The sequence below is a fragment of the Nyctereutes procyonoides genome, unplaced genomic scaffold (genome assembly GCF_905146905.1).
Source record: "Nyctereutes procyonoides isolate TBG_1078 unplaced genomic scaffold, NYPRO_anot_genome, whole genome shotgun sequence".
NCBI classification, from domain to species: Eukaryota; Metazoa; Chordata; class Mammalia; order Carnivora; family Canidae; genus Nyctereutes; species Nyctereutes procyonoides.
This window is the reverse complement of record NW_026575142.1, coordinates 39496457-39784814: the sequence shown is the minus strand read 5'-3', so window position 1 is coordinate 39784814 and position 288358 is coordinate 39496457. Positions and strand designations below refer to the sequence as shown.

Here is a 288358-nt window from a genome sequence, read left to right as displayed (position 1 = left end):
TGCTTTTGCTTATGAGATTTTAGTTACTAATTCAAATTCATTGCTATAGGGCTATTCAAATTGTCTATTTCCTCTTATGTCAGTTTTGTTGATTTGCATCTTTCAATAAATGTGTGCACTTAATCTGAGTTAACCGGTTGGCATAGAGATGTTCAGAGTATTCCCTTATATTCCTTTTTATTAATGCCTCCTCCTTATCTTTGATTTTGATTTCTCTTGGTAATTTTATCTGAAGGTTTATCAATTTTCTTGGTCTATTCCAAGAACTATTTTTTCCCTTTCCATTGTTGTCTATGCTCCAGTTCATTAATAGCTTGTATTCTTTTTCCAGTTCCTCAAGGTGGAAGGTAAATTGACTGATTTGAGAGCTTTCTTCTTTTTTAATAGAGGTGTTTACATATACATTTCTAGCAAGTGCTTTACTGTGTCCTGTAAACTGGTGTGATGCTCTCTTCATTTTTATTCACCTCAAGGTACTCTTTATTTTCCCTTCTGATTTCTTCTTTGGATCATTGGTTATTTAGAGTGAGTAGTTTATTTTCTTTTTATCTTAAGATCTTATTTATTTATTCATGAGAGACACAGAGAGAGAGAGAGGCAGGGACACAGGCAGAGGGAGAAGCAGGCTCCATGCAGGGAGCCTGATGTGGGACTCCCTAGTTTAATTTCAACATGATTGTGAATATCTGAAATCACTTCCAGTTATTGATTTTGAATTGTATTCCATGTGGCCAGAGTAAATACTTTGTATAATTTCAATCTTCTTAAATGTATTGAGGTCTGTCTTATGGCCTGGCATTTGATCTCTCCTGGAGGATGTTCCCTGTGTGCATGAGGAGAGTGTGTGCTTTGCTCTGTTTGGGTGGAGTATGTAGAGATGTGAGTTGGTCCAACTAGGTTATGGTCGCATTCAAGTCTCCTAAGGTCATGTTGCTCCTCCAACAAGTCGTGGCAGCCATTACCGAGGGGGTTATGACGTCTTCAGCCATGAGTGTTAAATTGCCTATTTCTCCTTCCATTCTGTAAGGTTCTACCTCATTTACTTTTCTAATTTGCTGAGTATGCTTGTGGGTTTGCAGCTGTCATGTTGTTATACCTTCCAAATAGCTTGACTCTTTTATCATTCCAAATATCTTGGAATAATAATTTTGTCTTAGAGTATTTTGTCCAGCATTAATACAGGCTATGCTTGCATGATATGTATGTTTCATCTTTTTCCTTTCTACCTATTTGTGTCTTTGGATCTAAAATATGTCTCTAAAGAGAGCATATATTTCTATCTTTTTTTTTCAGCCATTCTGCCAATCTCTGACTTTTGATGCTCTTTATCACATGAGTCTACTCAGATCTTTTGTTTTATTTGATTTCTGACTTTGTAGTGTTGATTTATATGTATTCTGGATACAAGTGCATGTCAGATACGCATATCCCAAAAATTTCTTCTCAAACTGTGGCTTGCATAAACTTCTCACACACTCTTAGTGGTGTCTTTCAAGGGTAGAATTTTTAATTTTAACAGAATCCAATTAATCCATTATATTTTACTTATGCTTAGTGCTTTTTCCTCATCTCTTCAAGAGATTTTCGTCTACCCTAAAATTGGGATTATATTCTCCTATGTTTTGTAGCTAGAGTATTATATTTAGAGTTTTTAATGTTTGAGTGAATGATTCATTTCAAGTCAAAATTTTATGTGGTGTGAGCTAAGGATCAAGGTTCATTTTTTTTCCATATGGATATTCAGTTGTTCCAGCACTATTTGTTAAAAAGACTTTCCTGCCTCTATTGAGGTAACTTGGCACCTTTTTAAAAAATTCTGTGATCGTGTATATATGGGTCTATTGGAGGATGGTTTTCCTCTTTCCTTTCAGCATTTTAAAAGTGCTGATTCATTACTTTCGGTACTTAGCTGCTTCCTATGAGAAGTCTCAGGTACCATTTATAGTATTGTTACCCTCTGTGTAATGGGTCCCTTTCCTTTAAATGCTTACAAGATTTATGTTTATATTTCCGTTTCAACAATTTTACTCGAATATTCATACACACAGTTATTTTATTTTTTCTTTTTTTAAATTTCTTTATTTTACATTTACCTATTTTAGAGAGAGAGAGAGAGAGAGAGAGAGAGAGAGAGAGAGAAAGCTCAAGAAGAGGGGAGAGGCAGAGAGAGAGACAGAGAAAATCCCAAGAAGATTTGATACTGAGCACAGAGTCTGACATGGGGCTCAATCCAAGGACCCTGAGATCATGACCTGAGCTGAAACCAAGAGTCAGCCTCTTACCTGACTTAGACACCCAGGAACCCCAGTTGTTTTCTTTTTAAATAGAATCTGCATGAGATTTTCTGGCTTCTTCTATCTTTTAGTTGATATTTTTCAACAAGTTTTATGGGATTTTTACCATTATTTTTCAAAAATATTGTTCTGGCCTGTTCTACATCTACCTTTATTTTTGAGACTCAAGCTAAACCTCTGTTAGTCCTCTTGATATTGTTTTCACAGGTCAGTGAGGCTCTGGTCAGTTTGTAATTCTTTTTCTCTCTCTGTTCTTCAGACTGGTTAACTTCCTTTGAGCTGTTCTTAGGTTCACTGGTTCTTTCTGCTGCCATTTCTCATCTACAGTTAAGCCCATTCAACAATTTTGTTTGTTTCAGATATTGTTATTTTCAGTTCTACAACTTCCATTTAATAGTTTATCATAAGTTTCCTGTCATTATGGAGATTCTCCATCAGTCTACTCATTATAATCATCTTTTCCTTAAGGTTCTTGGATGTATTTCTAATGCTACTTCCAAATTCTTCTCTGATACTTAAAAAAAAAAAAATGGGATGCCTGGGTGGCTTAGCAGTTGAGCATCTGCCTTTGGCTCAGGGCATGATCCTGGGTTTTAGGATCAAGTCCTGCATTAGGCTCCTTGAGGGGAGCCTGCTTCTCCCTCTGTCTGTCTGTCTGTCTGTCTCTCTCTCTCTCCCTGAGAGATTATTCATTCTCATGAATAAATAAATAAAATATTTTTAAAAATTCTTTTCTGATAATTCTGGTATCTAGCTATCTTGCTATCTTTTTTTATATAAATTTATTGGTGTTCAATTTGCCAACATATAGAATAACACCCAATTATCTTGAAATCTCTTTCTCTTGATTGCTTTTTTCCTCCTGGTACTGGATCATATTTTCCTGCTTCTTTACCTATCTAATAAATTTGTATTGTATGCCAAACATCATGAGTGATAAAAAGTATTCTGTTGCCTCCTTCATAAGGATAAAAATTTTTATTATGTGGGAAAGCCAGATTCCTGGTGGACCCCATCAGGCTATTTCCTCCTAAGAAGCTTCTTTCACTTTTAAATTATTCCCAGTATATCACCTTTCCTATAAAACGTGATCTTTATTCATAAGACATGCAGTTTTCTGGAATCTCGAGTAGATATCCTAGGCATTCGTGAGATTTCTCTACTGTGGTTAAACCCAAACTCTGCCATCATCTCCCACATCTATTCCTCCCCATAGTCTGGATGGCTCTACCATTCCTGTCTTCAGATCTTCATTCAAGCCTCATCTTCTTTCTGAGACTTCTCTACAAACTTTTCCCAAAACTGAAATCTCCCACCAAAATACATGACATAGTCTACCTACTACTGTATTGCTTTTCCCCACCTACCAGTAACTGAAATATGCAATGACTTTTGCATATTTGCATTGCTTATTGTGTATTTCTCCCACTTTAAAGTTAGCTTCATGTAAGTACGGATATTTTGTATTTTGTTCCTTTTTATAACCCTTTCACCTAAAAGAGTACTTAGCTCTTACTGAATTCTTGGTACTTGTGGAAAGAATAAAAGCTAAATCTACGTAATTTATTTTATACCAGAAGAAGTATTTTAAACATTTGTGTATGTTCATTTATTTCTTCAGCTAGTCTTTAAATTTATCAAGTATATTTGTGTTGTATTAATTATAACTATCATGGCATTTAAATTATGTTCTCAAAATATTATCATGACACTTAGAATAAATCACAGAACACAACTTTTCCAGATATCCATTGTCAAAGAAAAAATGTGTTCATGACACTTGTTAAAACAGTAAGGCAGACTATTCAGGATGGCTGCAGGGATCACTGCAATGGGGTTTTGGAGTAGGGGAGAGACACTGGCCTCAACTCTAAGTATAGTCAGGAAAAGTGGGAATTTTTAGTTTAAAGGACAGGGTGAGGGGGTTGGTGGGCCAAACGTTATTAAGAGAAAGCTTTAGTGTGAGGGAGACTCTGGCTGAACCGACCCAGCAGGATTCTTGCTGAGGCCAGGCCAGGGAGATCAGAAGTCACCCGGGGGATGGATGGTGGGAGATGAGGAATTTGGGCAGATACTGAAGGTGAGGGAGTCTGGCTGAACTGGCTTAGTGGGATTCCTGCTGAAACTGGGCTCTTGAGGACACATCGAAGGACAGAACCCAGTTGAAAGAGCTCAGAGTAGCCTGGCCAGAGTTTGATCAAGTTGGTCAAGGAGAGCATTGTCTTGGTCCGCTTGGGCACCATAAATTGGGTGGCTTATGAAAAACAGAACTGAATCTCCCCCAGGGCTGGGGTTTGGACAGTCCAAGGTCAGGGTGCCAGCATGGTCTAATCTGGTGAAGGCGTCCTTCTGGTCCAGACTTCTCACTGGGTCCTCCCACGGTGTGGAGTAGGGAGAGGGAGCAAGCTCTTTCTGGACTCTATGAGAACACTAATAATCCGTCTCCTGAGGGCTCCACCCTGATGACCTCACCCAGCCCCAGTCACTTCCCCAAGTCCCCATCTCTGGACACAGACATCGTCACACTGGGGGACCAGGTTTCAACATAGGGATTTGGAGCTGGGGGTGGAGGGATGAGGGACACAAATATTTAGTCCATAACAAGAATCTTCGTCACCCTTTAAATACTTTAAATGTTGAGAAGCTTGTAAAAAATTATACTTTGTAGTTTTTTCCACTCCAAAAGAATATACAGCATCCATATGCTTTTATTTCATGTCCAGTGAAATTGAGTGAATACATTACTGCATTTCACTGTGATAGAATGACACTCTCAAAATCTCTGGGGTTTTACACAGTTTACACTGGTCTGCAAGTTTAATTCAAACCACTCTGCTTCTTATATTTGTATCTGTTTTCCAAGTTATTGAAACTTTCCACTTTAGATCCATTAAGTAAAATAACTGCAATTATAGAAATCTTTCTAAAAGTGTTACAGGTTTCCCTGATCTAAAGTAGGATAAAAAATTGTTCTTCTTGCTTATGACTTCTGGGCATCTTGGCCCTCCTGTCTATTCCTCTCTCTCTGCTCTGCTTTGAGCTTCAAAACCGTTGACTCTAAACTGATGTCCCCAGTTATTGGCTGGGTGTGGCCCCACCAAGCACTGGGATGGGGGAACTGGAAGGTGGATGGATGGGATAAGCAAGCTGGCTCTTCCTTCTGTCTCCAATGGCAGTGGCTGTATGGTAACCCCAGCATCCCCAGGGTGGCCCACTGGGGCGAGGTTCAGCTAAGTTACACCCGCACACTCTGTACCTCTGTACCCTCTGGTCTAGGTGTGGTGGCTCTCTGCTGCTGCTAATCTCTGGGTCCTAACCATTCTCTCTTTGGCTCTTCAGCTCCTCTCACCTGTGCACTGGCTTCCCTGCATTCAGTTATGTCTTGAGATAGATGTATATATATTTATATAACTGATGTGATTTCTCTCTTCCAGGTTAAACTCTGAGCAATGGCTCAAAGTCATGCTTGTAAGCAAAAGTTCCTGTGTGTGGGCAGCCCGGGTGGCTCAGTGGTTTGGCATCACCTTCAGCCCGGGATGTGGTCCTGGAGACCTGGGATGGAGTCCCACATCAGGCTCCCTGCATGGAGCCTGCTTCTCCCTCTGCCTGTGTCTCTGCCTTTCTGTGTGTGTGTGTCTCTCATGAATAAGTAAATAAAATCTTTAAAAAAAAGTTCCTGTGTTTTTTTTTAAGATTTTATTTATTTGCAAGAGAGAGAGAAAGTGAGCATGAGCAGGTGGAGATGGAGAGAGAGGGAGGAGCAGACTCTGCTGAACAGGGAGCCCGACGTGGGGCTCCATCCCAGGATCCCAGAGTCATGACCTGAGCTGAAGGCAGGAAGGCCGGTGTTCCACCAACTGAGCCACCCAGGCGCCCCCAATTTCTGTGTTCTGAATTATATCTAAGTAGGATATTGATTCTTCTCCTGCCTCGGGGTTGTGCTTTCATTAATATTCCGACTGCTACTAGTGTGTCTCCCCCTTAAAGCATCCCAGGAGACCCCTTCTTAGCTTTTAGGAAGAGGTTTCATTATGATGGTTTGGGGACTGGAGAAATTGGGTCATTTTTATGACGTGAATGTTGGCTTAGCAGAATAAATTGGACATATAAGGAAATGATGTCAAATTTAATAGAAAAATATGCATTATCTCTTCATGCGAGGCTCTTGTTTTAGATTAATTTGTACTTCTGGCCTCCCTTTCTGCCCACTCACTCCTTCCAAATAGAGATGGCACAAACGATCTGATTGGCAAACTGAGGAGAAGAAAGAGAGCCTATCCAGTTTGCTCTTTGGCTCTGCTCTGGTTGGAAATCTGCCTGAAATAAGCATCCATCCCCTAACTCCCTGTCCCAGTTGTCAAGGGCAGGGGAGGCTGAAGTTTTCAATCAATAACTGGCAGGGTTTAATTCAGGGCTGCTGAACAGGAACCCCACTTTGCCAGAGAAGGAAGTGGTCTTGTGCAAACAGCCTTATTAATAGAAAAGGCAACTATTTTACTCTCCATTTCTCTGACTTCTGGCTCCACCTCTTAATCACTGCCAAATGTGGAAAGACATTATTAACTCTTTCAAAACCCCATCGACGGTCCACAGAGTAAACATTTCATGTGACATTGCGGCTGGCACATGTTTTTCTGTCCAGGACAATCCTTGCATCCATTACTGGGGATATAATTCCCAAGGCAGAAGTGATTGACTCTTTCAGTTGTGTACCTTTAAAACATTTCTCAGTAATGTGAATTTAGAAAGAAACACCCATATAAAAAAGGTGTATTGTGTATTAATTGCTTGTTTGGTATTTATACATAACTGGATATGTGCTGCGCCCACAGGGAAGGGCAATCCTTACTGTTTAAGCTTTCAGAGGAAAGGTAGCATGATCTGAATCCTCTTTCTGTTCCTAAGCAATCTGATACTTGTCATGATAGAGTCAAAGCAGTCCAAAAAATTGCCAGCAGTTTGAACTTTTTTTTTCCAGATTTTTCTTTCTTTTTTTTTCTGTCTTCGAGAGGGAACAGCTGGACGGGCACTGCCCCAACTATCACAGCATCCTCATGAATTGGTGAGTACTCACTGGGGAGGAAGAAGCAGGCTCTGGAAGGCCAAATGGTTGGCCTGTGGTTCCTGGAGAAGGCCAATCCAGAGCCTTGAATCTTACTCTAACTTTTCAGCTACCTAACCCAAAGACTTCACAGTTGGAGGAAAAAAATATATAGTAAAATGCATAATGAGTTACAGGACATTGTGAACTCCTGCTGCAAAAGAAAAATTGATGCTGTTAAACTGGAGACTCTTCTGTTGGCGCCCGGCAGCTGTATCTAGACACTAGCAACTAGATGCTGACATTATAGATGAGATCAGAAATTCCTGTGCAAATTTCAAAGATAAATCTGATACTAATGATTATGCCTTAGGTTCTGAAAAGGAATATTCCCATTCTTTGATTTGCTAAAAGGCAAACCACTCACCTATGGTAGGCACAGACAGCCACCTCCGAATCCTCGGAACCTGCACATGTTAGCTTCAATGGCAGAAAGGGGATCTTTGCAGAGGTTGCTAAATTAAGATTCTTTCAATAGGGAAATTACCCTGGATTATCTGGCTGGGTGCTAAGTGCAATCACATACACCTTTAGGGAGAGGTATTCCACATACTGAGAAGGAAAGGAGACAGGACCACAGAGGCAGAGATAGGAGTGCTGTGGCCATAAGCTGGGGACACAGCAGCCACTAGAACCTGAGAGGGGCGGAAGCAAAATCCTCCCATACCTGCAGAGGGAGTGTGCCCCTGCCCTTCAACAGCAACACCTTGATTTTGGCCCAGTTGAAACAGATTTCAGACTTGTTCTGGGCCTCCAGAGTGGAGAGAGAACAAGCCTCGGGTTCCTTTAAGCTACCAGGTTTATGACAATTTATTACAGCAGCAAAGGGAGGTAATACAAAACTACTGACTTCCAATCAGTTGCTGGGGGTAAAATCATTCCTTGTACTCTGGGCTTGCAGGGCTCGCCGGGGTGGCCGTGGGCTGACAAAGAAAAGCACAACCCATTCCAGCTACGTAAGGTGCACCGGCTAAACCCATGCCCTCAACTGGTCCTAAACAAGGGCTAAAAACAAAACAAATTTAGTTTTGATTGGCTCTGAAATGCATTGAATCAGTTAAAGCCATGATAGTAAAAAGTATGTGATTTTTAAAGAACTACTTGTTTCAAAAAGCCCAATACTTGGGGGTCATGATATATTTTTCATGTGCTTTTGTGGGTACATATACATACATATACTCATACATGAGCTTTCCAACAAAATGTTTTTTTTAAAAAAAACCAAAATATTAAGAACACTGAATATTAAGAACAACAAAATGTTTTTTTTTAAAAAACCAAAATATTAAGAACACTGAAGTTAAAAGTGCTATGACTTCTCTTTTACTGGAAACTTGTAATTTATTGCTTCTATTTCCTCTCTGTCACTATCCTTATTTGAACCATCCTGCTCCATGTAGACACAGCGAATGCTAGAGGTGGAGAGCTTTGTCTGTTCACATGGTGCCAGTTTAGCAAATGGTGCTACTCCTTATATTTCTATCTTCCAAAATACGTCTTTCAGTATTAAATCTTGGGTACAGCTTCTTTCATGAATTGTTAAAGTGACTACTGCTCTGGTTTTATTTATTTATTACACTTGTGACAATTTACAGCTAAATAACAAAGCATCAAACTATATAAAGAAAAACTGCTAGAAAAATAAGAACAGCAACAGCCACAAAGCACAGAAACCAAAATTGATCAGAAATCACAGTTGCTGATGAAGTCACTGTGTGTTTGGAAAGAAACCAAGGAAATCAGCTGAATCAAAGACAACACTCAGTGAAGTGGATCCAGCAACATCAACTTTTTAAAAATCAGTATGTCTTTCGTGTGTCGATTACAACCAATGAGGTGATGAAATAAAAAATCATAAATCATAAAATCCACCAAAATGTAACTTGCATTGAATTAGTTTGGCGATACACGTATAAGACGTCGCCCGTGCACTAGGAAAAGTGAGAATGTGAATTCGCTCAGAAATTTTTGCAGCAGTAACGTTTTTAAGCTATAATCTGCTCTAATCCATGTAATTGTCAAATAGAAAACAGACAAATGTTTGCTTTCTCAAATAGCCTCAAAACATTCACTGAAACAGAATGTCACTAATTCGAGCAAATCACTGGCTGCTGTGCTAAATCCTCCCCGTAACCGAGGACGTGTGTTTCATCAGAAGGGTTTCTAACCTTCAAAATGGAAACGAATGGTTTCTCCTCATATGCTTTCCTTCTTGGAAAATGTGCTGTACGGGATATTTCCATCTCTGTGCTAATCGCGACCTGAATCCCTCTCTGTCCCTCCAGCACTCAGCCCACCCCTGTCACTGAGATGCTGGAAGCTTCCAGGGGAACCCGCCTACTCCTTGTGCTGCGTGTAATTTGGTCTCTTGGTTCCCATAAATGCCATGGCCATGTTCTATGGGATTTTGAAAAGGTTTAGGGAAGCATCCTGGGTGGAGGTCAGCCTACCAAATGAGAACAAAGAGGCTGAGGCCAAGAGAAAGTCCAGAAATGATGCGTGGTGTGTTCACACTGTGTGGGGCTGGCACGTCGGGGAGACAGCTCTCTGAGAGCAGACTGGAACTAACTTCTTAGACATTCCTAGGCTGCCAGAAAATGCCATCATGGAGTTTCCCAGAGGAGCCATGAATTGGATGCCAGTGTCTTTGGGCTGAAAGTAGTTTTTGTCAGACCCCGGGAGGTCTCTTTCAATCCATTTTTCTAGTTTGCTCTTTTCTCCTTCCCTAACAAAGAAAAGCAGCAATGCCGGAGTGTCCTGGGCGAGCCCTGCGGGGCAAGCAGGATTCCAGGTGGGCAGTCCCCGCGCTCACATGCAGACTTGCTCTGGCTGCCAGTTGGGACCTCTGTGCCATGTTCTCAAGGAGGTGCCACCCTTGCTCTCGTCCTCACTGTCCGACTCTGCTCCTCTGATGTGAACCCAAACTCTTGTTGCTGTGGAGCCACAGTCCCTGCTCCCCACCATAGCCATGATCACGGTGGCCAGGGATGCCACCGTCCCCATGCCCTGGGTCTTCCTTGTCCTACAAGCTTTTATTTTCAAGCTACACATCCACTGCTTTGTAACACACGCTTCAGAATCCCCTTTGGCCTGAACAGAGGTGGTTGAGGATTTAATACCTTGATCCCACCACATTAATATCAGATTTGTCTATGCCAAAAAGAAGGGAAAAAATAAGTCGTGTCATAGAAATAGTATTCAAATCTAATGGGACTCAACTTCAATACTACCTTCAAAACTGAGGGAACCTGGATAAGGTTAGCCTGAAATCGTGGGTAATTCCAGAACTTGCTCCACTCGTCACATGCAAAATTTCCAGGTTTTTAAATTTCTGTTTCATCTTTTTGACTTTCAATAGCAGAACAACAAATCCAGAACCATCCTAACATGATTTCTTCGGGGTAATTTTAAATATAATTGATTATCTCTGAATATGCATCAGCTGAGAAGTGGAAGAAAGCCTAGAATTTTTTCAAAGAAATTGTAAGAGTTCTTTGGTAACCAAAATTTTTTGAGCATTTCTGACACATGAACAAAAAAACAGGCTGTAAGAACTCAGTTTGAATGTGCTTTTGATTTGAAGACCATCACCCCTGTGACAAGGGGTTTACGAGGCAGTCAGGATCCACATGTCCTGTTTCCCTCGATCTCCCGGCGTGGGCTCTGTGCTCAGTGGGGAGTTGGTTGGGATTCCCTCTCTCTCCCTCTCTCTGAAATAAATGAACAACTCTTAAAAAAAAAAAAAAACAGAAAAGCAGGGACAGTAGGGTGACTTGGGTGGGGGTTGGGGTCAGGGGTGGCTTCACCTGTGTGAGGTGACTTGTGAACACTGAAGAATTAGATCCTGCCCATATGGATCAAAACACCCACTTCCAGGGATCCCTGGGTGGCGCAGCGGTTTGGTGCCTGCCTTTGGCCCAGGGCGCGATCCTGGTGGCTCGGGATCGAATCCCACATCGGGCTCCTGGTGCATGGAGCCTGCTTCTCCATCTGCCTGTGTCTCTGCCTCTCTCCCTCTCTGTGTGACTATCATAAATAAATAAAAAATTAAAAAAAAAACACCCACTTCCTATGGGAAGTGACCCAAAGGGAAGATCAGGAGGGCGGGAAACAGGATGATGATGGAAGGGTTGCCCCCATGCAGGCAGTGAGGGGGCTGGGCTGGACTGGGAAGGTGACATGCAAGGTGAAAGCTGGGGGCTGAGGAGGGAGGTGCTCTTCACTAGAGCCAACACCAAGTGCACAGCTCTCAGGAGGGAAGAGCTTGATGTGTCAAGAGCCTGAAAGAAGCCAGTGTGATCGGTGACTAGGGAATGGATGGAAGGTGGCCTGGGATGGAGGTGAAGGGCTGGGTTCGAGCTCATCCTGCAGTCCTGGGGCCAGGGTAGATGCTCAGGTTGATCCTAACACCAATGGGCAGTGAAGGGAATGGTTTAGTCTGGGATGGCATGATCTCATTTGCATTTGACGACAGTTTCCTGCTGCCTGAAGCCTAGGCTGGAGGCAGGGAGGAGGATGGGGCAGAACAATGGTTAGGACCCTGCCACTGTTTGCAGAGTGTCATGATGGTGGCCTGGACCACTGGGCCAGGAGAGGAAAGGAATGCACTGTGTCTGTGTGGTTACTCAGAGGTGGAGTAGATAGGACTGGCTTGAATGTGGATGCAGGACACTTGAGAAACAGCATGGGACTTCGGAATTTTCTTGATGGTTCCACTGTGACTTCTCCATCTTTGGACAGCCCTGGCTGCTCTCACACTGGGGCATCCTTTCACAGAGCATGAACTCCATGGATCCCTGGGCTGCTTCCCTAGTGAGCCCTCCAAAAGTGTGAGAGCAGCACCCCTCCCTTGTTCTCAGTTTCTCTGAACAGCTGAGTGCTGTCACAGTTTCCACCTCGCCTCTTCCAGGCCTTCCTCTGGCCACTCACCCTGGCCATGGTTTTCAGACTACGCATTGTTTGCCTGATACCATCCATAGGAGGCATCCAGAACTAATGTGGGACCTGTAGGAAGGCCAGAGGGACCATGGAGGAAACCCTGCACCCTTCACTCCGGATACTCTATTCTGCGAATGCAGCCTGGGCCCCCACGCTCTGACACCCACAGAGGGTTCACTCGGATCTTAGGCAGCCAAGCTCCCTTCCTCCACACATACCTCTGTAAGGCCGGGCTCCTCGGCTCTGCTCTGGAGCATTTGGTCTTGTGCCCCAAACCACCTCCCCCACATTTGGATGCTATCTGACAGCGGACACTGGGACTGTATTCCTGGCTCTGCTTTGTTGGTGAGGACAGGATGGAGATTCAGCTAATAGCCCGGGGCCCATGGTCCAGCCGCACTTCGAGTGGACGGGCCCGGCTGCACCAGCAGAAGTGGTGTCCATGTCCGTGAGCTTTGGGAAAGGGGTCTGGGAACAGGTGCATGAGGTATGTCAGGCAGGGAATGTGAGCTCCTTCAAGCCATGTCCTGAGTGAAGCAGGACCCATCCCACCCTCCCAGGTTGGTCCCCTTGTCTTAGACCAAATGCGGAGAGCCTTAAATGCTGGCCTTAAAAGTCAGGACTCTGTTCCTGCGAGACGTGGAAAATCATTGTAACACACGATTAAAGAAGAATTTGGAAAGATACCCTGGTGGAAAAGATGAGAAAGAACTGAAGATAATGAATTCGCTTTTGTATAAACCACAGAGAGAAGTCAGATTTGGGTACCCTTTGAGTTCTGTCTTGGGTACGGTGGGAATCCTGACTATGATGGGCTTCAGGTAGATGGTAGGCCCAGCATCCAGTCCCACCGCGCTCCCGTGTTCCTCTATGGGAAGCATCCGGTTCAAGGTCTGAGAAGAGTGTTACACAAATATCACCTCTCAAAATGGATGCACGGTGGCTACTGTCACAGGTGCAGAGTGAGGTCATGGCGGCCAGATGGGAAAATCAGGACAGTTTAGTATGTAACCACAATACATAGTGTCATTTTTGCTGTCAAGTATGTACTGTGTTCACAGGGTTCTTGCCTCTCCCTCTCACCTGGCTCCCCTGGCCAGTTCCCACCTGCCCCCATCCCAGCAGGTGCCTCTTCCCAGCATCCCTGTCTCGCAGTCTCCTTCTGCCTTGCCGGCACATTGGTTTGCCAGCCACATTGATTTGCTAAGTCTGCTGTCACAAAGTAGCGCACCCTGGGGGCTTCCACAACAGAAATTCATGTTCTCACCCTCCTGGAGAAGCTAGAAGTCTACGATTAAGGTGTAGACAGGTTCTGGTTACTTCTCTCCTGGCTGTGGGGTGGCCACGTTCTTGCTGTGACTTTGCATGGTCATTCTTCTCCATACCTGTGTCCTCGCATCATCTTCCTATAAGGGCACCAGTCATCCTGGATCGGGACCCACCCAAATGACCTGACTTTATTCTGCTCATTTCCTTAAAAGCCTGTCTCCAGTGCAGTCACCATTCTGTGGTCCTGGGTGTTAGGATATTGACACAGGGACTTTGGAGAGACATGATCCAACCTGGAACACCCACTCTTGGTTTCCCTGATTCTAGGAAGTGAACAGACTAAATAGAACACTCTAGACCCAGACTCAGACCCAGGAAAGCACTGCTGGCATCTTTGCTGGGGAATGGCTCCTCCAGGACAGCAGTGACAGCAGATGGGGATCAGCCAAGCTGACCGTAGGCCTGTAGGACTCCCGGCTTATGCTGTGTAGCTATCATTCTGTTCCCTGCTGAACAACATGGTTGTGTGTTAGCCTACGGATTAACTTTGGTTCTTCTCTGATAACCCTGTTGCACAAAGCCCCAAGAGAAAAGCATCTATATAGGGAGAACTGCAAGACACACTCAGTTTAAATATGCCAGACTTTTCTGGAAACTACCTCTTGTCTATCTTATGTGGCAAGTGAAGCAGCAACATCACAGGGACTTGGGTCAGTGGGTTTAGACATCATTCATGTTGACAGTTGGTGGTCCTACCAGGCTTATTGTCCAAGTCTGTGATCTGCTGCTATTATAAAGCAGATACCAAGATGTTAAAGTAGATTTAGGAAAGAGATAAAATTGTTAAAGTACATAGACCTGCCAACCTCAGATAAAGGAGCTATTTTTTTAAGATTTTACTTATTTATTTGAGACAGAGAGAGAGAAAGTTCACCAATGCCCAAGTGGGGGCAGAGGCAGAGGGGGAAATAGAGGGACAAACAGACTCCCCATTGAGTGTAGAGCCCAGCACAGGGCTTGGTTTCATGACCTTGAGATCATGACCTGAGTCAAAGTGAAGTCTGATGCTTAGCCAACTAAGCCTCCCAGGCACCCCCAGATAGAGGAACTATTATCCAAGGATTGTGTCTTATTTTAGACAGTTAATTAAAGAAATCATTATAGCTAAGAGTTCAATTTACACGTGAAAATACCAGACTCATAGAGCAGCAGAATCCTTGAATGGTGAAGATAATTATTACCAAACTAAAACAGGGGCAGAGCAGCCAGGCCTGTAGAAGAGAAAGTACCAGACGAAAGAGCAGAGGCCAACCCAGTCAAGGTGCCAATGACCTCCCTGGGGGTGGACGGCAGACCCTGGTGGAGAAAAGGGAGTGACAGAAGGGCCATGGTTGGGGCTCACTGCCCTGCTGGCACTGGCTCCCAAATCTACGGGCTTCCTAGGCCCTCCTCCAGGGCACACTAGGCACAGTTGAACCAAAGGACCACAGAGATGCATTTTTTTAGAATTCTGTATCACTTAATCCATCACTGACCTTCTAGGTTATTAGTGCAACTGCTTGGATTTCCTGTAGGAGAAGATAACAGAGCATAACCTTGGCCCAGTGCATGAGTAAGGACTCAGGACAAGGGGCAGGCAGTGTCCCCACAGCAGCTTGAGGCTCACAGACCAGGGCACAGGGGATCCAGGAGGTGCTAGCTGGGCTTGTCAGCCACAAGATCAAGGTGCATGTCTTCACTCTCCCCTGCACAAGAAGCCTGGGTCAGAAATTATGCAGGATACAAACGGCCAATGCATCAGACCACTGCATTCATTATTGCTGGATCCAAATGAGCTTTTTGGCTGTGATGTTTCTTTCTTTCTTTCTTTCTTTCTTTCTTTCTTTCTTTCTTTCTTTCTTTCTTTCTTTCTTTCTTCTTTCTTTCTTTCTTTTTCTTTCTTTTCTTTCTTAATTTCTTCTTTCTTGTTTTTTCTAATTCAATTATATAACATATAGTACATCATTAGTTTCAGATGTAGAGTTCAAAAATTCATTAGTTGTGTATAACACCCAGTGCTCATAACATCATGTGCACTCCTGTTTCTTTAGTTTGCATGTGTGCTACATTTATTACAGTGAACAAGAAAAAGTCAGAAATTTTATATGCCTACATTACCAAAAAAGCAAATATTCTATTACTTTTGATGCTTTTTGTTTGTTTTTCATTAAGTCACAAGGAAATAAAAAGTCACATGTCTGAAAGCCTCCCCCCTTTTTCTCAGATCACTGGATCTCTTACACTTGGGACTAGAGATATAGCCCATTATAGAAAATCACTTAGTTTGTCCAATATTGTTTTTTCCAATTCAATAGGTGGTAACGTGTTCACATCTGTATTCTGATGTATGCTGACCCCATTGATGGCACTGAAATAGAATAGACTGCATCTCTTAAGACACAGGCACAAAATGGTCATTGACTGGGCACCTGCACTCTATTTTGGAGGATGACACCATATCCTCGCAGGTATCACCTTTGAGTTGGCACCTCCGATGCACCTTCACGGACTAGCCCACCATTCCATTAGCTAGAAGCTTCTGGTGGTGTAGTAGGTGATGCAAGCAGGGCCGTGGCTATGTGCTCATGTCACCACTCCCTTTTCAAAGGCAGGACACCTGGAAGTCTGCCTACACAACAGTTCATTATTGCTCTATTAGTGTAAATCCCAAATATAAGCTGATTTTTCTTTTCAAAATATATCACATTTTCTATGTGGTTTTCATTGCCCTAATTATCTTACTAAATATTCCATTATCTCAATAAATTAAATGACTCCCTCATCAATTTCTTCTAAAATTTATAGTCTTGGGATCCCTGGGTGGCGCAGCGGTTTGGCGCCTGCCTTTGGCCCAGGGCACGATCCTGGAGACCCGGGATCGAATCCCACGTCGGGCTCCCGGTGCATGGAGCCTGCTTCTCCCTCTGCCTATGTCTCTGCCTCTCTCTCTCTCTCTCTCTCTCTCTCTCTCTGTGTGTGTGTGTGACTCTCATAAATAAATAAAAATTTAAAAAAATAAAATAAAATTTATAGTCTTATTCTCATTCAGAAATCAAAGAATGGAGCCTGTCGGCACGGCAACAGAGAATTCTCCCGAAGAGCTGGTCTAAGAAAGTCAAATTCATGAGATGTTCTAGGAGAAATACATGGTTCAGGCTGAATACATTTAGAGGCTCTACTTGCAAAATCCAGATCTAGTTAGACAATCATCCACTGTGTATCTGAGCTACAGGATTGTAAGTCTCCTGTCGCTCAGATTTAGAGTTGAGTGATGATAGGTTTTATTGATGGATGCTCCCTGGGATGAAGCTATGAGGCCTATTACTGAATGGTCAATAAAAATGTGCTGTAAAAATGTTTCAGAGAGCCTCAGCTGTTACAGTGGCTCAGGTCCTTCCTTCAGGATGGATTATAAATTCTTAAAACTGTGTGTTTTCCTACTGTCTCAACATCGTCATGAAGAGGCTGTGAGCACACCCCCGCCCCCGCCAGTGACCAGGTGCACCAGTGTAAGTCTGGCCTCTGCCACAAAGTCCCCCTTCTTGTCCTTCCAGGGGGTGAGCTGGTGACATCACACACACTGTGGCTCACCTGCCCCACCCTGACCCCCACGAAGGCATTGCCCACAGACCCTCTCTCTACACGTGGCCTCCTCAGGGCTGCCATGACTCCTGTCTAGGGCCTGTGGGGACACGAAATCTCCTTCCCATCCACACCCCTCTCCACGCTGCTATTCTGTGTCTGCTCCTGTCTGATCATCCAGAGATGCCATCTGAAGCGACATAATTATTCCTTATAACATAATGCCAAACTTCTATATGAGAAAGTTCTTTTGGAACTTAGGACTGAGATCTCTTTGTGTCACCGAGAACTTGACATTTTTTCTCCTCTCTCATAACCGGAATTCTGCACATATTTCTACTTATGATGTCAGCAGGCTCCAAAGCCCTGCCTGAAATTCATTCACGGAAATCCTGCTGCATCTTGTACATACTACATATGCCTTTTCTTTTCCGTTGTATTTTATAACTGTATACACATTTTACCATTATGAAAGATATTTTGTTATAAGCAAACTCAAATATTCAATAGAAAGACATGCGATATGAGTAATTATTATATAAATTAACCAACTCAATTAAGTATCTCTCTTTCCTTCAACATCAGTTATTTAGGATATTTAAAATTATTTGGCTTCCTTGGGAACTCTGTTGGGGAGGCTTGGTTCATCACATCTAGGGAAATAGTTCCTCTGTATAAATTCTTCAGAGATTTTTTGAACAGCTCAAAGTTTTGGGCTATCTTTAGACCTTCCCCGGATGCTGGCACACTGACTCCCAATAGTTAAGGGTTCATTACGACGCCTGCAATAAACAGCTGACCTTGCTTCATCTCATATCGGTGCCCAGATGTTCTTGTTACAACTCATACAGAACACTTCATAACTTCGTCATTTTATAAATGACATCCTGATGTTTTAATCTTACCTCCAAAATGATTTTATATACTATCAACCATATTTCTCTATCCAGACTTCACCCAGAGGTGAATGTTTCCAAGCTAATATTGCTCCTCTCATTTTATTTTACTTTAAAGTCTTTTTTTTTTCCATGAAGCTTAGAGAGCTATCATTACTCCTGACAGCTGTTCTTATCCTATTTTATTTTTTAAATGTTTTTCTAGAATATGATTTTAATTGTTAACATTTTAAATTCTTAAATTTTTTTATGTATGCGGGATCACTTTGTATAAGAGGCCATTTTTCCATACTTTCCTTAATTAGCTACCTTAATAAATTTATAATTCTAGGTTTTTAGCTGACTCACTCAGATTGCCTTGCTACTTAATCAGCAAATCTGAAAATAATTATAGCTCTAGTTTCCTCATTCCAATGTTACTAGAAATATAAAACACACTTCATATTCACTAAAAAAAAATGAGACTTGGCTTGTAGAGTCATCTTATATAATCACACAGCCACTAGTAACCTAATTAGCTAACAAGGTATTACATTTACAGATCATTAAAAATAAGAGTTTGTATCAAAAACTCTATTTAAAGAGATCACTTCTTCGACAAGTCTTAACTATTCTTTGATTGGGTCCTGCACTTCCAAGAAGTGTCAGAGATGGGAGAAAATTCTCATATAAATGAAATAAGGAAATTGGGGCTTATTCAGGAGATAGACTTGGCTGAAACCTTGAAACATTTAAATAGGCTAAGACACAGAAATAGAGTTCCAAATTGTGACAACCTAGTTTCTCTGTTTATGTGGCATCAAGCAGTCCTTCATTGTCACCATTGGAAGGACGGTGGTTGTGGCAGAGGGGCTGGTGATGGGAAGGGGTGGGGCTGGTGCTGATGCTCAGTGTATGGAGCTGTGACCATGCCGCTCTGTAGCCTTCAGAACTTACGGGAATTTTTAGCTTCATCCATGTCACCCTGATCAAATTTCAACAATTTCATGGGACTAAGAGAATAACATATTCTCAAGGTACAAAATTAGTCTTGGTGAATCTGAACAATAATATCCAACGCATATACAGAAAGACAGGACACTGATTCTTTACAAGAGCCTCGTCTGGGGATTGTAAAGTGCTTTGGCTTACATTTGAAAGTACCTGGCTGTCCTCTTAGTCGGTGTGGCTGACCTACCACACGGTCCTAGCATGTGGCCACTTTGCCTTTGCTGGTTGCTGGACCTTCCACTCAATCCTGACCTGTGTCTCCAGCACTATCTTCCAAAAATGTAACTCATCTTATGTCGGATTCCTGCTCAAGAACGATCTTCTCTCTTTTGGGATCAAGTCCTAATTCTTTAACACTTTGTTTAAAAAAGATAATTTTGTCACCATAAGGATTTTTAGCCCCTTGTCCCCTCATGTGATCCATGTCCTAGCTGGACTGACAGAGTGCATTTAGCAAACAGGAGATACGCACTGGATTACAGCATAGGGAGTGATACCTCCTAACTCAATATTATAGCTGACATTTATTTTTAGCTTAGAAAAGAAAATCACAAGCAAGAAACAGAAAAAAATGACTTCCTATAAAATTACAGATGTGGAAAGGGAAAATAACAATTTGTGGAGCTCTTCTTTAACCATGTTTTGGAAAGAACATTACTATACATGTTCCCCATGGTCATCATAAATTGTATTAACAATTTTAATGTTCCTCCCTTGAGTGAATTTATGCCCTTGTGGAAATAACGAAAGGAAAACATAGGCCAAATGCAAATAAAAAACTCTATCTGTGTTCATTAACTCTGTTCAGAAATTAATAAAACTGAATCCTGATGTTATAAATCTAGTAAAATGGAACTTTTTGGAATATAGAGCAATAACACCCATTCTACCCTCTACCCTCACTCTGACATCTTACATACTTTCCCTTGCTTTCTAGTTTCTCCAACTTTGACTCAAAGTATGTCTTCCAAGGGCTAAGAATTTACCCATTTCCTGAGGGGTCCCCTTAGTTTTTTTAAAGATTTTATTTATTTATTTATTCATGAGAGACACAGAGAGAGAGAGAGAGGCAGAGACACAGGCAGAGGGAGAAGCAGACTCCATGCAGGGAGCCTGATGTGGGACTTGATCCTTGGACTCCAGGATTACGCCCTGGGCCAAAGGCAGGGGCTAAACCACTGAGTCTCCCAGACATCCCGTGAAGGGTCCCCTTATTAGTTTTCAGCCTCACTCACTGGGGCCACTAGGAATCTGTTTTCTATTCCCACTGCCTTTGTAACTGAAGCGCACTCAAGTGGTACATGAAGACTTGATTCAACAGTTTGACAGCACACATATTCCACACCATCTAAGTGTGTACTTGTGACTCTTCCCTTTGCATCACCTGGTTCATCATCCATGCCCAAATTTAATAGAGAACAAGAGCTTCTTTCACTCCTCTGTGTACACTTTGACACATCAACACACAGCAGTGCCTCCCAAAGCAGGCATCTGATAAATCATATTTAACTAAATTGTAATCATTTTACAGAAAATTTCAGTTAACCCAAGAATATTTTTCTGCTCCATTATTTCAAATTCTGCTCTGACTTATTAACATATGTGTTAGACAGTTTTGAGACTCAAATGCATTGCTGTAGTTAACAAGCAAAGCACTTAAAGATGGAGTTGAAGATAATATGGCTTTAATATATTTGAGTTAATATTATATCAGTATAAGTAAACTCAGTTTAACATGCTAGGAAGTAGCTTATGATAATTCCCAGCAGAGAAAACCTGCCCACCATCCAAAGCATTATTGACTCTTGTCTTCTTTCTGGGTTCAGGATGTGTCTGTATGGCACTGGAAGATGTGGTGGCAATTACCACCTGTCAAGTCTGGGGCACAGACCAGTGCTGGCCCTCACTGATACTGATGATGAGCAGTGGACTGAATCTAAAAAGTCAGACACCTGCTGGAACAGTGGTCCCTTCTGTGGTCAGGCCACCAGCAGGCTCCCTAGCTGAGGGTTAGCCTTGCAATGAATCACTTCAGTAGTGTTCTTAGCTCTGAAATGAGATATGTGGGGATAAAGGCCATCCTATTCCTTATAAAGTTCAATAAGGGAGTGAGGAGGGAGTCAATGATGAAGAGCAATACTTTTTATGCTCAGATAAAGGAAAAGTTTTTTTTACTGCCTTTTGAATTCTCTGTGTCAGAAATAACATTTCATTTTAGGGTGACGACCATTGTCATTATATGGTTGTTCTAAACAGATTTGTATTGCTTTCAAAAATGTATATTTGAAAAGTCAGAAGGAAGGTTCAGAAGATTGAAGACTAGAGCAGAGGAGGGATGAGCTGATGGCCTGAGGAGTCCTGCTGTACTTGTGGGGCTGTGCCAGGTCCACGCCGTCTTCACTACATGGACACTCAGGGGTGTCTGATCAAAAAGATCTGCTCCAAGGCCCTGGGCCCCGGGTTTGCCCTCCACACGGGGAGAGTGCAGCTCAGAGACTGAAGAAGGAGAAGCTCGGTATCCTTAGGATAATCCCTTCCACCTCTGCATTCAAGTCTCACTTGCTTGTGATCTCAATTGTGATCTACTTATCCAAATAAAAATATGCAAACTGAAAATTATATTCCAGGGGACTCTAGGACATTGTGTCAGATACTCAACCTGAAGCCCCACTGGGCTGTGGTTAGTCTTGATGCTGGCAGAGTCATGTCCAATTGTCTTCGTGATAGATGAAGGGATACCTCTTGCATGCCCTCATCCTTCCTTACTACCTTCCACCCTGATCCATGTGAGTTTTCCTGATTTGAAAGAACTAGACCCATCTGTTTTCTTATTCCCTCCGTGAGCATGAGGTAGTGAAAGTAATAAATCTCCTTTTGAGCTCAGCAATGTTAATGAATTTTTACAGAATAGAATCTTGTTCAACACCAACAAAGAAAATCACATGGATGAAAGCTATAGCCTAGTCCAATATACAAAATTAAAATGTATAAGTCGTTATAAAACTTAAGATGTTAAAAGTACCTATGGCTTGCTCGATTATAAGAATACACACCATGGGAAAACCTGGGCAGCTCAGTTGGTTAAGAGTCTTACTCTTGGTTTCTGCTCAGGTCATAATCTCAGGATTATGAACTAGAGCCCCACTCAGCAGAGAGTCTGCTTAAGATTCTCTCTCTCCCTCTGCCCCTCCCCAGGCTCATGCTTTCTCTCCCTCTCCCCTTCAAATAAATAAATAAATTCTTAAAAAAATGCAACAAAAATGAAATAGCACCTGCTTTATTTTTTTAGAAGTTTTAAAATGTTTATTGAATTGAATTAAACAAGTGCAATGTAATGTAAAATGAAGCATTTGTTCCAAATGCCAAATAATTGAGAAAATATAGTCAAGACAGAGGCTGACTTCTCATTATTAAGCTTAGAATAACATTTCAAAGAATTATTTAAAATAGCATAAGCTACCCAAAATGCATCATACATCTGTTAATGTTCCCCCTCCCAACCCCTCCAGTTCTCACGTCCAACTTATGAAGTGATTATGTTAACCTGCTTGTGGCTAGTTAGCACCTGCTTTAAACCAAATGCCAAACAAATGAAAGTTTCACATGATTTAATTCCACTCCCAAAGGTTTGAGGATATCTTTGAGGAATAAATAACTTCCTCCTTTGGGCATTGAAGGGCCATTAAAGTTTTCCATGTGAGGACAAAAAGTGTGTTTGGACCTTAGATTCACAATAGCCAAATGTGGCTCTAAGATTGGAGAGGCCAGAAAATGCAGGTTCCGGCGGCTTTGAAAGGTGGAGCCTCAGTCTACCCAGCAGATCACTGATCTGAGCTTTGGTGGTTGGAATGGAAAGGAATCCTAACATGTGAAATGGTCTGGAGGAAAAATCAGCACACTCCCAGTTAATCAGCTGTCCCACTATCTAGCATTCTTCAACCTGAAGCCTTGGCCATTTTAATTTCCTGGCTGGCAGTAACTCTAACGTATAACCATGTGTCATTGTTGTGGTCAGAATAGTCATCCCAAAAGATGAGTGTATCTTAATTCCCAGAACCCATGAAGATGTCACCTTACATGCAAAAGAGACTTTGCAATGTGGTTAAAATTCAGGATGCTGAGATCCGGAGATTATCCCAGAATATCCTAGTAAACCTAATCTGATTACTTGTATCATTAAAAGCAAAACACTTTTCTCAGGTAAAGCCAGAGAAACAGGTGTGGCGAGGGAAGCAGAGTCAATGAAGTATGACTTGTCTGGCTTTTAATGTGGGGAATGGGGCCATGTACCAAGGATGTGAGCCACTTTTGGACACTAGAAAAGGCAAAGAAATGGATTTTCCACTGGAGTCTGGAGAAAAGAATCATCCCTGCTGACACCTTCATTTTAACCCAGCAAAACATGTGTCTGATTAACAGAACTATTTGCAATACACTTGAGCTGCTTTAGGTCACAGAATTTGTTGTAATTGGTTATGGCAGCAACAGAATATGAATGAATCACACGTCACTTTTTCTGGGGTTTTATATTCTTAATTTTTCATAAAATGTTACTACTAGGATCTTTTTTTCTAAGACCTGCCCCTGACCCTTGTGGCTACCCTAGCTGACAAGAATTCAAGGGAATCAGTGAAAACCTTCATAGAGATATTTCTGCAGAGGGTAGACAAAGTGGAATACAGAATGCTTCCAGCCAAAAGGTTTCCAGTGAGTTGATCATAGGGCTCTCAACATAGAGATGTTGGTATGGTTGTGGCCTTAATATCTGCCTCTCATACTGGGCTGCTATACCAGTGAGAGCAAGAGGTTTGTTAGTCACAGTCCCCTGGACACTCAGTTCTTGAGGAAGCACAAGCATTGTGCCAAAGTGCTTAAGAGCAGGCGTCTGGACATCTGACTGCATGGGTTCAGATTCCAGTGTGGTGGCTTCCTGGCTGTGGGACTTCAGTGAAGTCAAAATGCTTCTTACACCTCCATTTCCTCATCTATAAAATGGGGCCAACACCAGGACATTCACGAAGGGGAGTTGGAGGATTAAGTAAGTTAACATAATGGTAACTCATTCAACCAGCGTGTACCTAACATGTGCCAGGAGCTAACCAGCCACCAGAAACCACAGGGAACAGAAGGGAGGAACCCTTACTCCCTGTGGTTTACATTGCAGCCTGAGGGAGTAAACAATAAACAGAATAATGACGAAGGGAGAGGCAAAGGAGCACTGCCAGGGAGGATTTCCGTGGCTTCCAACCTCAGGCCCAGGTCCAGCAGGTGGTCAGCCACTGCCTGGTCTGTCACCAGCAAAATACACATGTGAAATCTGCTGTAGTGAGGACCAAAACTTTTATAGCTCTGTGGATTTCAGCCAAATTTTTAGTTAAATCCAGTTATAAAAATGTGTTATGCTTTTATTTCCAATGTATGCTGTAAAGAATTGTTATAACTCATCCAATGGTGCCTATTTTAGCAGAAAAGTTTAAGTGGCTAATAGGCTAATAGAGGCGACTGCTGAAGAACACAGGTTTGAACTGCAGGGGTCCACTTACATGTGGATTTTTTGAATAAATACAATAAAATACAATACAAAATTCAATAAATTACAGTTTAGGACTGTAAATGTATTTTCTCTCATGGTTTCCTTAATAATATTTTCTTTTCTCCCACTTGATTGTAAGAATACAGCACATAATATATATGAATATATAAAATATGTGTTAATCAATTCTTTATGTTACCTGCAAGGCTTCTGATCAACAGTAAGCTACCAGTAGTTTACTTTTTGGAAAGTCAAAAGTTAGACACAGACTTTTGACTATGTGAGGGTTGAGGGTTAGCATACCAACCCCCATGCTATTTGAGGGTTAAATGTAGTCTCAAGACAGGAACTCACGGGTCTTCCTCTGACTTGTATTATAATGAAAATGAGATACAGGAGTTTTACTCCAATAACCAAAATGGAGACAAGTATGGGATCTGCTGAAAGCCAGGCACTTGTCATCTCAAATTATTTTTGAGAATAGATGAGCTATAAAAGAATAAAAGGACAGAAATGGGTGTAATTTTTAATTGTATGTAATTGTTATAAAGAAATTTTAAACTTGAGTTAGGCAGGTTTAGAACAAAAAAAAAAAGAAGTATTACTTCACAGAGTGGGATAGAATTACACAGCTCATAGCCCTAAGATCTTACAGTAAAAAAGACAACCTGCTGAATGGAAGAAGATATTTGCAAATGACATATCTGATAAAGGGTTAGTATCCAAAATATATAAAGAACTTCTACAACTCAACACCAAAAAAAAACAATCAGTTAAAAATGGGCAGAAGACATGAATAGACATTTGTCCAAAGAAGACATATAGATGGCCTGCCAACACATGAAAGTTGTTCAACATCACTAAGCAACAGGGGAATGCAAATCAAAACTATAATGAAATATCACCTCACACCTGTCAGAATGGTGAAAACGACACAAGAAACAACACATGTTGGAAGGATGTGGAGAAAGGGAACTCTCATGCCCTATTGGTGGGAATGCAAAATGGTAAGGCTACTGTGGAAAACAGTATGGAGGGTCCTCAAAAAATTAAAAATAGAGCAACCCTATGACCCAGTAATCATATCACTAAGTATCCAAGAAGCACAAACACACTAATTCAAAAGAATACATGCGTCCCTGTATTTATTGCAGCACGATCTACAATAGCCAAGTTATGGAAGCAGCCCAAGCATCCATTGACTGATGAATGGAGATAGAAGATGTGGTATATATACAGGAGGGAATATTACTTAGCCATAAAAAGGAATTAAATCTTGTCATTTGCAACAATATGAATGGACCTGGAAGATATAATGCTAAGCAAAATAAGCCTGTCAAAAAGTTGCCATATGATTTCATGCATATGTGGAACTTAAGAAAAAAAATAAACAAAGGGGAAAATAGAGAGAGAGACAAAACAAAAGAAAACCACACTCTTAACTCTAGAGAACAAACCGATGATTGGTAGAGGGAGGATGGGGGGATGGGGGAAACAGGTGAAGGGGATGAAGAGTACACTCCTCATAATGAGCACTGGGTCATGTATAGAATTGCTGAGTCACTGTACACCTGAAACTAATATAACTGTATGTTAACCATACTGGAATTAAAATTTAAAAATAGAAGTTCAAGAAAGTAAAAGAAATGGTTTGGGTGAAATAATGAAGAACAGTTTTGTAAATGCACCTTAGTGCACCTCAGTGTCAGGTCAAACAACTGGGCCATTTCTTGGAGCGTCCCTGGGCCTTCTTGTTGGCAATAGAGCAGAGGGCTTCATGGACTCAGGTTCTCATCCAGAAAGGCATCTGCTCTTACTTTAAAGTGGACAGCCTCCTCTGGAATATAGAAGGAGTGTAGGTAAAACCTAACAATGTGTAGGGTTGGGGAGTACGGATCTCTCCTGATATTAATGATAAGTTGATGGGATCGACTTTTTTCAAAAAAATATTTGAAATTAGTCTTGTCACCTCTGAATACTTTAAACCCACTAAGTGGCTGATCTCTGAATTGTCTTCATGGGATTTATACTCAGACCTTGGTTGAACTGACAAACCGAAGCTTGGGGAATAGATTTCTAAGGAATTATTATAGAATCCCACAATGTGGATGGAAAATTGGATAATCCAGGGTTCTCAGCTTGAACTTCAAACACTCTTGAGAAAAGTGACCAGTCTATAAAAGAATGTAATTATGAATTCCCATACTTCAAGAGAAATATGCCCACTGGGAAAGTTCAGTGAGGACCAATTTGTTTCCTACAATGAATTTTAGTTTACAAATGCATTCTAAATTTGTCTATCACCCAGGGATTCTTGTAACCCAAGACAGCAAAACAGCAGGATGCATTCTGCTTCGGAGACAACCAGGATCCCTTTGCCTTATTGGGATCCTGCCAAGCAGGGTTCCAGAGCAGCATTTATGCTAAAGAAGCGTCTCTGCCTCCACCACCCCAGCTTCGCTCTGTGCCATTTCTATACATTCAAAGTGACCGTTACCTTATACACACTCATACAAGCACGTCTGATAGACACACAGCTTTAGATGTGTATGTAAGTGTGTAAATTTCAAAAGAAACATTTTAAACTTTAAATAGTCCAAATATTTAGTGAAGATTAGCTAGGAATTTAAAATATGGTGGGTAACTATTTTAGAACCTGCTAAAAATATACTTATGTTCAAACAGCAACATTTTATTTCACTGTCCCCTTATCTAGCATACCCTCTGTGGTTCATTTGTAGCTGCTTAGGTGCCCGTGTATATAAGCAACTGGAGTCCTTCACTAGAATATTTTTGATATCTTTTAATAGGGTCACTCTCCTTTCCTGAACGTGGTTCAGTGATCCTGTGCTCAGTTTCATTCTCTCCCAGAATTTAGAATTTAGAGAGATAGGTCCGCTGTGTTATTAGAGTCCTGCATCTTTGAAAGAATATAGGAAAAGGCACAGCCCACACGACGGCAATGGTACTGGCAACATTTACTTGAGCTCTCAGAGTTTCCGAGGACAGCCAAAGGTACAAGTGGAAGATTCTGTATAGACTTCATCAATCAACCCCTCATCCTCCACCTAACCAGCCAAGCCAAGGATCAAGGATGTGTGGATGTGTCTATATACACACACACATTTGTGCATGTGCTTCTGTTAATAGATACACATCTTTTGATCTTTTTCTCTCTGTTTTTCCATTCACCCATTTCTTTTGCTTAAGGATCAGGTGATAAAGTTTTCAACAATCTGCTCAAGGAGCTTGGGTGATTCACACCCACACAGGTGGTTGCTAAGCCCCAGGAAGAGGAGGGGGATCCTACAGGGTAGGACCCAGCCCCCTCTGTATGGCCGGGGAGCAGCCACACTGTGCCACATGGGGCCCTGCCGAGGTAGCGGGAGGGCAGCTGATGTCACTGAGCAACCACCCCCCTCGACTCCTCTCCTTAAACCATCACAAATCCCCAGGGACTCCTGGGTGGCTCAGGGGTTGAGCGTCTGCCTTGGACAAATCCTCCAAGTAGCAGCCGAGCCAGGGTTACCTAGGCTCTGAAGCAGCAGTAGTGAAGGCTCCCCTGCCAGGCTCAGACAGGGAGGACGATGAGGGCATGTGGAGCACCCCTTCCCAACACTGCAGTGGGCACTAGTGCTGCTTGCCATCAATCAACATTTGCACACACCCCCTGCCTGCACCTCTGCACACAGGATGTAGAGGTGCTTTTGATCCAAGCCATCAGGGTTGGAAGCAGAGTGAATCCCTGGGGAGGGTCCCGCCAAGCCCTTGGGGTGAGCTGAGCACCCCCGTGGGGGACATGGGGGGCCCACAGTCAGAGGATGAGTCTGGTGTCCGCCTGGGTGGGAGAGCCGGGAGGGGTGCACCAGGCTGACTCAGAGAGGCAGGGGCAGGTTTTCTGCCAACAGCTAGGGACACTTGATCCTCCCTCAGGCCCGCTGTCCCCCTGTCTACACCACCAGTCCTCATGTAGCTGTGGTGGGTAGGAATTCCAGGCAAGGGCACAGGGAGCAGGTGTGAGCTGGCCTCACAGCGACTGTTCTGCTGTCTGCTCAGAGGACACCATCCTCCCCTTTCCATCTCAACTCTGGCCATGAATCCGGCCTTGGATCATTTTCTTCTTTTTCCTGTCTTCCAGGAGACCTAGACTCCTGTGTTGGCAGCCCACCCTCAGCTGGAGCTCACCCGTTAGGTCATGATATAGGACACTTGAAACAAAAATTCCTGGGGCATCTGGGTGGCTCGGTTGGTTGAGCATCTGACTTGTGGTTTTAGCTCAGGTCATGATCTCAGGGTCCTGGGATAGAGCCCTGTGTGGGGCCCTGAGCTCAGCTTGGAGTCTGCTTGAGATTCTCTCTCCCTCTCCCTCTGCCCGCCCCCTCCTCGTGCATGCTCTCTCTCTCTCTCTCTCTCTCTCTCTCTCTCTCTAAAAATAAATAAATAATTTTTTAAAGAATTCCTCAGAAGTGCCTGGCAACATGCAGACAGCTTGTCTGCTCTGTCCTTGTTTCCAACATGAGGACATGAGCTTCCAGAAGCTGGAGGCCACAAGTTGATAGACACAGTAGTCTGGGCCCCATCCTACAGAAAAACCGGGTTATTCAATAGCGAAATTTCCGCTTGGTTTTATGCTTGGGGCCCCACATGCCCTCGATGATAACCCCTGGCTCCAGCTTCTATGTCTTCTGTCTGGTGGCAGCTTTATGTCTCACACGGGAACATCCAGGTGAGATTCTGCTCTGATTGACGCTTCTCAGTCAACAGGACCTTGACGATCTAATGGGTTTCTTCTAAGTCTTGGGCCCAAAGTAGAAGTTTTAGTGGAGAGCTGTCTTCTCATGCTTCAGGAACAAGGGCTTTCTCTGAAGCAGCTTTTCGGTGAGTTTGGGAAACCAAGGCAAGTCCTGCTGCACACCAGCAACTTCTGATCTTTACACAAGAATTCAGCTTCACTGGACACTTGGGCTTGGCACTTGCCACATGCTCAGCTCCGGCAATCATTGGCAGCTCCTTCTCCTGTTAAAACAAAACAAAACAAAACAAAAAACAAAAACATTGCCATGAATTTAAAAAGAACTGTCCAAATTTTAATAGGTTTTTTTCAGTCCTAAGACAGAACCAGATTATTTTCCAATTTTTTGGCATATTCCAATTTTTTCCAATTTTCACTAACACTGGAGGGTAATCTGTTTGAGTTTCAGGATGGAGAAGAGCCGAGAGCTTGAGAACCACTAACATGGGCACATGTCCTTGGTCTAATTGTATCTGGCTCTATTTCTCAGAAATCCACTTTTGTTTTGCCCTGTAAATCTATCTTTTCCATCCCTTTGTTTTGTGTCTGCAAATCTCAGGGACCTGAAAACAGAAGGGGAATTGATTCAAAGGTTTTGGAAAACTTTGCAAAGAGGCTGTCCCCTCCCCTAGCCCCGCCCTCTGCCCCCCCCCACCCCGGGCTCCTTTGTCAGGTACCCAAACCTGATCCCTGTGGAAGGGGTGAAAGGGGACTGGGCATGCCTCCCCCGGATCCTTTTCAGTCCTGCACAGAGCCAATTGTTGAAAGGACAATCCCTACCACTCTCAAATCCATAATTGCTTTGGAGGTATCTTTTCCCTAAAGGTTCTCATACGTCCTTTGTAGGTGAACCTCCCTTGTCTGCCAAGGAACTGTCCAACTTCCACAGGCAAGATGATTACAGAAATGTCTCCCAGCTTTAGTCATAGGTATCTTGCTAGAAGGATAGTTTTATGTTTATTGAGTCGAAAGGAAACTTTTTACTAAATGTCAGAAAACATTTACATTCCTCATTCTATGCTTCAATACACAATTTGGACATACTTGGTAGCTAGGAAAAAAAGCAATAAATAAATAAATAAATACACACTCACACACACACACAATCTGTTAAATCGGATTAATACATTCCAGGACTTCAACTTACCTAAATGGGAAAAAAATGTACAAAATGATATGGCAGGTTTAGAAGATAGATGGCATTTATAAAAGACAGCCTTTAAAAAAGAGATAACTGGATCCCGTTTATTAATCTGGGCAGGAAAACTCGGGCTGTGGAATCTGTGCGGCCACATACATGTCACATAAAGAGATACAGTAGCTAGAAGGATAGAGAGGGTTTCTTGAAGAGCAAAGCAGGGATGCCGTCCTGCACACCTGGGAGCAGCGGCCCAAGAGGTCGGCTTTGTGTGCAGGGGGCACGCCAACCCGGGGTGCCAAGTGCCTGAGACACTGTGTCAGATGCCTCTGCCTATCGCAGTGGAAAGTGGCCACTTCAGGGAAATCCTAGATGACCATGGGGCATAATGGGCACTCGAAGTGGTTTTAAGGAGGCATCTAGTCAGAGAGTGGGAATGACAAGAAAACCCCACGGAATCTGTTGTGGGTGTGAGTGTGTACGTAGCCTAGTTTCCCCAGACCTGGGCTGGCTGGGCCTCATGCTAGCACCGCTCACCACCTAGGACCCGGCTGGATACAAACACCCGGCTGTCTCACTTCGTGTGTCACCATCCCACGAGGTGTTGTCCCACCCAGAATGTTGATGTTGCCCCAGTCCAAAACCAGGGGGTCCGTCCTAGCAGCCGCTCCTTCAGACTCCCCATGCCTCAGTTGTCATCTAGCCTCCAGCACCACTTGGGCTCCAAGTGCTGAGTTGTACCTTGATCACTCCTGTACTGATCACCTTATCAGCATATTCTTCTCCAAAGGGCTTCCCCATTTCCTCCCAGCTCGGCCTGAGTCCATAAGCCAAATGTGGGCAAAGCCCCTAGTTGGTGCTACTCATTCTCAACTTGCTATGATGTTCAGTGTAACATCATGTTGTTCACACTGAGTATAAATCATCTGTGGTCTTTCTATCTCATTGCTCTTGCTCTCTTGAGGAGATTGGACTGGGTCTCCCCATATCTCTGCTAGATAAGTGACCCCTGGGAGACGAGCATTATTAGACTGGGGCTGTACATCACAACTCTGATCCACACCAAGGTGTATGTTCAGCCAACTGCTCAAACCTAGCTTATCAAAAAAAATCTGTGTGATGTGTATTAAAAATCCTTCCAGTCAGAAGAAGAGGATGTCATTCCAATACCGCAGCTCCTGTTCCCCAGCGGTCTGTTCTTAGGGTCTTTCAACCTCCCCTGCAAGCTCCATCCAGGTAGCTGGTCCACCTTCCTCCTGTGCTTGGTCCGAACGCCCACTGATCCAGACTTTCATCTCCTAGAACAGCACTGATCAAAATAAATGTAAAGTTAAGTGAGATATTTTACATTCTCTTTTTATACCAAATCACTGAAATCCAGTATTTATTTTTCACTTAGAGCACATCTCCATTCAGGTTAGGCCAATTTCAAGTGCTCCATAGGTATGCTCAGCCAGTGGTGGTCATACTGGCAGGTGCTAGAGAATCAGAGTGCTGCCCCCAGGCACATAGTCACTTTGCTGTCCTCACTACTTTATATTCAGATCCTGGACTCAGAATAAATATCCATCTCCTCCTTGCCCTTATGATGTGGACAATTGGCAGTGACACACAGACCTGTTTCTTTTATCCAACCTTGATAATTTTTCCCAAGCTTTATTCACTTCACCATGAACAGATAAAGTCCCTTATCCTATGCAGACAGCGAGGGTTTCTTTTAGTGACAGCAAATGCTCTTTTGTTCCTACTTCTACCATATGTGAACATTTTACTTAGTCAAGAAAAGGGAATCTTAGGCTAGAAATATTTTTTATTATTCATTTTTTTTACTGTTGAAGTTCCTCTCCCAGAGTTTTAACACCTGCCACCTTTACCAACATCCCTTTCAGACAGCAATGGCAGGATGGTGGGTGGGCTCCAGACCCCCCCGTCAAGGTGGCCTAACAAGCAAGTACACCATAAGTATTAGCAATTGGTAGGAGAAAGATGGACTGAGTGTCTGCACTTTTTTTTTTTAAGTAGGCACCATACTTAGTGCAGAACCAAATGTAGGGCTTGAACTCACCACTCAGAGATCAAGACCTGAGCTGAGATTCAGAGTCAGATGCTCAAACGACTATGCCACCCAGGTGCCTCATGAGTATTTGCTTTTTAAGAATACATCCCCAGGGATGCCTAGGTGGTTCAGGGTATGATCCTGGGGTCCTGGGATCGAGTCCTGCATCGGGATCCCCACAGGGATCCTGCTTCTCCCTTTGCCTGTGTTTCTGCCTCTCTCGGGGTCTCTCATGAATAAATAAATAAAATCTTAGAAAAGCAAACAAACAAAGAAGCAAGAATACATACCCAGATTAATACTTTTCTGAAGGAAAGAAAACCCCTGGCAGGACTCTCCTCATCCTCCCTAGTTTCTGTTTAGGGCCAATGGAATAGGACGTGGTTGGGACTCAGAGGCTGTGGATCCCGGAGGGCAGTCCCTGCCCCAAGAAGAGCATTTCCTCAAGGATTTAATGTAGGTGGTTTCTTCCACCCTCGTACACAGGAGTTTCCCTCCTGGATCAAACCTCTCTGGCAGCCTGGTCTCAGAATGAGGAAAAGGGATTCTATACAAGGAGTACCAGCTCCCATTTCACCCTAAATAAGAAACCCAATAAAATAATGTCAGCATTCTCCAACTTCAATATGGAACTGTAATAAAGTGGGTTCAGATTGTATGAAGCCCTTGGTTTCTGCTTGTTCTAAGTCATTCCATTTTCCATTGGCTGCAATGCCAAAGCCAAGTTCCACTGGATGGACGGATGGATCGACAGAGTGATAGTTAGTCATCACGACCACCTGACCACTGCAGGTTGTTTCCTGCCACCAGGATAACCTGTGGCAGGTGGAGAAGCAGTGTCGCCCTTCCTTAGGCACCGAGATTCGCTGGCACATGTGCAGCCTCAGCAGGTTTATTCTGGATCAGGTCTGTGCCTGGAGCTGGGCTGACTTTGGGCTTCCTCCACTCCCTCCCACAGGGAGCACTGGCCCTGGGTGGCCTTGTGGGCAGGCTCGCAGGGCATGTGCTCTGCCTCCGGTGGGGAGGGTGTCATCTGACCGGTGATTCCTGCACCCTGCTCCCCTGCTTCATTGGGCCCAGCAGGAAGCTGAGCAGAAGCACCTGGTGTCCAGAGCTGACCATGGCTGTGGGCAGCCAAGGCCCCAGTTTCCCAGAGAAGAAGCACTCAGCCATCACAACAGAGTGCCCAGTGCTGGAGGCGGGGGCATGCCATTATTGCAATGAACTCACCACCTCAGCAAGGCTAATACAGTCAGTCGTGTGTTAGTGGCTTGGGGGAGAAAAGGAAGGATGCTGGCAGCTGGCCATCCCCCAGCGCGCAGCAGTCAGGGCGGCCCCAGGCCTGGAGCGGGCCCCCTCACCCAGGCACCGAGCCAAGGTCTTTGAGGGCATTATCTGGTTTACTGCTCTCAGCAGCTCTGTTGAGGCAGGTGTTGCTAACCCATGTTGCAAATGGGGGACTGAGACTAATGGTTACGTGACTTATTCGATATTTGCCAATCAAAGGAAGAACTGGCTTTGAAGCTGTGTTTTTCTCCTCTCTGATGGCTGCTCATGCTCGGACGCTGCCACCACATGCTCTCTCTTATGGCCCCTCCTCCAAATGTCTTCCTTAAAGCTTCTATTCAAACCTCACCTCCCTCACCTCCTCTTCAGAGTCCCCTTGACACACCAAGAGGTCTTATAGCTTAATCTCCTCAAATATCACACCTGCCCTGATGCAATAGTGTGCCCTGCTGTGCTGAGAATCTGTCCCTGCATCTGCTGCTCTGAGGGGTCTGAAGGCCTAGAAGGCAGGCAGGCAGGCTGGAAGGAAGGAAGGGAGGAAGAGAGGGAGGGAGGGAGGGAGGGAGGGAGGGAGGGAGGGAGGGAGGGAGGATGGAAGGAAGGAAGGAAGGAAGGAAGGAAGGAAGGAAGGAAGGAAGAAATGTCAGGAGGAAGGGGAGAGTGAGGGAAGGAGAAGGGAAGGAGGGGGAGGAAAGACACAAGTAGAGTTTGGTGTGAGTTAATCACCACCACTATCAAAAGAGAATATTGATTATTTGTCATGTAAGAATTGGAGAATAAAAAGACATTTGAGTGTGGCCTGAATCTTTCCAGGCAGGATAGTTAATGGGACAAGTGTGAGCATGTAACCCACATAAGGAAAGCATCAGATTCCCACCCACAGGGAATAACATGTCAGAGAAAAAAATTCTCCTTTTCTCCTACTGGGAGCCAATTTCTGGGATTTTAACTAGTGATTTTTTTTTTTTGAGACTGATAGCCTGAGACTTACATTATTAGTAACCAGATTTTTCTTACCTTAAACTAAGCTTATAAAAATATTTAAGAAAAAAAATAGTCCACTTTATGACTTCATGAAAATGTGGAATTGTCACCCCTAACACAGAGGGTGCAGTGCTGATAGATCCTCAATAAATTCCTGTTCAAAACATGTATAAATACATGAACATGTGAATTAATGAGTGAAAGAATGTCTCTTAGCCATTGTTGGAGAGGAAATACCAAAGTTAAGGCAGTCAGACTGGAGATGGAGCAGGAAAAATAGGGTTGAGCAACCCAGATAATTGCCAAGGAGTTCAGCAAGAAGGGATTTGAGAAAAGATAAGGAAAACCACACAGCCCGGAAGAGACTCTGAGAGACTGCAAGGTGAAAGGAAAGGACAGAGGAACAGGTGTCCAAGAGGTGATGGCTTGTACAGTTTTCTACCTGGTAAGAGCCCAGCACCTTCCATAGGAAATTCCATCTGGGTCCGGGGCAAGTTGAAAAAAGACAAATCCACCTAAAAACAATGAAATTTAGAACAGCAAAACAAAGGAGCAAAAGGGGAAAGAATATTTTTTTTTAAATAGAAAGAAATACCCGCTGGAGTAACAGCAGACTTCTCCTTGGTAAAGCTGACAAAGCAGTGGGAAAGTAGTGGAAATTCTGAGGGGGAAAAAAAGACCAACCTGGAATCATGTGCTGATCCTGAACACTGAAATTCATGATGTGATAATGACATTCAGTCTCAAAATTCTAGGACAGGTTAGCAATATTCTACATTTATTTATTTTTTAAAGATTTTTTTAAATTTACTTACTCATGAGAGACAGAGACACAGGCAGAGGGAAAAGTAGGCTCCCTGAGGGGAGCCCATGCAGGACTCAATCCCAGGACCCCAGGATCACAACATGAGCCAAAGACAGATGCTCAACCGCTGAGCAACCCAAGCGTCCCAGCAACATTCTACATTTAAAGAAGAGACTGTTTATTATAAAAAAGGAGGAAGGTACACCCAGAGGCATGGAGAGGACTTAAAAAGATGAGCTCTGCAAAGACCCAGGTAACTATAACTCTGTCGCCAAATCTGATTTTTGTGTTGAGAGGGCTCAGTTGAAAATTCTGGACTACACAAGCAGGCCGAGGGGGTGTGAGTGGGTAGCTAAAGCACACCATGCTCCTTGTCCTTTTGTAGAAGGAGATGAAAGATCTTAAATAAATCCAAACAGTGTTACAAACATGTAGGGTGAATCATATTTTAAAAGCATGGATAACATTAAAGAAAGAAAACAAGAGTGAGGACACTGTTTCAAACTGGTAGAAATTAATAATTAAAAAAAATAAACAAGAGAGAAAGGAAGGAAACATATGGCTGTTAAAGTTAATCATTTAAAAACAGTCTTGCGAGCATTCCTTTCCAGGGGTTGGTGGATCCCTCATTTTGTGAGTCGGTGCCCTACCCCCACAGGGAAGAAACCAGAACTCTCTTCCCAGACTCAGCCTCAGCTACGGTATAAGCACTGTCTCCACCAATCAGCATATTAGAACAAGCATGAATAGGGCTTCTCTTCAGAAACTAGAGAATCTAAAAAGTAGATGCCTTGTGGCTTCCAATACTGTGAGGGAAGATGCCCCTGCCTAGGCCCAGCCATGGCATCGTGCGGAGCACAAGCAGGGCTGTCTGTGGTGGGCAGTGGGCCTTCCCCCTGGAACAACCATGCTGTGCATATGATCACTGCTCTTCACTGCAACATCTCAAAGGATGTTGAGAGTCTTTGCGGGTCACTCTCTGAGTGTCTCTACTCTGTTTCAACTTTTTTTTCCTGTTTAAACTATCTAGAATTGATTTACATGTGACCAACAGCCCTGATGGCATTATGCGTGGTAAAGAAAATGCAATGCCATTAATGCAGTAATAGATTCAAGCAGGATTCTTCAGTGGATGCAAAAACTGATGAGTGGAGGTTCAATAAATAATAAATATGTACATAGACTCAAAATTATTTGTTAATTACAAACAGAATAATAGTTTTACAATGGGTGACCCTAACACAACCTTAGCCAAGTACTCTAAATTAACATCTCCAATAATGGGAAAAACTGACATCATGCGCCTACAAAAATGGTGCCCTGAGAAGGAAACATTACTTCTTTAGTACAAAAGGTGTACCTGAATTCAATCACAGGGAAGTATGCAACAAACCCAAATTCTACAAAATAACAGCTGAATTTTTAATGTCAAGATGACAGAAGATAAAGGAAGATGGATTGTATTTTCTGGATTAAAGGGAGTTTAAGTATCCATCCCCACAATTCAGTGCAATGTGGGACTCTGAACTAGATCCTCCAGTATAAAAAAGAGTAGTGATGATGAACATCATTGGGAAAACTTGTACAACTTGAATATGAATTGTGAATTCAGGAATACAGTGATAGTGTTATATCCATGTTGATTTTGATTCATCTTCTATGGCCTATAGAACCCTTTATCTAGACGAGTAGATGCACTGCGTTGAGACTTCTATCTACCGGAAATGCTGGAGATGAGAATTTTACATCCCAATCCTGAAAATTCTAATGTGTCCATATTTCCTCTAAGTTCTGCTTGTAAAATGCCCAGTTCTTGCCATAACTCATTACATAGCTAATAGGAGCCAGCTGAATGTTCAGCGTTCTGCCTCAAAATATAATTGTCCAATCCAAACATTTATTCAGTACATCTGCTAGCTCAAGTCACCACGTATGATGGTTTTAAAAATTGTTCCACTGCTAAATGTCATGGGCCACCATGACTCCAGCCTCCTAAGGAACTCCATTGCATTTTTCCAATCTTCTCCACTTAGTCCCAAAGGATGGCAAGAACTTTACATTTTTGTTATCACAGTACTTGCTTCGACCCAGCAATTTCTGCAATAGTTACCCGCAGTCATGAACAAGAGGTTTTGCAAACTATCCTAACATGTGATGCCTTAAAACAATGCAGATTTACTATTGTTCATATGATAGTGGTCAGCTGGAGAGATTTACTGATTTCAGCTGGGTTTCTGGTCAGTGCCTTGGAGTCTGAGCTGTTTCATGTGTTTGAGGGTCAGCTGGCTGTTTGTCAGTCTACAATGGCTTCAGCAAGGATAGCCAACATGACTGGGATCTCAGCCATGGGTCCCTGACAACCCTATACCCCCTGCCCATGTTACCATAGTAAATTCAGAGATTGAAAAGAGAGCCTGTGTAATCGTGCAAGAGCACCCTTGGAGATTCACATGTACTTTGCAGGTCAGTACTCACACTTAGTTGGTCAAAATAAGTCACATGCCTGTGTCCAAAGCAAAATAGAACAGAAGTAAAAATTATAAGGAGTGGATACAGGGAGACCATTAGTTGGGATCTTTGTGCCATCAATCTACCATATAGAGTGACCTGGTTTGCGATGAAGAAATAACTATCAATCAGAGGCAAAGTATGACATTTGCATAGGGAGCACCTGATAAATCCAATATTTCTATAGAAAAAAAAGTGAATATTGGCCTCTACCTCACAGCAGAGACAGAAATGAACTTGAATTGGACCACAGACTTGAATGTAGAAGAGAAAACAATGAAGCTTCCAGATACATTCCATTTAATTTATGCCCAAACTTCTGGGAGTTGCCTTTGAAAACACAGATCAGTTCTTAAAAGTTCCCTCCTTGGAAATGTGAAATGTCCCTACTGTCTTCAAAATAAATTTCAATACTTTAACTTAAATCTCTTTAAAACCTGAGCTCATGCCCCATCCTGAAGCTGAGCCCTCACCACCATCTCATGGGATGTTGGCTCCAGAGGGAGCCTGTCTCCTAACACATCTGGTTGCTCTGTTCTCTGCACTGTCTTAATAGGTGGAATGTTAATTATGATGTTCAAAACATATAAGGCCCTTGAAAAATCCAGGGTCCCCCATCATGGGCAAAATTAATTCCCTGTCTTCAGTGCCCTCCTTAATTTTATTCAGAATCACGTTGTTCCCTCCTGTGCCCTCTCAGCACAAACTGTGGCTCACACAGCCTCCCAGGGTTCTGCTTGGCCTGCCTTCTGCCTGACACACAGACAGGGTCTGTGGAAGGAAGGAACCGGGGAATAACGTGAGAAGAGGGATCCTGGAATCCTGCAGGGTGTCAGGCTCAAAAAAAAATATGTAAATCAATTTTCACAGCAAAATAAAGGAGTTGTTACAATGGGTGATTACCAGGCCCAACACCAATCGATGTGAGGACAGTGTGAGCGAGTTTCATTCCTGGTCATTGCAAATTGTTGCCTCTGCTATGGCCATGCATAGTCCAAGGCTGGGTCCATTTACTTATTTCTTGTAGAAAATTAAAATATTTAATAATATAGATAATACTAATAATATATCTGCATGACAGAGAGTGTGTTTGAGCAAATGGAGAATCAAAGTATAATTTATTTGGATTTGGGAGAAATGGAAGTTCATTATAATGTCCTGTTGACATTTATTTCACAGAATTAACCACATTATCCCCCACTTTTAATTCTGTCTGTTACAAGGGACAGGGGAAAAGGAAGGATGTTAGATTCTTCACAGACCAAGCAATTAAAGCTCTGATAATTGGTTAAACGAGATTTTCCACTGAATCTCTCATTTTCATTTTTCATTGAGGGGAAACCATCTTGTAACAGTAATGGAGGGTGTCCTTCCAGACCTTACTAGACTTCATGGCTGAGCTTGGCTGGATGGCCCAGAGGGAATGCTTTGAACCAATATGAGTTTTTTCCTGGTAAGTGCTCATAGGAGCCTTCTCTGTTTGCAACTGCTTACACCCCCACCAAACCCAACCAGCTGAAGGACAGACTCAGGTTATGTTTGTTGCTTAGAATGAGCTAAGAAGTGTATTTCCCACAGTGTTATTAGTCTTGAAATTATTTTCCAGACAGTCCATGCCAAACGTTATTTATGTATTTTTAAAGAAGTCTACATAGTATTAACATTTACCTTACTAATAACAGATTTGAATACTTATTTGATTTTCCTATATATGTAATTTAAACAAGGAAATCCCAATATTTTAGGATCTGTGATAATTTATGTAGGACTTAGATTGAAGTTTACCTTGCCACACTCATTGGTTAGGATTCAAATAATACTCCTTTCGTGGTCAAAGATTCAGATTGTTTTTCTCTCTAATTACTCATTTTGATTGATGGCCAGAAATTAGCCATGGGTGAGCATATGCAGAATAGAATTCTATGCTGATGGACCCCGGAAACCAGATCCACAGACAGTGAGGACCCTGGGAGTGCGATCCACCAACTAGATTCTACAGAGATCTCTACCCTTGATACTAAACCAGGCCCTCCTTTACTTTTATTTTAGGTACACTTCAAACACAATACAAAGAAGCTTGAGGACTCCAGTGATATAGAACTTTGGCTAAGGTGTTAGTGGAAGAGGTGATACGCACCATTCACACATGGACCCAACATCAGAGGCTGAGTTCCTGAAAATCATAGAGGGATTGCCTCTGAAACCCCAGGAATTGTTGCCTAAAAACATTTTGCTGAGCTTGGAGGCTTTTTCCCCTCCTGCAAAATGACGTTTCAAGTTTTAAGACTGCTGTTGCTGAGGATCCCTGGCTTTTCTTCTTGAGGGGCTGGAGATCCACCCTGGTTTCCACATGTAGTGGTATGTGAAAGAGTGTAACCACTTAACAAGCTGTGGAGACACCATTTGTATGCACAAAGCCCAAGAGGCTACAACTGGTTGAGGGGCTGGGGGAGGTTGGGTGGAAACATTGAAAGCACAGCTGGGCGAACAGAATCTCCATTGGAGGTTCGGATGAATTGCCCAATGGCCAAGGCAAAGCAGCTGCCATCACAGCCAATGAAGACCCCACATTTTAAGAGAGAATTAACAATCCCTGCTCCATGTTCATCTCTTGTTGGTTTGATAAAGAATGATTCTGTAAAAGATGTTTGGGGTTCTTAGATGTAAACTAACCACAGATTACTACTCTGAGTTTTAAAAACCCAAAGCAAGTACAAATAGTTTTCATGTTTCATCTTACTCTATCGAGGGTCAGAGGACTTGAAGTGATGTTTCCATCACTATATGCAATCATCTTAACATTATCATATTCATGGCAATTCTTTTTTTAAAAGATTTTATTTATTTATTTGAGAGAGAGACAGAGACACAGCAAGAGACAGAGAGAGAGCACAAGCAGGAGGAGTGGCAGGGGAGAGGGAGAAGCAGGCTCCCACTCAGCAGGGAGCCCAATGTAGGGCTCCATCCCAGGACCCCAGGATCATGACATGAGCGGAAGGTAGATGCTTAGCCGACTGAGCCACCCAGGTGCACCATGCATGGCAGTTCTAAAACACCAATAGTTTCTGAACAACTTTAAGGAATAAAATACCCTAGTAGATGTATAAGGCTATGGATTCGAATCCTTGCCTCTTCCAATTTATTGCTGAAATGCCAAAAGTAATGTAACAAAGAAGATACTGTATGACTTATAAAGTATAAAGAAGTTTTAGCCACATGGATATGGGCAGAAATTGACGAGATCACAATGAATGAGATATCAATGCATTCTGCGATTGGTTTTAAAAGAAACAAATTGGGTGCCTGGGTGGCTCAGTGGTGGAGCATCTGCCTTTGGCTCAGGACATGATCCTGGAGTCCTGGAATCGAGTCTCACATTGGGCTCCCAGCATTGAGCCTGCTTCTCCCTCTGCCTGAATCTCTGCTTTTCTCTCTGTGTCTTTCAAGAATAAATAAATAAAATCTTTTTAAAAAACAAGTAAAAGAAACAAACTTACAAATCAATGAGTTTATGTGCACATAAAGAGCAACAGAATCAGTGACCCATGTCAACACCACCTGGGGAAAAAAAGGCTTAAATTCAATTCACAAAAATAATAGTGTGGAGAGATGTTGATGGCAAACAGTTCGAGTGTTGTCAGTCAATTTTCTGATAAATACTTTCTTTTTGCACTTTTTCACATGCAATTCTTGGTCAGTCTCTCAGCAAAAGAAGAAAATGCCTGTGTCACTGACATGTGTCTCATCACACTCTCCACTGCCTGCAATGTGATGAAGTCAATTTCCTATCATTTCCATAAGTTGTGCTCATATGGTTGTTCTACATTTGAAGAATTTGTTTTAAAATTGTTTATTACTGGGGTGCTTTGGTGGCTCAGTCAGCTAAGTGTCTGCCTTTGGCCCAGGTCATGATCTAGGGGTCCTGGGATTGAGCCCTATGGGACCTCCCTGCTCCACCAGGAGCCTGCTTCTCTCTCTCCATCTGCCTGCCACTCCCCCTGCTTGTGCTCTCTCTAGAGCTCTCTCATTCTCTGTTTCTGTCAAATAAGTAAATAAAGTCTTCAAAAAATTAAATAAAGCTGTTTATTACTATGAACAAGTTAGGTAAGCATGGTTAACTATAAGTAAATTGAAATATTTAATTTTAATTTATTTTAGTAAGGAATTTTGTTCTACTCAATATTGACCACACTGGATTACACTTACATAACTCAAGTCAGAAGCATATGAGCTATAAGTATTGGGTAAAATGCCTAATAAATGTCCCAGAGTATGACAAAGGCCTGAGCTACAGATCCACAGCAGTTGGCAGTCTGCCCAAAGACAAACTAAAATTATTTGATATCTAAAAACCAAGAAGTGGGGTTTTGGGAAAAGAAGATTCCAGCCTCTGGCTCCCCTGAGACCCTCTCAAGCCCTGCAGTATAATCAGACAGAAAATGCAGAGCAGTGTGCCATGGGATGTTTAAATTAAAATAAATTAAAAATAGAAGCTCTGGGGAACTACAAACTGGGAGAAAAACTATTCCCGGATAATAAATATTTCAAAAATCTTAACAGAGGAAGTAAAACTGCCCTGGAAACAATTGGTAAAATCCCCTTTCTAATTTTAATATTGATCAAGGGAATTTGCAAAATCTGAGAAAACATGCCTGGCCTAGTGTATAAGTGCTTGTGCGTGCCCACAAGCGCGCGCACACACACACACACACACACACACACACACGCACCAGAAATTGGTGCCACTGGAAGGAAGAGATATGGCTGGTGAGCAGATGCAAGCACTGGGTGCAAGCACTGGGGAGAGGCAGCTGAGCCAAATGAAATGCTGGGCCTCACTAGTTCTGGAGTGAGTTAGCTTTGGTCTGTATTTGAACTCATTTCTTAAAGGTGCATCATATACATTTTGCTATAACTGAGTAGCCAGATATTAAATAAGGCTTTTTTTGGTCTCAGCTGAGGCCCCAGTGCTGAGGCCCCAATGTCTCAGTTATGCTACACCCTGAAGATGGATGGTGAACCATGATGCACAGTATATGTGATGGCCCCAAACTGGTCTGAGACTCTGAACTCAAGGGCCTCCAGAGTATAAAGGAGAATGTTAACAATTTACAGGAAAATAAAGAGATTGAGGATTTATTGAGCAAAGTTATTGGAGTACTATGCATTCCCTTTGCACCTTAAAACAAAAGAGAGTCTTGGAGAAAAAAATGATCAGAGAGCAAAGACTACTGGCTGGAGTAGACTACTGGAGACTCACAGCTAGCTCCCCATTCTTGCCTTGTGGGGCTTTCTGAGCTGCAGAAGCTCCCTGGTTTCTGAGCTGCAGAAGCTCCATGCACAAATGCTGCCGTGGGAAGAGAACTGAGTGTGTGTCTCCTTGACACCAACACTGGCTTCTCACCCAAGCAGGTGTAAAGATGGAAGCTGGTAGGAGCACTCCTGATGGTCAAGTGAGCAGAAAAACTCTGGTACCAGGAGCTGGCCATGATGCTGACCGCTCCTCTTGCCCGAGTAGCTGCATCCTGAGATAGCCAGGCTTGGGTCAGGGTATCCATAATAACGGCCCCCTCGTGCAGAGCTGTCAGTACACATTCTAGGAAGACAAGGGCATCCCTTCCTTAAACACCTGTTCCAGCCTGTGTTTGCCACACATTTAAAAAGCATGAAATGATAAGGGAATCTACTAGACTTATGGCATAAGGACTAGAGAAAAAAAGGCAAACCACATAGAAAAAACAAGAAGAATCAACGTGTCTAAGTAAATGGTGGATATGGGGGCTGAAGAGTATGAAAAGATCTCCAAGGATTCAGGTTGGGTCTCTGAGAGTAGGAAGATCATCAAGAAAGTTAGAGAAATTGGGTCACCTGGGGGGCTCAGTAGTTGAGTGTCTGCCTTTGACTGGGGTCGTGATCCTGGGTTCCAGGGATCGAGTCTTACATCAGCTTCCCCACAGGGAGCCTGCTTCTCCCTCTGCCTGTGTCTTTGTTTCTCTCTCTCTGTCTCTCAGGAATAAATAATAAAATCTTAAAAAAAAAAAAGAAAATTAGATAAATCAAGAGGGTCTTGTTTGGAGCAGCTGTGGTAAGGCACACTAAAGTATGCAGCGGACACCCCAGCAGGTGGCTAAGGAAGTAAGGGGAAGTCTAAGAGGAAAAAACAGGAATGACCCAATGCCTAATCCATCTATAAGGCTCTGGTGAAAGGGGGAGGGAGATTTTCTGAGTTTATGTTCTGTTTGCTGTAAAAAGTGGAGCTCATCTTAATATGTCAAGCATTATAAATGCTGCAAAAGAGAATGCTAAAGGATCAACAAGGGTGTCAACATTTGTAGGTAGGAGACAAAGTTTAGCTGAGCCTGAGGGTGGCCGAGGGTAGGGTCTATGCAGCCAGTGAAGTGATGCCAGCAGAAGCAGCAGTGAGATACGAGAGGCAGAGGCAGGAAACCAGCAGAATGTCCACACTCCCAGTCGCCAGGGTCTGACCGTGGGGCAATCCGTGGGGATGAGTGTCATCCAGCCCGATGGAGGCGGGAAGGGTTGCATCTGGCACTAATGTTGGTGAATTGATGGCTGTGCTTGTTTCTGGTGTGCCTAAGGGCAGAAGGGTTTGATGAGATCTGGGAGGTTTTTCCAAGAGCAGCAGCAAAGGTGATGACAGTGAGGGAAGGCATGGAGGGCAGAGTCCCAGTTCCCTTGGGAGGAGTGGCTGTGATGGTCCCAGGAAAGCCGGGCATCCTCACAATGAGGAAGGAGAAGCACAAATTGGTGGTCAGGAAGAGTAACAAGGTAAAGCTCAGAAAACTCAGATATTGAGCCTGGATGTCCAGAATCATGCTGAGGAATACAGGAAGAGACAAAAAGGGGAGACATGGGTTTTGTACTTGACATGATTGCAAGGCACTCACTGCTGGGATGTCGAGATGGACCCCCCGCCTGGTGGAAGGAAGCCAAAGTTGGGAGGTTTAAATTGCTTCCGGAGAAGGGAGAGCTGGTGCCTCGGACAGGTGCTCTCAGGATACGGCTCATGCCAGTCTCACCTGGGAGGGATGACAGTGCAGATTACTAGGTCCACTCCCAGAGTTTCTGAGTCCACAGAGCTATGACAGGGCCCTGGAACTGGTGTTTCCTGCCTCGGTGACCTTGTTGCCACTGGTCAGAGCAGCACACTCTGAGAATCACGCCTCAGACAGTAAATCCCAAGGGCAGGGAGAAAGCATGATCACACGTGCAGTGGTCCCCAAGCTGAGCTCCCATAAGAACCCTGGTGGAGCTCACAAATACACAAACCAGGAATAGCCGCCTCCCCACCCAGGAGACAAAAGGCTCAGCTTTGCCCCCTGAGACCCTGGCTCAGTTGGCCTGGTCCCAACTGGTGTCATTGGTATTTTCCCAGCACCCCATGTGGTACTAACTTACATCCAAGGTTGAGACATGCTGTTTAAGGGGCTGAGAAGAAAAAATTAATGTACTTAAAATTTAAAGACAGGGGTAATTAGGGAGCCCAGGACAAATCTAATTCTCTTATTTCTCAAGAAAAAGACAAGAAAACCATTAGGTCATAGATTCCCCTGGTTGGAAGTTCGGCAACTAAGACGTTGCTCACTGTCGTGGGGTCTTCAAGAGATGAACAGTAGCTGATGAGCCAAGAGCACGTGTGCCCATCTCATCGCCCCAGAAGGACATTGTTCGAGTCCTGTGAAAATTGTGCAGGAGGGTCGACACATGTGGCAGCTGGGAAGGATTTGGCATTGAGGGAGATGCAATGATTTTTCTAAAGAAACACCTGGATTTAACATTGAATTGAACTGAATTCAATGAACATTGAATTTAATTGAATTTGCCATCAGAAATATGTATTTCTTTTTTTTTAAGATTGTATTTTTATTTATTCGTGAGAGACACACAGAGAGAGGCAGAGACAGGAAGAGGGAGAAGCAGGCTCCCTCCTGGGAGCCTGATGCGGGACTCCATCCCAGGACCCTGGGATCATGACCTGAGCTGCTGAACCACCCAGGTGTCCCAGAAATATGTATTTCTTGTATCCTGGGAACTCTTGTGCTACATACAGAATTGTCATTGTTTGAGATGGAGACATGTTTGCAGGGGATTTAGATTCCCACTTGCTCACTGCGGAATGACAACCAGCGGCTGCCTGAGCAGATGGAGGCTTGTCAAGGTGGTGTGGCTGAGAAGGCACAGGTGGCCCTGGCCCTCGCCTGCCGCCCCCCCACCCCCGCCTGTCCGGGTCTCACACGTCTGCTCTCCCACCCTGGCAAGAACATTCTTCTTCTTCCCATCCTCATAGATGCCCAGGAAGCTCTCACTTCCCCACATGCACTTATATTGAACCCAAGGAGACCAAGGTCAAGGCAAAAGATCAACAAACCTGTCAAGTTTTGTCCACGCTGACCTTTCTCCAGACACTTCAACCTCTGAGTAAAATGGGCTCAGATGAAGAAAAACATGTTTTGGGGAATCTAGAAGATTGTGGGTACCCAGTGCACTTGCAGTACCCAGCAGTTCTGCTGAGTGGAACTGGCCACATGCAAGCCACCCGTTTTTGTAAAAACAAGACTCCTTAAGTTCATTCAGGAAATCATTTATATCCTTTCCCACTAACCCACGGTTGTCTCCACTGCACAAGGTTCCAAGCTCCACAGTCCCCTGGTGTAGGGGACGGGGGTATAGTAAAAGGGAGCATTCCTTAGGGCTCCCGCCCTGGAAGTGGACCCTGGGACACCTGCCACGCTCAGAGTTGGGGGTGTGCACCAGCCTGATGAGTTTTGAGTTAGAATAAGGATCAGTCTGAGGAAAGCAAGTGGGCAAGGCAGGCTGCGGCTCCCCCAGACCTAGGAAGGGCTGGTGGGCCCGGCTCAGTTCCCAGCCGGACCCTCCTGGGGACTCTTTGGGTCCCAGCAGACTAAAGCGTCAGTGACTTTATCAAAATTAGAGCATCAGTATTGGCTACTCAGCCACAGCAAATACATGACACTCATGCAGGCTGTGGAAGGGAATGGGGGACCACGTGGGACAAAAGGGGGTGACAGGAAATATCTGTGCTTCCTGCATAACTTCTCCGGGAGCCTCAGACTGCGCTGAAACACAATCCAGTCATTAAAAAACAAGTCAAAGGAAATCATCCATTCTGAGCAAATATTACATAAAATTCAACCATTCATCTATTTACTCATCTACGTACGTCTTCAAACATGCTGACCTTCACTCAAGTCTCTTCCTAATTTGGAACATTTGTTCACTCCCTTAAAACTCAATCATCTAATCCTCGATGTCCATAAGGACATCCATCCAGTACTTTCCACAGGGACAAAGCTTTCGTGGAGCGGCCCAGCCAGCCAAACCCAGGCTACACAGCATAGTGTACACACATACACACACACACACACACAGGTGCACACACGGGCACACTCTGCACATACATCCATGCACACCCACATGCATATACATACATAATACCATTGACCATATCAAAGCCAATTAAATGGGAAATTTCAAAGTATGATACCAAGAGGAGTTCTCAGAGATGCACTACAAAGTCATATTGTAAGTGGTGTGAGTGATGAGTCAAAGAACCAAACACCCAACAGAGAGCGCAGAAAGGCATATGGTTGAGCCTATTTTCAGTGTATTCAATGCATGAGGAGGGATTTCAAGAGGCTACTGACACACGTCATGGAAAGCAATGTTTCTTAGAGATGAAACACAATGGAGATGTGATTTAAATGTCCAGAAGATTCCATATTCCCACTTGGTTGTAAAGTCTCTGTGGGCCCTGTTCTTTTTCCCAGGACAGACTGTCTTTGTCAGCATGTCACTGTGTTGTAACCAGTGCATGGAGAGGCTGACATCTCTGCAGCCTCCCTTACACAGTGAGTCCGCGTAGACACTAACCCCTCAGAGTCATCCTGTAGCCTCCCAGGTGACCTGCAGACTCAGGCCCAGGACCGGAGCGTGTGCTCCCCAGCCGAAAAGGCATGGACAGGAGGTTTGGAGGAGCAGATTCTGTGAGTTGACTCTACCGTGAATGGCAGACAGGAATACCCAGAACACCAGTTGGAGGAATAAACAGGAATCCTAAATAATAGAAACCACAGCAGGGCTGGAAAGGGCTGAAAAGTGAAGCAGGAAGCCAGCTATGAAAGGAAGCCAGAGGGAGAGTGCGGGAGGCCCGGTCATCTTCTGTGTTGCGATCACAGCCATGTGGCTGGCCACTCTGTGATGACCTCTGTCGTAGGCTGTCCTTGGCACCGCCCAGTCCATGGATCCAAAGATCCGGGGCCACCACGAAAGGCTGGCTCAGGCAATAAGCCAGGGAGACGGAAAGTGCAGGGCATGGGCCAGAGGCAGGGAGGCTGTGCAGGGCAGCCCAACCCCAGGGCCCACCGCGTCTTCCAGGAAAGTCGCCCCTGGACGGCTCATGCCGGGGCCCATATGACAATCCATTTGCCAACAAACTTTCCTGAAAGTGTGATCTCTGCGGGCTAGGACGTTATAAATCCAGAGGAATTTTTTTTTTTCACTTTTTCTCCGAAGGCATGTGTCTCCCAGGAGAGCAGCCTGCTTCCCTGGGAGGCGCCCACCTTCTAGTGCAGATCCTCCATGTGCAAGCGTGTGCAAGTGTGCATTCCCTTTGTTCCCTGGGAGCGTGCTGTCTCCATGTCCTCTCAGGCCCGTGGAGCAGCTTCTCTGCTTTATTCTCTCTTCTCTGGCTGTGGGGCAGCTCGGCTTCCAGGCTGCTGCTCTTCCTGGCGGGCGCAGCCTTTTCAGCTACGGCAGAGTTTAGGGACAAGGGGAGAGAAGGTGGACAAGGGGAGGTGGTGGGCTGTTCCCTGCCTGGGGCCCCTTCCTTGCTTGGGGTCTGCTGTGCCAGGGGCTCCCTCTTGACAAAACCATACACTCTTAACCTTAGAGCAAGGGCCCCAGGAAAACAAATGCCACCAGGAAGAAATAAGAGACCAGAGTCATCATTAAGCAAAAAGGGACACTCTTGGACTCAGTGACAGTAGGGGAGACACCATCACAGCCCCTTACTTCATGCGCTGAAGTGGAGCCTCGGGAGAGGTCAGTTTTCAGCTCCTAGTCTCCAGGGCAAAGGTGACCAGCTCTGTGCCATCATACAGCCTCCTGAGGGAATCCTTTCCCTGAGGCTGCTCACCACTGCCCCTCACTGCTCCCCCACCCACCACCCCCCCACCAACATGCAGGGGTAATGTTGTCTTCTTCCTGGAGCTCCTCAAAATTCAGCCAGATTCGGGCACCCGGGTGGCTCAGCAGTTGAGCTTCTGCCCTTGGCTCAGGTTGTGATCCCGGGGTTCTAGGATCGAGTCCCTCTTCGGCCTCCCCAGAGGGAGCCTGCTTCTCCCTCTGCCTGTGTCTCTGCCTCTCTCTGTGTCCTCTGAATAAATAAATGAAATATTTTTTTAAAAATTCAGCCAGATTCTCCATGAGGAAGCTCATCAATCTCCACGAATTATTCATAGCCTCATGCCTTTTACCCAGAACAACTGGCTGGAATGTGTTTGGGGTCCCTGACTACTCTGACTGAGCCCCAGTCACGTCCTGCCCGGCTGGCCAGTTTCTGAAATGGTGCACTGAGGGGGCGTCCCGAGGCACCCGTCCTGGGCGCCCCCCTCGGGGCTTCCCACCCCCCTCCCCTCTTTCTCCGTCTTCCCCGGGCCTCGAGTGGGCCACCCCCTTCCTCCTGACTCCCATGCCAGCCCGTGTTCCCCTAGCAGGTTGAAGCCTCTGGCTTGTCTGCCGCAGGGAGACCCGGCTAGCTGGATTCGATCATGCCTCTGGGAGAAGGATTGATGCCTTCCGTCAAGAACCTGTCAGCCATCCCAGGAAGATGTTCCTAAAGTAAAACTTGTCTGCTGGTCATGTGATTAAAACACCAAAATGGTTTGTTGTTGTTGTTTTATTGCAAGTTGAGCAATCCCACAAGGGCGTCTAGACCACAAGGCAGTGAGTGCACATGACAAAAGCAGAGGGGACTCAGAGCCACTTGCAAGGGCGGCCCAGGGACAGAACTCAGCATTTCTATCACGCACAGCGCTGTGACTGCTTGCGGCCTCTGAAATCACAGGGACTCACTTTCCACACCGCCCCCCAGGCATGAGCCTCCACCAGGAAGGGCAGCGACAAAAGTGGGTGTCGAGCCACAAAGAAGTGTGCGAACCTGAGACACCAGAGTGTGGACTGCTGGTATGGAGACAGTTGCATTCCTTCGTGCACAGAGAGGAAGCCAGACCATAGGTGTGGAGACTCCCCTGTCTTTTCTATTTCCCTCGCCAGAGGGTAAAAAAGGCCGAAAACACATATTTAGCTTAACAACTAATGGTTAAGGAACTACTTGACACTGAAAAGCCCGGGAGGGATTGTTTCCTAGGGGTGGTTAGGATGCTGCGCTCAGAAAGCTGTGATCCAGAGATGTAGAGGGGCTGGATCATTGCCAGGAAAAAGTTAGGTTTGCCCGTGGTGACCAAATCACTCCTGTGAAAGCCATTCTTTCTGAGCCACGGTGGTCTGAGAGCATCGGGAACGATCGTGCTCCTGCAGCCACGCCCGCAAAGCCAGGGATCTGTTGGAGCACAGCGCCCTGAGGAGACACCTGCTCCCACGGGCGGATGTGGCCAGGACGCAGATGCTGAGCCCAGGGTAGACCCCCCAGGCGGTGGCCGTCCCTTCACAGCACTGGCTCTCAGCGTCCCCATCTACGAAGCAGGAATCTTCATCTAACTTCTCCACCTCAGTGACGGGAAGGATTAAACAGGTAAATAAACCCACTGGTGCGCAGCAGATGCCATAGGATGACCAGCCTGCTGACACCCAGAAATTCATCATCAAAACGGGGCATTTGTCTGCCTGGCTTTCTCAGGAGCTGTGCGGTGGGCTACGAGGGTCTCTGGTTGACCAGCTTGTCCTTCACCTGCGTGGAGCACCCACGCAGGGAGCAGAGAAGACACAGCCACGTGAAATCCCCTACCCCAGCCACCTCGGCTGCCGTGACCACAGGCACTTGCCCCAGGCCCCATGGTGAAGACCCACCTTGCTCTGGGTGTTGCCACCAATGACTCTGCTTCAACACATCACATTCAATGGAGTATCTCCCCCAAATACATGCAAATACTCAAAGTGGAAAGCCAGAGTATCTTTAATCAGAAGCCTTAATGAGGGGCAGCCTGAGTGGCTCAGCAGTTTAGTGCCGCCTTCAGCTCAGGGTGTGATCTCAGGGCCCTGGGATTGAGTCCCACGTCGGGCTCCCTGCAGGGAGCCTGCTTCTCCCTCTGCCTGTGTCTCTGCCTCTCTCTGTACGTCTCATGAATAAATAAATAAAATCTTTAAAAAAAAAAAAGGAGGAAGCCTTAATAAAGCGAAATTTCAGACACAAAAGCCCTCCAGTGCCCAAAGGCCTCGAGGTTGCTGGTGGCAGAGTCTGTGAACAAGGCAGAGATGCTGAAGTGCTAGCAAGAGCCTGGGCCCTGCTTCTCTGCCCAGGTCACAAAGGTACACTCTACCCCAGGGGTCCCCAAACAGGGCTGCCCTGGGCAGTGGAGAGACCCCATGCATCCCACCTGTTATGTGGCAGTGTAATTGGAAAGTGGGCTTCAGACAAAATGCTTCAGTATTTTCACCTTACAAGCCCTTGTTGGGTTAGAAAATTAGGTTCACAAGCCAGAGGGCCAGTGGCATCCCCCCTGCAGGTGTGCTGTGCACTTGGGGTGCTAGGCCTGCATAGGCAGGATCATCAAGAGCCTCTATGTGAGAACTCGCGCACCATGATGAGTCAGTTTGTCTCAAGGCCTTAGCCACACTCTGCTCAGGGTTCCATGGCCCTCTGTGAGCTCGAGGGCTACTCAGATCAAACATTAATCTTTTCACTGCAGGGAACGTGAATTGCCAACATGATACACAGCCTGGAGACCCAAGCAAGACGAATTCTGAGGGGCCACGCTGAGGTGTTTTGTATGAACCCCGGTTACTCAGTGATGAGGGCAGTCACTGGAACACTTAGAAATACCTCTGGGGTCAGAAATCAGTTCTGTGAAGAGTGAGCTATTAACCGGGGTGCAGAGGCCGTCTGGCCAACACAGGCCTCTGGGTGACACCATGCTCTTTAACACGCCGTCTATTGCTAGCTCATCAGAGGGACTCCCTTACACCCTCGCTGCCCCTTCTGTGTGCCCACAAGCTCGATGGAACACATTGTATGAGAAACTACAGCGTGTGGATGGAATCAGATACTCAAGTCTGCAGGCTGCGCACACACATGCCAGGGCTTTGCACCCTATGCCTCAGAGCAAAGCCCTGCCACATCCCAATGCCAAAGAAGAACCAGCCATTCCATCAGCTGTCTGAGTACAGCATCGAATGGAAAGAACCACGTCGATTAATAAAACTGGAGTGATTCACATGTGCGTACCAACATAAACGAATGCTCACCCCTGCTGTCTCAGCTGGGATCCCAAGCTCAGAAGTAAAATGTTAATTCCTTCTCGCATCGATTTCAGAGTATCAGTGTTCCCTTTGCTTCCTAGAATATCTCCTTTTTCCTCACTCTCACCCCTTCGTAGGTAACTGCACGTCATTCTGGAGCTGAGTTAGCCTTTCAACCTGGCAGCGGCCTCTGGAAGAGCCTTCCCCTGTCCCTGGAAGATGTAGTTTTTGATTAAACAAGATCCGTGTGTCTGTGTCCCCCATGAAAGGGAGGTCCAGGCAGGTGGGAGGAGGGCAAGAGGGGGCTTGCAGGGTTTCAGAGGCTCCTCAGATGCTCACACCAGATGCGGGTGCCCGAGATTGTCACTGCAGCCCTGGCCACTGTGTCCGCTCCCAGCCACCAGAAAGGGGAGTGGAATGTAGCCCTCCTGCAAGGACACCCCTGGGAGGGGGCATGCCACTTGTTGCGAAGTCCTAGAACTGTGCTCCTCACCCCGCCAAGCCTCAGAGAAACTGGGAGATGCAGTCTTTATTTGGGCCATATGCCAGAATGAGAATAAAATTGGGGGGCTCTCTTACTGAGGAAAAAGAGAGACCCGCCACCGGGAGGTAAACGCTGGGCTCAGTCCTATCCATGCTTCCTCTGACACGAGAAGATTGTTCATGTGATCAGAGGAGACATTTATCAAGCAATACAAGTCCCCACTGTGTTTTGGGGTTACATGGGGCCTGGACAGTTACTTCCTAATTTTCTGATGCTTGAACTGTCCTGAGGATGGTGCTAGAATCTGCCCTCCCACCATTAAGGCTTCATCCAAGAGCATTTTCAAAGTCAAACCAAGACTTTCATCCTAACAGGTGTTGCTATCCCACACCTTTGTCTCAGAGTGAACGTGTCCAGACACCAGCTGGGAATCCTATTTTGGGAATAGGCTTCTCAACCAACTCACAAGGAACCCCAGAATCCAAATCCCACTCAGTCGCCCCCCAGGCTTTCCTCCTCCCCGGAGAGCCCCAGAAGCTGGTAGACTGCACGAACCACTGCATTATCCAGTGAGCAGCATGGCCCACCATCCTGCAGGCCGCCTGTGTTGGAGCCCGAAGACTCCTTCCCTGCAGCTACTGCCCCAGCCTGGCGCCACCACCAAGGAGGCATGTCAAGGACTTTGCATCTTATAAACTACGTTTTTTCATAAAACTCTAAAAATAAGTAGAATTACTGCACCACCCTCTCTTTGCAGGTGAGGAAATCAAGACTCGAAGAGGCTGAGTGACCTGAGGTGGCGAGCTGGGGCGCCACCAGGCAAGGTGAGGTCTGACCAAGCCCAAGGCACTCTGGGGAAGCCCAGGTCAGGCGGGCCAGGACTCACTCCGAGCTGTTGAAACTCCGTTAAACAAAAATGCATGTTTGCAAGAGGCAGCAGCAAGACACAGCAGCCTCAGCTCTGCCAAATTCCCTGGAAGCAGAGTCAAGCCGTTTATCGTGGCTTCAAACCAAATTCAGCTGCTACTTTTCTTTTCACTGGTATTGTTTCAAAGCCAGCGGTGGATTTGTTCCGAGGATTTTTATACGCCTAGCTTCTTGTCGGCTTTCTCCCCAGAGGTGGACTTTTACATGCCGAGTTCCAGCACACACATGCTTCTTTTATTATTAAAGGTATTACCCGATACCTGTTGACTTCCTGCCGTGGCCCCGGGGACTCTGGTCAGGGAGCTGTCCCTGAATCAGTGTGACCCTCACTGCTGTGCATTCATCATGTCTGGATCAAAACCACCCTAGCCTGCTGCTTTCTAAAAGAGCAACTGAGCCCTCAGCTGAGGACTGCTGGCAGATGGCACCCGGACATGTGGGGTGCATCCTTCCACCCACTGCCATCCTGATTCTCCGGCCACCTTTTCTTCTTTTCCCGATTACTGTAAGGACCCACCCACACTCCAGGGAAATGGTGACTTTAGGATCCACAGTAGGTCTAGAAGATCCTCATGGCCTTGGTAGGAGAGCCTGGCAAGCCTGAGAAGGGGAGCCCTTTAAGCAACTAGAAATGTTTGGGAGTGAAAGCATCCCCTTTGCACAGAATTTGATATTCTATAGTTCATTAGGCTCTGTGATGGCTGGCCTTGGACATTTTCTGTGAACTGGTAGGATTAGAAGATCACGTGACATTGGAGTTGGAGGATTTCATCTTGGAGATATTAGATGCTGGGTCCGTGGTAGGTGTAAGTAGGCAAAATTAGGCATGCAGGAAGGAACAGCCGGAGAACAAATTTAACGTGAGACATTATATGCGAGCACCCACCTTGATCCCAAAGGAAAACAAACCAATGGTGACAATGGCAACAAAGCAGAGTGTGGAGGCGTGAGAACAAAGCGGACATCACCTGCATGGGCACCGGATGTACTGTAGGCTTTCAGCCAATGAACAAGGTACATGGATGTTGTGAATCAGAATTCATGGTAGTTTCTCTCTCTCTCTCTCTCTCTCTCTCACTCACCACACACACACACACACGCACGATTCCTACTTCCAAAGAAAGTACCTCCACCACATATCTTTGACTTACCTGTGGGTAAATTTGAGTTTAAAAGTTCACACTAGGGACTGTTGAGTGGCTCAGTGGTTGAGCATCCGCCTTAGACTCAGGTTGCGATCCCAGGGTCATGGGATCAAGTCCCGCATCAGGTTCCCCAGAGGGAGCCTGCTTCTCCCTCTACCTGTGTCTCTGTGTCTCTCATAAATAAATTAAATACATAAAATCTTTAAAAAAAATAAAAAGACAACACTAAATCCTCTCTCCTATTAGAACCTCTTTTGTAAAACTGCTTGCTACTCTCCTTAAAACAAAGTAGATGTAGAAGCAAGTGGTTTTATGTTTCAGGCTCTTGGTGATGACTGTCCCCTTCTACCTGAGAAGACATGAAAGAAAAGAGTAGATCCAATAAATGTGAAGTAATAGTTTCAGAGGAGCAGAGATAAAGACAAGAAGCAATCCTTGAAGATAAAATAACTCTGAATTTTCCAGATTTTAAAAACCTGTTCAAATATCTTAATCCCAAGCAGATTAAAGAAAGACAATTCACATAAGTGCATACTGTAGTAAAATTAAGGATTATTGAATACAAAGAGAAGATCTTTAAAGGAATCATAAGAAAACAGATTATAGCAGAATGACCAGACTGACAATTAGCTTGACAGGTTCTCAGCCACAATAAAGAAAGCCAGAAGCCACTGCAACACCAGCTTTGATGGGTGAGAAAACACCCATAAGCCTAGAATCCTATCTCCAGGGGGACCATGTTCCGAGTTTGTTGATAAAATAAAAAGCATAGTCACACAAACAAAAACAGGGAATGCACTATTGCTGAATTGTCACTAAGAGAAATCATGTACTCTGGGAAATAGAAATGTTATCTCAGAAGGAAAACTTGAAATGCAAGAAAAATAGATGAGAAAAGAGTTGCCAGGGGCAAGATGGCGGAAGAGCAGGGTCCCCAAATCACCTGTCCCCACCAAGTTACCTAGATAACCTTCAAACCATCCTGAAAATCTACGAATTCAGCCTGAGATGTAAAGAGAGACCAGCTGGAACGCTACAGTGAGAAGAGTTCAGCTTCTATCCAGGTAGGAAGACTGGGAAAAAGAAATAAAGAAACAAAAGGCCTCCGAGGGGGAGGGGCCCCACGAGGAGCCGGGCTGAGGCCGGGGCGAGTGTCCCCAGGACAGGAGAGCCCCGTCCCGGAGGAGCAGGAGCTGCACCAACCTTCCCGGGCGGGCGGAAAGGGGCTCGCAGGGAGTTGGAGCAGGACCCAGGAGAGCGGGGATGCCCTCGGGCTCCCGGGGACACTAACACACACCTGAGCGCAGGAGAGTGCTCCGAGCTCCCTAAGGGCTGCAGCGCGCACGGAGGGACCAACCGGAGCAGCTCGGAGGGGCTCGGGGGCGGCTCCAGGGAGGGGGCTGCGGGGCGGGAGCGCGAATCCAACAGCGCAGGCCCCGGAGCACAGGGCGCCGGGACACAGCCCAGGATCCGGCCTCCCCCGGGACAGGCAGAGGCCGGGAGGGCCCAGGACAGCAAGGACGCTCCTGCCCCGAGCTGAGCACATCAGCGGCCCCGCCCCGGAGCCTCCAGGCCCTGCGGACGGAGAGCCGAGAGCCCCGAGCCCCGTAGTTCCTTCGGAGGCTGAATCCAGGCTTCCAGAGTTGCCATAGCAACTGCTGCTGTTCCTCCCTGGGGTAAACAACCCCCGCTGAGCCCTGCAGCAGGCAGGGGCAGAGCAGCTCCCCCAAGTGCTAACACCTGAGAATCAGCACAGCAGGCCCCTCCCCCAGAAGACCAGCTGGACGGACCAGTGATACTCCCCCGTGTTCCAATACAACTTGTTTCTGGCCACTCTGCACTGAGCAAAATGACTAGAAGGAAAACCTCACCTCAAAAGAAAGAATCAGAAACAGCCCTCTTTCCCACAGAGTTACAAAATCTGGATTACACTTCAATGTCAGAAAGCCAATTCAGAAGCACTATTCTACAGCTACTGGTGGCTCTAGAAAAAAGCATTAAGGCCTCACGAGACTTCATGACTGCAGAATTTAGATCCAATCAGGCAGAAATTAAAAATCAATTGAATGAGATGCAATCCAAACTAGAAGTCCTAACGACGAGGGTTAACGTGGTGGAAGAACGAGTGAGTGACATAGAAGACAAGTTGATGGCAAAGAGGGAAACTGAGGAAAAAAGAGACAGACAATTAAGGGACCATGAAGACAGATTAAGGCAAATAAATGACAGTCTGAGGAAGAAAAACCTACGTTTAATTGGGGTTCCCGAGGGCGCCGAAAGGGACAGAGGGCCAGAATATGTATTTGAACAAATCCTAGCTGAAAACTTTCCCAATCTGGGAAGGGAAACAGGCATTCAGATCCAGGAAATAGAGAGATCCCCCCCTAAAATCAATAAAAACCGTTCAACACCTCGACATCTAATAGTGAAGCTTGCAAATTCCAAAGATAAAGAGAAGATCCTTAAAGCAGCAAGAGACAAGAAGTTCCTGACTTTCATGGGGAGGAATATTAGGGTAACAGCAGACCTCTCCACAGAGACCTGGCAGGCCAGAAAGGGCTGGCAGGATATATTCAGGGTCCTAAATGAGAAGAACATGCAACCAAGAATACTTTATCCAGCAAGGCTCTCATTCAAAATGGAAGGAGAGATAAAGAGCTTCCAAGACAGGCAGGAACTGAAAGAATATGTGACCTCCAAACCAGCTCTGCAAGAAATTTTAAGGGGGACTCTTAAAACTCCCCTTTAAGAAGAAGTTCAAGTAACTCTGAACGTGAATGGGCTTAATGACCCCATCAAAAGGCGCAGAGTTTCAGACTGGATAAAAAAACAGGACCCATCTATTTGCTGTCTACAAGAGACTCATTTTAGACAGAAGGACACCTACAACCTGAAAATAAAAGGTTGGAGAACCATTTACCATTCAAATGGTTCTCAAAATATACCCTAAAAACTACAGAACACTTCTGAAAGAAATTGAGGAAGACACAAAGAGATGGAAAAATATTCCATGCTCATGGATTGGCAGAATTAATATTGTGAAAATGTCAATGTTACCCAGGGCAATTTACACGTATAATGCAATCCCTATCAAAATACCATGGACTTTCTTCAGAGAGTTGGAACAAATTATTTTAAGATTTGTGTGGAATCAGGAAAGATCCCAAACAGCCAGGGGAATTTTAAAAAAAGAAAACCATATCTGGGGGCATCACAATGCCAGATTTCAGGTTGTACTACAAAGCTGTGTTCATCAAGACAGTGTGGTACTGGCACAAAAACAGACATATAGATCAATGGAACAGAACAGAGAACCCAGAAGTGGACCCTGAACTTTATGCTCAACTAATATACAATAAAGGAGGAAAGACGATCCACTAGAAGAAAGACAGTCTCTTCAATAAATGGTGCTGGGAAAATTGGACATCCACATGCAGAAGAATGAAACTGGACCACTCTCATGCACCATACACAAAGATAAACTCAAAATGGATGAAAGATCTAAATGTGAGACAAGATTCCATCAAAATCCCAGAGGAGAACTCAGGCAACACCCTTTTTGAACTTGGCCACAGTAACCGGAGAAGGACAAACAGTGTATGTTCTCATTCATTTGGGGAATATGAATAATAGCGAAAGGGAATATAAGGGAAGGGAGAAGAAATGTGTGAGAAATATCAGAAAGAGAGACAGAACATAAAGACTTCTAACTCTGGGAAATGAACTAGGGGTGGTGGAGGGGGAGGAGGGTGGGGGGTGGGGGTGAATGGGTGACGGGCACTGAGGGGTACACTTGACGGGATGAGCACTGGGTGTTATTCTGTATGTTGGTAAATTGAACACCAATAAAAATTAATTTATAAAAAAAAAAAAAAAGAAAAGAGTTGCCATTCATATTTTAACTGTTTGAATCAATAACAATCCTTTGTAATGTGTGGATTGAAACATCAAGATGAAGTAAATCTCAGACAAAAACAGCAGATACGTGGAAACTGTTTAAAGAATCTGACATAGGGATCCCTGGGTGGCGCAGCGGTTTAGCGCCTGCCTTTGGCCCAGGGCGTGATCCTGGAGACCCGGGATCGAATCCCACGTCGGGCTCCCGGTGCATGGAGCCTGCTTCTCCCTCTGCCTGTGTCTCTGCCTCCCTCTCTCTCTCTCTCTCTCTCTCTCTGTGACTATAATAAATAAATAAATAAAATAAAAAAAAAAGAATCTGACATTAAAAAAAAAAAAAAAGGGCAGCCCAGGTGGTTCAGCGGTTTAACGCCGCCTTCAGTCTAGTGTGTGTTCCTGGAGACCTGGGATTGAGTCCCATGTCAGGCTCCTTGCATGGAGCCTGCTTCTCCCTCTGTCTGTGTCTCTGCCTCTCTCTCTCAGTCTGTGTCTCTCATGAATAAATAAATAAAATATTTAAAAAAAGAATCTGAAATCCTAGTCCTCAGGATGATAGGTCAGAAATGTATTAACTTTAGACTTCATTAAAATAAATATTCCTGTTATCTCTAGGGTAAGGAGTTGTAGACCACAAACAAAATTCCAAACTACTAAACTTTCCACAAAAAAGGGACAAAGAGAAAATCATTTTCAATAAACCCATAAGAAGACATGAAGAGAAAATTAATTTCTTAAAATTTCTAAAAAGTTTAAGTATTGACTTTATGTAAATGAAACTAATAGAGAAAACAAACTAGGACATGATTAGGGATGTACATTTAAGTGGGAACATGACTGAACTATTATAGCAACAAAAACAAATAAAGATTAAGAAACTTTCAACACCCTGGAACAACCACCCTTTGGAAACAGTAAAACGTTCCCTTATGGTGTAACTAAAAAATTCCCCTTGTAATATTTATCCAAGAAAAAGTAAAGCATATATATATATACATGAAAACTTACAGCAGCTTTGTGTTTAATAGTGAAAAACTGGAATCAACCCAATGACAAGGGAATCAATCAATAAATTAGAGTATATCCACTCAACAGAATACTATTCAACAATAAAAATGCATTAAGGAGGGTATGCGATGTGATGAGCACTGGGTGTTATATGCAACTGATAAATTGTTGAACACTACATCTGAGACTAATGGTGTACTGTATGTTGGCTAACTGAATTTAAATAAAAATAAAAAAGAATGATGCATTCTATATAGAAAAAAAGTGCATGGACTATTGACACATGAAGCAACATCAGTGAATCTCAAAATACTATGCAGAGTAAAGAAGCCAACGGTTGGTTGTCTGGGATGAGTGGTGGGTGAGGGGTGGTGGGAAGGGAAATAGGAAGAGAGTAAACAGACATGATGAGCCTTTGGGGCCGACATAGATGCTCATTGTCTTGATTGTGGTAATGGTTCCATGGATGTGTACATAAAGTCAAAACTCACCAAATTATACCATTCAAGATGTAATTTTATTGGATATCAATTATACCTAAATAAAGCTATTTTAAAAATTGGAATTAAGGGTGCCTTGGTGGCTCAGTCCATTAAATGTCTGACTCTTGATTTCAGCTCAGGTTATGATCTCAGGGTCATGAGATCAAGTCCCGCCTTGGGCTCTGAGCTCAGTGGGGAGTCTGCTTGGGATTCTCTCTTCTTCTACTTCTGCCCCAACCCACCCTCAAAATTAACAAATGTTAAGTAAACAAATAAATACATAAAATTGGAATGAGAAACCATAATACCCTAGTGGAAATGAGCACGTCCAGCACCCAGGTCTTGTTCCCAATATCATTCTTCCCTAGAAGAACCCAGCATTTCTTAGAAAAATAACTGAATATATCAGAATATAAGTGAATACTCAGAAAACAAAACGATGGGGTCATGACACCAGAGCTGACTTGAAAGTACTAACAATGGCTAAGGTGGAACAATTTGAGCAACATAATAAATAATATTATGATATTACAACCCAAAGTATATAATAAATATCCATGAGTCCATACTGAAACAAAGAAATTATTGAATGAATTAGTCAATGGGAAATAAAAGAAAACCTCCCAAGCAGAAGAATTCAAAGTAGCATCTGTAGACATTCCCTCATCAAGAAGGCTTTGCTCAGCTTCTCACTTGGGGCCCATGCCTGGTGGGTCTCCCATGGGTGGGGAACGCTTGCTGATGTATCACCGAACAGGACAGTATAGAAAGGGGGAAAGGTCACATTATGGTGGAGATACCAGGCAAACACAACCTTGGCCAGGTGATCAAGGTCAATATCATCACTGTAAGGTCATGTGGACAGTAGGGACCCTCTATATCATGTGATCAGAAGGGTGCTGTACACCATACTCTTCCTTCCAAACCCTATAATACCAGTCTGATCATGAGAAAAACCTCAAACAAATCCAGATCGATTGATAATCCATAAAACTACTCCTCAGTATTTTGCAAAACTACCAAGGTTATCAAAAACAAGGAAAGTCTGAGAAAATGTCACAGCCTAAAGGAGCCTAAGGAGGCAAGGTGATTAAATGTAATATGACATCCTGGACGGGGTCCCGGAACAAAAAAGGACGTTAGGTAAAACTATGGGACATGGAGACTGGTTAAAAATAATGCATCCCTGTTGCTTTATCACTTGTGACAAGTGTAGAATGTAAATTATGTACTAACAATACAGGAATCTGGATTCAGGGTATAAAGGAATTCTTTGTACTATCTTTGCAAGTGTTCTATAATTCTAGAACTAATCTGAAGTACAAAGTTTGTTTCTTTAAACAAATTCTGTCAGAGGCACCTAGGTGGCTCAGGGGTTGAGCATCTGCCTTCAGCTCAGGGCGTGATCTGTGGGATCGAGTCCGGAGCTGGGCTCCCCACAGGGAGCCTGCTTCTCCCTCTGCCTGTGTCTCTGCTTCTCTCTGTATGTCTCTCTCTGTATATCTCTCGTGAATAAATAAATAACACTTTTAAAAATAAATAAAATAAAATCTGGAATGAGGCAAGGTTATTTGCTATCATTTTTATGATTCACAATTTTTTATATGCAGTAACCATTGTTACGAGACTTGAAGAAATCTGAGAAATATGTTAATAGAAAGTTCTATAACAAACAATCGTTTATAAATACTAACTTGGTCTACTGATATACACACACAGACAAATCATGGTAGCTGATGAAAACAACAAATGAACAAGAATCTTGTATTTCTGTATTTCAGAAGTAACTATTAGAAATGTTATGGAAGACAATATTTGTAATAGGCACAGAATTTCAATGCAGCACCTTTTTGAACAAAACTATAAAACCTTCCCAAAGGACACAGAGATGTGAATAAACAGGGTGCCTGTCCACACTCTTCTGGGGGGTGAGTCGGCTGTGTGGAAGGTGACCCTGGGGAAGAGCAGGGACACAGTGATGGCAAACCCCATGCAGGGAGACACAGACACTGGCCACCTGTATGGTTAACTCATCATAGAAAAAGCTAAAAGCCACTTGTCAACTGGGGAGAAAATGTGTAGTGCAGTGTGACAGAAAGAATTTACCCTGTTTTTAACAATACTGAGAGTTCTTAGAAATTAGAAAAATAATAAAAAAAAGTCTGAATAATTGAACTTGCAATACTCGGAGGTCTAAATGGTCTGCCTCCCGTCTTTTCCTTGGCAGGCACCCCATCTTCCCCCGGGGCTGTGCTCCTTTTGATTTTCCCGACACAGGTCCCAGGGCTGGGTCCATCCCCACCCTGTCTGCCCTCGCGGCCACGTGGCCCAGTGGCCCCCGACCCACGTCCTCCAGCCAGCTCAGGGAGCGGGGGGCTGTGTAGGTTCAGATGAGGCTTCCCTCCAGCCCTGTCCCCCGCCCCGCCCTGGCCTCACCTGCAACCCCGGCCTCACCTGTAGCCCCGGCTCAGTGCCCTACGCTCCCAGGGCACCTTTGCCTGTAGGTCAGCACTGCAAACCAGCCCTGCTCCGCCTGCCCCAGCTCTTCAAAGTTTCCCAGTGGGGGGCATCTTTGCTTCCTTCCCTGTGCGCAGGTGCCTGTTGAGTGGAAGTTCTGGAGTCAGGGATGAGTCTATAAAGCAGCAAGTGTCTTAGATGTGGCAACAGAGACTTACCTAAGCAGGACAATGTGGTCAAAGGTTAAATTATACCAGAGAGAACTCAGGACTTGAAAACCTTAAATACCTCGCTAGATATGTTACATTGATCGAGTTTACTAAACCAGATAAATACATACTTTTTTTGTTTCTCTTGTGTTACGACAATAAAGTACCAACCATTCCTTATATGGCCAAGTGGTTGATTCAAGAAAAGAAAACCCTCTGTCTTATATGAAGGCCACAGAAAGTCTGTTGACTTATATAAAATCAACACCTGAGGGGAGCCCGGGCGGCTCAGTCGGGGGAGTGCCCGCCTTCAGCTCGGCTCATGGTTCTGGGGTCCTGAGGTCGCGCCCTGGGTCGGGTGTGGAGTCTGCTTCACTCTAACCCGCCCCCTGCTCATGCTCTCACCTCTCGCACTATCTCATATAAATAAATAAAATCTTTAAATAAATAAAATACAGGATCCCTGGGTGGCTCAGCAGTTGAGCGGCCGCCTTCGGCCCAGGGCGTGATCCTGGAGACCCGGGATCGAGTCCCACGTCGGGCTCCTGGTGCATGGAGCCTGCTTCTCCCTCTGCCTGTGTCTCTCTCTCTCTCTGTGTGTGTGTGTGTCTCATGAATAAGTCAATAAAATGTTTAAAAGTAAATAAATAAATAAATAAATAAATAAATAAATAAATAAATAAAATAAAGTAAAATCGACATCTAGGAATATTTGCCGAATACTTTAATCCCCCAAAGCCTTACTTTCGGCCTGCTGGGTCTCAGCACTCGATCTTTGGCTATAAAAGTTGTGCCGCTTGATACGTTAAAACTCCTCACCCGGTGTCTGCGGTTTACAGAAGCTCCCCCCCCCCCCACCCTGGATAGAGGCCCCCGCAGTGCGCGTGTTGCCCGTCAGGCGGGACACGAGGGGGACGCCAGCGCCACCACAGGAGGGCGACGGCGAGCAGGGCGCCCGAGGCCCGACGGGCTCCGACTTGGGGGCCACCCGCACGGGGCACCTCGGAGCGTGAGGACAGGCCCCGTCGGGACCGGCCGGCACCGGGCCAGGGCTGCCCGCGGGCGTCAGCTCGCAGCCGCCCGGGCATCTCCGCCCCCTCCTGCTTTCCGTGGCCACTGGGATGCGCCCTGGCGTCGCTGGGGACTGTCGCCGGGACGAGGCTCCTGCGGGCGGGCGGGCGGGCGGGCGCGTGCACGGGCTCCGAGGAACGGGGACGGCCGCCCCGCCCCGCCCCCTTGGGCCGTGAGGAAGAAGCGGGCCTCCCAGCGCGGCCGCCGGCGCGGCCCTGGAGCTCCTCACGGGGCCTCCCGATGCTGCGCGGCGCTGCCCGGCGAGCCACGGGCCCAGGGCCGGCCTGCACGCCGCTCGCCTCGCCGCCCACCTCCGCGATCGCAGGGCGCGGCACCCGGCCACCGGGGCACCCGAGGGCGGCGCCGCTCTGCCGGGCGGGCGAGCGCCCACAGCCAGGCTCCTGCGGGGCCCGGCGTCCGCGGTCAGAAGCCAGCACCGGTGCTCGGCCACGGCGGCCGGACGCCAGACCCGGGCGGAAGCGGAAGCGGAAGCGGAAGCGGCAGGGCCCGCGTGCACCGCCTGGCCGTCCAGACGGAGCGCGGCTGCTCGGGCTGCTCGGGCTCGCCGCGGAGGCGCCGGCGGCTGCGGACCTGCCTTGGGAGGGCGGCCACGTGGGGCCGGGGCCGGGGCGAGACGCCCCCGGGGCGGCTGTGGCGGGTGGCGGACAGGCCTCCCCGAGCGGCAAGGGGACCGCGCTCGGGCCGCGGCTGCCGGCAGGACGCTCCGGACCCTTTCCCGGGAGGTCAGCGCTGAGCGACGGTCACTAGGAGGGGGGAGCCACGAGCAGGGGCAGCCGGGCCGCCCGCGGGAGGATCGGCGGGAGCTGGGAGGCGCGTGGGGGGAGCGTCCGAGGGGGAGCACGCGCCCACCTGAGGGGAGCTCGCGGCCACGCGAGGGGGAAAAAAAAGCACATGGCCACGTGAGGGGGAGCTCGCGGCCACGTGAGGGGAAAAGAAAGCACATGGCCACGTGAGGGGGAGCTCGCGGCCACGTGAGGGGAAAAGAAAGCACATGGCCACGTGAGGGGGAGCTCGCGGCCACCTGAGGGGAGCTCGGGCCACGTGAGGGGGAAAAAAAAAGCACATGGCCACGTGACGGGGAGCTCGCGGCCACGTGAGGGGCGCTTGCCGAGGGGAGCTTGCCGCCACGTGAGGGGGAGCCCACGCACCCACCGGAGCTCGCGGCCACGTGAGAGGAGCTCGGGCCACGTGAGGGGGAAAAAAACACATGGCCACGTGAGGGGAGCTCGGGCCACGTGAGGGGAAAAGAAAGCACATGGCCACGTAAGGGGGAGCTCGCGGCCACGTGAGGGGGAAAAAAAAGCATATGGCCACATGAGGGGAGCACGCGCCCACCTGAGGGGAGCTCGCGGCCACGTGAGGGGAGCTCAGGCCACGTGAGGGGGAAAAAGCACATGGGGGAGCTCGCGCCACGTGAGGGGAGCTCGGGCCACGTGAGGGGGAAAAAAAAGCACATGGCCACGTGAGGGGGAGCTCGCGGCCACGTGAGGGGAGCTCGGGCCACGCGAGGGGAAAAAAAGCACATGGCCACGTGACGGGGAGCTCATGGCCACGTGAGGGGAGCTCGGGCCACGTGATGGGGAAAAAAAGCACAAGCACATGGCCACGTGAGGGGGAGCTCGCGGCCACGTGAGGGGAGCTTGCCCACATGAGGGGGGAAAAAAAGCACATGGCCACGTGAGGGGGAGCTCGCGGCCACGTGAGGGGGAGCTCGCTGGCCACGTGAGGGGAGCTCAGGCCACGTGAGGGGAAAAAAAGCACATGGCCACGTGAGGGGGAGCACGCGGCCACGTGAGGGGGAAAAAAAAGCACATGGCCACATGAGGGGAGCTCGCGGCCACGTGAGGGGGAAAAAAAAAAGCACATGGCCACGTGAGGGGAAAAAGAAGCACATGGCCACGTGAGGGGGAGCTCGCGGCCACGTGAGGGGAAAAAGCACATGGCCACGTGACGGGGAGCTCATGGCCACGTGACGGGGAGCTCGCGGCCTCGTGAGGGGGAAAAAAAAGCACATGGCCACGTGAGGGGGAGCACGCGCCCACCTGAGGGGAGCTCGGGCCACGTGAAGGGAGCTCGGGCCACGTGAGGGGGAAAAAAAAAGCACATGGCCACGTGAGGGGGAGCTCGGGCCACGTGAGGGGGAAAAAGCACATGGCCACGTGAGGGGAGCTCGCGGCCACGTGAGGGGGAGCTCGCGGCCACGGAGGGGAGCTCGCGGCCACGTGAGGGAGAAAAAAAAGCACATGGCCACGTGAGGGGAGCTCAGGCCATGTGAGGGGGAAAAAAAACACATGGCCACGTGACGGGGAGCTCACGGCCACGTGAGGGGGAAAAAAAGCACATGGCCACGTGAGGGGGACGCCCACCTGATCGGGGAGCTCGCGGCCACGTGAGGGGGAAAAAAACACATGGCCACGTGAGGGGGAGCACGCGCCCACCTGAGGGGAGCTCACGGCCACGTGAGGGGAGCTCGGGCCACGTGAGGGGGAAAAAAAGCACATGGCCACGTAAGTGGGAGCTCGCGGCCACGTGAGGGGAGCTTGTCGTGGCCACGTGAGGGGGAAAAAAAATACATGGCCACATGAGGGGGAGCACGCGCCCACCTGAGGGGAGCTCGCGGCCACGTGAGGGGAGCTCAGGCCACGTGAGGGGGAAAAAAGCACATGGGGGAGCTCGCGGCCACGTGAGGGGAGCTCGGGCCACGTGAGGGGGAAAAAAAAGCACATGGCCACGTGAGGGGGAGCTCGCGGCCACGTGAGGGGGAAAAAAAAGCACATGGCCACATGAGGGGGAGCACGCGGCCACGTGAGGGGGAAAAAAAAGCACATGGCCACATGAGGGGAGCACGCGGCCACGTGAGGGGGAAAAAAAAAGCACATGGCCACATGAGGGGAGCTCGCGGCCACGTGAGGGGGAAAAAAAAAGCCCATGGCCACGTGAGGGAGGAGCACCTGCCCGTCTGAGAGGGGAGTAGGGAGCTGTCTAAGCCGGGGAGCATAGGCCCATCTGATCCTGGGAGACTGACAGAGGAGCTGAGAGCTGATGGCAGCTGGCGCCGTCACTGGCCTGAGGAGCGTGCCCTGAGCTTCCTCTGTGCACAGCCTCTTCCAGGAAGCGCAGTGAAGCTCATCGTGCCCTCCGGTCAAGGGAGACGACCGGCCCAGCAGACGTGGGGCTGTATGAGAACTTCCCACCTGCCCTCCTCCGCCCTGCGTTCTGGACGGTTCCACGGAAAGCTTGCGCTGGACTTACTCCTGAAGTCTTGTGCCCCAAAAGGAAGGTTGAAAGCTACGTCCCTAGATTCTGTCCCAGTCAGAGCAGAGACAACCAGTCTCCAAAACCAGTTTGCGGTCCACGCCGCGTGTTAAAATCGCCGGGCAACTTTCTGCCTCACTTGTGAGCATTAATGAGGGTCTTGTGTTTGAGACACTTTGAAGCTGTTAAATGGAGACGAATCATTCGATGAACACATACTGGACAAACGTTCCACCGGCCTCCACATTCCCCGCTGAGTGGAAGAGGCATCCGCAAATCTGATCTGAAAGATTGGTTTGAAGTGAAGCTGTGGCAGGCTTCCCAGGGCCCGCGGCTTTGGCTTTCGGGTCCCTGACTCCCTGCATTTGTCTCCTGAAATCACCCGAGCCGCGTGAGCACGGCCACCCAGCCCAGCCATTCCTGGGACACCGAGGAGGAGCTCCTTTCACTCTCGCCCACCCCTGTAACCGAATGTGCATCTTACGTGCCATCTATTTAACCAGATAGTTCTCCCGGGCTATCATTGGGTTAATGTTGAGTTTTCTAGGAAGTGCTAAAAACGAGGATGTGGCAACAAATAGCAGCTGCAGCTGCTGACTGTGGCTTTGACCCCATGGGATCTGCGCGTCTACCTTTATCCATGAAATTTTTCCTAGTAGCTATTACATTTTTACTCTTCTATTTAGAGATTGCATTATTCCTCCCACTTCCTTGAGCATCACAAACCAGCAAACCGATGACAGTATTAATTATAGCACTTCTACTAATTTCCCTACTAGCCGCAAGCCTCCCTTACGAATGAACCAGAAAAGGTCTAGAATGAACCGAATATGATTACTTTAAATCAAAACAAATGATTTTGACTCTTTTTTTTTTTTATGATAGTCACACACACACAGAGAGAGAGAGAGGCAGAGACATAGGCAGAGAGAGAAGCAGGCTCCATGCACCAGGAGCCCGACGTGGGATTCGATCCCGGGTCTCCAGGATCGCGCCCTGGGCCAAAGGCAGGCGCTAAACCGCTGCGCCACCCAGGGATCCCTGATTTTGACTCTTTAAATTATGATTAAACTCAAAATTATCATATGTCCCTAGTATACACCAGCATCTTCCTGGCATTTATTCTCTCCCTAATAGGCACACTCATCCACTGATCCCATTTAATATCATCCTTACTGCGCTTAGAAGGCATGATGCTATCCCTATTCATAATAATATCAGTTACTACCCTAAATAGCAGTTATCTTTTGGCTCTTCCCAATCTCTCTGCTGCATTCTGTGAGGGTATTTTTTTACTTTACTTATTTAAGGTTTTATTTATTTATTTATTTGAAAGAAAAAGAGCACAAGCAACAGGGAAGGAGGAGGAGAAGCAGACTTCCCGCTGAGCAGGGAGCCCGAGGTGGGGCTCGATCCCAGGACCCCGGAATCAGGACCTGCACCAAAGGCAGATGTTTAACTAACTGAGCCACCCAGGTGCCCCCGTGAGGATTTTTTGTGTTGTTTGGGAGTTTCAGTACAACAGACTATTGCTAATAGTGCATTTACAGGTCAGATGGTGAGTTTTGCAGTCAAAGCATGCACGTTCTGTTCAATTTTAGTTACTGGTTCCCCTCATCTCTGGTGCCCTCTCTTCTCTCTGCCACTTTCCAAGTAAAATGCCTATTGTGCTCTCTTTCGATGAACAGATGCCCATTGACTACTTACTATAAGCGATTGACACTAGTAGATGTTGCAAAATTGTAAGCTTGAGACAAGGAAGCATCCCTCTGTTAGGAGGTCATTCGCTGAGCTGGATAAGCTAACAAATAAGAACGTATGGAAGATGAAAATTCCAAAAGAAAAGACGATTTCTGAGTCAGGCCCTTCTATTTTCTTTATTTTCAGTGCTTTGACTTTATTACGGCCTTGTCAATCTTGAAGAGACTGCCCCTTACAGGGGTGGCCAATTCCTGACAGAACGAAAGATGCCTGGAAGTGTGCCTGTCGTGTGAGCGCCAACCAATCCAGAGCCTAAGCCTGACCACTCCCTTTATCAGGGTGCTTATGACCTGGACACTATTTCCCCAAACTAGTCACCCCCAGGACTAGATAACTCAGAACAGCCCCTACACCCCAGAGCCCTCCGAAATTAGTCACATTAGCCAATTCTAAGCCTGCCTATGCAGCAGAGTCTTTTTCCTCCTGGGGAAGCCACAGTACAGGGTCCCCCTCTCCCTCTGCCTCCTGGCGACCCAGAAGGGTGCACCTCCCCATGTGCCCCCTGTCATGTGGTGTATCCCTCCTCTTGGGACCTTTAAGTAACCAACTGCATTTACCATGACAGTCATTGCCCCACCTGTTGGCCTCAGCTTACCTGAGTAATAACAAGAAAATTTGTAGTTTGAAACAGAAGAGACAAGACAATACATGGAGTGATCCAGTCAGTGAGCAGGGCTGAGCACTGAGCGACTCTATAGGATGTTGGAAGCCCTTCAAAGGTAGGGAGGAAAGGGTACCGTGTGCAAAGAAACAGCACCAGCATAGAAGCCAAAGTAAGAAATTGTACTTGATCTGCAAGACGTTCAATGGACTGGAGTGACATTAATACAGCTTCCTGTGGGTCCGTGGGACAGCAGTGCACATTCATGGCACAGGGCGGGTTGCAGGAGACAACAGAGGGGTATACTCTGAAATCAGGGAGGTGGGAAGGTACCAGCCCTGCGGCAGAGGGAGGCAGGAAGGTACCAGCCCCGGGGCACAGCTAGGTGGGAAGGTACCAGCCCTGGGGCACAAGGAGGCAGGAAGGTACCAGCCCGGGGCACAGGTAGGTGGGAAGGTACCAGCCCTGGGGCACAGGGAGGTGGGAAGGTAAAGGGACTGAGCAATCCCTAAGTGCCATGTGCCTTTACATAAACACTCTTTCTCTCCTTTTTTTCTTTTTTTACTACAGACCTATGAAATGGGTGGTTTCATGTCCCACATATGGATGGGAAATGGAAGAGTGTTAGGGTTGCAAGACTTCTAAATGTGCAAAAATGGCGAAGAGCAGATTTGTGAGCACCCAGGTCTGACTTCAAAGTTTGCTCAGCTGTGGATTTCTAGGATTTACTTCCCAATTATCTCTGTAACTATAATGACTACTTGTTTCCGAGACTCAGGCTAGCCTCACCTTAGAAACTAGAGGCCCATCCATCCATCTTACTGTTTCCAACTTGTATCCCTTTGTGACCAGACCAAGGGAGTCCCTCCATTTGATATTGTTGCAGGGTTGCAGGGTTCTCCTCTCACAGTCTCGGGGACACAGAGGATGAAGTAAAGGAAAAGTTTATAAAGGGAAAGTGAGACAAGAAAGTAAAGAAAATCCAATTCAAACTGAGAGCACCACAGGCAGACCTGCTCTGCGTGGCTCACGCTGATATACCAGCCTCAGCACCAGGACTGGTGCACAGTAGGGATATAATAAATGTTTTTGGATGAATACCTGAGCGAATGTTCCAAATGCAATCTCCAGTTCCTCATGCTTGAAGACAAAATATAATAATAGTATTTTGATTTCATGCAGTCAGCCCATGGTCACAGCATCTTTTCTATCAACTCTCCTAGTCCACATCACATTTTCAGCACCGTAACATGCATGTGGCCTGGTGCCCCACATGTTTCTGGGGGGAAATTGAGAATCATAGTGAACAAAGTCATATGGAGCAAGCAGTGGTTACCATTCAACCCCCATGGCACTCCTTCTGCCAGGGAAATGCCACCTGAACACCAGAGACTGGTTTGTCCCTGTTTTTTTAGGGGGATGTTTTCCTTTAGCTCAAAATGAATGCACTGGGGTTTATCTATGTGTAGCTTCATGGAATAAGTACATGCACACCTGCACTTAAGAAGAGCATGTTTAGCACCCAGGGCTTTAAAAGATGTAAATTAAATTAAATTAAATTTAAAATGTGCTGACCAGGTAAAACAAGTTATGGCTTTACAATTTCAAAAAATTCTGGGACACCTAGGTGGCTCAGTGGTTGAACATCTGCCTTTGGCTCTGGTTGTGAACCCTGGGCTCCAGGGATCAAGTCCCACATCAGCCTCCCCACAGGGAGCCTGGACACTTCTCCCTCTGCCTGTGTCTCTGCCTCTCTCTCTATGTCTCTCATGAATATATAAATAAAATCTTTAAAAAAAAAAGAATTTCAGAAAATTCAAAAATAATTCTGTCTTTGGCCTGTATCTGGTGTTTGATTTTTGCAGTTAGGAGAAATACATCAATTGCTACTTCAGCTCCCAGGTAGGCAGAATGAAACACAGTGAAGTTTGTTTTCTGAAGGTTCTGCTGCCCCTGGGATGCTGTGAGCCCCTGACAATACTCTTCAGTCTTACGTCCCTACTTCAGAAAGCATATATGTATTAGCTTTGCAATGCATCCAATGCATGGTACGAGCAATTGATGGGTGCTAATAGCAAAGGCTTTGAGAGATGTTGGCCACATCTCTGGCCCTGAGTTTCTGAATCCACTTGGGTCTTTCATGCTGCCCACTTCCCTGACTCATGATTGACACTTGGGCTCCTCCAAAAATACCCCTCCGGTGCCCCCGGAATGGGGATCCAGCTGGATGTCTTGCTAGGCATCTCTCAAGGATTAATTTTTCCCCTAAATCAGACCCTGCATTTTGACTCAATGAAGCCCACAAAGATTTACCAGGCTGGCAGCCTGAATTCAGGAAATGCTTAGAAGCTTCTGCCTAACTATCAGTTTCTTTAAAAAAAAAAAAAAAAGTTTACGTATGTATGTGTTTGAGCAGAGTTGACACACAGTGGTATACTAGTTTCAAGTGTATAACTTAGTGATTTGGCAAGTTTATATATTATGCTATCTATGACCACCATATAGCTCCCATCTGTCCTACTGCATTGCTATTACAGATTCAGTGACTGTATTCTTTATGCTGTGCTCTTTATTCCCGTGACTTACTCAGTCTGTAACTGGTGGTCTGTACTTCTCACTCCCCTTCAACCATTTTGCCCAACCCCCCCATCTTGCTCCCCTCTGGCAACCATTAATTTGTTCTGTTTTTAGTTCTGATTCTGCTTTTTTTGGTTTATTCATTTTAAACTCCATTTATAAGTGGAATATCATATGGTATTTGTCTTTCTCAGTACAAATTATCTCACTTAGCCTAATATCCTCCAAATCTCTTCATGTTGTCTCCAATGGTATGGTCTCATCCTTTTCTATGGTTGTATAATACTATCCAAAGCAATCTACAGATTCAGTGTAATCCCTTTCCAAAATTCTAACAGCATTTTTCATAAAACTAGAACAAATAATACTAAAATTTGTCTGGAACCTCAGATCTCAAATAGCCAAAGCAATCCTAAGAAAGAAGAACAAAGCCAGAGGTATTATAATTCCAGACTTACCACAAAGCTATAGTCATCTAAAACAGTATGGGACTGGCACCAAAATAGACATTAGATCAATGGATCAAGATAGCAACTCCAGAAATAAACCCACAGTTATATGGTAATTAATCCAAGACAAAAGAAGCAAAAATATGCAATGGAGAAAAGATGTCTTTTCAATAAATGGTGCTGGGAAAACTGAACAGCCACACACAAAAGAATGAAACTGGACTGCTTTCTTATATCATACAGAAAAGTAAGCTCCAAATAGATTCAAGACCTAATGTGAGACCTGACGTCATAAAAATACTAGAAGAAAGCACAGACAGTAATTTCTCTGACGTGAGCCATAGCAACATTTTTCTAGATACATATACCAAAGCAAGAGAAACGAAAGCAAATAGAAACTTGAGAGTACATCAAAATAAAAAGCTTTGCATGGTGAAGGAAACAACAACAACAAAAAAAAAAGACGTCACAAATAGGAGAAGATATTGGCAAACAGTACATCTAGTGAGGGGTTAATATACAATATATAGAAAGAACTCAAACAACTCAACCAAAAAAACCCCAAACAACCTATTTAAAAGATGGGCAGAGGATCTGAATAGACATTTCCCCAAAGGAAGCATACACATGGCCAACAGACACATGAAAAAATGCTCAACATCAGTAATCTTGAGGGAAATGTAAATCAGAACTACAATGAGATATCACCACACACCTGTTAGAATTGCTAGGATCAAGAAGACAAGAAAACAAATGATGAGAATGCAGATGAAAAAGAACCTTCATGCACTGCTAGTAAGAATTCAAATTGGTGCAGCCATCATGGAAAACAGTATGATGTTTCCTCAAAAAATTAAAACTAGAAATACCAAATGATCCAATATCTCCATTATTGGATATTTGCCCAGGGAAAACAAAAACACTAATTTGAAAAGACATATGCACCCTTACATTTATGGCAGCATTATCTACAATAGCCAAGGCATGGAAGTAGCCCAAGAGTCCATCGACAGATGAATGGATAAAGAAAATGTGATGTAAATACACAGTTACCTCAGCTTCACTATAATGTTAGAATCAGCCTCTGAATGTTTATCCCAAACCCCAATAAAAGGAGACTGCTTATCCCTGTTCAGGGAGACACAACTTTGGAAATCATTCCATGTAATTTCATTTGCTGCAAATAAAGGTGACCTTAGGAGGTAAGTCCAGCCCACCTGGTGTAGTCTATGACTCTCCAAAGGTCGACCCACTTTGGTTCAGTAACAAAAGCTCCTCTATCACCTGCACCCCCAACTCCAGACTCCTGGAAAATAAGCTCAGTCTAGGCCCTTCTCAAGTCTCTACTTGCCTGAGAGAGGAAACTGGATTCAAAAGACACACAGAGGAAAGGAACATAGTCATGAAGAAGAGAGATCCAGACCATTCTAGAAATTTCCTCAGTTCAAGGAGCAAAAAGTTCACCCATAAGAAGGAGTGAGCCTCTGATGCCTCTCAGGTCCACAGCTTATCATATGCAGTCATAGCTACACTCAGGAAAGAGTAAATAACCTGCAACGTGTATTTAATAGTTAGAGCCCAGCCAGTCGATGCCAGCTGGCTATTTTGTGGGCTTGACCATCTGTGTTACAGAAGCCCTTAGTCATTGCTACCCACAGATTTCTGGGTTGTTGAGGAAAATGGGCACATCGTGAGCATGGTATGCAGTGCCCTTCCACGACGTCAGCTTTATTCAGCCAGAGAGCAAGGTGAACATAATCATAAAGCAGGTTCAGGATTCCAGATTCCATGACGTTTCACCACACATTTGACTTGCCTTCTCACACAGCCCACAAAGCAAAGCACAAGACAAAGTCACACAAGAAACTAGGTAGAGTGGGGGATAGGAAATGAGGACCCAAAGTCCATCTGTAAGCACAGAGTGGAAGTAAAGCCTTAGTCTGGTCAGGGTCAGCTCAGGTGCTGCTTATGACCTTCCGACAGCAGAGGATCTCAGTTCTCTTCGGAGATGAGCCGGGCAGAGCCTTGGGCAGCACCAGCCTTTTGATGTGGTCAGAGTTGAGAAAGTCTGACATTTTGCTCCAAAACTCCACCTTTTTAAAGGGAGTTAGTTAATAGATCTCAGGCCCTTGCAGACTTCTTCTGGTTCTGCTGGTTATTGATTCTCAGTGTGTCCTCAGCTGCTACTGGCTTGGGCAGTATCTGGTCTTGGCTGCAACACTCTTAGCTGCTTGCATCACCGCTTGACATGAGCTGCTGGTTGACATGAGGGCCTCCGTCTTGCTCTGTACAGAGCATTATTCCTTCAAGCGGGAGGCATTCATAAACTTACTTTTGTCTGGCATTGCTCACATGAAAAAAATGGCACCAAACCCACAGTAATTTTAATTTGGCTCTTTAAAATGGTGTCAAAGTCTTTTGTTTTTTGTATATAGTCTCAGAGAACTCTGACATTTATTGACCTATGGCAAGTAGTTAAATGAAAGCCATTACATTAAAGCTTACAGGCTGTGGTGAATGTCAGATACTCCAATTTGGGAACCTAGTTTATGACATATATTCACTGAGCGATGTGAAATTCTTTGTACTCTAGGACCGAAAGAAAAAAAAATAAGAAGGTGAATTTGTTAGGGGAAAAAAAAAAAAGCTATTCAGAACATAGAATAGGAACAATGGAGCCTCTTCAGTAGGATGGTTTCAAACCCAGAGAAGCAGATCAGCCTGTGAGCGCCGTGGGGACAGCTGTGCAGAGGGCATGTGAGTAAAGGACAGCCACAGCCACGCTTTAGACTAAGCTTGGGGCTCACTAGCCACATGGCAGCCGCAGCAGGTTGCAGGTCGCTAGGAAAGACGTGCCCAGCTACACCCAGGGCTTCCCGGGAGGCCGCACCTCAGCAGTGGAGGGAATCATATCATTACTTGTTGACTCTGCATGTTGCTGGTGGGGAGGCTGAGCTCCCCGAGAGCCAGGCTCCTGAGAAGACAGGCGTTTGCACAAACGGAGCCTTCACGGTGTGTCTGACTGCCCTGAAGATGATGTAACGCCCGAGGAATGGTTGAGGGCACGTTTCTCTTTCAGGTAGGTCCTGCAGGAAATCTACAGAGATGGGAAATGGGGATAAGACTGAAAAGAAAAGAAAGGTCAGGGAGCAGCCAAATTGTACACATCCTCACCGCAGCTTAATAATCTGCAGACGCAGAAGAATATTCCAGAAAAAAGGACAGTTGAGGGGGTCTGCAGAGACAAGCATGGGGAGTGAACCCCACCCAGTTTCCCTGTAGAGGCCTCAGCTGGTTAAAAGAAGGGTGTCCCCTTCCCTGCCGCCCCTGGCCCCGGGGTGCTGTCCCAGGGCCCCTGGGACTGTGTGGGAGCCGCGTCTCCAGCCACACCTGCCAGCCGGACCTCTGTGACGGACGTCCCAAACTAACAAAAAATAACCGTAATGCACAGGAGAAAGGAGCCTTTCTGTGTTCCCCACATGGCAGTTCACTTTGTGCATAAGCCCTCACTTTCTTAGCTAACAGCAGGATGCCAGAAAACAAGCAAAACAAGAATGAATTCTAGACCTGTGTAAGCTTAAATCACACACCTGGCCCCTCTAGGGTGACTCATTCTCTTGGGGATGTCTGTCTCTCTCCTCCTAGGAGGGCTTTTGCCCCTGTCCCTCACTCCCAGAGATCCCCAGGGACCCAGGGGAGAGCCGCCCCTGCTCTAGAACCCTAGGGCTTCATGGGCACCCATCTTTCCCTGAGCCATGCAGCTCCACCTGCAAGGGGCCATGGGCAGCCAGCCACTACCTGAGGGAATTCCCTGCTGGCCACCAGGCCCTGCCTGTGTCCTTCTCCCTAAGATATCTCCCCAACCCAGGAAAGGTCCTTGTCTCCTTCCAAAAAATGGGAAGTCTTCTTACAATAAACCCCGAATCCTCCCTGCTATGGCTTATAACAAAATCCAGAACATATGATCGACTCAGCTGGTGTTTTTCAAATCCAATGCCTAGATGGTCCCAAACGATTAACTAAGAATTTCTGTATCTTCCCAGGGGTGCCCACCAGTCAGGTACTGACCACCAGCTGCCACCCCGAGAAGGGGTTTCCGATCACTGCAGGCAAACCCATGCCCATGGCAGGGGCCACCCCTTGCCACCAGCCAGTGACACCACAGGGCTCCCCTGGGGACAAAAGTCCAGACTTTGGGGGTGCGCCCATCTGTCCCTAGCTGACCACCTCTTTTCCCAGCCTCTCACCTCTCAGTCCCTTCCCTCACTGCACAATACCGAAGGCAACCCTGTTTTCCTGCAGCAGAAGGAATATCCACCCATGGGGTCCCCACCTGCCTCCAGAGCTTCCCATCCCCAGGATGCAGGGGGTGACCTGCCTGCTATGGTGGTGCAGGGAGCAAACTGCGGTTCTCTGAGCACCCTCTGGGGCCCCTTTTCTATAGAGAGCATGAGTCTCTGTCCCTTAGTGGGATGGACTCCGTCCTTTAGTGGGACAGGGACAGGGAAGCCCATGGTTTACAGTTTTCCAGAACAACCTATGAGGCTGGGTGTGAGTGTATGTAAGTGAGTCCTTCCAGATAAGTCTACATAAAGCTTGACTGTGCCCCTCCTTGGTGCCCACCCAGGCATCACCTATAATAAAACTAACATGATCTCTGTTTGTCTAGTGCTTTCTAAGACCTCAGCCTGGGAGGAGAAGGGAAGACCCTGTGGATGTTCCCCCTGAAATTTCAGGCTCTGTACATGGTCTGGCAACACAGATGGGGATCGGCTTTGGGGCCGCAGATCTCAGGAGCACCACGCAGCAGGCTGGTGACCACGTGGGAGCTGTGTGGGGAAGTGTCTCCCGGTGGCACTGGTTTCGCAGCTATACCCTTGGCTGGAAACCAGTGTGGGTCCCAGGTAGCCGTGTGAGGTGGCCACACAGGCAGCTGACCTTGGCCTGGGCAAGGCAGGCACAGCACCTACTGAAGCAGGTGCTGCACAGGAATTACATCACTTGAAAAATATCTGTGCCCCAGTAAACACTCTCCTGGACAAGGAAAACATTTGGGTCACTTTCCAAGATTCGAAAGACTATGTATGCATGTTTTTTTTCACCCAGTTGAACTAAAAGACAGGTAATACAAAGAACAGAAAGCACACATTTAGCACCTACTGTTTGTGGTGGGCCAAATACCGGCCCCAAAGATGTCAAATCTTGTCTCCTGGAATTTGTGCTGGGAAGTACCTTTTATGGAAAAGGAGTATCTGAGGATGTGATTAAGTGAAGGATCCTGAGACAGGAAGACTCTCCTGGATTACTCTGATGGGCCTAAATGCAAACACAAATATATTTAGAAGTGGAGCTTTGACTGAACCCAGGAGAGGGAAGGATGTGACTTCAGAGGCTGAGAAGGGACCGACCCCCATCCAGTGACACTGGCTTTGGACCCCTAGCCTCCAGAATGGTGAGACAGTGAACATGCACCATATGAAGCCCAGGGGGGGGGGGTGGTCACAGTGACAATAGGGACAGATTAGCCCGCCCTGAGCATCTGCATCATTGCAAGCTTGCAGGGCTGTCCCATTATCGTGCCCTGCAGCTTACCAATGAAGAAACTGAAGCACAGATAGGATCAGCTACTTCCAAGGAGCCCCCATCTAGGGAGTGCTGGAGTCAGGACAGTGCCCTGGCGGTCTGGTCCTAGAGCCCCAGGTGACTCAGTGTTTGCTGTGGGCACAGAAAAGGTGCTAGGCCAGGTGCCGCAGGGTGGCTGTGAAGGGCATTCCCGGCTCCAGGAGCAAGCTGCATGCTGCTAGGGTCCTGGGAGGCCGTGCCCCATCTGTGGGCTCCAGGGACATGCACACCTCTCCTCATGCCTCGAGCTCAATTTTTTGCTTCTGCATGGAGAAGGTCTGACACACGATAGGTGCTCAAGAGATGCCGGGTGAATGAATTAATTACAAATTAAGTGATATATTATAGCTTCATTTTGCAGAGCCCCAGAGTGTGGCTTCCCTAAGGTGGGGGGCCTCTGGGTCCACAGAAAGTGGGACTTCATGCAGGGGAGTCTGCAGGGGCAGAGCTGTGACCTGGACTTCATGCAGTGGCAGGGCAGAGCTGTGACCAGCCTGGGGCGACCCTCCCGTGTTGGCTCCTCTGCAGCACGTTGGTCCAAGGGTGCCGTGCAGATTCCCCTGACATCCCTGCAGCTCCTGCTCAGAGCTCCTAAGCCCTGACACCGCACTGCTCAATTCACATGGGGCCTCTTGTCTCGGGACCAGGTGCTAACAAATACAGAGGGGATTTAGGTAACAGGCTGGCCTGACAGGTGTCAGAGCCCCCACGGGGCAGCAGCATCCCTCCAACAGTGGTCTCAGCGAGATTGGAAGGAAGGCCAGTGGCCCTTCAGCAGCAGATGCAGACATAGCCCAGGTGGCCACAAACCTCAGGGGGAATCTGCTGAGGGAGAACCAAAGCTGCTCGTTTATGGAAAACAGTGATGAGCTGTTCCTCGTCTCCACCGAGGAGACTATTGCTGAAGGGGAATGTGGGCACACACCCTGCTTGTCTCTACTCCTCCCTCCTCTTGCTGGGGGGAGGGGGATCACTGTCTGCAGGTGGCCTTGGGAGGAAGAAGGTGCTGGCGGGGTGGGCCCGGCTGCTTCCAGGTTCTTCCCCAGGGAAGCTTGTTTCTCTGCTCCTCCGTGAGGTAGGCTTGCTACTGGATGCCTTTCAGGCTGGATTGTGTCCCATCTGATTCCTGAACTTGTCCTGGGGCAGCGTCCATGGCCTCTGAGCCCCTCCCGGCATCAGCCTCCCACGAGATCCTGGAGACAAAGCAGATCTCCCACTTCCTAGCTGCTGCAGCAAGGAGTGTAGGAAGGTTCAAGGCCATGCTTCTGGAGGCCGGGAGACAGATTTGGGGCTGAAGTCTGGGAAGGCTGGGCCATGTAGGGATGTAGTGCAAGGCCAGGGCTGACAGGGGGCGGGGGGGGGGGGTGGATGATATGGGTCCTGAGTAGAGATCCAGGCCTGGGACTGGGGCTGGGCCTTCCATGCTGGGGTATGTCAGAGGAGCGAGCCCTGGAGATCCTGCTGGGCCACCTGCCACCCCTCCAGGGATGATAGAAGTCCAGTCACACTTGCCCCAAGGAGGTGGCTGGGATGAAACCACTGAAAAATGGCATGTTCTCTGCGGACATTAGTGAGGTCCCTGAGGCAGCAGGTGTTGCCATGGTCCAGAATATCCATGGTGTGGCTTCCTCCCATGAGGCCTTCCCTGGGGTGCTCCCCAGGACTGGATTGACCTGTCTACTTTGTTGTGGGGCCATCCAGCTTCCTGCCCTGCTTACTCCCTGTCCTGCTCAAGTGGACAGAATTGGATCCCTGGACAGACAGCCAATGGGAGATGGCAGACCTGAACCAGGGACAGAGGAAAGGTGCCGAGAGCTCAGGGAGGCTTGCAGGTCTAGGCTCGACCACAGAGTCAGGGAGCCTTTGTTTTGGGGGGTTGAGGAGGACAATCAAGGGGTGCCGAGAGCGATGAGGGAGGCTGAGGTCAGCGCCCTCAGAGGCCAAGTTGGATGCTGTGTCTGAGGACGTGTCCCCGAGTTAGGGATTAGGGGGACAGGCTGAGGTGTGGTGAAACACCAGTGAAAGCAAGTGACTAGAAGTAAGCCCAGGGGTCCTGCCAGAGTCTGAAGCCTGGTCCTCGGGTGTTACGTGTGCAGGAATGGGAGCAGGGTGAGGTGCAGTAGAAGCATCTAGAAAGTCCAGAGCCATCCTTGGTGCTTGCGTCCTCGGACTTCCTTCTGCAGCAAGCTAGGAGCTTGAGTTCGATAGGTTTCTCCCATGAAAGACTATCTCCTCTCTTCCTACAGCCATGGCCCCCAAACTCACAGCCCACACTTTTTCTTTCACTTTAGAGCGAAGTCCAGGATGTGCAGAGGCACCTACCAGGTCTGACTTCTCATGGATTCTTAAGGAAACAGGCAGACCTGAACTGGAACCTTGTCCGTCTTCCCTCCCTTCTGGCCTGTCCCTGCCCTGAAGCATGGCAAAGGAGAAGCTCACATCATTTAAAATGTGAGGGCAGCTCTTGAATCCAAAGACTTAAACCTGATTCGTGTTCTAAAATACAAAGTTCCAGATTCTCTTCTCTGTGCTAAGTGCCGAGGGTCTGGGCAGGAGGAGGGACATGGAGATTGAACGTCAACAGTTAATTAACATCCCACCTGGGAGGACCATGCTTTGATGCCAGCCTCTCCATATCTGGACAGACAAATAATACTCTTCTAAGGATCTGCACGCTAAAAACACATGCTAAGGTCTCATGCTTTCCACCTCAGTCAGAATATTGAGTTTTTCAGAACACAATGGCAGGTATTAGCTCTTCTGTGACTGCTCAGGGGAGAGAGAAGCATGGATTTTTATTTTTATTTATTTTATTTTATTTTATTTTATTTTATTTTATTTTATTTTATTTTATTTTGAGAATCCTCAGTGGTGTAAGAAGGTTGAATGGAAGGGCTCCTGGGTGGCTCAGTGGTTGAGCGTCTGCCTTCAGCCCAGGTCATGAGCCTGGGGTCCCAGGATCAAGTTCCATGTCGGGCTCCATGCTCAGCAGAGAGGCTTCTTCTCCCTCTCCTTCCCACTCATGCTCTGTCTGTGGTCCTCTCTATCTCATAAAATAAATAAATCTTTAAAAAGAAAAGAAAAGGAAAAGAAAGTTGAATGGAGCCCTGTTCCATCATGCAGGCGGCTAATGGGTATGGAAGGCTGCTGTGTGCTGGGGCCCTAAGCCCCTTTGTGAGAGAGACACACAGTGGGCAGACACCCCAGGAGAGTGCAGACAGTGAGCAAGGCACTCCTGGAGACAGACACTATGAGGCCAGGTGAGGGAGGGAGGGAGGGAAGAAAGCTGGTCAGTGGATAGAACGTGATTAGCTGCTCTAGAAAGGGGTTTGTGATAAATCTTACAACATGAAAAGACAGGAGAAAATCATGGTGTTGCCCCAGACTATCTGATCAACTGTGCTTCTTTCTGTGAAGTGATCTGCATTGATGATGCACGGGGTGTGTCCCTGCTAAGAGGGGTCTGGCCAATGTTTGAGGCGCCTAGAGTTCGAAAGATTTAATCTGTCTTATTATATATTTAGTGTACTTTCAAATTCCACATCGTCTTGACGGATGCGATCAGGTCTGTACACTTACCAAATTGGATTTGGCTTGAAGATGTTTCAGAAACACCAGCCAAACCCATTGGTTCTTTTGAGGGAACAGGTATAGAAAGTTGGAGAGGGAGAAGCTTCTACTTGCCCTCTTCGGTAAAAACCGTGAGTTCGAATTCCCCGGAAGAAATGATGGCTCAGTTATGGGGCATCAATGGGAATGTTTGTATCCTGGTGATTTTACAGACCAACAGCTAGTTTTGCTCTTAAAAGTAACATGAAGAATGTGGTGATAAACTCTGGTCCTAGTCCGTCAAATAATTATCATGTGGTTACTGATTTGGAATTTCGTAATCCGGGAATTTAGTTTTTTTTCATCTCATGAAGATAGAATGAGACAGCTGAACGAAAATTGCTCACTAATGGAGTCATGACGTTAATTAGCTGTACATGGCAAGGTTTTCCATTTGAATCTGTCCTGGGGCATTAAGCGCAGCACACACTGTAGTGTTTGTTAAGTGTCGATGAGATTCTTTATCTCTGGAAATTATCCAGGCTTTTCCCAGATTCTTTTGCAAAGAGAAACACTGGGTTCTCTTCTCCCATGAGTTTCGTGAGCTTCATGAAGTTTTTGCAGTTATTCAAGGTATTTACATGGGAAAACTGAATCAGATTGGTCACAAAGATTTGCTGTGCAGTTCTTGGCCTTCAGTCTGCAGAAATGCTAAATTCTGTTCAAGAGATGCAATCTTTATTCTGGAAGGATCACTGGAATTATTTCCCATGTAAGTCAACTGGACTTGGAAGCAGGCATTGGAGCTAGGAAAACACTGATGGTCATGTTGGATTTGATCTTTACTGATCAGTTACTACCAACTACGCTTTTCCATTTTTTCCACTTTTCATTTAAATGCATTAAATTTCATTCATATTGAAAATTTTCTAAACTTATAGAGCAATTTCTACATTCCAGACATGATTCTAGGTCCTTTATAAATAGTAACTTATCTCATCCTCATATCCACCTTCATTGTGTGTCTATTATGAGGGCTAGAAAATGAGGTCTCCTGAGAATTAGGAAACGTGCCCACAGTCATATCCTGGCATTCTCCATCTTATGATAGTTACCTGACAAATATTTTAACTTAATTTAATATTAATTGAATAATTAATTTAACACTTCAGTTTTCCTTTGCAGTATTTGTGTACTTTTAAGAGCATGTGATTAAATTTTACTTCCATAACAGAATCTAAGATTTTAGTTTCCATTTTTCCTTTAAATATAGCTGACATACCACATTACCTTAGTTTCAAGTGTTAAGAAAATTTAATCTATTTTAGGTACTTTTATATTTTTTTAGTGTCTTCTCTTGTCATTCTCTGTCTTCTATGCTTTCTCATTTTCATTTTTCGGTTGCTAGTCTCTGGGGTTCTGTATATATATATATATATATATATATATATATATATATATATATTCAAAATCTCATTACTTTTCTCTCCTCATAAATCCTCCTTATCTTTACCACGGTATTTACAGAAGGGTTTTAGGATCATTCTCTGATATTTGAAGTTATGAATGAAGTAGTACAAGTATATGAGGCAGGTTCCCTCATCTGTAGGATAGAATTTCAGAAGAACTTCATTTGCTTTTCTGCCCCTTCTTCCCTGTGTGCTTCTTGAAAATATTATGCGGGATGTGAAAACAACTATTTTTATTAACCTCATTTAGTTATATACACATACGCATATGTGCTGGCTTTTCCAATAATCGCCTTTGTAGTTCGGTAATGTCAGCAGTTACCCCAACGCTGTTTACCATTTTAATGCTAAACAACACTCATGTAATACCATATTTCCCAAATAATAAGCACATAAGTATTTAGATCTTTCCAAAGCTGAAAAAAAAAACTACACTTATGCTATTCTAGCCAAAATTCATGGCAAAATGCACAGCCAGACACATCCTGTAAAAACACCAAGACATGTGCAGCTCCTAGGAGGACCCAGGCTGAAGAGCAAAACAGGCCATCATGAAAATGAACCCAAACTTGCTTCCAGACTTGCTCTCCTCTGCAAAAGCAAATACCAGATCACAGCGGTGATATATTTGAAAGGAAAAAAATGCTGTGGTTTGGACATTTTATTCCAAGTCAGCCTTGTCATAAGTCAGGGAACAGAAGCACGTTGCGAGGCTTGCCCTGCCATCCCTCACCAGTGACAGTGTGACTGTGTGCTCAAACTCTTCCATCCTCTCCCTTGGGGATGCTCTGCTCCACTGGGGCCTCTGTTCCTGTGGTCAGTTGCAGGGGGAGGCAGGGACGTGTAGGCGCTCTTCTGTGCTCTGCGTTCACATCCTTGCATCTAACCGTAAGGCATCGAAAGGCACTGCTGTCACTCCTGTCCTGGATAAGGAAACTGAGGCCCAAAAAGATTGGGGTAAGCTGGAAAGGCAGTGGCGGAGTGACTGGACACATCAGGAAGGACACAGGGTGACCCTGAGTCTGGAAGGAGAGGGTGGAGACAGCTCCCTGTTGGAGCTGCCGTTCAGGAATTCACTGAAGGATTCACTGTGTGGTTACATTTGAAAAATAAAAGAAAGGGAGGAAAATGAAGAAGAAGAAAACCAATTTTTATAAAAGGGAAACCAGAGGAAAGCCGTGGGGGTGGTGCTTCGGCCCTGGTGCCCCCTCCCTGCTCAGGGCCGCCCAGTGGTGGCTGCACTCCCCAGACCCCAGACCGGTCCCAGAGGGCGGATGCCGCCTGCAGGTGGAGCCCCGGTCCCTGCCCCCCTGGACTCCACCTGCTTGAGGACTTACCAGACCAGCCAGCGGTGGTGGCCCATGCTTACCACAGAGGATGGGGACATGCCCAGAGAAGCATCTGGAAGCTCTCCAGGCAATTCAACAGAGGTGCTTCATATCACCTGAATCCATTAATTAAAAAAAAAAAATGAGGATTGTGTATTGTATGTCTACTTCATTTTTTTGTTCTAGTAATTCATTTTTATCTCATTAAAAAACCTATCTGCCCCAGTGTGGGAAGAAGGGAACGGCTCCTCACCAACGTGCTGTTCGAAAAGCAAGGTTCTGGATACTTTTTCTCAGTGGGTGACTCCTCAGGACTCACACTGCTTCTGTTCTTCCTAAAATTTACTGGGAACAACCTTCCAGTTCCTGTCTGAGCGACAGCCTTGTGTGTTGCTTGCCGTCCTGCCCTGTAATGACACATGCCTTGAATGTGCTGCTATGAGGGCACGTTCCATGGATGGGCATGTTGAACAAGAAACTCCTCCAAATAGGAGCATTTTTAAACTCTTCCATACTGATATTTTTTAACAATTTTATTTATTTATTTGACACAGAGAGAGAGAGAGAGAGAGAGAGAAAGAGAGAGAGAGGGAGAGCACAAGCGGGGGGGGGGTGCAGTGGCAGGCAGAGGAAGAGGGAAAAGTAGGCTCCCTGCGGAGCACGGAGCCTGATGCAGGACTCTATCCAGGACCCTGCGATCATGACCTGAGCTGAAGGCAGATGCTTAACCCACGAGCCCCCATGTGCCCCTTTTTCCATACTGTTAGAGGGCATCCTACCTCTCCTCTTTCCTCTTGGAGGGAAGCTCTGGGAAGTAGAACCCTGGGGCTCATCTCCACTCCCTCTGCCTCTCAAGGTTCCCAGGAAAGGGGTCACTTATTCAGTTGCAGAGTTTAGAAGAAGAAACCAGGCCTCCCGACCCCTCCTATACCTCTTCCCTCTTGAGAACATGTGCCCTTAATCTGGTTGGTCTCCACTGTAGTGCATAGATGCTACCCCCTCAAATAGGGTGAACTGGAAGGCTTCAGGTTGGTGGGAGGAGAACATTTAATGTCCAGGAACATTGATGACATAATTAGGGGGAGCCATGGTACAGGTGAAGGTTTGGGGTGGGCTTTGTAATTTAGACTTTGGGGCCTTTTGGACTATGCAAATGTTTGGTTTAGCCAAACATTCCAATTTTTTTCACCTGACCTAGCTGCCATTTTACCACTAGAGCAAGAATCAGAAGTGCTAAGCTTCAGGCTCCCGGACTCTCTGACTTTGGTTGGGGGCTGCAGCTCTGGGGACCTCCTCTGCTGACACACAGAACCTGCAGGGCACAAGCTGAGTGTGGTGCCAAGGTAGGAGGCACTCAGCCAAGGTGTGGTGTGTGGCCATGACATGCACTTGCCTCAAAGGTGCGGGGACAAAGAGGCAGCTGTAATTGTTTCTACTTCCAGAATGGCAAAGGAGGAAGATTCCAGGATGTCACCCAGGGAGGTTCCTTCCGAGGAAGCGGGATCCAGGAAAGGAAGGACAAGCACTGCCTGAGTGCCTTTATCAATGATTTCTCCTCCATGTGGAATTCAGTCCACCCTCTCTCCTTGCTTGTTTTCCAGATGCTCCCTGAAGCTTGTGGCCTCTGTCTGGTCATAACGCTGTGGAGCGTCCTGAGGAGTCCTTTCTGACCATCATGAATTCGTTTTTCTAATTGTTTACAGACTCAGGGTGGCTCGTGGAGAATAAGAACAACTCAGGCCAACATAATGAGCGTTCTATTAAGTTAACGACATTCAATTTAAAAAGCATTCTTAATTTTGAGATGATGCATTTGCCATATTCTTTCTTACCTTAGAAAAATGGAAGCCTGCCAACTGGAAGTTGATGTTCTTTTAGAGTTTTCATTTGCAAATTTTACTAGGCTGTAAAATCCAGAACTCTGCTCCACATTCCCTGCTGTCTGTCCTGGCAACGAGCTGCTCACTTATAATATCTTGATTACTCTCAAATTGTTTTCATTTGTGTGATTATCTACTTTCTAATGTGCACCAGTCCTCTCTCTTAAGGAAACTTAACATCCGTTCATTTCTCCACAAACCCATTGAACACATGTGTGTACAGGCCATCATTTCTCACCTGATTTCTGATAACCTAGTCCATGCTGGTCCCGCCCTCTAGCCTAGCCACGTGGAGTCCCTTCCTCACCCTGATCCGATGATGTCCTAAGTAAACTCTTGCAATCCCGCACATGGCCCTCCCATCCATTCAGGAAAATCAGATGAGCATCCCACAGGAGGACAGGGCAAAGAAGGAGCTGGCCATGAATGGGGTGCATGTGGGGTGAGCTCCCTCGAATATGTTGGCAAAGCCAGAGGCAGAAATGGGAAAGACTCTGGAAGCAGTGGTCCTTGGCAATATCAACTTTTATGTTCTAGAGCGAATCAGAGCACTGCAGGAGAGCAGAGGGTTGCTTGGCAGAGGCCTGTTGGAGAGGAGAGTGGGATCCAGAAGAGGTAAGTGTTGCCAAAGGAAGTGGATCATGCCCTCCACCATGGCTACTTGAAGAGGACAGAGAGGATCCTGTTAGCCAGGCTGTCAGCAGCCATCAGTGTGGACAGCTCCTGCCTGAGATCAGACAGCGGTCAAGAACGTGGATGGGACAAAGTACAGAAGATCCTATACGGCAATGTCAGGGACCCAGCATTCGGGGAATTCAGAGGTCACATCTATGTGGACCTTGTTGTCCAAAACCCACCTCTGTGCTCCCACTCGGAAACATAACTGGAAGACAGAGCTGAGGATGAAGAGGAACAATAGCTTTATTGCTTTGTGAGGAGGGCAGGAGGTGAAGGCCTTCCAAACTGCAACCCTCTCCCCTCCCCACCCCAGAGGAAGGGGCTGGGGGTTTTACAGGGAAACGCAGATCTAGTGGTTTCCACAGGAATCATGCCCTGAAATGTGCATGCAGCCACCTTGATTTTTTCTGCAACTGTATGCTTTTAAGGCACCTCAACACGGCCTCCTGCAAAAGCCAGAAGGAAGTTTCTTGAAACTCTTGGTACTTCCTGTCCAGGAAAGGCTCTGCCTTCTGTGAAACAAGAACACGGAACCTTGTAATAGAGGAGACAGGTTAGAAGTGAAATATACAGAGAATGACTACTCACTCATCACATACTCAGGCCAGCAGAATCTGCAGGAACAAATTATAAACACAGCTAGTGGAGCAGGTTAGAGAGAAGGTCAGTGCTCTAAAAGCAAGCAGAAAATAACCTGTCTTACACGATATAGGAAACAAAAAAGGGAAAACATCAAATTGGCATCAGAAGATGCTCAGAAAAGCATGTGGATAGCTAGTTTCCACGTCCACTGGAACAGGATCAGGGCTGAGAGAGGCCAGGTACGTCTACTCCCGGGTACTGTTCCCCATGAGCCCAGCCAGGAGTGGCCAGGGCCTTGCTCGGGGAGGATTGAGGAGGATCGGCCAGGACAGTGGGTAGAAGCCCTATGATGTGAAATCCTCATTGACATTGTAAGAAATGTTAAGTCAGGAAACATGAACTTCACAACTGAGGAAATGCAGGTAAGACTAAAAGCTTACCAATCAAAACCAGGGGGGAAATGAGCTACCAACTTATATACCAAAGACCTATGTATTTACATTAAAAAGTATGATCATGGGTTATTAGCAGAATAATTCCAAAGAAGCCCACATTAATTTTTTTAAAGATTTTATTTATTTATTCATGAGAGAGAGAGAGAGAGAGAGAGAGGCAGAGACAGAGGCAGAGGGAAAGCAGGCTCCCTGCAGGGACCCCGATGCATGAGATCCCCTCCATCCCAGGACCCCCGGATCATGCCCTGAGCCAAAGGCAGACACTAAATTGCTGAGCCACCCAGGAGCCCCCAGAAGCCCACATTAATTAATGTGTCCTTAAAAAAATACCGCAAGTCCAAACACACACACACACACACACACACACACACACAAATAGGATGCAAGACAACTACTCCTGCAGCTCCCTGCTTTTCTTCCTAAAATACAACCATTCTCGAAAATACCTTTTCAATGTATGGCTTTCCCACTGAAAGGGCTCACTTTTTGCCCTTCATAAGCTCCATGAAAAAAGGGCCTCCCTGGTGGGCTCCAAGTAAGATGACTTACTTCAAATGACAGATAGCCTGACACAAATAACACACACATTGCATACTCCAGCCAAACTACTACTATTGCACATGCTCCCACGTGCAGGCACACTCTGTCACACACACAGATAAACCATTTCAAGGTACGATCACTTCACTGGCAACCAGCCTCGGGTACAACCCTTTCCCCAGCAGACCCCCAAGGAGTCCCCTTTTTGTCCCCTGCCAGTCCTCCCTGCCTCGGAGCTGCCTGGGAAGCTCCATCTCAGCCTTGGCTGCTCACAGAATCCTCTGAGGAACATTACAAATGCAGGTGAGCAGGCCCCACACCCATGATGTCAGTCTCTAGTGACGGGACCCAGGAATCAGAATGTTTGCAGCCTCTGGGAGGCCACTCAGGCAGAAAAGGAGGAGGACTGCTGCCCTGGGAGCCTTCTCAGGGCACACAAGGGTTTACCGGGCCCCCCAACTTAGGAGTCCTTCTAGGAGGGGGCACCTGCAGGTGCTAGGGGAGCAGCATGCTTCTTCCAGGAACCAGGACCTGGAACTGCTAACCTTCTGAGCTCTTAGGCTGGATTCACTTGTGTTCTGGTCAGTAGGCCTGGGGATGAATAGGGGGTCAGGCATGCATGTCCACGATATCATTTCTACTGGACATTCCTTCCTGGTCCATAGAAAACTTACTGTTTTGTGCAGATTGTGTCAGATTGCTAGGGTCGCTGTCACAAAGCACCACAGACGGGGTGGCCTGAACAGGTACGGATGGTCTCCTGGTGCCGGAAGTGGACAGTCCAAGCTCGAGGAGGTGCAGGGTTGGCTCCTTCCAAGGCTGCGAAGGAGAATGTGTTCAGGGCTGCTCCACTAGAGTCTCGGGGGCTCTGGCGATCTTTGGCATTCCATGGCGTGCAGAGGCATCTGCTAGTCTCTGCTTTCATGTGCTCAAGGCCTTCTCCCTGTTTCCAAAATTCATGAGAGCACTCATGAGCAAGAGCAACCAGACGAGCAGACCCGGTCCTCCCCACCTGGCAGCCAGCCAGGGCACAGGTCCCAGAGCAGAAGGAAATGCTTCTCCTTTCATGTTGCGGGGTTTTGTCTGATGCATCTACAGCTGAACGATACACCGAACTTCAAGATTTATTTTGCTCTTGTACTCACTAGAAGAAAATATGTACAGCAGGAGCCAGTGTGATCTGGGGCCAGGTGACATGAGGGAACAGTGCTGAGTCTTGTTTCCTAAGGTTTTCTAGTGACTAATCCTCAGATGCCTATTACCTTATGAAGAGCTTCAGCATTGGGAGTGGGGGAGAGAATCATGGGGGAATTTATGTCAAAGTCAAATAATAATAACAAATAATAGGGGTGCCTTGGTGGCTCAATTGGTTGAGCATCAACACTTGATTTCGGCTCAGGTCATGATTTCAGGGTGGTGAGATGGAGCTCTGTGTCTGGCTCACACTCTGGACATGGAGGCTGGTTAAGACTCTCTCCCTCTGCCCCTTCCCCTTTTAAAAATATCTATGTATTATTATAAACCTGTCATAAATAATAACACTAAATGATTGAATTTTCTATAATCTAATATTTGAGCTAAATCTAAGTGTTTAATCACAAAGGGAAAGGGACTTATAAATGCCACGTTTTGAATTTAGGAATCTAAGCTTGTCTGTCTCATTGGCTCCCAATTTCCCTTTTGCTTCTTTCCAAGAGTCAAGTCTCACAGTGAGGGAGGAGACCAGGTTCCAGAACAGACTCAGCATTGGAGTCAGACACTGAAGCTCTGAAGCTCTGGGACTTCTTGGGAAAGATCTTGGGAAGGATCCTTGAACCCAGAGACTGAAGGTGTCCTCTTAGCCCCAGCAGGCTGACTTGCTGAGGTTCCTCCGGGACTCATGAGGGTCTCTGGAGGAAATGCAGGGGCTGCGTGTTACATCTGCCACCTACTCTGCAAGAGCGGTTCCTCCAGCATCTTCTGATTCCCTAACTCTTGTACTAAGCCAGACTTCAGGGGAGCTCTCAACTTCAGATCACCCACAAGACACACACCCTGTCCTAACCTCTCACTCCACGAATGTAAAGCTTCTTACATCAAAAATATCCTTCCCTTGTTTCTGATTGTGGTATTATTTCACACTGTGCAGGTACTTTCGCCACTTGTAGGCCCATAAAGCATCTTTCAGAGAAGTGCTGTGGGGCCAGACCAGCTGACCCAGCCTCAGCTCAGGTAACAGTGACCTCCCCCACCCCCACTTCTGATGCCAATTTCAAACCTGGCTGTCCCCTGAGCTTCTGATCAGATGGCTATATATTGATCCAAGGGACCTGCTCCGTAGGTTCAATTAATTTACTAGAGTGGCTCACAGAACTTAGAGAAACATTTCACTCCCTAGATACCGGTTTGTTTTAATAGGATATAACTCAGAAACAGTGGAATGGAAGTGATGCATGGGGCAGGGTCTGGGGGCACCACAAGGAGCTTCCACACTCTCTGATGCTCCACGTTCCCTGCCTCTCCACCTGTTCACCAATGTGGAGCTCTCTGAACCCCGTCCCTTTGGGGAGGTTTATGGAGGCTTCCTTACATAGGCATGAGTGATTAAATCATCGGCCACTGGTGATTGAACAAAACCTCCAGCCAGTCTCCCCCTCCTTGGGAAGTGAGGAGGTCAGAAGTGGGATTGGAAGTTCACATTCTGATCCCCAGGTTGGCACTCCAAGCAACCAGCTCCCTTCACTGGATGCAAAGTCACCTCATTAGCATAACAAAAGGCACCTTTGTGGCTCTCTACTTAGGAAATTCCAAGGGTTTTAGGAGCTCTGCCTGAAATGGAAAGACCAACTATATGTATCTTACTAGAAATCACAAATCTCATCCTTCCACGTTGTTCCCAAGCCATTCTTTTCTTTTTTTTTAAGATTTACTTATATATTTATTCATGAGAGACACCAAGAGAGGCAGAGACACAGGCAGAGGGAGAAGCAGGCTCCCTGTGGGGACCCAGGGCCCAGGAATCAAGACCTTAGCCAAAGGCAGAAGCTCAACCACTGAGCCAACCAGGCGTCCTTCCAGGCCGTTCTTATACCCACTTCACCAGGCTCCGTCCTCAAGGCTCCCAGCCTGACCTCAGGCTGGAATTTGCTCCCCCAGTTATCCAGACACATTCCTAGTCTGGGATGAGCCCTGGATTCAGTGAGCAGTGAAAGGAACTGGAAAAGGCTCATCACTGGAAAGGACATTGTTTCTTCACAATGGAAAGAGACTCATTCAGTATTGTTGGGCTGGCTGAGAGACAGGGGCACCCAAAATGGCGGACATCTCAAATTGGGCCAAAATGGCTGATCTTCCCACCAAAGCAGCCATGACCACCACATCATCTCCAGTAAATCAAAGCCTAGATGGGAAACCTAAACTTTCCATCCAGGGACCCACCCGGGGAAGGTGGGGACCCCCCATCGTCTGTACTATCCCTACCCCCAGCCAATCACCTAGGGACACGGTGTTCCCTTGCCTAATTTGGAAAGGGACCCACGGATCCGGACAGGAACCAATAAGGCTTAAAAACCCCCACACTTCCCAACCTGGGTGGGACTTCCCTGACAGGCCACCTCTCCGAGTCACAGAACCTCGCTGGGGAGCGCTCCCCATTAAAAGCACTCTCGAACCTATTGCCTGGCTCTGCTGTTTTTTTTTTTTTTTTTTTAATTTCTCCCCGTTCATTTTGGAAAAAACCTAACAAGTATTACTCAAAAAGAAAACAAAAAATCCTTAAACAGAATCCTTTTATACCAGCCATTCTTCTTTCATTCCGTTTAAAGATATATATATATATAATATATTTTTTAATAAATTAATTTTTTATTGGTGTTCCATTTACCAACATACAGAATAACACCCAGTGCTCATCCTGTCAAGTGTCCCCCTCAGTGCCCGTCACCCATTCACCCCCACTCCCCGCCTTCCTCCCCTTCTACCACCCCTAGTTTGTTTCCCAGAGTTAGGAGTCTCTCATGTTCTGTCTCCCTTTCTGATATTTCCCACTCATTTTTCTCCTTTCCCCTTTATTCCCTTTCACTATTAATTATATTCCCCAAATGAATGAGAACATACAATGTTTGTCCTTCTCCGATTGACTTACTTCACTCAGCATAATACCCTCCAGTTCCATCCACGTCGAAGCAAATGGTGGGTATTTGTCGTTTCTAATGGCTGAGGACTATTCCATTGTATACATAAACCCCATCTTCTTTATCCATTCATCTTTCAATTGATATCTATCTATCTATCTATCTATCTATCTTAGCTGGGTGTCTTCATGTGATCTTAGCTGAACTTGGAAAATCTTATCCCCTCACTGGTTACATTCAACGTAATTAGAAATAATTAGAGATTCTTATTTCTCAAGCGTGTGATGCCCTGTACTCAGGACAGAAGGAACCGCAGCCTCCTGCAGAAACTTTGCCAGACCCGGATGCTCTGCCCAGCCAACCTCAGCCTCCAATTCTCCCCAGGGTGAGCTCCCTCGCTGCCCTGCCCAGGGACCTGAAACAGACACTCCGCAGGAGCTGGAGCAAGGGGAGGTGGCAGGTGTTTTTAAGACCACCCCCAATGCAGGCAGGCCTTTTTGAACTGTCTTCACTTTGAGGAGGGTTTTCAAATAAATACACATGAAAGAGAGAGAAAGAGAGCGCCAGCCATTGCCAGCCTGGGTGTTCTGCCATCCAAGCCTGAGGTATCTGGCACTTCAGGACTGTCAGAGGTAAGAGATGTCTGCAGGTTCAAAGCCAGCTGAGCAGAGCAGAGCAAAGCAGCGGAGCAGAGACCACAGTCGCCTTTCCTCTCTCCACTTTCCTCTCCAAACTGTGCAAAACAGGCAAATCTGGGATAAAGTGAATGTGAAGGACAATAGAACCACAGGACCTGCAGGAGGTAAGTGGCCAGGGAGTAAGGGAGCCATTGGTGGAGCAGAGTGGCCACAGGCACGTGGTGAGAACACGCACTAGCACACATGCACTCACACGCGAGTGCAAACGCATGCACACACAGGCGGGTACTGAGGCACAGACACGCGCACATTTAAATGCGCACACACGTACGTTCACACACACCATCCTAGAACACTGACTGGGCTTATTGCCAGACCAGTAGACCAGTGGTCAAGCACCTGCAGCTCCCGGGGGCCCTCGGCAGCCCAGCCCCCAGCCCCCAGCCCCCAGGCCCCAGCCGGGCCCACAGGCATGCTTCACCCCAAGGCCTCCTAACGGATTGGTTTCCCGCAGGCACCCAGCCGCCCGCGCCGGGCACACAGGCTCCCCAGGGCGGGTGGCCGCTCCCCCCACCCCGCCCCGGGGCCAGGAGCACCCCTGCCTCCCAGGACGGACCTGGAGAGAGACGTGGCTCCTTGCAGCCCCTGGCCTCGCATCACTTCCCGATCCAAGAGCCACGCACATCTGTACACTCAGAAGCGCGCGACGCCGCGAAGCTGGGCGCCGCTGTCAGGCGCTGGATCTCCCACACGCGGGGCCCCTGTGCACCCAGCGGCCGCAGGTGTCTGCACCCCAGGCCGCGCAGGTCGGCCCTGGGGATGCGGGGCAGCGGGGCTGCAGGTACGGAGGGCGCCGGGACGGTGGCTCCAGCTGCACGCGCGCGCACACACGCGCACCCAGCCTGCGGGCCGCCTCTCCAGCCGGCGCCCACGGGGACCCTCCCCGCCCTCCTCCCCGCCCTCCTCCCCGCCGCCCTCTCCTCCGGCCTCTACCCTCCGCCTCGGGCTCCCCCCTGCCCTCTCCCTCCCGCTCCCCGGCCCGCCGCCCCCGCCGGCTCCCTCCGTCCCCCTCCCCCCTGCCTCCTCCCCTCGCCCGCCCTCCTCCCGCCGCGGCTCTCCCACGGTGCGGGCCGGGGCTCCTGCACCGCCCCCGCCCCCGCCCCCGCCGCCGCCACTGCCGCCGCCGCCGCCGCCGCCACTCCGCCCCCCGCGCGCCCGGAGGAGCCGCAGAGCTAACCCCGCGCGGAGAGGCTCCTGCGCGCCCCGGCCCGGCTCCCGGCGCCCACGAGCAGCCGCCGGCCGGGGCCCTCCCGCGGCCCCGGGCACCTCGAGCGCCCCGGATGGAGCGGCGCGGTCTCCCCGCGGGGGCGCAGCGCGGGCGGCGGGCGCGGGGCGCGAGGGGCGGCCCGGCGCTGTGGGCGCTGCTGCTCGCGCAGGTGGCCGTGCAGGTGAGTCCCGGCAGGGGCGGGCGGGGGGCCCCGCGGACGGGCTGCCCCGCGGACGGGCTGCCCCGCGGACGGGCTCCGGGGCCGGTCTCACCGAGGCGTGGCGGCTGTTTTCCAGCAGGCACCTGCGTGCTCCGTGGGACCCGCCGCGGCCTCGCCGGGGAGCCCGAGCGCCTGGCGTCCTCCCGGTTCCGCCGTGCGGCCCGACTGGCTGGAAGAAGGCGGTAAGTGAGCGGGGAAGGGGGGTTCGAGTCCTCAGCGAGGAGCGGCGAGCGTTCCCAGCTCGGCCAACACAGCGCTAGGATGCTCGCCGCGGGAGCCAGCGCCCTGGACGCCCGCCGGTATTTACGCGTGTTCGTTCCCTTGTGGAACAGTAACGCGCACCGGCCTTCTTTCCGTAAGCGGACGGAAACAAGCAAGGCATGCATATGCAATAAGAACCCTGAAAAAGCAGGGAATAATCCAGAGGTCTCACGAATGTGTGCATTCAGGAAACCAAAAGGCGCTCACTACTTTCCCACCCCTTCGCCCCCTCCTGACCCACCTCAGGCTTTTTAAATTGCAGCTTCTTTGTAGATCCTTGACTACAGAGCGGGGGACGAAAGTCATTTTTGCTCAGCCCTTTATCATGCAGTATGAAGACGGATGCTCTTCAAAAGTTGGGACACAGTTGAAATATTGTGCAGAGAATGTCTCATTATCAGCCTTTTGTGACACCCTAAGCCCCGCGGGTTATCTCATACCATGATTCCGCGTACAAGTCTAAGTCTGATCCATTTGCAGTGCGTGGTTTTCCTTGTGCTGTTGGCAAGCAGCGTCTGTGAGTTTCAGGTCTCCAGGGAATGGATGGAGGTTAGGGCGGAGGGGCACCTGGGGGGTGTCAGTTGCTGAGAGCTTTTTATCTGAACCCAATCCATTGGCAGTTGTTTGATATTTGCCCTGTGCGACATTGGCAACAATCAATCGACGTATCAAGTGTCAGAATTTTAGAGGGAGAACGAGGTTTGGTTACCCCCAACGTATTTGCAGAAATTCTAGAAAAGTTAATAATTCAGAACTTTTGAATGTAGTTTCCCGTCCTTTATAAATATGGGAGTGTAACATGCACTATTTGAATTCGGTCCTACTGAATGAGTTACCTGCATAGTGTATGAATAAAGGGGTAGGTAGGCGAAGGCTGGAACAGAAGACCTTCTTTTCCACCACCAGAGGGCGCGAGAAGTAAGTGATATGAAATACTTGCAAATTCTCCTTGGGTAATTGCTAGAGAAAGGTGATTATCTATTTAAAGGTCATCTTCTAAAAAAATAAATAAATAAAGGTCACCTTCTTCGGCTAGCCCTTGTCTTCCCTCATGTTTCCCTGGGGATGCATCCTACAATATGATCATCCACGTCATATTGTGCCTCTACACACACTTCCGAAGAAAGAGATTTGGGTCAACATTCTAGTTCTTGAAAATCACGAAAATTCCTCAAGGTCTCAGGACATTTTCAGAGTACTGTATAGCAGTTTACAGAAAACAAATTTTCTTTAAGGTAAGATCATTCTAGACAGAGAACCGTTTCCAGGAGGAGAAGTTGAAGCCTGCCCACACGAGAGTGCTTCCCCTGCTCCTCGGGGAGACTCTGTGAGCTGGACGCCAGCCTGGCTGGCATGCGCCTCAAATCACCTGGCACCTCAGCTGTGTCACAAGCCTAGCATTGCCATGACAACCGCATACCTCGCCTGGTCAGAAACTGGAGGGGAAGGTGTGAGCCATCATCGGTGAAGTCCTGGCTCAGTGGACACACCCCAGGCTCATACCGCCCTCTGTGCGGTTTAGGTCTTGAATTCTGCAGGGCTAGGTTGAGGGAGCAGGTGTCAACTCGAGGGCGTTCAGGCCACCAGAGAAAAGACTCTGCCCAGCAGGTTACTTATTTCTACTTAGAGCGGTAGAACCAGGGTAGAGCGCTTTATGTGCTGCTGGGGTCAGTGTACTGTTGGATATCTAGGTATCTGTTATACAAATTGGCTTTGGAATCACTCTTTCTGGCCCTAAGTTTTGTTGAACGCATAATTGAAACCGTGATTGCCAATTTTGCTCGGTGTCTGAAGCAATTATGCAGCAGGAAAGAGAACTCCCTCTACTCTTGAGGCCACAGTGGATAACTAAACTATTTTCAGACATTAAGTATACCCATTTCATTTTGGCCGATTCTGAATTGTTTTTCCTTAATAGGGGATTTTAATGCTTTTCCTACAAATATGCCTTTGGAATAAAAATAATGGCTCCTATTAAGAGCCAAGATGTATCACAGATTTGTTAGCTTTTTAATTCTAGAATAAGTTACACTTCCAGGGCAAGGTTTGGAAGTTCTTTAGAAATGTGTTTCGTTGTTCATAATAGACCTGTTGTTTGTGTGTGTGCATTGGAAGTTATATTGATTTACATTCAAACGTTCGGGTAACATGAGACAGTGCAGTCTCTTTCAGGATCCCCCGTGCTGTGCTTGTCAGGCTTTAACAACAGACTCTCTGGAGCCTGGATTTATAACATTTTCTGGTTCCCATGGGTTAAATACTCACACCGTGGCTGCTTTCAAGCTGTGGATGTGATCTCACTGAGTACAGGGGTAGAATGCAAGGGGCGGAATCTGCTCTGTGCACCTCGTAGGAACCAGCCCTGCAGGCTCAGGTGGTCTACACCTCATGCATTCACTCTGAAACCAGAACGTGTTCGTAGACTTGATGCTGTGGTCAGAAAACCTCTTGAAGTTCTGGCCACTGCCTGGAGCAGTCATATATGAAGTTTCTCTCCTTAACCAAGTGTGTATAGGACACAGGTCTTATTTGAAAGATTTTCAAAGAGGAGTGCTGGGTGGTTCAGTCGGTTGAGCATCCGACTCTTGATTTCAGCTCAGGTCATGATCTGGGTATCATGGGATCTAGCCCCACATCAGGCTCCATGCTCAACAGAGAGTCTGCTTGAGATTATCCCTCTCTCTCTCTCTCTCCCTCTGTTTTCCCCCAGCATGCATGCTCTCTCTTTCTCTCTCTAAAATAAGTAAATAAAATCTTTTTTAAAAAGTTAAAAAAAAAAAAGATTCTCAAAGACTAGGAATCACACCGTATTTTTCTTGAAATCACAAGCCAGTAGTTGTGGGGATTATAATCTTAAAACATAAGCTCAAAGGTTAAACTTTTTCAGTCTCCTGCAGTTATATATCGATTTATTTCCAGATAGTAACATGTGTATGATGAGTTGCTATGCTTATTTTGTTCATTCATTGAATTTTTTAGCTATGAACTTATTTCACATTCATTTATACAAAACCAAGAGTACACATTTGATAGAAAGGTCTGCTGTTGGACTGACTAAATCAGGGTTTCCCCACCTTGGCAGTATTAATATCTTCTTCAGAGAGTCTGTCCTGGCCATTGAAGAATATACAGCAGCATCCCTGGATTGGGTCCTTACATTCCAGGAGCACCACCGTCACCCTCCCACTTTATGACTAATGGGGAATCACTCCAGTTGAGAACCAGTAGACTAAAGTGAAAAAACAGGTCTTTTTCCACCACGCATTTTCTTCATCATCCTTGGGAACGGATGGTCACTGATCACATAGGATGGCTTTGCTGTTTGAGGAGCTGGTGGCCTGGGGCCAGCACATACCATTCTTTAGAGCTGATTGTTACTTTCCATTAAGTAGTGTGGAGCTGGTCACTGAAAATGAAAATATATAAAGTTACTGTGAGAGAAGTCCTATTAAAAACAAAGCTAAAATAGGCAAATCTCATCCTGCATAATCATTTCTACCACCTGTATTTTACCATCATCTGTGCGCCTGATGTTATTTACATCAGTCTGTGTGCGGGAGGTGCTGCGTGTGTACTGGTGTGCTTCTGGGCATCTCTTCCCCGCCCCGTGTTGAGTGACATCATGTTGGTAATGGAGATCAGTGACCCTGGGAGTCTTACACCAGGGGAATTGGCAAACGCAGTAAAGCAGGCTGTTTATTTTTTCCCCTCAGATAGCTGGTCGTCTAGCATTTATCAGCAGGATGCCGTATGTATTTATGTAAAAGAGCCTTATCAGTCACTATTTTGAGAGTACATATTAGAAGTCCCCTCCAGATAAAGGACACATATTATATGTCCTCCAAAACAAAGGTCATAAGAATATGGCTTATATCATCTGGAAACAATTTGATTTTTTTCAGCGGTAATCATCTTTTTATGTGCAGTAAATTTGTTGCTTAGCCAGTGTTTGGAAGAGTCCACAGCCTCTGTTACAATAGAAATGGGCTTGGGGTGAGGGGGAGACGAGCTGTCCCCCGGAGCCCCAGGGGACAGGGTGAAAGGGACACCACTGCCACTTGTACCAGCCCCTCTCCTTGGTCCAAGAAGCGGGGGTGGGGTGGGGGGCTGGTGAGGATGGTGGTGGGCGGAACCCAAGGTAAAGAGGTGTACACTCCTCACCTGTGTCTCAGAGCAGCCCAAAACAGCTTGGTATCCTCACACCAGACCAGCTAACCCCTGACTTGTTTCCCCCTTTCCCCTGTCATTGCCTACAGTTTAACCAGATTTGTTCACTTTATTGGTTTCCTAAGTAAAATATGAAATAGGCCCAATATGTTTTGCCCTCTGTGACACAGATGCCTTGCTTCCACGTAGATATTGATGGTTGGTTGTCAGGTGGTTTGCCACGACCTGCTACGAGTGGCCCAGCTCACCCATTACTCTTCGGGGACCTGTGGATACCTGTATGGTGGGGCCAGGCACCTGGGCCAACAGGGGGCACAAAAGGGTCGGCCATGAAAGCTCTTGCTCAAAGGAGATGGCCTCCTTGGGGTCGCTGAGGCCAGAGCAATGGCCTCGTTTATCCTGCCACTCAGTTGGTTTGGCTGCCCGGCCCTGGACACGCACCTGGCCACAGGCTTCAGCATGGTGAGCTCCAGGCTGGGCCTAACCATCTGCAGCCTTCTCTGCCTCTCCTGACCCAGACCCAGCGTGTGCCATTTCTGATCATTGCTGGCTGCCAGTTCTATTCCATTGTGATCTTTACTAAACCCTGATGGCACAGGGACACCTGCCCTGAAAGAGATTAGTTGTGAAGAAAAGCTCACTTTGGGGGCACCTGATTGGCTCAGTGGTTGAGTATCTGCCTTGGACTCAGGCCATGATCCCAGGGTCCTGGGATCAGGCTCCCCACAGGGAACCTGCTTCTCCCTCTGCCTATGTCTCTTCCTCTCTCTATGTCTCTCATGAATAAATAAATAAAATTTAAAAAAAAAAGAAAAGAAAACTTGATTTTTTTCCAGAAAAAGCAATTATCTAAATAATGTTTCCTTCTGACCAAATGCCATTTCTGTGTTTTACCTTATGACTCCAAGAAGCATGTCCAACTCTCATTAAAGCTGAAAAGGGTCCTAAGAGCCCCTAACAGCCTCCTGATTGCACAGATTGGTAACAAAAGGAGCTACATAGCTTCCTTCTATGCTTTCCACAGAGAAGGAGAGAACTCAGGTGTACACTGGAGGTAAAACTGTCCTGGTCAGCTGCTGACACTCTGCAGGCCTGTGTGGGTGCCCTGAAATCTGACAGCCCCTTGGAGGCTTCTTGACATTTCAAAAAATGAGTTATTTGAATGTGTGTTAGGCTAGCATACTGTGAATTGGGGTGAGCAGAAGACCATGGTGTGCTTGGGGGAAGATGCTGGGTGGTAAACTCTGACAGAGTGTCAGGAATTCAGACCTATGAGCAGGTAAGTGGTGGGAGTCGGGGGAGCAGACCACACAGGAGCATTCCCACATGTTAGCATTTGGGATATGTCTGCATATGATTTTAGGATTCCTTGACTTAACAATTAAATATTAAAATAGGAAGAAGCAAAGAATGCCCATCATAGTTGTCTTTTTAACTGCTTTCTGAGAAATCCTTGACATCTTCAAGCTAAAATTTCTTGTCAGCTCAATGAAGATTTCTATAAAAAAACAAAAAGACAATTAAAAGAATAATTAGAACCATAACTGATTACATATTATCTTATCATGAGTGCAAAGTAAAATTTGTGAAATGTAATCCTAAAAGCCCATTTTCTGTTTTCTTTGATCTGTGATCACTTATTCCTTTGGAGCATCAGATTTTGTTGGATTGGGAATAGCACATCAGGGGCAGCGGACACTTCACTAAAGTCCACTTTGAAGGCTTTCCCTTCTGACTCTGATTGTGCACATCCTAGAGCATGGATTTGAAGTGGACTCCATGCTGAAATTTCCTCCTATCATTTGGCAATGGATGATATTCCGAGACTGGCATCTGAATGATGTAATTTATTATATTCTAAGACTCCCCAATTCTTTTCAGAATTCTGATCTTACTCAGCCACACCTTCTCTTTGTCTTTCAGAATATGACCTGGTATCTCCCTATGAAGTTGACCACAATGGAGACTTCTTGTCCCATGAGATCACGCACCCTCGGAGGCAGAAGAGGGCACTTGCCCAGCTTGGAGTGGAGCCTCTCCATCTCCGACTGAAGGGTTTCAGGCATGATTTCCACATGGAGCTGAGAGCTTCCAGCAACCTGGTGGCTCCTGGATTTATTGTGCAGACACTGGGGAAGGGAGGCACTAAATCTGTGCATGCCTTCTCGCCTGAGGATTTCTGTTTTTATCAAGGCTCTTTACGATCCCACAAAAATTCCACGGTGGCCCTCTCAACATGCAAAGGTTTGGTGAGTACAGCTCCTGCCACCTGTAGTGAGGTGTCAGGGTCAGTGGGGTGTGAAGGGCAGGGTCAGTGGGGTGTGAATGAGCTTTCCCTTGAGAGATTTTAGTTGATTCCTCCATTATTGCAGGACAAATTTCTTCAGTCTGTAAAAGCAGGAGAAATTTGCCAAGTAGTACTGTCTAAAATATGTTGTGCGGCCTTCTTTGGCCCATTTGGCAGTAGTGCATGTGCCCACGCTTCTGTTATTGTTGTTTTACAAGAATCTTGGAAGAGCATGCCAGCATGAAAATTAGACCTTATGACCAGATCTGAAGACAGGAACTTCGTGGGATGGTTCCACTGTAACTTTCTGGTCCATTGCTAGTGCTACAGAGATGTCTTCATTCTGAATAGAACAACAGTACTAAGCTGACTGACTGGGTGGATTATTTGATCAGATGCCTGGAAGCACTTTACCCCCGCCATTCTGTTGAGGATCATGTGCTTACAGATTAGGGCGTTCATTCCAAATGCGGTGATGAATCCAGGTCCGGGTGATGCAGTTCTTACCAGACCGATGATTCTGTGGTACCTTCTTCATTTTCTTAGTATCTGATTTAGACACCGAACATCACTTGAATGCTTCTGGTGGTCCCTTTGTCGGGACCCTTCAGGAAGGAGCAGCTGGCCCCGTTGAGAAAATGCCCCAAGCTGAAATCTTAATGCCTTGTCTTTTAATTTTCTTAAATAATTCCATATTGTTAGGGAAGGAAGAAAAACTTAATGGATGCTTAGGGTCTGGAGTACATTAATCAGTCATGCACAGATGCACAAGATAATGACTTCAGTAGCTGGGTGAAAAGGGTGCCCAAAACCTTTGAAGGTCTTGACCATATTAAAGGTTTGGCAAACAGGTTTTTGAGCATTTATTACATTTCTAGAAAATGCTTTAAGTCTCTCTTAAATTTCTTTCTCTCTTTAGAAAGAGGGAACTCAGACTCTGCATCTTATAAAGATTTTGTATATGCGTGTGCGGCTACTGGATGCTGAAGGGGCACTTACTTGTAACCAGTCCCTTCAAATTCTACATACATGCAAATGCTAAATCCTGCTAAACATTTTCAAGAACTGTGAACACCTGCTTTTCAGGGGAATCTGGAACGCGCTGATTCCATGTCTACCCTAATTTGTAAAGAGCTTTTGATTTGAGAATGGCTACAAAAGGGATTGGACAAGGATAAAGTGGTGATTTTTTTGGTATAATTTTTATGATTGAAGGCAGTGGGCTGATTTCTTCCATGTTTTCCCAAGAAAAACAGATCTTCCTTAATTAGAAGGCAAGAACTCGTCATATAATGCACTAAAGGAAGAGATCTCTTCCTTGGCTTTCTTTAACGAAGGCTGAGACCGGAAATGGCAGCCATCTGTGTGGTAGGGAGGTGTGCCATGACTTCAGAGCTCATATTTTTGGATTTATTTGTGGAGATTGGGCAAGGTGCTTCCTATTAACCCAGCGGGGGTGCAGGCTCACTGACACCTGAGTCCTGTGAGCCAAGGCTCTCCCGATGGCTGAGCCATGCTCTGGAGTCCATCCCATGAGCAGAGCTGGCTGGCAGGAGCTTGAGATTTCTGATTCTCTTTGATCTCCATAGAAGTTAACGGCACAAGTTGTAAGTGACAACTGCATGTAAGATAAAGAAGTGAAAAAAAAGCAGGAAAAAAAGGCTCCTCTGGATAATGAACCTTGGAATTTAATATCTTGGTCCCTGGAATAGAAACCTGTATGTTTCCACCATTAATCTTCCAAGTACACTAAACTTAACTTCACTGATATTTTGTAGATGATCATTACAGACGTGACCTCAACTAGACTTACGAGTGAGGTTCAAGGGCATTTGCCATATGATAGGACAAATCAAAGGCATTTTTAAAGGAGCAAAAAGGATGGTAAGAAGTCCTCTGTCATTAGCTAGATAATACAAAATTTTGAATGGGATCCTCCCTCAAGTAGCTGCCAAGTCTGTTATTTCCTTCTTGATTGATGGCTACCTCATGGCTCATCTTTCCACTCTCTTAAAGTATGAAGAAAAATGGCATATTTTCACATTAGAGGAGGACTCTTTTTTTCGTTTGTTTTTCTTATTGTTCTTGTTTTTTTAGATCTAATTAAATCCCAGGTAGATCTCAGTTAAGCTTTTTTCAGTGTTTATGATTGACCCAGCTATCCACCGACAGTCAGGTATCAGCAGAATTCTCTTTGGTTTACCCACTTGTCCCTCACATCCTTTTGTAGATCTTCGTGGATAGAACATTTTGAAAACATCTTTGGTAGGGAGGGAAGAAAATCTATATTCTCTTCTCCTGATCTCACCTACAGTATGAGACTATCACCTGTAAGTTAAAATATATTGCTTAGTGAAGAGTTTAATGTCTTCAGCTAGAGAACATGGTTGACAATTGTGAGACAATGCAGTTTCCAATCTGATTGTTAGTTTTCTCCACTGGTTCTCTGCTTTTGTGTTTGGGAGCACTTTGCTCTAACAATGGATTTGAAGAACATCAGAATAGCTGATGGTCTTATTTATAGGAAATAAATATTCCTGAGAAACTAAAATGAGTGTTTTCCTGAGGTTCTCTTGAATAATGAATGAGCTTCAGATCTGTGTTGCCTGGTGAGAGAGACAGGGAACAGGCAGTGTCACTGTAGTGATGAAGTGGGACACAACTGGGTGCCAAGAATTGCAGAGAGGGTGTGTCATCCTGCCTTGCAGGCACCCATGGCAGCACCCATGGAGGGTTTTGGAGTAGTTTTGTCCAAGCTGAATCTTCACTGTAGAATTGGGGTGTGATGCCTGCTGGAGGAGGAATAGGATGCCCCAGGAAAGACTGCTAACATCTGTCAAGGTCACAGAACTTTCTATTGCATCATCTGTTAACTCTAGAAAGACCTCTAAAGTAGTCCTGATACTGCCACCAAGTATCTTGACTCAAAATATTTCTTATTTCACTAAGTAAGGTTATTTTTTTAAAAGGCAAATAAATAAATAAATAAATAAATAAATAAATAAATAAATAAATGGCAGTGTGTGTAATTCTTATGTCTCTACCTGATTGACATCACAGGTTTGTTGTGATCACCCAGCACAGGCATGTGAAGGTGTATCGCAAAGCAGGTGCCTTTCAGGAATGACTGCTGGTGACGGTGCGGGAAACAGTGATGGCCAGGACAGTAGCAGAAGGAGTGACCCTAATTTACCGAGGATTTTGTGCCACATACTTGGCGAATAGCCTTCTGTTATGTTGCTTAGCCTAATGACCACACTAACAGATAGGTACTGTTTTTTTAAAAGACAGTTTTTTGATATGTAGTTCATACATTGTAGAGATATCCCCCCTTGGAAATGTGTAACTCGGTGGTTTGTAGTATATTTCTGGAGTTGTGCAAACCTCTCTACACCTAATCTGAGACTGTTCATCACCCCAGAAAGAAACCCCTGACAATCTCCATCCCCCCAACCTCCATGATTCCTAGACCTCATGAACCTTACCTTCTATCCCTATAGATTTGCCTAATCTGGCAATTTCTCATAAAAGGAAGCATGCAACATGTGGTCTTTTGTGACTGGCTTCTTTCCTGTAGTATAATGTCCATGTTGTAACATGTATCAAAACTTCATTATTTTATTGCTAAATAATAATCCATTGTACATATATACCACATTTTTATTTATCCTTTCAGCTGTTGGTGGATATTACTGTCTACTCTTTTTGGCTGTTGTCAATAACACTGCTATGTGTGTACAAGTTCTCGTGTAGACATACAGTTTTCTCTTGGGTTTATACCTAGAAGTGTAATTGCTGGATCCTATGGAAGTTCTATGTTTCATGTTTTGAGGGATTTCTGGACTGTTTTACACATTAGCTTTCCCATTTTGTATCCTCCCAACAACGTATGAGGATTCTTATTTCTCCACATTCTGGTCAGCTCTTGTCCATCCTTTTCTTACAGCTGTCCTGGCGAGTATGAAGCAGTGTCTCATGTGGATTTGGGTGGCTGCATAGAGATCACTGGATGAGAGTTTGTTTTTATTCTTGTCATTGTTTAGTTAGTGTTTTTTTTTCCCCCTTCCTGCACTTTGAATATGGCATCCACTGCCTCTTGACCTCTGTCGTTTCTCAGGAGAAGTCTGCTGTTTATCTTCTTGCAGTTTATTGTGCATAGGAGTTGGGATTTTTGTATGGCTGTTTCAAGATTTTCTTTTTGTCTTTGTCTTTCTGCATTTTTACCGTGATGTGTACAGGTGCGAGTATCTTAGTGTTCATCCCATGGTACTCCCATGATGAATATATTGATGTGCTTGTTACTGTACTACATTCCTCTGAGGCTCCCCTCATTTTCCTTAATTTGCTTTTTCCTCTGTTTGCTTCAAATGGCAACATCCTTCTCAGTTATCTTCAAATCCACTGATTCTTTGCTGGCAGCTCAAATCTGCTATTAAGTTTCTGTAGTGAAGTTTTTGTTTGAAATATTGTACTTTTTAACTCCATAATTTCTATTTGATTATTTCTCTTATTCTGTATTTTGGAAGACATCTTCATTAGACCTAGTTTAATTCTTTAGATGTAGTTCCCTTTGGTGCCGTGAACATATTTATAATAGTTGCTTTGAAGTATTTGCCAATAAAACCTAGCATCTGGGTCCTCTTAGAAGCAGTTTCTGTGCCTGTCTCTTTTCATGTGTAGGGGCCACACTTTTCTGTTTCTTTGCATGTCTCACAATTTTCTGCTAATGATTGAGCATCACAGAGAATATACTGTATAGCAATTCTAGATACTGGCCACACTCTGCAGCTCCAGGGCTTGTTGCTGTTCTGTTTTCACTTGCTGGTTTAGTGACTTGGCAGGACTAGTTCAGAAAAGTCTGTTCTCCATGTAGCGTGCAGCCTCTGATGTTGCTTCCTGCAGGGTGCAATCTAGAGCATATGCACAGTCTTCCAGGAACCTGTGCTGGTCTGCGGCAGTTGGTATCACACCACTGTAAATCTGTGCTAACTGCTAGCTGATTGTGCTTTTTGTCTGTTTATTTTGTACAACACCCTTGGGCATGAATTGCTCTACTAAAGTATAGCACCTTTGGAGGGTTAGGGACAAGCTCCTGCATAGCTGCTTCTCTTCAGTAAAATCAAACTGGAGCAATTTTTGATTCAGAGTAATGGTAATACAGAGAGAGAGAGAGAGAGAGAGAGAGAGAGAGAGAATATTTTTAGCAGTTAAATGATAATTTCACTGGAGAGAAGATCTGTATCACCCCTCACACTTACATTTGGGGAATCTCCACTAGGTGCTTTTATTAACACATTTTACAGATCATTGCCCAAGATCACTTTATCATCCCAATTTTACAGATGACTCCCAAGATAATTCTTAAAAGAGTGGGATTTGTGCGTAGGTAACGTGACTCGAGAGAACCCGCACTTCAAACCACAGAACACTTTTACTTCCCAGTATCACCAGGCTACTGCTGCCCTATAGGGACCTGCAGGATCATTTACATGAATTTTCATGCCATCATCTCTGAACGTTCCTGTAAGGGGTCATGATTTTCTCATTTGGTTTCTGCCTCAATGCCCCCTTCCTCCTCATGTAGTCCTCTCAGAACTTAGTCTCCCCATTTATAGTGTAGTAGGAGCTTCTCTTAAAATATAAATGGATTCATCATGTAATTATTTATTTACAGATTTGGGGTTTTTAAAAAGAGTTTATTTATTTATTTTGAGAGAGAGAGAGATAACACAAGTGAGGGAGAGACACAGAAGAAGAGAGAGAAACAGACTCCCCGCTGAGCAGGAAGCCCAATGCAGGAACTCAATCCCAGGACCTTGGGACCATGACCTGAGCCAAGGGCAGACGCTACACTAACTGAGCCACCCAGGTGCCCCTACAGATGTGCTTTTTTTATATCAGGTGGTGAGCTCTTCAAGAAACCTTCTTTTATTCATCTTTGTATCCCCAAGTTCTTGTTAACATAAGCCAACATTTTTTCTTGCAGTGAATACTTGTATTTCAAATTTACCAAAAAAATACTATATTTTCTCTATACCTCTTTGAGGTATAAATAACTATGCAGTTAATTTTATAACTCATTTTATATGATTTCTTTCTATGACTAATGCCAAACCCCCTGAATTTTCTGTTGAGGCTTTTAGTTTACTCAGAAATGTTTTTTTCTGGTAAGATTTCTGGCAAACTTTTTAAAAACTCCCATTAGTCAAAACTGTTAATGAGGTTCCTTTAGATATGTATTCTATTGCATATGACAGGATTAGATTTTCTTAAAGGATTTTATGCAAGTTCTGTACTTGGATTATCACTTTAGCTCCCTCCACCCCCAAAGAATAGCAAGTGTGTCAGTTACCCTTGGCACAAAATCTGTGTGAAATTTAGCTCCTCTTACATAAAGCATTGTGTTTATTAGAGCTTTAATGCATAGGATACATATCACTTCTCCTAAAATCGAATTATTCTTTTGCTTTCAACAATGTTGGAAAGCTTGTAAATGCCACAGTGCTCTGCTGTGTTTAAGAATTCCCTCACTTGGTTGGAGACTTACCCAGAGCCCTGGTTTGAACTGTCGTAGGTTTGATTCCCAACCTCAGACTCCAGGGATTCTCTGGAAACTCTAGTCATTGAGAGTTTTTCTGCAGCACCCAATAAATCCTAGGAAACTGTCTGAAATATTGCCAGACTTCTAACATACTTTGAGAAATATTCTGGAGCCAGTAAAATAAAGCAGGAGCAGAAGGGAAAAACCAGCACAAGAATGGTCAGAAGAGTTGAGTTTTTAAGAGCAGCATCACAACCTGAGAAGGCTGGTGATGGGATAACCAGGTTGGAAATATGTGAGTCTCGGGAGGTATGTAATAAAATAATAGAAAAACTAAGGTTTTAGAGGAAGTAGAGCCAAAGTTGGTAGTTATTAGGAAATTTAAACGTGAGTGTGGGAAACCAGAGGAAAGCACTGCATAAATACGTATGTTTTTGCTAGTTCCTTAAGAATAAATGTAGTAAAGGGTACCTGGGTGGCTCAGTAGGTTAAGCATCCAACTCTTGACTTCGGCTCAGGTCATGATCTCAGGATCCTGAGATTGAGTCCCATGTTAGGCTCCATGCCCAGCAAGAGCCTGATCAAGGTAACATTTTGGTGATCTTTTATACTTGAGGCGACCACAGATTTTTCTATTAGCTTACCATTCATTGTAAACAAAAATGAGATTATTAGAGGAATTTAATTATAAAATCTATAGTTTTGTTCCAATCCCCTTATTTTCCAGATGATGAACCTGAGCCTCAGGGGGGTGCCGTGACATGGCCGGTATCATCAAGCCAGGTAGATTTAGACAGGTGTAGGACGCACGTGTCCAGATTCTCTGCCCGGTGGTTTGCACTGATCACACTGGATGCTCATACTTGTTTGTATACTGGGGAACCAGTTGAAGGAGTGTAAATGTTAGAATATTTGGCAGAGATTTTACAAATAAGTAAATGATGTAGGCCAGATAGCAGTGGGGAGGGGACAGATGGCAGGCTTCCATTCTGCATGGTGGTCAGCACTGCAGTCCTCATCAGGACGCTTCCCCCAGCACCACCGAGGACAGCCCTCACATGGACACTCATGGTTGGTAGAATATTTGGTGAAACGATCATTAGAAGGTGCCCTTATGTCCACAACCAGCATGACTAGGATTTCTTCCATCGGCAACATCTGCCTGCGACAGCCAAACGGGTCTCCTTGAGGAAGCAGGAATGTGATTCCTGTGGTCCTTTCCTCTGGGGAATAATCCACGTCTAGGATCCTCTGAAGGACAAGGATACTTGAAGCCTGCTTTTCTAGGGAGTGACTATTCTAGAGCAAGTCCAGCCCAGTCCAGAGAATAAGAGGATCCTGCCTGCCTGAGGTTCAGCCAGAGCAAGGCAGTTATTTTCTTCTTAACTGTCACTTTCCGTGACCACACATCTCAAAATGCCTGCTTTTCCCCTCCTCCACACCTACTTCCTAGCCTCTTCCCTGCTGTGCTTTCCTGGCTCTCCACTGTTGCCTGTATCAGTCATGGTCCACTTAGGACACAGAAACCACACAACTTGAGAGAAGTAATGCAATGCACTAAACAGGTAACCACTGAAACATTAAGAAGAGAGCACTGAAGCTTTACAGGATAGCAAATGCAGGAGGAAGCGGCCACTGCCCCTGGGGCGGGGGGGCACCCAGCGAAGAAGTTGTGATTATTGCAATTCAGCTACCTGCTGAGGCTTCAGCTCCCAGGGGGGGCGGGGGGGGCAGCTGGTGCTGGACTCTGAGGGGGCTTGTGCTGGTGCTTCAGGTGACGGTAACCTGGGACAGGCCGCTGCTGCCCAGGGAAGAGGTGGACAGGAGCAGGAAGGAGATGGGAGGTGGGGCGGCAAGGCAGGAAGTGCGGTGGGGGGGGGGGGGGGACGGGGCAGGAACTCGTTCTTCCGCCTCCCTCACGTGCAGCCCATCGCTGGAAGGCCTGAGATCAGCAGCCAGAGGAGGTGGCAGAGCGGGGCGGTGTTCCCAGTGTTCCCAGTGTTCCCGGCGTGCCCACGCGTGGCTTGTGGAGCGCAGGAGGGCAGCTGGGGGCTGAGCAAACTGGAGACATTTGCTGTTCTACTGATGCTCCATTCCCCTGTTTTTCCAGGTAGGAATCATTTTTACTGATTTTGATTCCTCTAATAATAGTCATCATCCTTTGTCCTTTTTTGAACATATTCTTCACTTACTTAAGAGTTTACTTTTTAAAGGAAAAACAGCGTATGTTTTAAAGACATTAAATCAAGTAAATCCACCATTTTAAAATCGTGAAAACTGTTAATTTCAGATTATTTTTTCTATAATTTCTGTGAAATTATAGGGAAACTAAATAAAAGTATCTCATTTGCACATTCATAGTCTCAAGAAATGTAGGCAGGATTCTTCTTTTCCTTACCGTCAATTGATTATAAATGGACATATCCAATAAGGTATATGTTGTCAATATAGTTCAAAAGTTATCACTTTTAAAACAAAAATTAAACTAAGAAAGTTAAAAAAGGTCCACATGCTATTACTCACAGAGTTTATAGTGATGCTATAATGACTGGCTGCCCTTAGTTTTAAAACGGTTCTAAAATAGCAGAGAGCTTCAATAGGCAATGATGTGATATAGCCAATCATCCCGATTTTCTGTCATTGAATAATTGTATCTTCAACCCTTAAAACATTAGAAATTTGGAGCAAAAACATGTAAAATGAAATATAGTTTAAGAAAGTTGGTGATTTATTTTAGTGCACAGAGTCTGTGAAAAATATTTGCCTTGATGACCTTAAGGTCATGTCATCCCATTGACCTTACATTTCCACTTGAGTACATTGTATGTTTTCTCTCTTAACACAAAAAGCAGGATCTGTCCCTCAACTATGATAAGCCACATTTAAGTTCATGGTTCTCAGGAATCCTTTCAGGACCTCCAGCACCCAACAGTGCTCCTGGCCCATGGAAGGAATCAGATGGATGGATAGATGGATGGATGGATAAACAGATAGATGGATTGATGGTGGATGATGGATGGTACATGAATGGATGGGTGGATGGATAAATGAATGGATGGATGGGCAGATGGATAAAAAGTCCTTGCTTTAGGTATGAGTTCCATCTATGCTGGAGACAGTTCCAGTATCCAGAGAGAGGGTGGAGACACTATAAAAAGCTCTATCAAGAAACAGGTTTTTTAAGATTTTGTTTGTTTGTTTGTTTATCTACCTATCTATCTATCTATCTATCCACTCGTGAGAGACACACAGAGGCAGAGACACAGGCAGAGGGAGAAACGGGCTCTCTGTGGGAAGCCTGATGCGGGACTCAATCCCAGGACCCTGAGATCATGACCTGAGCCGAAGGCAGAGGCTCAACCACTGAGCCACCCACGTTCCCTATCTAGAAACAGTTCTGAGTTTGGAAAGCATGCACTTGCCATACAGTCACCACATGGATCCATGTCTCCTGGGTTCCTGGGAACATACTTCCACAGCAAGGAAGAGAATAATGCCAGTGCTGTTCACATTCACATAGTCTCAGGAAAGGACCCCTGCGAGTGAGCACTTTTCCAGGCCTACCCATATGAGTAACTTCTCTAATGACAGAGTCTTTAAACAAATTTTAAATAAACATTGCAGTATATTAGGTGACAGGATATGATATAATTTATATAGAGTACAGTTCAAAGAACTAAGTGGATTTGTCCACCTCTTAGCTTGTTATGTGTTGTTGAGTGAACATAAGTACACGATTGTGTCTCTGTGTGTTGGACACATGTCTTCTTTAGTTATCTAGTTTATGACAAGAGCGGGATTACCTATTGCACATGAGGATTTCCGAGGAAGGGTATTCTTTCCAACTTGAATCCTTCTCAAAAAGTGATGCAGCACATTTATTCTATATAAACTTTCAGGGATAAAAAGCTGGCATTTACCATAAAACAAGAAAAATCCATTTCTACTTTGTTATTTGTTATATTATTTGTTATATTAAATATTAAACATTTTTAAAATTGAAATCCAGAACCAAGCTAGTCAATAAGGGGAGTCTGCTTCTCTTTCTCCTTCTGCCCCTCTCCACTGCACGTTCTTTCTCTCTCTCTCTCTGTCTCTCTAGAATAAATAAAGTCTTTAAAAAAAGAAAGAAAGAAACTGCCCATGTTGCAGTGTAAGCAGGTTCAAATCAACTTGAGGAACCAGGAGATAGAGTTACACTGACCTTCAGAGAAGCCTCATGGATGAAATGGGGATAAAATGAGAAAATATTTTATTTACACTAGAGCTTTTTGGGTGATTTACTTGAAAGCACTTCAGATGATAAAAAGACATATCATTCGAGCAAACGATTTAAAACACAAGAGTGTTGTTTATGCAACATTTGGAAGCATAGATTATGCCCACGCGTTTATGATGTCTTTCCTCAACACCTGGGAGATGACTTTGTGCTTAATAAGGTATCATAAATGAGGAAGTTGCCCAGAATAGCTGACATCTTGACTCTGCATTCCCCCTGTGGCAGCCAGAGGAGCCAAAAACCTGGTTTTATTTGCAGAGATTAATCTCTAACTGAAGCTGGGGGAGTTTTGACTATTCCCATTGCAGGTCATCATTAGGTAATAAAATGAAGAATGATGGATTGCAGGATAATAAGCCAGAAGAGAAGCTAGGCTATTTTGCAACTCAGTTCCGTGACCAGCTGAAACATGCACGTATATGTGCCAGTATTAGGAGAGTAAATCGTGAATATTTAAATATGTAAGCGCCCTGCCGGGTAAGGGTGCCATATGCAGAACCATAAGTCATCGTGTGTTCCTTACGAGGGCCAATACTATAAGTTAGCCTTTCTTTCACCATCTAGTATCATTATTCTGAATTTCGAATATTGCTTTGGTACATAACATAATTATATTTACAACCTAAAAACTTTTTTGGGTCTAATATCAATCGTAATTTCCTACCTCTGCCTCCAGTAATCCAGTCTACTGTCCACTGGGGAGAAGCTTAGGAGCTTACTCATTCTAATAAAATTGAGCTTACTGATCCCTAACACTTTCAAGTTCCCTGTGGTCAGCCCTCTGAAAGAGTAATATCTGCGTCACATCTTCCTCTACCAGAGGAAGAACTAGAGCCTCTCAGTTTATGAGATTTTTAGAAGATAGCTAATGCCCACGTATTTGAAATGACCCCCAGTCTAGAGTCTTGAAATAACTGAATCCCCAGGCTGCTGAGGCTGCGGGGACTTTGTGGGGCAACTGTTTTCTCTGAATTTTGTTCTAAATACAGACTAGGTCATGTAAAAGTTTACATGTACGTAGGCTAATGAAAGGACTCCTTATATTTATTTTAAACTTATTTTTTAAGATTTTATTTATTCATGAGAGAGACAGAGAGAGAGAGAGAGAGAAGTAGAGGGAGAAGCAGAAGCAGGCTCCATGCAGGGAGCCTGATGCGGGACTTGATCCCAGGACCCCGGGATCACCCCCCAAGCTGAAGGAAGACGCTCAACCACCGAGTCACCCAGTTGTCCCTATTTAGACTTTAGAAACTTAACACCCCTGCTTCACCTCAGGGTGGAGTCCCATGGGTGCACCCATGGGTTCAGCCTCACAGGGAGGGTCGGCGTCCCTGGGACGTCTGCGCCTTTAGATGTATAGGGAACACGCAAGGTGTGAACTGATGTGGGCACTAATGTCTTCAAATGTGAACTTTAGTAAGAAGAATTTGATGGTGTCACAGATTGCCATTTAAATGAAAAAATGGGGGGGGGAGGGGCAAGATGGCGGAAGAGCAGGGTCCCCAAATCGCCTGTCCCCACCAAATTACCTAGATAACCTTCAAACCATCCTGAAAATTTACGAATTCGGCCTGAGATGTAAAGAGAGACCAGCTGGAATGCTACAGTGAGAAGAGTCCGCGCTTCTATCAAGGTAGGAAGACGGGGAAAAAGAAATAAAGGAACAAAAGGCCTCCGAGGGGGAGGGGCCCCGCGAGGAGCCGGGCTGAGGCCGGGGCGAGTGTCCCCAGGACAGGAGAGCCCCGTCCCGGAGGAGCAGGAGCTGCACCAACCTTCCCGGGCGGAAAGGGGCTCGCAGGGAGTTGGAGCAGGACCCAGGAGGGCGGGGATGCCCTCGGGCTCCCGGGGACACTGACAGACACCTGCGAGCGCAGGGGAGTGCTCCGAGATCCCTAAGGGCTGCAGCGCGCACGGCGGGACCGGAGCAGCTCGGAGGGGCTCGGGAGCGGCTCCAGGGAGGGAGCTGCGGGGCGGGAGCGCGAATCCACCAGCGCAGGCCCCGGAGCACAGGGCGCCGGGACACAGCCCAGGATCCGGCCTCCCCCGGGACAGGCAGAGGCCGGGAGGGCCCAGGACAGCGAGGACGCTCCTGCCCCGAGCTGAGCAGATCAGCGGCCCCGCCCCGGAGCCTCCAGGCCCTGCGGACGGAGAGCCTCGAGCCTCGAGCCCCGTAGTTCCTGCGGAGGCTGAATCCAGGCTTCCAGAGCTGCCATAGCCACTGGGGCTGTTCCTCCTGGGGCCCGACGGGGTAAACAACCCCCGCTGAGCCCTGCAGCAGGCAGGGGCAGAGCAGCTCCCCCAAGTGCTAACACCTGAGAATCAGCACAGCAGGCCCCTCCCCCAGAAGACCAGCTAGAGGGACCAGTGATACTCCCCCGTGTTCCAATACAGCTTGTTTTTGGCCACTCTGCACTGAGCAAAATGACTAGAAGGAAAACCTCACTTCAAAAGAAAGAATCAGAAACAGCCCTCTTTCCCACGGAGTTACAAAATCTGGATTACACTTCAATGTCAGAAAGCCAGTTCAGAAGCACCATTATACAGCTACTGGTGGCTCTAGAAAAAAGCATTAAGGCCTCACGAGACTTCATGACTGCAGAATTTAGATCCAATCAGGCAGAAATTAAAAATCAATTGAATGAGATGCAATCCAAACTAGAAGTCCTAACGACGAGGGTTAACGAGGTGGAAGAACGAGTGAGTGACATAGAAGACAAGTTAATGGCAAAGAGGGAAACTGAGGAAAAAAGAGACAATCAATTAAGGGACCATGAAGACAGATTAAGGCAAATAAATGACACTCTAAGGAAGAAAAACCTACGTTTAATTGGGGTTCCCGAGGGCGCCGAAAGGGACAGAGGGCCAGAATATGTATTTGAACAAATCCTAGCTGAAAACTTTCCCAATCTGGGAAGGGAAACAGGCATTCAGATCCAGGAAATAGAGAGATCCCCCCCTAAAATCAATAAAAACCGTTCAACACCTCGACATCTAATAGTGAAGCTTGCAAATTCCAAAGACAAAGAGAAGATCCTTAAAGCAGCAAGAGACAAGAAGTCCCTGACTTTCATGGGGAGGACTATTAGGGTAACAGCAGACCTCTCCACAGAGACCTGGCAGGCCAGAAAGGGCTGGCAGGATATATTCAGGGTCCTAAATGAGAAGAACATGCAACCAAGAATACTTTATCCAGCAAGGCTCTCATTCAAAATAGAAGGAGAGATAAAGAGCTTCCAAGACAGGCAGGAACTGAAAGAATATGTGACCTCCAAACCAGCTCTGCAAGAAATTTTAAGGGGGACTCTTAAAACTCCCCTTTAAGAAGAAGTTCAAGTAACTCTGAACGTGAATGGGCTTAATGACCCCATCAAAAGGCGCAGAGTTTCAGACTGGATAAAAAAACAGGACCCATCTATTTGCTGTCTACAAGAGACTCATTTTAGACAGAAGGACACCTACAACCTGAAAATAAAAGGTTGGAGAACCATTTACCATTCAAATGGTTCTCAAAATATACCCTAAAAACTACAGAACACTTCTGAAAGAAATTGAGGAAGACACAAAGAGATGGAAAAATATTCCATGCTCATGGATTGGCAGAATTAATATTGTGAAAATGTCAATGTTACCCAGGGCAATTTACACGTATAATGCAATCCCTATCAAAATACCATGGACTTTCTTCAGAGAGTTAGAACAAATTATTTTAAGATTTGTGTGGAATCAGAAAAGACCCCAAACAGCCAGGGGAATTTTAAAAAAAGAAAACCATATCTGGGGGCATCACAATGCCAGATTTCAGGTTGTACTACAAAGCTGTGTTCATCAAGACAGTGTGGTACTGGCACAAAAACAAACATATAGATCAATGGAACAGAACAGAGAACCCAGAAGTGGACCCTGAACTTTATGCTCAACTAATATACGATAAAGGAGGAAAGACGATCCACTAGAAGACAGACAGTCTCTTCAATAAATGGTGCTGGGAAAATTGGACATCCACATGCAGAAGAATGAAACTGGACCACTCTCTTGCACCATACACAAAGATAAACTCAAAATGGATGAAAGATCTAAATGTGAGACAAGATTCCATCAAAATCCCAGAGAAGAACTCAGGCAACACCCTTTTTGAACTTGGCCACAGTAACCGGAGAAGGACAAACAGTGTATGTTCTCATTCATTTGGGGAATATGAATAATAGCGAAAGGGAATATATGGGAAGGGAGAAGAAATGTGTGAGAAATATCAGAAAGGGAGACAGAACATAAAGACTTCTAACTCTGGGAAATGAACTAGGGGTGGTGGAGGGGGAGGAGGGTGGGGGGTGGGGGTGAATGGGTGACGGGCACTGAGGGGTACACTTGACGGGATGAGCACTGGGTGTTATTCTGTATGTTGGTAAATTGAACACCAATAAAAATTAATTTATAAAAAAATAAAAAAAAATGTAAAAATGTCTTAAGGCCTACCGAAAATTAAATTGTTGAGAGGCAGTCTTCGGTCACATACAAACCAACCAGTGAATCGGGTTGTATAAGGAGACTTTAATCAAAGTGCCATGGAGTCAGTAACATGATCAGAAGAGAATATCCGTTCTCCAACCAGGAGGGCCGAACAAGGTTAGTTACATCTTGAGATGGTATCACGTTCTGTTGTATCCTTTGCAAATTAATCCCCTCCTCTGGCAATTATTCACAGTTCAGATTTCATTGTCAGCCCATGTGCTATGAAATGGATTCAATTTAGAGATTTGCAAGGGGTCAGTTTTGTTTGATCTCGGTTTCAAAGTCAGCCCCAGCCAACTTCTGCTTTCTCTGGCTTCAGCCCTTTTATCTGCCCCTTGTCACAGGTGTAGCCCCGTGGGCTCTGTGAGGGGATGGAGAGGCTGAGCCCAGCTGCTGTGGACCCGGTGCGCATGTGGGGAACCTTGTAGCGTCCATCAGTGTAACTCACGGTTTACTCTTACATTTTGGAAAACAGACGTGGCAGTGTCAAAAAGTCTGGCTGTTGGTGCCATCATGCGATCTAGATGCTCGTGGGGGAATTCCTGTTCAGCTGAGTGCAGGAATCCAGTGTGCACAGGCTTGTAACCCACCCTCCATCCACCGTGGACATTCAGTGTGCACAGGGCCTTACCCACCCTCCATCCACCGCGGGCATCCAGTGTGCACGGGGCCTTACCCACCCTCCAGCCACCAAGAGCATCCAGTGTGCACAGGGCCGTAACCTACCCTCCATCCACACATGCTTCCTATTCTGTTGTCATGTTAATCATCTCCTTAGAGCCTGAATTTTCAGCTCGTGCCCAGACAGTAGCTTCTGGTAATATTTTCTCTCTCGTGGGAAAAGCAAACCATCCTTAGACTTTGACTTGCTTGGCGGGTCTTCTGATACGGGGTTCCTGTGCTCCTGGCAAGCAGACAGTGCAGGGCACGGGGATGCTTTCTCGCAAACGCGGTTGACCTGGCTGTTCTCTCTTCCAGCATACCCACTGCTTTTCTCCAGCTCCTAAACCAGAGGGCGGGGAAGAACCTGAACCTGCAGTTCTGCTAATCCTCCGTGTGCCCTGGTCCCCCTGTGTCATCATTTTGAAAAGGCCTACTTGCAACCTGTAGTCCGTGTTTGGTTCTTGTGGAGCAAACACATGGTGAATTCTGCTTTCCCACAGGAACATTTGTGTTAATGTATGTGTCAGTGATGCAGTTTCATGCTTTTAAGTAAAACATGAAAATGGGTCCATTATAAAGAGGGAAGATAACTGATGAGCACCTACTGTATGCCTGGAATTTTTGCATGCAGATTCATTGCATACCTCACTACTGCATTTCATTGTACTTGCATTTTGAGAAGAGCTTTTATTCCCAGTTTGTGTAAGAGAGTCTGAGAATAAGACAGATTATGTAACCTGCCTACAGCTGCCGTCTAGCAAGGGTCAGAGCCTGATTCTGAGATATGCCCGTTGGATCACAGAACACATGACGGGCCTTGTCCCCATGCACCCATGTCCCCACCCAGGGACATTGTCTGTCTGTGTCCTTGGAGTCTAATGGGTTGGACAACATTGGACCTTGTCAGCACAAGGAGAACTTAGGTGTCCAACACCTGGCTTTCAATCACTTGGGTGCCTGTGTTGGGGGTAGCTAGTGTTTCTGCACAGTCTTGCTCAGAAAGTCCTGATTCCTCCTGAGAATTCTGGAGAGCTTATGTGTCTGTCACAGCTCCAGTGGTTATCAGCTTACAGGATCATATGGGTTAGTAGTAAAAAAAAAAAAAAAAAAAAAAAAAAAACAGAAAGAGAGACAGACAGGCAGAGAGACATAGAACATACGTGGAAAGCATTTTTTAATCCAAAATTAATCAAGGAAGGCTACAGAAATTTCAGATTTTAAATAGTGGCTGGCCCCCCTAATTCAGCCTGGCTCACAGCTGGTGGGTCCCACGCATTTCTTGTGGACACCTCAGCAGTATTTCTAATGACATTACATCCTTTCACTGTGCTTGAGCCAGAGACACACGCAGAGTATTGACAGAAAGGCAGCTTCGAAGCATTGTGGTAACGGCCACCGCTGGCTGACCAACAGGTAACAGAGAGCTGGTCCCCGGGGCATTCTCTTACGTTTTCTCTTGTGAAGAAAACAATATAACTTGTCAGGGATTGTCTTTGCTAATGAAATACATCATACTCCTTTAGAAACTTTTCAACTGCTGGATTTTGGGGAGGTGGGGTTGGTAATGAGCATGAATAATTCCATAGGCCTGGGAGCTGCCCTGTGATCTCCAGGTCTGTGACCCGGGCAGGGGCATGCTCTTTCTTTCTTTCTTTCTTTCTTTCTTTCTTTCTTTCTTTCTTTCTTTCCTTCCTTCCTTCCTTCCTTCCTTCCTTCCTTCCTTTTTCTTTTTCTTTCTTTCTCTTTTGCTTTCTTCCTTTTCTTTCTTTACTGGCATCTTTATTTTTTTAATTTTTAAATTTTATTTAAATTCAATTTGCCAACATACAGTATAACACCCAGCACTCATCCCATCACGTGCTCCCCCTCAGTGCCTGTCAGCCTGTACCCTATCTCCTCACCCACCTCCTCTTCTGTAGCCCTGTGATCATTTCCTAGAGTTAAGAGTCCCTCAGGGCGTGTCTCCTTCTCTGATTTTCCCACTCAGTTTCCTTCCTTCCCTTATGGTCCTTTGCACTATTTCTTATATTCCCCGTATGAGGAAAGCGATATGATGATTGTCCTTCTCCGACTGACTGGGAGCTCAGTGTGTAGTGTCTCTAAAAGCTCCACTGAGGCCCCGTTTACACAAGAGAACATTAGGACAGCCAGCGCAGAGGACGGTGACTGGTCAGCAGGTGCACGGCGCGCCCACAACCCCATTGTGGGCTCTCCTGCTGCCCCCGGGGACACCCGTGCCACCCGTAGGTCCTATGGTGCCCACCCCAGCCTGCAGCCCGTTCTGCTTCCTGAATAACAGTTTTGTGTGTTCTGCATGTTTCTTAGGACTCGACTCACCCAGTACGAGGGTTTGGTCTGGCTGCTCCGGCTCCGCGTGATGCACTCAACCCACCCACGTGCACCAGCCTTCCCGTGGCCAGTGCGGGCTGTGCTGGCTTTATCTGGTTACTCATGGATGGACGTTTGAGGTGTTCATGTTCGATTTCTTTATTCCCCCAAATCCCACCTGACAAGTCTGTTCTGAGGGTTATTTTTTTTTAAGATTTTATTTATTTATCAAGAGAGACACAGAGAGAGAAGCAGAGACACAGGCAGAGGGAGGAGCAGGCTCCCTGCAGGGAGCCCGATGTGGGACTCCATCCCAGGTCTCCAGGATCACGTCTTGGGCCTAAGGTGGGTGCTCAACCCCTGAGCCACCCGGGTGCCCCTGTTCTGAGGTTTACTGATGATGATAAGGGCATCCAGTTCTTGGAACCAAGGCAGGGCCATGATAGGTGATCAATAATCAATACAAGCATTTTAATATGACTAACACAAACAGGGTGTGACCAGCCTGGAACCTGGAGATGAAGGGGCACCGTCTTGAGGGACTGAATGTCCATTTGGGGACAGAGATACTTCTAGTGGCGAGTCAAGCTGGGAAGACAGCAGATGTTTGGGCTCAGTGTCCACTGGATAAGTCCTTGTCAGGATTTGCCGCATGCCTACAGCGGTGCAGAGGGAAGGGTGCCACCGAGTCACACACTGGGAGGGACTGAGTGTGTGTAGAAAGCATGGCTTGTAGAACCAGTTGACAACACCCTGGGGACCCATGACCTCTAATGAGAAACACATGTGTCCACCCCATGCCGTGACTGTCATCCACTTCTCTGCCCCGCCGACCCAGGCAGTGGCTGTCTGGCTCTGCTCTGACCTCCCCACTCTGCCCTTGACCTGTTGGCTATCCTTTCCCAGCGAGCACAGGGGTTTGCACATTGCCTCCAGTCTTCTGCAGCTTTCCACAGGCTGCCCCCGTTTTTTAGAAATACATTCTGCTGTCTTGATTGACATCGCTAAAATCTCTCTTTCTCTCTGTCTCTGTCTCTTTGTCTCTCTCTTTGCCACTTTTGCACTGGGAAATAGCTGTGGGTTTATCCTCTGAAAAGATAGGACCTGGGTTCCAGGACCCCCACACAGTTGCCCTCACCATCTGAGGAGAGGCAGAGTCAGGACTTGAACAAGAACTTTGGCCTCTGGAGCCACCATTTGCCATTATTTTGTTGCTGTGGGTGCCACCAGGCTAGAGCTAATACTGCCTGGCATTAAGAGCAACAGGACAGCAGGCAAGTCCCCACTCCCCCCACCCCATCACTGCAGAAAGCCCCAGGCCAGTAGAGGGTGGATGGGGTGTGCATCAGGAAGCAGGGTGAGTGGGCATGGAGGCCCTGAGGCCAGAGCGAGCCCCGTGTCCCTGGGACAGGAGCAGTGGCTGGCACTGTGGAGCATCCTGAGTGCCCGGCAAGACCTCGGGAGCAGAGCCCAGGAATTAAGCCAACACAGGCAGGAGGGTGATGCTCCTGGAAGCCTGAACACGCCCAGCACAGATTGTGTTTGCAAGTCAGAGGACATCGCTGCACGGTTGCAAGTAAGGAGAGATGTGGTTCATGCTTCCTGTATGACCCCTGGCCCAAATTAAAGGTAGAGAAAAATCAGGAGAACCAGAATGGAATCAGCAGTTGGTGAGCACGGCTCTCTGGGAGTGGCCGTGAACACGGATCACAGGGATGGCTCGGAAGGTTGTGCAGTTTGAACAAGCTCCTGCCTGATGGTTGTTGTTACTGTAGTGATCATCAACCTCATCATCATAGGCTGGCGAATCTGTCACTTGTGGATATTTTGCAAACACACAACATCAGTGGCTGCCATGTAGGGCCATAGGGCTGTAGTCTCTGTGTGGCCCACAGCCTCCCCTCCAGTACCTTCACGGCCCACTCCTCATCCAAGACCTGAGATGCCACCTGCCCCGGGAGGCCTACCTGGCTGCCCTGTTCCAAACCAAAGCCTCCTTTCACGTCCTCCTAATGTCCTCTTCATTCTGTATTTGTTTTTGTTTTTGTTTTTAATAGACATCCTTTATCGCAGGCTTCGGTTTACAGCAAAATTGCTGAGTTTGCACTGACCCTACAGTCACCTGACATCCGTAATTCACATTTGGGCTGCCTGTTGACATCATATGCTCTGTGGGTGGACAAAAGTTAGTGACGTGACTCCAGAACAGTGGTGTCACCCAGAGTCATTTCAGTGTACTAAGGTCCTATGCTCTGCCTTCTTATGCCTCCTTCACACTGACCCCTGATGACCACTGATCTTTCTCTTTACCATCTCTGTAGTTTTGCCTTTTCTGGACTGTCCTAGAGTTGGAATCACATAGCACGTGGCCCTTTCAGGTTGGCTCCTTTCATGGAGTAATATGTATCTAAGGTTCCTTTGTGCTTTTTCTGGGCTTGATAGCTCACTTCTTACTAGGGCTGCCTGGTATTTCATTGTATGGGTGGACCCCAGTTTATTGACCCATCCACCTGCTGAAGGACATCTTGGTTGCGTATTAGTACAGCTGCTATGAATATCTGTGGGCACATTTTTTGTGTGGACATAAAGTTTTCACCTCTTTTGGGTAAATGCCAGAGAGTATGATTGCAGATCTTATAGTAAGAGTGTGTTTAGTTTCGTAAGAAACCACTAATCTGTCTCCAGAGTGGCTGCGCCGTGTTGCATCCCAGCAGTGAGCTCCACACTCAGCAGCACAGGGTGCTGTCCCTGTTCTGGGTCCTTCTCATCCTAATGGGTGTGCGGTCTTGTGTTACTGGTGTATTCACTTGCATTTCCCTTATGACGTGTACAGTGGAACATCTTTTCATAGGCTTGTTTGTCGTCATCTGCATATTTTATTTGGTGAGGTGTCTGGTAAGGTCTTTGGCCTGGTTTTTAATTGTGTTTGCTTTCTTGTTGTTGAGCTTTATCATTTTCTTACCATTGTGTCCTTGATCCATGTTGACTTTAACATATAGTTTCTCCCGGACAGTGGCATGTCTTATTTTTCCCTCGACCATGTCTTTCCCAGAGTGGAAACTAAATTTTAATGAAGTTCAGCATATCAGTTATTTCTTTCATGGATCATGTCAGTGGTGTATCTAAAAAGTCATTGCATACCCAAAGGCATCTAGATTTTCTCCTCTGTCAACTTCCAGCAGTTTTATAGTTTTGCGTTTTATAGTAATACAGTGAATTAATTTTTGTTAGAGAGGTATCGTCTGTGTCTAGATTCACTTCTTTGCCTGTGGTCATCCAGTTGTTGAAAGAATTGTCTTTGCTGCGTTGTTCTGCCCTTGCTCCTAGGCCAGGGATGAGTTAACTGTACTTATGTGGGTCTGTTTCTGGGCGCTCTGTCCTGTTCCATGGATGTATCTGTCTCTGCTCCCTCTAGGAACACACTGTCTTCATTACCGTAGCTTTATATGTTTTGAAGTCCCTCGTGTCGTGTCAGAACTATGGCTGGGAGGATCCCTGGGTGGCTCAGCGGTTTAGCGCCTGCCTTTGGGCCAGGGTGCAATCCTGGAGTCCCGGAATCGAGTCCCACGTCGGGCTCCCGGTGCATGGAGCCTGCTTCTCCCTCCTCCTGTGTCTCTGCCTCTCTCTCTCTATGCCTATCATAAATAAATAAATAAATCTTTAAAAAAAAATTAAAGAACTATGGCTGTTCTTCCACCTTCATATTGACTTGAGTGGTCTGCATCTTTTGCCACAATGTATATACCTAAGACTCATTTTGTTGATATTCACAAAATAATTCATTGAGATTTTGATTGGAATTGCATGGAATCGATAGATCGAGTTGGGAAGAACTGACACATTGCCTTTTAACTTATGATTTTTTTATGTCTACTGTATATCCTCCTCTCATTGCCCCATTCTAGACCAGAATTTAAGCTCCAAGAAGGCCATTATATTTGTCTATTTTGTTCACAGTTGTATCTAGATTGTCTGGAAGAGTGTCTGGTTCATAACAAGCAATTGACAAATATTCTTTGAATTAATGAAATGAGTGAGTAAATGAACAAACTTAACTACACACTTCTTAGATGAGAAGGACTGTGAGCTTCTTCCCCTATTGAAGTTAATTCATGTCTCAGTGTTGTACAGCTCTGTAAGGGAATCTATTCTAATGTTTAATCCATGGTATTTGGTCATAGTAAGCAGCAGCACTAAATTTAATGCCTTTACTCAATGACTTGCTTAACTATTTCTTTGTCTTGGGAGTGTATGGGAACAGGATCTGAGAATTTTAGTTTGAGCTATTCTTAGGTCAGATATTTTTGTGCCAACCAAAAGTAATCTTACTAGGCAATCAATTTGATAATATGTTTTGAATATTTCAGCTGGGGAAATTTGATAAAGATGTTAGTGGATGGATTTGTAAGATTGTTCCTAACTGTATGATACACACTATGATAGAGAAATGTTGTAGCCACCTCTCATGTATCTGGAAAACTAGTCTTAAAAAGTAAGCTCCTGAAGATTTATTACCAGTTCTTCTAGAGTCGCACTTTCCAATAAAGCTTTGTGACATGATGGAAATACCTGTGTTGTCCAATATGGTAGCCACTAGTCACATGTGGCTACTGAGTCATTGCAAAACTAAATTTTTAACTTTATTTGACTTCATTTTATTTGAATTTATATTTTATACTTACATGTGGCTGTTGAGAAATTAGAGAACTGAATTTTTATTTTATTCTTTTAATTAAAATTTAGGGGCCACCATTTTAGACAGTGTATATATAAGTTTTCTGTCTGACAGAAACTTAAATACTTGTAATAGATGAATCTGAAATACCACACAAAACTGAAAAACACAAAAAAATAGTAACAACAAATTCACTAATGAAAGCTGAGAATACATGTACAGTGACATTTAATCTCCAAAAGAAGTTTGATCTCCTATTATAAATATGTGCCATATTCCATATTATGGTCTATATTCTGAGCTTTTGCATCCTCGTTGCATTTTCATGAGTTTTGCTCATTTTGTTCTAAAAACCAGATCTTGGGCTTACTAGACTTCTTTGGTTTAATAATCACATTGTTCTACCATTTACCAATTCATACATTCTAGAATTATTCATTTATTTTTAATTAGCCTTTCTAGTTTCTAGGTAGCCATTCATTGCATTTTAAAAATTGTTTTGAGTGAATGCTTAGTTTGCTCCTCTTCTTTATTTCTTTTAAAGGTTTTATCTAATTATTTATTTGAGAGAGGGAGAGAGAATGTGCACTCCTATAAGTGAGGAGAGGGGCAGAGTGAGATAGAGAATCTCAGGCAGACTCTGTGCTGAGAGGATAGAGCCTGACTCGGGGTTCAATCCCAAGATCCTGAGATCAAGACCTGAGCCAAAATCAAGAGTTAGAAGCTTAATTAACTGAATCATCCAGGTGCCCCTCATCTTCTTTATTTTTAAAAAGGAAAGCAGGGATCCCTGGGTGGTGCAGCGGTTTAGCACCTGCCTTTGGCCCAGGGCGCGATCCTGGAGACCCGGGATCAAATCCCATGTTGGGCTCCCGGTGCATGGAGCCTGCTTCTGTCTCTGCCTATGTCTCTGTCTCTCTCTCTCTCTGTATGACTATCATAAATAATAAAAATTAAAAATAAATAAATAAAAAGGAAAGCATTCAGGACTTGATATTTCTCCAAGTGCAGCATTAGTATATCTCACCATTTCTAACAGAACCAGGTTTTAATTTGATTGACAATCTCTATTGATTTCCAGTTTTCAATTTCATTTATTTCTGCTCTGATTCTTATTATTTATTTTCTTCTGATTACTTTGTGTTTAATTTGATTTTCTTGTTTCCTAAGGTGAAAATTTAGATTATTGATTTTAGATCTTTCTTCTTTTATAATATACGCATTCAATACTAGAAATCTCCTTCTAAGCACTGCTTTCATTGCATCACACAAATTTGGATAAATTGTGTTTCAATTTAATTTAGTTCAGAATATTTTTTAACTTCTTTTGAATTTCTTCTTCGATCCATGCATTATTTAGAAGTGTGTTGTTTGATCTTCACCTAGTTTGAGATTTTCCTATTTTCTTTTTGATATAGATTTCTACTTTAATTCTCTTGTGGCCTGAGAGTGGATATTCTATGATTTCTAAACTTTTAAATATTTTAAAGTATGTTTTATGGCTCAGAATGTGGTCTGTATTGGCAAATGTTCCATGTGAGCTTGAGAAAGTATATATTCTGCTGTTGTTGGATGAAGCCATGTACAGAGATCTTACATCCAGGTGGTGAATGGTGTTGCAGAGCTTACTGATTTTCTGCCTGCTGGATCTCACCATTTCTGGAAGAGGGGTGCTGAAGTCTCCAGCCATAAGAGTAGATACATCTTTCTCTCTGCAATTCTAGAAGTTTTTGCCCCACATAGTTTGATGCCCTGTTGTTAGGTGCATGCATGTTAAGAATTGTTATGTCTTCTCAGAGACCTGACCCCTTTATCATTATGTACTGTCCCTCTTTATCTCGGACAAATAGCTTTACTTTGAAGTCTGCTCTGTCTGAAATTAATACAGCTATTCCGCTTTCTTTTGATTACTGCTAGTGTGATATATTTTTTCCATCTATTGAGTTTTAACTTGTAAATGTCTTTATATGTAAAGGGGATTTCTTACAGATGACACATAGTTGGGTCTTGTATTTTGATCCATCCTGATGATCTCTTTTAATTAGTGCATTTAGACCATTCACACTCAAAGTGATTATTGATGTAGTTGGATTAATATTGACGGTATTTGTTACTGTTTTCTATTTATTGCCCTTGTATTTTTTTCCTATTATTGTCTTCCACTTTTTTCTGCCTTTTGTGGTTTTATTTTTTTATTTTTTTTTATAAATTAATTTTTATTGGTGTTCAATTTACCAACATACAGAATAACACCCAGTGCTCATCCCGTCAAGTGTCCCCCTCCGTGCCCGTCACCCATTCACCCCCACCCCCCGCCCTCCTCCCCTTCCACCACCCCTAGTTCATTTCCCAGAGTTAGTTTTAAATGAGCATGTTATATGATTCCATATAACTTACATTATATATTTATATAACTTCAGTATATAACTTATATTTCTTTTCTTTTTTTTTTTTTTTACATTTTTACTTTTGCCCTATAGTTTACCATATACATCTACAAGTAATCCAAGGTCACACTCAGCTACCACCATCACTAGTGTTATTCTCCAGGGGCCATAGTTTGCTAATACTAACATAGGGGTAGAGAGGAAGCACTGATGTGTTGGCTTATATATTGGAGTCATTTACACTGAATATTAATCTTAGCTAGCCCACTTACTAGGTCTACAATGTTGGGCAGTTTTTTAAGATTTAATGTACCTTTTATTTATTTTTTTTAAATATTTTATTAATTTACTCATGAGAGACACACAGAGAGAGGCAGAGACACAAGCAGAAGGAGAAACAGGCTCCTCAGAGGGAGCCAGATGTGAGACTTGATCCCAGACCTGGGGATCATGCCCTGAGCCAAGGGCAGATGCTCAACCACTGAGCCATCCAGGTGCCCCTAAAGCCCCTTTTCTTTAAATGGAAATATTAATTCTCATGTTATACATTTGTTATTAGAACAGCAATAATGAATATAGCAAAACACATAGCACATTATGTAGCACATAGGTGGAGCCCAAGACAAAGTAATTAGTATATCATATCTATTTATGTTCATAATAGTACACGTAATAAGTTATCTGCTAATTAACAAGTCACCTGAGAGAAAACAAAATAATTGGGTTTTGAGGTGACCCAATAAGTAACTCCCGATTTCCTTACCTCTTACTGTCCCTTTTCCCTTTTCCATACATTCTGTATTCTGAATGAATTACAAAATATGAACAAAAAGAGTAACTCAAATGGTACACATCTGTATCCTTTTTAAAATTACTGATAAAATCAGTTTTGGAGAAAGTGGAATATTTGTGCAGGTGAGTGGATTTCCTAAAAGTGGGCCCCAATGTAGACCCACGCAGTCAGTGAGTTGCAAGAGATGCTAGACTCCTGACAGTCACCCTCCTGGGGGATTCACCCACCTGAGCTTATCCTATGATCAAGATCCACGAGTATGCCAGCTTCCGGGGGTGGGTGGAGTCCTGAGTAGAAAGAGCTGTGCCTTCCATGCCCAGTTTTGAGTCCAGACTTATAAACAAGTTATTCCTTCCCTGGAGAGAAACAAGTGAGGGGCAAGGAGTTCTGTTGCCATGCTGAAGTGGCCATAAGAAATGAGTGTGGGGCACTCACTACCAACACTCCCAGTTGATTCTTCAAGCAGGGACACTCCTGGTAGGATAAATATCATTTCTGTCTGAGCGCTAATCATAAGTCATGTCACTGATAAGATTCTATTTTATAGTAAGGCAGGAAATATTGGTAATTTAATGTTGGAGTCTCTGTATTTACAGGTCTCTCTGTGCTTTTTATGTGTTCATTTGTTTTGTTTCTTAGATCTACATGAGTGAAATCATATGATCTTTGTCTAATTTCATCCAGGATGACACCCTCATGTTGCAAATTGCAAGATTTCTTTCTTTCTTTTTTTTTTTTTTTTTTGGTAGCTGAGTAACATTCCATTTTATGGACAGCTTTTATAAAGAGATATAAACATATTGATATAAACCTACAAACTTTTTTCCTTTTTTTAAACAGAAGGTATTTACTAATATCACTATAGTTCTGCACTTTCTTTTTTCCCCTAAATAAATTAGGAAACAATTCTCTATCAGTAACTATCTAATTGTTTTCAAATGCTGATACTGATTTGCAATACATACAGTCTCATTATGATAACCTGTATCCATCAGGGGGGATTTCAAGTATTTCTTATTTGGGGGTTATCTCATTAATTTTTACTATGATAAACATCCTTTTACATATCTTGGGCATATGTTTTAGAATTTTTTTAGGGTAACTTCCTTGCTGCAGAATTATTAGGTCAAAAGTACATGTATTTACAATTTTGAGAGACACTGCCAATTCTTTCCAAAAGTGCTCCACCAGTTTACTAATTCTCTTCACATCTTGGTTGTAACAGGGTATACGCTGCCTTTTTGGTCAGCCAGTAGGATGGCGTCTCATTCTGGCTTTCATCTTCTTGCTAAAATTAGAAGTAAAATCAAATCCTTTTTTTTTATAAACCTCTCCCCACCTGTGAGTTGCCTTTTTTCCTTTTTTTTTGCCCTATTTTTTTCTTTCCATTTTTTTAAAGTTGTATTACTTCTTCATTTTTTACTAGTTTTTATGGATTTTTTTAAGGATCGTGATTTTTGTCATCTGTATTCAAGAATTTTCCCTAACTTGTCATTTGACTCGATAGTATTTCTCACCATACTCAAATGTTGAATTTACCCAATTCTATCCATCTCTTTCTTCATAGCTTCCTGATTTTGTTCCATCTGCAAGTGTCTACATCAAAATTACAAATATATGTTTTATTTAATTTATTTAGTTGTTTTAAGTTTTGTTACTCTTTGCTGCATTTGGCCATTATTTTGGTGAATGGAATGAAGAAGAAATTGAGATCTGTTTTTTACCAAAGAGCCAACCAGTTATCTCAAGATAATTTATTGAATGATTCCCTTGCTTGCTTCCTCCTGAGAAATCTCTAATGTCAACTACATTTTCATATTATGTAGACATGTATTCTGTTTAACTGATTTTTCTGTAGAAATCTAGCAAGTTTTAATTGTGAACAAAACGGTCTAACACAATTATCCTACTTCTGAGCTTCAGTGTTTCCTCCTCGTACATTGCTGAGCGAGAAACAGCATTTTCTCAGCACTAGCCTCGCACACGTTTCTTCCTTCCTTACAAATGCAATACGAGTGTGAGATCAATTTAATGTAAAATGATTTACAGAACTGGCCAGGAGAGATCCAGGCCCCAGGAGAGCTCCTTTGCAAAGTTTGAAGGACACTGGCCTTTTTTTCTGAAAGCCTGGTTAATAATCCACCCAGCTGACATCGCAGTGGTTACTGTGGGCAGGTGTGCGCTGGTCATTTGATGAGTGTCCAGGTAAATATTCTTGGTTCAATAAAGAACAGCTTTAATAAGCAGACAACATTAATCTCCGGTGATTTATCTAACCTTTTAAGTAAGCTTGCAAACTAATGATACAGCAAGATAACAGAGTTACTTTCTCTGTGTTTTTTCAATATCTGTTGATTATAAGGAAATCAGAACATCAGGCTTAATCAGTTGTTATAGTCTCTGTATTTAATTAAATTGGGGATTGACTACTTTGTTCATGAAAATTAAGAAATCCTCAAGCTGCACGAAGTCCTTCTTGCCGTAGGATCTGGTCCTCTCAGCCTCAGGCACCCACAACGGAGCCTCGACCTGCGGGGGGCAGAGCAGGAGTCACTTTTGGGACTGAACAGCTGTCAAAGGTCACAAATGTTTTAGATGCAAAATCCAGAAAGAATAAAAAGCAAGACAGCAGGCCAGAAGCAGGGAGGTGTTTGAGGTGATGATGGTGGAGTTGGGGTGAACCAGCTCTCACACATCAGGGGAAATCTCATGCTGTTACGGTGAAAATCCCAAGAATTATCAGAAAAGAATCAGAGGTCATCAGAGGTGAAGTATGATATTTTACACTCTTCGCTTCATTCACTCAGCAGATCTTTTCTGCATGTTTTCTGTGGATCATGCATTTAAACTACTTTCATTGTTAAGTCCTACAAACTCATGACAGCCAGCGAGCCTTATCTCCACTTCCTGGAGGGCAACACAGCACAGAGAGGCTGAGTAAACCACTGAAAGTCACACAGGAAGCACCGCTGGAGTTGGATGATGCGCTCTGGGGCACCGGACTCAGCCGGCCGCTCTCTGAGTCCGCTGGGGCTCCAGTGAGACATGCCGAATGACACCTCAGATGTCTTCCAAGGGGTGATAAGAAATGCATGGAGTAGTTTCCATATCAGAAAAGGGTTTTTTTTTTTAAGGTGAAAAATTAAGTCTTTTTTTTTTTTAAGTTAATACTTGAACTGGTTACCTTCAAAAGTGTGGAAAGCGTCCTTGGGTGGTGTTATTGTACGAAGGGTGAGCACAGCCATGACTGCATTACTGCAACTCCACTGCATCTAAACTACTGCATTAGTTGAAGTGCAGAAGGATGAAACTCTGCTGCCGCAGCTGCTGTGCCCTTCCACGCTTGTATCCTCCCTGATAGGACTGTGAACTTTAAGGTTCCCAAGTAGTCGCATGGGAGCTTCACTGCTAGAGTTTCTAGGGGACACACAGATTCCCAGGTTATTCATGGAGAGCACTGCTTGAGAGGTGCCTCCTCCCGCTCAGTGGGGTGGGCCAAAAATTCCAAGTGTTCTCCCTTTCTACTGCCAGGGGGTTCTCGGGCCCCAGGAGGGCCACCCCCCATGGTGCTGATGGCTTCCTTGATAACTGACCATGGTTACACCCCCACCCCGCTCTGCCTGCAGGAACTCCAGGGCCAGGGCTCAATTTCTCAGTGTCCAATAAACATTTTCTCTCCCACCCCCAACCCTGCTGTTCCTGAGCATTGTGTTTGTCCCTTTACCGAGATCTAAGAAGATCTAAGGAGTGCTTCCTCACGCCTGTCATCCCACCACGTGCAGATATCCAGGCTCACACAGGATGGCCCAGACCAACATGGAAGCTCATTTGGTGGGGAGGGTGCTCCACAGTGGAAGTCAGACTCAGCCTCCTAAATCAGAGGCCTACTATGAACAGGTGCACATGCACCTGTTCAGCCTCTGTGGGTAACTAGTGTCTCACTCAGGGTAGTAAATTATCAAGGTAACTTTGGGGAAAATCAACATGATTGTAACACTGGCAGCTTAGTACCAGAGACTTCTAAGTGACTGCTGGACAGTTGTGCAGGAGCAATTAATTATATTCACAAATTACAGCTATTATAGAGTAACATTTACAAAGAGTATTTAAAAATTGTCCATAATCCAGCAATGCCGTTGACATTATTTTTGTGAAAATATGTACGGATTCTAAACACTTGGATGGCACAGAAAGATTCGAAGTTGCAAGCAGCTCCCTCTCACGGCCTTGCCCCGAAGACCACTGCCCACCTACATCGGCGATTGCTCTTGCTCCCCCAGGAAAGTTCTCTAAGTGCAGAGCATGCTTTTTTTTAAAATGGAAAGAGTTGGGATCACACTGTCTATTATACACTTTGAAAATTAATCCCACTTGGAATCCCTTATAGTATAAATTGTCAATGTGCAGTTCCTGAGCCTGTTCTGATTTTGTGGGAATCCTTACACCCTACTGTCCAGCCAGGTTACCTTAGAAACAGAAGTGAGTCACTTTCCTTCTCTATTTCCTCACCTTTGACAGGAGGGTCATAGGATGGCCACCTCACAGAATTGCAGTCAGTGATTTCAACAAGGTTTTATATGGAAGATGTCAGCCATAGTCACAGGAACTCGAGACAAGAAATTTGATTATGATTATCAACATCACATAATTACCTAGTCTTATTTAATGTTATGTCCTCTTCAAACATATAACTATACTTTAAAAACATTACCCTGAATTAATTGGTAAACATTTTGATGATTTATTCTTGTTATTTTTTGTTTTGCTTGTACATTTATGCTGTTGTGCACAATGCTGCAGCGTACAGTCACACGCATAGATCAGTGTGGGAGAAGTGCCTACAAGAAGCACTTGGTAAGAATCCCAAAAGGCTGAATCCTTAGAACTGACAGCACACTTCCAGAGTCGGGGATGTGGCAGGAGGCCATGGCAGCCGCCTCCTAGTTCTGCCCCAGGGTGCGCTGCTCCAGAACCTCACGCTGCCCTGGCTTCTCCAACACTGGTTATAATCAGGCTTTGAATATATTGGTCACTCTAGAAGGTAAAAAGCAGTCCTTCAATTTTGCCTCCTTTAAGATTTTTTTTAGTATTCTTCTTTTAAAAAAAATTTGTTTATTCATGAGAGATACAGAGAGAGGCAAAGACACAGGCAGAGGGACAAGCAGGCTCCCTGTGGGGATCCCTGATGTGGGACTCCATCCCAGGACCCCAGGATCATGACCTGAGCCAAAGGCAGACGCTCAACCACTGAGCCACCTAAGCACCCCTCTTTTAGTATTCTTTATGCTACATTTGCTCAGCAGACGTTTTTGGTGTTTTTATGAGTTAGTTTTCCCCTATTGCATGATACCTTGCTCAGAAAGACCTTCCTGATACCCTAAGGAAATTCTCTTGTGCTTCTTTCTGGATTAATCTTAAGTTACACTTTTATGTCAAGGGTCGCATTATATTCAAGTTTGAAAGGAGTTGCGCAAATGACTCTGGTGGGATTTAGATTTTCCCTTCCCATGTGGGGCCTGCCCTGCACCCACACCGGCATCTGAGTCTGTGCCCATGAGCTCTGTACAGAGAGCCCCGTGGGAACCTGGTGGCATGTGATGGAACTCGTGGCACACCTGCACCTGGACCTTCCTGGGAGGATGCAGATGGGAAGGCTCTGCCACGGGTCTTTCTGGGCCTCATCCTTAGCCCAGGTGCTGGAGGCAAGAGGGCACCCCCAGAGTGCTGAGGAGGTGGTGCTGGGCGTGGTCGTCCTCAGGGCAAAGGGGGTAACCCTCTTTCTCTCTTCCTCTCTTTTCCAGTCGGGCATGATAAGAACCCAAGAAGCAGATTACTTCCTAAAGCCGCTTCCCCCCCACCTAGTGGGGAGCCTGCAGGACCCCACCGGGGCTGGGCCCCCCTCCCACATACTATACAAGAGATCCACAGAAGTGCAGGCTCCAGGGGCTCCCCAAGCGGTCCTGACCCGGAGGGATCGGGAGCTGGGGAATCAGCCTCTGCACAGCGGCTCGGGCCTCCAGCACCCACAAAAGCAGCATTTCTGTGGAAGACGCAAGAAATGTATGTAAGGGCGCTTCTTTTTGTACATTTAACCATTCAGACGTTTATGTAAGCCGATGAGATGTTTTAGGTTTCCTTCGGAGTAGTCGGCCCCGGCGGTGGGATTAACGGGCCGTCCTTGCTCAGCTTAAGTGATGATTCCATCATCCGTGTGTTCGCTATGTCCCCTCTCATGGTAGACGGACAGATGGTGGTAGGATTTTAGTTTAAAAGAACCGTTCCCGGGGCAGATGAAATGACATACAGCAGAATCCACTGGCTGTCTCTGTCTTCTAGAGAAGCCCGGCATGTCTACTCAGTAATTCTGTTGTTTGGGGGGGGTCGAGATTTATTAAAGTCCGCATAGTTTTCTGCCAGATAATTTATCTCCATACATATTTATATGCTCTACTCCACTACATCAAAAGGACAGGCTAGGCATGACCTCATTTATCCACAATTTATCACCGGCGCTTTGTGGAGGAAGCCCTTTGTTGTGCAGTGAACACTCAGGAGGTGATGCGACGTTCATGTGTGTGGTTCAGGAGTGGGAGTTCGGTGTTCACCGGATTCCTCTCGTTTCCCTCAGCTTTCTCTCCAGCACCACTTTATTTATTAAACTTGCCCCCCAGTGAGCCCATCTTGTCCCAACCCTTCTCTTTCTCCTGGTTTCATCGGCTGCTTACGCACAGCCTGAAATAGAGGTGGTCCTGGTGCAGGGGGAATCGAGTGATGGCCTGTGGCCCCTCGGTACTTGCAGCAGAACACCGATACACTGAACCCTCTGCACCGGTGTGTCACCTGAACTCGGCCTGTCCTGTACAGAAGAGCCCTGTGCTACGTTCACGTGAGAGACTCAAACCCACATCGATTAAGTTGGGGCTCGGTCAGTGGCAGAAAGAAAGGAGCTGGGAGCAAAAGGAGGTGAACAGGAGTCGAGAAAGTCAGGGAAGACAGAGGTGAACCAGATATGGGAACAGGGCGTACATGTCAGCATCAGCTGCCTGGGGCTGCCTGAGGCTGCCTGGACATGGAGCAACAGAGAGGAAGGGGGCTGAGGACAGGGCCAGGCAGGGTCAGGAGCGCAAGGCGGGACTCAGGCATGGTAAGGGTCACGGCCAGAGTCTGGGCTGGCAGGGCTCAGTGCAGGACAGATCCCGGGTCAGGGACAAAACGCCGCCTGAGCACCTGGCTCCTGGCAGGGCTGTCCTTACCTCTTTGCCAAGGTCCCAAACCAAAGCAGTTGTGGGCTGTGAGGAAATCCAGCAGTGCTGGCTTTGCTCAGACCGATGTGGCCCTTTCCTTCTTACCTGGAGGTGATCCAAGGCCTGCAGGCCAGCAACAGCAAAGGCACGCTGTGTGCCAGGCCGGTGGGCTCATCTCGGTCGCCTTGGCTGTCCCTGTGTGCACAAGTGCATGCGTGTGGAGGTGTAGTTTGCCTTCAGAGGCTTTTCAGAACCTCAGTAATGGGTTCTGTTTGTTTGATGTGGCACAGTTGTTTGAAAAAAAAGCTGTGCAAGAAGTTTTGTTTTTGGAAAATGGAAACAAAAAGTTGCTCTTGTTTTCTTAATCCAACTAGAGAAGGAAAGTGTCACCAAGTGCCTCTTGGAAAACATTAGGGACCCATATGGTGTGGTTTGGTTCGCCAGGTATTTCTGTCCCTTCCCTGCTGGGCACGTGACTGGCCAGAGTGGTGCACAGACTTCTAGGCTGAAGCATGTTGTTCCTGAGACCTCTGCTACCTGTGCATGGACATTTCCATGTTGTTGATGGGGCTTTTGACATCTCTAAAGAATCTCAGCCTAGTGCAGTTCACACTTACAGAGATTCTTCCTTTTGGAGTCTCTGGCTCAGAAAATGGCCATTTTTAGGTTAGACTCCTGTGGGAAGAGACACTCAAAGGCAGATTGATTTGCTTAAAATCAGTGGTGAAGCTAAACCCAAGACTCCAGGATCCTGCTGCCAGTTTGGACACCCATTTCTGACACTTTCCCCTAGGGAAGGACTGTGAGCAAGTTAATGTTCTTTCCCTGTGCCTTGATGGCCCCATCCCTACACAGAGCTGGTGTAGACACAGCTCTTAGGGAGGAGTTGTGTCTCTGCAATTGCAGCAAGGTCAGTGGTGCTCAACGAGTGCTTTAATAACTTTTCCAGAGTTGTTATTAGCCTCCACTGGGTTCATTTAGGTTAGAGAGTATTTTAGCAAACAGATAAAATGCACTGCACCTGGGTACCAGTCAAACAAAACAGCATCTTTTGGCAGCACAGTCCATGAATAGAGTCGACGTAACTCTGAATTAGTGTCACCTGAATCTATGGGTAATTTGAAGCATCCATTCACATGAAAAGATTTTCAGAGGCATCCACTAAACCTAATTGTCTTTAACATAGTGTTAACTTACTGATTATACATGCCAAAACTATTTTTAAATGACTCCAAGAGGACAGGGTATATTTTGTCTTGCAATTAAATTGAGATAAATATGGTGCTTTCTAAGAAATTCAGCTCTGCCCAGAAGCGGATCTGTGCCACATGGTCGTAACCCATTTGAAACATGAGAGACAAACCAGTTATGCATCCTGAAGTGGGAATCAGCTTTAAAAAGAATCAGGCCATCAATATTGATCAAATAAGAAAATGATTCAAGATAGCGCTGTGGTCTGTAACTTGGTTCCACCGCGTTGTCATAAAGCGTTCTGCAGAGGCCTGTTCAGGAGTCCTTACCCCAATGTCTTTGAAAATTGTGCGTCTGAGGCTGGAACATGAGAGCTAAGGGGTCCTCCTCTTTGCTTTTAAATCAAGACAAACTTACACAGAGGTAGTTACAGTGTTGGGTTCCACGACATCTAGGTTTTATGAGCTTTATTTACATTTAAAGCTCCACTTTAATACAAATGTCATATCACAAAGTTTAAGGGTTATATGAAAGTTCATTTTGAATCTCCAGTTCAAATGTCACAATCCAGCACTGGTTTTGAGTGACGACTTTTGCTTTTGTTTGTTCTCGAACATCCCCTCCGTAGACATGCCCAAGCCTCCCAAGGAGGATCTCTTTGTCCTGCCTGACGAATATGCATCTTGTCTTCGGCGTAAGCGCTCTCTTCTCAAGTCCCATAGGAATGAAGAGCTCAACGTGGAGACCTTGGTGGTGGTGGATAGAAAGATGATGCAGAACCACGGCCACGAAAATATCACCACCTACGTGCTGACCATACTCAACATGGTAGGAAAGTCCTTGCTGTTGAAGCCACGTGTGTAATTCCCCCTAATGGGGTGTGTGCATTGATGTCTCATATGCAAGAAATGTTTTATCCATGATGACTCAGTCACTCTTACTGTGTTCCAATCAAAAGAGCCGTGTTCAGAACTCCAGAGAATACCCCTTGGAGGGTGAACAGTCTGGCCCTTTCTGTGAGCTGGGGGCATGGTTTGGGTGGATCACTGTCTTCATCTACCAGAAACCTGCAAAAGGATGCTGCGACGATGTAGTGTAGTAAATCTGCTTGCCATCATTATGTGTGATTTTAGGTTGCTGTACAAAAGTACCCCTCTCTTTAGGACCATTAATGTTTAAATAATGAGTATCCATTATTTGACCCATACTGTCAGAAAAGCATACAACCCTGTAGGCTGCCATCTTGGGCAACATGTCCTGAGTCCCAGATTGGCAGCTGCTGTGATGATGAGGAGTGATGAGAAACATCTAAGCCCCACTAAGTGACATGGAGATAGGGGGAGGACAAGATCCTGGGTCACCTAAGTGTGTCTTAAAAAATAGTTGGGATGACGATATTTTGAAGACATATTTTGCGTTCCGCCCCAGGACCCCTGAACGTGGGTATTATTGATGGCATCATGTCTGGTAGCCTGCCCCACGTGAGCTCCCAGGGGGCTGACGGGCTGGTGCCATAGCGGTGCTTGCCGCTGGGCGTCCAGGGGGTGAGGACATCGGGGCTCTGGTTTGTGCCAATGTCGCTTGTATTTTGTCAAGCTCTCCCAGTATTCTGCACCAGAGGGGCCCTCTCTCATCACTCCAGGTGCCACTTCAGTTAGCCACCAACATCTGCTGCCATAGCATCGTGGGCACCTTTCCTTGGTCATCTTCTTTCCACACGTTTTTCCTTCACTTTCTTGGATAGTCTGGGTTTTTTCCTGAGCGTTTCTCTTGGGAGCTTCCCTAAAGTCCCGCTGCCAGAGTGTGTGGAGAGTGCTCGCCCGTGAAGTCATCACTATGGGTAACATTTTGTTATATTCAAATGAGAGCTCTTGTCAACTCAGAGGCTTCAGGGGTGTTTCCTAAGGGGTAGAACCCACATCCCCAAACTTCAGCTTGTAATCAGGGGCACCAACAATGAGGATGCAATACTTGGTCTCCCTGACTGCTAGGTATTTCTATACCTGTCTGTTCAGCAGTATGAGAAAGTTAGCATGGCTGTGTCACAAAGAGCATGGGCACCTGCCATCACTGGCAGGACCCAGGGGACAGAGGGAATGACACCACGTGTGGAGACTGACAGGGACTGCCTGTCTTTTTCAGGTGTCTGCTTTGTTCAAAGACGGAACGATAGGAGGAAACATCAACATTGCAATTGTAGGTCTGATTCTTCTAGAGGAAGAACAGGTAATAATCTGTCTCTGAAACCACCAGCTGCTTTTCTCCCAGAAAAATAAATAATGCAACACGAGGCTTTATTTTCCTTGATGTGATCCTTCTGTGGACTCTTGACTTTTCCCTCCCTTGGCAACTTAAAGTGTTTAGTATTTTGTGTCTGATGCACTGAGCTTTTTATCAGTTCTGTTCACGATTATTTGGATTTTGCACGTGTGCAGAGGTAGTAAGGAAGACCCTCTTAGGAGGCCTGTGAAAGCACAGAACAGAAGAGCTGCCTTCGGTGTGGGGATGGGAACCACACTGGGAAGAGAAAGTGCAAAGCATGTCTTCCACTGTCTCCCCACCAGGAGCTTTTGGGCTGCCACGTGGAACTGAGCCCTTTCTGCTTTTTGCTAGAACACTAAAACTACCCTCTGGCCAGCAGTGAAATTGTACTGTGGGGCGTTGTGTCCTCTGTCACCTGTACACCTCCTCTGTAACTCCTGAGACTGACCGCATAAGCCCCTACCACCTTCAGTCACAGGATTGTGTTTTCACAGAGACTAAAATGTCAAGCGCATTTCTCTTGTTGAATCCAAATACCTAATTATGCTGGCTCTTGGTCTCCATGGTTTGTAAAACATCTCCTTTGCCTCGTTCCAGTGTCCCTGGGTAAATGCACGGGCATGCACTGCGGTTCACAGTGAGGTCATATAGGAACGTTTGGTGGCACCTCAACCATCCAGAACTCTCTCTTCTGCTCAGCCCCAAGCTGATCACTGGCTCCTCATGGGAGGATCGAGCCCAGCGGCCAGTCCACCCTTGCTGACATCCTAGCAGGGTCCCCTGTTAGCCATGGTTCTCTGGTTTATAAAACAAAATTTTTTTTCAGATGAAACCTAAGATCATCCATAAGATCTAAGATGCCTCCAGATGGTGAGCGGCTGCCGTGTTGCTCTTTTTCTGGGCAGAGTGGGGGCCCGCGTGGGCACAAGCCCATTTTTGGCCTGACGGCCAGGAAGATACAACTTCATTGTCTTGGTGTGAGCGAGTGTCTGGGCGGGGGGTGATGAACTGGCAGGGCCTCTCAGGTGACAGGTTAATTATTCCTTGTATTAAATTGTTTTCACCTTGGAACCCTTCCAAGCTGCAGAGAATAAGCAAGGTTATCTTTTGATCATACACCTGTGTTAACTTTGATTAATGCAGTGTTCCTGGAAATCACCTGCTGAAGAATGTGAGGCATGTCCCAGTGGTGATGCACGGCCTTTTACTTACGTGCATTTGACTCTCGGGAAAGACAAAATAAGCACCAGAAGGAGAAAACACATTCAGTGAGCGAGAAGCACAAATTTCAACCCAACCTTTAGTCACGAATGCCTTGCTCAGGTTGTCCTGGATCGAGCTGGTTGGCCTGGCCCTCTCTGACCAAGCCACAGACAAAGCTAGCAGCAAAATCCACATAACTCCCTGCTGCCTAGTGGGTGTTCCTGCCACCCCCTAGCCCCCAATATCTCCATTCTGCATTCCCCATGGGGGCCTTTCACTCTGATGTTTCCCTACTGCTCTGTTAGAACTTGGTGTATATGCATACTGTGGAACGTACCCTGCATCATTTCCTTCTGGCTCAAGTCTGTTTTCTAGAAGTAGACCTTTACCGATTGACCTGCCCCTTCCCATAAGCATGTTGCTTTTGTAGGAAAGCAACTTCATTTAACACTGTCATAACAAACCCTAAGAGATATAAATCCCACTTGCCCAGCTTGGCTATGAAATCAGCAGTCTAGGTGTTTTTAAGCACCCGCAAAGTCACATATAAATGACTCTGTTGCTTTATATAAGTCTACAAATCTTTCGCAAAGATTTTGATGCAGGCTTTTCATGCACAGCTGTCATCTTGGGGCACTGAAAATGCATTCAGGGTCAGCCAAATACATCCCAGCTGTCTTTGTACAGAACTACAGAAACAGCAGAAGTGTCTACATTGAATCTGTACTGTTCTTTTTTTATAAGACACCCTCCTTTGGATTTTAATCCATGAAATGGGTATATTACCTTATAGACCAGATCCACTATGTAGTTGAAATCTGAGTTGATGACAGTAGTGGAGTAACAGCTGCCTTGTGATGTGTTTTCCCTCTGTTGTCGTGGGGGTCTTGGTCTGTCTTGGCAGCCGGGGCTCGTGATAAGCCATCATGCAGACCACACGTTAAGCAGCTTCTGCCAGTGGCAGTCGGGATTGATGGGCAAAGACGGCACGCGCCATGACCACGCCATCTTGCTGACAGGTCTGGACATATGTTCCTGGAAGAATGAGCCCTGTGACACCTTGGGTAAGACCCTCCCTCAGAGTTTTGAGGAGCACTGTGCACTCTCAGGGGCCTGGGATGTTGAGGGTTCACCCCCTGTAGCCAATCCACAGTGGTACCTGCTGCCGAATCCAGCTGTCAGAACAGATGTGCTTCCCTGTGTGTGCTTCACGCCAAGCATAAGTGTGTGCATTTATTCCCCCAAAGTGATTACTTCACAAGGAAAAGTCCCTCGTAGATTCAAGAATTCCTTTAAGAAACTGTTTCTCTCTATTCATCTCCCATTTGTGAGAACAGGGTGAAGAGAGTCAAGGGTATCCCATTCTGTGGCAGAAACATTTATGAATGTTTGTAGAGATGTTGTAGCAATATTACATCCCCCATTTCCCTTTGCTAGACAGCAGCATTTGCTGAATGCTGCAATCTTAACAATTTTTTTAACCTGTTTATGAGGCTGGGTATGTGTTGGATGTAGTACTTTGATATTTTCCCAAAGAGTGTAAAGCACAATGTGCCATTGACCAGGGTTCTCCTGGATGTTTTTTCTAACCCTACATTTCTTTCTGGGATGTTACGCAGAAAGAGCTCGGCTGAACAGAGGTTAATTGTGACTGCTTGTTCCTGGAAAGATCTGCTTACAAGGCGAGCCCTGGCCTGCCTCTGAGAACCAGGACTCTGGGGTGCTTCCCAGCACCTTGCTTGAAGAGCTGGCTCACTGTGCCTACACCACTCACTTGCACAGATAATGGAGTTTACACAGAGCGTCTGCCTTCCTTCTGGGAGTCTGGAGTTTGGGTGCAGGCCAGGCAGGGCTGCTGTGTGATCAGCCCTGGATAAAATCCTTGGGTCCTGGGTCTCTAATGAGCCTGCCTCGTGGTTCTGGGGGAATTGGGTGCATCCTGTGTGGATCCACTGGGAGACACTCTGGAAACTCTTGCATGGTTTCCTCCAGACCTTTTCCCATGCACTCCTTCCCTTTGCTAGTTTTGTTCTTCTGCATCCTTTGGTATCTGTATGAAACTATACCTGTGAGTATGACAAAGGCCGAATCCTGTGAAACCCCCTGGCGAGTCTTTGGACCTGGGCTGGTCTTGGGGACCTCCTGATGCACTCATTTTCTGTGGTACTTTCTTATTCAGACTTTTGAGAACACAGATTTTTTTTTTAAGATCTTGTGTATTTATTCACGAGAGAGAGAGAGAGAGGCAGAAACGCAGGCAGAAGGAGAAGCAGGCCCCCTGTGGGGAACTTGATACGGGACTCGATCCCAGGACTCTGGGATCACACCCTGAGCCAAAGGCAGACACTCAACCCCTGAGCCACCCTGGCATCCCCACAGATATTTATTTAAAAAGGCAGAAATTCTCCTCCATCTACAGTGAATCCCCTTCTTTTGCTTTGCTCCAATTATAACCTGTGACATGAGCACCATATAGAGCCATGATTTGTTTTCCATGTGGAGAGCAGATCCCCTTCAGTCATGTTGCAAAGAGCCCTTTATGTGCTTGTCTGATAGTTTCCATTCAGATTTCACTCGGTGAAGCTAAGAAACACACCTCTCCAAAGGATGGAGAATAAACAGGCATATATAATACACCATCTTTATTTTATTGCAACAACACTGCTGTATATTCTTTTGGTCTCTGTGCCCTGTAGGATTTGCGCCCATAAGTGGAATGTGTAGTAAATATCGCAGCTGCACGATTAATGAAGATACAGGTCTTGGACTGGCCTTCACCATTGCCCACGAGTCTGGACACAAGTGAGTGCACTCCATGGGAGGGTAGATTCTGGGGTGCTTTCCCTACTGGATGATTGCCATAGAAATACTGATTTATTAGGTCAAGTCTGTAAGAGGCATCCCATTTATCCAAGGAGAATGTCACCAACAAGTAGGACATGGATCCTTTAAGTACTTCTTATGTTTTTGTTTGTTTGTTTGGTTGGTTGATTTTTATTTTTTTTAAGCAGGCTACATGCCCATGATAGAGCCCAACATGGGGATTGAACTCACAACCATGAGATCAAGACCTGAACTGAGGTCAGGAATCAGATGCTTAACCAACTGAGCCACCCAGGGCTTCCCTTCTTATGTTTTTATTTTAGTGCCCAACCATGCATAGTCTAAAGCCATGGAGATTCCCACATCTACACTCTCTTGCCCTCTGCTCTCCCTTCACTTCCCGGCTCACACATGCGTGTACGATTGCACTCAGTTGTCTCAGCCTCTGCTCTTTTGTCCTGTTTTGCACTTTGGTCCTGTGTGCTGACCTCATTCCATGGTTAGTTCCTATGGGGGACGACAGTGACAAGGAGGCCTCCTGTTGTCGACCAGTTACCCTGGAGTTTTGCATATAATTTCTAGGCACGTATTTTTTTGACCGATGTGCCAAGCAGAGTTTGGGGAATGCAGGTTAGACGAGAGGCTGGGCCTGGTAGGAACTGGTCTGCTGCCCAAGTTTCCATATGCCCAGCATGGTCAGCTTCGAAATGGAGGAAGTCAGGGTGCACGTGGGCCTGGGTTTGGCACAGGTTGATATCAGCGCTGGACTGGCAGGGCTCAGTGACAGGTGGCCTGTCATTGGTGGCATCTTTAACATGAAAATTTTACATTCGTTTCTATAGAATTAAAACTTTCTGTCAATTACTTACAGGAACTATCATTCTTAAATGAGATTTCCTGGGCCAATCATTATTTTTTTTTTTAAGTTTTATTTGTTTATGATAGTCACAGAGAGAGAGAGAGAGAGAGAGAGGCAGAGACACAGGCAGAGGGAGAAGCAGGCTCCATGCACCGGGAGCCCGACGTGGGATTCGATCCCGGGTCTCCAGCATCGCCAAAGGCAGGCGCCAAACCGCTGTGCCACCCAGGGATCCCCTGGGCCAATCATTCTATAAGCTGCCTTGGGTCAAGGCATCTCTGTTAGAGTTTTTGCCTTCCAGAGGCCCACCTGCTATTTCCTGTACTTGTGTAATCAGTGTGAGCTCCAGCAGTGGGAGCGCAGGTGTCTTCCTGCTACACTGCAGTTCTGCTTGAAGTTTCTTTTTTTTTTAATTTTTATTTATTTATGATAGTCACAGAGAGAGAGAGAGAGAGAGGCAGAGACACAGGCAGAGGGAGAAGCAGGCTCCATGCACTGGAAGCCCGATGTGGGACTCGATCCCGGGTCTCCAGGATCGCGCCCTGGGCCAAAGGCAGGCGCCAAACCACTGCGCCACCCAGGGATCCCCTGCTTGAAGTTTCTTCCAGAAAATGCACAACCAGGCTTTTCTGCTTTGTACTTTCACCCTGATTTTACTTACAAATCACAAAATCTGCAAAAGGCAGTGTTCATGATTCAGTTTTTGCAGAACCGACCTCTCCATCCCCAGGTATAAATGGACTGAGGCTATGCCTGTTCTCTGTACCTGTTCACAACATCTGTGGGTACACGCACACATGTCTGTGTGCTTCTGTGCATATATGCGCACCTGCCTGTAGTGCAATCCCATGGAGGCCTTGACTGTGTGAACTGATGACCTGAAAATGAAGCTTATACTCTGCTTCTGATCCTTTCATCATTAGAGGTAATGATTGACTTTTTCAGTGCCTAGAAAATTTCCCCTACACTTTATGAAGCTTCCAGTTAAATCATAATTGTATTTCTAATAGGCTGCTAGAGTTAAAACTTCAAAAACTCTCATTAAGTTAACGACACGAGGCTCCTGCTGTCCTCTGAACCATACCTGAATCTAATTAAACAATCCAGGTAAGAAATGTTTAAGTCACAAAGGCTGAGCCGCTCAGTATTAAGGGAGCAGATGAAGCGCAGGACTGGCCATGCACACAGCTGCAGGTGGCAGGTCTAACCAAAGTTAAACTGAATCCATCAGCGACTGGTCTTCAGTGTCAGCAAGAATCAGTGTCTTTTTTTTATTTTTTCAAAGCAGTCAATTAATATTCCTTTTCATCACCAGGACTGGATCTAGATGGAGAAACTCTTTCTTCCAAAAAAGATAAATGTGTATTTTGTTTTTTTGGGTTTTTTAAATATTTTATTTATTTATTCATGAGAGACACACAGAGAGAAGTAGAGACACCGGCAGAGGGAGAAGCAGGTCCCCTGCGGGGAGCCCAATGCTGGACTCGATCCCAAGACCATGACCTGAGCCAAAGGCAGACACTCAACCACTGAGCCACCGAGGCACCTCAAGATGAAAGTGTTTTTATTGCAAGTGGGATGATGGGTGGGAGCAAGGAAATGGGCTGTAGGTTTGGATGAAGGGGAGTTCCCCCACCCCCGCTCCTCTAGACTTAATCTCCAGAAAATTATCAGGTCCTTCTTGAGCACACCTGACATTTAGAAGACAGGATGCAAGAGACAGGAACTGGGAACTCTGACCATTTCATTTCACCAGTGAAGTCACTTCCAATCATATTGAGGAAATAGGAAGTTCTTGTAGGAGATGTGCAAATGAGTTGCATGTGCCAAATGGCAAAATGAGTGACAATAGTACTACTAGTAATAAGGGCAGTACTAATAGTATCACCTGCTGTTCGTGGAACACTTTTTGTGAGATTTGCAGAGCGATTTCACATGCATCTCAAGCCAGGGATACCACTGGGGAAACCCCTGTCTCTGCTTCACCAGTCTGGCGGGTAGACTATGCCAAGCGTTCAGCAAATGTGAATGAATGGAACAGACAGAGTGAGTCAGGGAAGAGCAGATGGATGAACGGAGTCGTTTGCCATGACAACTATATCAAATGGGAGAAGCATGCAAGACTCAGTGATCTAACCCCATGGGTTTTTGTTGCATTGAATTGAAAATTAACACACCTATCCAGTTCATTTATTTAATAAGTATCACTTCTTGCAGAAGAGTTGTAGCTTTGGTGCTTGGATCAAGCATCATAACATCAACAGCATGTCTGTCAACGAACTCCAAGGGGAGTCTATTTTTTGAGTTCTGCACCTTAAGAATTAATAAGTAACCTTACATCTGTTAGGACTTTATAAAACATCCTGTCTTACAGGTTAATTTTACTTCTTCAGGTTTGTTTACATTCAGAGGATATTACTGAAGTTGGAGGTGTACTTTTACTCCAGGCTTTTCAGCCAGAGGTTTTCTAACCTTTGACTCAAAGAAAGATCTCTGTGGATGTCCAGCCAATTTCTTCTACTAAGTCCAGTTATTTTCATGTCAGAGCATCTTGTGGTTTCACTAAGAAATCTGACTTCCATATGGGAATCGCTAAGAACCAGTGTTTGGATTTGTGTTGGGAAAGGAAGGGAGATGGAGCCAGCAGTGAGGATGTGTGTTCTCCTTTAGGATGCGGGATTGAGTCGGGATCGTTCCTAAACCAGTGGTGTAGCATAAGCATCCTGGCATGTTCAATTACTTTGCATAGGATGTGCAGGTTGCTAGATGCAGGTGTTGAAAATCAGCATAGACACATTGAGCTCAGAGCTACAGGTTTTGGAGGACAAGTCACCTGAATGGCATGAGTCCATTTGGAAATCCCTGTGTACTAAGGAAGTCATGCAATCGAGGAGTAGGACCTTAAGCCTGGGATTCTGGATCCACATGGTTCTCCTGCAGCTCGGCAGCCACCAGTGCATGTTGCCTTTTCTTCTCTTGCCTAGGCTTCCATCTGCAAAACCAACAGAGTCTGAGATCCTCTGCATGTGTTTGCAAGAGCAATTTAAGGTGTATTGGTTGAGCTGAGCATTAGTAGCATACAACACAGGCTTAAATGCTTAACTTGCATTATCGTTTCAGACTATCAAGACAATATTAAAACGTATTTGCTGTGCTTAGGAGTATTCAGGACCCATCATTCTGCCACCTGTCTTCTCCCGCATATATTGACCCCATTCACTGGGTACAATTTCCATCCTGCCAGCAAAACATTGTGTGGGGTTCTATGAAAAGACTAGTGATTCACCCCCTCCAAGAGTCTTAACAGAAAGACAAAATAGATATGGTGTGCAAAGATCGGGTCATGCAGGCTGTAGGCATTGCAAGAGGCCACATAAGGGAGGACCAGGGAAGTCCCGAAAGAAGCAGAATTGGCTTGCTAATACAGTTAGATCAAGCAGGCTTGGCTGGTGAGGTTAGATGCCCTTTCACACATATGATGGTGAGGTGTAAACCTCCCCGAGTTGTGGCTGTGTTGTGTCATCAACCTGACTCAACCTGAGTCCCTACAGCTGGGTCAGAGAGGCACCAGTGATTCTGAAGGCTTATAGAATATCATAAAGATCTTCTGGCCAGAGATTTAAGATTGCCCTCTAGGGAGCCCGGCAGGTTGTGGGTCATTCCTTACAAATTTTATTTTTTGTACCTCCTAAGACTTTTTGTTCCTGAATCCAAAAAGTATTTGACACCTATTGACTTTTGGCTGCACATACACACACACACACACACACACATACACACCATATGTATGTATACAAGTAACATGTGGGTAGTGAGTAAAATGAGCAAGATCACATTTGAATCAGGAAATGGATAGAAGTTAAGGATTTTCCTTTGCGATATGCATAGTGCCAGGTCTTCTGTGCAATTTCAGAGCAAAGTTTTATTATATAGATAAGGAAACTGAGGCCTGGTGACTTAAGTAAATTGCCTCAAATCCAATTGCTTGTGAATGACAGAGGTAAGACCCTGATCGAGGCCCCCAGCTGCTCAGCCTCCCCTTTTCTGGTTGCTTGACCTGCCCCAGCCCCCGAGACCTGCCTGATGCTGTGTCCACATCAGCTACTTCCCTCTCAAGGGTAGGGGTTGAGGGGGTGTGCTTCTTGGAAAGTCCACATCAGAGCTCCGATACCTAGGTCCACTTATGGCAGTGTCATGGCACCAAGGGTGTGATTTAACCATCCGGATGACATGGTTACTTCAAAGAGTTTCTTGTTTCCTTAACTACTGCTGTCTGAATAGTCTGAGATAGTTGATACAACCTCTAACAAGATGTGGCCATTCATCATTTCAGGTAACTCATTAGTAATAAGGGAATATTTGCTGCTGCAATTGAATCACTCAAAACATACTGTAGAGAAATTAAAAGCATTGCACTCTGAATATAATTCTCAAGTCCAGTTTAATCTGAAATTATGTTTACACTTGGGTATTTGAGTGGGTGTTATAGCTGAAAGGTTGGTCTTATTTATGCAACAAACATCAGTGGAGAACCTGTTATGGGCTAGTGAGTGTACTGGCCTGGGGCTGAGCATGGATAAGAAGGACCTCTGTCCTCTAGAAACTTAAGAGCTAGTAGATGGGAAAGAAAACAGTATATACTGTTACAATATATGGGGTGATAAAAACTTTGAATAAAATACTATGGTTCACGGAAGCAAAGAAAATGGTATGAATAACTTGAATAGTTATTATATTTCTTGGTTGCCAAATGCCAGCCTTATCTTCAAAATATGTTCTGTTCATCCTTCCATGACTTTATTAATGTTGCTATCAAATGTGATCACTGTGTGGTACTTTTCATGCTAATGTACTGGCATCCATCACAGTACAATATATGGGCATCGTACTTCTTGGAAAGACAACTCACAAAGTTGTCTTTGTGTCAGTAGTCATGCTGAGATTTGGGTGGGCACAATCGGGATTACCTTACTGCATTAGAATACACCCAAATACCAGAGCCTAACTCCCAAGCTACTAAATAAAAAAATCTACCAGGAAGGGCTCTGAGGTGCCACACTATGAGCTGCATTTCTCAGGTATTTTGACACACAGCAGAGTTTGAGAATCAATTCTAAAAAGAATCATTGAAAATGCCTTAGATTGAAAAGTTTAAGACCCACATGTCGCCGGATCAGGGCTGCTGTGGCTCTCATTTCCTTAGAAATGTAGGCAGAGTGGTAGCAAATTTATCTCGGGTACCCCAAAACACATCTTCATAGGTCAAGGGCCACCTAGAGGAGGGTACCCTGGTCATTCGTTTTCCTAACTTCCTCCCCAAGGCAGCCACCCATATGTGATTACAGGCTGAATCCCTTTCATAGCCATGACACATTTCCTCTGCTATATGGTTACCCTGGCCTTGATTGATTGCTTTTAATAGAACTTCAGAGGATGGGTGGAGGCTGAAATGACTCCATCTGCATCACCCTTGGTACTGAGCAGGAATTTTGCAGAATTCAACAATGTTTGCACGCCAGATTTCCTTGGATACGCCCTTCAATCGTGCTCGTGTTACGCTCTTGCCCGGGTCCCGCCTGGGCTCTGTTGTCGGAGCGTCAGGTCCCAGTTCTGACTCTGAGATGGTGGGCACGGGCCCCTCCAGTCCTCATTCTTGGTGACACGATATTCTATGTACTTTATAGGCTTTTTCAGGAGGTTCAAGTTAGAAAATACAAATAATGTGGTTAATATCCGGCTTGAAAACTAGTGAGTGCTTACAAGTGTTAGCTGTTATTTTTGCTGATACTATTAAATCTCTATTAGCAAGCCATTAAGTGGGAAACTGTGTCTTTAGCCTCAGTAGCAAGTGCAGATTCCCTGGCCCACTGTTGGAGCCCGTTTCCCTGGTGCTTAGAGTCTTCAGTCCCTGCCTCCTCTTGTCATGGGATTCTTGGTGGAAGAATGTCCTCAAGCCCAGTAGCCATCTTGCCCTTCATTGCTTTGCCCCTGGCCTTCCCCTTTGCCCTGTACCCCACTCATGTGGAACCCCATTATCTAAGAATCCATACAGTGATTTGGCAAGCACTAGACATTAATGGCCAGCAATGACTCGACTCTCTAAGAATATATTTGCCCTAATGGGAAGTCTTCAGGGTCATATAGAGCTCTCAAATCCCCCAGGCTTTCTCCCTGAGGCAGTTAGTTGTGCTTTTCTAGGGTAGATGAAGATGGCAACATGAGACACCCCTACAGGCCAAAGCTCTAGGCAGTTAAGAAGAAGCTGATTTGGTGGAGAGATGTAATGACTTAGTGAATGGCATTCTCATAGGCATAGGGCTAGAGCTTTCTCAAGTGACAGTGAGGGGGTGCCAGTTGACATTGTGGAACTGGCCCATCTGTAAAGGATCCTGTTAAGGACTCTAAGAGCCAATGTAGCTTGAGTCCCAGATGGTCTGATTTTTAGGGAGGAGCAACAGGTGTACCTTTAAGCAATTCCCGCACATAAAGGTAGACAGAGCACCCCATGGAGCTACTTCTTTCAAAGGGATGCAAGGAATTCGGTGCAGCTGTGACCTCCCAGCAGTGCAGACCTGGCGTGAGGTGGAGTAGCCCCTGGCGGGATTAAGGACAAAGTGTCAGCATCGCAGGGGACCTGCAAGAGGAAGTCAGCTCTCCAGTTGTAAGAGGCATCCAAGTCACCTGGGGAACCCACATTTGTGTTTCTGACAAACACCTGGAAGTTCTGAAAATTCCTGGTGAGCAGAAAAGAGTGTAGAGAGATGAAGCACTACAGAACACTGTCAGCGTTATCAAGATCAAGTGACCTGCCCTTCACACTCCACTTGAAATTTAAAAAAAAAATAATTAGAACATCTGTCTTTAGCAGACTTCTGGACGTGTGCTCCATTTTCTGTTGGTGTGCTCTTTCAAACAACTGACCAAATGGTAGCTCTTCAGGAAAGGTCCGTGAGCACGAGGATACTGTCCACCATTTGGCTGTACAGACATTTTATTTCTGCCTGTCTGGCACACAGAAGGGAGGAGTCCACAGCATTGGCATGTGTGTTTGCTAGAATATATTAGGTCATTGACGCTGTTCTTTGTTTTGAAAGAATCATTTCTTTCTCTCGTAGCTTCGGCATGGTCCATGATGGAGAAGGGAACATGTGCAAAAAGTCTGAGGGCAACATCATGTCCCCTACATTGGCAGGACGCAACGGGGTCTTCTCCTGGTCACCCTGCAGCCGCCAGTACCTGCATAAATTTCTAAGGTATGAACTCCCGGAGCTGGTTGTATGTCCCTTAGCGCCCTTAGAGCTCCCTCCTGATTCTATCCAAGCAGCCCAGGCGTGGCTGTGACTTCCCAAGATGGTTCCCATTCGAAGGTGCCTTGAGACATTCACTTGGCCAAGGAGTTTGCCAAACATTTCCTTCGAGCGCCAAGTCCTGCAGGCTTGAGCCAACATCATTTGACCTTTAGGCTCAAAGGAAACCCAAGATACTTGCCAAATCAAAGTATTTGTCACTAATGCTGAGTTGTTTTAAATTCTCACTTCCGTAACTAAACATTTTTTATTCTTGGATTGGAAGACCTGCCATGCACAGAGTGGGAAAAAAGCACATGTAACTTTTGGGGATTTTTTTTGGGGGGGTTGCTTTTCCACAAACTGCATTTCTTATTAAAAGAAGAAACCTTAGCCTGGCTCTAAAATCTCGCAATTTTAATAATTATTTTTGGAAACTTTTATGATAGCATAAGCATAGTCAATACTTTGACCTCCTGAAAAAGATAGGAGAATTTAAACCTTTTAGAGAAAGAAGGGACTTTAAGGAGCAGCCTTAGATCTGCTAGTAAGGCTGATTGTCCCCCAATTCTCCAGGACGTTGAGTTTGGAGTTTGGTTTCAGCTGGAGGCTCGAGCCTTATTTCTGACTCGCACCATCTTCCTGCACGGGTCAACAAGTCTGCTGCGTGTGGTCACACAGAGCTGGGGTCCTCCCATCCTGCAGCTGCTGCTTCTTATAGGAGTTAGTTGTGCACAGCAGCCAGCAGTTCCCAGGGCAGGAGGGGGCCGAGGAGGGCGTGCAGGACAGGGCTGTGTTCCTGGCAGCAAGGACGCAGCTGACAGCCCACATTGCAAGGGGCTGGGTCAGGAATGTCGCCTGCCCGTGTGCTCCGGAGGGGAGAGACAGAGGCCCACGTGTGCCCATCGGTGGCCCCAGCTCCTGCCACGGGGGAAACGGAACCCAGATTTCAGTGTGGGCATCCTGGCCCTTGGCCCCTGGCCCCTGGCCCAGGCCTCTCCCCTGCTGCTCCCAGGAAGCCTGGATGCAAACAGCACAGCAACAGCACTTCTGTTGAAATCAGAGCCTCTACTTTTGTTATCTTAACACACTGACTTGTTTGAATATGAAAAAGATGGGAGACTGTCTTCTTCGTTCATGTGGAAAGTAGCTTTTAACTCTGGGAAGGTGACTTAGGCTTAGCAGCCTAGGCTTAAGCAGCTTAGGCTCCCAGCATTCCCTTCTTCTCGTCCCTTCTGAGTGGGCTCTCTGGGGCCCCAGCAGTGGCACCTGCAACCCTCTGCGGTCCCAGGATTCTGTTCCTCGTGGCAGACACACCCCTTTCCACCTTTGTCATTTCGGGAACATTACTGTTGCCCTGGCCCTGGGAAGGAGACCTGCTTTTGCTCAGCAGGGAGGACACGCATATTTGTTGTACAGAAATGTAGTTTGCCAGACACACAGAAGGCTTGTGCTCTCTCTCTGACGAACACGCCGACTCTCAATAATCCACTGATTCTTGTCAAGGAGACACAAAGCATGTGCTTCCTTATTCCCCAAATGCGTCAGTGCTGGCAGGAAAGGGGCTGCCGCGGTTAGTTCTCCATTAAATGGGTTCACATTTCTGAGATTCATCAAGGAAGGTTTGAGAGTTAGCACTCTTGTGTCGGTGATATGTGCTTGGACAAAGCTAACAAACCAAATCACCTTATTTTAAGAACTTGGAGCAGATTATGACAAGAAAACATACAAAAAAGTCTTTAGGGGCACCTGGGTGGCTCAGTCGGTTAAGCATCTGACTCTTGATTTTGGCTCAGGTCATGATCTCAGGGTCCTGGGATTGAGCCCCACATTGGGCTCTGCACTGGATGTGAAGCCTGCTTGGGCTTCTCTCTCTCCCCCTGCCCGTCTGCACTCATGCATGCTCTCTCTCTTAAAAAAAAGTGGGGGTGGGGACACCTGGGTGGCTCAGTGGTTGAGCGTCTGCTTTCGGCTCAGGTTGGGATACTGGGGTCCTGAGATTGAGTCCTACATCAGGCTCCCTGCATGGAGCCTGCTTCTCCCTTCGCCTGTGTCTCTTGCCTCTCTCTCTGTGTCTCTCATGAATAAATAAATAAAATCTTAAAATTAGAATTGACAGATGAACAGGAAGAGCAAATGAAAATAAAAAATGAAAAACAGAAAAAAACACAGAATTGTATCAATCTTAAAATACAGACTTTGGCTGTGATTTTGAAGCTTGAAATTGGGCAGAGGTCTTTCTAGGAAGCAAAGCAAGAAAGGAGATCAAATCTATTCATAGTAACACAAAATAGGGCAAATACCAATATTTCAAGGAAAGTGAGACTTTTGCCAGCACAGAATTCTTTAAAAGAAATGAAACTGTATACACACACACACACACACACACAGAACTATAGGTCTATCCAAGTGCCTGCAGTGATAGACGTCTCTATATATTTTATACACATCCTTTATATTTACAGAATACTCTTTATGCATCTGCTATATAAAATATATTTCACATATTTGTAACAAATTATATGTCATAGAGTGAGTGCTTGTAAGTACTGATAGTCACACAAAATAAAAACATTGCTAGAAAATACCTCAGTGGTTACGGTGGGCACACTAACCCACGTTGCCTGATGGCTCCCCCCTTCTACCGTCCTCTGGAGCCCACGCTAGGGGGAGTCCGTCCTGGGCCAGTCCCAGACACCAGGACATATGCCCTTACCTCTCCTGTTTTTGCCCCAACATGATGCCAGCCACTGAACAGGGAACATGGCGCGGAGGTGTGGCCGCAGGGTGCATGACCCACGCTGGCCGGACCAGAACTGGTGGAGGAGAAACAGATTGGCAGCCCCCAGGAGCCACCAGCTTAGCTGCCAGATATCTACCTTCCAAGTCTTCACAACCGGTGCACGTTCCTACAGTAAAAGCCCAGAACTAGTTCTTCCAAGCTAGGAATTAGTGGCAAAAGTATCCCACTCCTACTGTACCCTATAGACACCATTCAGGCTTCCACTGGCCTCTACTGAGCTCCTCACCTTGGGTTTTAGGTTTTCTTTATTTTTTCCCTCCCTTTTTCTCTTTCTTTATTATTTTTTCAATAAAACCTCTTCTTCCTTTTTTTTCCTGTTGCACAAATTACATCGTCTTGTCTCTAGAACACCTCAGGACGGGGTCATGTGGGTGTTTCTGTTGGTTATACGCCCGTTTGTTCATTATCACAGACCACTCCCTGCACCCACGTGGAGCCTCAAGCCCAGGGCTTGTTTCCCTTCCTCGCTGCCTGTCCCCTCAGTCCTCCAGATGACCTTGTAGCAAGTCTTCTGAACCAGCATCCTGACCACTCAACTTTAGCTTGAGGTCTTTCCTCGTGTTCTTATGATGAGACTTCACATCAGTCAAGATATTTTACCGCCTAAGGAAAAGATGGCTGCCTTCCATATTTTATTCCTCCCAAGAAGAGTGAGAGTTTTGTGGATAATATCTGTCTCTTGGTAATATAAATCTTTATTCTAGTAACATAGGCTTGATTGTTTTTCTATTACTTCTATTACCAGAAAAGAAAGTGTTAGCATCATTTTACAAGTGACATGACACATCCAGGTCCTTTCAACATTTGCTGTACCCTGTGCTGGGTTCTTATGGAGTCAAGTTGGGCATTGTTAGCGTTGTTTGTAGCTGATTCTTGCAGCTGTTCAGATTTGTTTGGTGTGTGTGTGTGTGTGTGTGTGTGTGTGCGTGCACGCACGTGAGTGAAGAATTCTGCTTTCTGTAATAAAAAAAAAAGAGCATAAATATAAGTTCCCATTGGAGTTTTCTATATCACAGATCCTTTCTATACTTTTCTAGATTATTTTTCAAAATTTTGACAGCTTTTTCATCTCTGTGGTTTTGATGAAAAGAATCACTTTAAATTTTTTTTGAAATGTACCCAGACAGCCTGGAAAGCACAGGATGCGAGGTTTGGGTGTACAGTTAGAATCAGCATCATGAAAGAATCCAGATAAGGTTTTTAAGCTGCCAAGAACTATAGGAGAACTCATGGAAAGAGAATAGTTATATGCTTAGAGAACACTTGTTTTGATGACATTAGATATGGGCTGTGATCTTCAAATCAGACTGTGGTCCCAGCAGGGGTTGCCAAGAGTGTGGTTCAAAGACATGTTTGCTCTGGGATCCCAGGACGGTTCGATGTCTGCTCAAGTGTGCTCATTTGTTTTTGTGTCAGTCCGTAAAACCCTTGTGTGGCGATTCAGTAATAAACTTTTATTTTCAAGAACTTTGCCAATTTTGCTGGGCCACATGATTATAAACAGATATGCAGGATTATACATGCTCAAATTTGTTTTCTTGAAAGAGTAAATTTTCCAAGAGAGCTTCCTGTTGTCAAATTCACTCAAGCTTTCTTTTTCTTGGGATGACCAGTCGTGAATCGGACATGTCTACACTGTGTTAGCAGTGATGTCTCATTGGTTTAATGAATCAGAGACTATCTTCTTTGACATGTTTGCTGACTTCCTGCTTTCCAAGTAATCACAATCCCATTATGTTCTCTACCAATTAGGTGGCTCTTTGGATATGATCCCAATGATGATTAAGGATAAGTGGCTAACTTTTAAAGATGAGTCCACTTTCCTTTATTAACATTTGGTACGTGGAAAAAAAATATAGAAAAAAAAAAAGGAAGTCAACTGGTCCAAAGTTGTCAGCACAACTTTCTCCACAGTTGGTAGTCAAGAAGGATAGATACATGTTTGGAGTAAATTCATCAACCTAGTCAGTGAAGTCATGTGTCATTTCCTAGGAACAGACACAGACCTCATCTCTTTACTCATGTCTGTGTCCAGGAGGCCGAGGACGAGGGAAATTTTAGCTCATTATTTTAATGCAATAACATTAACAGCAGGAACTCATCTTCAATTTACTTTTTAAAAATTTGAATCATGTACTACACATTAGTGAACATGCCTCCCCTCTGATCCCATGATCCTATTTCAGTCCATGGGGTAAAGGGCCCTCGCTGGCAACCAGGAGCTTGAGGGGTGCGTGGATCCCCTGCTGTGCCCCATACCACCTTTGTCAATGAGAAAATTTGATTTGACCCAAGAGCCCATGAAGCATGTTTTGGGGTGTAATGGAAAAAACAGATTTCACTTCATATCTTACCCTGCTATACAGTGTTCATCATGAGAAAAACCAAGCCACAGCTATCTGTGGTTTCTGCAGTGAGATCGGAGAACGGGCTCTGCCCTGTGGCAGAAAGAGCAGCCCACGAAATCAGAGCTGACATGCTGATCGTGTCTATATCATTTATGTCTGGGAAGTCCTTGACATTGGCAAGTCACATAATCTGTTCCGAGGGCCCCTGTTCCTGACTTGGGCAAAGAGGGGAGACAACTGTCAGATCTCTCAAGTTCTCTCACATGTTATGGCTGGTCAGTTAGAGCAGGAAAAGGATTTTGAAATATCACTCTGGTACCTTTGACCTTGCCTTGTTTTTTATTAACATTATTTTTGTGGTGATTAAAAAGATCTGCAGAAAAGCATAAAATTTAAGGGTGCAGCTCAGTGAATGAACTCACACAGTGCATTGTAGTGTAACTTCTTCCCAGAAGAACTAGCAGTTCTAAGATGAATGGGTTCTGGGGGCTCTCATGCACAGCATGGTGACTGATGAACAGCCCTGTATTCTATGTTTGAAAGCTGCTAGGAGAGTAGATCTTAAAAGTTCTCTTGGAGCGCCTGGGTGGTTCAGTCAGTTAAGTGTCCAACTTTTCATCTCAGCTCAGGTCTTGATCTCAGGGTCATGAGTTTGAGCCTCACATTGGGCTCCATACCAAGTGTGGAGCCTACTTAAAAAAAAAAAGTTCTCATGATATAACACTCACAAATCCAAGTATGTGAGGTGATAGATGTGTTAACCAACCTGTATAAAAAGTTACAGAGCACAGTGATCACCCTCTGTGGTGCTCACTCTCATCATCATTTCCCTCTTCCCCAGAGATGACCATTCTACTGATGCAGGACACCATAGGTTAGTTTTGCCCGTTTCTGAACTTTCTATGAATGGAATCATGAGTTACCTACTACTCTGTATCTGGAGTCTTTGGCTAAACATCATGATTATGAGATTCATCCTTGTTGCTGCATAAAAAATAGCATTATTTAATATTATTTTTTAATAATAAACAAAAATTTATTTAATAATAAAATTTAATATTATATATACATATATGTGTGTGTATGTGTGTGTGTGTGTGTATATATATATATATATATATATATATATATATGATCATATGTAGGACTGGAACTTTAGGGTTGTAAATATGCAGTCTGCAGTGTTAGGAGACAACACCCAACAACTTCCCTACAGGGTTGTGCAAAGTCACATGTCCACAGTTATGAGCATTCACATGGCCCTGAACCCTTGCCAACACTTGGTCTTGGTCTTTTCCATTTTTGCCATTTTGCTGGTATATAAGTGGCAGAGCAAAGTGGTCACTAAAGAGAATGAGTATCTTTTTACATGTTTATTTTTATTTATTTATTTTTTTAAAGATTTTATTTATTTATTCATGAGAATACACAGAGATGAGAGAAAGAGGCAGAGACACAGGCAGAGGGAGAAGCAGGCTCCATGCAGGGAGCCCGACGTGGGACTCGATCCTGGGTCTCTAGGATCAGGCCCCAGGCTGCAGACAGCGCTCAAACCACTGAGCCACCAGGGCTGCCCCTATTTTTACATGTTTAATGGTCATTTGAATAATCTTTAGTGAAGTGCCTGCTCGAATCTCTTGTGAATTTTTAAAAATTAAGTTTCTTTATTTTGTCTTGTCTCTTGATGGGAGCACATTATACATTCTGAACACTTTGTCCATTATGGAAAATATGTATTAGGTAAGTATCTTCTGTCACTCTATGACTTGGTATTTACTCATTTAATGGTGACTTCTGGTTAACAGGTTTTCTTAAAAGATTTCATTTATTTATTCATGAGAGGCAGAGACATAGGCAGAGGGAGAAGCAGGCTCCCTGCAGGGAGACCGATGTAGGACTCGATCCCAGGACCCCAGGATCACAACCTGAGCTAAAGGCAGACACTTAACCACTGTGCCACCCGGGCGTCCCAGAAGTTTTTCTTTTTTCAACAGAGTCCAAATTAATCCATACATTTCCTTTAGGGTTAGTATTTTTTGTGGGCTGCTGGAATAAAAAAGCTCTGCTTACCCAGAGTCACAAATATATTCTCCCACATGATCTACAAGCATTATGGTTTGGCTTATCACATGTAGGCCACTGACTTCTGTCTGCGGCATGCAACAGAGTCAAAACACGTTTTGTTCATGTGGATACTATGGTGGATTGTTTGCACAGTGGCTCTTCCTTTCCGCATTCCACCCACATCACGGGGTCTTCTCACACCTGCCCCATTGGCCCTGTGCTTAGCTGTGAGACCTGCTGCGACCGAGGGGAGATAGTAGACATGTTCAAGCAGGAGGCTAACCCGAAGGACAAGGGTCAGATCCACCTGGGGAGTTGCAGTCCTTCGGAGGTGAGGCTAGCTGGAGCCAACTTGCACATCCCAGCAGTGATATGTGTGTTCCTGCCCCTTCTTCCAGGCTCCAGCTCTGTACACTTCATTTTTCTTGGCCGGGCGGGAACCTTGTCCTCATGCCATGTGCTTATACATTTACATTTACACATACTATAAAAATTCCTGAACCTGTGAACCTATTTGAATTTTCAGCCTCTTGCTGGGGCCAGTTTGGCTGACTTTTCCTAGTTTCCTGTCCATGGGATAGGGATAATATTGCCACCCTGACGTTGCCTCAGGGACATAATAGGGAACATCAGAGAAAGGTTCTATGGAATTCCAAGATTGCCAAATCACTCTTGTCTTGGAGTGTTAATGATGCTTTTATTCATTTTTTCTTTATGGAAAACTATCCCTTTGCATTAGGATCATAGTAGCAGCAATAGGCAAGTCATTTATTAAATGCTCACAATGAGCTGGCCACTGCTCTCAACACTTCGCTGTTATTTGATTTAATCTATACTTCTCAGTTTGCTCTGAAAAGGCTTCTTCTTCTTTTTTTTTTTAAGATTTTATTTATTTATTCATGAGAGACACACAGAGAAAGACAGAGAAACAGGCAGAAGGAGAAGCAGGCTCCCCACAGGAGGACTCGACCCCAGGACCCTGGGATCACGACCTGAGCCAAAGGCAGAAGTTCAACCACTAAGTCACCCAGGTGCCCCTCTGAAAAGGTTTCTGACCTCCTTGTATGTAGGACTGGTGTCTCATCCACAATAGCTGGTGCCGCACAGCCCTCGTGTTTCATGTGTGAATATGAATTGAAGTCATGCACAAGTGGGCTCCAGGGCAGGGGAATCTAAGACTGGGCCATGGAGATTGAGGCCAAAAAGATCCTAGTCAAGGTGGGCAGCCTCACAAAGAAAAGTGTAGGGATCCATGGGCAGGTCTGCTATCATTTAATATATTGTGAACATAGAGGGGATTTTTTTGGCTTACTGAAATGTGCAAGTAAGATTCAGTTGCTACATGCAAACACTGTTCGCCTTCCCTCCAAATGCAAAAAAATATAACTATGCCTGTCCCTGCTAGGGAAGGGAATACCATGTTTGTGGAGGAAGGAATCATTAGTTGGTCTTTAGCCAACTGCTAGTGAACTTAAGCAGAGTTAATTTCCTTCTGGATGTGGGGATTTAGTCAGAAATTAGCCTGAGCCTAGAGCATTGCTTGTAGAGATTGTTGCTGAGTTCCATGGGGAACCTCTGGAGACTGTGAGCTGGTGTGCAGGTGGCTCTTGCCCCAGGGAAGGAGAGGAGGAGGACAGAGGAAGGGGGAAGGAAAGGGAAGGAAAGACGGAGAGAGGAAAAGAAAGAAAGGAAATTCTAGTCTTTGAGTCTTCCACAATGCCCGTTTCCATCTTTTGACCCTCTACGGCAAGAAGTATACATAAAAGGTGTCCGCAGTCAGTGCTTCTCACATTGCACATCTGGTTGTGCTATTCACATTTCCCCATGTTAAGCTTGAGGAATCTAATGGAGAACAAATTGCCTTCCTAGAAAAGGTGAAGTGCATTATGAGCAATGTCAGGACATGTGGCCCCTGTATGAAAATATAATTGAGATAAATGTCCTATTGGACCGCAGGGGAAGAATGCCTCCTCTTCTTCACATGCCATTGGACATATGGACAACATCCAGGCCTAGCCGAGGGGGCATCCCTGATAAATCTCATGAAATCACCATGTCCTCTGCGTTTCAGCACCGCCCAGGCACTGTGCCTTGCGGACCAGCCGAAGCCCATGAAGGAGTACAAGTACCCTGAGAAGCTGCCCGGAGAGCTATACGATGCAAACACTCAGTGCAAGTGGCAGTTTGGAGAGAAAGCCAAGCTCTGCATGCTGGATTTTAAAAAGGCAAGTGATTATTGGCAAATGCTCAGTGCAATATGATTCACAGAACCGTTTTATTCGGTGTAACGGACATTGATGTATTTTGCATTTATTGGGTACCTACCAAATGTCAAATCCTGTATGTTAGAGCTGGGCTTATATAACAGGAAACACATGTTCTACTGGCAAAGAAGATGATGGTAGATACTGGTGTGGGTATCGGTTTTCATTGGAGAACTGACTTGGCCTGTTAGGTCAGCTCTTGCTTTCTGATTTATCATGTGGGAGCTCAGCAATGATCCCTAGTTGGTGTAAGTTGGCAAATTAATACTCTGCATTTTTTTTCAAATGCTGTTAAGAAAATGGTACCACCCTGCTTAACGCCCTGCCTTAGCTTCCTCAGATAGAAGCAGAATTTACTCTAGAGCCACAGCCTATCTAGAGCTTCTGATGACTAAATTTCCCAAATACAGCATTTCTGGAGAAGTTTCTCATAGAAGGTGTGATCTACGGCACTGAGCCCAGGGACAGGACTGGCGTGGCTTCCTAACATAAATTCTTTGTGTGACACAGAGATGTGCGCTTGTGCTGGGCGGGCTGGTTGGGATCTGGGAACTTGCCGTACCAGACCACAAGGAAAGCTACCCATAAATTAAATGAAAGTAACAATTTTTGAGATTTCTTTTATTCTAGTTTATAATGAAATCAAATGAGAAAATAGAAAAAATACGATTCTCTAGAAACCTCTAACATTTCATAATGTACTGGGAATATTCCCAATCTAAATCAAACATGATAATCTCTCTTCTTCTAAACTCAGAGAGAGCTTCCCCTAAGGTCCATTACAACCATGTGCCAGAACCAGATCCTTATCTCCTCAGCTGGGCAATGTCAGCTTGGAACAAGAGCAATAAATCAGTTGCCATCTGCGTGTATTCCTAAGGTTGCCTTTTCGATGAGAAATCCCTAAGAATTTTTTGAGTGTTACTCTTTTGTTTGTTAAGAACAAGGAACATAACACTAATTTTTTTTCAAGAATGGGATTTTCTACAGTATACTTCTGGTTTCCACATTATTTTACTCTCTGACCATGGACTGTATCATCCATGGTACCCTGGCTCCATTTGGAAAATACAGGAAGTGAGAAGTTAAATGTGGTACGTGTAGAGAGTATTATGCTAAGTGAAGTAAGTCAGAGAGAGACGAGTATCCCGTGATTTCACTCACGTGTGGAAATTAAGAAACAAAACACACAAAGGAAAAAAGAGACAAAGCAAGAAACAGAGTCAACTACAGAGAACAAACAGGGTTACTATAGGGGAGGCAGGTGAGGGGATTGGGAGTGAAGGGTTGGGGATTTAGAGCACACTTACCGTGACTAGTGCTGAATCATGTGTAGACTTGTTGAATCAATGTATTGTGCATCTGAAACTAATAGAACACTGCCTGTTAACTATATTGCAATTAAAATTAAATTTTTTTAAAAGTAAAACATGTAATGTTAGCTGTTGGTTTTACATACTTACCCTTTATCAAACTAAAGAAGTTACCTTTATGGTCCTAGATTGTTCAAAGTATTTATCACAAAAGTTTATTGACTCTTGTGAAATGTTTTTTCTGCTTCTAGGGATGTAGTTATACTGTTTTTCTTTTTTGTTACATTGATGTGGGGAATTGTGTTGATAGATTTTAAATTTCATCTCCTGTTGGACACACTTTTTTATTTCTCTATTTCCTTTTGGATTAAACTTCTAACAATTCTATTTTTTGCCTTAATTTGCATCTTAGCTCTACTTTCTCATACTGACTTTTACTGGTTGTTCCGGAGATTATAGCTGCATCTTTAATTTACAATCAGTGTAGAATTAACATTGTGCCACTCTATGTAAAATGCAAGATCCTTACAACAAGTGAATCCATGTGACCCTCACACTGTACTGTTGCCACCATGTAATTCACCTTGTGCATGTTACAAGCCACATGACACAACATTAAAATTTTTGTTTTAACATAGGAAGTTGCTTTTAAGTAAAATAACATCATTTTTTATATTCACCCACAGATTTACTACGTAGTACTTATGCTTTCTTACAGATCAGCTTCGAATTGTATCATTTGCTTTGGCCTGAAGATCTTTCTTTAGCCTTCCCAGTAGCCTGCACCTTCTAGGCACAAAGTAGGTCAGGTTTTCTTTATCTGAAAATGCCATTAAATCCACCCTCCATTTTAAAGAATCATTTTTTCTGAATATAGAATCCTAAACAGTTTTTTCTTTATTTTATTTTTTTTTCCTGTAGTCATTTTAAAGATATAATTCCATTTTCCTCTGGACTCAGCTGTCTCTGATAAAAAGTTGATCATCAGCTGTATCTCCTGGTATTCCTAATCATTTGTTTAGACAATTCAGCAAACTCTACATTTGGGTGATTTTAAGTGTTCCAGATATACCATCTGGTTCTTTATAGTCTCTATTCTCCACTGAAATTTCCTGTATTTTCTCTCATTCTGTCCACTTTTTCCTTTATACCCTTAAGTGTATTTGTAACATATTATAGTACAAGATCACTTAATGTTATATGAATTTGTATTATATTATTATAACAGGTGATCCCTTCACCCTTTGAGGCTTTCTCTGATTCTTCCTTAGGGCTCCTCTTTTTCGGGTTTTCCCAGGGTGTGGACTTCGGGCTCTCCACGGAGGGCCCAGGATGCCTACTGAGGTCTCTCCATTGCCTGTGGGCCAGAACTCCGGTGTCTCCCAACATTGCATGGCCTTTGTCATCCAGCGGCTCAGCTGCCAGCCCAGAGCTGCTGCCCTATGCTAGGCCACATGTAGTGTCATCTGGTGCATCAGCCATTCACCCCACAGATCAGGAAAAACCTGCAGGAAATCCTCAGGCAGGCATCTGGGGCCCCCTACTTAAGGTGGTTTCTTCCTTTCTGGCCCCAGATTCTGACAGATTCCCAGCTACTTCTACTTCTGCAGGCCCCAGCTTTGATCTCTGCATCCTCCCCTCAGGAAGACTGTTGGTGTCTGCCTGGGATCCACCTCTCTGAACAGTATCAGGAAAGTGCTCCCAGGCAGATTGATGGAGTGAAAGTGGCACTCACCTTACGAATCTCCCTTCTCTCAAGGGATACGTACTATGCTGCCTATTGCAAAGTCTAAAATGACTGGCCCATATATTTTGTCCAGTTGTATGTGGTGTTTCTTTGGAAGAGTTAGCCTGGTCCCAGTTACTTCATCATGAACAGTAGAAGAAATACCTTTTCAGGTTAAAAAGTAAAAAAGTACATCCCTTAAAATCAATTATGTCAGCTCATCTCCTGTGATGTAAAATTGTTCTTTTTTTTTTTAATTGTTCTTCAACGTAAGTAAACTTGATGTGTTTTCTAAGTTAAATACCATTTGTGTGGCCAGAATCTCTAGGGTCCTGAATCTCAAATTTAGATACAGTGGGGCAGTTAGATTATTTTCCATGTGAATTAAAGCATCTCAGAACATTTTCAGTTAACGGCTGAGTTATAAGATTTCTTTTTTTCAACAAACGGCTTCTGAAATTTTATGAAAATAGGTCTATTTTGTTAAGTTGAAGTATAAAGATCCAGAAGTTCACTAATGGGAAATTTAAATTAATAAATAACAAGCAGGGCACCTGGGTGGCTCAGTCGGTTTAGCATCTGCCTTCAGCTCAGGTCATGATCAGGGTCCTGGGATCCAACCTTGCATTGGACTCCTTCTCAGTGGGGAATCTGCTTCTCTGTCTCTCCCTTTACCACCACCCCCCTTGCTCACGCTCTCTCTCTCAAATAAATAGATAAAATCTTTGATAAATAAATAATAACAAGCAAATTACCTGGTGCCTAAACCAGCAGTTAGCACTGAAGGTCTCCTCTATTAACATTTGTTGAACATGGTGATAGATGGGTAAATGTGATTTTAGAAAGGGGCTCTTTCTTTGCTGTTGAGTTTATTTATTTATTTATTATTTATTTATTTATTTATTTATTTATTTATTTATTTATTTATTTGCTGTTGAGTTTAAAAAGTTCTTTATAGATCTTGGATACTAACCCTTTGTCTGATGTGTCATTTGCAAATATCTTCTCCCATTCTGTAAGTTGTCTTTTAGTTTTGTTGACTGTTTCGTTTGCTGTGCAAAAGCTTCTTATCCTGATTAAGTCCTAATAGTTCATTTTTGCTTCTGTTTCCCTTGCCTTCATAGATGTATCTTGCAAGAAGTTGCTGTAGCCAAGTTCAAAAAGGCTGTTGCCTGAGTTCTCCTCTAGGATTTTGATGGAATCTTGTTTCACATTTAGATCTTTCATCCATTTTGAGTTTATCTTTGTGTATGGTGTAAGAGAATGGTCTAGTTTCATTCTTCTGCATGTGGCTGTCCAATTTTCCCAGCACCATTTATTGAAGAGACTGTCCTTTTTCCAGTGGATAGTCTTTCCTGCTTTGTCAAATATTAGTTTCCCATAGAGTTGAGGGCCCATTTCTGGATTCTCTATTCTGTTCCATTGATCTATGTGTCTGTTTCTGTGCCACTACCACACTGTCTTGATGATCACAGCTTTGTGGTACAACCTGAAATCTGGCATTGTGATGCCCCCGGCTCTGGTTTTCTTTTTCAATATTCCCCTGGGTATTCGGGATCTTTTCTGATTCCACACAAATCTTAAGATTATTTGTTCCAACTCTCTGAAGAAAGTCCATGGTATTTTGATAGAGATTGCTTTAAATGTGTAAATTGCCCTGGGTAGCATTGACATTTTCACAATATTAATTCTTCCAATCCATGAGCATAGAATATTTTTCCATCTCTTTGTGTCTTAGAAACGACAAATACCCACCATTTGCTTCAACGTGGATGGAACTGGAGGGTATTATGCTGAGTGAAGTAAGTCAATTGGAGAAAGACAAACATTATATAGTCTCATTCATTTAGGGAATATAAAAAATAGTGAAGGGAATAAAGGGGAAAGGAGAGAAAATGAGTGGGAAATATCAGAAAGGGAGACAGAACATGAGAGACACCTAACAAGGGGTTGTGGAAGGGGGAGGTGGGTGGGGGATTGGGGTGACTGGGTGACGGGCACTGAGGGGGGCACTTGACGGGATGAGCACTGGGTGTTATACTATATGTTGGCAAATTGAACTCCAATAAAAAAAATATACAAAAAACAAACAAAAAAAAAAGAAAGGGACTTTTTCAAGTCCATTTGCTGCTTAGTTTGAAAAATTAATAGCCAATGCAAATGCACATGCATCTGCCTCTTGGACAAATGTGTGTTTACATTCACGTGTATAAATTCACACACCTGTATGGCCACAGCTTGGCTTCTTCTGTCCTCTGATGCCTCGTCAAGTGACCATTGGAACTACTGATAAAGCACCCCATTACCTGAAAAACAAATAATTGTGATAAATTACAGATCTCATTATAACCTCATTTGTAATGACATTTGCAGTTTGTATTTTTGGAGAGTGTAATACAGACAGTTTGAGGAAATGGATCCGGTGGCGCTGCACTCACAGTAGAGAAATCCCACAATAATAGTCATCGGAAATCCCACAAACACAGCCAATAATGTTGGCTTTATTTGAGGTGTTCGGTTGTAATGCTTAATTCAACCAAGTCAGTGTGACTGAAGTGGGTCTTCATGAACATAGCTCTTGAATTATAGGATAGACTCTCAGGTGAGCACCTTCATTAAAGATCAGATTCCTCACCTGCAAAGATGAAAGCGAGCGTGGGCTGTCCGTGTGGGCTTCAGCTTTTTTATTCCTAACCATTAGTTATTGCAAACATTGCATCTTCATCCAGTGCCCTGTTCTGCTTCGTCAATATCATCGGCACTTGGTGGCCTGACCCTGCAGTCTGAGATACAGGTTGCCAGAATTACTTTGAAATTTGATCACCTTGGTGTCTTGGGTACTGATGTGAAATTGGGAGCTTTCCCCCACACCCAGCATGTCTTACATTCCAGGTCCTTGGCCCTAGACATATGATTTAATAGGGTCTTTGTTCCAAGAGGACCCTGAAATTTAATTAAGAATGTAATGACATACAATAATAATGCTTAATTTAATACAATCATTGCGTATTATTGTCTAGAAGTTAGCAGTTTAGTCAAAGTATGATAAGAGTAAGAGGGTGTAACTGGTTTTTAGTTGTTTGGTTGTTTCATGGCCATTTTATTATCTAATTCTTTGAGGTACTAGAATTTGTATTTATTTTCCAGGGTAGAGTGTCATATTTTTATTAAATGTCAGTTATTTCTCTAGGGTACCAAAGTCTCAAATGCTTTTCTATATGCTGAATAACACTAACACGGATTATATGATATTTCAAGGCTCCTTTAACTCTTTGTGATTGGTTTCTGCCTGGAGAGCTGAACTGGGGATGCAGCAGGTTCCAGGATGGGCTGAAGTACACAAGGGGCATAAGCCACTGGGGTTAGTGGGTCACATGCTTTCTGGGCAAGCTATCACCTGCATCCCATACTTGAGAGCTTTGTCCTTGGTGAAGTTAAAGACTGTCACCTTTAATAGTATCTTCCATTCATAGTTCTTTATTCTGTAGAATGTTCCAGAAAACTATCATGTAAGTCTATTAGGAAAATACTTTAGGGGTGCCTAGGTGGCACAGGTGGTCGGGTGTCCAACTTGGTTTCAGCTCAGGTTTTGATCATACTGTGGTGGGATTGGGCTCCATGCCCAGTAGGGAGTCTGCTTCAGGATTCTCTCTTCCTCTCCCTCTGCCCCTTCCCGCTCATGCTCTCTTTCTCTCTGAAAAAAAAAAAAAAAAAAAAGAATCTTCAAAAAAGAAAATATTTTAAATAGTAGGGTCTAGATCTATTTTCAGACATAAGGTGGCCCCCTTATGTTGTCTTAGATGTCCTTATGATAACATTGCACTGACCATTATTAATTTCCTTTTACACAAAAAATGTTCCCACTCATTCTGTTCATGGTTTCCATGGGAATAAACTAACAGATGTTCAACTCACTCAGAAAATATTTATTAAAAGTCAGCTAGGTATCGTGCACTGTGCCAGAAATACAGAAAAATAATTTCATATTTTAAAACATTTATTTTGTATCACCTTGGATCATCTTTGAAACTGCCCCATGAACTGGTACCACTGGCTCCCCAGGGCCATAGCCAGGAAGCCCTGCAGAGAGCTTCATTTGGGCTGGAACCACCTCACTCCCTTCGAGTGGCGAAGGAAGTGTGTGCTGGCTTGGTGCCAGTCTGAGTTGGGCATGTTACCTACAGCCACTTCACGTAGCTCTCAGGACAAGCTGAGGAGTGGTTGTTGCCATCCTCAAGGATACAAGCGTTCTGGACTCTACCTGCCCCGGTCCGCCCTTCCCGTCCTCACCAGATACACCTTCTTTCTCCGAAGCCCAGTCTCTCAATTAGACCACTGAGTCCATTTCCCGGCTGGCCTTCCCACAAGAGCAGCTACCTCTTTCACTCCCACTCATTCATTTGTTCATCCATTCATCCATTCATGCCTGCATTTGCTTGTGTGTGCAATCCCAGGCTCCTGAATTAGGAGGTCTCTGTAAGCCAGCCAGCCAGCCAGCCAGGCAGCTGTGCACAGTGGACCACCACTCAAGGGCAGTCATGCCTACTCCAGACTCTGGTTCTGATCCGCCACCTTTCCACCCAGACCTTGAGCCTGGGTCCGTGAGCTCCAGTTTCAAGGAAGCTTTATTTATATCCTGGTATTCTTTCAAGTTGTCACCCTGCAAGCAAGCCGAGCTTTCCAGTTGTCCCTTTGGAGAGTTACAGATACCCAGGCCCCTGCTTTTATGGATTCCTTGAGGTCTTCTTAGGACTCTGATCCCTCAATGCTGTTCTGGGCAAGAACAGAGGCCCCAGTGCAGCATGCCAATTAATGTCTGGGGAGGCAAGGAAAGCACTAAACACCAGATGACATATTTGCCCCAGTCATGCTCAGTGGTCTTGGAGGACTTTGCAGGGAAATGAAATTTAACGTTACACTGATTGTACCCATAGGAGGTTATTCTGACACTTCAAAATAAACACAACTGATACCTAGATTAAACATTGAAGGTTTCCTTCTTACCATTCCAAGTTCCTCAAAATTGAGTTATTAGTGAGAGAGGTACACATGGGAAATCTATGTATGTCCTCCGTTTCCAAAAATGTAATAATTAAGCTTAGAAAAGAGATTTAATAATAGTTTTATGAAAGTGAAATTAATATTGGTTATTAGAAACAATCCCCTTCAAAAGATCACTCACACACGCCGTGCAGAGAAGCTCCGTAGGATCGATCACACCTTTTAACATCAAGAAATAGGGAGTGGAAGCATAAAAGCAGCAAAATGCCATCTTTGAAGCAAAACTATGTTCACGTTTGGCCGTGTTGCATTTTGTTTATGATACAGATCACCCAGTAGATACAGCCATTAAATATCTTGGGAAATAACACAGCAACTTGTTCAAATATTCAGAATAGTTGTGCAGATAATTTAAGAAATGTTTTTCTCCCATGTAGTTGAAGCTACTACCACCGGCATTTCTGAAGTTTCCATCATTTTCTGAGTCCTACTGCTTGCCTTTCACTAAGACATTCATTTGGGCTCAGAAGAGAATGAAAGTAAAACTAATTCCTTGCACTTGGAGAGACTTTCATAGTGTGTAACTCTCAGATCTTCTTTTGTTTTACCGCTAGGTCAGCCACGTGGGTCTTCCTTCCTCTGCACACACATTTTTTTTCCTTCACATCTTCCTTCCTTTGCATGGAGTCTTTGTTCTTTCTCCTTGAACGCCGTCCCCCTGCCACCCAGTAAATACCTCCAGCTCAGGAGTTGGCTCAAAGATCTCATGTTCCCATGAGTCCTTTTCTGAGTGTCCATGCCAAGGCCATTCCTCCTTCCTCCTTCCAACAGGCTCACACTGCACTGTGTTCTTCCCTGTAGGGGCATCTCTTTCCATGTGCACCATATGGTGACTTACAGCAAATTTACCCCATTAGACCAGCCTCCAGAGGGTCAGTCTGGGTCGTATTCTTTATGGAAATGGCTTCCTAGCAAGGCAACTGACATATTCTAGACCTTCATCAATGATTGGGGATGGTGGGTGAGTAGGTGGATGGATGAATGGATGAATGGATGGATCGATGGATCGATGGATGGACAAGCCAGAAAGTTTCATAATCATCTTTAATCTGGAAATGAGGATTCAGACTTAGAGACTTAGTGAATGGTGAGGACAAACATAAATGATAAAATTTTAGGTTTTATCAGGTTTTTCGTAATTTTAATTTTTTTGCAGTTTTTTGCAGCCTCTAAGTTAAGAGTATTTTATTTTTTAATTTAGAAAAAATAATTTTCTTAAATTTATGATAAATACATAGGAATAAATAAAGTTTCAGGGATGTAATTGAGACAAGTCTGGAACCTAATTCTCTGGGCTTTCTTTCTACTGCTAAGTAGATAACGGCTCTTAATTTATAACAGTTACTTTCCCCTTGTATTTTTCAGTAATATTTTATTATAGATTTGTGGACCATCTGAAATACTAATGACCTTTTCTCCCCGGTAGGATATCTGTAAAGCCCTGTGGTGCCACCGGATTGGAAGGAAATGTGAGACTAAGTTTATGCCCGCAGCAGAAGGCACCATTTGTGGGCATGACATGGTAAGGAGCTAATCTTAGATCATGTGTCATGTTCAGATGTCAGAACCTTTCTACCCAATTCCTTGCCTTCTCCTGCATCATTATTTTGTCACCCTGTGTTCCTCATTTTTTTGTGCAAATCTACCCCCAGTTCAGAATGATGCTTAATTTATTTTGATACTGTGAAGGGGGCTCCCTCCTCACTTTACTCCTCTCCCCATGATGTAATTGATGGGCTATCTGCAATTAGTAGACATAGATGCCAAGCAACAGGTGGTGACTACATCCATTTAATAAAGGGAAACTTTATACTCTTGGCCATATTTCAACCATGCATGGAACCCACTTTAGGTAGTATTATTAAAGCCACAGAGCAATCAATTTAAAGACCCTGGAGCAGACCATTCTGACCTACCATGTATCCTGGGAAAAAGAAGAGGTGTTTTGTTAGGAAAAAGAAATACATTAAGAAATACATTATGAAAGAAATAAACAGCACATTTATTGCTCACTGGGAAGGAATGATAATTTCTTTGTCGAAATTACCTTTACACCCAAAGGAATTATTTTGATTCCTTTGATTTAACCTGTGAGTGCATTGTTCTTTTTTAAATACAAGGCTATTGATAAAGATAGATATTGGACCCAAACGGTCCCCGTACCCATTTCTGTGCTACTAGGTGTGTGACCTCTGTAGTGACACTAATAACCATGAAAGAGATACATGTCTAAATAGCATTGATCTGTTATGTGTAAATTCCAAAGTAAGTATATCACAGCCTGAGTCTACTTAAATGTGAGTACAGACAGCAAAGGTTAAATATGTTGACAAACAGTGTTAATTTGTGCTGTGTGCACTTATGTGAGAAGAGCGTCTGCTTGTGCTGCACACGCTAATGGGCTTTATTTACAGTCCCCCAGAGAAGGTGGGGTTGATTATTAAATCCTTCTAGAGATATAAATGACAGTAGTTACATAATTCATAACACAAAAAATTTAATAAAAATGCCTTTAGATTCTTGGAAGAGGAAAGAGACATGCCACATACTGATGTACCACAGCCTGGAGATGGCCATTGTCACAGGACACCAGGGAATTGGCTTGAGTTTGAAGCTGCCAGTGATCGCCTCTTTCTGCATGTAATTGGCTAAAATTTATTCAGGTGATAGTTTGCAAAATTCTGCCTATTTCCTGAAAAGTGGGCAGTCCTCTCGCTGTTGCCCCTGAGATACAGGTCACCTGGGCATGAGACACTCCTCAAGTCCCCTAGTTCCTGTAGGACTGACTTCAGAGTTGTGGCGCATCCTCAGAATCACCTATATATTCTTGTTATATTTTATTTACCCCGAAAGCACGGTTAAATTGAACTTCATTGGTATTTCAAATTATTTTCCATGTATTTCCAAATATGGGCCATTCCTTCATATAAAAAAGAATTAGTGCATGCTAAGGCAGAGTACATGCCTAAAAGTTACCCAGAATAATGTGTTCTGCCCAAGGGCTGCACGGTGACCATGGTGGGACAGCATCAGAGGCTCCTGCCAAAGCTCCTTTTGCTGTTAGTTGTGTGTCTTCCTATATTATGGGTTCTCCTGTGTCCCTGAGGTTCAGTGATTTAGAAGTGTGCATTGTCAGAAGTCAGTATGTCAACACTGCAGTATCCCAAAGCAGTTGGTGTGTTCTGGATGACTGGCAATAATTGTACTGCTTCTGTGAACTTTTCTCCTGGATGGAACCTATCTCCCTCCACCTTGTGCTGCCTTTGAGGCTTGTGCATGGTTATAAACAGAACTAAACTGCATTTTGTAGTGTCAGACTCCATCCTTAGTACATCACTGACCTTCAGTCCTCACAGCCACCCTGTGAGGGTGAGCCCGTTGCAGCCCCGCCTTGGGTGCACTCAAAAACCCTTCCAGGGAAAGGACACTAGGTTCTTTTGTGCTTACACCATGGGATATCCAGGACGAGGGGTTCAGACTACAGCCTTACACACATGAAAGCAGATTTTAGCTCTCTAACAATTACAGGTCACTAATGTAGAATTAAACCACTCTTGCATTATATTTACATTTGGTGCTAGGTACTTGGCCTGTGTCATTGCATTGCATTTTTGGAACAACTCATTCTGGTAGCTTGCACCATCCCTAAGGTTCTCAGGAGGACATGCGGGCTCAGAGCACTTGAGTAACTTGCCCCAGGCCACACAGCAGAACTAATACAGAGGCTCCTTTTCACCCTACCCCCTGAGCCCGCTATTGGACTTTATCAAGGTGCTTCCCGTGTGTGCTGGGTTTGGGTGTGACTTGAAGACTCTGGGGACAGTATCATAGCAGAAACAAGTACTCATCACGCCATCTTGCTTGCTAAGGTTAAGCCTTTTCTCCAAAGCCACCCTGTCCATCAATAAAATATAAAATGGTGAGACACATGGAATGCAGTACTCGGAAACTTAACTGATGTTTCAGTGGAAATGTCTTATGTCTATTTAACAGTCTCTTCCCCTGACCTGCTCATGTTGGGATCCACAGGTGATTCATGTGGAATTATAGTCCAGGTCGCATGTGCATGCGAGTGAGTGTGTTTACGGGTCTGTGTCTGCCGGCACCCATGCGTCCCCCTCAACCTCCATGGGAGATATGATACATGCTTTCTCCTCAGATTTTCAGAAAGGCTTTTTAAAATGGCATTTAAAAGGATAGTCATTTGAGGATACACTGACACAAACAACAGAAGTTGCATTGGTGAGGCTGCTAACTGCAGCACGAATTTTGACAGCCAAAGACCAGAAACCATGCAGATGTCCATGAAGAGGGCAAAACCCCAAATACAGAATGAGAAAGCTGTCTACACGCTTCCAAGAGATAATCTCCAGACACACTGCTAAGTGGAGAAGCAGGATGAAAGAACATGTGTAGTGTACTATGACTTACCAAAGAAAAGGAAATAGTGATCTATAAAATTATTGTCTTACATTAAAAAATAAACAGAATAGGGGATCCCTGAGTGGCTCAGCGGTTCCGCGCCTGCCTTTGGCCCAGGGCGCGATCCTGGAGTCCCGGGATCAAGTACCACGTCGGGCTCCCGGCACGGAGCCTGCTTCTCTCTCTGCCTCTCTCTCTCTCTCTCTCTCTCTCTCTCTCTCTCTCTCTCTCTCTATGTCTATCATAAACAAATAAAAATAAATCTTAAAAAAAATAAACAGAATAAACCATAAATTTTGAAAAAAATGTAAATATTTTGTGTAATTTTAAAACAAAATTAAACCACATTTTCTTAAAGTAATCCTTAAATACCAAAGCAAAATCAATTTAACCAACTCTTGGCAAATCGAACACCAATAAAAAAAATATACAAAAAAAAATTAACCAACTCGTTGGCTTAATCATAGCCATAAAAGAAGAATTATTTCAAGTGACTTCAAAACCTGGAAATATTTTCTGAGTTTTCAACTTGTGAGGTCCTGCTTTCCTGTTTTCTTTCTACTGTATTAGAAAGCTCTGACCAGATGATTCTTTAAATGAGACAAAACAGTCACAACAGACACAGTCCTTGTCCCTCTTTGTCCCAGGACCCTGCCCAAAGTCCCCAGGAGCTGGACCCTGGTTTGCTAAGATCCAGCTGTCTCCTTGGACTCATCAGGCCACCAGGGAACAGAGCCCTGCTGTCACCTGCACACCCCTCATTGAGCCGAGGGTGTCAGGGGGACTCCAGGACTTGGTTCTATCACCTGAGGTTGTGGGCAGGACGTAACAAAAGAGAAACTTTTTTTTTTTTTTTTTTTTTTTTTGCTTCTTGGAAAGAATTGAGAAGATTCTTTCATCCTCAGAATCACTGATGTTTAATTTTTCTTCCTTAAATTATATTAAATCAAACCATTTAAAATGGCCATTTCTGTGTGACAACAATGGTCAAATATCCACAATGTGATGTGTTTTCACCCAACACCACAAATAATGATTGAAGTATTATTACCTTCCTCTTGTAAAGCCCCATCTTTTCTCCCAGAACAAATCTGGTGGCCCTAATCTTGGAGACAGACAGGAGGAGACCTCACCCCATCCCTCACCCTCACCCCATCCCTTAGCTACATCCCTCAGGCCAGGCTCTGTTCCTCCATGCAGGCCAGCAGCAAGGGACAAGCAACTGCCTTTTCTCCTCTCAACAGATGGCCCAAAGATGTTGAAGTCTACACCAAACCGTGTATAGAAAGCCAGCACAACTGAACACAACATTAGATGTTGTGTACCCTTTACATGTGATGGCAGAGAAGAAAACACATGGCTTTTAGTGTGAACTAGCATTGACAAGCACTCCTCTTGAGAAAGGAGAGCTGATAGCATCTTCAGCCTGTTAGGGGCAGATGGAGCTCCTGTGTAACTGTTTTATCTCCTCAGAAAGCAGTGTGACCCCTGATGTGCATCCACTAACAACCTCCAGTCTCCAGGCTCCGAGCCCAGGTGCTTGGGAGTGAAGGCGCAGAGCACCGGCCAGAAATGACAAGGTGTTGAGTCACATGGAGCCTCCAGCTGGACTTTTCTACCCAAGACTCTGTCTGTTCTCAAAGAGCTATGAAAAAGCACGTTGTTCCAGGGAGGTTGGAGTTCACTCACTGGAGAGCTCAACAATCAGACTGAAAGTCCGTGCACCACTATTTAATTAAATGTGCTGAATTCCAGCAGCTCAGATGTTAAAAAATGATTCTTCTATCTTCCTCTGGGGGGATTTATGGAGCTAATCTAGGTTTGGAAAGAAGAAAGAAGCTACATTAACTGTATTGGTATTATGTGCTACACAGAAGTGGGCTTTTGATGTCTGCCTGTCCAACCCAACTCCCCACGGCTGAGTATCATGGCAGCCATGGACCTGCCTATCCACCTGTGAGTCATGGCAACCTTTTTTTTTTTTTACCTTTCAGTGGTGCCGTGGAGGACAGTGTGTGAAGTACGGCGATGAAGGCCCCAAGCCCACCCATGGCCATTGGTCAGACTGGTCTTCCTGGTCCCCTTGCTCCAGGACCTGCGGAGGAGGGGTGTCTCACAGAGACCGCCTGTGCACAAATCCCAAGTAAGCATGTCTGAACTTCCTCCTCACAAGCGATTTCTACGCCGTGAACCTTCCCAGCAGCCTGTGTACCTCAGCTCAGTGATATTCATCTGTATGTCACATGGTACTGGAGAATCAGGGAGTAAGTACAACCACAGGGATGAAGCTAGAGGACGTTATGATGAATGAAGTAAGTCAGTCCAACAAAGAGAAATACTATATGATCTTACTCATATGTAGAATTTAAGAAATAACAAAAGGGGAAAAATAAGAGAAAAAGAGAGAGCAAGAAACAGACTCTTAACTCCAGAGAACATAGTGGTGGTCACCAGAGGGGAGGAAGCCAAGGGAAATAAGTGATGAGGATGAAGGAGGGCACCTGTCTTGATGAGCACCCAGTGTTGTATGGAAGTGTTGAATCACTACATTGTACACCTGAAACTAATATGACATTATATGTTAACTATACTGGAATTTTTTTAAAAAAAGATCACTATGTAGGGAAGTCATTCTATGAAGTATTTCTCAAACAATGACATCTCTTTGGTATAGTTTAAGATGCTTAAAACTACTGGACCGAGCAGCAACATTCAGGAAATGGATTTTAACCACATTTATGTGAAATACCAAGTGTCTGCCTAAAATAAGCAAATAAATCAGAAAAGCATAGAGAACACAAATGAGTAAGAATCAGTGAGAACCATTTTTTGATGTGAAATAAAGCAAGATGCTTGGCTTTTCATCAACTATCTTAACCTTTGCAACATGTGGTTTAGTTGTGGCCTTCTGTGAGAAAACACGACAGTCAGAAGGAATCCCCAGTGCAGTGGTGGGGGTGTTTCCAAATCCTCCTTTTATACCTCAGTTTGTTTAAAACATGAGTAATATCCCAGCTCCTTAGCCCTGTCTCTAATGTGTGACACCCATTAAGTCCCTTGTGTCAAGAGGATGTCCTTTCCCTGTGTGTCCGCATGGATTCCAGGGTGGTAAGCAGGGGTTCTTTGCACCAACCAGTGGAAGGTGACAGGTTCTTCTCTTCTGATCTGGTGTCCTGGCCTTACTGCAGGGAAGCTGGTAGTAAGAAAGAAGCTGCCATCTAGAAAGCAAGGCAAAATATTTGAGTATCAATCTCAGCTCTGCCTTCCATCAACTATGCAGTCCTGGGAGAGCCACCCTGGCTTAGGGGTCCCACCTCTGAGGAGCAAAGAGAACCGCAATGTCCCCCTGCCTTCTGGAGGGGTGTTGGGAGGTGGCAGTGAACAGATGCAGGCAAACCCACTTCCACATGGAAACTTGCCCTACTGACATTGTAAATAATACCTCCCATATCATTAATAGGTAAGAAGGTGCCAGTGTCCCTTGGAAGTGCACTTTTCTTCCTTGGTCACTGTGTGCTCATCTCTCCAAAAAGCCTAGTTTCCAGGGAGGGAAGAGTAGCTATTAAATGAAAGGTTTCTTTTTCTTTTTCTTTATTTAAATTCAATTTGCCAACATACAGGATAACCAGTGTTCATCACATCACGTGCCCTCCTTAATGCTCGTCACCCAGTTACCCCAAAATACAAGGTTTCTAACTGCAAAATATATGTTCCAGACCATCGCATGGAGGGAAGTTTTGTGAGGGCTCAACTCGTACTCTGAGGCTTTGCAACAATCAGAAATGTCCCCACAATAGTGTTGACTTCCGCGCGGCGCAGTGTGCCGAGTACAATGGCAAACGGTTCCGAGGTTGGCACTACAAGTGGAAGCCATACACCCAAGTGGAAGGTAAATCTTAAATCCCTCTTTCTAGTGACAGCCTCGTGCTTTGTTATCTTTTCGCTTTAAAGAATTACATGATCTTAAGTGTGGTATTCGGGTAAATCATATCGCTGTGTGAGGTCACAGACTCTTCTGTCTGCCCCATGGCCACTGGCTTGTCTAAACTTGACCAGCTGTATGGTCAGAAATTAACAGGCAAATGGGGAGTGTGTGCATAATACAGTGAGAGCTTCAAAGAAGTGATAAAATGTTCAAAACAGATGATTTATTGATAATGGATCAATGTTTTCCCAGTTACAAATCACAGAAGATGATGGTGATATTGCTATAAGCATGTCACCCATTGAACACTTAAAATGTCCAGAGAATGGGAAGAAAAGTTTAGTATCTTTTTGAAAATCAGATAATTTTCAAGTATACTATTTTCAAAAGTCTTGATCTAAACCAAGAAGTTTATCTGCAATTTATTTTATGTCAGAATGTGCTCTCCAGGTTGAGAGGAAGATGCATTATTCTTAAGATTAGAATAACTTGGATTTAGTGGCTCAATGGGCATAATTTAAGGAGAAATTCAAAGAACAGCTAGTCATCTCACTTTTTGAAATTGGGAATACTGTCCAAGCAACACTTAAGAAATACATAAATCTCACCTGACATTACCCTTCTCCAGCCCAATGGACATAATGTTTTCATGGTAAGAGCTTTATGAAATCAGTACATTCTCAAAGGAAAATTTTAAGGAGTTTCACACAAAGCATTTTTAGTTGTGTTTTTAATTGCTAAACCCAGTAAAATTTGAGTCAGTGAGAAATAAGTAGGCAGGAGAAAAAGGAGAAAGGACTTTAAAATAAGGTCAAAATATGGGAGTTACTCCTGACTTCACAATCTCAGGAAATAAATACATTAATGGTGGAAACACATACTAAACTTGATTCTTAGGGTTATCCAGTTAGATCTCATATTGTACAATAAACAAAATTATTTGCAGATGAGATGTGAGCCCATAAAAATTCCTAAGGCAGAGGATATTTTCATCATTAACTCTTCCCTTCTTTACTAAGAACGAAGGGAAATAAGTTTCTATGAAAGTCCATATAAATTATGTAGCTCATAAAATCTTTGAAATAGATTACCAAGAGAGGAAGTCAACTTGATCTGCCATGCTTGTGTACAATGATGTCTATATTCTCCATGTATGAGTGTTTTTTGACAATCTTATTTTTTAGGAAATATTATCCTCTGGAGATTTTATCTAAAAGTTACTCCTTTTATAGGGCCAAAAATATATATTTCATCAAATACATTAGCTATTAAGAAATTTGGTGATTATTTGAATTCTTTTTTTACATTTTATTTGTGTGAATTTTGTATATTGCTACCAAATGGTAACGACCTTTTGCATTTCTACAAGAGAGTAGTTAATCATACTAGTTAAGATAGTTGAACAGTCATGCTGTAGTTCAAGTCAACAAATATTTATTGAATGCCTACTATGTGCCAACCAGTGGGTAAAGAACAAGGACAGGAAAGGACACAGCAAAGTAAAAACTAATAGTGACGCCTTATAGGAATGAAAAAGGGGAAGGAACCCCGAGCCTCGTGAGACAACCATAGAAAAATGTCTTTGCAATGAATATTGTGTGGGAGTTATTTTATGAGCAAAAAAATTAATTAAAAAAAACTTTAAATAGTCTATCTGAAATTTAGAGCGGAAATGATCAGAGCTTAAGTATCTTTCTTATTTGTGTTTGTGTGTGTATTTCTTTTTAAGATCAGCACTTATGCAAACTCTACTGTATCGCAGAAGGATTTGATTTCTTCTTTTCTTTGTCAAATAAAGTCAAAGATGGGACTCCATGCTCGGAGGATAGCCGTAATGTTTGTATAGATGGGATATGTGAGGTAATAATGATCGTTCATTTGTTCCACACACGTCTCCAGACAGTCTGCTTTGTGCCAGGCGTCGTCTAAGGGGCCAAAGACACCAGACATTTAAATCCTGCCCTCTCCCTCCTTCTCACAGCCAGTTGGGGTGGGGAGGGGAAGCCAGAAAACACCCCCTGAGGCCCCTGGGGGTTCCTTGCAGTAGAGGTGCGAGCAGAGGCTGGGGAGCAGGAGACATCTCACTCCTTCCTGGATGCAGATCTGGGAGCTTCTAAGCTAGATCTGGAAGCCTGAGTAGCAGAGGGGTTTGGGAGAGCAGGCTGGGAACAGGGGCCTGCGAGGAGGCGTGAGCTGGTAGGACCTGACTCCAGCATCAGAGTGCCCGAGCAAAGTGAGTGAGAGAGCCAGAAGGGGCGCTCAGAGGGTTTTTGTCCTCACTTGTGGAGGGATCAGGGCCTGGGAAGGGGAAAGAGCAGATTGGCCGGGTCAGCCTGCAGTAGCGCGAGCAGCAGCACGCATGATAGATGAATGGGGATCAGCTTTGAGCGCAGAGACCACTTTGCATGGTGCAGGGGTCTCATGGGTGGAGGGACTTGGAAGACAGATGTGGCGGCTGGGTGGCCCCAGAGCGCTGGTCCTACCGCCGCACACGAAGCTGAGCCGGGGAAGGAAGTCTGTTCTAAGCAGAAAGTGAAAGCCTCACCAGGCCGCAGATGCTGCACGTGAACGATGACTTTTCACTCGAAGTTACTCAGTGTGCTTACCCACGCGTGCAAGGGCCTGGGTCTTCATTCCAGCTTCCTCTTAGCCGGATGACAGGGGTAGAGTTGGGTCATCCCTGAGACACGCAGTACCATCCTTTACACTAGTAGGTGAAGATCAACTGCGTTCCTCTTTCAGCTTTAAAATGCTCGAATCTCTATCCATTTTATCGATTTACTAGTTGGACTTGTTAAATATTTCATTATTTTCAGGTATTCTTAATGACACAGTGTCACAGTCCCTTACATGTAGTTCTGAAATCCCAAAAAGCTATCAGACAGGTTTATTGGGCAGCACAATATAAGCTGCCCTGAATTTGTCCACCTGCCAAAACCTGCCCTGGACTGATAGGAGACCATTTGTCACTTTTATTTAGTTCGTTTAGAGTGATGATGTTCGCATTTTGCCATAGAAACCTCATTTATGTGTTTTATTACGGGAGCTGCCCTGGGCCCTGCTGGGACTCTCACATTATGTGCATAATATGGTAATTACCTTCCTAACATCCCAAAAGACAGAGTTCTGAAATGCATCCAGCCCTCAGGATCCCAAGCAAGGATTGTGGGCTATGGTTACTTCCTTTCTGAATGGATTTTTTACTGGTGTGTGCTAAACTCTTTGTTAGGAAGTGTGACACTAGTGGGCACCGTAGACATTATGAAGAGCTCCTTAGATTCTGAGACAGTAAACAAAGATGCCCGTTACATAATTGACGGCTGGGAATAATTCCCACGGGCATGTGTTATTTCTCTGCCTTGCACGCAGCATGGTCCAGCGACTCGCCTGAGGACACATGGCTTGTCATTTCTAGGACAAAGAGCTTTGTGTCGGTCCGAAATGCACTGCTGTCTCCAGCCTGACAATCTGATAGATTTCCTTTAGGGCTCCAGATACCGAGGTGGCGTAGCAGTGCTGAGGAGAACAGGTGTCAGGGCTTCCTATTTCGGATCTGAGAGTCGAGTTACAGCCTCGCTGTGCACATATATGGTATCCAATAAATATTTGTGAACTAGCCTGTGTTGATGAGATGCTCTGCTGTAGAGGGGAGGTTTCTCACTGGAGGTTTGTGACTTCGCCCTTGTCATCTTTTCTTTCACGAATGACATGTGACCCCGGTCCCCCAGAGAGTTGGATGTGACAACGTCCTGGGATCTGATGCTGTTGAAGACTCCTGTGGTGTGTGCAGGGGCAATAACTCAGACTGCACGACGCACAAGGGGCTCTACGCCAAGCACCACGGCGCCAACCGTGAGTATGCGGAGCTGCCTGCAGGTGTTGCACGGAGAGGATGGATGGAAAGTAGAACTTTCTGGCAGGAAGCCTTGAGGTGCGGTGGAAACTGCATCCTAAAGGGTCCTGAAAAGATCTACACAATCTCCTTCCCTGCTTTGCTTGCCAAGCCTTTCCTTTTGATGGGAAGCGGTTGCTAGGTTCTTTTAATTCAAATGGTTCTTAGAAATGGTGAAAATTACAATAGCTCTGCTCCAATTAGAAAAAAAGAACAGAAAAGAAGTCACTTAAAGACCTAATGGAACTCACCGCCAAACCAGAGCTTCTCCTCGGTCCCGGTCCCGAGGTGGATTCTCAGGTTTTAGCTGCAGGGAACCCCAGGTGCGCGGGGATTTTGCTGCAACATTATTGAATGAGATACTGCATTCTCCTAGCTCGTTTCCTTTAATGCAGAGTATTATCAGATGGTCACCATTCCTTCTGGAGCCCGGAGTATTCGCATCCACGAAATGAACGTATCTACCTCCTACATCTGTGTGCGCAATGCCCTCAAAAAATACTACCTGAACGGGCACTGGACGGTGGACTGGCCCGGCCGGTACAAGTTTTCAGGCACCACGTTTGACTACAGACGGTCTTCCCACGAGCCGGAGAGCTTAACCTCTTCTGGGCCAACGAACGAGACCCTGGTCGTGGAGGTAGACTCCAGCCTTCTAATCTTTGGGCTGGGATGTGGGGTATTCTGGCATCCTTGCAGGTTGAGGGCTATTGGCGTAATTTGAAAGGTGCAAAATAATTATAATTTGGTGACGTCTCAGAAACAAGAGTAATGGATACATTGAATGGGACGGTGGCCTTGTGCCTAATCAAATTTGTATCGATGCACCTCATGAAGCTCCTGTTTTAGGTTCTTTATGGGTCGATTTTTACAAAAGTCTGCCCCTGTCTTGTAAGCTCCGTGGCTGTGAGAAGCTGGCACTGTTGGGGGCTCTGCCTTTGTCGGTGTGTTGGCTGGGATCAGCCTTCCATGGAATCCTATGGAATGGAAGCAAGACGAGCACCCAGAAGCAAAGTCCCCTCTGTGCCGTCCATGGGCCCCAGTGTGCAGGGAAGGGGTCGCACAACCACCTCCTAACCCATGCTCTTCTGTTCTCTACCCATGACCCCAGAGGCTCACAACCTGCAGTCAGGCTCTTCCTCCCACGTAATTTGTCCCCATGGGACTGGGCAGATGAGGTGGCAGGCACTGGATATGCTGACTCCTTACCATTTTGTATTTCTGTGCACCGTTCAAGTACTTCGTTCAAAAGTTACCCCATCAGCCCACAACGGGTCTGCAGATGTGAGCCACCCAGACCTTCCCTCCACCCCACTCTCAGGTATCTTCCTGGGAGATGCTTTCCAGAGGGTCTCCCCTCCTGATCCCAAGCTATTCTCTTCACCCTGTTATAAATGCATTCACCTTGAATTCCTGTCCTTATTATTTCTCTACCACAATTTCAAGCTTTAGCTTGAATAATCCCATGGGAGAAGAGACAAGCCAAGTGAGAATATGAGCATGGCTTGATGGGAACTTTTCTGGGTGGAAGAAGAGTTGCAAAGGCTCAGGATGTCAGGCAGGAGAGCATCTCTGTGGCCTCACCATGCAGCCACCTGTCTGGGCTCACTCCTATCCCTGGAACATCTTCATCAATGAACACTTGAGCTGTGTTTTTGGGGAGGGGAATATGGTGCCAGGTGATCAGGGAAGGGCTGGTGTCTTTACCCACTGGCCCATCACATCCAGACCAATGAAGGCTCTAAGACTCAGAGGTGGGATTTCTATCAACAGACTAATTGTGAGGTTTCCAGAATAAAAAGCCTTCTTGCTGAGATTAATGGATCCTCTACCTTCATGAGTGAAAAGGGAGCTGGTCCATATGATTGGGTTTCATACTAGGAGGTAAAGAGTCCAAATGCAAGGTGCTAAGCTGCAGCTCATGGACAAGTGCAATCTGACAGATCTTTACTGAGAAGATGTTTTTCTCCTGGAGCCACAGGGTGCATGCCAGTTGGCAAAAGACTTCTGCATCCAGTCACACCAGCAAGTCCTCTGACTTGGCTTTGATGGTGGCATGGGTGATATCCACTCACAAGTCCTGGGTTGCTTGGAACTCATAGGAAGTGGGACAGTACTTTATAGGCATCGCTTTCTGAGTCACTCAGATGGACAGGATTTGTGGGGGATCCCAAGGAGACACTGGGGGGAAATAACCAAATACTTGAGTTAGGTCGCAAAGGTGTTTGAAGGCTTGCATGGAGGAATATAATACATGTAAGGGGAAAGTGTCAAATATCTACATTTTTCTAGATGTGCTTGATTCTCGTTGACATCTCACTTCTGTTTAGGAAGTCCATATAAATTTTGGAGGAGGGACAGTATTTATCATTCTAGATGCTATTGTTTAAATATTATTTAAAAACTAGCTTATATTTATCAGTTCCATTTTAACTTGTTCTATTCCCCCTGCCCCCACCTTTTTTTAAATTTTATTTTACAGCTTCTGTTTCAGGGAAGGAACCCGGGTGTTGCCTGGGAATACTCAGTGCCTCGGCTGCGGGGTGAGAAGAAGCCCAGTGCCCAGCCTCGCTACACGTGGGCCATCATTCGCTCCGAGTGCTCCGTGTCCTGTGGAGGGGGTAGGTGATTCTCACGCATCCCTCAGTGGTGGGCACCAAAGGGCTTGGGTACATTCGGGCCATGGGCACACTGCACTCCTGGGTCCTCATCACATCCTGGCAGGTAGCCCATCTCCAGAGGGAGGGCAGGAAGCAGTGGCTCTGTATGTCACTCAGAGGCCTGGCTTACCTTCTCTGATCCATCTACATCAGCATGTGGCTCTGAGGAAGTCATGTACTGAATTGGTTTCTACTTTCCACCTAAGGGAAGATTTGATAGAGTACTTTTGTTATTTGAGATTATTGAAATGAAAGGCACTCAAATTATTATATGTATCAGGTTGGTGAGGAGAAATAGAAGCTTATGTTGAAAATATTGTGATCCAGACTGAGGTTTTTGTCCAATGGTCTTGCCCAAAAGATTTACTATGAAATCGTATATTGAAATTTACCCAGAAAACTAGGAGTTTTATGCAAATTGCTGTGGAAATAACTAGAAACAGCATGTCAGAAAGAAGAATTACACATGACAGTCAATGGTTTGGTCATCTTAATACTGTAAGAACTTGACCATAAGAATACCTAAATTGATAAAGTTAGTTCACTACAGGAACATTCTCAGCCAGAGCCAGATATACTATCTGACAATGGGGGGCAAGTAAAGTTTTCAAATTTAGAAACACAATACTCAGTTCGATTTGATATTTAGAAAACAGGTAAGTTTTTATATGGATATATAGATTTCAGCTTTGTGAATTCCAGTTTTCTATAATTAAGAAATAAATTTAGACAGTTATATATTTAAGTAAAAAAGGATACACAAAATGGAGACTTACATGAAGAATTTAGAAGAAAACGTAAAAATAAATTCATATATTCTTAATAGTTGTTCTAATAAAAGACATAAAAGAAATAGAGAAAAACAAAGATTAACAAAAAAACAGTGTGGACAGTTAACACTAACGTGCTTGACATACACTAACTCTTTCCATTATTAACTAAGAAGAAAATATTGAAATCTTATTTAAATTCTGACATGAAGAGATTCCTGAGGAAAAATATTATTCCCTTCTACACACAAGGAGAGCAAGCAAATGGCTCTAATTACAAAATAGAGAAGAGTACATGTGGCCCCCTCGCTGGGGATGGGGCCAGACGAGATGCCATGTGCCACCATTCAGGGAGCGAAGGAACAGAACCATGTTCATAGGCATCCTCTGTGCATGATGTGGGAAAATTAATTTCTAATCATACTTGCTTCTCTTCCCTTTGTCTTCTGATCTTACAACCACCCCTCATGCTTTCGCAGATTATATTAAATATAGTTTATTTTATCCATCCCTATTTAGGGATATCTAATAGAGTCTGATTAAAACAACAACTAAATCACAAAGCTTTATATTTGTTTAAGGACATTGTGATCTTCAGAACTCTTCTTTGTGCATTTCTATTTGGTAGAAAAAATATAAGGAATTGCATGGGAACGTCCACAGAGGATGGCGGTTCCATACCTCTGTTTCTTTATGACAGCTTCCCACATGTTTCCTGTTTGTGTGTCAGGCATTCTGAGCAATGCTTGGTTTTCTCAGCTGTTACCAAGTTACTTGTCTTAGGTTCCTGAAGAGACTGAAGTGTGATTAGTGTACTTGCAAATCACCTAATTATCCCTAAGGAATAATTCTCAGGTTGAGGTTTCTAGAGGAAATCAACCTCAAACCTATTCTATAATCATTTGCTAGAAGAATTGCTTTATAGAGTCAGTGAATGTGCTTGGGTGGAAAACTGATGAGAAATTAGGGTTCGTCGTAGATGGAGCAGAGGATACCTGTCCTTCACCACCTTGTGTAGGTGAGAGTCCTCTGAGAGTCTTCCTGGTAGAAACCCAACTGCCTGGGTCCTGAGACTCAGCATGTACTCCAAGTACCCCTCACTGGCCACATGGGAACCCTCAGACAGGGTAAAACTGGACCCTCTCCTGTTTCCGTAAAATGATAAAGCATGCCTTCAGTCTCCTGTTCTTTCAATGCCCCAGGATTAATTCTCAAGAGAAGCAAGAGGACAGTGACAAAAACACTGTCGCCATTTATTGAGCACCTACTGTGTGTTGTCACCTACATGGTCTTATGGAAACCTGCAGTGTGAGGCAGCTCTGGGCTGCAGGAGGGCACCAGCCACAAAATCTTTGCAACAGCCTTTCAAGTCCTTGAAGCTTGAAGATGTTCTGAGGATCGGTGCCTGGAAGCAATCATTATTAGTGTATCAAAGGTCTTGGTATTATCTCCCCTCATTCTGTAGAAACCATAGACTCAGAAGTTTCAGGAATTGTCCCAGACAACCCAGCGTGGATTCAAATAGGTCTTACTGACCCCATATCCTTCCCACCATGGCCAAAGTCCCAACCATACATGTTCTGATACGCTGGTGTCCGTTCTAATCCTTTAACAAAGCTTTTTCTATCCAGGAAGCACAGTGTGATTTTACTCTGGTCTTCCCTTCATAATGGAGCATGTGCTGACTAATGGGAACTATGGTCCCTTGAACATAAGCCTGAAAGCCAGTGAGTAGAAGGCCCCTCATGGACCAGACAGCCCTTCATTTCCTGATGGCTTGGAGGTCAAGGCTTTGTCCTGTTCAGTCCTGGCAAGTGATCCATGTTCAGTGGACTTGTCAGACCTCCCTCAACAGTCTGAAAGCACATGGTTATTTGTCAAGGATTAATGCCAGTGATTTATTCTGAGGTAGGGGCCTTTAGCTCCCCAAACTTGATCATAAATTGTTGTCTTGATGAAACAAGTGACCAGAATTCACTGTTTGGACCTTTCTGAACTTTGGTATTGTAGGATTTGGTGATATCTGATGACACATATCTTCTGAAGATAAATCCTTAGTTACTTTGAGTTTATACAATGTTTCATTAATTCTATGCTACTGGGGCCTCTCACGTCTCAAAGGTAGGCCAGGTTATTTAAATTCTGCATTATCTGAAAATAGCACATCTAACTGTCTGGATGATTAACAGTGGAGGCAGACAATTCAAAATGAATCTGTTCTCATGCTTTCAGTTTTGTGAGAAAATAACTGAATTCACCAGTGAATCTGATAGAAAGAGCACTCGATCCCCATCTTCCTTTGTTGGGGGCTTTGGTCACCGCATCTCCCAACATTCAAAACCTGGGAATGCCCAACCAGGGCAGAGGGGAGGTATGGGCACCGTTTTCATCTTATCTGCACGTGTTGTGTTTTCAAGACCTCTAGTTGCACAGACCTCCCGACATCCTGGATTGCGAACCTTTTAAACCACAGTTTTCTTAGTTATCTCCATCTGAACTTAATGTCTACAAGGGGATCTTTTAAGTGACCCAGTTAGGGAATTCATGAGCTGGGAAGGACACTTGGAAACTCCTCCACCTCTTGTTTCACTCAAGAAACAGTACATGGCATCAGCGGAGGAAACAATGCTTTCTTTTTGTTTTGTTTTTAAAAGAGGCCCATTTCCTTTTCTATTCTAACGGGGTCATTTCTCTCTGGAAAATTTCCTAACAGACACTGGGCAGGTCTGGCCATTCATCCCCCATTCTACCAAGCTTCCTCTGCTCCTTTTTCCTTTCTATTTGCTTTTATAGTATAATCACATTTTTCATTTCAATGGTCCTGCATAGGGGTGTCTTGACTGTACTCTGAGACAGTGTCTGGGCATCGGTGAGGGGTCAGGGCTTAGCCAGGGAGACAGGAAGCCAGGAGTGCCATTAGCTGAGGATGTCTGACTCTCAGGTGGGCACTTCTTTCACATGGTAATGATGTCACTAGACTCTTGTTTCCAGGGTAAAGGCATCAGCCCTTTCTCAAAATTACAGATGCTGTAATTTTAAAAAATCAGCCTCTGATCCAATTGGTTCAGTGCATTTCAAATAACTAATCTCAGACCACTGATTTACTTCCAAGTGAAATGCTTATTAAAATTTGGCTTATTGCTATGTTCTAAACTTTCCAGTGTGCTCTGTGCAATGTCTGGGGATAATGCTTTCCGTTTAAGTGAAAATATTGATCAAATCCACAATGAAAATTTATCCTCAAATCTTATGGGTGACTGGGTGGCTCGGTCCATTGAGCGTCCGACTCTTGATCCTGGCTCAGGTCATGATCTCAGGGTTGTGAGACTGAGCCCCATGTCAGGCTCCACGCTCAGCACAGAGTCTGTTTGAGATCCTCTCCTTCTGTCCCTCCCCCAGCTCATGTGCGCATTCTCTCTTTCTCTCTCTCTCTCTCTTTCTCAAATAAATAAAATCTTAAAAAAAATTTCTCAGACACATCTTAAAAATGGCCATAAACCAACCTCTCTTATATTTTTCTAATAATATTGTCTTTACCATCTACCCATATTCTAAGGCATAAACTTTATTAGTTTAGCAATCAAGTTTATAAAATGCAAAGAGATCATTAGCAACCTTGCCCTTATCTTGTTGATATCAAACCACTCGTTTATTCCTTCACTTGTTGAGTCAGCAAATATTTGTGGGCACAGATCTGAACCTCAAACTTCTTAAAGTCAGGTAGGGAGAATACAGAGACTTTTTGCTTAATTTCCCATCTTTGAATTGACCAGTGAAATATTAACAGGACTGTTACTTCATATGAAAAGTATTCAGTGCCTTTGCAGCATTGTAGCCAGAGAAACAGGGCACATCCGCACACCTCAACCAAGGAAGGGAGGACTTCAATCCAGCCGTTCTTCCTTAAACATGAGAGGCATTATGTTGAGATAGGAGACTGTAAGGGAAGATGAGGTCTACTGTCTCTGTCCTTGGAAACACAAGCATTCTCCTGAGACTGCTCCTGGGTACAGCCGTGCCGTCAGTCCACTCACTCACCTCATCGGCTGACATCACCCTCTTTTCACAGCCACTGCTCCACATTAGATCGTCCCTGTCCTTCCTTTGCTTGCTAGAATGCTCCAAATCCTGCAGAAAGTCTATGTTCTTTTTTTGAACTATAACTAAGGGGTTGACCTTGTTCTTCTTGGTCCCAGGACCAACTTGAAATACTTTCTACTCTTTCCTCCCTGCATTGGGTTACCTTTGAGCTGAGTTCATAAAAATGCCTGCTGTGTCATTATCCAAGACTCTACTAAATTACAAAATGCATCACCCTCCATTGACTTCTTTGCCCTCAAAAAGCAGAGGGAAACCAAGGAAAGGTTCATCTCCTAGAGCAGGAGCACCTTCCTTGGTGGTGGTGGGGGGCGCTGTGCTGTGATGTTCACCCCCACTCGTCTCCCCAAGCACACTCAGAGAACCAGGGTGAAATGGGGAACTGCGACTCTTTCCAGGGAGCAGGGACCCTTCACCATCCCCAGAGCCTCCCCAGCTTGGGCATACTTCCCTGGTCAGGGGCAGTGGGTTCAAGTGTCCATCTGTCTGGGGTCAGCCCCTCACATTCCCTTTATGGGGTCCTGTCAGGCTTCTCTCACCATGCTCCTACTGTGGGGAGAGGACAATGGTGGGTGGGTCTCCAGTCCCACCTCCCACCCTGCTAACCAGACTGGGAACCATGAAGACGATGCTGACCACCCACAGCAAGATGAGCAGCATGTTGCTCTGCCATTTTGGACAGGTCAGTGGATCAAGGAAATCAGATCCTGGCCAGTTCCCTGTTGAGCAGAAGTGATGCATGAGGACAGCATGGGCCATCCATAAGTGACTGCCGTCACCACCCTTTCAGCTCTGGGACACATTAGGATGCCATGTGCTCAGTGGGATCAAGCCAGGTACAGCTGTCACACACACCTGGGAATCATTTAGACTCAGAAGCTCCCAGGACCTCACCCCCTCGGGTTTCCTGGCTTCCCTCTCCATCCTCTGATTTCAAGGATCTTTGGTGCTTGTTCATTACACATCCATGAATATCTAGCCCTTGCGGTAGAAATGATGCATGCTTCTCAAGAGAATGCATGTGTTCATCTGTGGAATATTTTCTAGTTTTCCGTGTAGTTTTGCTTGAATGATTGGTTTCTTCTTTCAAAACGAAGGGTAAGGCTTTGGTCACAGCTGGAATTCATTCCACAGTTAGAATTAGTGAGAACCTGGAGATTGTTTGGTAAAATCATAGTCTTCAAGACCGAATACTCCCTTCCAGGTACTACTTTGGCAAAATATGAAGTTCTAAAAATGATTTCTAAAGAACTGGCCAGGGCTGGTTTCAGCAAGAAGGTAAAGGTAGAGCCCAAGCACATTGCTCGTGATGCTCCCCGCCCTCCACGGGCAGTACTCAGCTCTGGGCTCTCCCCAGTTATAGGATCATGGCAGTTACAGGACCTTTGACTTTCTTACATTAGCTTTTAAATGCCACACTCCTCTTTTATCTATTATTTTGGTCATTTGAAAATATTGGCCATTTTGGTTCTTGCATTCCTGTGTACCCTGTGATTTTTCTTTCTGAAAAGTAGTTGAGCAGTTATAAGCAGAGAAATTGCTCTGCAGATGTGTCCTTAGAGAAACAATACTGAAGTTTTAGTAAACATTCAGCTAGATGGCCAAGGATATCTCGTTCCATAGGAAACTAATCTGAAACACCACTATGTCCACCCTGCTGTAAAAATAGAGCCTGGATATACTAAATGCTTTCAGGCATTTCGTGTATTTCTGAATATTTCTGAATATTCTCAGAAATTTAAAAACACTCAAAGCATGAAATATTTAAATTCACTTTTCTGACTATCCTTGTTTATATGGATGGGCAAGGGAAATAATTTCAAAGTAAGATCTCAAGCATTCCTGCCACCTATAAACAGATTTGATGTGCAGGTGAGTCTCACCATTTCAATTTTGATTATCTGGGATATTGGGATTCCTAAGCCATGCAGTGGGCACCTGGCCTGTAATGTTTTATGTTGTCCCCATGGATGGTGAGCCCTTGCAGCCTGCAGGCTTGGGAGTGTAGCCACTATTCTTGTCTAGCCAGCAATACCACCAGCCTGCCCTGTCCTTTGCTCCTGGACTCATGATCTGGTTTAATGCTGGTGAAAAAGCAGTGAAACTTCTGCTGTAATTCTCCTTCTGAAAATGCAGAAACGGAGGTAAATGTCATCGCAGGACTTGAAAGGATAATTTTATATAAGTTCTCAAGTCAATCTGTGCAGAATGCCCAGGACCTGGGCACATCAACTGCATGGAAATGAAAAAGTGCCCTGAAGATAAAAGAACTTCTATTGTGCCTCCGAGATCCCATCGTTCCAACATTGCTGTGGGATTGAGCACCACTTGGATTTATTTCTCTTTGGTTTGGAGTCTCTTCTGGACTGATTTCATACTATGAGTTTTCTCATTGTTCTGAACTTTTCCTTGGGCCTGAGGAAAGGACTTTATGCCCAGTTTCTGTGTTGCCTGAGTTCTGAGCGTGTCTCTGCCATGCTCACCCACCAATGACGAGCTCCAGGACGCCCCCCAGACAGCAGGTGGTGGTCCCTGCCACCCCAAATTAACACCACTCTCAGTTTCCTAGGCCAGGATATCTGTGGCCCTGTGACACCTGACCTAGGTATATGTCTTCACTGCATCCTCTCTGTGTTTAGATTCTGTGCCGGTGCTGGAACAGGCCTAGTGGTGGTTGGTTGGTGGCTTTTGCTGCTTTTTATTACCTGCTGTGTCCTCAGCATCTAGCATCATACCCAACCCACACCAACCACCAAGGATATATTTGTCAAATAAACAAATGCAGGATCTCAACAACTTTTTGATCTATAAGTATGTGAAGACTGCATTTAGAAAGGGTGACATATCTTGGGGAGGCCCTGCCTCTTAAAAACTGGTGACCTTAGGAGCTACTTAAGCCTCTTATGCCTTAGTGAGCCTACCCAAAAAATGAGGATAATAATGTAATCTACCCCATGTGCTCCTTTAGGGATTAAATGAGAATACTTGTAAAGCTCTCAACACTCTATCTCACCAAACAAATGTCAATCCTGACTCTCTTCTGTTATTGTTACAGCTTTGCCAAGAAACAGGACAGTTTGGGTTACTAAACTCTTGAAGCAAGAAGGAATTACTTCTTTATCTTATTCTTCACGTGGCCCCAGGCAGGGATGCAGAGCGTATTCCTCCCTGATTTGGATGATGTCACCATCTTCAGAGCAGTGTGTGTTCTGCACACACGCGTGTGCAGGCCTGTGTGAGTGTGCACACACACAACTGGTGGCCCCGCATTTTCCTGCTGTAATGTGACAGAGGCCAACAGGCAGGACATTGAGGCAGCCTAGGGGCAGTGGTGTGAACAGAGGGCAGGAGGTAGTGCCTGGAAGCTTCAGTTTGGGAAACAGAGGACTTGGGGTCCTTGACACAACAATTTATTTATTTATTTATTTATTTATTTTATTTTTATTTTTTTTGCAACAATTTTTTAAAGGATTTATTTATTTATTCATGAAAGACACAGAGAGAGAGAGGGAGAGACACAGGTACAAGGAGAAGTAGGCTCCTGCCGGGAGCCTGATGTGGGACTCGATCCCGGGATCCCAGGATCACACCCAGAGCTGAAGGCAGGTCCTCAACCACTGTGCCACCAGGTGCCCCTTTGATGTAGCATCTTAAAGAAGAGGCAGAGAGGCGTCCCATAGCATGTCTTCTGATTTCTCCACTTCCTGCATGGAGCATGCCTCCACTCTGCTGCCACAGGGCATCAGCTGAGCTCGGTCCCAGCACCCAGGACCATAGGCAGCACATCGTCCTGGGCCGTTGGCTGTCAGGTCTCCTGGCATTTGGGAGCCACTTGCTCCACAGTAATGCCCCAAATTGCCATTCTGTTTGGTACTCTGAAACCTCTTTGGTAGAGGAATTCTGGCTTCCCTTTGTCCTTCCAGGCTGGCATCTCGGTGTCTGTCCTTGATCATGTACCCACCTGTAACCCCATCCTTGTCCAAAGAACATCCTACCCAAGATCTTGATGGTGATCTACAATTATGGTGAGTGAGTCTCTGATTAGGGACCTCAGAAAGCACTTTGACAAGAGACATAGACAGGGTGCCTGGTGGCTCTGCCAGTGGCACATCTGCCTTCAGCTCAGGGCGTGATCCTGGAGTCCTGGGATGAAGTTCCCATGGGGCCCCCTGCTCGGCAGGGAGTCTGCTCTCTTCTCTCTCTGCTGCTCCCCTGTGCTAGTGCGCTTTCTCTCAAATAAATAAATAAAATCCTAAAAATAAATAAATAAAACAACCTAGAGGCTGTACATAGGCATGAAAAAACATTTATTTTGCTTTATACTTAGGCTTTGCCATGTTCCCTGCAGGTGAGGTTATTGGCTGGGGGACAGACAGGTGGATGCAACATGAGGAGCAGACCCCAGAAACGCAGGGCCATGAGAGACCGTGGGGGGAAATACTGAGGGATCTGATAGAAGTCAAGGCAAACAGTCAGGGGTGAGAGAAGAACTCTGATTGATCCTGACCAAGCCAATGGGCACAGATTTCTAAGTCCTTGAGCAAAGCAAAGGTGCTCTCACGTGATTCGCTGCAGCTCTGACTTAACTGTGAGAAATCATTTCTTAAAGCATCACCTAAACCTGTTCCCAAGTGGCTGGGCTGCATAACACCTGGATGCTCCCCAGGGGCTCGGGTGTGCTGTCTGGGCATGGCCCCCAGAGTCCTGATGTGGGGGGATGTGCAGTGGGAGTCGGCCTCCCTCTCGGCCCTCTGCTGAGGAGGGAATTTCTGTGTGCGTGTGGCAGCCCATATAAACAAGGACAGTGTGCCCAAGTGCACAGGTGCGTGTTTTATGGGACTTCTGCTGAGCTTTCTGGTTTGGGTCCCCTTGTCAATCAACAGTTGCAAGATGGATGGAAAAGAAACCAGAATGTCAGCGCCTTGGGCACCCCTTTAGGCTTCGATGCTGAGCCTGCCGGGGAGAATGAGACGGAAGGAGGGAGAGGCCAGGGCAGGGGGGTGGACAGGCTACAGGCCAAGAGGAGGTCACATGAGGGCCGCCTGGGCGGTCGGACCCCCGCCCCCACCTCTCACCGCCCAGTGTCTGTGATGTCAGCAAGACAGATGTGCATTTTCATGAAGGCCCACATTTGTAGGTGTTGTCATTAGTTTTCGCCACAAATGCCATAAACTGATAGTAAAGAAGACAAACCGCTCTCTGACCCTAGGTCGCTGCAAGCATTTTAATACATTCCGTTCCTGTCTCTCCCGCGTGCAGCCCTTTCTGGGTGCGCCTCCCCAGGCTTCCCGGTGACCTCCTCCCTCCTTACGGTGCTCGCTATTTGTGTCCACCACGTCGGGGAGGCCCTTCTAGCGTGTTGAGCGAACAGCCCATTTTTAATGTGGGGTTTCAGATTCTTGAACCAATAGATTCAAGCATTAGTGGTAATGCTGGTCACAATGATTTCAACAAAGTGTAACAGTGAGCCCTTGCCTGCTCCCCCACCCAAACTTCCTAGTAATCCCAAATTTAGGCTCCACGTTTTGGTGGCTATTCTGAGGGCAAAGTTCCTAAGGGTCTGAAACTGTTTCTCTTGGGCAGAGAACACACCTTACACACAAATGCACTCACACACAGTGAGCCTCGTTTGCTTAGGGCACAGCTGGGAGCAGTGGCTGTGAGATCTGACATACGGAGTTGTAAAGGATGCGACTGCACCCTCAGGAGCTGCCTCTCAGTGGGAGCTCACTGTATGGGACATCTTCTGGAAGGGTAACTGAGACCCGAGGGGATTGGGAATGGTGCCTGCCGGCAGCGTCCACACCACATGGGAACTTGTGAGGAATGCAGATCCCTGAGCCCACTCCGCACCTGTAGGACCCGAAGCCCCTAAATCCAGCTTGAGAGCCCATCTAGGGAGTGACTTGGATTGCCTTCCAGTGAGGGGGCTTTTCTCCTAACCCTGGATGGACAGCCCCCCTGGCATGTGCCTGCCGGGAGCCCTCGCAGGTGCCTCTGGAGTCCCCAGGATTCAGAACTCACAGGGAACCCTGCTTCCTGGGAAGGGCTTCCCGGAAAACAGCAGCAGCTTCCGTGAGCGCTGCCACTGGCGCGCGGTTGGCAGCCAGGAGCTTGCCCACCGGGATCGTGATGGTTGAGGGAAAGCTCGATGCTCTGGAGGGGAGTGAAGGCGGGGTAGGCGGATGGCGGGAGGAGAAACACAAGAGAACTTTCCTGGAAAGCACCCGGGCCCCGAGTCCAGCTGGTAGCATCTCCCCACGTGATTTTAGTCGCACTTTGTGACAGGAGGACAGCAACGCCTTCCAGCAGGGTCCCAGGCCTGCTCACTGGTCTTTGTGGGGGTCGAGCACCCTCGCTGCCCTGGGAAGAGCCAGGCCTGGGGTGGAGGACCACAAGACAGATGGGGTGATGGACTGTGCACCGTCGGCAGCTCTGCTCCCCTCCGCAGGAGACACCTGCCCAGTGTCCACCCCACTTGCTCCCCTCAAGCCAGAGCTCCCCGCTACCCATTCCTGACTCTGCTGCAGAGGAGCTGCCCCTCCTTCCCCCAGCGGACGCTCCCCAGATCCCACATTCCCTTCCTCTCCTGTTCCCGAAAGTGCTCGTCCTCCTGAGCCCAGGATGAACAGCTCCTTCTGTCCCCCGCCCCGCCCTCCCTCCGGCTGCCTCTGGCCTTCACTGCACGCAGGGGCACGAGGAGGACCTTCCCTTCCTACCATGGGCCGCCTGCCCTCCCGGCCTCGCTCTCACTCCTGCAGCCTCACCTGGAGACGGTGTGCAGTCCCGGGGGCACCTGCAGCCTGCAGCCCTTCCCCCCCAGCCCCCGCTTCTCCGTCCTGCGTCCTGCAGTCAGGAGACCTCGCCCTCCCCTGGCACCTCCTGCCTCTACAGCACCTCCTAGACCCTGGGTCTGCCCTCCTGTCCTTCAGTGGGCATCTCGTATTCCCCGCCCCCCCAGAGCGCTGCTTCCCGCACATCTTCCACCACCTGGGTCTTGCGTCTTCTGCTGCACAACTTTGCACTCTTGTCAGTGTCCTGCTGGGAACAGCATGCTGGACCCTTCCCTGAGATGGCCCCGCCCCCCAGAGCAGGTGCATGTGCCTTCCTGCTTGGCTCAGCCTGGGTCCCCTGCTGTATTTACTCTGGTCCCTCCCTGATCCCAGCAGCTCCACCGAGTGACCTTCGTGTCTGCTTTCTCGAGTTTTCTAAATACATAATCATACCTCCCAAGGTCATTTCCCTGCTATAATGTTCATATTCCCTCTTCTCATCTTGTCCAATTTACCAGTCAATGTCTCCAAAATACCTGAATTCAACTGCTAATAATTAAAAATTCTTTCCTTATTCCGTCTCATAAGGGGAATGTTTGCGTTGTTTCCCATGATGTTGGCGTCTCTTTTTAAATAAACACACAAATATCTATATTTGCATCTATCTAGAAATATATAGACATATACACATAAACTCATGCAAATATACAAAATTTGATGAGTATATATTTACCCGCTGCCTATTTTATTAACGTTTTTGTCAAAATGGAGATTAAATTTATCACATGCTAAACATTATTACATACAGGGTGAAATGTATGTTTCTTCCTAATCTGTTAATACGGTGAAATATATTAACTGACTTTCCAATTATTGAACCATCCTGCCATTCCTACCATGAATCAACATCTAGAGTTGTAGGTTTTTTCTCAGTGTGTTACTTGATTCTGTCCTATTTCTTTTTTCTTTCTTTTTGCATTAATATTACTAAGGATTATCGAGTTGTGAGGTTTCTTCTGGGTGCTAAAAGGCACTTTTTTAATGTTGGAAAATTATCTTTTATGCTTTGGAATAATTTAACTAGCATTGGTAGTATTTCTTCTTTTATGTGTGGCAGGACCTATTCGCAGCATCTGACTCTCTTGCATTTTCAGGAATTAGGTGGTTTTCAACGCAGCTTTGCATTCTGTCTGGTAATTAAACCACATAGATTATTTCTCTCTTTTGGAATTATTTTTGCTAATTCAGAAAACCATCTTTTTCTGTAAGATTTTTAAATATTATGCTTATAAATTTGAACAAAGTGCCCTCATTAAATGATCTTCATTTCTTTTGTATAGGATATTCTCTTAATTTCATTTCATATCTTGCATATTTGTGCTTATTCCTTACTCTCTTCGTTAAGTTAGTGTATCAGTGACAGGTTAGCCAGGAAAACAGAAGCCATTCTAGGTATGTCACACTAGAAGATATTTAATATAAAGGATCATTTGCTTACAAAATACTTGCAGGGTAGAGGAGTAAAGGTCAGAGAGAGACACCATTAGCTCTAAGAGTCGATCTGGCTATTTAAGAACCAGGAAGTTGTAGAACATTACAGAAATCACTTTGTTAGGATTAGAGCCAAGCCACCACTGGCGCACATGATTCCCAGGAAAATGCCTGCATTTCTGCAAACCTCATGCTGCCAAGCACATACTCATGCCTGCTGCTGCCAGGGAGGTGGTGGTGAGGCTCTGACACTCTTCTGCTCCCCGCATCCTATGCTTATGCCTCTCTTTTGTGGGATCTAACCTAAAGGTGACATGGGCAGGAGGTGACAACCCTGTCCCCCAAATCAGCTCTTGGATTTTCCACTTTGTAACATAGTTGCTTCTTCAAGTTTTTGTCTGTAATCAAATACACTGGAATCTCTCCATTTTCTAATACACTGACTTCTGTTTCAAGCTATAGCAGTTGTTTTACTTCCTTGAGCTATGCTCTTCTTCTCATTTCTTTGTTCCATATTACATTCATTGATTTCCATTCTTATGTATGGGTGTAAGTATTTCAGACCATGAATGGTCCTCTGAGTATTACTTTTAGCCGCATTCCACAAATTCTGTTTTATACCATGTTCACCATTGTTACTTTCTTAGATGAATTCTTTCAGACCTACTATCAACCCTTCTGTTATGTCCTATTTCTATTAATTGCTAAAAATCTCAAGGCAATGCTTCATATTCACCCTTTATTTTCCTAGCCCTAAATGGTCTTCCTTATCTGCTGATGTCCGAAGTGTGTGTTCCCCATGTGTGCAGGCATTTTAGTTGCCTTGACGACTGGGGGTGAGTGCTCCTGGCATTCAGTGGGTGGGATCCAAGGACCTTGTAGGAAGTCTTGCAATCTGTGGGGCTGTGCTTCACAACAAACAATGTGGTTGTTCCACAAGCCCGTGGTGCCACACCAAGGAAGAGGAACAGTCTCCAAAGTCACCACAGAGTCAGAACCTGCACATGTGTCAGACAAATTCCCATGTTCCTTTGGGTGATATATATATATATATCGTTTAATACATTGTTCCTAAAGAATGAATAGCTTCAGATTTCCCTCCTACCCAGTTAACAGGTAAAAGCCTGGAACTTGGCTGACACTGAGGCACTCAGGAGAGAAGCCAGACAAATAAAAAAGAAAACAACCACTTTAATAAAGTAAACTTCTTTTGCTATTTAAAGCAAAACCAAATTTCGTATTTACTTCATCAAGAGCCTGTGACTTGCTCAGAACCCCCAGCGACCGATAAGGCCAGATTGTTTGTTGGGACCTGAGCAGAAGGGGTGGATTTCACACGTCCTTAATTTCAAAACAGGAAACCAAACAGAAGTCATTATTTATAGAATCACACCTCCTAAAAAGTCATATGAATTTGGTTAAAGAATTTTTAAAAATGGACTTTTAAATTCTCTTCACATAAGTGAAGAGAAAAAATCAGTTTTCCTTCTCTTTTCATTAGGGTGAACAAACTTAGCAATTTTAGGACATTGTACTATTGCTCAATAGGATGCCATATAAATTGGATCATTGTGATAAACTGGCTTAATTTAGGGAATCCCCAAGCTTCTTTGCAGAACATCTTAAACAGACATCTGTTTCTTTTTTTCTAATCTTATAGTCTCTTATTCCCTGTTAGCAGGTGGAAAAGCAGGTTCATAGAACATGGATTCAGATTTCATGTCTGTATTGATACATTGATGAGTCACCAAAACCGTGCCCAGCTCATGTGTTGCCTAAGTAATGTAAAGAGAAAGGACTATACTCTTACAACTTTGATGACTTTTTGGCTAGCAATTAGTTGCCCCCTATTAACTTGTCTGAGCTTAGAAGTTCCTGAATGTAATGAAATTAGCCAGTGGCTTAAAAATTCTTTGGTAAGTGAGAAGACAAACTGACCCACGCATGCTACAGGGATTAGGGGGATTACAGGAATTACGGGGATTATGCAGACAGGCAGCATAATATTCTCTGCCCTCCAGAAATATGCTCCAGGGGATGACACATATGTCTTCAGGAACCCTGTCCGCAGACTCACCACGTATGGTGCCCAGAGACTTTGAGAGGGAAAGGGGTGTCCCTATTCAGGTTTGCCAGGACAGATGAGCACCAACCACTGCTAGCCTCATCTGAACTCTATTTACAACACTTCTGACACCGAGTGTGTGGCCTTTGTAGCACCAACAGCCACCGATTACCCAGTGGCCAAGGGGATGTCTACAGTTCAATTCTGATACAAACTACCTGGAGTTACTCAGATTTTACAGGTTTAAGGGCTCCGTCACAGAAGATTGTTACCAATTAAAACACCAGTCACAAGGACTGGGTGCCCAACGTACCCACATTTCTTTCTTTCTTTCTTTCTTTCTTTCTTTCATTCTTCTTTCTTTCTTTCTTCTTTCTTTCTTTCTTTCTTTCTTTCTTTCTTTTTCTTTCTTTCTTTCTTTCTTTCTTCTTTCTTTCTTTCTTTCTTTCTTTCTTTCTTCTTTCTTTCTTTCTTTCTTTCTTTCACACAGAGAGAGAGGTGGAGACCCAGGCAGAGGAAGAAGCAGGCTCCCTGAGGGGAGCCTGATGCAGGACTCAATCCCAGGACCCCGGGATCATGACCTGAGCCGAAGGCAGACCCTCAACCACTGAGCCACCCAGGCATCCCCGTACCCACATTTCTGTCTGACGTGACTATAAATTAGGGGTTCTTGCAATCCCTCCCTTTCAGGTTTGATAATCTGTTAGAGCAGCTCACAGAACCTAGGAAGGCACAGGACTTGTGGGTGCCAAGGGAAAGGAATGAAGAGCCAGAAGAAGAGGAGGTACATGGTGAGGCTGCTCGAAGGGCCCCTGGCATGGAATCTTCTGTCCCTGTGGAGCTGGGGTTTCCCACCCTCTCAGCACAGAGATCTGCTCACTAACCCAGAAGCTCTCCGGATGGTTTAGGGTTCCTACAGAGATTTGTAACCTAGTCCTGATCGATGAAATCATTGCCTTTTGGTGATGAACTGGATCTCCCCCCTTTTCCATCCCTGGAGGGCAGGGGTGTGGCTGAAAAATCCTAATCCTTTATTCTTCTCTGGATCTTTCTGGAGTCCAGCCCCATCCTGAGCTCCCCAGGGCCCCAGCCTCCAGCCACCTCTTAGCCTACTAAAGACACTCTGACAGCTCCTGTGATTTCCAGGGTTTTAAGAGCTGTTAGCCAGAAACTTGGGACAAAGACCACAAACACTGACGTTTTGCTCCGTCACATGGGTGTAGCCCGAGACCTAAAAGTCCTGGCCGCAGATTTTGCCCAGAGCAGGGGTTCTCAGTGTGTGGTCCTTGTGCCTGCAGCCCCAGCAGCCCCTGGACATTGGGCAGAAATGTAATCCTCAGGCCCCACCCCAGACCTGCTGAATCCGAGACCCTGGAGGTAGGCACGGCATCCTGCATGTTAACCAACAGGACAGCTCTGAAGCCCGCTCCAGACCAAGAGCCATTGACCAGAGGGGATTCAGATGGGTTTTTGGGCTTCATTTAAAGGGATGAGAAGGAATCTGCTAGGTATGCAGAGGTGAAGGCAGGGAGGACAAGACAGCCTGTGGACCAGCTGCGGAATCAGAGGAGCAGGGAGGTCAGCACAGAGGGACACAGCGGGGCTGGAAGGGCAGGGCTGGGAAGACTCAAGTTTAAAGCAAAATGGGACACTTGGGCGGCTCAGTGGTTGAGCATCTGTCATCGGCTCAGGCCGTGATCCAGGAGACCTTGGATCAAGTCCCAAATTGGGAGTCCCACATCAGGCTCCCCACAGGGAGTCTGCTTCTCCCTCTGCCTGTGTCTCTGCCTCTCTCTCTGTGCCTCTCGTGGATAAATAAATAAAATCTTAAAAAAAAAAAAAAAAAAGAAAGAAAAGTAAAAGTCAACTCCCTAGAGAATGTAGCTTTCCTCATTTAAGGCATTGACTTGTCTTATTCCTTCTGACCAAGCTTACCCAAACTGTCAAATGTATGTTTTAGAGACTTTTAGTTTTCCTTGAGTAAAGAGGGATGTCTTCACATGGACGCTCATGTTAGAGATGGTTATGCCGGCATCTACAACCTGCTGCTTTCTCCTCTGAAGATGTGTCTTTCGTCTGTTCCTGGCTCTGAATACCTGCCTGGCGCGGGAATCCAGATGTGTACAGGAGGGGGTGCTGAGTTGTGCCAGGGCTTTGGCTATACACAATGGGGGCAGAGGGGCCACATGAGCCCCACATCTCCCCTGCTCCTTTCAGCAATGCAATCATTTTCCTATCTTAGTATATTTTAATTATCTTCATTTTAAAACAATGCCAGTTGGGTTCTTTCTTTAGTCTTCTCTACACTGGATGAACTCTTTAACATCATCCTTCAGACTGTGTATCTAGTCAAAGTCCCTTTTGTGGTAAAATATACATGATAGAACACTTGCCATGTAACCATCTTTGAGTGTATAGTTCAGGGCACTTTCAGTCTGTTCACACTGTTGTACAAACATCCCCACTGTCATCTCCAGATCTTGTTCATCTTCCCAGACGGGAATCCTGTGCCCAAGGAACAGTGACTCCCCATCCCCCTCCTCCGAACCCCTGGCAAACCAACATCCAACCTTCTGCCTGACTTTGACTGTTCTAGGAAGAATAGTACCTTTTTTTGGGTAAATTTAATGAATTGAAATACTGAACAAATTTGGGCAGAGTTGTGAAGCTGTAAATAACACTGGGGATGTGCATGGGGGCTGAGGATGGATCCAGCTTTCATTTCAACCATTTCCACTGACCTCATTCGATAGGACACCTAAGTCATTATTGTGAAATGCCTCCAGTCAGGTTACAACCGTGGCAAAATTTACCTCTGAATTCTCTGGTGACAAACTGCTTTATGTATTTTTGTCTGTATTTGTTTCTGACTTGTTATCAATTATTGTGACTTCTCATGAGGAAACACAAATCGGGTGTATTGTGTTTCTTTTAAGAAATGGGCAGTGCTCCCAACTCCAGAAACAATAGGAAGGAACTCTGTGTCATCAAACATACACTGGCACCACTTATAAGACACATGTTGACTTTAAAGATGCGAAGGTGTAGGAGAGAAGTACGCAAATCCTAGAATTGATGAAATTCCCTGATAAAAGACATGAAGACAGGTCAGAAAAGGACTAGTATGTTAGTAGTTGGCCAATGGGTCATTAGCATAAAGACATGCCAATATGGTAAATGCTTTTTATTTATTTTTTATTTTTTTTATTTTTTACCCTCAAATGTTTTCTTTTTTTTGTGCATAACACATTTTAAATTTTTATTTAAATTCAATTAATTAACATATAATGTTTTATTGGTTACAGAGGTAGAGTTTAGTGATTCATCAGTCTTTTTTTTATGTATTAAGTCTCTATGTGAATTTATTTTATTTTTTTATTGGAGTTCAATTTGCCAACATATAGCATAACACCCAGTGCTTATCCCCTCAAGTGCCCCCCTCAGTGCCCATCACCCAGTCATCCCATCCCCCTGCCCACCTCCCCTTCCACTACTCCTTGTTCATTTCCCAGAGTTAGGTGTCTCTCATGTTTTGTCTCCCTCACTGATATTTTCACTCATTTTCTCTCCTTTCCTCTTTAATCCCTTTCACTATTTTTTATATTCCCCAAATGAATGAGACCATATAATGTTTTTTAAAAAGAGATTTCATTTGCTCTTTACCTGCCTCCCCCACGGGGTACATTTCTGAGTCTTTATTGTACGTTGCACCCTTCCCTGCAGGGCAGATGACCACAAGGGCTGGCTGCTTCCGAGACCTGCGGTTTCAAGTCAACACATCATTCTGTAATCCCAGCACCCGACCCGTCCCGGGGGTGGTGTCCTGCAAAGTATCTGCCTGTCCTCCCAGGTAAGAGCTGCCACGTTCAGCCAGATAGGTTCACAGTTGTGCGACTATATACTTAGTGAGTCTTGGGAGCTCCGGAGTGTGGAGGATGGAAGTGCTGATTGTTGTCATGTAATCCGGAACAGGAAGAGGCAAGAGTAACGGAACCTGCTGAACAGGTATGTTTGGGGGAGGTAGTCTGGACTATCTTGTGAATGTAAGTGGAAGCTCTCCTAACGGCATCCTCTTTGCTCAATTTTTCCTTTAATTCCTCCAGGCTGGCAGGAGTGAGAACGTACTGTGCAGACAGTAATGTTTTCTCCCTCAGCCCCCACTTCATTTCACTCTGGTTTATTTGCCCCCTGAATGAAACGGGTGGGAAGGCTCCATTCACAAGCTGCCTGGTGGGTCAGGGAGCATGGATCGCTGTAGCACATGAATGCACACGCACGCACATCCTTGCTCACTCCTGTGACAACGAGAAAGCCGGGGCTGTGGCATCCTGCTCTGCCCGAGGCACTGCTGCCCCCATAGTTCTCAGGACAGCACAGGTGCCCTGAGTCGGTGGGCTGGGCAGGACCCCGAGGAGGTGGCCATGGTCCGGCCCTGCTCCCAGCTGTGACACCCCAGGCATGCCAGTCACCTCTCTGGTGCTGATGGCTTCATCTTCACAATGGACACATCCCAGAAGGACTGTGAAAATCACCTGAGTAACATGCCTATGGAATCAAAATCTAAACTCCAACTGCACTGCAATAGACAGGCAGTGCACTGAAAACAGCACAGGGTAAACTCACACTGCTTGATTTTAAAGATCCACAGTGGCTGCCACACTGATTCCAGGTTTGCTGAAATGTGCCTCAGGGGCATGACGCTTTTCCCAGAGACAATAACACACAGGAGGGAGAGGGGTCCCATTGCTCCCTTGGTCTCTGAGCTGTTGGGTCCCTGGTCACTGGCCCAGGATAGAGACAGAGGCTACTTTTCAGCATCTGAGAGGTGGGGACCTTTCCTTCTACCACGATGAGGAGGGTCCTCCCTGGGAACATCCTGTCCTCCTGTCTCCCTGTTCCCTCGGGGGCTGGGGACCCACCACTCCGCAGAGAGCCACCTGCCCAGCCCCAGCCTGAGCTCCTCAGCCACCAGCCCCACGGCCTGCCATGGAGAGACATGCTACTCAAAACTGACTGAAGGACTTTAGTGCTGGAGCCCCATGACCCACCATGTGTCAGGCACCCACCTGGGATCCTCCCTGGGGCTACACAGGTGTTTGGAATGACCACACGCCTTGGTACCCACTTCATAGCCCTCCGTGGTCAATCTGCTGGCTCATGCACCCTGTGGGTGGTACTGAGCTGGACATCGGGCACTCAGGGCACCAAAGGTTTGCTCTGGACCCAAACGACATGCCAAGTGCACAAAGTCCCAGATAGTTGAGGAAATGAAACCTGTGGTTGGCAGAGGGAGGCTGGTGGCAGTGTGGCACCCCGATCATCCTGTCCGAAGGAAACAGGTGGCCGCGCAGCATGTGCTGAGTTCTTGCAGGGTCGCCAACCTGGTGCACCCCACAACAGCCAGTTAGCTGTGCTGCAGGGAAGCCTCCCTCCCCAAGACTAAGATAAGTGTGTGTGTGTCCCGTGTGGGTGCAGAGGACCCAGCCTTAGTGAAGGTGGATCCATTCAAGTTCCAGATAATTGGAAACGTTTAGTGTTTCCATGGCATCACCCCGGATGTCCTATGAGTGGCTCACCCCGCTGCAGGCCACCCTGACCAGTGAGGCTCCTCTGGAGGGGATGCAGAGAACACACCCTACCCAAAACTAAGTCACCAGCTCCCTGTTGTGACTTTAAGCATCACCTAGGTCAGATGTGAGCTGCCGGTGGGAACCCCAGACTAGGCCTCTCTGTGCCTGCAACCCACGCCGGGCTCAGGCCAGGCAGCAGGAGAGGCCAGAACCACAGGCGGGAGCAGGGGGTGCTCTCCCAAGAGGGCCGCAGCCCCACCCCCTGGGGGCTCCCCCACCCCCTCTCCACTCCCTCCTGGTAGGCTCACCCAGACTCTTCTTTTAAGAAACCTTAGGTGGGGTATTCAAGAGGACACCTGGTTGCTGCATGTTCGGGGTCGCACCCGATGGCATGCCACGTCTCTGTTGTCTCATCCTGTCCTACCTGTGTCAACACGTCACTTTCCAGGAGGTGCCCCTCCACGTCTGTTTTCTCCTTGTCTTTGTTAGCAGAACCCCAGTAGGTACATGCACTCACACGTGCACACTCACATGCACTCACATGCACATATGTGTGTGCACACACACACAGACACTCTTCCACTCTCACGTGGAAGCCCAACTAGATGATCGCTATCCCCTCCCAGCTCACCCCCTGGGCTGCGGGAAGCGAGCGGCAGTGAGGCAGGTGCCTTCCGTGGGCGCCCCACAAAGGCGCTGTTTCCTCCTCTTCCTCTCACGCTCCGTGGGCTGCAGCAGGGCTGGCATCACTGCCCCGGCCCCAGCCCTGGGGCAAGGCCACCTCTCAGCCTGTGGCGTTACGGATGGAGGGCGTCAGATTCCCCGGTGACCTCCTGAAGCAGAGCTGCCCTCACCTGGCCCCCGCCTGCCTACCAGCTCGGGCTTCCAGGAAAGGGCATCTAGTCTCCTGTGTTTGAGCCTTGGCTGCACGGCCTCTGCCAGTGTGTCGAAGCCCCTCGCCTAACTCCGGGGCGCCTCCTGTGCAACCTGGGTCCAAGCCACCCCCTGCGGGCCACCACCACCCCTTGTCATTGCCATTCTCCAGTCCCGGACCTGCACTCCCTTCTGTCTCACCGGGGCGGTTGCCTCTCCACCCCTCACTGTCCAGGACGCCCTGGCCTGTCCCTAGCCCAGAGTCCAGGGATGGCACTGTAACCCTCATCCCACCGGCCCGCCCAGCTGTCTTGCCCAGCTCTTCCTCCATTATCCTACCCTAAGACCACCCTGGCGACACCCACGCTTGTCTGTGGGGCTCAGGAGCGATACGTCCTGCCAAGGAATTGAAAGCCCACGTTCTCAGTTGAAAAGTATGGCCACTCTCTGATGTGGCCACCTACCCAGGCTGGCAGGCTATCCCACCACCCTGTCCTGCTCGCCTGCTCCCTCCCAGGGTTCCGTGTCACCTCCAGTGTCCTCCAGAATTCCTCCTCCTCCCCATCCACTCTCTCAACCCACAACCTCAGACCTCAGAGACAAGAATCAGGTAAGGACCACCTCTGCTGCTACAGCCCACCTGTGAATCCCCCGCTCTCTCCGGCCTCCTTCACGGTGAGCCAACAGTCTCATTTCTTCCCGAAAAGTCCTCATAGGTTATGTCTCTGACTCTGCTTTCCCTTCATGCTTATTGATTCCTTCCAAGAAACATTTTTAAATGGATGTTGGATTTTCCTTATTCACTCTTGTAAACACACACCTATTTGAGAGTCACTCATTTTCCCTGCAAGTCATCTTTGGGGACCCTTACTTTTCTCACTGGGCCTCCTTTGCGTCCCTGTGGTTTGTGTTTCTGGTGTTGAGGAATCTATGGTTAAAACATCTCTACGTTCTTTGATGTGTTCTAAACTTACTCAGGTAAAATTGTATAAGTAAATTCCATTGGGAGCTTTGTGTGCTGAAAGAAAAGGCACAGTTGAGAGTGAAGGGGACTAGTCTGGGGGAAGTTGGCTCTGATGTGGGAACAGCATTGTAGAGAAATAGTGAGGACACCCCCCCCAAGTTCCTCCAAGAAGCATCCAGAGCCCCCCATCCATCTGGCTGTCTGATTTATGTCTAATGTCTTGGAGTACTTGTATTCTTCTCGGAAGGAGAAAGCTTTTGGACACAGTCCTAAGTTTGCTGCAAACCTAAGGCCATGCTTTCCTGCTGGGAGATCCCTAACGAGATTCTCGATACCTCCCCAGCAGAGAGCAGAGGCCTGATGACGCGTGAGACTGCAGGTCTGTACTGAACAGGTGGCCCCAGCCTCTGGCCCCAACTCTGTGCATCAGAGTCCTTTAGATGGAGTGGCCTGGGTTGGCCAGGGTTACGGGAATGATCGAGAGCAAGGGTGGTGTGAGCTTGGCAACTTGTTTAAAGGTGTGGACTGTGCAGCCAGTGACCTGGTTCAGATCGCCTTGTGTGTCCAACTTGTGTGTAATTGGGGTGAGAGAGAACAAGTCTTTGTTGAGGGAATCCACATAAAATGCAGGCACTCTGGGCACAGCACATGTGCTAAGCACTCGACAACTCTTGGCTGTTTTTATTTGTGGTGTAAAAGGAGAAACAAATTCACATCCGTTATTTATTTAGTCTGCAAAACAAGACTATGACAAAATGCCGAAGAATGAGCTTATATTACATATATTAATCCTTATGGATTATTTTATTTGAACAATTGAGCTGGGAAAATCGATCTTAATTCAAAAAGTTGTTTTATTTTCCTCTGTGATGTAAGTAAGATGCATTTCTCTCTTGCCCAGAATGCTGGCAGTTTTTTGTTTCTGACCAAATGGGCTGAAAAGACAAGTTTTCATTTTTCTGATCATGAAGGTGTGTGTGCACCTTTCTTATTTAGACTCTGTCTGCTGTGAGGGTCAGGAGCCATGTCCCAGCCGCGGGCGGTCTGTCCTGGTGTCCCAGTGGTGGTATGAAGCTGCAGCAGATGCGCAGAGGGACCCAAGCGCTGAGCCACCAGGCTGGCTCCGGGGACTGAATGCCAGATGCAATTGGTGTGGTTTGGTGTTTTGGTTCCGCTTCAGGGAGGGTTCCAGAAGGATCCGGGAGCGCAGTCTTTAAAACAGTCTTTAAAACATCTGAATCCACAGCATTCCCATCTTTTTTTTTTTTTAAGATTTTATTTATTTATTCATGAGAGACACAGAGAGAGGCAGAGACACAGGCAGAGGGAGAAGCAGGCTCCATGCAGGGAGCCGGATGTGGGATTCGATCCCGGGACTCCAGGATCACTGGGCCGAAGGTGGCGCTAAACCGCTGAGCCACCCAGGTGCCCCAGCCTTCTCCTCTTTAACTGAAATGAAAATGAAACCCTGCCGCACCGATTGCAATGCTAAGCTCCCTGCGAGCATCCGGACCTTGGCCGCCTGGCTCCCCCAGCTTGTCCATCTCTCCTGGGGGCGATGCGGTGGGGGTCCGGGGGTGAAGAACCTCAGGAGGAAGATGATCTTAAAATGTCAGGGAGGCTCTGGCTATAGAAGCAGTTCCCAGCTGCTCTTCCAGGCTTCTCCTCGGCCCAGAACACACGGCCCGGGTGCGCCCAGGGCCCCGCCACCTCTGTCTTCATCTGAGAGTCACTCTGGCTCTCCTATCACCTGCCTTTGAAACACGAACCATGAATCACACAGATACTTCTTTCCCTTGTATTTCTCAGTTTATCTAAACAGAGTGGCTCCTCGTGTCCTTTATCTTAACTACTGTCTGGGTTTGGATGTGTGAACACCTAAGAGCGTGACTTCCTGGACAGTGGAGGGATGGTGCAAGAGGAAATACTTTCCAGATGGGAAACAGGTCCTTTCTTCCCTCTGCCCCATTGTCCTGCGAATGCAGAGTAAGTGTTCAGGTCAAATAGATGGTGGTCAAATATACTTTGTTTTCTTGTTTTAGAAAGTCACGTGAAGGCAGCCCGACCCTGTAATCCTCTCCACCAGGCAGGGTATTTCTGCCCACACTCTGGTGACAAACCCATTAGCAGAATCTTTTGCTTTCACCCCAAGTGCCCGAGTCAGTGACTGCGTGCATTTGGTTGCACACTGTGGAAATGCAAGATAATGTTGAGCAGGATAACTTTATTACTGATATTCTCCTGAAGCAACATTTTCAGTGACAGGAGAGGGGCAGTGATGTTGTCTTTTAGCTCCTTTAGATACAAGCCGTAGAGACGTTGGTCGTGCATGGGTTGCCAGGGAATGAAAAGAGCCCTCGTCACTGAGGTGATTCCCACATATGAAAGGGGTTAACGCCTGGGAATGCCAAAGAAGTGAGCATTTTAGTTCTTCCGATTATCTGAGTGAGAATAAACGAGCAGCAGAACGGGCATATGACCTGCAGTAGGGTCCCCACGCGCTTTCATTCTCTGCCCTTCCAACTTGAAATTCCTAACAGCCTTTCATCTTGCACTGGTTTCCAAAAATTATGCAGCCGGCCCTGCCCAGCAGCCAGCCCCGCTTCTGCTTCAACAGTGTCATCTAGAATAGGGCTGAGAAGGTGAATCCAAGGTGACTTCAAATCACAGATGTCTCCTGTGACACAATGGGACATGTAGGGGTGGAGGCGACTCGGTGCCGATCTCTTCTGGACTTTCCCCTTCCCTGATGGGATGCACGCCAATGAGGCTGAGCAGAAGGACCATCACTGGTCCACAGTCTGTTGAGATGCTTCCCCGTCCTCATCATCTGGCCGTGGCCCAGCTCCATCGGGGAGCCTGATGGTGTGGCTCATGCCCCGACACGGAGGACCCTGCTCTTATCCCTGTGTCTTGTCCTGCTCCCAGCACCCTCAGGGAGAAGGCATCCAACCTGCTCCATTTGATCAGGGAAACCAAAAGTGTCCAGAATTGGCACTGTCCTTAGAGGGATGTTTGGCTAAAGCATGAGGTCGCCAGTGAGCATCATGATCACATCATCTTCATGTGACAGAATCTTAGTATAGGAGATGATGTCTTGGGACACCTGGGTGGCTCAGCAGTTGAGCATCTGCCTTCGGCTCAGGTCATGATCCTGGGGTCCTGGGATCGAGTCATGCATCAGCCTCCCCGCAGGGAGCCTGCTTCTCCCTCTGCCTGTGTCTCTGCCTCTCTCTGTGTGTCTCTCATGAATAAATACATAAAATCTTCAAAAACAAAAAAAGAGATGGTAATGTCTTATAGCATCCCCTGGGGAAAGATGTCACTTGACACCAAAACAATGAATTTCAAATGCATTCAAGGGGCGCCTGGCTGGCTCAGTGGGTAGAGCATGTGGGTCTTGATCTCAAGGTTGTGGGCTCAAGGCCTAGGTTGGGTGTAGACATTACTTAAAACTAAAATCTTTAAAATGCATTCAAGCTGGTACAGATATTTGTTAGAATGCATCCCCAAGGAAAGTCAGGTTATAAATATGGACAAATGGAATTTGTCATAGGCAAGGCTGATTTAATTTACTTCCTCAGTCACTTAAATATTAATGTAGAAATCATGGCAGTGGGAATATAAAAATAACCAGCTTTCTAGATTTGAATTTGTCATTTGACACCTAAGAATCTGCCTTTGATAGTAGTTCTGTAAAATATTTTGTGTTTTAGGGTTCTTTGCTTGTGTTTGCTTTATTTGTTTTAGTTTGGGGTTTGTGTGTGTGTGTGTGTATTGTTGTCGTTGTATATTTCTGTACATATCTACTTATTTACCCATATGAAAAAAAGACAGAAAGTCACCTTGGGAATACTTTATTTTTTCAGGGAACTTAACTGGTTTTATACATTAAATAATACCTAATTTTTCATAATATTTTTATTATTTTGGTTTCCAGGCCTTAGTATGACTGACTCTAGAATTCACCAAATCCCCCCATCATGTTCAACATCCTTGTCCCCTAAATAACATACACTATGATATATGCTCCAAATATTTTGGAATAAAAATTTAAAAATAACTTCTACACCAGTGGTAGATAGACATAGATGATTGTTGGATGGATGAAGATATATGACAGGTAGAAAGAATAGATCTTACTACAAATCTTTACCTACAGCTATATATTCACTTTACATATGCTAATCAGTGCTTCTGAAAATATTTGAAAACTGGAAGCTTCACTCAGAATCACATTTTGTGGGGGAAGAACTATAGGATACTGATTTTAGGTATGATTAGGTACCACTGCTTTACTCTCAAACCTGTGAATTATTTAGAATTATTGCAGTTTAATATTTCCAGATTTATGGAGCTTTGTGGTAATTTTTTTGTTATTTCAGATGTTCTGACATCAAGATCAAAGAAAGAGTTAAAATTATATCATTTTTTGCATTTTCGAGACTTCCTTTATGACTTGAACATGGGAGTGTTTATAACTGTTTCCTGTGGGAACGGAGGAATGTGTGCTCTGTGTTGGAGCAGGGTTATTTATATGGCAATTAGATCACGATCTTTATTTATCTATTCAAATATATTCTGACTTTTTGTCTATCTCGTATATCTGTTTCTGAGAGAAATATTTTAAAATCTCACTTTATAGTTGCTTATTTTTCAATTTCTCCTGCTACTTTTATTTCATCATTAATATTAAAGTTCTACATTGTGTTGGTAGCATTACAGCTTCCACATGAATTGTTCTCTGTTGCTAAATGAGGACCATCTTCACCCCTAATATTGATTGTTTTCCAACTTAAGCTGTTTGTTTCTGAAAGCTCACAGTGTGACCCTTGCTTCCATGTCCTTAGTTCTGGTGTGCCTGACATTTCTTTATTCTCTGTGTTTTTAAATGTTAGCATTATTAGGCTTCTCTGCATCTTGACTGAATCATCGTTTCTCTTGGATTTGATTTTTATCAAATCAATAATATATTTCCCGGGGTGCCTGGGTGGCTCAGTCCGTTAAGCATCTGCTTTGGCTCAAGTCATGATCTCAGGGTCCTGGGATCGAGTCCCATGTCAAGGTCCCTGCTCAGCGGGCAGCCTGCTTCTCCCTCTGCCCTCTCCCTGGTTATGTGTATGTTCACACATGTGCACACATTCTCTCCCTCAAAGAAATAAATAAAATTTTAAAAAAAGAATATATGTTCTCACACACACATAATCTGCTTTTATGAGCTGTGACTCTACTGATTGCTTATGAATTTGTAGGATTGTGTTTATTCCCTTTTATTTCCACTATTTGCAGAAGCTCTGTATTCTCCTTTTCTTCACACCGTGTGCTTCTGATAAAATAAAACCTGATAAAACCACTTCTGATAAAACCACTAGTGGTCTATTTTATTTATTTTTATCAGAAGACCACTGTGTAAATGAGTATGACTTAAAAAACACCCAGGCTTACTCACATGTGATTATCATAAAGCCCTTAGAAATATAGAAAAAGCTAAGTGAACAGTGGCAGAGCTTAAAGTGAGTACATCTTCTCACAGATGGATGGTGTAGTATTTTAGAGCGCTCTGATATGTCTTTGGAGAGTGTTAGGAATCCCTGGGTCTGGAGACAGACTGAAAGGACACACCCCCAGTGTGGGATCTCAAGAAGCAGGGCCCCAGGCTCAGGGAAGGCTTCCCCGACAACAGCACCGCAGGCCATTTGCACCAGAGTGAGGTCAGCTGGCAGGGGGGAACCTCAGAGACATGACCAGCACCACTGGCCCTAGAAAGGCAACACTTCCCCTCCCCAGAAAGGCCTCTAGCCTAAGTTTGTTTTTTCTTGCCAGAAAACAAAACACAATAAACAATAATTAAAAAAAAAAAAACGAAGAAGAAAACTGCTCCTTTAACCCTGTGTTCATTAAGAATAGATGTTTTAATGCCACTTATGTTTTGGAAATACAGAGGTCTCATTTTAAAGAGTGTCGCCTCTGTGGAGAGAACATTGCCCAAATTTGGGGATCATGTGAATAATGCTTTCATTCTGATACTTTCATATGTGGTGACCTGAAATTATTAAGATGTCACTTATTTAGACTTTGTGACTTTCTAAAGCTAAGTTGGACTGATATGTACCTTTATACTGTCTCCAAGCATGAGGTTCACTGATGTCATTAAAAAGAACAAGCGGGTGGCCGTGGGAGGGCTAGCATTTGCACGCTATCACAGGAAAAAGTCACATCTCTTCACTACTCACAGCAGGGCTTAGTTTGAGAGACCATATGTACTGCAACATCTATTCAGTTATTTGCCAGACCTTTGAGTAATGACCTAGCATGTGCCACCATTCTAGATGGTTTGCAACTGGGCCCTGACCCACAGAACTCAGCGGGCCAGCCATCAACAGGCACAGATATGGACCTGTGCATTTGCAGATGTGCACGCTAATCCGGAGAGTGGCAGATCCAGGAAGGGGTGTTTACTTCCCCTAGAGGTTTGAAGTAGACTGCTCTGAGCTCTTAGGTTGCGTTGTGTGAGTGCTCTAGCCAAGACAAGCAGCAAGTGCAAAGGCCCTGAGGCAGAGGGAGACTGGATGTTGGCAGAGAGCTGGGAGGCCTTGGTGGCCTTGGTCAAAGGGAGCCAGAGGCCATGACCAGAGGGGAGTAGCAGGTAGATCCAAGTGTGCACGGCCTTGGAGGCCAGGCTGGGGAGTTTGCATTCCATTCCTTCCTTGAGTGTTGATAAAACTTGGGAAGATTTTGAGCATTGGTACCATACGATCCAGTTCCAGGGGCCCTGGGGACAAAGGTGAGAGAGAAGTGGGGAACAGAGGGACAGATGAGAAAGCAGAGCTGTGGGTCCCGGCACCTCTTTTGAGAAGTCTTGCTGCCGAGAACAGCAGAGGGGCAGGGCTGCAGCAGTAAGTGACCTTGAAGCCCATGGAGGGTTCCCAGCCTTTATTCAAATTTTCATGTCAGAGCTGCCCGTGAGTGCTTGGAGATGATGGGCCAGGAGGATGGAGAGAGCGGACGTGGCGGTCCACGTGAGTGACCCTGTGAGGGTCACTCTGTGCACACAGAGGGACATGGCTTGAGAGGTGGTGGCCCACGTTCAGGAAGTTCTGTACTCATTGTGTTTGGTTTTGCAGTGAAAGGGACTCAGTCATTGGAGCATGAGGGGAAGTGCAGGCAGAGAAGGAGAATGTTAGGTGGGGCAGTGACCCCACCAGGGACATGCACCTCTGGGCACCCGGCCAAGGGCCCTAAATTGAGCGTAGCACCCTGGTCATGGATGCAGACATGATGGGCAGAGTTGGCTTACCCAGAATACAAGAAAATTAACAAAACAGGTTATCATTCATCCCATTTCAGTGATTCACCAGTAGAAATACATCTCTCCCAGGTGCTGCCCGGCACTTCAGAGGGCCTGTTGTGTGGTTGCATATGCGCTCTGCATGTACAACTAGCATTTTCAGCTGCCAATTGGTGATCAATGAATGAGGGAGAAAGGCCAGCTCAGTCCTAGAAAGGGGGCCGTCCTGGTCCCTCTGTTCCCCAGCTGACTTTGGTTTTGGTATCATGTGACGGTGCTGTTTTTGTCTAGTGTCTAAAGATGTGCCTTTTTTTTCCCACCAAACATGAGCACCTAGTGCTTGGCTTGCGGCTCAGTCCCCAAAGCAGGAGTGCCCTGCTTCTGGAAGCCACTCACCTGGTGTCCCGGGGGCTTCCAGTATCTAGGCACCATGGTGTTTTCTAGAAGCTCCTGGGATCATGTAGCTCCACCCTGCATGACATCTCTTAGGCCCGCTTCTGTACTGAATAACTTGAAATAAATGCACTCCCAGGACCATTGGATGAGGGCATACTTGGTCAGTGTTACAAGCCAAACCATCCTAAGAGCCGGATTTTGAGAGACATAACTTTAAAGGCAACAGAACCAGGGGTTGTTCAGTGCACTGACACTTGAGGAGCCATTTGGCATTTCGGGCTGGCCTTGTTTCCCGTGGTGTGTTTTCCAGAGGAGAACTGCCAAGGGAGGAGCGGTTTCGGTTGAGAGTGGGTCGTTTAAAGCTCTTCTGTAGGCACCACCTTGAGGGAGATGCGGGTTCGCAGACCCATCTCCCGTGCAGCCTCCGCAGAGTGCGTGTCCGCACCCAAAGGGCAGCACAGCTCATGTCGCCCCGTGTCCTTTCACAGTAGCCCGTGCCCAAGCCGGCCACAGGGCTCTACACGTCAGTCCTGGCAAAATCACGTGTTCACCCAATGATGCAGCTCAAGAAATCGAAACCATGTGACTTAGCAAAAATCGAACAGGAAAGAAAAAGGCCCTTCGCGCCGCTAGCAACCCATCTGCTTGCAATGAATTTCTTCCCAGAAGATGGTTGAATGATTTACGCTCTGAGTTTCGGTGTGTCTGTAAATCATTGCATCCTATTTAACAAGACCCAGTGACCAACCTCATTAGAGTGTGGTGTTTTAAGGCAGTGTTTGGAGCTGACGAGAAAATTTGCAAACTGCGCTGTTGGTGAGTTTGGGGCATTTCATGTGATTACCCTGAAATGATGCTCAGGGATCAGGGCCACTGTTTTCATGTTGAAAGGGGTTGACAAGTGTCCAGCCTGGTTCCTGGTATTTGACGTGATACGACATTGTCATAAAACAGGTTTTTAAAAGGAAGACACTCTTAAGACTGACTCCTTAAAAAAAGAAGTCTGAGAGGTCCAAGGCCATAGCATTAGACAAAACTCCTGGAAGTTCCCTTCAAGGGAAGCATGCTGTGTCTCCGACTTTCTCAGACTCTGAAGGCAGCATGAGTGGGAAGACAGGGAGGGGACTCACCCATTATTTCCCCACTAAGGGTGAGCACACACATCTGCAGTGGAGGGAGGGGAATAGTGGAAGGGTGGGGTGGCCCTTCCTTTTCTGCATCATGCTGTAGATCTTGTAACAGCTGCATTGCTCAGGCACCCCAGAAATTCTGTGCCCTGGACCCCTGCAATTGCTCAGCTGGACACCTGTCTCCATAGCAACCACTGCAGAGGATGGGCTTCTGGCTTATTGAGCCTTCAGAGGGTTCTGTAAGGTTTTAGATTTTAAAAAGTTATTTTTCCCACCAGAATCCCATTTAGCCTCCCCACCCCACTCCACTGCCACCATCATAAGAAAGAATGTCACGGAAAAAGAAAGAAAAGAAAAAGAAATCATAGGCATTACAGGGCAAGGAAAATTAGCCAATGAGTCCAGTGAGCTCCTGTAACCTTGAAAGAGCCTTAGCTGACAGGGAGACGAGTGGTGCCTCTGTGGCTCAGTGGGTTGAGCGTCCAACTCTTGATTTCAGCTCAGGTTGCGATCTGAGGGTCCTGGGTTGGAGCCCCACATCAGGCTCCACACTCAGCGGGGAGTCTGCTTGAGATTCTCTCTCCCTCTGTGCCTCCCCCTGCTTGTGCTCTCTTCCTTTCTCTAAAATATATAAATAAAATATTTTTTTAAAAATTTACAAAAGAGGGAAACCAAGCTGCAGTTGATCAGTACATATTGGGGTGCCCAATGGGTTGCATTCCCCAACCCTGAATGCAGTAAAAAACCCGAGTATAACTTTCGACTTCCAGAAATTCACTACTGACAGGCTACTATTGACTGGAAGCCTTACACATAACCAACAGTTGAGAAGCACATATTTTGCAGGTTGTATATATTATGTCCTGTGTTCTCAGGATAAAGTCAGCTAGAGAAAAAATGTTAAGAAAATCATAAGGAACAGAAAACACACTCACAGTCCTGTCCCTCCTTTGTCACTCTCCAGTGGCTGGGCTGTGTGGCCACCACCTCCTTGCCCTGTATCCTTCCATGTGGCCACGCCCCATAGTCGAAAAAAATCTACATGTAAATAGACCCAAGCAACTGAAACCTAGGTTGTTCCAGGGTAAAATGTAATTGGCTTTAGAATTTGATACGGGAATTTAATTTTTTATTTTGCAATTCACATTAACATTTGCTTTTAAGAAGTCAGGTTAGTTTGGTTGACTTGTTGCTGTGTTGTCATTCCAAAGTTACCTGTAAACCATGATTTTACCAAGCCGATTGCCAGTTGTCAGGACATTATAGAGTTTTCTGGTCTAGAAGGAAAAGCAGACTTACACATGAATTTTGTCATATGGCTACAAAACTTTCCGACAATATTTTCTTTCTTTCTTTTTTTTTTCTTTTTCCTACAATATTAATGCAGTCACCCAATGTTAGATTTTTCCCATCCCTCTTCTTTTTCCCTTGGGTTTCTGCTTAAGCAGTCCTTATTTCATTTACAAAATTTTCAGGAAGTCTTACCTGTTTCATTTTTAAAGGCATGCCTAGATTTTTAAACAGTATTCCCACAACCAAAGAGATCCTCAAATTCGTTTGTTTAGACAAGTTTGTTTACATTTTTCTGTTGAAATAATGCCTTCAGGACAAGCCCTCTCTGCACTCTGAGGAAACAGTTCTGCACGGTGAAAAATATGACCACATGAGAGCTTAAGACATTTTCATGTGGCTTTTTTTTTCCCCTACAGGTTCCATATAAGTTCAGGTCAAAGAGAGCTGAAACAGGAAACAAATTTTTAATGTGCTTCTGACTGTGGTGGTCAGAAATGTAATCGCCAGAAAGGAAAGACCACAGTCTCCCGGAATGTTTAGATTTGTCTGGATCCAATGCAAGACAAGAGCCCACTCAAGCATTCCCCTTCCTCCTCCAGCTGCCACATGGCTTTTATGACAAACAAAATTCTAACAGGGTTTTGTAATTGGGTAATTGTTTTGATGCATTTATTATGCATTTCCTTAATAAAGAAAACTAAAGAGAAGGATCCATTTACATTCTCAAGGATGTTGGCCTTTTTCACTATCATTTTAGTTGATTTTTACTCTATTTAGGAACTCCTTGCAGATGGCTCAAAAAGTCCTACTGTACTTTGAAGCTCACCATGAGAAATCACAATCCTGCCTGCCCACCACTCCATCCCCAATCCCATTGACCAGGGGCAAAAATATCTCACTTTAGCTCTCTCTCCTGGTATCTTTTCCCATATTCCTAAATAACAGGCATGATGACCATGCCCCACATAGTGGTTCTCGTGGTTACCCCTCTCTCCATCACAGGGGAGGGTGTGTTCACTGCACCTCCTTTATCACCCTCCGGCGGCTGGGCTGTGTGGCCACCACCTCTTGCCCTGCATCCTTCCATGTGGCCATGCCCCATAGTTGGAACTGTTCACATCATTCTTGAATAGTCCTTGCTGGCTATAGGATAATTTGATTCTGTGTCCTTTTGCATATAAAAACTTTATGTTCCTAAGAGTCAATAACTGCTTGAACTTTGCCTCATTAGGTTTCTTTGCATAATCCCCAAGAGACATAATAAGTTCATCGATTCACTTCACCAGTATCACAATCGGAGTGTCTGCTACGCGCCAGGCACGTGCGGAAACGAGTAGGGTTGAAAGAGGTCCCTGTTTTAGGGGAGTTTATCTGAAGAGAGACGCAGTCAGCCATCAACATAAGATGTTCTTTAAATGGTGGAATATTCTAGAAGGTGATCAGAACCAGGGATAAAAAGAACAAAAGTAGAGCAAGGCAGGGGACATGGGAGAGTTGAGAGCAGAGGCCCGGAGTGTCGGGCGTACCTCACAGAGCAGGTGCTGCTTGGACAGCATCAGCATTTCTGTCTTTCTCTTTCTTTCTTTTATGTTTTCTTTGTTCTCTCTCCACCCCCCCCCCCCAGATCATTCCCTCTGTATCCCTTTATTCTAGCAGTGGGCTGGTGGGTTTCCCTCTGTCCTGCTGGTGTCTTCCTCCAGTTCCTCATGATCCTCATTGTCCAGACACATTGAGACAGAGACCCCAGGACGAGCAGTGGACACTGCCTGTGCAGAAACAGGCTTATCAGTGGCTCCGTCACCTCCCCTGGGAGCACGGGTTTCTCCAGGAAGGGTCCTGTCCTCAGACGTGAGCGTGTTTGGGGGAGGCGGCAGGTGGGAGGAGCCACTGGACTCAGCGGGGAAGGGACTGGCCGGGGGGTCTCCGAGCCTGTGTGGTTCTCCCGAGCCCCATCTCCAGGGGGAAGCCTGGGCTCCCTTAGAACTGGGGGACACAGCGGAGGTGAGCACAGGTGCTCAGTCCACCATGTCTTACTAAAGACTTCTGCTGTTGGTGCTTGGAGTAACAACGACACAGTCATAGGATCCTGAAAATGTGGGTGCTGCCATGGCATTCACAGTAATAGCTAGAAGTAAAAAGTTGAAGCAAAAGCAATTGAAATATGGAGAAAAATTATTGGAAACCTTGATGCCATTCTAGGGTTAAATCTGTTTGGTATTGAGCAGAAAGGAAAGAAAATTGTCTGTAGGGCGATCAACATGCCCCAGATGACCCAGGATGGTCCTGTGTCTGAGGACACCCACAGGTCCAGGCCGCCAGGGTGGAGGGTCACCGTGCCCTCGTGCTCCACGTGTGACATGAAAACAAACTGAATTATGATAGAAAATGCTCATCCAGGGATTTCCTTTATAGCCAGTGATAGTGACCCTTGGAGCCTAAGCAGTAACTCTGAAAAGAGATGTAGAAGCTTCCAGAGATGCAGGTGCAACGTCAGTGCAGGGATGCTAGTGATGGGGGGGCACGGAGCTCCTGAAGCTAACCGCCCCCCCGAAGCTGATGCGAAAGACCCTCTCATTGCAAGTTCCCAGTTTTGTTTTTACTAGTCTTAGAGGTGAGTGTCCTTAAATCATATAAGCTCCAAGCCTTACAAACCTGGATCCACCAGCGGTGCTGGGGATGATACTGACTGAGGAGGAGTCATGCACAGCAGTAGTCTGATCCTGAATGAGGGATCCGCTCATTTGATCCTCACAAGAAGGCCAGTCAGCACTACTATCATCCTGAGGTAGAGACGTGGAGACTCTCAGACAGACGGCCACAGGACATTGTGCAGAGAGAAAATTATCATAGGCACGCGTAGGCACCCATCAAAGTCATGTAAGTTTTCAGTATAAATGAATTCATATGAAAATATATTTGATGGGATGCCTGGGTGGCTCAGTGGTTGAGTGTCTGCCTTCGGCTCAGGTCGTGACCCCGGAGTCCTGGGATCGAGTCTTGCATCAGGTTCCTTGCAGAAGCCTGCTTCTCCTTCTGCCTGTGTCTCTGCCTCTTTCTCTGTGTCTCTCATGAATAAATAAGTAAAATCTTTTTAAAAAGAAAAAGAAAGTATATTTGACACATCCTTACTTGTCCTCTGTTCTTTTTCCTCGCATGCACACATGCGTGTCTATTAGGAAAGTACATGTGATCGAAGCAGATAACATGTTAATATATGTTAACTAGTCTATGTTGATACATGTCTCTGTGTGTGTATGTGTGTGCATGTACAGAGCATAGAAAACAAAACTCCCACCATAAGGGTCATCGGACATTCCAGTTTGCTCAGGGCAACTCCAGTTTATCCACTGTCACCTGGTCCCTGCAGCCCCTCCACAACCGGTAGAGTCCTTCCATCCTCCACAGTGTCCTCATCTGGGTGATACACCGATGAGTCACTGAGCACCTAACCCTTGCTCTCGGGATGACCACCCCTGGAAATCTGCAGAGCACCTTGTCAGATACATTTTTATTACTGTTACATAATTTTTAAATTAGTATGCGATGCAATGAAGACTATATTTACTTTTCATAGATTCCTGTTTATAGATGTAACTTGAAAGCTTTCTGTACTCTAATATTATGAAATATTTACTCGTATTGTCTTCGGACATTTTGGTTACCTTAAATGTGTGACTTTGATCAAAATAGGCTATATTCTGACATGAGGGGTGAAGTCCACGTCCCACAGTTTTCCTTCCACAGCCCAACGATCCCCCAATGCCGTTCAGTAAAAAACTCATGTTCTGCCCATTGATTTGGAAGGCCAGCTCCATCCTAGCTTTATCCACAGATGTCATTGCTTCACTGGCCCGAGGGCCCTTCCTGGTTTATTTTTCTATGCCAGAATTTCACTCTCTGATGACCAGCATTTTATGAAACATCTATCTTTTTTAGAATTTTTCTGGATATTCAAATGTTTTTTTCCATGTGAACTTTATGTTGCCAAGTTACATTTTTTTAAAGGGATCCTTCCAAAATTTTGATTGGGATTATACAGCCTTAGTAGACTAATTTAGACAAAATCGAGATCTTGAAAATATGAAAGTCATCTACCACAAACCCATTTCTTTTTTCTTTGTTACTCCATTTTTGTCATTAAGTTCCTTGAGAAGAGGTCATAGATTTATTTACTTAAGTAACTATGAGCATTTATATTTTCTGGATATTTCACATTTTTATTAGTGTTGCAAGTAAAATATTTATACCATTACACTTTAATTAGTTATGATTTTATAGTCAAATGAGTTTTGTAACCAGACACTAAAATTTTATATTTTCCAATTTCTTTCAGTCAATAATCTAAGATCTTTAATATCATAAATCAATAATGATAATTTTGGTTTCCTTTTCTAATATCTATACCTCTTGTCTAACCCACCTCAGTTTAATTGCAAAGGCATACACTTCTAGAATAAAAGTAAAATGTGTCTGTCCCTTTTTAGATCCTTACTGGAATGTGTCAACGATTTCAGCTCTTTATTTGATAGAACTTGCCGCTTATATTTTGATTTATCATAATGAAACTTCACTTAATAGTATTTTCTCAGAGTTACTGAATTTTAGTGAATGCCTTATCTTCCTGACATGACAGTTTTACAGTAGACTTGAAGAGGTTTTAAGAAAAGTCATTGGGGCAGCCCCAGTGGCGCAGCGGTTTGGCACCGCCTGCAGCCTGGGGTGTGATCCTGGAGACCCCAGGATCGAGTCCCACGTCGGGCTTCCTGCATGGAGCCTGCTTCTCCCTCTCCCTGTGTCTCTGCCTCTCTCTCTGTGTCTATGAATAAATAAATAAAATCTTAAAAAAAATAAGAAAAGACATTGATGGGAGCACCTGGATGGCTCAGCCAGTTAAGTGTCCCACTCTGGATTTCGACTCTGGTCATGATCTCAGGGTCCTGAAATTGGGCTCCTTGCTCATTGGGGAGTCTGCTTGAGATCCTCTCTCTCCCTCTGTCTCTGCCCCTCGCCTTGTGCTCCTTCTGTCTAATAAATAAATCTGAAACAATAAAGAAAAAAGGAAAGACTGATGAATCTGTTTTTGAGAGTGTGTGAGGTTCTGAGCATAGCACAGGGTGGGGTCCTGCTTCCCATCCCCACCTTGCCCCCAGGAAGCCCACAGGACACCCCCTTCAGGATACAGAGCTGCAGAGCCTCAAAAAAAAAAAATCTAGTCCCTTGACCTGGAACATAAGCCTCGTCTACACACAGCTCCACAGGCTTTACAGGTCAAAGATGGAATCACGGGAGCCCAGAGACAGCATACACACCTCTGAGTGTGCACTGAAGCTCTGCGTGTTTATGTGAGGGACATGGTGTCAGCCCCCAAGTCACTGGAATATGTTTCCATCATTTGGACAAGTGAGCCCTTGGGACATTAAATTTGTGATGAGAAAGAAAGCACCTGTCATCCTATACCTGAGACGAGTGATGAATAGCACCAGATGGTGCTCCTACAGTGACCCCCTGTTGGCCACTGTGTGTCCTTTATTGTACAGGTGCCTTTAATTTGGTAGTATTCTCTTTAAAATGTGTGTCCCTTTCTATCAGAGTGATCTGGGGTTTTATTTGCATATGATGTCTCCATAGCTATGTCTAACATTAATTCTTTCATTTGTGTTGGCTTCCTATTTGTGACTTTTAAATAGTTCTCTACTGTTTGCTAACTTTGGATTTATGGCTCTTTTTTTGCCCCTCTTGTTATTTCAGAAATACATCATCTATTTCAAATTTTAGTATACTCACCTATAAAACTTAAAATGATATGTGTAAGCCACTCTTTTTTTTTTTTACTCAACATCACGAAATAAACTAAAGCTGTAAAAACATTGTTGGACAAAGTAAGGCAAGTGGTATATTTCTCCTTCTTTTGTTTTTGACGCATCATACTTCAGTTCAGGTCCCGATCTTTCTTATAAGGGTCTTCGGGTGTCTTGTTTCAATTTAACTTTAATTTTATTATGATTTTGATATCATGTAGTCTATTCTTTCAATAAAGAATGCATGTTCATTCTGAGCTACAACCTTCCTGGTCTATTTAAATAGATCTCGTAGGGACACCTGAGTAGCTCAGTTGTTGAGCGACTGCCTTTCAGCTCAGGGCATGATCCCGGGGGTCCTGGGATCGAGTCTCACATTGGTGTCCCTGCATGGGGCCTGCTTCTTCCTCTGCCTGTGTCTCTGCCTCTCTCTGTGTGTCTCTCATGAATAGATAAATAAAATCTTAAAAAAAAATAGATCCAGTGGCCTCACCAATCCCTGGATCCCACAAGTTTCCCATTATGGAGTTGAGTAGTTTAAATCTTTTCCTGGCCAGCAGGAGTGTGTCTCCAGGATATTTTCAAGAAGGATCACCTTACCCCTTGCTCACCTTGGAGTGTCTTTCTCCTGGTACTCTTCTTGCTCCCTATAATGCCACCCAGTCATCTTACCTCTTCCTCCATACAGTTCTTTCTCTCTTTTTAATTTCTGGACAGTGTAAGATATTTTACAGAATTGTATTTGATACAGTCTTTTTTCACAATATTTTTATTTTATTCATCTTTCCTTTGAGTGCTGTCTTTTTCACATGTGCATTTTGTTGCATGGATTACTCTATAATCTTCACGTAGGTTCCATGTAAGGTTCCTTTTCCCCAGCTCAGGTGGAAGCAGGGGATTTCCAGACAAGTCTTTTAGCACCCAGAGTGGAGCTAATCTCCTTCCTCCTGGCCTTGCTCCTGTGGTACATTTTTTCCAAGAACCTCTGGAACAAATATAGTTTATAATGTGACTAGTCCTTTTGTTTGGTTCTTTTTATATGTTCACAACTTCTCAGCTATTTATTTGTTTTTGGTAAAGGAATCTCTGTACTGCATTGGTTGTACCTTCTTACCCAAAATCTCCACCAGGATTTTTACATTAAAAAAAAAAAAAAAGAGTGTCAGACATATGTGCTTTCTTTTTAAAGCTATTGAAGAGTGGTCCACACCCATCAAATAATTATGTGGCTTACCTTTGGTTACCAAAGACATGAACTTCAGAATCAAGTCTGTTGATCAACAACAGTATTGTTTATCCCTACAGGCAATACCACCATCCAGCCTGCAGAAGGAGATGCTTCTGGAGCATTCCTCCAGGATTGGTGATTAGTCACACAATCCTAGTGGCCACTGTGACCCATATTTGTGACATGCCTCCAGATGGCCTCTGAGTCGTGGTCCTAACATGGTCCAGAGGCAGGTGTCAGGACTCAGCTACTTCACCGAAATCCTGGCTCTACCACGTGCTCCTGCAGATCCATTAGCGTGGTCCTTAGTACTCTGCCCTCCAGGTTCCCATCTCTGAAATGGGTGTAATCACTGAACTGACCATATACATTTGCCATGAGATTTAGCAGGCTAATACAGATAAAGCATCTTAGTGATGCTAGTTATCCTTACCAGTATTGGAACTCCGCAGACTAGAGGGATTTAGGCATCAGATTCATCAGCCTAGATTGTCTGACTATAGGTTTTTCCAACTTGGGACATATATTGATTTCTCTAGGACAATAAGATTTTGCAGACTGTCCAATGTCATATCATGCTATAGAATGAGCTGCACATGAGACCTCTTCAGCATTTCCAAACACCTTCACTTGTTCTTCTGTTGGAGATCCTTTTATCTAGTTCAAGGAGTTGAATTTCCCACAGGTTTCTCTCCTGTGTCTATGAATGCTAATGCAATTCTCTCATGGCTACTTGTACATATGTAGACCTTACATCATATGGGCAGTTAAAGGAAGACATCACAGTACAGTCTAAACTACCCAGACATCATTTCTATGCTCTGCATATGATATTTTGGGATAAATGATCAGAAATGCTATATGGGTTGGCTGCTATTCCAATCTGAGTCACTTAAACCAGCAGAGCTAGAAAATGAGATCTTTAAATATGGGGCTTCTCTCTACTCTGACTCATTGTTAGAATCCTGAACATATGTGAAACCACTTAAATATACAGTAGAGCATTTTCTTATGTCCATGTATATAATGTAAATACCATTGGATCATTAGACTCTTTTGCAATGTAAGCTAATTAATTATACAAATTATAATGCAGTGAATGTCATTAATGAGATACCCGTATATACATCCCTGCTCATATTCCAGTGTTATTAAGAGCAGTAGGTAAATATGACATATACAGCATATTTCACCTGATAAGTTCTGCGATAGAATATCTGAAGCTTTACATTAGGTTGTCAACTCCAAAAATGACAGCAGTATTTGACCAAGTAAATTACATAATTAGCTAATGCTACTAACAACTAGCAATATTACTTAATTGCAGTATGTGGTAATATATAAGACCTACCTGATGGGCATAAAATGCAATCAACGGGTTTCTAAGACTTGGTGAGAAAAATAAGACTCATCTGCAGATGTCTTGAAGAATAGTGCATGCAACTGGAAAAGGTGGTTTCCCAGGGCTGGGAGCCATGAGGTTACATCAATATTGTTCTACAAATTCTGTGTGTTCATTTCCTGGATCCGATTAATCTTAAAGTGCCACAATGAGAAATCCTTCCTGCGAAGAATGGAATTGTTATGCCTTGTCAAGAAAGAGGACTCTGCCCTCCGATGGTAACCATGTGTTTTCGGCTGGCACCTGGCCTTCTGGAGTCTCACAGCCAGGAAGCTCGTCACCAGCATGTGCTGCCTTCACACCTGGACCTCAGTGTGGAAGCTGTTTGACGGCTCAGAAGATAAAACTTAGGGATTCTTAGCAATCACTGTAAAAAGTCATCTCCTGCCATCATTTTATGGAAACTGCAGTATTTGTGTCTGCCATCATTTCTGTCCTTTCCTTTTGAATCCTTGCCTAGAGCCCTCCCGGGAGGTTTATGCCTCCCATTCCCCATCATACGGTTGTCATTACCGCTTTCATAAATTAAACCAAAGGAAGCAAGGAAATTAGATGACCAATTTTGTTTTGATTTCACATATTAAGTGCTCAGAAATCCAAGAGGACGGCACAGGAGCTTTATAAGGCCACGTGACCTCGATGTTATTACTGTCTCTACTACCTGACAGCAAAGAATGTGACAGAAACTCAGGGCAGGATATTAACATTGGTCTCTTCCCAGGGGTCCATTTGCTCGCAGGTTCCATCTCTGTCAAACATGGGTTCCATCTACTTCTTTGGTTTCTCTCTGCAAGTCCCCTGGATTACAGTCCCTGGCAACCCTGGCCCTAGCTGACTGACCCCCGCCCCCGGGCCGGACCCCCACTGGACCCCCACCGGCTGAGTGCCGGTTGGCTGCTATCCAGGCCCAGACTCTGGAAGAGGCCACCTGGAAAGCATTCTTAGAAAATTGACTCATGAGTCTGGAGAAGATCATTTTAAAGTATTTATCTAGGAGTGAGCATCCAAGAAACCCTGAAGCAGAAATGCCAGAAAAGCCTGAAATCGTAGGAGGAGTGAGCCCATTATTTTAAATCTTCTCATAAAAAGGAAGAAGCCACAGTGGGGAGAGTTCACCTTCTGTAACAGAAGGGAAGAACTGGTGTGCCTTCCCCAGAAAATGAGGATCCAAACAAAAGGAGTCGGAACACACTGGTGGGTGATTCTTGCGTGATTTCAGTTCCACTTTGCACCTTGAGCTACGAATTAAACCCTCTCCTCTGGGAAGGTTATTCATTTTAAAAGAAAGAAAAATGAACCCAGGTCAGTTGTTGAATATTTAGGTTCATGTGAGATACACAGGTTTTCCCCCAGAGCATCACCAAATAGGCCGTCTTGAGAGGCTGGGAGGGATCTTTCAGCTGTTCCAGGAAGTCTGATGTCGTGACAAGGAAGGGGAAGGCCATTTGGAAAGAGCTCAGCCCCAAGTACTTGGACCCTGATTCAATACCGAATCATTAAGGACTCCTCAAAACACTAGCCTGTGTGCGTAATTAGCCGTGAGTAGAAAGATGCAGCTTTTACCTAGAGTAGCGAGCTCGCTTCTGTGATTATGAAATAGATAATGCATCACAAAATTTGCAGCTAAGATATGTCACAGCTACCAAGCCCTTGAATATATGCATTTTTCCTGGGACCTTTTAGAGCCAGGCCACTTTGGATAACAGTCTCCCATGAGAAGCTCCCAGCTCTGCACAGTGGGTAAGAACATGGGTTCTGGGGGTTTTCTCCCTCGCCACCCACCTGACCTTGACCATCCTGAGTGGCTGAAGCAAAGCCTCTCATCATCACCAGGCCTCAGTTTCCTCATCTGTAAGATGAGAATTTCTCTGGGGATGTTAATGGGTATGTGTGTGCGTGCATGTGTGAGTGTAAATGGATGAATTGGCATTAAATACCAAGAACAGCACAGGGCCCAGAGCAGACACGGGCCTCGAGAGCCTGGGCCCTAGAGCTAGAGCTGGACTCACTGGTTCCCACCTGTCCCATGCTGCTTCCTGGACCTTTCTGGCATCACCCCCACCTTCGGCGAACTGGAATGAATACTAGCATCCTGCTCCCTGGCTCGTGGGAACAATTCCATGAGTCCCTAGTGCTCAGAAGCTTGCAGTTGTTAGTAGGCTGGACTCCTGGCCTGCGTGTGCGGTGCTGCTGGGCATCCTCTCACTCGCTGTGTTGAAGGCCGCCCGCTACAGGCCTCACTCTGCCTCTTACAGATTCCTAAGTATTTGGCTACAGCTTGGAGACTTAACGTGTTGGGCGTGTTGCTTTTGTTGCTGCTGTTTTATTGCTAACATCTGTCTCCCGCGATGGAGCCAGTGTGTTCTGGCCCTGCCAGCAATCTGCTTCGGCCGCGCTCAGAATAGGTGTAACACGCCAGAGCACCCACCTAGTCAGAGCACCCTGGCTACCGTAAAAATAGCCCTCGCTTCCCGGTGTTTCAGATGTGTTCCATCTGCAGTTCCATCCTAGTCTTCATGAGTGACTTGGAGCCTGGGTTTGGCAAACCACTTGGTGGTGCCCCCAGGCCAAGTGCAGCCGGCCGCCTGATACCATCGATAGGGTTTAGCTGGAGCACGGGCACGCCCATGTGTTCCCGGGTTGTCTCTAGCTGCTCTCTCAGTGCCCTGGCACACTTGAATTGTCACAACAGGGATCGTGTGGCCCACCCACCGAAAACACTTGCTACCTGGCCCCCTGGGAAGTGGTTTACCAGCCCCCGGGCTAGATAGAAACATCTTCATGGCAAAATAGGCAAAATAATTGTCTTGATGGAAAATGCTATCCCATCAGCCTGTCCTGTTTTCAGGGAAAAATCACTGTGTCAGTGTGATTGAAACAACATATTCCAGAAAGCCTGAGCCTGGCTAAAGCCCACAGTCTCCCTCCCATCAGTATGTAGGTATCTCGTAGGGGGTTTGGATGGTGGATTTATTCATGCATCTATCTTCTCAACAGTTTGAGTGATGTTTTGTCTCCTTTCTCAGTTAGGAAACAAAGATAAGATATCTTATCCTGAAGATAAGAAAGTTTCTCTTAAATAAAGTAAACTAGATTTAGGGCCAATAAACATGCAAGCTCATATTTATACAGCTGGCTTTGGCCTAAATTTTTTAATATCCTAGCCAGCTACCCAAATGTCTAAGGTAGTGGGTGGCCTCAGGGGCACATTCTCTGGATGAAGCAGGAAACAAACCACTACCCTTTGGGGTTGCCCAACAGCAGCTTCCCAGGCCCCGAGATTCTCCTCCTTTCCAGGCCTCGATGAGCGTCAGCAGTGTCTCTCAGGACTTCTTCAAGTACCTACCTACCCCCTTCTCTGAAAGATAAGGGTTTGGGGAATGGACCAGCGGTAGCCTCTCAGCCATGCTCTTCCATCAGAGGTCTTGACTTTTGTCCTATTCTCAGGTGAGATGAAGACTACCTGTCTGGGGCCAGCTCTAATTTAGGTTCAAATAATTGAGATAGCATCCTTTCTTTAGATTATGAATAAATGTATTAAGTTACCTTTCCTTGGGGGGCATTGTTTTCCATATCCCTTCATCCATTTTTAGAATGTAATTCTGAACTATCTCAATAATTCTCATAAGCGGGAATATCCTAAAATTGCATACTTTCAACATCATAATGCCTCTATCACATTATTTTTACCCACTTTGGAGAATCACTCGGAGGTAATACAACAAAATAAATGTGTATGTTTTTAATTGATTGGACAAGGCCCACCTCCACTGTGGGCAATCTGCTACTGATTAAAAATCTACTGACTTAAATGTTAAGTTCATCTAACACATACCTTCACAGAATCATCTAGAATAGTGCAGGACCAAAGCACTAGCCAAGTGGCACATAAAATGAGCCAGCACAGACCTGAATTCAGCCAGATGGACAGGAGGCAGCGACTTTGCTAGACATTCGGGAGTAGATTTGGTGAGATGTGGGAAGAGCTGCAGGGAGGAAGCCAGAAAGGCTCCCCTGGCTGACATGGGTACGCAGGATAGCACAGGCCGAGGCAGGGACTGCTGGCTCTGGGTTCCTCTCTCCTGTCAGCAGAGATGCTCTGTGAGCTGGGGATTGCGCGGGTGGGGAGCTCCCCAGATGGGATTCAGGGGTTCTCACCAGATAGAAGAGAAGCTTTTATTTTTCCACTGATGAACAGAATAGAACAAGGGGGGGAAAAACCACTTAAGAATACATATACATGCTGAACCTTTATTTTCACATTAAATATAAATATGCCTCCAATTTCTGATTCTTTTAGTTATAGCCAAAAGCTCCCTGGGAGGAGGGCTGGGTGTAAGAAGTCTGAGCTATCTGCAATCACATGCCCATTACCCATGGTGTCCAGTCCGAGGGCTTTTTAAGAATAGGGTGAAACTTGTCCCCTTCATCTGAGTGCAAAATCACTTACATTTTTTAATTATTTTCCACATTTTACCCTGTCCTCAGCCTCGCCTAAGCTGACAGCAGTTTTGTTTAATGACTGGTCTCTCCTGAGTCATTCCAGAGATTCGATTTAGTTTTCATAGAAACAGGCTTCTCAGTTTCCATGTTCGTGTTGCATCGAGTGACACCAAATTTAATTATATTACATAATTCCAGTAACGAGTTCTTCTGGCAGAAGCTGACCGGTGGGTGTAGGCCCAGCTGGTCCCGTGTGCGCCTCCGTGTCACCGGGTGGTAGCAGAAGGATGCTGACCACCCTGGCCAGCACTCGGCCGGCACTCCACACAGCGTGGGCGGTGGCCAGGGTGACTCGCCAGGAGAGTGGAAAGGCCCGGTGAGTCTAACGAAGTAATAGAGAACAGTTGTGAGTAATAGAGAAGAGAGCTCTCTGGAGGCTGGCAGTGACCCAGCGGCAGGGAAGAAGCCATGCAGGCAGTCTGCCTGGTGTCCAGAGAGGAACAGAACAGATGGGGAGGGCCCCCAGGCAGAAACTCCCCCAGGAGTACCCAACCGCTTTGTCCTCCTGAGGGTGGCCCTGAGGTTAGATTGGTCCTGCCACGCAGGGACCCCGCTGGCGTCACCAGTTAGGAAAATGTCCATTATCACAACCTGCCGTGTCCAAGTAAAATGTGAGTTTGCAAGACCGTGCACCACGGAGCCGTGCTAGGGTAGGAATGTCTCCGCAGTTCTCCAGGTGGGTTGTTTGGGACCTTGGAAGGGTATCCAGATTGGGCATTGTTACCTCTACTTCTCAGAGCTCTTCATTTCAAGGTTGGAAGCGTCCGTACACAAGGAAGCTGTTCCTGTCTGTGCTAGCTCCTCAGTACTTGGTGCTGGGATGCTCTTTCTTGGGAAAGGAGCCTAAGCTTGCATGATTTGCACTCCCAGCAGCCCTGCTGTGGGGTCGGGGGCCAGAAACCTGCTCCAGGGCACAGTCTTAAAAACCTGAGTGCTACACAGAGCCAGGGCGCTGGTCTGCAGGGGCACCTGGGTGGGCCCTTCTGACTTGTTAACAATAGGGAATCAAAGTATCTGCCTTCCACCAAAAGAATCAATTCACCAGGCTCCTCAGCCCTGGCTTCTATTGGCATATCCTAATTCTCTTAATAGTTAAATAATAATGTCAGCTCAGTGCTAATGCAGGGGAGGGAGGGCAGTTTTGAACCGCAGGGGCCCGTGCCCTGAAGTGTCCACAAGAACAGTGGGTTGCATTTCTTAGAGTCGTGTCTCTGACTCTGCGGGTCACCCAGGCCACCAAGTTGGGGAAGGAAGGGCTTTGTAAAAATCCACATTCCTTCCTCCCACCCCTCGTTTGTGGTTCCTGTGGAATGGAGGAGAGACCAGGAGCACAGAGGTGTTTGAGAACTGCACCAGCCAGCTGAGGTTTGGGAGCCTCTGTCTTAGCTCAGGTGGGGCTGCCAACAGAGACCAGGGTCCTGTCCGCCCCTCTGCACGCTCCCCAGGCAGGAGAATTTGGGATGTAAAACCCTGTAAAGTGGAGAAAGAACCCCGTGCTCTGTGGGTATACAGTTCCTGCTGCAATCCGGTGTGGATTGCTGGCCTGTCTACTGTGCGTAGTCACCACCCTAACATTTCTGCTTTGTGCGGAAGTGTTTGTCATCTCGGTAACCAGCTCAGGCTCAGCTGTTGGGTGTTGAATGGGTATGGATGGAAGCAGGAGGGAGGTTGGATGTTGGATGGGTTTGAATGGGAGCAGGAGGGAGGCGCCCCCAGGGAGAAATATGAGGATGGAAAGGATGCTGCTCATCCTCTACTCACCTCCGAGAGCAGAGAACCGTCCTGGGGCCCTGCCCCTCCCTGTGTCAATGGCCACCGTTGCTTCTTGGGACTCAGTTTCCCCAGACCTGAGGTCCTCCCCAGCTCTGATACTCAGCTTCCTTTTCCCATTTTTCCGTGGAAATTGGATGGAGGAGCATCAGCTCAGTGAACCAGCACCGTGGCATCATTTAGAATCTGATGATGGCTCTTGACCTGTAATGAGCCCAAGTTTTGTGTTTGAGTCAACAGAATGCACACACCCTCTGTGATCTGCAGAGACAACACCTCCGGGTGAAGGATTTTTGCTGCCACAGCATTTGGGGGCCTGTCCAGGGAAGCAGTCTCAGGTTCTCTGATCTGTGTGTCCCTCGGAATTCCACTGTCCCTGGTTTTCCCCATGTGCGTGGACACCCTGCTGGTCTTACCGATCCTTAAGGCAGCATCTGTTTGCAGGATGGGGAGACAGGAAAATCCAGTACAGATGGCATGTTGGCCCCTGAATGATGAAAACCCGCCTGCCCTTGACTTCTCATAGTCCCTGAAGTGAATACTCGCAGCACCGCTCCCGGAGTGAGCCCTCCGATGCCCTTTGTTGTGGGATGGGGCAAAGACACAGTGAGCACATGTAGGGAGGAGTACAGCTCATGGCGGGGATCGGGCTCATTAGAAACCACTCCATCGGGGTCACAGGCAGGACGGGGTGGTTTGACTTTTGAGGCTGAACACAATGAAGTAGCTGTCAAGTCACGTGCTTCCCAGCGCCCATGGCAGGGCCCGCCTTCCCCGCTAGGCCCCCTGGTCTCCGCAGTCTGGCCCCTGTCCTTGCCAGCCGGCCGCCAGGAATGGACGTCTGGCTCTGAGGTGAAATGCAGGGCCGGTCCCCAGTGTTGCCCCTGGGAGACCACATCCAAGACATGCCGACACACAGGGGTGGGTGAGTGTCGAGCTGTCATTTCTGACGGCTTGCTCCTCCCTCTAGATGCACCTGGGGACTCGGTGCATTGCTCCAGATGCGGGAGTGTGAGCAGAGTGCAAGCTGTTTGTCCAGAGTCTCTGGCTAAATTGACACCGTTCACTTACACATTGAGCACCAAGATTGTTGGCTCCTGCAGAGCAGCACGCCTGCCTCTGAACCTGCCCAGAGAGTGGTGGGCACTAGTGTGTGCCGTTGAAACGTGCTTGGCACAGACCAGTAACGAACTGTCAGAGCAGCGGTCAGGGCAGGTGCACCCTGGGCCCGTGGCATCCTGCCAGCTGGGCTCCGGGTACCAGTTCTCCCGGCGCCTGACACTGTGCCTTCAGCATACAGCCTGCCCGTGCTCTTTAACTTGTGACCAATTTTTTTTCCTACGAAAAAGACAGATTTTCAAGGTGGCATCTGTGTATCGTTGGATGCACCATGTGATTTTTAAAACCTGTCATTTAGAAGAAAAGTGGGGTAGACCTCAAATTCCCTGCACGTGAAGACACGCCCATCCGTGCCCCAAAGTCACACAGTACCCGTCCTGCCAGACCACAGGAGAAGCTGCCTCACCCCTGCGCTCTGAGGGCTGAGCCTGTGAGCACCCACGCTTACACTGGGCAGAGGTCTTGGCAGGTGGAACAGGAAGGTAAGAGTGGACAGTCTGATTCAGAGCAGCTCGCTGGAATGGGGCAGGTGCACCACCGCGTGCCCTAGGTCAGCTGAGCGGAGTGGCCGCCCCGTGGTTACAGCTGAACTTCCATGCCGACCATCCCCGTGTCTGATGCTCACTCCTGAATTAAATCCAGCCATGGACGCCTCCTGTCTACCATGGCCACTGGAACATGCGTTTACCTTTTCGAAAGACAGTGACCTAAAAGGTCAAGAGTTCTTCGTGAAAATGGAACAGCAGGTGCACAGTTTTGAAACTGCAAATGGAACAAACAGAAAAACAGAAAAAAGAAACAGGAACTAAATTCTAAAATTCATTTTAGAATTTAGTTACATGCTGTCTGCGAGACTTCCTGACGCTAAATCCATGACAGCCCCTGGGTGGCCCCAAGATGGGGCTGCGCCCTAAGCAGCAAGCTCAGGTCCCCGCCCCGCTGACCTTGGAGTCAGAGTGGCAGTTCACGACCCCAGGGCTGCCCTGGTCCTGCTTCATATACCCTTGCTGAGAATTTGCATTTTCAGAAGAAACATGAAATAATCAAAACCGAAATGTTATAACTTTTTTTAATGGAGAAGAGAAAGTCATTTTATTGAGAAGCAGCCAATGGCTGGTGATAATTGTGGATATTGACTATTGAACAAATGGCTCCAGGAAACCCTGCCTGAGTTGTCCAGAGGCAGCCATAAATTCTCCTACCTCCTCCAGCGGCACCGGGAGCCTCGAAGGGGTGCCCGGGCCAGGGGGCCCTCCGTGGGGAGGTACCGTGGTGGCCGGGTGGCTGGGTCCTCCAGGTCCTGCCTGGGAGGCCCAGCTGATCTGGGTAATACCAGCTACCTGCTTTGTTCCAGATGGTGGACTTCGGCAAAGCAGAACCAGGCAGGGCAGGGATGGCCACTGGTTAGCAACCAGACACACCTGGCTTCTGCTCACGGAACCCTCAGACACCCACACAGAAGCTTGCGTGGAGTTTGACTCCTTCATGAGCTGAAATCAAGACACTTCCCCAGAGCTCTGCCTGTGAAATAAAACAGACACTTGGCACTTCCATATGCCGTGTGCATGATCTTCATTCGGGAGGATTCCTTAATGACAGGCAGCTAAGAGAAGGGCAGAGGATGGATCAACCCAGTGTTGGAACAGCTTAAGATGGTGGAGACAGAAGACATAACGAAGTGGTGTGAAAAGCCTGAGAGCAGCCAAGACATCTTTGCAACCCCATTGTGGACACACCAATTAGAATTTATAAGACTTCGGGGTTGGGAGAGCAAATGCAGGAAATGGGGGGAGACAACAGACGAGCCACCCAGAGGCTGCAAATGCAGAACCGTCGCAGCCACAAGGCTGAAAGCTGACTTTTCACAACGAGGGTGTGTAAGTTACACAGCTGACCATGAAATAAAAATCACCGATCTCGTCGACACTGAAAAATGAAAACATTTCCACAGCTGATCTAGAACGATTCCTACAAAGCCAACAGTTTCCTTTTGGGTGACTAAAACTTGGCGTCACAGTTTTTTATAGTTTTCCTAGAAGCACGGTAGGATCTGTTCAGGAAAAACACTTGGTATGAAATAGTTGAAGCCCTCTCCAGACAAACGTAAGGGAGCTGTTGTGCCAGCCCCACGGCGCCAGGCATGCCAGGGCTGCCCACACGCAGAGACAAGGCCCCTCTGTCCCTGTCAGCCCCCCGTTCTCCCCTGGCCACCTCATTTGTCGCAGCTTTCACGAGAGTCCAGGTATTGGCTCTACGGTTCTACTGATTCTGCGGGGTCACGGCCCCTTTGAGAGCGTGAGAAAAGTGCCTGTCATTCTGCTCAGACCTGTTGGTAAGCGCGGCACCCCCAGAACTGGCACCTTCTTGTGAGGCTTGTGGGCCTCCTGGGGCATGGAGTCCTTGGTTCCTTCTTTAGGTATTTCCATACTTCGGTCCACAGGTATTCCCAACCACACCTTGGTCCATACATATTCCTAAGCACACCTTGGTCCAGAGAGACTCTGAAAACACATTTACAGAAGCTTTACCATGTAAGCCACCTCTTTATTACTCAAATACAGAAATATAATTAACTCATAAAATAATTAATAGACTCTTCTTAGAACAGTTTAGATTTCTAGAAAAACTGGATAGTTCAGTATTACATAGTCTCCATTGCTCCCACACACACACCCTCAATTCACTCATTATTAGCATCTTACGTTAGTATGGTGCCTGTGTTAGAATTAATAAACCAGTATTGACACATTATTAACTAAAGTTCCAAGGTTTCTCAGTTTTTCTTAGTTTCTACTTACTGTTCTTTTCTTGGTTCAGGAAACTTTCTCATTCTCTCTGATGTGTATTCTTAGGCTCCTCTTGGCTCTAACACTTTCTCAGTTTTGTTTTGTTTTGTTTTGTTTTGAATCCTAAGTAGGCTCCATACACACATTTTAAAATGACAAACTTGGAAGTTGCATATATTGCCAGCTCTCACCTCTGTTTATAAATAAAAATGTGCACACATGCTGCGAGAGAGACCCAGCAATCCCAGTGGTCCTCTGGGCAGTCCATGTCTTCTGCGCTGCATCCCTCTCTGCATGGGTTGGGTCCCTGTTGGGTCCTGACAGACTTTCTCCCTTGGGCACGGGGTGTTTCTGAGAGGTGTCTCTTGGGCTCTCCACCAGGCATTCTTGGCTGTGGCTTAACCCGAATGTGACTGTCAGGGTCCCGTGTGCTGTGTGTGTGTGTGTGTGTGTGTGTGTGTGTCTGTGTGTGTGTGTCACAAAGCCAAAGGATAAATCAGGGCACAAATTCTCTCTTTGACCCCACGATTCAGAAGAAAACCATTATTGGATTAAGTCACACCAGGAATAGCTTGGAGGAGACACGGAGATCCTTTTGTGGCCCCCTGGGAGCATCCCCGAGGGACAGAGGCTCAAGATGCTGCCCCAGGAAGCGTGGCTGGCCATCTGTGCTCCTCGCTGCAGGACAGGCATGCCGAGCTGGCTGAGTGAGGAACCCATGGCTTCTCCTTGCCCTTTTGGCAGTTCTTCACAACCACCAGCACGGAGCCCCTTGGATCCCAAAGTCACCTGCCAAATTCCCGATGTTTGCTTGAATGCCCTGAATAGGAAGACAAATACGAATGAGACTCATCATGTCCTCTTAGAGACCAATGGGCTGCCACCCTTGGGGAGCCCAAGGCCTTCCCATCACAGGAACCCTAGTCCCTGGGCCACATTTCACCCTCTGTCCCTCCTGCCTCCAATGACCCCCACCCAGAGAGTGCATCGTAGGGCCTCCTGCAGATGGGCTTGTGCAAAGCCAGCAGGCAGCGTTGTTGACCTTTGCAGGCTTATCTGATACCCAACATGGTGCTGCGGGCTGAGCCTAGATGGATCCATCCCACCTCCATCAGCCTGCCGACATGCATGTCAACAAGAAACACTTTAATTCTCAGAAAAGAAAATTAAAAAAGGTTCCTTTGAGAGAGACTCTCTATAGCTTCTAACAAATTCAAAGAAAGATGACCAGGCATTATGAGCCTCCTATTGGAAGTTATCACGCCTGAGGTCATCATACCAGAAATACATCCACAGGGGCTCAGTCAGTGAAGCATCTGCCTTCGGCTCAGTTCATCTGGGATGGAGCCCCATATTGGGCTCTTTGCTTTGCAGGGAGTCTGTTTCTCCCTCTCCCTCTGCCTGCCACTCCCCGTGCTTGTGTTCTTACTCTCTCTCTCACTCTCTCTCTCTCTCTCTCTCTCTCTCTCTCTGTCAAATAAAGAAATAAAATCTTTTTAAAAAAGAAATGCATACATACATACATAAATAGAACCTAAATGTTCTCAAGCCACTGGATTCAGCTGCTAAGATATAAAAGTGGGGAGGACAGAGGAACGTGTTAAGTGGAACCACAGAGGTGTAATTTGCAAACTCATGTGATGATCAGAAAGAGTTGTGCAGACTCAGCAAGCTGAGCAGTATTGGTTGTGATGCCAATAAATGGAATAGAAGAATAGATTAAGAAAGAACCTTTGGAGGAAAGGAGAAGAAAGACCTGCCAACCCATCGCACAGTGTGGACTAACTGGTTCTGAACTCCAACAAGCAGTTAGGATGTCTATGACATGGTTGGGGACAAAACCCTGAATATTATGATATTAATGAATAATATGATATTGAAAAATACAATATGAATTGGTACAATATAAAATAATATGAATAATATGATATTAAGGAATCATGGTTTATATTTTAGATGTCATGATGGTATTGTGGCGATGTTTTAAAAACCAAGGAATCCTCATTTTCTGGAGATGCCTATTGAAACATGGTCACATCTGGAATTTGCTTCCGCATGCTATGGGGTTTGGGGCCTAAGTTGAAGATTCTTGAAGTTGGGTGGATGGGGACACACGGGGCTTTCCTTTTGCACATGTGTGGAATTTCTCACCTAAAATCAAGCTGGAGGGAAGAACAGAATGGGTTGAGGATGGTCATTTTCAATGGCAGGTGAACCAGGACAGCTAATCAAGGCAGGGAGAATCAACAGGGACCAGACAGTCCTGGAGAGCAACTAGAAATACCCAGGTGCCCATGGGCTGTTGGTGGGACTGGTGCCACTGTGTCCGCTGGAGAGGTGGTGCCCCTCACCAACGTCTTTGTCTCCTCCCAGTTGGTCAGTGGGGAACTGGAGTGCCTGCAGCCGGACGTGCGGCGGGGGCACTCAGAGCCGGCTCGTCCAGTGCATACGACGGGCACACTACGTGTCAGAGCGGGTGGCAGCCAGCCTGTGTCCACAGCGCGTGCCTTCCAGCCGACAGGCCTGCAACACTCAGAGCTGCCCGCCTGCTTGGAGCACCGGGCCCTGGGCAGAGGTAACAGGGGCAGGGTGGGCTCCTCCTGAGGATCGCAGAGCTGGGTTCTCACCTGGTCCCACAGGACCTACGGCTGGACCCCCGGGCTCGGTCGCATGCACTCCTTGCTGGGAGCTGCCCCGTTTCTTCCCCTGCAGTGCTCTCGAACCTGCGGGAAGGGATGGAGGAAGAGGTCGGTGGCCTGTAAGAGCACGAACCCCTCGGCCAGGGCGCAGCTGCTGCCGGATGCCGTGTGCAGCTCGGAGCCCAAGCCCCGCACCCACGAGGTCTGCCTGCTGGAGCGCTGCCACAAGCACAAGAAGCTGCAATGGCTGCTGTCTGCCTGGTCCCAGGTATGTGCGCCCGGTCCAGCCGGAACCGCGTGGCCGGCTGTCCCCCGGGGCTGTCTCCCCGCCCCTGCTCTCCCTGCTTCCCACTCCTCTTCCTCCAGTCTGCTTCCCTCCACTCAAGTCACTCCTCTGGGCTCCAGCTCCTTCACAGCATTCGTGTCCCGGCGTCCCTGGGACTCTCCAATCCCCTCCATCAAGCAGGTCGCCCAGCAGCATCACTCGGTGTTGAGGACAGGACGAGTGGGGGACGCGCTGCATGCTGGCAGGGGTCCTGGGGGCCCAGGTAGCCCCAGCACAGCTGTGACCATTCCTGGGGCAGTGCTCCTGGAGCGTCGACCAGGAAGGAGGTGGAAGAGACGGGGGAACCATTTCCCCAGATGAGTTTCCATGGACGGTGGTTGCATTTTGGGAAGAATCTGCTCTGTTGGCTTCGCTGGCACGGATGTCCTGTGTGCTGGTCGGAAGCTTTTGGAAGCGTGACTGGTAAAGATTACATGACCAGCTTGGGCCCAGTGAGGCTGGGGCCCCACATGAGGGTGCGCAGAGTGCTGCCCGTGCCCAGTGCCATCTCCCCTGGGAAGGGGTCATTGGTATACCACCCCCAGGTCCCTGCATCTGTACAGCACCCTGAGGGCCAGGGTATCTCCTTAATCACCCCGTGCAACAATTCATTGGTGGAGGTGACAGTAAGATCAGAAAGGTAATGCCCTACAGAAAGCAGCACCGCACACAGCGGGGACACCTCTGCACAGGGTATTGGGAGACCGCAGTCCCAGAGATGCACATCTGCCCCCTGCAGTGGCTCCCCAGCCCCACTCCCCTCGGGGGCCGACCTGGGCTCTCCCCCCAAAGCTCCCGTGAGGCCTTGTTCAGGAGGGCGGGATAGATCGATCAAGCAGGGCCTTGAATCCTGCGGAGACACTGAAAAATAAAAACACGCTGGCTTACCGGAGGAAGCCTGCCATTGCCAACCAGGGACTCCCGTTCTCTCCCACCTGGGATGCGGGAGGGCAGGTGTCTCCGAGGACTGAGCCGCACTGTCGTTAGGAGAGACATCTCTCTGCGCGTGTCCCTGAAGGCTGAGCCTGTAGGAAGGAAGCCACCGTGCCATGCAATCTGCGGGTGGTGTCCAGGTGGAAAGTCTCCACCCTGAACAGTTCACGTGCACACACACACGCCAGTTTCTCCCAGCAGCAGCAGAGAGGAGCCTCCCAGGGCCATCTCCTCTGTGGTGCGGGAAACACACCAGGCTCCTCCGTTTATGTGATCTGCAGACACTGAGCCAGGCGGATTCATCACTGGGCTCAGCACCACCCACCCCGCTGGCTCGAGGCGGCAGTGCCTGAAGCCGGGACCTCTCTCCTGAGACCCTCAGAGCCCGGCCTGGTGGTGCTGCAGTGTGCATCGCTCGCAACTGTGCTGTGACTGCAGCCGTTGGCCAGGCCCACTGTTCACGGTTTGCTCAGGACCCCTGTGCCCGTGCCCTGTGAAGCATGAGGGACAGCCCGGCCTCAGAGCACTCCCTGGTGGGGAAAGAATGGATTTATGCCCTGAGCCAGCCTTCTGAGGAAGGTGCATCGTGAGCCCTGGGAGTCCTCCGCCTGCCCCTGCTTTGGAGGCCAGCATCGCACCACGGTTGAGCGGTGCTACTCCTGGAGCCCTGGCATTTGTTCTCGTCCATGTGTATTAGATTTCTGCACATTCCAGCATCAGCTGCAACCCAGCGTTTCAACTTCTCAAATGACAGCTTCGGGACGACTCCAGTCGTGTATGCTTGCCCTGCCCCTACGGATCTCCCAAAATGCTGCACCTTAAAATCCTCCTTTTTACAAGATAGATACTGCAATGCCTTCAAAAAATGCCATTTCATTGAATTTTTACACTTGCATTACTGTTCAAGCTGCTATAATCAGAAGACAGTGCGACTTTCAGATGCTATAAAAGAGACAGCCGCCAGCAAAGAAATGTGGTTCACTCACATCTTCTGTTTTTATTTTTAGTGCTCTGTTACCTGTGAAAGAGGAACACAGAAAAGATTCTTAAAATGTGCTGAAAAACATGTTTCTGGGAAATATCGAGAGCTGGTCTCCAAGAAGTGCTTGCACCTGCCGCGGCCCAGCGTGGAGCTGGAGCGCGCCTGCACCCCATTTCCCTGCCCCCGGCACCCCCTGCACACAGCCGCAGGCCCCCCTCGAGCCAGCTGGTTTGCTTCACCCTGGTCTCAGGTAGGCTGGCACTCAGGGCCCGTGGAGAGGGTGAGCAGAGCCTCCTGCTCTGGGAGCTGGCTCCTGGTGTAGGTGGAGAACTTTCTGTGGGGGGGGGCGCGTACCCCCCGAACCCACGGAGCCGGTTCCCGACCCTTCTCTCCAGAGTAGGTGTGGAGCCTGTGTTCCCGGGTGTGGGTGCGGCTCTCCAAGGCTGGGCTCTGGGGCCCACATGCCGTGTTCTGAATCGTCACCCGATTAAGTGTGGGCGAACGTGATTTTATTTTATGTAAGAACAGACCTCCCCGGGGGTGAGTGTGAATGGGGAAGAAGGACAAGATCTGGAATAAGTCGGTGACGGTACTGTCTACCCTGGTAACCCCGAGGCCATGCACATGGGAAGGGGGTGCAGCGCCCCCGGCTGTCCAGGCCTGCCTGGGCCCTGAGACAAGGCCAGCCCAAGACGACGGAGCTCATCCGTGCCCCCACCCCACCTCTGTACACCACCTTCCACTCTAGGGAAGAATCCTGCTGGTGGTGTGTTAACCACCTCTCACATTGCCCTGTTTCCTGCTTGGACTCCTGGCCGTCCTCATCCTGGGGCTTGTTTCCCGTCCCTGCCGGTGGTTCTGCTCCTCGGACGTGTTCTCTGCTTCCCGCCTGCCCCAGGTCCCCTCACTGCTCGCGCATCTGCTGCCCTTGCTGCTCTTGGCTCCGGGGTGCACCCAGGTTGGAGGGGTGTGTGGGGCTCAGGCGTCCTGAGCCAGGCCCACTGGCCAGACCCCAACGAGTCCGGTGTTGCTGGTGTGCCCAGGAGAGAGGATGCTCACCTCGGCCCGGCCCCGCGAGCAGGAGCGGAGCGTTTTCTGACTCTCTCATCTGTTGGCCTGGCCAGAGGAGCAGAACCACGGGAAGGAGCTCTTTCTCATGTGCACGGGGCAGCCCGGCCTGGACTCTCTCCTCTTTCGAAAGAGCTGCAGGCAGAGGAGACGGAGGGGTTGGGAGGATAGGTGTGTGGTGGCGGCCAGCCTGTGTGTGCCCCCCACCCCGCTGCTTGCATCCCAGCCTGCTGCTGGTTCTATGGGTCTTCAACCTGACCAAGCACTTGCATTTAGAAATAGATGAGCCCCTCTCCCCTAAGTAGTTCAGTTAGAAACTGTTCAGCTTAAATGGTCGGAGCAGGGGCGTGTGAGCTATATCCTTCCCAAGCATTTTCTATGTTAAGTCAACAAAATGCATCAACAGCCACATTTTCCCAGGCTGTGTTCTTCTTGTGAACACAGTCCATGCAGCAAGAGGAAGCAAGGGATGAGCAAAGAGGCGGAATCAAGTTGTCTCTGGGGCAGAGGCTGTACTCTGTCCCTCGGAAGGTGTGGGTCGGAGACACGTAGAGGTGGTTCCCGACACCACTCCTCCTCTGTCAACGGGGAAACTGAGGCTCCTGAAGCCGCCGCAGCTCCCCAGCCTCTCCTGAGCCAGTGTTCAGCCCCGGGTACATAATGTGGAGACCTCGGGAAAATTTAGGAAAACAAAGTTTATCAGCATTTCATTTAAAAACCTAAAGCCTAAAATACATCTTGTGTAGCTTTTTGAAGTATTTAATGTGTTTGTCTAAGGAATCATGTTTACAGAAGCCGCCTGAGGTTTTTATCCTGGGTGACTCATCTACTACATTCTGAGACTTCACCTTCTTGGTAGTAATAACTCAAAGGGTTATGTTTGCTATAAGCACTGGTACTTGAGACTCCGCGCCCCGAACTGTGGGAAATTGTCAGGCCGTAATGGATGGCCAGTGGCTGGCTGAACTCTGCCCCCAGACAGGTTTATTCTTGTCACAGTCAAAAGACCATGGTTTCTATTATGTGATCTGTAGGGTTTCTATTGACTTAAATGGCTTTGCTTATCACCGCATTTCATGGTGGGTTGCCTGGTAGGACTGATTGAAATCGTTTTGGTCATTTGGGCTTAGTGTCAGGTGGTTCACATGTTGATTTGCTCTGAGAATGGCTTACATGTGAACACCTGTTGGACTGTCTGATTCTACATGACGGAGATGAGAGTGTGTCCTTAGTGCTGGAATGTGGGAGCCCTGGCTTGTTCTGGGGGTTCTTCAGCAGGACCGTGCACAAATGACCTAGAAACCCATAGGCTCTGAGAGGCAAGGAGCTATGTCGCTTATGATCGATATGGCAGTTATGACTACGGTTGTATGAAAGTTGTATCAAACACACACACGTATGTGGGTATACACATGTACACAAGCAATATGCATTTGTACACATACAGGCACATGCACACACAGGTATATGCACGCATGCACATACACAGGCATACACACATAGGCATGCACACATATGGTCATGCGCACACAAGTATATGCAAGCATGCATACACATAAGTATGCACACACATGAGCATACACACTTGTGAGCATACGTGCACAGGCATGCACTTATGTAGTCATGTCCACACGGGCATGCATACACAGGCATGCACACAAAGAAGCATGGACACACAGGCATGCACCCCCATGAGCATACACACATGGGCATGCACACACACGGGCACACACACAATACACAGGTTCCCTGCCCCCTTCTATCCAGTTGCCTACCCACCTCTAAGAATTCACTGCCGACCTGCTCTCTCTGTCTTGCAGCTATGGGTGGCGCCCAGGGAGACCAGAACCTTCCTGCTGGCATTGCTGGTTAAGGTCACAGCACGAGCCACCCGAGTTGGAGAGAGTTTCTATTTGTAGGCCATTAAATCTGTACACAAACTCCCAGCTGCATTTATGTTTAGAGCAGAGGTTGTAATGGTGAAGCCCTTGAGGATTGTGCTCTCTCCCCCCTGACCTGAGTGGACCTTGGTCTCCAGGACAGTGGGGAGTGCTCTGGTGGGCAGAGCTGCAGACTTGGAAAGAGAGCACAGCCCGCAGGGCCCCAGGAAGGAGACAAAGGGAAAAGCGTTGGTGGGTCTCCTGGGAGGGGAGCGATATCAAGGGGGGACAAGGAAGGTGTGAGACCTCTGACTCTCAGGAATGAAAGTGGGTTTGTTTCCTAGCCGGACCTGAGTTTGGGAGATGAGCCTCCCCCTGCAAGAAGCCCTGAGGCAGTCATGGGTCCCGTGAATGCAGGGGGTGGGAATTTGCCTTTGAATCAGGCCACCCAGAGCATCGGCAAATGGCAGGCATCACCAGCCTTCTGCCATCAGGGCAATCCTTGTCATTTAAAACAAACCCAGAGGCAGACGTTATTTTAAAATTGCACTCTTTGGATTTTTGCTAACGACTAAGTGGTTATCAGTTTTTCCCACTCATCTCTTCAGAGCGTACGTAGCACCTCTGGGTGCAAGATGTCCCTAGAAACACGGAGATCGTTCCTGAAACAGATGAAATCCAGAAGGAAGAGGGTTTTCAGGATTTTAGTGTTCTGGAAAATGTGTGCTTAGCAGGTAACCGCTCAGACCCCCAGGAAGTCTGAGACACACCCGCAGGGGCCGTCTCAGAGGGCGGGCAGCACAAAGGGCTCCCAGGAGGTGCTGTCACATTCACATTCCACAAGGTTGTATAATCCTGGAATGGCAAGAAGACCCTACTTGCTGACCTCGGGGTGGGGCGTCCTCGGAAAGAGCAGTCCCAGAAAGAGCCCTGGCTCAGCTGTGCATGACCGCAGGCCCCGGTTGAGGGAGGCAGGTGTGTGGAGGATGACAACAGAGGGGTCCGGGGACCTGGAGGAGCCTGGTGGCAGTGGAGGATAGCAGCCCAGGGACACTCTTCAGGGCGTGACATTCCTGCTTCACCCTGGCAGCTGCAGGTGCCTCACTGCCCCCTCAGCAGACAGACCCAGAATTGCACACCTGTAGGCCGTCCTTGTTGGGGAGTTTGGGCGGTGGCTGCCCTCCAGGGGCTGTAAGGCAAGAAGAGGCTACCCTGGAGTCAGGGTGCGGGGCCCTCCCACACCTGCAGCAGGGACATGAGAAGGTGAGCAGAAGTAATCCAAGTGGGCTGGGGGGTGAGGAGGAGCAGTCCGTGTGGCCGCCAGGTGACAGTGACCGCCGAGGCCACACACGGGCACCTTTATGAGACGGCTGGCTCACCTGGTCGCGTCATGCCATGCACCAGCTCTGTGCGCTCTTGTCAGATGTGACTGGAGTCGACTCTGGAGGCAAGGACCTTTGCCGACACAGCTCTTGTCCCCTAGAGCGGTGGCCCAGCAAGTGTGGCCCCACCCGCAGCTTGAGCACCGTGGTTGGAAATGCAGGTTCTCAGGCTCCACTGGGGCTGCTGAAGTGCCAGGTTTGAGGTGAATCCAGCAGGTGGTTTGCTGGCACAGCAGCTCTGAGAGCCACTGACCTGGGGTGAGGCCAGCAGCCAATGGTCTGGACAGTGGCTGTGGCATTTGTCGCCGTGTGTAGGTCGACAGACCAACGCAGGTCCCCGTTTCTAATTTCCTGAAATGCTCAAGAGAAACCCCATCAAGTTGAGGAAGAGGCCATGAGCTCCGACCTGCAGATCCAAGTCCTAGAGTCTCTTCACGAAGTGTGAAGGATCCCAGTTTGAGTAGGGGCAGTAAATCCCGAAGACGGGCAAGTCGCTTGTGTCCAGCACTTGGTATCTCGTGCCTGGATCGGTGCCTGGTACGGGGGAGGTAGCGATTCCCATTGTGAATAAATGAGTCAGTGACAGAATCAAATCGCTTCCAAATGATTTTAAGTGGTGCAAAATGATGGCCACAGAGAGACACATTGATGAGACATGTCGCCAGCGAGGCTGGAAATCTGCCCAGCTGCTGCTGATGACGGGGCCTCCGCTGGGGGCAGAGAGGTCGTGGCTGCATACAGATGCAGATGTGACCCGTGGGAAGCCGTGAGCCAGGGCAGCCCGCGCGTTCCTCAAGGTCTCCGCCTTGCTGGCCGGGGAGGGGCTCGAAGGGCAGAGCGCAAAGCCGTAACTGTGCTGCTGCAGAATGTTCAGATGGGTGCAGTAGGCAGTGGGAAACATCTGCTCCATCCTGGATGAGCCTGCTAGTTCTGCAGCCAGACTGGGATCTGCCCACCATGGGTTTGGGTTTTTTTTGTTGTTGTTGTTTTTGTTTTGTTTTGTTTTGTTTTCCTGATTGCTACAGTCGTATATTGAACCTGAGTCGTTGACGGCTTTAGCTGAAGCTGGTTTTGAAGAGAAGGGGCAAGCCCCTCGAAAACGATCCAGACCCACATGCTTATCAGCTAGAGTCCTGCATCTTCCCGCCAGGGCCCCGGCCGTCCTTTACCTAAAGAGGGGAAAAGAAAGAACAATTCCTTCGGCTTATGACCCTCCAGGACTCGGACTCGACGAAGAGGTTTACCTGCTGCATCGGAGCCCCTACCCCCAGGGACTTTAAAATGGCACCTCCTCGGGAGGCTCTGCTTGCAGCGGGTCCTGGGAACGAAGCAGGAGGGCGGCGCTGCTCACTGGCAGGCTGACGTCTGCTGGGAAGGGGTGCCCAGGGCTTGCTGACTTCACACGCTCGAATGGGCCCCCGGCATGCCCGTGTGTGGCTCCGGTGGTCACTGTCTCCTGGCTGTGCCATACGTTTTGGCAAGCAGCCTGCACCGTGCTGTCATGCCCAGTTCCGTTCAGACCCGTCTACCGTTGCATGGAAGCCAGGGAGTCGCATACCTCCCACGCACCAGATACCTGCCATGGTGTCTGACCCCTCTTCTGGCAGGTGCTCCCCACTTGCCTACATCCTTGACATCTTTGAAACAGGAACCTGGTTTAAGCATAATTTACATAATTTGGTCCAGACTTCAAGGAGCTCCTGTTTGGACAGATTCACTGCCTGCTGGTTCCGGTTCCCCCGTCTCTCAGGTGGCCCGTCCCCTGATGTCTTGCCCACTGTGGAGCTCAGATGGGCCCACTCACATGGTTTGTCGGGGGGATCCTGGCCAGATAGGGAGGGGTCGCCTGACCATGGGCTCCTTCGTGCCCCGCTGTGCTAGATTGCCTCACAACGCCAGGGCCTGCGTGCCTCGGAGCCATGCCCGCAGGAGGATGCCAGCGAGCCCAGGCTGGGTGTGTGGCCGCCTCCAGGCAGGCATCCAGGGTCTGGGAACTTGGGATATAGGAAGAACGTGGTTTTATGGTGCCTCCGTGGGAGTTGGCTTGTCAAGGTTTTCCCCGGCAAGAGTCCCGAGAGGGTGGCCAGGTGATGGACTCCCATGAAGGGGGTTGTTTTCTGGTGTGGACCCAGGGGTAGGCCCGGGGAGCGACCATGGCACCCCCCAGATACGCTCCAGTTCCCCTGTGATCATCACACTGTGGACCCCCAAGACTGACTGTCTCAGACCTCTGGTACTGGCCCCCTGTTGATCCAGAACCTGGTCAGCTCACCCATAATTACTGAGGAGTCTGGGGGGCGGGTGAAGCTCGGGAGACAGGGGGTGCCCCAGGCCCCGGCAGCCCAGGCTGACCGCTGTGCGTGTGTTTCTCACAGTGCACGGCCAGCTGCGGGGGCGGCGTGCAGACCAGGGCCGTGCAGTGCCTGGCGGGGGGCCGGCCAGCCCTGGGCTGCTTCCTGCACCAGAAGCCCGCAGCCTCCCTGGCCTGCAACACCCACTTTTGCCCCATCGCAGAGAAGACAGGTGAGTGTTCAGAGCCCCTTGGCTTGGCCATGGCTTTTCAGGGCACGGCTGTCACGTTTCTGGAGCGGTTCCTTCATGGGCCCGAGGAAGTGGGGTGCCCGCTGGTAGAGAGCCCCGGCCTTGGGGCCTTGAGTCTGTGACATCGTCTCTCTCTCTCCTTTCTGGAGAATTAATAACTGACGTTCGGTATGAAGAGAACAACTGAACACGGCCAGGCCGTCATCACCAGTGTCACTCAGTGGGTGGGGGTAGCACAGGAGGGAGGACACTTCGGTTCTGAGGGGCCTTCCAAGAAGGGTCTTGGGGGAACATCCCCCCCCCCCAGCACACAGCTACCTCTCCCCAAGAGGGCTGCCCTCCACTGCCTCAGAGCCACGGCCCCCGGGACCCCGGGCTAACGCGGTGTCCTCTGCTTTTCAGATGGCACCTGCAGAGACCACTTCCCCTGGTGCTCTCTTGTCCCCCAGCACAGGATGTGCAGCCACCAGTTCTACGGCGAGCGGTGCTGCAAGACGTGCTCCACAACCAACCTGTGAGCCCCGGCGGCGGGGGCCCCTTCCCAGGGCGGAGAATACGAGGTGCTGCATCTCCAGCCCACATCAGCCATGCAGGGTGCATGGAAAGCAGCCAAGAAGGATGGAAGTGGGAGAAGGAGAGCTGTGTCTGGCTGTCTGACAGGACAGAGTGTGTGTGTGTGTGTCTGTGTGTGTGTGTGTGCTCGTGCAAACCGTGGTTCTGAACGCCTGTCTGGGCACAGGTGCACACACCTGTTCAATAAAGTATGGAGGTGGGCAGGAGGCCCACTCTACAGACCTGGACGCATGCTCATCACGTGCACTTGAGATGAATCATATCAGAAAAACAGAAGGAGCTGAGCTGAACTTGCTAAACGCTAAATGGGTGGTGCTTTGGAGGAAGAAGGTGATGGAATTAAGAGTAAGGACAGCAGCTCTGCCGCCAAGTGTGCCGGCCCCCCTGGGCCCGCAGAGGCCCCTTCCCCGGGTCTGGAGTGAGCGGCCTCCCTCTGGAGAAGCAGCTGGGCAGCTCCCGGGGAGGTGGGCGTCCCCAGGGCCCCCTCTTCCCGCCGCAGCAGCCCAGCTGCTGTCTGCTGAGACCTGCTTCTGGAACAAGAACTGGGTGTCCCCTCTAAGCGGCATCTGCCCTGCCAGGGAGACACCAGACTCTGGCCTCCATGTCCTGATTTGAGACTTTGCTTCTGGAAACGGGAAACACAAAATCATGCCACAGTGCTTCCGTCCCTTTCAGACTCACGCCTGGAGAACAGAACTTTGGTAGCCTGTGTGTCACCCTTGTCAGCTATTTGCAAGCGAGTTTCTATCCCAACCCATTCTTCATGCTTCTCAGATGACAGACGTTCAGGTTCTACTGGAGTTTAGACCATCACGCCACACCCCTGCTGCCCTGATGAGGTTGTGGCCGTCCCACCCAGACAGATGTCCTCAGCTGATGTGGTGACCCGCAGAACCCCAGGTTTCCTTCCCGTGTGTTGTGCTGTTTTGGGATTTTTTTTCCATGAATTTAGTTGTTTTGTAAGACCCGTTCGGAGAGGCCAGCCTTCCTGGGTGCAGGCTGCACACAACCCCTGACACTCCACTGCCCGCCGGTGCTACCCTTCCTCCTCCTGCCCTGCCACTCGCTCTGTGTGGAATGGGCACCTGGATATTTATATTTGCTGAAGTTTTATAATAAATTTTATATTGTTTCACTTGCTTCTGAGCTGCTTGTGATTGCTCATGAGTTGTGCGGCTGAGATCCGGGGGCCTGGCAGGGAGGTGGGGAACTGGTCCAGGAGAAAGTGCTGGAACTAGTCTGAGGACAAAGGGCCCCTAAATGAGGAGCCTGGGAGGGGGGAAGACATCAGGTGACCAGGGGGTGGAGGTGGGCAGTACACAGGGGCCATGCAGCCCCGAGACCGAGGTTTCTGTGGCTTCCACTAGAACCTGAGCGGGGGCAGCCTCTCCAGGCGCCACCACAGTTAATTCAAGGGTGACCCCTGACCCTGTGATTCCTGCTTTATTACTCAAGATCTTCCACAGAAACAGAAACGACAGGTAGTCTATTGAGAGACAAGGGGGCTTCATTTTAGGGATTTGGCTCACATGATTATGGGTGGCTGGCAAATCTAAATTCTGCAGAGCAGAAGGCTGGAAAGCAGGCAGGGTCTCTGTGTTGCAGTCTTGAGGCCAAATGCCTCCTTTTCTGGAAAACCTCCGTCTTTTTTGAATGGTAATAATTTTAATGGCCTAAAGAAAGCTGGGGTTAATCCTGAAGCTAGGAGTAAATGTTTAATGGATTTTGTTCTGTGGTACAAATAACATCCATGTATATCATATCTGTATGCATCTGAACCAAGCTGTGTGCAGAGGTTGATATAACTATATTTACAGAATACAATTTTTACAATTAAAATTCACATTTTAACATGAAAAAAAACCTCCATCTTTGCTCGTATGGTCTTCGACTGCTAGGGTGAGGCCCACCCATGTTATGGAGGATCGTCCGCTCTATTCAAAGTCTACTGATTTAGCCATTAAATAGCAATCACACATAAGATATATCTTCATAGCAACTTTGAGTCTAGCGTCTGACCACATGGGGCACGTTGCTGTGTGTGTAATCAAGCATCACACGGCTCCCCTTGGCCTGGACTAAACCAGCCGTAATGGGGCAGCGTGGGACGCCAGCTGCCAGGCGTGCAGTTCCTGGCATGGTTGGCCCCACGCATGCTCGGAGCCTACCCGGCCTGCAGACACCCCCAGCTGCTGACGCAGCTCAGCAAGCCCGCCTCCCTGGCACCTGGGCCCACCACGTGGACATAATCCCAATCCCCCCACAGGCAGGAAGGTGTACCGCGTGTTTGCAGGTGTCACAGCCAGAGGGGGCAGAGCTGGGACTCTGCTGGACTCAGGCAGCTCCTTCTAACACACGAGGGTCTCAGTGATCCACTGAGGCAACAGGGATCAACCCCTGTCCTTCTACAGATTTCCAAAAATCCTTCACTGCTGTGTTCAGGGACCCTTCAGTGGACCTCGGCTGGCCTGGTTGTGGGAAGGCTGGCAAAAGGGCAGACGTGGTCCTGCCTCCAGGGACTTCATGTTCCCTCGGGAAACAGCCTAGCGATGTGTCACGAGGACAGGGACAGGTAGCAGAGGGGGAGCCTGGCTCCCATCCTTGAGGGAAGAGATGGGACCAGCGAGGGCAGCCTTGCACCTGGGCACCCATGCCCAGCCCTCTGTCAGCCTCCTTCCCCAGGGGTGTCCTGCTCAGGGTCTGTCCCCCAACCTGACCCTACACGTGCCCTGAGGTTTGTGCCCCACCCTGTCTCGTCTGTGTCAGCCTCTGCCCAGAACCTTCACCTCTCCCTGCTGCCAACACATGAGCATCAAAATGGCCCAAACATCACGTCCCTTGACATTTATTTAGCATTGCCACCTGCTGAGCACGGGGACGGTGCTGTGTGTGGAACCCCACGTGGCCCCCCTCCGTGGTGAGGGGTGCTGGCTTCTCCATCACCTGCAGCCTGGCCCCCGTGAGGCCCCCGTCCACCCAGGCAGCCGTGGGGGCTCCCGTCGTCAGCACCGCTGTCTTCAGGCCACTGCAGTGGGGTCGATGCAACCGTGTCGTGTCTGCTGCTGGTGACCGGGGCGAGGGGCGGGGGGCTGGGAGATCCCCAGAGGCCAGAGACAAGATGCAGTGACTGGAATCTTCTACTCGGTGTCCAGAACCCCGCTCTCCCCACCCGCAGCGCCCTGGGACGGAGAACCTCCTTCCTTAGGAGTGAGGGGACGTGAGCTTCTTCTCAACAACCTAGTTCCTCCTGAAAATGTTCTGTTCCCCACATAATCTCTGTGCTCAGAAGGGGGAGAAAGTTCTAGGTACAAAGCTTCCAGGTCCCTTGGGGATAATGTCAGAATCTGAGCAGAGGGAACGGCCCCTCACCGACCTCTCATAGGAAATGTCTAAGCTGGGGCCTCAGCGGCTCCCCACCTCGCCGGGGGCTGAGCGAGGACAAGCCGACCCTGCGAAACCGCAGCACCAGGGCCGCGCTCCGGGTTCCGGACCCCAGGGCTCATGGTGACCCCGTGCTGAGGGATCCCCATGTGACCACACGTGGTGGCCCCGGGATGCGAGCAGAAAGGGCTGACAGGAGTCCCGGGGCCGTGGTGACCATCTGGGGAACGCGCTGGCCCCAGGCTTGACGCTGCCCTGCCGCTGTGCCGTGTGCTTGTGGGAGGCCTGGCTCGCCTGTCCCGGGGCTCCCTGCGGGGGCCACGACCGAGCCACAGAGCTTCTTCCTCAGCCGGCTCACCTCTCAGGAGCCGCCCAGAGCGGAATCCCACCTAGGGGTGACATCGCAGTGCCCCGGGAGTCACCGCCCTGGACTGAGCCCCCAGGGACTCCAGGCTGAGCAAAGCCGCGGGGCAGGAGCCCAGCCACATAAGCCAGGCACACCGCGGTCACCCGGTCCATGTCCTCCATCCGTCCATCCATCACCACCTGACTCTCCCAGCCCTGCTGGACATGAAGACCCTCTAGCTCCCAGCTCGGCAGCCCCAGCAACACACGTCAGTAGGGAGGCTCTAGAGGGTGAAGGGACCCTCCCCAGCACCCAGAACCGTGTCTGTACCTTTACCCCGCCCCCTCCCCAAATAGTCTGCATGTCACTCATCCCTGGCTTCCTGCCCACGACCTTCAAAAATGCCAGATGTTGGGCTTGAGCCTCCAAACGCTGAGTTTCTTGTCCCTTCCCTCACATGCCAGAGACATGTGTCCTATTCACCGTGTTTGCTGTGCTGTGGCCTAGGTCTCCAGGACTGGTCTGTCTACCAGGTGCGAGTGTGCACCTTAAACACCATCTCCGTCCTCTCCCAGGCCCCCGGGGCCTCGGAACCACCATTCTACTCTCAAAATACTTCTACCATATGACCCAACAATTCCCCTCCTGGGTGTTTATCTAAAGGAAATGGAAACAGGATCTCGAAAAGATGCCTACGCCCCCATTTGCTGCAGCATTATTCACGATAGCCAGGTTGTGCAAACAACCCAAGTGTCCACGCAAGGATCAATGGATAAAGATGAGATGCGTAGGTAGACACAGTGGGACACGAGTCTGTCTTGAGAAAGAAAGAAATCCTGCCATTCATAGCAGCGTGAGTGAATAGCACTGGAGAGCATTATGGTACGTGGGCTAAGTCAGACGGAGAAAGGCACATACTGTACGACCTCACTGATCTGTGGGATCTGAAAACGCATAGGCTCCCTTTTTTTTTAAGATTTATTTATATATTTATTTATGAGAAACACACACACACACAGAGAGAGAGAGAGAGAGAGAGAGAGAGAGAGAGGCAGAGACACGGGCAGAGGGAGAAGCAGGCTCCATGCAAGGAGCCCGATGTGGGACTTGATCCCGGGTCTCCAGGGTCACGCCCCAGGCTGAAGGCGGCGCTAAACCGCTGCGCCACCGGGGCTGCCCCATAGGCTCCCTTTTTAAGGCTGGTGGCCACCAGGAAGGGTTTCCATCCCTAAGTCCAGGAGGGAGCGCCGCCCCAGCTGCTGAGCCCCTCTGAGCCATACTACAGACTCTGTCGTTCTGGCCTCGTTTTTTAGATAGCAAGCTGTATTTTTCTTTTTTTTTTTCCTTTTTCCTGTTTTTTAATTTGAATTTAATTTGCCAACATATAGTATAACACCCAGTGCCCATCTCATCAAGTGTCCTCCCTAGTGCCCATCACCCAGTGACCCCATCCCACCACCCACCTCCCCTCATATGGCAAACTTTAAATCTCAGGAAAGAAAGCAGTTATCATGGAGACAGAAGAGAAAGCACCGCACTGTGCAATGTTTGCAAAATCCTTTACAAGAAAATGTTGCAGCCAGAAACTGAGGTGGAAGACCAAATAGAAAAGAGCCTAGAAATAGAATATCACAAATTTCAGCATCAAAACTATAGTTGAAACATGAAAAATAATCTGTTTTCTAACATATCTTTGACTCATGGAACTTAAGGACAAGCTGGATAAACTCTCATTCCCGCTGCTGAATCCCAGAACTGACCATCACACACGCACGTCGCTGGCCCCTGTGGAGGATCCTGTCCTTACCTGCCATGCATGGGGCTCACCTTGTGAGTGGTGGCCCTACCACAGGGCTGTTTGTTCAGGCGCTTTAGCCCTGGGTCCTCTGGGCACCGGCAGCCCGATGCCTGGGGGCGGGGGGCAGTGAGGCAGCCGTTCTGGAATAGCCCAACTGCGCACCGGGCTCGGGTCGGCGCTGACGGCCGTAGAGGGGCTGCGGGCTGGCAGGCTGCTCACGCAGGGCCCAGGCCCAACCAAGCAGGATGGTTTCCCGCCTTGGGTCAACAGCGCATGCTCTTTCCCTCTGCCACAGTCATCAGGCACCTGCCCGGGGGAAGACACCTGGGAAGACACCTGGCTTAATGCCCACCACGGAGTAAATGAAGCCTGTGGGCGGCTGCAGCTCCTCTCAGGTGAGCAGAGTCACAGGATGAAGCGGAGGTGCCCACACAGGTGAGTCTTTGCCCTTGGACCAAAACCCAGCTTTGCGGGACCACCTGGACGTGAGGATGGGTGCTGAGTGAGGGGCTAGACCCCAGTCTGTACATGCAGCGCCCTGTTTGATTTCCGCCCATGCGTTCCCACCCCCACTACCTGCGAAATGATAGACGTGCATTAGAAGTGAAAGGTTCTTATACCAATTTTTATTTGTTTTCAACTCGAAATTATAAAAGCCTTTTGCTGACACTTCAGCAAGTCCTCTTTGCTAATTTCCGGAAGAAAACCAGACCACGGAACATAAGGGGTGGCATGATAACGCGCATGCCCAGGTGGCAGGGTGAGAGCCGGGAGTCTCACCGACACGCAGAGCACACGGCTTCACCGAAGCTACATTCACTCTCTCCGGGTGAGGAAATGGCTTTACCTGATGACAGGTGTGCGGCGCTGCTGGAAGTGACCGCAGCAGGACGTGGGCCCTCAATGCGTCCACATCCCTGTGGCCTGCCATTGGCACACGCCTCAGGCTAGATGCTGACGCCGGTCCCCGGTGCCCCTCATCCAGGCCCAGATTCTGTGCATCAGCCTCAGCACAACACAGGAGAAGCGGCATCGTGTCCCCACCATTCATGCCTCCACTAATTCAACGTCCATCCCGCACACCCGCCGTAGCCCTCAGCTCGGCCGCAGTAATGACACCCCCAAGACTTCAGGAGCTTACAGCAGCCTTAGTTTGTTTCTGGATCGTGTTGCATGTTGGCAGCACATTGTCCGTGGGTCTGTCCTGGAGGGACAACTGTCCCTCCCCAGGACATGCTGTCCTTAGGCAGAGGGAGAGGAGGCAAGAAGTCCCTGGAAGTGCCGGGGCCTCTCACTGCTTTGCCCAGAATGGGCACGGTGCCACTTGTGCCCACGCCCCACTGTCCAGGCCGAGCAAGGCCCATGGTGAAGTCTCTGTGACTCGGGCAGGGAGGCCCCACATGGCAAAGGACAGCTGTGCAGTGGACACCGCGTTCGGGGGGCAAGGAAGTGAGTAACCGGGAGCAGCCACACACCTCGCACCTCCTGTGTGCCAGGCACGGGGCTTGCTCCTGCGTCCCCAGCTGCATAGGACCCCTTCGCTCAGGCTGCTCCTGTGGCACCTTGCGCAGGTCATTTCACCCTCCTGGCTGCTGGCTTCCTGTTAGCCATAAAAAACGTACTTAGAGGTTTCAGGTTTCTCAGAAATTCTCCAGTGCTGGCCTTTCCACCTCACTTATGATTAAACTAATCCTTTCCTGGAGGTCGTGAATCAGCCCTGAGAACAGGATCTTAGCCCATGCCATCTGGCTGGAAGGGAAGGAGGTTCCCTCGCTCTGCATTAGAAGATGGAAAAGAGGACCCTGGGGAGTTTGGAAGGAGAGTTTTGGCAACGCCTCCTGAAATCCCTACACCTCCACTCAGATGCCCGCTCAGATGCCCGCGGAGCAGAAGTCACCTGTAGTTCTCCCAGAGGCCAGCCGGTGAGCCCACAGCCAGGTGTCCACGGCTACCAACCCAGCTGGCAAGGGAGGCCACCTGAGGCGGGGCGGAGGGTCCTCCTGCCGGGGTCTTCAACAGGAGCTGTCCCAGGCCCATGCGCCTGCCAGACTCCCCCTACAGCCGCCTGGCTCCCTTCCACAGCCTCCCAGGGCTCCCGCCTGTGACTCACAGTGATGGAGATTTCTTCTTCCGACCTCAGGGGTTTTGATGGCTGGCCCAGGCAGCTGGCTCCCCAGCTGGGGTCTGAAAACCCCAGAGGACTTCTGGTGAGTTTACAAATTGGGAAAGTTTTAATCTGCAGTCTGGACAGAGACTCAACAACACCTGGGTGTCCTGTGGCTAAGAGGCGAGTGGGGAGTGGGTGCGCAGCCCTGGCAGGAGGGCAGGCCCCAGCGGGGGCCCCTGGGTGGCCGGCCTGGAGCGTGAAGGGCCGGGGAGCACGTTCCTGCCTGCTTTGTCTGCACATCTGGTCGTCACCATGTTCTCAGGGGCTGAGCAGGACGTGCCACTCTCCCCAGGAAAATTAGGCACAGAACCATCCAGAGAGATGTGCATGCCACGTTTGCCTAAATTCCCTGAAACATCCCATCCTCCGGCTCATCTCCACACAGGATGGTGCGCCGTCGCGTGCCCTTAGCACCACATGTCCATCAAGTGGGACACCACGCCTCCCCACCCAGGCTTGGAGGGCACCTCCTACTGATGCAGATGGGGTCAGGTGGGTCTGTTTGTCTTCTGGAGCTGGGGCACACCTAACTAGCCCATCATTCCACTTGGGCTCATGCCTCAGGGGAAACGGACCAAATATTTGTTCAGCTTTAATTTGCTCTCATTTCTGAGTGAGCTCAATAGCTGTGGAATGTGCTATCGTTTGCCATTCCTCTGTGCTCTTCAAGACTACTCCCAGACCTTGGGCACCCAAAAATCCTCTCCTCCAGCACAACAGTCTCCAGCATTCAGTCTCCAGCTGGGGACTGAATTGTGTCCCCTCAGATTCATAGGTTAAAGTCCTAACCCCCATGGGGAGATGGGGCCCCTGAGGAGGTCATTAAGGTTAAATGAGGTCATAGGTGAAACCTTCACCTCATAGAACGGATGCCCTCATGGGGAGAGGAAGAGAAGCACCGGGCCCTGGCAGGCTCTTGCTCCTGCGTTTGGGCTGGGACAGCTCCTGTTGAAGGAGCGGTGGCCTGGCAAGCCAAGTCCTCCTCACTTCCACTGCCCTTACTGCTTGCCCCTCTGTCTGGGCTCTTCCAGAAGTGCAGACCGCAGTGTCTGGGTGGGAAGAGAGTGAGGCTAGAGGAGGTTCCCGTCGCTGGCAACCCCTGAGCACTGGGAGCTGGGCTACTAGCGGCTCCACAAAGATGAATCCTGTTGCCAGCAGTGACCAGGCTTTCCCTGGGCCTGGCGAGCCTCCACAAAGATGCCAAATTGGAAGGAAGGAAGGAAGGAAGGAAGGAAGGAAGGAAGGAAGGAAGGAAGGAAGGAAGGAAGGAAGAAGGAAGGAAGGCACCAGATCTCTCTCTCTCTCTCTCTCACACACACACATACACACACACACACACACACACACACACACACACTCATCTGTGCCTGTCCAAGTGAGAAGGGAGGACATCGTAAATTTTGCAAGAAACCAACCAAGTTTTTTCCTCTCTTTCACTAATCTCAAAAATAGATACCAGAGAATTTTCCTGTTCTTTCTTCCATTGTTTAGAATGAGTGCTACAGTCACCTCTGCCTCCTGGTAAATGCTCTCACTCTCTAGAGAGAAAAGGTTTGTTGCCAAGTAGGTGTTGAGGTTCTGGGCATAACCATCCATTACTGGAAGGTGCAACCAGAGAGGCCAACCTATACCAACAACCTGAAAGCAAACCACAGTTGCTTTAGTTTTGCTAATTTTTAAAAAGATTTTGTTTGTTTGTTTGCTTATTTTACAGAGAGAGAGAGAGAGAGAAGGTGTGTGCACACGAGTGAGCAAGGGGGCAGGCAGAGTGGGAGGGACAAGCAGACTCTACTGAGCATGGAGCCTGACTCAGGGCTCAACCTCACAAGCCTGTGACTGTGACCTGAGCTGAAATTGAGAGTCGGACTTTCAACCAACTGAGCCACCCCTTGGTTTCGTTATTTATCTTAACTTAGGGCACAATGTGTCAAGATTGTGCCTATGACAAGTAACATCTTTTTTTAATTTGGACAGAAAGGAAAAGGTAAATAATCATGAAGGATCATGGCAGCACCATGCCTTCTCTGGTGTGGCTCACAGCGGGAGAGATTTCCTGAGGCTGTGTTGTTACTGTTTATATTTATTGCTCTCTCTGACTGCACACAGAGGTCAACAGCCATATTCACCCTGACTCCCAAACTCAGACATGGTTTTATCTCTTAACCTTTTATCTAAGCTTATTGCTATCTCAGCTCGGGGAGGAAGTGTTTTCGGAAAGAATTTAGGACTGAGATACAGATATTGGGAGTAAGGGTCAGAAGACTATATATGGAAACCGTCACCCTTTGTGTCTGGTAGGTCATGGATTGAATGGGCCTCAGCCTATGAGCCCTATCCTAGAGGCTGAAAAATGTGTGTATCAGTGACCTGGTGGATTTCAAGGTCTTTGAAGAGAATGAGGTCCTACTTAGGCTCTGAGTTAGAGAGATGATCTCTCTAGAAAGTACCTAAATAATTTTTCAACTTTTTTCCAAGTTTTCACCATGTAGATTTGAACCTGAGCTCCCCTTAATATTTTTGCCTGTTTTAGATCCAACTGAGTCAAAGATGTAGAAAAACCACAACCCCCGTTTTGGTTCCATGTGGCTCCTTCTGGAAGATTCTAAGCCACCTCATTTCCTCAGTAGCAGGGTCCTCTCTGGTCTGTCTTCCCTCATAGACCCTTCTGTGGACAGCCTAGCCTCACCCATAGGCTCCCTGCTATGTCCTCCTCCTCACGATCTTTCTTATTCCAGGAGCTTCTTTTCAACTAATCCTGAGTCTGTTTGAGCTGCCATTAACAGAATACTGCAGACTGGGAAGCCCACGATCAAAGTACAGACCAATCCTGTGCCTGGTGAGGGCTCTCCTCGGGCCTGCAGACAGCTTCCTCCTCACTGGAGCCTCCTAGGCTGCAGAGAGGCTCTGGTTTCAGGGCATGAACCCCACTTTGGGTCCCCAGCCTCATTTTCCCCTAGTCACCTCCCCAAAGCCCCACCTCCAATGCCATTGCATTAAGGATTAGAATTTTAACAATGAGAACTTGAGAGGGGGGGGATGCACAGCATTCAGTCCACAGCAGCCCCTGGGACCAGCTCCCCTGGGGGTCCTGGCAGAGCCTCACTCCTCCTGTCCAGGTGTGAGCACAGGTCCCTACCAGCCCCCCTGCCAGCTCCACACCCCGGCCATCCCTTCTTCCCACTGTAGACACTCTGTGGCACATCCAAGGGGACCCCAACACTCTCCCTCCATTATCACCAGAACACTTAACCTTCAGCCTGACTATCCTGAGATTGTCTCAAGCTGACCTCAGAAGCACAGTCATTTAACAGAGGAAATGGTCATTTCTAGCCAAAAACAGAAGGGCAAAAATTATCTTCATGCCTTCCACACCTATCATAAATGGACAAAAAAAGTACAGAATGGAAAAACAAAGATGTTTTGAAATAGATCCAAACTTCCTGGCAAGTTGGTTTGGTGGGGGAGGGGATTATTGTGCAGACAGGAAATGAATGTGTTTGAACCATATTTCCTTATTAGTGAAGTAGGAAATAAGAAAGTGGCTAACAAATATTGAGTATTTCATACAGATTACATGAAATTCAGTGGAATTGCCTGAGTTATAGATCTGTGCACACAGAGCCACAGAAAGAGAAGGTGGAGGGGAGGGCATGAGCCGGGGAAGCCAAGTGCTGGATCAGGCTTCCTCCTGTGAAGTAAATACATGAAAACCATGAAGTGCTTTGTAACTGTGAAGCCCTGTAGAATATGGGGCACGGCTCTGATCGAGTGGTCACGACTCCGCGGTGATGACGTAGCATTCTGAAAAGTCATCTTTTCTACACATCTCAGATCTCCTTAAGTCACCTCTCAGTTACCGTCTTCTGACAAAGGACAACACAGCTAACCTCTGGAGATACCTTCCATTTCTCCTTCTCAACCATAGTGTCTTACTGACCAGAGCTCAGTGAACAGCAGGCATGGCAAGGAGACACCGGGTAAGCACCCTTCTCAACGTGGAACCCTAAGTAGAGGAAACCCACCTCCCTGGCATTTGCTCTCAGCTGCTGTGTACCAGCACCCCCCTCCCGAGGCTGTACACAGGAGGTGTTCCTTGGGGATGTTCCCAGGTCACAGAGCTCCAGGGTGAGCATGCACATATTCCCCCAGGGGATCAGCAATCTGTCAGCGCCAGGACCACAAAGCTCCTGGCTTTTAGGTTCACAAAGTCAAGAGACTTTTCACTCCAGAATCCGCTTCAGTTCCTCCTTCTCTCTGCTTTCCTCTTTCAGCCGGTTCTACCTATCCTCAGACAGCTAAGACAGTCAAGCTTTCAAATATCCAGTGTCGCCATGAGATGAGACAAGGTTGCCCCGAGACTCACAAAGGCTAAAAATACCAGACAATTAGTAAGCATGTAGATCAATTCTTTTGATCCAGTTCATCAATAACCATCTGAGCTCCCACCGTGTGGGAGCCTACTTGGGGAAACCTTCCCTCCCCAAGGAAAATTTATCATCAGCTTAGAAAAAAATCCTGAAAATTTCATTTAATACTTGTTGAGAAACCATCAGTCATTTAATCAATGTATGCAGGAGAAATATGATTCCACGAGGAAAAGGGTCATGTTGCCACCAGTCCAGTGAGGCCCTTGGTCCTCTGTGACAAGCAGCACCTTCCCAGGTGCTCAGGCAGTTGGTGGTTCATCCTGCCCTCAGTAGGTTCTCTACTTCCAGAAATTGACTCCTTAGTCCTCTTCCTAAGGAATGGTTAACCATTGCTTCCAAGGTCCTTTGCCACATCGTTGAGAAGGGTCCCCTATTTGCTCTTCCTTTCCTTCTCAAGTCACATGACTTAGCTTCCGGACCCCCTAGCCCTGGCTTGATGACTGGTGATGTCTCAGCTTGTCCTGGAGCTGCCACCTGCCCAACCGAGACAATTCAATGGGGAGAGAACAGTCTTCTCAACCAATGTTTCTGGGATAGGTGGATATCCACATGTGAAAGAATGGAGCTGGATCCCTACCTCACACCATATACCTACCAAAGTCAACTGAAAGTGGATCAGACACCTAAATAAAAGAGTAAAACTATAAACCTGTTAGAAGATGTAAATCTGCATGAGCTTGGTTTTGATGATAGTTTCTTGGATATGGCATAAAAAGCACAAGCAACCAAAGGACAAAATAGACAAATTGGATGTAATCAAAATGATAAACATTCTTTTTTTAATTTTTATTTATTTATGATAGTCACAGAGAGAGAGAGAGAGAGAGAGGCAGAGACACAGACAGAGGGAGAAGCAGGTTCCATGCACTGGGAGCCCGACGTGGGATTCGATCCCGGGTCTCCAGGATCGCACCCTGGGCCAAAAGCAGGCGCTAAACCGCTGCGCCACCCAGGGATCCCTGATAAACATTCATATCAAAGAACACTGTCAAGAAAGTGAAAAGACAGCCCAAAGAATGGGTGAAAATATTTTCAATCCATATATTGATACTGACCTAATATTCAGAATATATAAAGAACCCTTAACTAGTTAACAATAAAAACAGAAATCAGAACAACAGGTGTTGGTGAGGCTATGGAGAAGGGGGAGCCCCCTTACGCTCCTGGTGGGCATGCGAACAGGTGCAGCCACTGTGGAAAACAGTGTGGAGGGTCCTCGAGAAGTTAAAGTAGAGCTACCCTACGATTCCAAAATTGCACAGCTAGGTATTTACCCCGAGGATACAAAAGTAGTTTAGTAGATTCGAAGTGGGACACGCAGCCCAGGGTTTGTAGCAGCGTTATCAACAACAGACAAATGGTGGATACAGCCCAGATGTCCATCGGCAGACGAATGGGCAGAGACGATGTGGTTAATATACACACTGCGACATCACTCGGTCATCAGAAGGGATGAAATGAAGCCATTTACAATGATGTGGGAGAAGTGGAAAGGACTTACGCTAAATGAACTCAGTCAGAGAAAGACCGATACCAAATACCATACAATTGCATTCACATGTGAATTTCAAGAAACCAAACAAACTGGCAAAGGGGCGGAGTGGGGGGGGGATGAGAGAAGCAAACCAGGAAACACACTCTTAACCACAGAGAATAAACGAATAAATACCAGAGCAAGGTGGGGGGATGGGGAATCAGGGGATGGGGATAGTGGAGGGCACCTGTGACCAGTACCAGGCGTTGTATCCAAGGGTTGAATCACTATGTGGTAAACCTGAAGCTATATCATACTGTGTTTACAAACAGGAATTCAAGTAAAACTTTAAAATGAAAAACAAAACAAAAAAAAAAAAAAACAGAAATCACCCAAGTTAAAAATTGGCAAAGGATTTGAACAGAGTCCAAAGAAAGTATACAAATGGCCAATAAGCACATAAAAATATGTTAATCATCTAGTAGTCATTAGGGAAATAAAAATTAAATCTGCAATGAGATAGTGCTTCACAGTCTCCAGGTTGGCTATAATAAAACATGCACACACACACACACACACACACACACACAATAACAAGTGTTGGTGAAGGTGTGGAGAAATTAATACCCTTGCTGGTGAGAATGTTAAGTATTGCAGCCAGTGTGAAAAATGGTGTGGAGATTCCTCAACAAATTAAACATAGAATTATCACAGAATCCAGGAACTCCACTTCTAGGTATATACCCAAGAGAATTGAAAATTTTTTCACACAGAAGCATGCACACCAATTCTTGGCAGCATTGTTCATGGTGGCCAGGCCCAGTCTGGAGGGTCACCTACCCAGTAGACTTTGTGAGAGTAAATGTTAGTTCTCTCTCCTCATGGAAACATCAATTAAAAGCGTAAAAATCATCGCTCTTTTATAGGAAGTCAAGGAAGCCCCAGTTTTGCCAGAAGCCCACCTGGCACCACCTGCCACAGCTTCTGGCCACTGTTGTGAGCTGGGTCCTGCCCTTGTGTCTCCATCCCCCCCGCCCCCCCGCTCCAGGATTCTGCTTGCTGTGGCTCCCACTGGCATGGTTCTCAGCAGCAGGACAGTTCTCACACAGCCCAGGTGAGAAGGGGCACCACAGTCCCTCCTTGATTTGGCAAACCCAGCACCTGGAGGAAACTGGTCCAGAGTTCCCCTTTCCTTGTCCTGGGACTCCTCCATAAGCCACTTCCCAGAGTCGAGTTTAGAACTCAAGGGCAAACATACAAACCATACAAAGACATTAAACCATTTCCAGGGTAGGGCCTCCTTTTGTTTTAATCGGTGTCTTTTATGATTGAACCCAAATTATCCACATTGAGTCTCTAAACAGTCCAAATATATGAAACACTTTTCATGTTGCCTCTTCAATTTGTATTAACACAATTTGTGGTACAGTTGATTAAGCTTGGCAGCTTCGTCGTGGGGCCTCCCTCTCTCCTGAAGATTTGAGGCCAGAAGAAAAATGCATGGGTCTCCAGAGAGCCAGTTCCCTGGCCAGGGAGGTGAGGCTCTCAAAGGCAAATTACTGAGGAAAGCCATTAATCGAGCAATGCCTTTATGGAAAATTTACTGTGACGTGGCCTTGCAAGGAGATTGTAATTAGTGACAGGGGAATCCCAGGAAAGCTGAGCGTGAACGTGAGTGGATTTTCCCAGAGCCCCCACCACCTCCAGCCCTTCTGGGCCCCAGTGGGCCCCCCTGTTTGTGGAAGCCTCCATATGTGTGCTTCCTCCTCCCATTACTCATCCTACCATCACTCAGCTTTCACACAGCAGAGGCCTCCCGCACGCCCCCAGATGGCTGATGGAGCACCCTCGCCTCTCCTTTTCTCCTAATGGGTTCTGATGGATTTATCCTCAAGGATCTGAAGAACCAATTGCAGATGGAACTGGGTAGCACTGGCCCGCTTCCCCAGGCCTCTCTCGTGCGGCCTGCGTGGGAGTTCCGCAGCCCCCGATGCTAGCCGTTCTGCGGAAGCGAAATCTGAATTTGACCTCTCAGAGCAGCATTAGGAGTGAGTGGACCGCGGCGAGTCACCCGGCGCTGGGTACCTTGGCAGTGAAACGAGTGGCACAGCCACCCAGACACCTGCCACAATACCTGCATTAACAAGAGAAGTCAATCACGACTGCCAATGGAAGGGATTTGTAGTGGAGGGGTGCTGGGGGGCTTCTCCTGGTTGAAGACCCCCTGTTTGCTACCCGATTGGTCAGAGGCTGTGACCAAGCAGCAACAGGTCCAGGCTCCTGCGGCTGGATCCAGAGCTCACAGTCAGGCCTGAGGCTTGGGGCTGGGAGAGCGGGCCGGCCTACCCTACCCCTGCCTCTGTGCTCTCCCTCTCTGAATTCCCCATCCACTGAGCCTTGGAGGGTGCTAGGCGGTTCACCTGAGCCATACACATCCGTCACCCTCGAGAGCCCCCAAAACGTGCATATTATATATTTTTTTGGTTGAAATGTTTGGTGATCTGACACTCTGGTCTTTAAATAAAGTTCCCACTGTCATTCCTACAAATCGCTTACGCATGGCCTTACACCTTCTTCTTTGCTTTATTTTTTAACGAAGACATAATTTACATACCATAAGAATCACCTTTTTAAAGTGCAGTGTTCAGTAGTTTTTAGTATATTCTCAAAGCCCTACAACCAGCACCACTACCTACCTCCAGAACATTCTCACCATCTCAAAAAGAAACTCTATGCTATCTGCAGATGCTCGGCCCCTGGCAACACCCAGTTGACGTTCTGTCTCTGGGACTGTGGCTACTCTGGACTTATCGTACCCAAGGACTCGCGCAGTGCATGGCCCCGTGGCAGGCTCCCCTCGCCGAGTGTCTCAGCGTCCACTCCTGTTGTGGCCTGGCTCGGTGTGGGTAACCGCTGCCGCATTTGATGGATCCACCCCTCAGTAGGTGGAGGCTTGGGTGGTTTCTACCTTTTTGTTTTGATGAACAATTGTGCACAAGTATTTGTAGGGCCAAATGTTTTCCTTTCTCTTGGGTTTTTACCTAGGAGTAGAATAGCGGATCCTCTGGTGCATCCCCAGTTAACATTTGAAGAGCTGCCAAACCGATTCCCAAAGAAGCCGCACCATTTTGTGTGCCCAGAGGAGGGTGGCAGGGTCCCACTGCCTCCGCGGCATTTTTACTGTTGTATTTATTTATCTTTATGTATCGTGGATGTAGAGACAAGTCCCTTAGCAGATATGTGACTTTGCAAATAAGTTCTCCTACTCTGTGGGTTGTCTTACCACTTTCTCCAGTGTTTTTCTTGAAAACAAGTTAATTTTGGTAAAGTCCAATGTATCTATTTTTTTTTCTTTTGTTTTTGCTTTGGTGTCATGTCTCAGAAACGGATTCCTGATCCAAGGTCATGGAGATTTATGTCTATGTTTTCTTCCAAGGGTTCCATCCCTCTTTGTTTTTGACGAGTGAAGTGATATCTACACTTCTCAAGGAGGACCAGTGGGCGGGGGGGGGGGGGGAGAATTACAGAGAAAAAGAGTCAGTTAATTTTATTGTTTTCTAAGTAACCCTAAGAGAGTAATGCCTGGCGTGATAGGGAAGACCAGTACTTGGGGCAACAAAGACATAGTCTCACTGTGTATTTTAGGGAGACTCCCGCTCACTCCTCCAGTGTCTCATCCTGACACCCCACTGACAGTCTCACTGTTTGCATTACGAGTGCGGTTTGGTTGTGCCAGTTTGAGGCCAGGCGCGTGGAAGCCCCAGCCTTTTGATGACGTCTGTCTTTCTGTAGCCATGACTGCAGATGAACGCCCTGTTTCTCCCCTTTCCAGTAGCACCACCTGCTGCTATGTCCCCTGCAACATGACCCTGGTGACTGGCACTTTCCCAGCATGTGGCTGGACTGTGACATCCAGTGTGTGCATCCCAGGGTCAAGATAGACTATAGATATCACTTGTATGCTGCAGATTACACTCTGAACTTGACACCGCTTAGGAGAATCAATCAGTCTTTTCTCAGCTCCTCCTGAAGTCACTCCATCCACACCTCAGCCCCTCAAAGCCCCTTCTTCCGAATGTAAGCTGCCGCAAATGGGTTTGTCATCCTGCAGAACGAGAGGCTTATAGGAAAGGTCCAGCCCTGGCTGCAGACTGCAGGCCTTTCCCCCTCCCTGAACGTGTGTTCAAGACTAGCGCCTCAGCCTGCTTTTCCCTCTCTCCCAGACACGAGTCCAGCTGAGTTCCACAAACTGGCCTCCCCAAACCCTTCCCTCATCTCCGTCTGTGATTCTCTGAGCACGCTGGGGGGAGGCTGCATCCCAACGCCCACCCCAGGCCTTCGGGGCTCACAACCATTGCCTACATATTCAGGAAATTAAGGAAAAATGAAACAAAAAGCCATTCAACCCACACATCCTGCCCTGGAAAAACCCAAGCATTGTTCTTTTGTAGGCAACATCCCTAAAGCCCCAAATTTTCACAGATTTTATCACATTTGCCCCTGGAAGCAGGAGGTTCTCATTAATACACAGTGATTCCTGGAGTGTGTTTAGTTTTCTGTTGCCACGCTGAGGGGGAGGGGCGGGAAGTTAAAGCCAAATCCTGTCATCTTCACACTTTGCATCTCCTCCATCCGTCCTCCCACCACTCTTACCAACTGACTTTTTTTTTTTTAACCAACTGACTTTTGAGGGAAAAGAGAGGAGCTAGTTTTAAAAACACGCACACACACCAGGGTGGTAGGAACATCTCAAACACAGTCATTAGATCAGAGATAGGATCATAACGCAAGTTAATCTGTCATCACTGCACTTTTCAATGCATTTAATGTCAAAAGATGAGACATCTTATTTTATGCCCTCCCCTACCCGTGATGCTTCTTCCTGGCCAGCGTTTCCTTGGCTGCTCTCCGTAGCCTTGAGATAACTCAACAGACCAACCATTCCCTGGATGCTAGTGTTTGTTCAAATTCTCCACACTAGGACCAGAATTATGACCAAAATCAATCAAATAATCTAAAAGGAAAATGCAGTAGGTGAGCTTTGGATCAGATAGATAGTAATCACAAGGTCTACTCAGAATATGTGACTATAAAATGGCAAAAATCTCTAAAGCATCTGAAGAAAAAAGTATTCCTGGTCCCTTTGGGGAAGAAAGAACTAACAGAATTTATCAGGAAAATATTCTTCTCTAGTCTGGAAACCGTCTTTATTTTGAGTTGATATTTAGGGCACATAAATTTTCAGAGCAATATTAAATTTCTAATAATGTGTATCAATAACAGACCTCTAACTATGAACCAAGCAAAATGCCAAGCATTTATAAACAGGAACCCAAAATGTATAAAATAGCATTAGCATCTTAATTTATAACAAATAGTATATATACACGTAATTTATATTTGAAAACCTTTAGGAAAGTGAGTATATATGTGTGTCCAGTGTGTGGTGTTTTTATGTGTGGGTCTGTATGTGAAGGTTGTAAGAGCATGTGTGCACGTGTGGGTGTGTATGCGTATGTCCCTGTGTGTACATTTATGTGTGTGTGTTTTGCATAATGTATGTGTGTGCATATGTGTACGTGTGTATTGTACATGAAGTGTGTGCATATGTATGAGTGAATGTCTTTTGTGTGGTGTGTGTGTGCATGTGTATGTACATTATGCATAGTGTTGTGAGTGTGTGGGTGTGTACATGTATGAATATTTTGCATGGTGTATGTGAGTGCATATGTGTGTGTGCATATGTGAATGCGTGTTGTGTGGTGTGTGTGCATGTATGAGTGTATTGTATGGTGTGTGTGTGTGGGATGTGTGCATGTGTGAGTATCATGTGTGTGTAAGTGTGCAATGCATGATAGATGAAGGATGCCAAGGGGTTATCTCTGGAGGCTAATGGGAATGGTGAAGAGGTATTTCCTTGGTTCCTCCGTGTCGCTTAAATCTTCCCCAGTAAAAATGTATTCATGTATCATGTGTATAACTTGTCAAAAAAAGAAACCTAAAAATGAATGAATGCAACATATGTCAGGGCTGACCCCAGGAAGCAGAGAGCAGGAGAAACCAGGCTTGGGGCAGGTATGGGGCCCGGAGCCTGGGGTCTCAGTGCTAAGGCCTTCACAGCCTCTCGGGCTCTGCTTTCCTCCGGGGAGCCTGCTGCTCAAGGCCACCACCTCGCCGGGCTTCTCAGCCTTCACGGGCACCTGCACACCTGCCAGAGCGAGTGTGGCCTCAGTAAGGTAGCGGGGCCACCCTCCAGGTATGTTTCAAGGGTACCTTTGAGCTCCTGGTGCTCAAGGGCTTGTCAGAAGCTCAACCGGCAGGAGTCATATTTACAGAAGATTTCCTTCCCTGGATCCCAGGTGCTCCCTACATCCTGCCTCAATGAGGCAGTACCAGGCAGGAAAGAGCAAAGCAGAGTGCTTGCTGAGGGTAAGGGGGCTTCCTGCATTCCCACGGGGGATCTGCTCTGGCCTAACTCTCAGTGCACACCAAGGGTGTCCAGGGGGTGTCCCGAGGCAGGGCTGCGGGCTCCTCTTTTGTCACAGACTACCCCAGGAGCCCACGCTGCACGGTGTCTTCTCCATAGGAAACTGGGGCGATTTCTCCATGTTTCCATTTCTGGAACATTCCGGTTCTTTCTGAACATCTTGTTTCCTCTTTTTTTAGTTTATGGGTACCACTACTAGTAAAGACTCATGCTTCTGCTCTGCTAGTTTGTCTACAAAACTAAAAATTGGGGCTTGTGTCTAGCAGACCCCTCCATGGGGCACACATCTTAACTCTGGTTCCATTGCTTGTCCCAGATGCCTGTGGCTGTGAGTTTAGTTATCCTGCTTCTATTCAGTAGAAGCCCTCGAGTCTTTGCTGATCTAAGTTGGCTTACGTAAACAGACCACTCTTTTACTTTAGAAAATAATAGATTTTTACTTTTTACAGGGTTTCTTAAAGAACAATATGCATCCTGGAAGGTACCATAGACATGGTTGGGGCAAGCAGTGTAGGGGCATTTTATCTTCATTTCATTATTTTAATATACTGTAGAATACATGCGTTCACATACACATCTCATTAAATCTGTGATCATATAGATATTATTAATTAATGTTATTAATAAGGACAAGGGAAAAGTATGGAGGACCTATGTAAATTTTTATATTTATTTTTTTTAAGATTTCTTTTTTTAAGATTGATTGATTGATTGATTGATTGATTGATTGATTGATTCATGAGAGACACAGAGAGGCAGAAACACAGGCAGAAGGAGAAGCAGGCTCCCTGTGAGGTGCCTGATGCAGGACTCGATCCCAGGACCCTGGGATCACCACCTGAGCTGAAGGCAGACACTCAACCATTAAGCCACCCAGGCGTCCAGACCTATTTAAATTTATTTTAAATGGAATCAATTTGAAGGCATATGTATACAACACATAATATCGAGTAAGTTCAAAGAGAGGTAAAATCATGGAGGACTTACCTGAGTGACAGTTTAGGAAGTACAACTATTGACACACCACAAAAATAACTAGACAGAAGCCATCAGGGATAAAATAATATGAAAATTAAAGTAATATAAAACCTGGCCGTACACTGTTACATGTGACACGCTAACAGCAGAAAGGTGTGTGAACGCTGCAAGGAGAAAGGTGGGAGAAAGCTGTACCAAGAACATAGGAGAGCAGCTGCAGCAAGGCAGTGTGCTGAGCTGCCTCTGAGCCTCTGAGACTCTGAGCAGGCTCTCAGGCTGAGAGCATTCGGATGGGGAAGGTCCTGCACGACCTCCAGCTGGGAAGGGCTGGGAGTTAGTTTACATTCCCCAATTTGTCCTCACAGAGCCTCAAATTAGATAAAGAAAAACTGCCTAAAGTGCCAGGTGGACGCCCACAGCACAATGGGATGCATGGGGAAGAGCCAGGGCACCCTCCATCCGGTCCAGCAAGCAGCAGGTGCCCAGTTGCAGGATATGGCATATTAGGCCCACTGGACCTCAAAATGCCAGCACGTGGAGCGGACACTGCCACACAAGGAGGGATGGGGCATCAGGCTGCACCTGACACCACAACCGGCTTAGAAAGCAGGCAGGGAGGTGGACCAGCTTGTCTTGGAAGAGGTGGTCTGAGAGTGAGTGACTTGTAAGTTCCCCACTGCCCAGTCAGAGTTGCTGCAGCCCAGGGTGGGCAGAGAGATGGCACAGGTGATCACCAAAGGCCATGATGCTCTCTGAGGCCGTGACTGTGTGTCTAAAGTAGTCTGGGTTCTTGTTTCACAGCTCAGGTATCATCCTGCTGCTGCATGGAGCAGTTCAGCCTCCATGCACTTCTTTCTTCACGAGTGATTGATGAGCATCCTCCAAGTCCAGATGTCTTCCTCTTTGGCAGCGGGAATGGGCTGCATGATGGCCTTGAGGCAGTCAGGCCTTAATTCCTGGGGACCTATGAGCACCATCTTCTACAGAGCAAGAGAGACTCAGAGGCCACCGGAGATCTCCAGGCAGGAGACTAGCCTGGCTTATGTGTATGTGTGTTATCTTGGAAAGAAGAGAAGGCGGCTTGACCCCCGAAGGAAGCTGTGGTGAATGCAGAGCACCCTGAGCTCTGTCAGGCTGGCCTGGGAGATCCAGGTGCTAGGAGTACCTGCTGCCACCAGAAGCTGGGAAAGGCAGGGGACAGACTCTGCCCTAGAGCCTCCAGAGGGACCACAGCTCGCCTGCACCCTCCATCCATTCTGCCTGGGATGCTGGTTTCAGGCTTTTGCCTCCAGACTGTGGACTTGAAGCCATGGAGTTATGTCTGAGGTCACCTGTCATAGCAGCCCTGGGAAACTGCCACAGGAGGGCTCTTGAGTCAGGGGACTGGCATGGGGGTAGGGGATGAGCCCCAGGGGACAAATGACCACACTGACCAGCACTGACTCATAGGCCACTGCGTGCCTGGCCTGCTGGGTGCGGTGTGGAAGCAGACAGTTCGTGCTCAGGCTGCATGACCCTGGCCCAAAGCACGCTGCTTAGGAGTGTGAGGGGGTCTATGGCTGTGAATCCTACTAATGAGAGAGCATGGGGAAAAGGATGGGAACACATGGGGGAGAGTGGGGAAAATCTAGAACAAAGAGCAAAACTAGGTTGGATTAAGACTGTTGTTTGCAGCTGGAAGAGACTTTAGTTTGTACCTGAGCCCCCCATTTTCTTTTGAAAGAACCAAAGGCTGGAAAAGGAATTTGAATACACCTGAAATGACTGAGTTCTGAATTGTTTTGTAATTTTTGTTTTTTTGGTAATCTTTCTCTTCAGATGTACTTTCTCTTTCAGATTTCTAGTCTCACTTGTAGCTACTGAGAAGGTATTTTCTGGAACATCTTGCTGATACTGCATTGGATGCACTAGTATTGTATGCAAATGATGTGAGCAAAGTCATCCGTGATTGGATGAAACTGCTTGTATGCAAATGATGCAGGTGCAATCATTTAAGATGCTCTGGGAAGGAGGTCTCACCATCTGGGCTCCAGCACCCAGAGTCAGCTAGAGAATGGTTAAGGAGACAAAGAGAGAGGTTGCAGGAAACAGGGGTTGCCTGGAGAGCCTGAGGTTCACGGAATCATCAAGAAATAGAGTCAGAACAAGGGAGCCAACTGTGACCACACTGGTCCTGTGATTATAAAATGCTCAGCTGTGAAACTCGCTGTCAATGAGCATTAGCTCTGCTGAGGAGACTCCTGGGTGCTGCTAAGTGGGAGAATCAAAAACGTGCACATTAATAATCGTAAAAACCTAGAGTAGCATTCATTCAACTTCCTGCTTCAGGGTCACAAAGTTTGAGTCTAAATCTCTCTATATTCAGTCCAGAGATTCTTCTGGAGGTCTTTTTTGCATTGGTCACCATCCCAGCAGAAATGAACAGCTGATGGTGGAGTGACCTGCTACCTTTTGAGATTCACCTTTCCGTATGGCGCACTACCATGACCTCGACTCTGTTCCAGGGCTGAGTGGAGAGCGCTTAACAGAGCAGCTGAAGTCCTTTCCTTCATGGAGCTTCCGTTATCCTTCCACACTTGGGGGTGGTGGTGGTACAGATGGTAACTGAGAATTCCATAACAATGATTCCATTGGGGGTTGAGTTGTGTCCCCACAAATTCGTATGTTGGAGTCCTCATCTCAGCACCTCAGAATATGACCTTATTTGGAGATAAGGTCTTTACAGAGTAAGTTAAAACCAGGTCATTAAGGTGGACCTGGATAAAACGGATGTGCTCATAAAAAGGAGAGTTTTGGACACACAGACACACACTCGGGGGAACACCATGTGAATGTGAAGGCAAAGATGGGAGTGATTCTTCTACAAGCCAAGAAATGCTAGAGATGGCCAGCCATCCACCAGATGCCAGGAGGGAGGCTGAAGAAGGAGCCAGCCCTGGCCACACCTTGACCTTGGACTTCTGTCTCAGGAAGTGAGAGATAATAAAGTTCTATAGTTTAAATCATCTGCTTGGTGGTACTTTGTGACAGCAGCCAGAGCAAAACCAGTACACATGCACACATAATGTCAAAGGTTTAAGTGTTATGGAGAAAAACGAATGGCAAATGTGGAGAGGGCTGGGGGCAGGCTGGCAGAGGGAAGAATGTCACAGTAGAGGAACTGGCCAGGGACCCAGAGAAGAGCATACCAGTTGGAAGGGACAGCAGGATCTTGCTTGGAGGGTGAAATGTGTCAGGGAGGCAGGGAGGCCGGCGTGGCGGGGACTGGGTCAGTGGATGAGGGCGCCATTTTGGAGGGTCCGTAGGCCTCTGCAGTCACATCTGAGCACTGGGGTGGAGGGCAAGAGTAGGTGCAAGAAGGGCTGTGGTTGCTAAGACCATTCTGGCCACTCTGAGCAGGAGAAATGAGGAGGCAGGAAAGGGAGGGTGGAGAGTGTTCTAGGAGGCAGTGGAGGTGGAGGTTATGAGAGAGAGGCCATGCCTGGAGACATTCTGGAGGTGGGAACAGGGAGACTTGCTGATGGATGGGATTGAGTATGAGCAGAGGGCCAAGGACAATCCCGGGGCTTGGGACCGACACACCAAAAGCTGGGCCTGGGCTCCCTCTGTGACTGAACAGGAGAAAAGGCGGAACCAGGAGGTTTAGTGTGTGGACGACATGAGCCTTGAGGAACACTGAATTTTCATCTTTGTTTCTTCCTTGGTCAAACACTGTCCTCCTTAAACTGTATTGTCGGAACTTAAATAGCAAACCCTTGAATGCGATCTCAGAGGCCCTGACCATCTAGCCCCCGAGCCTTCCCCATGTGTCCCAAGAGGCTGGGTGCCTCTCATGGCCCTTCTGTTGACAGACAACCATCTGGGTGCGCACAACATCTCCTTCTTCCGCTGATCTTTTTAAGGACAACTTAAGCAATAACTAGGCTTTCAAACATCTAAGTTAAAATCCAGCTGTATGAGTACCTGCCTGTGGGACTAGGGTGACAACTGATGAACAGAGGTACTCCCCATGCACACCCATGCAAACATACATACATACAAAGATGGGCACACGTACACATATACACAGATGCACTCCTAACACACATACACAAATATACATATAAATACAAATACACACATACACACAATTAAATGCACCCCAACACACACACACATATACAAATATATACACACATATACACAGACACACACACACATATATACATAGACATATGTTACACATTTAGAAAATGAGAATTAGTGGCTTAGGATAAAGTATTTGACTTTGTAAAGAGAAATGTAATTTGTTTAAAGTTAAAATGAACCATTGTGTTTGGGAAAAAAAACAGTGTTCTGTGGCAGGATCTTAAAAAGGAGAGTGCATAGGAGCCACCCCCTTCCTCCACCTGTGGGTAACTGAGAGCCAAGGAGTCTAAGTGACTCCTTCAGGTTTCCACCATGGGGAATGGCAAAGCCGGCTAGACTCCCTACAGTCCCGGGTCTCTACCCATGGTTGCAGAAAGCAACTCGTGTCTTCCTTGCCAGATGCTCTCCCTATCCATCCTATAAAATTTTAGGGACTCTAATCCTTTCTTGTCAAAAGTTTATGGACACCCGAGCTAAACAGAGATCTACCAAGAACCTCAGGGAGGAGAAGAACTCATATGACAAGATGATTTGGAGCACAGGCTCCAGGATCCCAGGAACCTTCCCATCAGCCCCTGACCCACAGAGATGCACATGTGCTTCCTAGGGCAAACTGGTGGGCTCGTTGCATCCTCAGCCCTTTGAAAGGGCAGCTAGAAGAAACAGATCATGAGAACTTTAGAAGGGAAACTTCGTACCAGGCATTCCCGGCCTCTGAAGGAATTTGAAAAAGGGAAACATCAGGTAGAAAGCAGGATAATGAAGAATACCTTATTTCAATGTGGAGTCCCTCGGGGCTACTGGGTGCCTTGATGAGGGTGAACTCTAGAGTTTGCGGTGAGGGTGACAGATGAGTGGAGGGACAGGATGAGGACAAGGAAATGCTACCAGACTCTCATCCATCCATGTTCAAGAGCCTCTGAGGTTTCCTGGCATCTCCAAAGAATAATCCATTTTTTTCCCAAGCTTTGCTTGACGGTGGCCTTTTCAGTTTCCAGGGGAAATATTGCCTGGGTCACTGTGCCAGAGCAGCCCACAGCTGTCTTCAAGGGTTTGTTGGTTTTCTCTTTTTCTATTTGTGCCCATGATTCAATTCCCTGATCTTGTAAACTTTCTCAGGCACTTTGTTCTGAGATCCTAGCGACAAGCTATGGCAATTGTCAAGATGACTGATAAATGGACTCATGAGGCTGACATGATATTTATAAATCAGCACTAAATATCTCTGTCTGGACTATAAACGTCTTAGGTCTCTTTCATCCTGCTGAGGAGTAATGTAAATAGTATTTGTGTGCTTGCCTGACCTCTTCTCCATTCTGCTGATTGCAGGGTGCCGGCAGTGGGGGCCGGGGCTGGGGCGCGCAATGGAGCAATGAATGCCTTGGTCGCCATTCTTCTCTGTGACCCATGAGGAACATTCAGACTCCTCTCACACTGGGGCCCAGGGGGATCTTTCACTCTGGATGGTGAACCACAGTTCCCCTGGGGATTATGTCCCTCCCACTCCTACCTACAGACCAAGGTAGGAGGGCTCACTGTGCAGAGCACCCCGGGGGCAATGGGGCCACACAGTTTTTTGGCCACACATTTACAAATCATCCCTTCGTGCTGCCTGTTTCTCTCCCTTGTCTCCAAATGGAATCACTGGCTAGTTATCTTTTCCTATAGGATTAACCTTTTTTATCTCCCAAAAGTGTTCAGATTCCTTTCCTTCCTGGGATCAGAACTACCCATCCACCTGGTCTCAAAGTGGGAGGCTACTTGCAGGCCTGCCCCAGCCTGCAGCAGGTTTCCCCTGGATCTGCACCAGTGCTGTCCTGGGGAAGGAGGGTGGGACCTCCAGTGACACCTTTCAGCATGGACTTTAACCCAAACACTTGGCTCATCGTTACAACAACCTGGTGATCTGGTGAGGGGGATTCTCTTTGTCTGTGAAGATCTACCCAAGCCTGGATGCCAGGCCATGAAGAAAGAAGGAGTTCTCCAAACAAAAATCAGTTCATTTGGTGGCAGAAGCAGGAAACAAATGCTGAAGGTAGAGGAGGCACCAACAAATGACTCACACTTCCACCTTCATAAATTTGTCCTTCTGGGAAAGTCCTGTAGAATCTACTCCCACTTAGCAGTTCCCTGTCAGCCAGCGTAAATCACCCTCGAGATCTTACTTAGATATCTCAGTGACTCTCATACTCTCTGCTTCTTTAACTTTATCCCATTCAGCTTATTTCCATGCTCAGAAAGGGATTCTTCTCTTCATTCTCCCTAGATCTGAACCTTAGCCTGAATCAAATGCCTTAATATTAATCATTGCTGCTAATGTCAGCCCTTGGTGGGTCTAAGAAATTGACGTCGTTTCAAAACTTCTTCCCATTCTTTCTCTATTTTTTTGTCTGAGACTACATTTTGAAATACTTGATAATCTAATTTTTAAGTAGAACTGTGATATTGTGATTTATAATAATAACTGCATATCTGGTCTTCATCCCATTTCTGTCATGGGGCTCCTAAAACCCTTGGAATTCCCACAGTATCGAGAGCAGTAAAGGTGCTTTTATACGTCAGTGAGATAACTCTTGGGAAGCCCTGAGGTTGCCTAAGGATGGGGCAGTTGCATTGAAATCCAACTGTGTGGTTACATGTTTGGAACTTTCATCCCCATCCCCAGACCTCCAGGGAGGAGAGAGGGACTGAAGATTGAGTTTAATCACCAATGGCCAATGATTTAATCAGTCATGACTATGTTATGAAACATCCATGAAAACCCCAAAGGATGGGGGATGGGGCTCAGAAAGCTCCTGGCTGGGGAACATGTGGTAGCCCACTAGGAGAAGACAAGGAAGACCTCACCCGGTGCCTTTCCTCTGTCTGGCTGTTCCTGAGCTATATCCTTTTATAACAACCGGTGAGCTAGTAAATATACTGTTCCTCTGAGCTCTGTGAGTTGCTCTAGCAAATTAATTGAACCCAAAGAGGAGGTTCTGGAAATCTCTGACCTATAGCAGCTGATCAGGAGCACAGTTGAAACCTGGACTTGGCGTGGGTGTCTGAGGAGGGGACAGGGCATTCTTGTAGGACCGAGTCCCTCACCTGGGGATCTGATGCTATCTCCAGGTGGTGTCAGAATTGAGATGAACTGTAGGACACCCAGCAGGTGTGGCAGGCTTGCTCAGTGTGGAAAAACCGACCCTCTGCCTCACTGGAACCAGAAGCAGAATAATAAGAACACTCAACACAAAGCCAACAACGCCCATGACCACCATTGTGGCCTAATTGGTGAAATATGCAGATTTGGCCATAGGATTTAACCCCTTCTCTTCAGATCACCAAGGTTCTCATGCTCTCTTCTAAGATATTCCTAATTATTCAAGGATCATAGTGGCCAGCCCCAATGATCAGGGTGACAGCACCATAGTGGTCTTCTAACCACAGCTACCTACTTATCCACAGTCCCACAGTTACATGCTGGGGGCAGCTGAGAAAAAGTACGAGGGGCCCTGGGCCCTGATAATGAGATAATATATGGCCTGATATTCTCTGACCACAGAGAATCTAGTAAATGCTCTATCTGGGTCAGCTTCAACAGAATTGGGAATTGGCTATTTCAAGTGGCCCTAGCACCTACTTAATGTTCAGTCTAGGCACATGATACCTGTCTCCTCCAGTTTCTGGCCAGAAAGGAGGAGATGGTGAAGTGGTCACCGATGGGGCCATAAGGAGTCTGGCATCAGTTACCACCATCACTACATTGATTGTGTCACACTGCAGAAGGCAGATCCAATATAAGTCATCATCCAGGGAGCCCGGGTGAGCTCAAGGAGCAGCAGCTTGCTGCACTTTCTCTCCTGTGGAGACAATGGGATGGGGAACGAGGAGCTTGTGTGTGTGTGTATGTGTGCAATTGTGTGCATATGAATGTGGAAATGTGTGTGTGCGTGTGTGTGCATGTGTGCATGAAAGTACACACAGTGAGTTCTGTTGTAATGTGACATGGGTGTTCCTAAAAGTCACTGAGCTGTGTGAAATTTTGCAATAAAGACAACAGAGCTCATAGGGCAATGGGCGTGGTGGTAAGACACTTAAAACCTTCATTAGGAACACACTAAAAAAAAAAAAAAAAAGATAGAAACCTAGCATTCTATATGTGCTAAATGGCTACAAACCACATAAATACTACACGTTTTACTTCACAAAGACCAGAACCAAGTCTGATGTGTGAGGGCTCCCCAGAACCACATGTCCCACATGAGCAAACCCAGAACTCATCCCACATGTGACCAGGAGCCCACTCTTTGGTTCAGATCCTAGCTCTGCTGCATACTAGCTTTGTGACCCTGGGCTCAATCTCAGTGCCTAGGCTTCTTCTGTGGATCAGACAGGGCCAACTAGGAAATCATGCTGAATGTTTAAAGACAAAGGAGACATGATGCAAGGATTTGGTTAATCAGGTAAGGGTTATCAGACTCGGTGGGAGATGGTAATGATGAGGGAGCAGAAGGTGAGCTGAGGGCAAAGCACCAGCTAATACTCCACACATACCCCACTTCCCCCACACACACCCAGGTGGATATGTGTGCCTTTCCTCAGGCCCTCCTGGCTGCCCTAGAAGAAAGGAAAGGAGAAAACAAATGGTTAACTGATAGAAAGCACTCGATAGAGATCCCTGGCCTATAGGACAAGAGTCTCCAACAGTTTGCAACTGTCTGAATGATTTACAAGAAAAAAGCCATCTCCAGGAGCCTACACACTCAATTTCCTGAGGCCCTAACATCATCCTCCCCTCCATAGGATAGAGCATCTTGTATAATCATTCACCCATCAGGACCCCAGGGCAGCCTGACCTGCCCACAGGCCCTGTCCCCGTGCTATAATATCACCTTTCTGCACCGAAAATGTCTCCAGAATTCTTTCTTGGCCATCGGCTCTGAACCCCTACTTTCAAACCACATCAGTAAGGTGACCCAGAGAGTAGCAGCAGGAACCCAGGCCACCCCAAGGGTATTTTGCATGAACAGAGCCAATGCCTTCAGCCCAGATCCTCTGCCGAAGAACAGGACAATCTGTGCTGACTCAGACTTTTGTTTGTTGCTGTTGTGACCTAAAGCTTCCTCGCTGGCTGCATCAGCACATCTAAACTGCTTGAGTTTAAATCAGGATCATTTTGGTCCTTCAAATGCCAAGAACATGAGTTTCTATTGATATCTAGTGGTTTGGGCATTAGGGAGATAGAGTCACAGAAACATTAGACACGCTGGCTCTCGCTCCAGTTTCCTTCTCTTGAGAAACTCCCATCTCTGGGATTCTAAGGCAATCAAGACACCATCCTGGACTGAGAGAGGGGGTCGACGTGCTGTCCACAGTCACAGCAAAATCCTCTCCGATAAGCACATTGCAGAGTCCCCAAGAATCGATGATGGGTTCTAAAAAGTGGTTGGGCTGGAAATTACCAATGATGTACACCGTGCGGTCCCTCCAAGTGCATTAAAAATCAACCCCTCGGGTAATCAAGCGGAAAGAGATGCAATTATTTACCGAGTTCCAACTTGATTCAGCCACGCATTTGCCACTGCCAGCACATACATGTTCCCTAACACAGCAAAACTGTTTAATCCACAATGGCTCATTTGATTCTCAGAGAAAGCAGGTGACGTGGGCAGCAGGACGGGGGGGGGGGGTGCCTTTCTGCTTTGGACAGACAAGAAGATGGAGCCTGGGGTGATGGGGGGAGGGTGGCGACCTGCCCGTGGGTCCGGGCCAGTAGGGGACAGGGATGCTGAGCACAGCCTCCTGACTCCACTCCAGGCGAGGGCTGCCTCGCTCAAGGCTTTTCACAGAAAAATACAAAAAAACAAGTCTCCTTAAGGAATGAGTGTTACCAAACCCTCTTAACTGTGTCACTGAGATGCAAACAGGAATCAGCCTGGATGCAGAAATCACATTTCACTAAACAGAAAAACAAAGGCTATAAAAAGCTGTTTTTCCTGAAGACAGTTTCATTGGTTACCAATTAAGAAAATGGCCCTTGGAGAATCTTTAATGTAAAATCCCCATTTGCTTGGAGCGATGCTGAGCCATCATTATAAGCCACAACCCCTCAGGGAGCCCTCCCTCCCGGCCGCGCCAGCCTGCTGTGGCTCAGCCTCTCCCCCTGGTGTCCGCCTACACCGAGGGCAGCCTGCCAAAGAGTGCAGCCCACTCCACTTTTCCCCTCATTATGGAATTATCACATACTCACTGTAGGTGAATTTGGAAAGCACTGAAAAAAAAAAAAAAAGAAAAAAAGAAAGAAAGAAAGAAAAATTCTCACTATCCCATCAGCTGGAAATAATCACTACTTAACCATTGTATATTTCTTCCCAGCCTTTTGAAAAGTATGTTGGGATTACAAACTAGTGGATGTTAAGAGTCCTACTCCATTCAAAAAGTGAACTCCGCGATTGGTACTAGATGCATAAAATCTCCCCAGAATCTCCCTGGGGAGAGTGAAGGGGCCCCAGGACCTCAGGAGGATACTATAGTTCTGATGAGGGAAGGTAAATCAATTCTGATCTTAATGTTTAACATTAAATTTATTATAGACAGTATGTGGTTTTAGATAATTTTCACAATTTTTCCAATTCAAAAATTTCATATAAAAAAATATACCTTTATTAATAATCTACCAACCATCAATCTAAATATAATGCTATCATATTTTTTCTAAACATTATACACCAACTTTCTAACTAAATCATTTTTACATATTAATATATATATCTACAACTTACATCAAATCCTCTCACCTCCTCTCAACTATTACAAACTAAAATATTCTTCCCAAAAAAAAACCCAAAAACTATATTCTTCAATTTTTTCAACTTTAAACTTATCTAATTCATTTTCTAAAGTTTTACTTTAATATATTATTTCACTTCATTTTTCAAAACATCATATATTTAACCACACAAACTCATTAAAACCATCCACACCACAAACGAACCAAAACAAATATTCATATGTACAAACTTCCCTAAAACAAAATATTTTTGATTACTAATCCTTATTCTGATCATCCAAAATCTCTCTCAATATTTACTCATTTTATTTTATTTTTTTATTAAATCAACATGAGACCTATATACTATATATATTTTGTCTATTCCTATCTATATAAAGAAAGTATACCCGATGACAGCATGAAGCCTGATGCAGAGTCCGACGCGGGGCTGCCTCCCACGACTTGAGATCATGACCTGAGCCGAAGTCAAGAGTCCGAGGCTTAACCGACTGGGCCACCCAGGCGCTTCATAAAAGAGTGGATCTTAAAGGTGGTCATCACGAGGAAAAACCTGTCACTAAGTGCTGTGATGGGTATTAACTAGATGCATTGGGGTGAGCATTTCACAATATACATGAATATGAAATTGCCATGTTGTACACCTGACACTAACATACCCTTACACGTCAATTCTATCTCAACGCAATAGATGTGGTCGCTGTATTTCCTGGTAGTGCCCAGAACTCTTCCAAACCCCCGTCGCATTGCTGATGGCAGAGTTTGGCTAATAAACCGTAGCTCGGGCTTCTCCTGCTGCCACTTTCCGGAGAGATACACTGAGCTATATCAGGGACGGGACTTTCTGCCCCGCTGCCTCTTCTCACAGAGATGCCAGCCCGCCACGTCCTCCCCGCTGGTGCTCGCTGCCTTGCCCCGTCCCCAGCCGGTCAGGGCTGGCGTCTCAGGGTCCAGGGTGTCCCATCGAGCCACCTTACCAGGGATATATGGCACCTCCGCCCAGCTTTGTGGCGGGTTCTTGGCGTCTGGTGGTGTTGAGCCCTTAAGCTGTGGGCAGCTTTGCCATCTGTACGTCTTTCTGGCAAAACGTCTTCTCAAATCTTTTGCCCATTTTTATTGGATTATTTGTTTTCTTATGTTTGAGTTTTGATTATTTTGTATGGAAGCCCTTTACCTGACATGGGTTTGACAAATATTTTCTATCTGTGGCTTGTTTTGTTTTGTTTTGTTTTTTCCTTCATTTCCTTAACATCATCTTCCACAGAGCATAAACTTGCTATTTGATGAATTAATTAATTTTTCATTTTTTATGAATTGTGCTTTCCGTGTTGCATCTGAGCAATCTTTGCTTGATCCAAGATAACAGATATTCTCCCTTCTGCTTTCTTCCAGAAGTTTTATAGAACTTGGTTTTCTCTTTAGGTCTGTGACCCACTCTGAGTTACTTGTATTAGATGCAAGCCTCATTTTTTTGGCAGAAGGATGTCCAATGGCTCCAGCACCCCTTGTTGGAATAGCTTTTATTTTTCATATTACATATTACATCTACCTAGCTGTGGACAAGGTATTTATGTAAGCTTCCTCCTAATCTTCAAACCAGTGAGCAAGGGAGTGGGGTCATCTCCTCTGTCTGTGACAGATGGGGAAACCAAGGCAGAGAGTGAGGGAGTGGTTACTCTGGATCACCCAGCAATAAGCGGTAGCGCCTACTGACTCTGATCCATTGCATGCTCCATCTTGGGTGAGTGAGGAACAGGGTCAAGCTAAGGCTCTCTCTTTGGCCTCTGGGCAGCAGATTCTTCTGGGCAACCTGCAGCTTCGGCAGCGCTGGGGAATGCCCCCCAAGGCTCATCGCATTGCCAGCTCACTAGAGGGCTAAACGGGACTCTAAGTGTCCCCTATTTTTAATCTGTACACCCCACAGCCATCAAGACTGGTATTGGCTTGCTTCTCCTCCACCCAGAGTAGGGGGGAGGGGAGGAGGGCAAGAGAAGGAGGAGGGAAGGGGAGGACAGGAGCCAGGGCTCCCCCTAGAGTCCATCCAACACCTCAGCTGCAGAGGCCTCACTCAGACCAAAAGAGAGAGGGCCAACTGTGGTGCCAAGGCTTTACTCTCAGAAGAAAGGAAACGCGATCCCACCCGGGATAAACATCTTAATGAAAAAGCCCAGGGACTTGTATTTTGTTGCATTTTTGGGCTTCCTTTATCCTATTCTAAACATTGGTTTTGGACAGTGTGCTAAAGCCCCACTTGTATTTGATCTTACCGTTTGTAAAATCATGACCATCCCAACGGTCTTGTACTTCTTTTAAGTTTTCGATAAATAAACACAGTCTGGCACTGTTGCCTCCCTGTGGGGTGACACATCAGTGCCCCAAACATGTCTCATCAATCATAGGGTGGTGAAACCCCACTGACTTTTAAAAAGTCTTGTAATTGTACATGTTTCTGATATTTCTTTATGTAAGAAAATCATGGACTCAGCTGTTTAAAACTGACTTTTCATCTTAAATCACTCAAGAGGACTAGTTGCCCACGAAGCCCAGAAATATGTGATCCCTTTCATTTTAGATCTTTGATTCACTGACAAGAACTCCAGCCTCACATTAACCACTGATATTTTTCCCTGTAGGATTAAAGTGTGCGTTTAACATTGGACGTGAGCCATAGACTGATTTGTTCTTTTTTTCTTGAGAAAATAAATTGCTTCATCTGATTATTACAGTTTGATTATAACATTGGTGCTAATTTTGCCAATCAGTCATTTTGTTGTACTATCGATATCCGTGCTGACTGCAGCCATGACCAGCAGTGTTCGGTTACGTGCAACTTTCTCCATTGCCCTGGTCATGGATAAGAATTGGTTCCTCACGGCCAAACCACAACACTTGCACCAGCTCCTCTTCTGGACCTGCCACAGGCCCCAGCGATGGTGAGACAGTCCCCAGCACCCTCCGCACATGAGAAACTGCCTGCAGTTCCAGGCAGACATGCACCTGCTTCCAGATTGTGCTCCAACTCCAAGAGTTGGACTAAGAAGCTCTGTTTAGCAACCTGCTCTGATAGCCCTGCCTTAGTCACTCAGTTTGCTCTTATAAATTATTTATTTGACACAGAGAGAGAACACCAGTAGGCAGAGTGGCAGGGAGAGGGAGAGGGAGAAGCAGACTCCCCACCGAGGAGAGCCCCATACAGGGCTCGATCCCAGGACCCTGAGATCATGACAGAGCCAAAGGCAGATGCTTTACCGACTGAGCCACCCAGGTGCCCCTGCTCTAACAAATTATTACAGTCTGGAAGGCTCACACAACTAGCAATTTCCCACAGCCCTGGAGGTTGGCAATCCAAGAGCAGAATGGCTTCAGGGCCAGGTTCAGGTGAAGGCTCACTTCCTGGATTACAGAGGGCAGTCCTCCTGCTGTGTCCTCACATGACATAGAGAGAGCTAGCAGGCCTTTCCTCTTCTTATCAGGGCACCAATCCCATCATGGGAACCCCACTCTCATGACCTCACCTAACCCTACTCACCTCCCAAAGGCCCCACTCTCAGATACCATCACACTAGGAGTAGGAGTTCAATGTATGGATTGAGAGGGGTGGCCGTGGTGGCTTCAGACCATCGCCAAGCTCCCTACCATGGCCATTCTGTATATCCTTTTAACTCTTGAAATTGAATTACTTTGACCTGAGAGAAGGAATGAAGGAATGAGCTGGGTTCATGATCCATCATGTCCCACATTATTTCCCCAAAAGAAGAAGAACCCAACTTACTACATTTTGAGAATAAATGATTGAATGGTGGGTGAATGAGAGGGTGGATGGATGATTGTATCCATAAAACTTGACACTGCTGGCAAATGGACATTATTTTATTTAATAGGGCCAAAATATTTGGAAGTTAAGGTCACAGAGGTTTCAATTACTCAATTATCAGAAATTTGAGGACAAAATTATATTTCACTTTTCTGTGAAAATCATTTCACCAAATTCCACAGTCATTCCTGTAGGGACAGATTAAACCTCAATGCTGCTAAATTCTGGAGAACATGCCATTCCTCACTCAAGGATTGTTAACTATCTGTAAAGCCCCTGAATTAGGTGCTCATTTTTGAAATATAAACCCATTTTTTCAACCATGCAGTAAGAATCATAGTTATGAATATACTTGTATATGTTTGTGCGTTTCTATAGTCTTCTTAGAAATAGCCTGCGGTCATAACATTTAATGTTTAGTTCTTTACGGAATCAAACCCCAATCAGCCATCTTCTGTGTCAAGTCCACAGACTTGGAACACTTACCTTCAGAAAGATGCGATTCTTGTTGACATAAGTTTATCACCTCCGGGGAATGCTTACCGGAGAACACTTTGGTCTTTTCTCAAGCTGGAGGCCGTAAGTATTACAGAGGCCAAAGAGGTTGGCATTTTTGAGGAACTGGAGTGAACTCTACTGGATAAAATGCCTTAAAATGTAAATAGTCTGTGATCATGAAACAGAGACTCACTTTTGGACATGAAATATTCCCACACCTAAAAACAAAATAAACTAGCCTCAAATATATAAACACAAAGCACAATGTCACCAAGGAGTCACTAAGAAAACTCTTATCTTGCTGCAGGTCATCAAAGGCATAGACATGCAGACACAACATTTACCTACATTAGGGCAGCCCCATGCATCCCATGCAGCCCCATGCACCCCCACGGGGACTTCAGCCCCAAGCATGCTTGGGCAGCCCCATGTAGCCCTCTGCAGCCTGAGTAGCCGCGGAATCTTGCCAGACACGGAGTGGGTGTAAAGACATAGACAGCCCAGAGACTCAAACTGCCCTGTCAATACAAAACATTTTGATTATCCTGACTAATGCAACAATTTCTTTCAAGTCACATCCTAATGAAATGTCCACATTCTCGGACATTACAGGGAGAAATTTTTTTAAAAAGACATGGATGGAACTAATATTTCAAATTTTTAATGTTTTGGGCTGCCTTTTAAAAAAACGTTGATTTGCCTCGTCAGGTCAGTTATTATAGTTGAATCACTGTGTGTGATTAGACGGCCTGGCTGCTGTCCTTCTACTAATGACTAGCAAGTTCATGGCCATCCTAAAGAGGGGAGTTCAGATAATTCGTGGAGGAAAGCTTTGGCACACTACTTAACTCCATGGCGGGCAGGGCGGGGGGGGGGCGAGGTAGCTCACAGGGGTCTCTTTTATGAGGACATAAATCCCATTCATTAGGCTCCACCTCATGACCTAATCACCTCCCAACCAGCTCAGGGGGATTAGGATTTCAACATCTGAATTTGAGAAGACATAAACATGAGTCCACAGCCCCGTGGAACTATCCTTCCATGTGCTTTGTTCTTGACAGGGAAAAGCAAAGGTGAAGTTGTGAGTTGTCATAGCAGGATGCCAAGGCTGTGAGCCTACTCTGGGGGTCTGTGAGGTCCCACTAACCCTGTTACTGCACCTCCCCACTCCCCAGTTTGGGTGCAGGATCCAATACCCTGTGTTCTGGACTTTCCAAGACCATAGCAATTCCCAGCATGTGTCTCTCCCACCGTCACACACCATGTGCTTCTCCTGGAAGTGATTCTGATCCTGTGGTCCCGGTGATGGAAACCAGTGAAGAAAGCAAGAGGCTGGGAAAAGAAAGGACCTCACAGGGTCGAGGCAAGGGGAGCAAGAAGAAGGGAGAGCAAAGATGGGGTGGAAGGCCCACCCCCAGGGTGACCTGGTGCCCCTCCCCAGGGAAGGAGAGGGGCTGGGTTTTACCATAAAGGCAGTCACACTGCCAGATCCACAGTGCAAAGTGGGAGGTGTGCAGGAGAGGGGCTAAGGTGGCTGATGACCACGTTAGAGGGGACAGATGGTTGAGGATGGGGGAGTGAGGGCAGGGGCAGGGGCTTGGCTTGGGAAGGCATCAAGGACACCTGTGCCAGCAACAGAAACACTGAAGCCCACCCTGCGTGCGCTGGTGCTGGGTATGTTCCGCTGACTGATACACTTGCACCAGGACCTTTACATCTCTAGTTCCCACATTCTTGCCCACCGAATCCTGCTTTCAAGAGCCTGCTTTGCTCCCCTGCAGGGGCTGAACCCCACTCCCGAGACAAGTGGGGTGAAGGCGGGTGGGGTCAGTGGGCTTGTAGAGGGCTCCTTCCCCACGTGTGGACCATTCCGGACTTTTAAGGTCAAGCTAATGGAAAATGATGGAAAATGACCCACAATAAAGAATTGCCTGACTGCCACTCCCCGCCTCCCTCCAAATCTTCCAAAGACATCTCTACAAAACGTCATGTCCAGAGTTAGAGGTTTAAAATGCAACCTCTTTGGGATCCGTGGGTGGCGCAGCAGTTTGGTGCCTGCCTTTGGCCCGGGGTGCGATCCTGGGGACCCGGGATCAAGTCCTGCGTTGGGCTCCCGGTGCATGGAGCCTGCTTCTCCCTCTGCCTGTGTCTCTGCCTCTCTCTCTTTCTCTCTCTCTGTGACTATCATAAATAAATAAATAAATAATACCTTTAAAAAAATAAAATAAAATAAAATAAAATAAAATGCAACCTCTTTAGGTGAACAGTTCTTGTAGTTTTGCCTAAATAAAGGGGGAAGTGAGCAGATCCAGAGAGTTAAAGGCAATAACAGAAATGAAGTGGAGCACTTTTGCCTGATGTGCGAGGCATCTGCTGGAATTCATGGGGCTCAGTGTGAACACATGATGCTCAGAGCCCAGGAAATGGAGACAACCCTTGGCTCTGGTGGTCCTGACCCCACAGAGAGCTGCTCTCTGCCTCTGAAAGCTCATTCTGTGTCCACCAGAGACAAAAGCATCCCTGGGGGACCAGATGGGGTCGCAGGTAGAGCTGGCTCTGCACAGAAGGTGAGGCCCCGCAAATCTGAATATCTCTTCATCTGCCCAGAGAGGCCAGGATAAATGTCTCCATCAAGGACGGTCACCAGCGACTCAGAGATGGGGGCAGGGCTCAGCATCCAAGGGCTGATTCCTGCAGTCAGCAGCTATGGGGGCGGGGGAGTTCAGTGCACCTGCAGTCCCTCTGTCCCCCACCCCCTTGTCCTGCCTGAGCTGATTCAGATCCCAGACTCTGGGCGAGTCAAGAGCCTCTGTCAAGGGGAGATTCACTTACCCTGTAAGACATTGAGCCCAAAGAGTGAGATTTATGAGAGGCATTCTGAGCAAATGTGAAGCTGCTGAGGCTAGGGGATTCCATGTCCAAAACTTCGTTTAAAATATGATCAATAGGGCAGCCTGGGTGGCTCAGCGGTTTAGCACCGCCTTCAGCCCAAGGCATGACCCTGGAGACCTGGGATCGAGTCCCACATCGGGCTCCCTGCATGGAGCCTCTTCTCCCTCTGCCTGTGTCTCTGCCTCTCTCTCTCTCTGTGTGTGTCTCTCATGAATAAATAAATAAAATCTTAATATATATTATATATATTTATATATATCATATATAAAATATGATAAATAACCACATCCGAACTGAATGGGGAACTGGCTTCTTTTTGGTGTCTTGCGGGTTGGTTCTGCTCTAAAACCATTGCTCTCATGTCTCAGATGGTGCTTATTTGCAGCGTAAAAGAAAAAAAAATCTTGGAATCTCCTTTGTAAAAAACAAAAACAAACACGCCCACTCTATCAGAGGCCCCTTTATATACACAGGTTAGTTAGGTTTTACCTGAAAAGGGTGCATAGTTTTTGTTCAACGTATACCTACAAGCCACGTGATTCATTTAAAGAAGTTCACAAATAAAAGTGAGTAAAGGGACTGAAGTCTAGTCACCCAGACCCAGACACAGATTCGGGAGTTGTTCTGCTTTACTTGTCCTCATTAGGAGTTCTTTCTGCGGCATAAACACAATAGACAATTAATGTTCCCGGAATGATTAAAATGTCTCCCTGGCAAAATGGGTTCATGGATTTATTAGGTGCTTCGCTTTTGGAGAAAGCTAAGTCACTGCAATTCTTTTGTCTTGTGCAAAAATTTTCCATTTTTGGCAGAAGTTAGAGTAAGGTTTTTGCCCATTGCCCACAAATTTGTTTTATCTGGTACATTATGTTGAGGAGAATGTCACTGAATACAATCACATCTCTGTGCCCATCTTTTCTGTGTTCTCATGATACCATGTGTGGAGGGGTCCCGATGGCAGAGGTGACAGGGAGAGTGACAGGGGCTGACTGGGGGAAATAGTTGCAGTTCTGCTTAACTTTTCTGTTGGACCTCAGGAGCAAGCCTCCCATTTTTCTCCTGAGGAAAAAGAAGGGATTTGGGGTAGCTGCTGCCTGGGGTCCCTTGCAGCTGAAGGTGACCTCAGTGTATGATGCTGACCTCTCAGGTGCCTTGTCCACAGACACCTGCAGGCTGTAACAGCCCCCAATACAGTCACCCAGAGGGTCACTTCTTCATTTCTCTTGTCCACTACCCTCTGCTTTTGGACTCAGAGCTGGAGGGGTGTCTGGGGCCCATGACCCCCAGAGGGCGGCCTGCCTGGAGCCAGGGATGCATCCACGCTGCCAGGCCACTTCAGTGCTCACCCCACCGGACGATTCAGAGTCCTAGGCCCCTCCACCCTGAAGCAAGCTGGTCCTGGGCCCCATCTCTCTGGGGCTGGGCCCTCTGGTCACCCCCCACTCCAGTGGCCGGGCCGCTGAGCTTGCTCACAGGCAGCCAGCCCCAGGCCAGGGCCCAACTGCAGGACACAGCTCAGCCTCTGAGCAGGTGGGGGATTGCTGAGACCCGCAGTGCGCATCTCCCTGAGGCGGCTTCAGCTCAACATCAAATAAAAACCAATCCAGACTTAGGAAGGGGAGACTTTATTGGAAAGGATTATCGCAGTGTGGGGAACATTCTGATAATCGGGTCTACATGCTTCTAGAGTCAGGGAAAGGAGATGGCACAGGGCTTGGAAGAACTCGGTGTGGGGATATGGGGACAAACAGTGGATGGATGGGGTCAGAGGATGTCCCAGCCCCCAGGACAGGCAAGGGGAGACTTCTCAAGGGCAGCAGTGACTGCCTTCTGCCTTGGTGCTGGAGCAGGCCCCTGGACTGGCCACACAGACATGGGGCTGTGCAGAGGGACCCAGGCAGGTAGAGGCCTCCATCTACCCACCCTGAGCTCCCAGCAAAGCTCTGGTTAAGGGCTCTGTACACGAGCCC

At 46.5% G+C, this 288358-nt stretch overlaps 1 protein-coding gene across 1 annotated transcript; it reads left to right on the top strand.

Moving 5' to 3' along the window:
* The first annotated feature begins 95203 nt into the window (after window positions 1-95203).
* ADAMTS16 (ADAM metallopeptidase with thrombospondin type 1 motif 16) lies at window positions 95204-248322 on the top strand. Its single transcript, XM_055307756.1, has 23 exons — window positions 95204-95311; window positions 95427-95532; window positions 101702-102027; window positions 134042-134300; window positions 137304-137503; window positions 138818-138901; window positions 141045-141204; window positions 142837-142942; window positions 150938-151075; window positions 160395-160548; window positions 170114-170209; window positions 175104-175252; window positions 176826-176998; window positions 178764-178894; window positions 180763-180886; window positions 181322-181566; window positions 183409-183547; window positions 202507-202633; window positions 237277-237478; window positions 237616-237810; window positions 239808-240032; window positions 246488-246635; window positions 247056-248322. Exons 1-23 carry the CDS (start codon window positions 95204-95206, stop codon window positions 247169-247171), a joined length of 3711 nt encoding a protein of 1236 aa, XP_055163731.1. The 3' UTR covers window positions 247172-248322.
* The last annotated feature ends 40036 nt before the right edge of the window (window positions 248323-288358 follow it).

Coding starts and splice junctions, on each gene's coding strand:
- ADAMTS16 (XM_055307756.1), top strand. CDS start 95,204: ATGGAGCGGCGCGGTCTCCCCGCGGGGGCGCAGCGCGGGCGGCGGGCG. Junction 142,943..150,937: donor GCCCACGAGTCTGGACACAA/GTGAGTGCACTC, acceptor TTTCTCTCGTAG/CTTCGGCATGGTCCATGATG. Junction 178,895..180,762: donor GTATAGATGGGATATGTGAG/GTAATAATGATC, acceptor CCGGTCCCCCAG/AGAGTTGGATGTGACAACGT.